Consider the following 280479-nt stretch of genomic DNA (forward strand, 5'->3'; position numbering starts at 1 on the left):
AATCAAATGATTAATAATTTAATACAATCGCTTGCTCTAATAAAGTAGAGAAAAATGTTAATGTTCTCGCACATCTATGTTCACAGAAGTTGCTGACATTTTGGTGAATTCATAACTTGGTCATTTCAGAAGGTGCTTTCATTCCTCTAATTACATATGTGCATAATTTAAATAAGAAGAACGAACAAAAGGGAAAACTTATTGATACATATTTACATTACTCCTGCTAACTGTATGTACACCCTAGAGATGGATTGAGTATTGCCAAGTTCATCACATTTTCAACTATATATATCTGTTGTTTCTGTAAGTTCATGCTAATGTCACTTACAGGTTCACATCTGAAGGAAATCAATTCCGTGACTATTATTGATAATGAAATACCCTATATATACAACTTACCTAGTTTACTAACAATAAATATTAAACCCTAATTACAGGCGTAATTACAAAGAGAATAAATAATATCCTATTCTATCACACCCCCGCAGTCGAAGCGGGAGGTTCACCGACGCTGAGACTGGAACGAAAATCATCAAAAAGAAGCCGAGGTAGGCCCTTGGTAAAAATGTCCGCAATCTGATGACGGGAAGGAACATGAAGGACGCGAGCCTGGCCACGCACGACCTTTTCCCGAACAAAATGGATATCCATCTCAATATGTTTGGTACGCTGATGGTGCACTGGATTCCCAGAGAGGTAGATGGCACTAACATTGTCACAGTGGACCAATGTTGCCTGAGAGAGAGGAAAATGAAGCTCCAGAAGTAAATTGCGGATCCAGCAGGACTCGGAGACAACATTAGCAACACCGCGATATTCAGCTTCAGCACTAGAGCGAGAGAGAGTGGGTTGCCGCTTGGAGGACCAAGATATGAGATTGTCACCGAGGAAAACACAATAACCAGAAGTGGAGCGTCTGGTGTCAGGACAGCCCCCCTAGTCAGCATCAGTGTAAGAAACAAGCGTTTCAACCGGGGAGGGATACAAATGTAGCCCATAAGTCAATGTGCCACGAACATAGCGGAGAACCCGCTTGAGGGCAAGCATGTGCTCGGTGTGGGGTGCATGCATATGTAAGCAAACCTGCTGAACAGCATAGGAAATGTCAGGACGAGTAAATGTGAGGTACTGTAGGGCACCAGCAAGGCTCCGATATAGGGAGGCATCCTCACAAGGAGTCCCAGAGGAAGAACTGAGCTTCTGCTTGGTGTCAACCGGTGTAGCAGAAGGGTTGCATGAGGCCATGCCGGCGCGAGCAATAATCTCAGTAGCATAAGTGCTCTGACTGAGGAAAAGGCCACCTGCATGTCTAGTGACAGCGATGCCAAGAAAGTAACTCAGAGGACCGAGATCCTTCATAGCAAACTCGGATGCAAGAAGTGCCATAAAGGATTTGCGGAGATCATGCGATGATGCAACCAGGATGATGTCATCAACATAGAGAAGTATGTAGGCAATATCAGAACCCTGCCGGAAGATGAAAAGAGAATGATCTGAAGTGCTGTGCCGGAATCCAATAGAGGAAACATAATCAGCAAATCGCTGATACCAAGCACGAGGCGCCTGTTTCAGACCATAAAGGGACTTCTTCAGACGGCAGACATAGTCCGGGTGGTGAGGGTCGCGGAAACCCAAAGGATGATGCATGTAGATAGTCTCATGGAGATCACCATGCAGGAAAGCATTCTGGACATCCAACTGATGGATGGGCCAAGATCTGGAGAGAGCAATGCTGAGAACTGTCCGGATGGTAGCCGGTTTCACCACGGGGCTGAATGTCTCATCACAATCCACACCTGCAATCTGAGACCTGCCATCACCTACAAGACGAGCCTTATACCGCTCAAACAAACCATTAGACTGCTTTTTATGGCGAAAAATCCACATGCAACGAATAACATTAACATCACAAGGACGGGGAACCAACTCCCACGTATTACTTCTAATAAGAGCATTAAATTCAGACTGCATAGCGGACTTCCAATTTGGATCGGATAAGGCTTGTTTTGGGTTATGAGGCAAGGGTGAGATGGACGGGTCATCAATAGAGACCGAAAGACTAAAAGGCTTCTTAGGTTTGGAAATGCCGTGCATGCTACGGGTAGTCATGGTCCGTACGGGTGGTGCAGGAGGGACCGGAGGCAAGGGCAAAGGTGAGGGAGAAGCGGTAGGGGAGACGAGAGCCGATAAGGGAGGCGAAGAGTCAGTGGGACTCGACGGCTGGACCGGAGGGTCAGGTGGGCGGGAGGATACGGTTTGCCAATGGTGGATCAAGGAAGGAGGGAGGTCCTCGGTGAAACACTCATAAGAAGGGGCAGGAGTCAAGGATAGGTCAGCAAAGGGAAATCGGGTTTCATAAAAAATGACATGCCGCGATATTAAAATTTTTCTGTGTGACAAATCATAACATTTATAACCTCTGTGATTCATCGGATACCCTAGAAAAACACACGGAGTCGATCGTGGTTGCAATTTGTTTATTGTAGCGGAAGGAAATAGAGGAAAACATAGACAACCAAAGACACGTAAGTGGGAGTAGGAAGGGTCGCGATGATACAACAGCTGAGTAGGAGAATCATTTTGAAGAGTCTTGCGTGGCAAAATGTTCAGAAGATATGTTGCCATTTGAAGGGCATGATGCCAAAATGAAGGAGGAACTGACGAATGAGCGAGGAGGGTGCGGATCATGTTGTTAATGGTGCGAATTTTCCGTTCAGCTTTGCCGTTTTGAGAAGAAGTGTGAGGGCAAGAGAAGCGAAAAATAAGGCCATTAGCATCACAATACCGATGAAAGGAGTCATTGTCATATTCACGTCCATTATCACATTGAAGACATTTAATATTTGCTGAAAATTGTGTTTTAATAAGTGTAGCAAGAGTAGTAAACGTTTCATAAACCTGAGATTTCTTGCTAATCGGAAACGTCCATAAAAAATCAATGTGATCATCCAAAAACAAAACGTAATAACGATGACCAGCAGTACTTAAAACAGGAGACGTCCATAAATCACTATGCAAAATATCAAATGGTCTCAAAGTAATAATTGCAGATGAACTAAAAGGCAACCGGACATGTTTGCCTAAAACACAAGAGTCACAAACAGAACTAGAACGCGAAGGTTCACAAAAAATAAGTTTATTATTCCTAAGATGGTTTAAAGCTGAGGAAGCTGGATGACCAAGTCGATTGTGCCAGACACTAGAAGCAAGACCAGCAAAGGGAGAGGAACGAGTGACTGGGTAGAGGTCGCCGAGGCTGTTACATCTCAGGAGAGGCATCCCCGTCTTGAAGTCAGACACCGAGAATCCAAATGGATCAAAAGAAACAGAAACATTATTGTCAGTAGTGAGTTGTCGCACAGAAATTAAGTTTTTAATAATTCGCGGAGTGTGCAAGACATGATTGAGTGCTAAAGGTTTGTGAGGGGTAGGAATAGAAGTGTATCCTGAACCCTGAATTGGAATGCCCTGACCACTACCAACTATCAGTTTCTGATTTAAATGACTTAAATTAGAATAAGACGTGAGAGTACCTTGAGATGCCGCAGTATGGGACGAGGCGCCAGTGTCCATGTACCACGGGGTGTCTGGAGGAGTCAAGGACATGGTGTGCATGGCAGCAGCGATATCAGTGGGTGCTGGAGAAGCAGTAGCGGTGTAGGCCTGAGGACGCGGACCTAAAACGCCGGGTTGCTGCGGAACACCCATGGGACGCGACCACTGAGATGTGGGGTAAGGACAAGGAGGCATGCCCCAAGGGGAAGGAGCCCAACCAGGGGGAGGATCCCAACCCCATGGATTCCAGGATGCCTGCGGTGGTGGGCGCCAGGGTGGAGGAGATGCAGCGGAGGAACCAGAGGAGCCAGGTGATCCAGGATAACGGGAGCCACCTTTCTTCCTAGGTTTACCAGAACCACCCTGATAATTGCGATTTTGCCCTGACCCATAACGATGGTTGGAGTGGCCCTGATCGCTGCGGTAGGTGGGGCGCTGCTGAGAGGAGTCAACGGAGGCCGGTGGACGGGAAGCAGAGGTGTGCAAAGCAGTCTGAGAGGCCGGACCTGACAACATCATGTAGGGGAATACCAGTTTAGAGCAATAAAGCAAACAAATAATTAGAAACAATTCCAACTGAAAGTTTATTAAATGGAGTAAGACAAAGGCACAAACCGGTTTCAGAAAAATACTAAACCTTTCATAATTGTTCCCTACCTTGTAAACAAAAGCACAATGTTATTTTAGAAAAATGATCAAAGACTTTTCCACAAGTCCAATATAAGTGTCATTCATATTTTAATAATTCTCACCCTTCATTTTTGTTCATACAAAAGGAGTTGTCATGGAACACAAAAAGTGTTGCAAATTTGCAATGACAAAGCAATTACCTAAAGTTGAGGTGCAAGGTGCAGGGGAATACCTTTGCGAAATATTTTGCTGGATTAACAGCACATTGGATTATTGTCAAAAGTGCATGAGCAAAATTCCCTGATGTTTCATTCTTTATTGCCTGATACAAATTCAGCTTGCATTAGTACTGAAAAAAAATATAAAAAAGAATAAAGTGCTTAATCAAAAGTGGTCAGGTTACCTTCTTCAGCTTGTGACCGTAGACGTCGTGGTAATAAGAACTGATTGCAGCCAAATGTGGCCCGCTCCGCTCACTGAAAATGTGGATAAAAGCCTTCTCATCAGTTCCTAGTTTCTTCTCCCCTGCTTTGTAGAGAGTCTTTGCATCTTTCTGAGCAATTTCTATATTGACCTCAAGGCCTTCATGACGAGGTGTGCCAACATAAGCAAGCAAGATCTGAGGATAGCTTTTTTACATTAAAGTATCAATTGTAGCAGTTCTATTACTTTTGTTAAGAAGTACATTGACTGACTAGAGATATGACCAACTAAGTGTTTATAAAGGGTAGAGCAACCATCATTTGTAAGCTAGTTTTTGAGGTAGAGTTAGGTCTAACCCCAAATATAAAATGATATATATATAAGAGTTCATCCTAGATCTGTTTAGTTGAGACCATTCATTTACACTCTAGCAAATTTCATCCTTCGCTTGTCTTGCCCTGGGCGTGAGGGGGTGTGTTGAGATTGAGAAGTCTCATATTAACTAGTAATATAACCAAATAAGTGTTTATAAAGGGTAGAGCAACCCCTCACCACTAAGTTAGCATTTGGGGTAGAGTTATACTTAACCCAAATAATAAAAACTTTAATAACTTGAAAGGAGCTCACTGAAGTGATTATGAAAGAAACTAAGGAATTTTGAGACAAATATTTTGCAGCCTGTGGGAAACAACTGAAAACCATGGAACAATTTTAGATATTCTCCTACAGTATAGGGGCTGATATAAACCAAGCAAGAACTCATATGTGTTTACCATACAGGAATTATGTACGTCAATGGGACTTGTTCAGCTCATCATGGAAACGGACATAGCAACGGAAGATCTTGTCCTGATAGTCCATATTTTTGCAGATAGACTACCATACACTGTGATGCACATCTACGAATACACCTGAAAGTGCTTAGCTAATGCATAATTCCATGTGGTAATTGGCAAAATTTTATGATAGGAAGATTAACTGAGAGAGCCCTTAATGTGACTAATTTGTGATAGAAAAGGTTTATTTCCTAAAGTATTCGAGGGCTAAGACACAATTGTTGAAGCTACTAAAGTTGAGGAGTTAAAAGAATAACAAGATTTTTATCTTTTCTGTTATTAGTTTCAAATGTTAGATAAGTAGTTACTAAGACATGATCAGCTGAGGCAGTGAGTAGCTTTTAAGAGGGACCTTAGGTATCCTAATATATACCTTGTAGCTTCAAATACACAATTCATTAATGAAGAATCAGATGTTTTTCTTCTCACAGTTTGATTACTTTCTTCAGGTAGTTTTTCTTAGAAAAAGCTACACACAAGGACTAAGAGAAACCACACCTCTATGATCCCTTAGGTGGTTCTTTCAATATCATGCTCAATATAAACCACATTTTAAGTGATAGCTCAGGTACCTTTCATAAAAATTGCACACAGAAACCTCACCTTTTTATGATTCCCAGTGGTGGCTGCTTCAATATCTTGCTCAAGGTGAACTCCAAACTTAGAATGGTATATCTGTTTTAAATATTGGAGCTGTGATGGAGTGCGTGAACATATCACTTCAGTAGCACCTAGGATGTTCATGTCGGCGGCTAGACATTGTCTAATGATCGTTGCGTCACGCGCTGCAGGGTCATGCATCCAAAGCAGAACTGCAGTCTGATAAACAGAAAATACAAACTGGGAAATGTTATAGGAAACAAGGCCAGTATTCAAAATTGGAAGACAGGAATGCTAAAAACTGACATTAAACGCTTTTAGACAGTTGAGTTATTGCTAGAATTCCTACAATGAAACTCATGTTAGTAATCTGGTACCTCTAACTTTCCTCTAAGCTCCGAAGCTAGACGCTTGGAAAGCTCCTCAGAATATGTTGTTTTGTATTCTTGCTGAATGTAGGCGCGCTGAGTAGCGTCTCTGTGAGCAAGAATATTGATCACAGCACTATTGTCACACCCAAGTCCTGTGAAAAAGCACCGAATTAGATTGAAATATAAAAGGTTTCAAGGCTGAATGTGGTTCTTAAGGGAGAGCAAACCAAGAGGAATATCAATAGGCACTTCACTAGCAGTATTGCACACTGCAAAACCGACTTTTACCATAAAGGTATCCAAACGTAAATCATGTCATTTTAACTCGTTTATCGTATGCAATTTTAGTAGGATAAATTCCACTAATGCTAATCCAGAAACACATGAAGCACATATTAATTGCCTTGAATCTGAATGTTCAAACATCTCCCTCAAAGGGAAGTTTTGAAACAAGTTCTACCCAGTCAATGATTCTATGGCAGGATTAAAAGCATGCAGCATTATCACCAACAATTTTGGGAAGGGAGGGGGAGAGGACAGAGAGTAGTAGAGTGAGTACCTTTGAAAGCACGGTAAAGTTGCATGGCATCATCTCTTGGGGAAGGAGCAACGGGGGGTACAGTCAGTGTAGCCATCTTCCACTTTGAATACAGAGAAGAACAATAGCAGCAACAAGAAGTAGAGAAATGGAAATGCAGAGAAGTTGAGAAGTTATTAGAAGAAGAAAGATATATAAATGTAATTGAGGGTTGACTAAATCAGCAAATTGGGGTCAATGAAGCCACCATAATGAATTCGACCAATTATAACGTGTGAAAGGGCATTGTTCAAAGTTCAAACAAACATGTGGTTGATCGTACGTGTTTAGGATAGAGATAGAGTTAGTGGACCCATATTAAAATGATTTGATAAAATAGTTTATTTCATGTCCCTAAACAATAGCTCAAGTGGTAAAAGCTAATGACATAAGGGTTGGGTGGGGTAAAGGGTGAAGGATCTCGGGTTCGAACCCGGAGGAATGATTAATTTACTAACATTTAACAACTAACATTTGCCTATTAAATATATATATATATATATATATATATAGTTTATTTCATGGAAGTTTCGGATTCATACCTTCACATTTTAGTTGTGATCCACCAACAACTTGTGACAATATGTTATATAGGATAAACATTTACTATATACTTTTTAAATTTAATTACAATAAAAGTTTTTTTTATTAACTTAATCAAGTTTGTTTTAAAATAGAACAAAATTGGTAATGTAACTGTCCCTGTAAGATAGTTCAAGTGGTAGGAGCTGATTGACATATGGTTAGCTAGGGGAGGTCCAGTCTGGGTATCGATTTCTAGAGGATGCAATTTATCTTTTCGATGTACCAAAAAAAATTTGGTAATGTAACAATTTTATATGCATTTTCAAATATTTATTGGTTTATGTTGAGTTTTGATATACCATTTCAAAAACAAATGATGAGTTCGATATACGATAAAAAAATTTAAAGTGAAAAAAAAACTAGCTAGTGCAATTTTCATAAGTTTTGAACCATTTTGTATGACATTTCATTAGGCTTGTGTAGTGACTTTTATTGAGAATAATGTTTACTCCAGTACCATTTTAAAATGAGAGAGTTTAGAATCTTTCAATTTATTATATAGAGTATAAAGGATTAAATTGTAAATTATAAAAATTTGTTATAGAAGAAATCATGGTAAATTAAGCCTGAGTATGAAATCCCTGCACTTTTAAATAGGTACGAGATAAATTGCCTTATATTAATTTAATTTGTGAAAAAATCCTCAGAAAACAAGAATTCGATACTTTTAACTTTTAAGTAATAATGATATTGGGATTAAATTTTAATTTGCAGCAATTAAAAAGTTGAGGCGCTAAATGTGCTCAAAATATTATTGAGACTAAACTTACATATAGTCCAAACTACGATGACCAAAAGTAGAATTAAGTCTAAAATATAACAAGGCTTAATTGCAACTTTGGTCCTCGACGTTTACCAATGCTACGATTTTGGTCTCCCACCTAATTTAATTACATGGATGGTCCCCGACGTTGTAGGCCGTGTGCAACGTTAGTCCTACCGTTTATTTCTTAATGGAGGAGGCTTACGTGGACGTCCAGTTGGAGAGAGAAATGAGGTATGAGGAGAGAGGGAAGCACGTGAGTATCACGTGACCCTTATCTAAACCCATTATATCTAAACCCCTGACCTCCCTGGAACGAAGAAGGTAACACGATTTAGATCCCTAGGGTTTCAGATTTGGGTATAATGGGTTCATATAAGGTTCACGTGATACTCACGTGCTCCCCTCTCTCCTTAGATCTCCTTTTTCTCTCCAACTAGACGTCCACGTAAGCCTCCTCCATTAAGAAATAAACGGTAGGACTGACGTTGCACGCAGCCTACAACGTCGGGGACCATCCATGTAATTAAATTAGGTGGGGGACCAAAATCGTGGCATTGGTAAACGTCGGGGACCAAAGTTGTAATTAAGCCATATAACAATTATCAAAACCGCAAAGTAGTCCCTACAGTAAGAACATTTTAGCAATTAAAGCAATCCTATAATGATATTTGGATGAATGAACATGCATTGCGTGAGTGTCCCCATTCGCTTGAACTTTGAAACAGGATGGGTGCTGCAAACTGGCCAAATTTCTGGGCCCAGAATCTTTGGGACGGGATCCATTCTCAAGCTTGCGGGAGTCATGCTCGTAGGTTTCTGGCTGGGCTATGGGACGTTTGGAAATGGAGGTGCAACATGTGCTTAAACCCTCAATCTTGGATATTGGACCTCGAGTGGAGAAGGTTGTGGGCAGACCATGATGAATTCTGCAAGATCATTCGACCTGACGATTTAGATGGTGACCATACATTGATGAAGATGTGATGGAGACTTCCGCCGCTGGACTTCATCAAGCTGAATGTAGATGAAAGTTACTAGAAGGATATCGATCAGGGAAGTGGATTTTGGGACTCAAGAACAATGTACCTCATAGAAGTGCCTTCACGGCTGAAGCCCTTGCTCTCCGAGATGGTCTCCTCCTCGCGTGGAACCATGGCGCAAAAAAACTCTTGTGTGAAACTGACTGCAAAATGTTGGTTGATACCTTGAGGGTTCCAGATCGTATTATTCATCATGCTCAACCAGGGATCTTGCAGGAAATTAGGGAGTTGCTGGACCGAGGATGACGAGTGGAGCTTTTGTGGGTACATCGAGATGGTAATGCAACTGCAGATTGGCTACCAAAATGGGGTGCTCATAATCTTTAGCAGGGAGTCTGATGGTGAAATCTCCTCCTCCAGAGCTAGAAATTCAGTTTAAACTAATAATATAAGCATTAAACTAGGTAAAAAAATGGCCAAATGGGAATAAAACAATTTCAATTTTAAGAGTCAATTATAATATACATCATCAGCAAGATAAAGTCAAACAACTTATCTATCCGAAATTCTTTTGTCAATAATAACGTTTTTTTTTAATAAGTCATATGAAATATATTGAAGTACACGGGATACTTCAACCCAATACAAGTAAAAAAAAACGAGAAAATTGAAAATAACAACTTTTACAAAACAACATCAATGTTCCTCCTACTAGTAAAATAGTCACCACCCACCACCTCCTTAGAGACAGATTAAAAAAATCATGCTTCATTAAAATCTTACCAAGAAAAACTCCTTTGGAAAAACGTAATGAAGGAAAAAGAGTACATAATTTCAAAAATCAAAGATAAATCTCCAAAGAGAACTATACAAAAGAACACAGATAATAAATTAACAAAATTCCCGCAGCCCAACCAATGCCTTCAAAACAGTGTAGCAGCTAAAAAATATATACCAGCAACATTATTCCTATTAAGATAAGCATAGCACAACCACCATGTCTTCGTATTCCTTCACAATGCAAATGGACAGCACACCAAGATCCTTCCTCATCAACTAACAAGTCCCTCCATCTTTATCTTTTTATTTTATTTTGAAAGACAAGTCCCTCCATCTTGAAGTATTTATATATACTTCTTCGGCAGCTACGTTTCCATTAGCAGCTTCTTCACCGGTGGTGGCAGAAGCCGCCGCCTTGAGGTGGGCGATAATTTTAGCTATTCAACTTGGGTTTTGTCGCGTATGCTTTGAAACAGATTGCTTACAATTGTTCCAAAACTAACAAGTCCCTCCATCTTTATCTTTTTATTTTATTTTGAAAGACAAGTCCCTCCATCTTGAAGTATTTATATATACTTCTTCGGTAGCTACGTTTCCATTAGCAGCTTCTTCACCGGTGGTGGCAGAAGCCGCCGCCTTGAGGTGGGCGATAATTTTAGCTATTCAACTTGGGTTTTGTCGCCTTGAGGTACGCCCCTGAATGGTTCTTCATATCTAGTTTCTATTATTAAGGTTTGTTTTATTCTTTGTCGCTCTTTCGATGTAATGACTCTTTCTTTGTACGCCGCGCTGGTAATGCGGTGTCGGATTTGATTGCTAGGAAGGCTTCTTCTTTTCCTGGGTTAGTTTGGATTGAGGAAGTCCCTTCTGAAGCAAACTTGCTTGTTTTCGCGGACCTTTTGACTTCTATGTCAGTCCAAGTTTAATACAATTCAGTCATCTTTCAAAAAAAATATATAGTACATCAAAATGGCATGCTATTTTACCACACCATCAATTTAAAGAGCTCGAACAGGAACCATCTAAATATATGGTCCCAAAGATTTCCAGCATTCCGGTACATCCTATCATATCATATCCTATACTATATACTATTCCTAAAACTAAAAAGTGACAATTGTAACAAGTGTCATGCCCTCCGTAAGTTTTCTCTCTCATACAGCCATAATGTGATTAGTAGGTAGATGATGTACGTTTATATTTTCTAATTTTTTATTAATTTGAATGTTAAATAATTCCACATTTTCAAAAATAATTAATGTATTAATATTGCATGTAATAGTTATTAATGACATTAGAATAATTAACAAAAGTCAATTGTGATTTTTTTCAAAAATAACTACTGTATTAATTTTTTTGTTACACCTACTGTATTAATTTGACATTTAATGATTTTAAATGACATTAGAATAATGAATAAAAGTCAATTGTAACTTTTATACCATTAAGACATATGCTGACAAAGTTTTTTTCAATGATTATGGTTATTTTTTATATAACAAAATAAATAAATAAAATTGAACTTAATATCTTACGTTCAAAATGATATCAAATATGTCATAAAAAATTGATATAAAATAGTTTTAAAGGATTGATTTGAAAATTAACTCGAAAATTTTGTATTTTATGTTTTCATATATACATTTAGAAGATTAAATGGTTTTGGTATATTAATTCAATGCATAACAAATTAGAAAGAAAAAAGAGAGTTAGAATGTAACTAGGATTAGAAAAAAAAACTTAAATTGGTGATATACATATTTAAAAATAAGAAAAATGAGAGATTATACAGATGAAAATGTCTGATGTATGCCGACAAAGTACTCTTATTCAATCCGTGCATGGCACAGGAACAATACTAGTATCTAGTTAGAAAAAAAAAAGTGAGAGGAAAGAAAGTGTGAAAAGGAAATAAGATGATGAAAGAGAGTGAAAAGTGAGATGATTATTTCAGTTGATGAAAGAAAAGAGTGAAAATTTGACTAACTTCAAACTAGCCATAACCAAATAGTGCAAAACCAAATACTCCCTCCGTTCCTAAATAACTGACATTATTTCTAACTAAATTTTGTTCCTAATTATTTGCCACTTTACAAAGTTCAAGAGAGCATTAATTATACTTTACCAATTGTACCCTTCATTTATTGGTGGTAGAAAAGTTGAAAAAGTTAGAATTAATATCAGAGATAAAAGGTATAGTAGGAAGTTAGATTGTAATTTTAATAAAAGAAGAACATTAATTGTTATTTCTTAATACTTGTGCAAAGTGTCAGTTATTTAGGAACGGAGGGAGTAACTCAGAATCCCTTGAAATGATCATCATAATTAAAATCCAGCCAACCAATAAACATACCACCAATATGCAACACAAATTTTTGGATCCGACACCTCTAAAGTGAGAGGTTAAAGTATTAATTTTCGTTTGAACATGATTAAGTCAATGAGTCTTGGTGATAAAATAATGGCTTAATTGCGCTTATGGTCCCTCACGTTTGTCTTTAGTGCGGTTATCGTCCCTAAAGTAAGAAAATAGCAAAAAACGTCCCTCACTTTGTCAAACGACAGCACTTTTGGTCCTTCATCCATATTCTGTCCAAATTTTAATGGTTTTTGAAAAAAAAAATTAAAAATAAAACTTATTTTTTCAATCCTCTTCGTTCACCTTCAGGCTTCAACACCATCAAAACCCAAAACATTGAAACTCAATTTCTGAATCAACTCATTAATCTATTCATTTAAATCACAACAAATAAAACTTGAAGGATCATGTAAGAGGAACGTAAATGAGAAGGCTTGATAGAACAAAATCGGTAGAAAGGGGTGTCGGATTCCAAATCCATGATCGTTATGACCTTCAGTTTTGCTTACTTCATGTCACAGATCTAAAAGCAACGATAACCCCTTTCAGGTTCCAGATCCAGGTGGGTGAAGAAGAACCCCAATTCTTAGCATCCCTAAAAAACTGAGCAAACCCATGAACCAAACACCCTTCTCCCCCTAAAATTGAAGATAAATAGAAAAAGGGCAAGTAGAAAAGAGGAAGAACCTGGGGGAAATCGAGGTAGAGAATGGGGTTTTCGATTCAACCATGGTTCTTATGTGTACAGTTCTCACAATCACAAGCAGGAATAAAGTCTAGTTCACTTTTACGCAAACCCAGACCCAATCTTTGTCTCATACTCAGATCTAATCAGTGCTAAAGAGGTGGGGTTGAGGGTGTTGGTGATGGAGAATGATCTCGATTCATGCTTTTTCTGGTTTGGTGAAGGGGAAAGGCTAATGTTTTGGTGGAGAAGGATCACAATTCATGTGTTTTGCTGGTTTGGTGTAGGGGAAAGGCTAATGTTTTGGTGGCTTGTTGTTGATAATGAGTTTGTTCTTATTTTTTCTGGAAAATAATTGAAGAAGATGAAGAACATCATAAATTTTCTGGGTTTCCATTTTTTTTATTTTTTATTAATTTTTTTCCAGAAAACTGTTAAATATTTAACAGAAAACGTTAGTTTTTTTGACAGAATATGGATGAAGGACCAAAAGTGTTGTCGTTTGACAAAGTGAGGGACGTTTTTTGCTATTTTCTTACTTTAGGGACGATAACCGCACTAAAGGCAAACGTGAGGGACCAAAAGTGCAATTAAGCCTAAAATAAATTACATCCCTTCTATTGATATAATAAATTCTACGCACAATCACAATCTAGCATTTGAATATTGTCGAGACAAAATAATAGTCATACTTACTTTTCAGTTTTCACACAATGCATTATGCTTACACAAGTCCCTATCTGAAACTGGAGTGTATGTTCAAAACACTTACAAAGCACCACAAACAACCAAATTTTATAACACTTAAAATTGACCAAACATCACAGGTGGATTAATCTCACATTAAACATTATTGAACATTTTGGCTAGTGATTGGGGCCCAAAAGTGCGAGGAGAAAAGCCCTGTAGTGGCCGGATGTTTCTGAGTGAACTGCATCGTTCAGAGTCTTCTTGTATTTCTTTAAGTATTCAGCTTTGATATACTGCATATCAATCTCAGTCCTTGTAACAATGACCCTTATGAGAGTGGTATCATTAGTCCCCAAACCTTTCATCGCCTTATGCAACACCTGCATGGGGTGACACAACAGTATGAAGATGTGACCTTTTAACCCTGGTGGTGAGAAACTTTATAAGGTTCCCTCATGCTTGCAAAACCATTTCCCTCCAAAACAGTATTCTTAATATTTGCTTTTTGACCATTGGTAGAAGACAAGACATGAGGAATAGAGCACACCACTACAAGAAATCAACTCATGCATCCACTTAACAAATATGGTGATGTAAATATGCTATCAATTACCAAAACTAACACAAATCCAAATGACTAAGCTAATACAATAGCTTGCTCTAATAAGTTGCGTTCAGAGAAAAAGGGCTACTGATTCTCGCACATCAGAAAGTGAGATAGCATTCAGTTTCACAAAAGTTGCAAATATTTTGGTTAACTCGTAACTCTGTCATTTCAGAAGGTGCTTGTGTTCCTCTAATCACATATGTCAAATTTATAAATAAGAAGAACAAACAAAATGGAAAACTTATTGATACATAATTACTTTACTCCTACTAAATGTATGTTGTACACCCTATTACCCTAGAGATATAGAGCATTGTCAAGCTTAGATCACATTTGCAATCATATAATTCATTTGTTTCTGAAAGTCCATGCTAATGTCACTTACAGGTACACATCAAGTTGGGAAATCCATTTATCACATAGCATAAAGCAAATGAAAAATTAGCAACAATTCCATCAAGCTTTTTTATTGGAGTAAGACAAAAGGAACAAACAGGTTTCAAAAATGTTCCCTGCCTTGTGAACAAAAGCAATGAAAGACTTCTCCAAAAAGTCCAAAACAAGTGTCATTTATATTTTACGCCAGTTATTTCATAATTCTCACCTTCATTTTTGTCCATCCAAAAGTAATTGTGATGGAACACAAAAGCTGTTACAAATTAGCAATGACATTACAAGAAGCAAATACTTAAAGTTGAAGTGGAGAGGTATACCTTTGCAAAATACTTTGCTGGATTAACAGCACATTGGAATATTGTCAAAAGTGCATGAGCGAAAATCCCTGACGTTTCATTCTTTATTGCCTGATATAAATTCAGCTCGATTAAGTACTAGAAATTATCTCAAGAAAGAATAAAGGGCTCAAGTAAACGTGGTCAGGTTACCTTGTTCAGCTTGTGACCATACATGTCATGGTAATAAGAACTAATGGCAGCCAAATGTGCTCCGCTTCGTTCACTGAATATGTGGACAAAAGCCTTCTCATCAGTTCCTAGTTTCTTCTCCCCTGCTTTGTAGAGAACCTTTGCATCCTTCTGAGCAATTTCCCTATTGACCTCAGGGCCTTCAGGACGAGGTGTGCTAACATATGCAAGCAAGATCTGAAGCACATTTTTTTACATATAAATACCAGTTGTAGAACTTCTATTGTTTTAATAACTTGATAGGAGCTCATGGATGTGATTATGAAAGAAAACAAGGAATCATGAGACAAAAAATTTGCACCCTGTGAGAAACAGTTACAAACCGTGGAACAATTATTTAGATATTCTCCTACAGTACCCAGAAACAACTCATACGGGTTTACCAGAACAGAATGTGTACACTGATGGGACTTGTTAGCTCATTGTGGACATGGACATGGAAACGGAAGATCTCGCCCTAATAGTCCATGACATTTGCAGGTAGACTACCATATATCTTGATGCACATCTGAGATCCTATTGTGAATCCAGAGAAATATATACACTCAAAAGTGTTTAGCTAATAACATGTGGTTATTGGCAGAACTATTATGATAGGAAGATTAACTGAGAAAACCCCTAATGTGAATAATTTATGACAGCTACCCCTAATGTGAATAATTTATGACAGCTAAGGTTTCTTTCCTTAAGTATTAGAGGGAAAAGAAAATTCGGTCGAAGCTACTAGAGTTAAGGAATGAGAAATTAAAGGAATAACAATATTTTTCTGTTTTCTGTTTGTCTTTACCATTGACTTCTGTTATCAGTTTTAAATGTTACTTGAGTAGTTACTAAGACTTTATCAGCTGAGGCAGTGAGTAGCATATGAAAAGTGAGCTCAGGCATCATCATATATACCTTGTAGCTTCACATACACAATTCATTGAGGAAGAATCAGATTCTACCTTCTTAGTTTGTAAACTTTCTTCAGATAATTTTCCTTAGTGAAAGCCACACAGAAGGACAAAGAGAAACTACATCTCAATGATCCCCACAGGTGTTTCTTTCAATATCATTCAGAAGATAAACCGCACTTAGAATGACAGCTCTGGTTCCTTTCATAAAAATTGCTCATAGAAACCTCACCTTTTTAAGATCCCCTGATGTGGTTGCTTCAATATCATGCTCAAGGTAAACCCCAAACTTAGAATGGTAGATCTGTTTTAAATATTGTAGCTGGGATGGAGTGCGTGAACATATGACTTCAGTAGCACCTTCGAAGTTCATGTCGACGGCTAGACACTGTCTAATGATTGTTGCATCACGTCCTGCGGGGTCATGCATCCAAAGCAGAACTGCAGTCTGATAAATAGAAAAATACAAACCAGAATATATTATAGCAAACACGGCTGCTATTCGAAATTTGAAGACAGAAAATGCTAAGAACTTTTTAAAAAACACTTGAGATACTTTTTAAACAATAACTTAATAATTTACAAGGCAACAAAATCGGCTTTTTAGACAGGAATGTATTAAGAAGTGTGTTACTAGCAATCCTTAGTTGGAGTCTTGGAGATACATGCCATTTGGTTAACCTATGGGGAGATATGTCAAAATATGAGGAATAAATAATGTGGCCGTGACTACTAAGTACATAACCTGCAGTGAAACTCATGATAGTTATTTAGTACCTCTAACTTTCCACTAAGCTCTGAAATTAGACGCTTGGACAGCTCCTCAGCATATGTTGCTTTGTATTCTTGTTGGAGGTACGCACGCTGTGTAGCATCTCGGTGAGCAAGAATATTGATCACAGCAGTAGTGTCACACCCAAATCCTGTAAAAGCGTTGAATTAGAATGAAATAAAAGGTTTCAAGGCAGAACAGAACACAAATTAAGGTACAGCAAGCCCAGAGGTATATCAATAGAAACTTCCTCAGCAATCTCTTTGTAAGCAGAATCATTCAGACAACTTCCTGGGTAGTAACCACAAAATGTAGTACTAGTACCTTATTATTCTAAAATAAAATTAGATGAAAAAAGTTATCTTTACAAAGACAAAATAAAGCTAGGTAAAGATACATAGTACCAATCTACATTTAATATAAACAAAGCAAGTTAACAAAATAGGTAACTACGCCTTCGTCTCATGGCGGTTTCAAATGCCTTTCTTCAGTCCAAAGCGTGTAAAACGTTTGTTTTTAACCCCAAAAAATTGTAAAATTGTTACGAACGAAGCACCAACAAAACCCATAGACCTAGAACAATTTACCTCAGAAATTGATGCCATGTACTAATGAAACAGTCATTACAGTTTTAAGCTTTTAGCACTAGCAGTCTACTAAATGATTTTGGCATTCAAAAAGCATGACCCTTTTCAAGAGTGTCAGTGTTGACTCAAATCAAAGGGGCCAAATTTGATTCCTTTTGACTTAATTCAGTGACAAACCAAGCCCATCAGAACCCACCCCAGTATATAATCACTTAGACTAAGTGCATGCATGCCTAGAAACTCTTCTAAAATTGATTCCAAAGTCAAAATCAATTATGGGTAGAATCATCTAGGTTGACCAGAATTGATTCTAAGAAGAAAAATAATAAAATTGATGCATTCTGCTATAAAGCACAAACAACCCTAGAATGTCAATGCCCAACAACTCCCTCAAATCAAAGTGAAGTTGCAAACAAGTTACAACCCAGTCAATGATCCTAAGAAAGGATTACAATTTACAAGCATGCAGCATCATCATCAAAACAAAAATTGAGGGGAGAAGACAGAGAGTAGTAGAGTGAGTACCTTTGAAAGCACGGTAAAGTTGCATGGCATCATCTCTTGGGGTAGGAGGAACAGGGGGTACAGTGAGTGTAGCCATTGATTTTCCACTTTGAAAACAGAGAAGAAGAAGAAGAAGAAGAAGAATTGGGAAAGAGAGAGAAGACAAAGAAAGATTAAATTAGCGACAGGGTCAATGATTTAATGCAACAAGAAAAATAAATATAATGAATTTGGCCACCAAACCTATTGAAAGAGCAACCTTAAATACACAAAACGGGTAGTTAAATATATATGACAGCGGTTGACATTTTCATGGTTGTCGTTTTTAGTTATGGCATTGTTCTTGTCAAGAGTGGTGGTGTCTATTGGTGAATATTTTCTATAATTTAAATTATTTCTTACTATTATAATAGAAAAAAAAAATTAAGGGGAAATTGTGCACTGAAGACTGATTTTTTTAATTGGGTACTATTAATTTGTATTTCAATTTTGTAATCAAAACCTTGTAAATTTTTATCCTTTGAGTTGGTCTGTAAAGGCACGTATCCACCAATCTAGTTTGGTCACTGCATATGAAAATTCATGTTGTGCAGTGTCTGTTCGCAGATGTCTGAATCCATTAATCCAAGAGGGGAGATAAGAGAAAACCGGTTCAATTATAAACTATTATGTTGTTTAGGCCCTACTGATTAGTGCGCTGATTGTGTGATAAGAGAGTCTCGCGGTTAGGCATGTTCATGGCACGGTTAAAATGAAGAACCGAATCGAACTGTACTAAACTGGAAAAGAGGTTCACGAAACCAAACCGAACTAGATGCAGTATGAGCGAACCTAACCGAACTGTTTATTTGGTTCAGTAAACAAGTTTGTTTTCTTTTGATGTGTTATGTTATCCTCCTTTAGTGGGCCAATAAGGAAGGAAAAAAAGAGAGAGTATTTTTTGTATGGGCCGTAGCCCATGTTTTTGTTTTTTATAAGGCATTAAATTCCTAATTCCAATTTCCTAAAAGAGAGAATATTTTTGGCATGGTACATCGTTTGACTCTATTTTGGCTGAAACTTCAGTACATGTTTTCTGTTATCAAGCTCGTTATTCTTAATATTTTATTTTGAGTTTTTACCATCTCTGTAGTCTATTTCCACCTTTCTTTGGTGTAGTTTTTTCCTTTTTTGTTGGAGTTTTATTTCCACCTTTTTTTGTGAATATTTTGATGTCATGGGACATTGTTTTTTATCTATTATTTTTCTATAGCGTGATTTCTGTTTCGTGTCCGTGGTTTTATTCTCTCAATTTAAGGGAAGTTTTTCACGTTAAAATTTCTTGTGTCTCAATTTTATTTTATTGTTATCTATTTGTTGTCACCATGGAGTTGAATTTGCTCGGAAGGTTATTTTGTTCAGGTTCTCACTAGTGAAGAAGAGTTTTTGTACTCCTAATTTTTTGTTGCGCCACTCTGGTCCGAACAAGTGGTTTTATTCTCTCAATTTAAGGGAAGTTTTCCATGTTAGAATTTCTTGTGTCTCTATTTTATTTTACTATCTATTTGCTGTCACCGTTGGGGTTGGATTTGCTCCACAGATTATTTTGTTCAGGTTCTCACAAGTGAAGAAGAGTTTTTGTACTCATAATTTTTTCACTGCGCCACTCTAGTCCTGACATGATGAACCTGTTCTTATTTTTTGAACCAATTTTGGTATATGCGAACCCGTTCAAGAACCAATATCCATAAGAATCGGTTTAGGAACCAGTTTTACATGGAACCAGTTATTAAATTACATTGAAAATGTTTTGAATATAAAAAAAAAGTTAAATATTTTTTTGTCCCCTAAAATAGTGAATTGTTGAATTTAGTTCCTCTTAATTCTTTTATTGTTTTTGATCCCTCTAAAACAACAAATTATTGATTTTAATTCCTCCGTCCATTTTTGTTGCATTTCATACCAGTTGATGTTGAGCCTGATGTTCCAACAACTGAACGGGAATCCCAAGATACCCCATCAAGACATCCTCATGCTGATGTTGCTGATGATCCACGGGATCAGGAAATGCATACTCCTGATCGTGTGTCCCCCTCAAGCCCTGTTGCTGAACCATCCCCTCCATAGGAGATGGTTGATGTTATTACCCCCTCCACCCATGTTGAACCTGAAGACCACATTTCAGAGGAAGAGGTTCAAATGGAAGATGATGTTGAAGACACTGAATCAGAGGATTTGGTGTTGGCTAGTATGGTTTCTGAGAAAAAGAAAGAGAAGGAGTCTGCCTGCTCCAAATCCATGTCTAGCAAGTCTCCAAAGACATATAGAAGTTCTCAGGTGCAAGTCTCTAAGAAGAAAAAAAAGGAGTAGAAGAAGAAGATTGTTCTGGTTGAGGATGAAACTCCTCAGAAGAAGAGTGTGAAGAGAAAAAGAAGGTATATTTCTTCTGATGAGGCGATGTCGAGTCAGATGTCCCGGACATTGAGACCACTACAAGGAAGAGAGTGGCATGAATGAGGATTCCAGAGCGTGTTCTCATTGCTCCCCTGGACGATATTTATTTCCACTATGTGGAAAGTGCTGCTAAATGGAAGTATGTCTTTCCGAGAAGAATAGCCTTGGAGAGAGAGCTTGTACCAGAAACGCTTGGTTGCCAAGAGATTTTTTATCTGATTGATGAAGCTGGTCTGCTGAAGACTGTGTCTGGCATTGAAAGGTGTTTTGACAAACTTGTGAATGAGTTTATTGTCAACATAACTCCTGAGTGCAATGTTTCTGGAAGTCTTGATTTCATAACGGTTTATGTTAGAGGTAAGTGTGTCAACTTTTCTCCCATTGTGATTAATTCTTTTCTAGGATGGAATCAAGCTACTGTTGTTGTTGAGGAAATCTAATTTAGTGAGATCACTAATGAAATCACCGCTGAACAAGTGAAGAATTGGCCCAAGAAGAGGCTCTTGTCTACTGGAAGCTTGAGTGTCAAGTATGCCATTCTCAATAGGATTGGTGCTGCAAACTGGGTCCCAACCAACCAATCTTCTCACATCTCTTCAGGGTTGACCACTTTGATCTATCATATGGGCACAAAGACCCCTTTTAATTTTGGAGCTTTTGTTTTTTATCAGACAATGAAGCATGCAGATACTTATGCTGTGAAGCTTCCCATTGCCTTTCCTTCTCTGATATCTAAGAAAATTCTGAGCCAACATCCTAATATAGTGGCTTCAGATGAGTATCCAATTCAGAAGGAAAGCCCTCTCACCTTTGATTAGAGGCTGTTTGTTGGGACACATATCCTAGACATCGTGGTGATGACTGGAAAGACTGGAGAAGGTGCCACAAGTTCCAGGCCATCTGCTGGCTCTGCTCCAAATGATATTCTTGCAGAATTATTGGAGGTGTCCAAGACTCTTTAGGAAGCCATTCAAAGCTGCACTCAGAGGAAGAAGCGTGTTGATCTGCTCATTAAAAGCCTGACTTTGGGGAAGACCATTGTGTAAGACCAAGATTTGGCTATGTGTACATCTCTAGGTTTTGATGATAACAAGTGTATATTTTGAGTATGAATAACTTTGCTACTCTAACGTTTGTCCTTTGTGTGCTTGACAAACAGGTTCTGATTCTGATTGAAAGTAATACTCATCAGAAGTCAAAGACCAAAGTGTTGACCAACAAATCGCTTATGCACTCACTACGTTATGATGAACGGTAGTTTATTGCTTTAAACGTTCTGAAGATTAAAGTTCTGATGTGGGTTCTGAAGAATCAAGTGTTGAAGACTCTGAAGACCAGAAGTTCTGAGTGAACGGTCAAAGACTCTGAAGACTTGAAGATTCTGAAGACCTAAATAAAGTTGGCTCTGAAGACCAAGTGCTTCTATTATGAAGACCAGAAGTTCTGAAGTGAACGGTCCAGAAGCTGAAGACTTGAAGTTCTGAAGATCCAAGCATCCTCGTGACTCTGATCAGAAGCTTCACAAGTTCACATTTGAAGCGCCTCTGAAGATCAAAAGTCAAATGTAAAGGACAAAGGGTCACTATCAAATAGTACAATCATAGTGTACTATCCTGACCACCACCTAACGAGGATCAGCCATTGTACGATCTGGAAATTCCAGATGTACCCTCCAACGGATAGAATTGCACAACGGAAAAATCTCTCAAGGCTTGGAGTATTTAAAGGCTGAAGAAAGGAAGAAAATGATAAGAAACTTATTGCATACAATATACTCTCAAGCGAATACCTTAGCGATTATTTTCTTCATTGTTCTAAATCTGTTTACACCTTACTTGTTTAAGAAGCACCCTCTTTAAACACAAACTTTGATCATATTGTTTGTATTCCTTAAGGGACCGGTTAGGTTAGGATCCTTGAGAAGACTAAGACTTGTGTGTCTTAGTGGTTGCTAGTTCTTAGGTGTGTTAGTCACTAAGCAAGTTGTGCTAGTGCAGTTGTAACAACCTTTGATTAGTGGATTGCCTTCATTCAATGAAGGAAGAAATCACCTTAACGGGTGGACTGGACGTAGCTTGAGGATTTTTTCAAGTGAATCAGGATAAAATCATTATGTGCTTTCCTTTATCCTTTGCACCCTTCTTTCTTGTTGTCAAGTGTTTTACGTGAAACTTAAAAAGGAAACGTTTTTATTGAAAACCCTATTCAAACCCCCATTTCTAGTGTTTTTCATACCTTCACATTGCTGCTGCTGTAGAACCATTTGTTGAGACATCTAGTGATAGTTCAGCATAGTTTGGTTGTTTTTGTCTTTTGTTTGCTTCATTCGATTGGGTTGTACTTAACTATGACTGTGATTCTCCTTGCTCCTTTGACAAACTCTGCTAATAAGGGGGAGAAGTAGTTGTTTGTTTCTGTTGTTTGTTGTCATTGTGGTAATGGTACTGTTTTTGCTCAGATAAATGTTGATTATGTTGTTTACTGCTCATGCACTATGTCGGTATTATTTCAAGCAAGATTTGTTAAGCTTTGTTAGTCTCAAGCTGTGTTTATCTGTTGCTAGTTGTGTTGCTCTGATGAGATCCTTGAGGAATTCATGCATTATTGCACTTTGCAGATGAAACGTAAACCAAATCCTCCAAACTACAAGAATCATCAGACTTAACTACTACTGTTGCTCGGCTTGTTTGGACAATCCCACTTCCAATTCCCTGTTTTCTTGCAACCACAATATTCTATTGTTTTCCTATCCTTGGACTTTAATCTCTTCTTCTTTCTAGAACCCACTGCTTTACCTTTGCCTCTGCCACGATCTTGACCTCCCTTCACAAACAAACCTTCACTTGAACTTCTTCCACCTTCCTCTATACTTTGGCGGTGTTGTGCGTGTTGCAAAAGAGTAGAGAAAATATAATTTAGAGTGATTGGTTCCTTCCCGTAGATAAGAGTGGTCACCAAGTGATCAAAAGAGCTCGGTAAAGAGCACAAAAAATAATGGCTTTATTTTCATCGTCAACCTTCACACCAAGTCGTGTCAAATCGGCAAGGATGTTGTTGAAAGCGTTGACATGATCCTGCAAATCGCCTCCTTCCTGCATCTTCAGACTATAGCGACGCTGTTTCACGAGCAATTTGTCCATGAGCGTCTTGGACATGTACTGACTTTCCAATGTATCCCAAACATCATTCAGAGTTGTGAGGTCTAGGGTATGATTCATCACGTCATCAGAAACGCAAAGTTTTATCAAACCTGCGGCCTTCTTCTTCATCTCGTTCCAATCAACAATTGCAATATCCAATGATTTATCGCGCAACGCCTTATGTAAACCTTGCTGAGCCAACAGATCCTTAACCCTCATTTGCCATAGTCCGAAATTTCTAGTTCCATTGAGCCGCGTCACTTCAAACTTCGCACCTCCTGGATTAAGAGTCATCTAATACCAATTGTTAGAATAACAACTTGTATACCAAGGGAGAAACAGACAATCACAAGTAATGAAAAACACAAGACATTTGTTTAGGCAGTTCGGCCAATTTGCCTACCTTTGCGACTACAGAACAACTGTAGTTCCTTTTGATTGATTAGGGTTTTATATCCAATCTCTCATTAGGTTTACAATGTTACAAGTCTATTTATATAGGGATACTAATGATTCAGATTACAATAATACCCCTAGATAACCCCAATCATACCCGTAACATTCTAGCAACCATCTTTTGCCTCATGTGCATTCTGGCAACCACAGGTGGTCTCTAGTACGTTCTAGCGACCACAAGTGGTCTCAAGTATATTTGATCACCATGAGTCATACTCAACACACTGTTCCTCTTCAATTAACACAATTATTGTGATTTGATCATAATCGTTTCATCTAATCTTTGTTTTCTCTTAAGTCTAATTGATTGGAGAAATACTTTGAATATATTGGCTTTGTTCAAAGTTCAAACTTGAAGCATCCATTTATAAGGTCCACACATTTTTGTCTATAATCTACCCTCTTAATTTTTATTTTTATTTTGGTTACAAGGGCAAAATACTCTCTTAAATATGTTAACGCGTTGGGAATACTTTTGTCAACTAATACCTAGTGGGGTTATTAGATGATCAGCTCGATCCCACGCAGCACGCTACATAATATATTGGCTTAAATAAGTTTTCATATAGTCAGATTAGTTTTCATCCTCTATACATATAGTACTTTTTTTTGATATATTACTTTTATTATGTACTCAACTTTGATGGTACAACTTTCAAAAAAAAAAAACTTTGAATGTACAAAATATATAATTAACTCTAGTTTCAATCTCTGTGTCATTTTTAACCGGTGATGTGTGGCAATCAGATGATCATTTCACCGTTGTCACATTCAGAAATTAGAATAATATTATGTGAGATATTTACCTGTTTTCGTATCAATTACTCCTGCATGGGAATTCAAAGAAAACCTTCTTTAAAACAATAACTGAATTATTTGGTTGCAAGTAACAAATATAGAATGAACTACTGCTATAGAAACGGTACAATTGAAACAATAAATGAGGGTGGCATATTCCTTTTCCACAGATAATTACCCAAGTAGTGCACATTTTTTCAATTTTACTAAGTCGTGAGGGAAATGTAGCTGGTGAGCTAAGGGAAATAAAGGAATTTGTAGGGTGAATAACTTTGATTCAAAACTGGCGCGCGCGAAATGCCTTTTGTATGTAGAACATTCAGCCCAACCTCCATTGTTTGGCTTTGAATATTGATGCCATGGCTAGAGATTTGAGTCGGTGTTATCTTTCTACCCCAAGCGGTGTTCCTTCTCCTCCTAGGCTGTTCTAGTGGCTTCCTTGAACTGCTAATAGTTTTGTGATTAATGTGGATGGGAGTGTGAGGGACAACCCAAGGAGAGGGGGTTTTGGGGTTGTTTTCGCAGCAATTTTGGTCAATGGTCAGGTGGTTGTTATGGCTTCTTGGATGACACAAATATTCGATCTGCATCTTGAGCTGCTTGCTGTTTATCATGGTTTGAGATTGACTTGGGAGCATGGGGCTCGTAGTGTGGAGTGCTAGTCAGATTCTCTGGATGCAGTTACTCTTGTGAATTCGGTTCCCTCCTCGTCTCATTTGTATGCTTCCCTTGTTTGGGATATCAAGAATTTATTGGGTTGGTGTGCGGATTTCCTCGCAAAGTTTGGTGCTCAGCAAGATAGCGAGCTCATGGCCTTATTAGCTCAGCCTCTTGCAGACCCTCGGGAATCGAGATCACTCTCTAGAAGGGATGAGTTTTTGTTGTTGTTAGATGATGCTATGGGAGTCTCCTATGTGAGACCTTAGTTTTTTTTTTTTCAAGCACTGTCAAAAAAAAAAAGTCTAGTTGTAAAGTCAACATTAAAGGTCCAATTAGAGGCTCAGAGCCATAAAACTTTCCAACAATATTGCAGACCCACCATTGACTAAAGTCTTCCCGCAAGTCGTTGGAGTCAAAAGCATAGGCAGTGGCTTCTCTGCACTGTTTTGTTGGGGCCATGCATTAAAGGTTCAATTATTATTCTTTTATTTTTATTTTTGTGTCACCATTGACTTAAGTCTCCCCATAAGAAGAAGCAGAATGTATTTAAGTTTCATCATTATTATTTCTCTTTTCAGTCTTAACCTCTACTTGCGAGCCATTTTTAGCATAGCCATCTTCTACAATAAAAATTAAGCCAGCCCGGCCCTATTAGTTCTGGTGATGCCATTATACTGGCTTTGCCTTGTAATCACGTAATTGTGATAAGCCTTTGTCTTTGGTGATCAGAAGTCTTTACTACTTCAACTAAAGATCAACCACATATTTTAAAGTTCAATTGGGCTGTTAAGTAATCAATTATCATAAAAACTTAATTAAACTATTGGATAAAAGTTACATGAATGATCTTATATTATAATTTCTAACTCACCCCCTCATATAAGAGTCTTTTGAGCTTGAAGCGTGAACAATGCACAAACTCATCTATCATGTGTTTTTTAATTTAACTTTTTATTAGAAGAATTGTGGGTGACCCTTTGGACCGCTTGGTCATAGAGGTTCTGATATCATGTCAAAGTAACTAATTCTCCCAAAAGCTTAATTGATTATTTCGACATAGTATCAGAGTCTATCTTAGATTCATTTGTCATGGAGACTTCTCATATTTGGGTCACCGGTTGATGTTCATTCCACACTCAAGAGATATGTTTAAATAATATTTTATAAATGATAGAGCAACCCTTAATCCAGAGCTAGCTTTTAGGTTTAGTTAGGCCTCTAAATTCTAATAAAAACAATGAATGTAACTTAAGAAGTTATATTAAATATCTACCCCTCCTTCGTACTTTAAAGTCTTAATGGAGATCATGCTTCACTTTTCTTATGTAAAAAAAAAATATAAATCATGCTACAAAATGGAGGAGGAATTAATTATACATTTCTATGACTTGCAAAACATAATTGAGGGGCACTACGAGTACTTCATGATTTTTTATTAAATGGTCATTTTTCAAAGGATTTGGGTTTCTTTAAACTTTTTAAAAAATCATTATTTTTAAAGAAACTAAAATCAGATTATTTAAAAAAAAAACGTATATTTGATCAACTTAATCATAAAATAAATTGGTGCGATATAAGAGAGGAAATTATTTTTTTCCATTAGTGTAATCAGATTCTGATCATCTATAAAATATAATATTTTTGGATACGAAAATCATTTTATTATGAAACAAAGCTGGCGTATACTTAGAATGTGTTTGATTTCTCACTCGAAAATAGATCAATAAGATTGGCCTTTCCATAAACACAACCCTTGATGATCTAATGGAATGAAGGAATTTGCAGGGTAAAGGAGAGAGTTAGAATCTTGGCAAATAACTAATTATTTAGTAACAATTAACAACGATAAAAAAAAAATTCAGTAGTAAAGATCGATCTGCCATGACATGAATTCGGGCATGTTTGATTTCTGTTTTTAAAAACAGTTTTCTGTTTTATAAAATTAAAAAACAAAAAAACTTGTTTGATAAAATTGTTTTCTCAGAATTGTTTTAAAAACTGTTCCCTATTTTTTTGTTTTTAAAACAGAAAAATCAGAACAAGAAAAAGTTGTTTTTGTTTTCTATTTTCCAACTTTTTTATTCTGGAACAATGAAACACGGAGAACAATGTGTTTTCTTGTTTTTCATTAATGGCATGATTGTAATTAAACGGAATTAGAGTATTAAAACACGCAAGGAACCCACGCTCTTCCTCTTTGTCGCTCTCTTCCTGTGGTCGGCGGCCGTTCACCGTGGCTTGCGCTCCGAGGGAGCAACGAGGGTCCAAGGGCAGCTAGCAGGAGGTGGCAGCATGCATGGAGCACGGCGGCGAGGAGAGCGAAGGGGGCGAGGTGGATCGGACAGTGGTGCTGAGGTTTCCGGCGGAGAAAAGAGGGGTTGGGTCACTGGTTTCATCATGAGTTACTGGTGGCTTATCAATTTGGGGAAAAGGCTCTTTGGTCGGTTTTTTTATGGTGGTTTCTGGTGAATGGGTGATTCAGTGAAGATTAGGAAAGGGGCTGCCATGAGAGGCAGACAGGTACTGGTTTAAGCTTGTGATGGGGGGCGGCTGTGGCTCTGTTTTGGTGGTTGAGGGTTTTGTGCAGAACAGAGTTGATTATTGGAAGAGAGAAAATGGTTTGTAGTGAAACTCATGGGGTTTATATGCAACTGCCAGGGTTGAGGTGGGAGATGATGAAGGATGAAGTTCTATGATCTTCTCTGTAAAAAAGAAAAACAAATTGGAGGAGGAAGATGATTTTTTTTGTCCCCATTGCTGAACCAGAGAGTCTCATTTATGCTATCTTTTTAATCTTTGTTTTCTGTCTGATTCCCCATAGTTCCACTCTGAGGTCCCTTTCCTTCATCTGATTTTTGCTGCGCATGAATCAATGCAGTGAATGCACAGCAGGTCTTATGACTTATCCTTCTCACTTTCCTCTTCAAAAAAAAAAAGTAATGCTCACATGATCTTTGTTGAACACTTGGGCATAATGCTATTTAAATTGCTTTGTTATGCACTAATGTTGACTTAGAGTCGTGAAGAATTAACCAAGAATTGCTTCTTGTTTCAATGGCAAGACTGTGGGTATCTCCATAAAGGAAAGGGATTTTGGTGCAAGTAGGTGATGTCCCTACTAGTTATGTTCACGTGCTGCAATTTTGCTGTTGGAAGAAAGGTTTTAAGTTTCATAAAATAAATAAATAAACGTAAAACCAAACAAGCTTTTTGATTTTTTTCCTCTAAATAATGTTTTTATAACAAGTTTATCAAACAAGTTTTTTTGTTTTTTTATTTCTAAATCTGTTTTTGAAATAATATTACCGAACAAGTTGTTTTCATTTTTTGTTCTGAAAAGTTGTTTTTAAAAATTGTTTTACAAAATAGTTTTGGAAACAAGAAAATTAAAAACACAATCAAACAGGCCCGGCCACGCCACTCAATCACTCAAGTTGGTCGTGTCGTGATATACAAGACACAACACTTATTGTCTTGAGAAATCATTCCACATTAACCTATCTAGACCTTTCCAAGAATCAAATTCATGGAGTACTGCCCAATTGGCTTTGGGAACTAAATCTTCACTACCTTAATATTTCAAGCAATTTGCTGACTGATTTGGAAGGACCTCTTCAAAAGCTGAACAATGTTTCTTCCTTGCATTACCTTGACCTTCATAACAACCAACTACAGGGGCCAATACCTATTTTTCCTGTAAATGTTGTCTATGTGGATTACTCGAGGAACAGATTTAGCTCTGTTATCCCACAAGATATTGGTGATTATATGTCCTCAGCGATTTTTCTCTCTCTTTCAGACAATAAATTCCATGGCAACATCCCAGATTCCCTCTGCAATGCTACAGGCCTCCAAGTGCTTGATCTTTCAATTAACAACTTTTCAGGAACAATTCCCTCTTGTTTAATGACAATGGCTAAGCCTGAGAACCTTGAGGTATTAAATTTGAGGGACAACAACCTCAAAGGCACTATCCCAGATATGTTTCCAGCTTCTTGTTTTCTAAGCACGCTGAATCTCCGTGGAAATCAATTGCATGGGCCAATTCCAAAATCCCTTGCCCAGTGCTCCACATTAGAGGTATTGGACCTTGGAAAAAATCATATTACTGGTGGCTTCCCATGCTTTTTGAAAAACATATCCACACTCCGTGTCTTAATTTTGCGAAACAACAGATTTCAAGGTTCCTTAGGATGTGGACAAGTCAATGATGAGCCCTGGAAAATTCTTCAAATCATGGACATCGCTTTTAACAACTTTAGTGGCACACTGAAGGGAAAATATTTCAAAAACTGGGAAACAATGATGCATGATGAAGAAGATCAATATGTATCAAATTTTATCCACAAGGAATTTCTAGGAGATCAATCTCTCCTAGATAAAGAAGTCCGAAGAGAATACTTTGAGATGAAGTGTTGTTCCCTCAAAAAGCCAGACTTGGAACGACACTATCAAAGGATGTCCCAGAGATTCTACCAATTGAATGGTGTAAATGATCCCAGTCTGAAGAACACCTATGTCAGTTCTCTTCCAGATGAACTGCAAGAAGAAATGTGGAGATTACTTCAGACTATGAACAAAGAAGTCACACAGATGACTATGGGAGAAATCTATCATGTCAGCATCGCTGCCCTTGAAAAGATTTGCAGCCAACAACAACTTTTTGAGAAGATGGTAAATGATAAAAAGAAGTATAGAGGTATTTGTAAAAAGAAATACCAAAAGATCAAATGCAAGGATGAGAATTGTCATTGCAAGACTTCAAAGCCTTTCAAAAAGGGAAAGAAATCCTTCTTCAAGAAAGGAAAAAAAGAAGAACTTTAAGTTCTTCAAGAAGAAATCTTTCAGAGGAAAAGGGAAAAATAGAAGATGCTTTATCTGCGGAGAAAAATGACATTTTTCAAAGCATGGTCCTAAGAAGAAAGAAAAAGCAGCCAAGCTTGTTCAATCCCTTGTTTTAGATGAAGATGAGGATGTTGAATCCTTATACGAAGAACAAGAAGTACCAGATGGCCTTACAGTTTTTGGCATACAAGACTCAGAGGCTGAATCTTCTGAAGGTACCGAAAGCTCTAATGACGAGGATGGTGCTGAAATAGAACATTTTCTGGTATTAATCATGCAGGAGGTTAAACCGCAAGAAATTAAACCGGAAATCAATGTTGTGAATTCTGAATCTCCTCCACTGCCAAATGTTGAAATTCAGATACTTCCTTCAAAGTATCATGTGCCAATACGCACCATTGCTTTTATAGATACTGGAGCTATGCGCAGTATGATGAATCCAGCTATTTTACCCTCTGAATATTGGGTAAAGGAAACTCATCACTTCAAAGCAGCAAACAGAGAGACATTCAAAACTACCCTCATAACTAAAAACAAAATTGGGATTAAATTCTTCCCTAATTTTATTTTTTGGACCAAAGTCATAGGGTCAGAGCTTCCAGACAAAGATATTCTTATCGGTTGGGACATTTACGTCCAGTGCCAAAAGCTTAAAGTTCTCGCGAATGGAATCATGTACAAAAGAGACTTTAAGCCATTCTGCTTAATTCCAAAGCTTTTTACCTTGGCATAAGCTCCACCAGGATATGAAGAGATACAAGAAAAGCTGTTAAAGCTTTGTGCTGATAGTCATGACCTCTTCAAACATCCAAATCCTCTTTGGAAGAAAGAATAATTTTTTGTTCAGTTGCCTTTCAAGCTAAATGAAGATATCAATCCTACAAAGGCAGCACATCCTGGAATGACTCCTTCTGAACTAAGGGCGGCACAAGAAGAATGTCAACAACTTATCAAACAAGGTTTGATAGAACCAACAAAATCAGAGTGGGCTTGCACGGCATTTTATGTGAATAAGAGATCAGAACAAGTCAGGCAAAAGAAAAGGCTTGTAGTGGATTATCGTCCTTTGAACCAATTCATCAAAGATGATAAGTTTCCATTGCCAAAAATCTATTCTCTTTATTCCTACATAAAGAATGCCCACATCTTTTCAAAATTTGATATGAAGTCAGGATTTTGGCAACTTGGCCTTGATCCAAAAGACAGACCTAAGACGGCTTTCTGCATTCCAAATGCCCATTACCAATGGACAGTCCTTCCATTTGGCCTCAAAGTTGCACCATCATTATTCCAGAAAGCCATGACAAAAATCTTTGAACCAATACTGCATACCTCTTTGGTGTATATTGATGATGTACTTTTATTCTCTCATGATGAAGAAAGTCATAAAAAGTTCCTTCAACAGTTCTATGACATATGTAGCAAGCATGGTGTCATGCTATCATCCAGGAAATCTCAAATTGCAACAAAGGAGGTAGACTTCTTAGGAATGCACTTTACTGAAGGAAAGTTTGTCCCACAACCTCATATTGTTGAAGAACTTCCAAAGTTCCCTGATGAAGGGCTCACTATAAAGCAAATCCAACAATTTCTTGGAATCTTGAATTACATTAGAGATTTCATTCCTCATGTCTCTAAATATACTTCAAAGCTTTCCAAGATGTTAAGGAAGAATGCACCGCCATGGGGAAAAGAACAAACAGAAGCAATAAAATTCTTGAAAAAAGCTGCCCAGAATCCTCCTCCTTTGAAGATTCCTGGAGATGGAAAAAGAATTCTACAAACTGATGCAAGTGATCACTACTGGGCTGCAGTATTGATTGAAGAAATTGATGGCCAGAAACTCTATTGTGGGCATGCTAGTGGTCAGTTTAAAGATGCTGAACTTCATTATCATACTACCTTTAAGGAGACATTGGCAGTCAAGTATGGGATCAAGAGGTTTGATTTTCATCTCAGAGGACATCATTTTGAAGTTCAAATTGATAACTCATCATTCCCAAAAATGCTTGAGTTCAAAAACAAAACTCCTCCCAATCCTCAAATTCTCAGGCTCAAAGAATGGTTCTCCCTGTATGATTTTTCTGTAAAACATGTCCAAGGGTCCAAGAACCTCATTCCAGACTATCTTTCTAGACCTAAACAGCAAGGAAAATCCATCCAAATGATTTCATCCACCAATTCCTATCCTCTCATCATGATGAATACTGATCCATCATCTTCCTCTTCAGCTCCTTCAGCTAGAAAGAAATACTTTCCACCTGAACTTTCGACGGACTTTTTGAATCCAAGCATTATTAGAAGATTTGCTGAAGATCACATGTTTCATTATTTAGCACTATCTCTGCATAAACATGACATTATACCAAAGGCCACCTGGTTTCACCCTGCAGCTCCTTTTCTAAATATTTTTGCCCTTTTATCAGGACAACCTTTCATTGAGGAAGACTTATGGTATTTATGGTGTACTACTTTACTCCATAATTATCCTATTTTATTCCCGACTATGAAGATGATTGAGTTTTTAGAAAATCCAGAGAATGAATCCTCATTACTTTGGAATTTGCTAGAGTGGTACCAACCACTGGATCTTTGGAAGAAAAATCTCCATTCAGAGCTTGAAAGAATGGAGACTTGGAAGCTAAGTAAAGAAGAACAAGCTCAATATGTTACTGTTGCAATAATTCATCGTCCTTACTTCCAACATCCTACAACAAAGTTCCTTTGGACTCAAAATCAAGTTAGAATTTGGTCAACATTTCCCAATATCTCGATCTTCCAAGGAGAAGACAAGCCTCCCTTTCATCAAGCTTATATGATAATTCAGCTCCATGAGTTGAATGGAACTTATGGTGAAGTGATTAACCTTAGTTCCACATGTTCTCATCTAAAGCCGATGGATATTATCTGCTTTCCTCTAAAGGAAGATCATCTTACTATTCATGATCAGGGAGAAAAAGTAATGCCAGCTATTAGGAGTGTTACTGACAAGACTCTTAGTGCAGTAGACCTGAGTGGACCAGGTTATGTGATAATGCAAGATGCACAAGACCCTTATCCAGAACCATCTCAAGAGCATGAACCAGAAGAACTTGAACCAATGCTTTTTTATGACACGAGTAATTTGTCTGACATGAACATGTCACCAGAACATGAGCCTATACGTAAAAGATGGAACTAGTGTGCCGAGTCATTTGTCGTCTATTGTAAAATATAAGTTAAATAAAAATCACTAGAAGTGATTATGTAAATATGGTGTGATGATGTCATGATAAAGTCATGATAATGTAAGATAATGATGTTGTAAGTGATGCAATAATGATGTATGCATCCATTACAAATAAAATATATTGTGAGTCAAGAAGAGAAGACTGTCTTTCTTGCAAGTCGTTGGAGACTCATTATTATTAAGAAAGTAATCAACATTGACTCAAGTGAAGTTTCCTCCCCAGCAAGAAGAAGCAGCGTGTCCACATTCTCTTACTCTATTTTTCTGCCACGAATAATAATGTACTGTGTGAGCTAACTTTAATGGTGAGTGGCTTCTATGAAATTCACCATTGACTCAAGTGAAGTCTCCTCGCAAGAAGAAAGCAGCGTGTATTAAAGGTGAGTGGCTTCTATGCACTACTTCACACAATCTTAATTAACCTCTCTACTTTGCAAACCATCAATCATCTATGATGAGAACTAAGCCGCCAGTCCCATTAGTTTTTGTGATCATGCCATTATTATACTGGATTTCCCTTTGTAACCACATCTTTCTTGTTTCTGGCCTTTGTCTTCATGATCAGATGTCTTTACTACTCCAACTTAAGAACAACCTCTCCCCATTCACGTCAGAAAGAAGCCACAAGCTGAAGACATGGGATCCAAGTGATGATTGTTGTGCATGGATGGGGGTAACATGTGACAACAAGGAACATGTTACTGGTCTTGATCTCAGTGGAGAATCAATCTCTGGTGGATTTGACCATTCAAGCAGTCTTTTCAATCTCCAACATCTCATGAATCTGAATTTGGCTTATAATGATTTCAATTCTACCATTCCATCTGGATTCAACAAGTTGAAGAATTTAACTTACCTGAACGTGTCAAATGCTGGCTTTTCAGGGCAGGTTCCAACAGACATTTCACAACTTACAAGGTTGGTTGCTCTTGATTTATCTCCTGGGTACTTTTTTAATCTGACGATCCAAAGTCTACAAAAGCTTGTTCAAAACCTCACTAGTATACGTCAACTGTATTTGGATGGTATGCAAATAAGAGATGATCAAGGACAAGAATGGTGCAATGCTTTGTTGCCGCTGCGTGACCTGCAAGAGCTCAGCATGGCATATTGCAATCTCAGAGGACCCCTTGATGATTCTTTGACACGATTTGAGAATCTATCAGTCATTATTCTTGATGGCAACAACTTTTCATCCCCGGTGCCTGAGACATTTGCCAATTTTAAGAATCTCACTACCCTCAGTCTTAGAGATTGCAACTTGAATGGACGATTTCCACCAAAGATCTTCCATATTGCAACGTTGACATATATTGACATATCAAACAATGATAATCTCCATGGTTTCTTTCCAGACTTTCCACTGGGTGGATCTCTCCATACCATAAGAGTGTATGACACAAACTTCTCTGGAACACTTCCACACTCTATTGGTAACCTGAGGCACTTATCTGAATTGAATCTTCGTGGTTGTCAATTTAATGGAACACTTCCCAAATCGCTGTCAAACCTCACTGAACTCATTTACCTTGATTTGTCACCTAACAACTTCACAGGTCCATTGCCATCATTTGGTATGACCGAAAAACTAACCTACCTCGACCTTTCTCATAATGGATTAAGCAGTGCAATTTCTTCATCTCTTTTTAGGCTTCCATTACTAGAGAAGATTTATCTTCACAACAACCAGTTTAGTCAGCTTGATGAATTCGGAAATGTGCCTTCCTCTGCATTGACCCTCCTTGACTTGAGTCATAATTCTATTAGTGGGAGCATTCCTTCATCTCTTTTTAGGCTTCCATTACTAGAGAAGATTTATCTTCACTACAACCAGTTTAGTCAGCTTGATGAATTCGGAAATGTGCCTTCCTCTGCATTGACCCTCCTTGACTTGAGTCATAATTCTATTAGTGGGAGCATTCCTTCATCTCTTTTTAGGCTTCCATTACTAGAGAAGATTTATCTTCACTACAACCAGTTTAGTCAGCTTGATGAATTCGGAAATGTGCCTTCCTCTGCATTGACCCTCCTTGACTTGAGTCATAATTCTATTAGTGGGAGCATTCCTTCATCTCTTTTTAGGCTTCCATTACTAGAGAAGATTTATCTTCACTATAACCAGTTTAGTCAGCTTGATGAATTCGGAAATGTGCCTTCCTCTGCATTGACCCTCCTTGACTTGAGTCATAATTCTATTAGTGGGAGCATTCCTTCATCTCTTTTTAGGCTTCCATTACTAGAGAAGATTTATCTTCACAACAACCAGTTTAGTCAGCTTGATGAATTCGGAAATGTGCCTTCCTCTGCATTGACCCTCCTTGACTTGAGTCATAATTCTATTAGTGGGAGCATTCCTTCATCTCTTTTTAGGCTTCCATTACTAGAGAAGATTTATCTTCACTACAACCAGTTTAGTCAGCTTGATGAATTCGGAAATGTGCCTTCCTCTGCATTGACCCTCCTTGACTTGAGTCATAATTCTATTAGTGGGAACATTCCTTCATCTCTTTTTAGGCTCCCATTACTAGAGGAGATTGATCTTCATGACAACCAGTTTAGCCAGCTTGATGAATTCACAAATGGGTCTGTCTCTGTATTGAGCTCCCTTGATTTAAGCAACAATGATCTATCAGGGCCTTTTCCAGAGTTTATCTTCCATCTCGGTGCACTATCATACCTTAGTCTTTCCTCTAACAAGTTCCATGGACCATTGCAGCTAAATAGGCTTTTATCGCTTATAAATTTATATGATCTGGACATTTCATACAACAACTGGTCAGATAATGTGGATATAAATTTTGAAAGCTTTCCCAGACTATTCTATCTATATATGGCATCCTGCAACTTGAAAGCTTTCCCTAGTTTCTTGAGAAATCAATCCACATTATTCTCTCTAGACCTTTCCAAGAATCAAATTCATGGAGTAGTGCCCAATTGGCTTTGGGAACTAAATCTTTACTACCTTAATATTTCAAGCAATTTGCTGACTGATTTGGAAGGACCTATTCAAAAGCTGAACAATGTTTCTTCCTTGAATTACCTTGACCTTCATAACAACCAACTACAGGGGCCAATACCTATTTTTCCTGTAAATGTTGCCTATGTGGATTACTCGAGGAACAGATTTAGCTCTGTTATCCCACAAGATATTGGTGATTATATGTCCTCAGCGATTTTTCTCACTCTTTCAGACAATAAATTCCATGGCAACATCCCAGATTCCCTCTGCAATGCTACATGCCTTCAATTGCTTGATCTTTCAACTAACAACTTTACAGGAACAATTCCCTCTTGTTTAATGACAATGGCTAAGCCTGGGAACCTTAAGGTATTAAATTTGAGGGACAACAACCTCAAAGGCACTATCCCAGATATGTTTCCAGCTTCTTGTTTTCTAAGCACGCTGAATCTCCGTGGAAATCAATTGCATGGGCCAATTCCAAAATCCCTTGCCCAGTGCTCCACATTAGAGGTATTGGACCTTGGAAAAAATCATATTACTGGTGGCTTCCCATGCTTTTTGAAAAACATATCCACACTCCGTGTCCTAATTTTGCGAAACAACAGATTTCAAGGTTCCTTAGGATGTGGACAAGCCAATGATGAGCCGTGGAAAATTCTTCAAATCATGGACATCGCTTTTGACAACTTTAGTGGCACACTAAAGGGAAAATATTTCAAAAACTGGGAAACAATGATGCATGATGAAGAAGATCAATATGTATCAAATTTTATCCACACGGAATTTACAAGAGGAAGCGTGTATTATCAGGACAGCGTGACAGTGATCAACAAAGGTCTGCAAATGGAGTTGGTTAAAATTCTGAATATCTTCACATCCATTGATTTCTCATCAAACCATTTTGAAGGACCAATACCAGAGGAGCTTATGGATTTTAAAGCACTCCATGTTCTCAACCTTTCAAACAATGCTCTCTCTGGTGAGATCCCATCATCCATAGGGAACCTGAAACAGCTGGAGTCATTGGACATCTCACAGAACTCTCTGCACGGAGAAATTCCGGGGCAGCTTGCAAGTTTGACATTCCTTTCTTATCTGAACCTCTCCTTCAATCATTTGGTGGGGAAGATCCCAACAAGTACCCAACGGGAATTGAGTTTGGTGCCCCACCCCTTAGGCTTTGCACCCCACTTTATTAAATACGGAATTTAAAGTTCCGTATCAATACGGAAAATAAAATTCCGTATCTGTTTTAGTATATAATGAGTGGTTGAAAATGTGACACGCATGCTTAAATACAGTACGGAATTTTAAGTTCCGTATTCAATAGGGAGAATACGGAATTTTAAATTCCGTATTTGATAAAATGGGGTGCCAAGCCCCATAGGTGGGGTGCCAAACCCAACTCCCGTACCCAACTTCAGTCATTTGAAGCATCTTCCTTTGAAGGAAATGATGGACTACATGGACCTCCGTTGGATGTAAAACCAGATGGTAAAAAGCAAGAGTTGCTAACGCAACCAGCATGCAAAAGGCTGGCTTGTACAGTTGATTGGAATTTTTTAAGTGCGGAGTTGGGATTTTCTTGTGGCATTGGAATTGTCATCTTTCCCCTCTTGTTTTGGAAGCAATGGAGGATATGGTATTGGAAACTTCTGGACCAAATTCTTTGCTGGATCTTCCCTTAGCTATATCTTGATTATGTAACTCAAGGAGGACAGAAGTACACTGTTTTAAGGTGGTGGCGCCAGTGATCAGTGAGGGTGCTAATAAGTTGTGATGTAATCTGAAACCTTTCCCTCTTAATTTCCTAGCTAATTATGTTGTTGTTTGTATGGGTTTATTTGAGTGGTGATATGATATGTACTAGAACTTTGAAGAGACATTCTTCTTGATTTAAAGAAAAAGTGTCATAGGGAGTGGAGGTGTTCAGTGTTTCATTCAAAATAAAAAGAGATGAGCTGATCATAAAATCAGACCATTTCAATGTCATAGGAAGTGTTGGTATTCAGTGTTTCATGCAGCCATATATCCATGAGCAAAACTTTGGCGTTAGTGATCATTGAGTGTGCTAATAAATTGTGGTGTGATCTGAAAGCTTTCACTCTTAATTTTCTAATTATGTTGTTGTTTGAGTTTATTTCTTAAAGTGAACAGCACAAATAAAAGTGAGGAGGGATATGATATAAGAACTTTGAAGAGACACTCTTCTTGGTTTAAAGAAAATAATGTCTTTCAAAATCAAAACAGATGAGCTGATCATAACTATAGACTTCTTAATCAGACCATTTCGACATTTATCCTTTTCTATATTTTCTACCAACAGATCCAAGAAATACTATTAAAAGGTAACATATAAAAAGATATAGCTCATTAGTTACTTTTGATTAGCTACTTTTATTATTTTACATGAGCCTATTAACTTTCTAAATTCAGCTGTACTTATCATCTTTCTTTGTTGTTCCTTCAAGTACTAGTTTCATTGTTGCATTGAATTTCTAACTAGTGTGGAGTTCCCAGTGAAAACTTGAAATGCATCAATATTGTAAGATCAAGTTTTGATCGAGTAGTACAACTCTATGTTTTGATGATTACAAGTTAATCTTTTGATATGAACAATTGTGGTACTCTAACGTGTTTTTCTGAGTGTGCTATTTACAGGCTCTGACCTCAACTCAATCTCACACAAATCAGAAGCACTGTGTATAAAGGGTAACCCAAGCAACGTTTTCGCATTCACCATGTTCAGTATGAACAGTGGAAAAGCTTCAGAAGTTCTGAAGCTATACAAACTCTGATGTGGACTCAGTCGCTAGAAGCTCTGAAGATCCAGAAGTTCTGATAACCAAGAAACACTGAAGGTTCAGATGTTCTGATGGTGTAGAAGACTCTGAAGATCCAGAAGCTGAATAGTGGAAACTCTGAAGTCCAGAAGCAAGAAACTCTGAAGGCCATGTTCTTCCCTCTGAGTTCAGAATCAGAAGATACAATGGTCAGAGGATCTGTGCTTTCCCTCTGACTCTGATCAACCGGCTTCACAAGTTCCAATACGAAGCATTCCTCTGATCAGAAGTCTCCTAGGTTAAAAGGTCAAGTCGCTATCCAAGTACAAAAGCAAGTGTACCTTCCTGACGACCTACCTAACGTTCTCAGCCACAGCAGAAGCTGGATTTTCCAGAACTGCCCTCCAACGGTAGCATTTCTCATGCAACGCTCAACCCTAATCCTTGGAGTATATATAGAGGCTGAAGATTGAAAGAAGCGGCGAGAAGAAGTAACACATACGCGCAAGACATATTCAAAATATTCTAAGCTTTCTTTCATCTGAAATTCATTGAGTTTACTATTAGCTTTTTAGAAGCAAATCTCTTGTAAACATTTCTTTGATAAACAGTTTGTTTAGTTCCTTTAGGAGATCAAGGTTGATCGGATCCTAGAGAAGACTAAGAGAGTGAATCTTAGTGTGAGCTAAGTCAGTGTAATTGTTAGTCACTTGTAGGTTTCAAGTGCAGTTGTAACTCTTACCTGATTAGTGGATTGCCTTCATTCTAAGAAGGAAGAAATCACCTTAACGGGTGGACTGGAGTAGCTTGAGTGATTTATCAAGTGAACCAGGATAAAATCCTTGTGTGCTTCTCTATCTCTTATCTTTAGCACTTAAGTTCTCGAAAGATTTGTCAAAATCTTTAAGGTGGAAGTTTTGTACTGAAAACGTTATTCAAACCCCCCCTTTCTACCGTTTTTCATACCTTCAAATATATCCCTTTAAAATATTACATTGTCTATATTAAAATAAATTGATAATAGTGCCACAGGCAAGTTGATTGGTAAAGACGGCATCGATGGAATTGTGAAGATAATTGAAACAGTGGCACAACAAAGCGGTCAATTATGCTAAATAAGTCTTTTGAAGACTGTTAAATTTTCAAGTAAATAGATGTGATTCTCTACCTGTCCAAAATTCTCAAAAATCTAACTCATCACTTGCCATGGCAGTGAGAATAGTGTATAATTTATCCCATTGGAAAACCTTTAAAGTTTAAACCATAAACCTACCTAAAATAAGGAAATTTAAGTTCATTCTATAGAGGTAGCAAAACTTAGGTGTAGCATATTTCACATATCTTAACTTCATGAGCTTCTCTAACCTCCTAATTAAGCATGTTCTTTACATCGTGTAGTAGTAGCAGTCAAGGACCATGCTCCCTGCTAACATAAATCAAATGGATTGATGGAAAGAATTTACTCAATTTGAGAAGGTTGTCTAGTTAAGGAATAACATCAGAATTATTGTCATACCAGATTTCATAATTCCATTTGATGTTGTTAGAACTAGTTAGTTGCTCTATAAATATATAAGGTTTTGTATGTAACATTTCATCATCTTTTTTATAATGAATGGACTTTGGTATAAAAATTTCAACTCTACAATCTCTTATGTTTGGGACCATGTGCTGGATATTCAAGTTCCTTACAGATATAAATCCCTACCAAGTATCACCAAACAATAAATGAAGATTGAAACAAACAAGTTGTTAATCAGTCTTACACTTAAATCAGTCAGTGATTGCTGAAGAGTAAAACAATACTCCCTCCGTTCCACAAAATTTGTTGTTTAAGGTTGTGGCACAAGCCACAAAGGGTAAGATAACAATTATTGATAGTATAATATTACTAAAATACCCTTATTTAATTTTACTAATATCATGTGCGGCTAATAAATTCTACTTGAATAGAGAAGAATGTAATTAATAGATAAGAGTTGTAGTTGGTTAATATAAAAGGTCATAAATGAGAGAAAATTTATTAAATAAGGTTTAGCAAAAAATGCAGATTTGCACTAGAGGTAATTTCAAAGATTAAGGAAGAGGTCGAAAGATTGCTAGGGGCAAAGTTCATCCGAACGGCTAGTTATGTCGAATGGTTAGCAAATGTAGTTCCTATACATAAGAAGAATGGAAAGATGAGAGTATGTATGTATCGATTATAAGGACTTAAACCCTGCAACTCCAAAGGACAAATATCTAATGCTAGTGGGTGAAATGATGGTTGATTTAGCGGCTGATAATCAATATTTAAGTTTATTTGATGGTTATTTTGGATATAACCAAATTTATATTGTAGAAGATGATGTGTCGAGAATGGGTGGTTATGCCCTTCGGCTTGAAAAATGCTGGAGCAACATGCCAAAGGCAAAGGGTAATGAACACTATTTTCCATGAGTATACTGAGAAATTCATGCAGGTTTACATTGATGATATTGTTGTCAAGTCAAATTCTCAAGATATTCACATAGAACATCTTAAACTATCCTTTGAAAAAATGAGAAAATATGGTTTTAAAATGAATCCACTCAAATGTGTTTTTGTTGTGATCGTAGGTCAGTTTCTTGGTTTTGTTGTGCATAAGAAGGGCATCGTTATATACGAATAAAGCGATAGCTATATTCGACACTCAAGCTCCTTCGAACAAGAAGCAACTGCAATCGCTGCTAGGAATGATAAACTTCTTAAGGAGGTTTATAGTGAACTTAAGTGGAAAAACCAAGGTTTTCTCTTCATTACTTCGACTAAAAAAAGAGCAAGAGTTTCAATGGAAAGAAGAGCACTGTAACGCCCCGAATTTCAGGGGTTACGATAACAATCTGATAAGGTGAATATGCAATATTTTCCAAACGAATGTATAAACACGAGTATTATTTTTTTCTTTTCGAAGTGTATTTCCAAAACATGTCATGCATACTCCCAACTACAAAACCTAACCAATAGAAACAATTCAACAAAAACTATTATGCAATGACACCATGAATCCGACATACTCCCTACGATCTCCACATCGGGGAACCGCAGGAAAGCAATGCATCGGAACCTACCTGAAACCTCAAATATAAATTCCTAAAATCTTTATACAAGCTTAAACCAATAACAGTAAGCTCTCTAACCCAAGGCTCTAGCCTTAAACCCAACTCTACTCGTCGAGTACTACACTGTCCTTCAAGTCCTCATCTCTACTTGCACAAAGGTTAAGCTCCTTCGAAGATTCTCCATCGCCTAATAGCGTTAAGCGCCCAAACAACAAATAACAAACAGAAAGGGTTAACTCCATGTCATTACCACGTATAAAAGGGAAAAGCATGCTATTCAAATTTAAGTGCATAACATAGCACATAAGCTAGCAACTTAATCTCAATATAGATGACAATATATATCTAACAACATGAAATCAAATCATATATCAACAACGCCAACAACATGGATTTAAATCAACTATCAACAACATAGATTTAATAAATTTAAATCAGATAACAATAACCTCAACGATATAACATCAATTTAGATATCAACTTAACAGCATATAACATCTCAGATATCCACAACCTCCACAGTATAGAATCAAATCATATGACGATAATCTCAACACTATAACATCAAATCAAATAATAATAACCTCAATCTATATCATCTAATCAGATGTCAACAACCCCAACAATATCACATCAAACCATATATCAACGACCTCAACAATATAACATCAAACCAGATATCAAAAACTTCATCAATATAACGTCAAATCAGATGTCGACAATCCTCAACAATATCTATCAAACAATAACGTCTCGCAAGACGGGACAGTCATGTGAAAACATCCACTCCACTGCCACTTGATAACGCCTCGAAGGACGGGATAGTCATGTGAAAACATTCACTCCACTACCACTAAGTAACGCCTCGAAAGACGGGACGATCACGTGGGACAATATCCACCACATCGTCACTTCAAAAGCTCCAAAACATTCCGATAAATTAAGCTAACAACATAAAATTAAAGCAGATATAAACATAGTCAACAATATATAATTAAAGCAGATATAAACATAATCAACGATATATAATTAAAGCAGATAATAACATAATTAAATGTTAGTGTCCTATAATGCGACTATATGCTTCTACCAATATGGATCGATCAGCAACGTCTCGCAAGACGGGACGATCACGTGGGACAATCACCACCACACCGTTACTTAACGCCACAATGGACGAGACAATCACGTGGGACAATCACCACCACATTGCCACTTTAGGGCATCTCGAAAGATGGGACGATCACGTGGGACAATAACCACCACATCGCCACTTTATAACGCCTTGAAAGATGGGACAATCACGTGGGACAATCACCACCACATTGCCACTTCAAGTTCAAGCCCTAAATGCCAAGTTAGTCAACAACAATCCTCAACCTCAGTAATCACTCAAACAACAGTCTCAAATCCAACAATCAAATCAAGGTAACCACATGTTATTCATATTATCAACGAACATAACTCAACTCAATTGCACACCAACTCAGTTCAATGACAGAAACCAGTAAACGGCCGAAGCCTCTCAGAAAACGGAGACACACGTCTCAATAAGTTTACTCGGCCGAAGCCTTCAGAAAACATTTGGCACAAGCCTCAGAAACAGTCAACATAAGCAAGCATACAACATTGCAAGCATAATAATCAAAATCTAATGTCAATCAATATAAACATCTTCATCTCAAACGCAGGCAGTGCGATAAAAGCAGGCAAGACTCAAAGACGCTCTAAAACTGAGTTACCCTTACCTTAGCCAATTTCTTCATCCAAGCTCAACATCCCAGTCCAATCCAAAATAAAGCTCTCGAACCCAGCAAGTTCCCCGGGTGTCCTCCTCAGTTGTGAAACCTCACCAATTGCTCCAAATGGACCATAAGACATGTTTTCACTAAAATGCGCATAACTCGAGCTACAGAACTCGGAATGACACGAAACCAACGCCAAAATTTCGACAATTGAAAGAGCTACGCAAAGGCTTAGGTCATACAGACCCAAAAATTATTTTTGGATACAGTACCCTAACACACAAGTTTCGGCCAGTCTCAAAAATAGGGTTTCTGAACTTTTCCTTCGATCTAATTTAATTCCTAGGTATTCTTAGGCGATATCTAGGCCAGGGAAACTCTCAGAAAAATTATCGGATCGAAAACTAGAACAGGGGTATTTTGGTCAAGATTTTTAGCTCGGAAACTCAAAATCGGAATTTCGAAAAATGAATTGGATGAGCTCGATACCCACGACGTTTATGACAACTAATCCTACTGACGCTAAGCTCAGTCGAGATTTTTTGATTCAAAAAGCGGAACCTCAGCATAAAATGAGTATTTTGAGCAGAATTGAAGTTCTGCGGCGATTCGACGAGAATCGGGGAAATGTAATCCGCTAAACATGCTATTGGGCATGCAGGGAATAAGTTTAGACAGAGAAATCAAGTTATTTGGATAGTTTTACAAAAAGCTCAAAACTTTGAGCACATAAAGACATAGAGAAAAGCGACAGAATTTACGATCAGAGGTAAGGAAAAGCATCAGTACCTCGAGGCCTACGTATAGTAACTGTCAGTGCGAAGATCAGGCAAGAAACTGCGAAAATCTTCCCTCCTCCTTCTCCTCTCCAAGCCGCGGCCTCCATGGGTGAAAATGGTGAGGATTTTTGGTTTTTCAAGCTATTTATAGAAAATGGAAAACGCGGAAAAATGAATATTTCGCGATTCCGATTCTTCCTGTGCATTCCTCGGTGAATTATAAGATAGAATCCGGCGACATAATTCCAGAACTCGAAACAGGTTTCCTGGAATTTAAGCAAACGACTCGCTAACGGTGTTAATCGATTTAACCCGAAAAGTTACTTTTTGCAGTCGATGTCGGAAGAGAAAACTTCCTTCTGAAGAAAGATTGGAAACATCGAAAGAAATGGGTGTATGCGTGTGGAATCTTCGTTTGAAGCTCCGAATAGAAAAAGTCTTCATCAACAGTTTACTTTAAGGTTCTTGAGATATCAGGGATTCAGTTTCGGCAAACTTCCGAGAAACGAAATCGATCATTCGTACATTCCTGGGTTTCGTGTCGAAACACTCGTCAAGGAAAGGAATAAGATAAATTCTTATAATCCTCTAAATATTTTTGAATTCCGCTTCTACAGTGCTTTAAGAGCGGATTAGCCTTTTACTAACGCTTTCGCCCTAAGGCGGAAGTGAATGAAGCTCGTGCTATAACCTATAGCGACTATAGTACTATTCTTAGTCATTTCCTGAACTTTCTTCTTCATAACGCTAATCCAAACATTAAACACAAGTCAAGTTCCCCTCACACTGACACAAAATCTTATGCGTGAGTTGGAAATTAATTATTTATTTAATTCTAAAATCCTGGGTCTTACAAGCACCAAGAAGCATTCGAAGAAATAAAGAACTATCTAGCAACTCGGAGGAAATGCATCAAGTTATATATTTCGGCATCTGATGAAACAATGGGTAGCGTTTTGGCTTAAGATGACAAAGAAGGAATCGAAAGAGAACCGGATGTTGAAACTAGATATAATTTAGTCGAAAAGTTGTGTTTGTGTTTGTATCTCTCTTGCACTAAACTTAAGTATTATATCAAATCTAATGATGTAACTGTTATTTCCCATTATGATATATATAATAAAGTACATGTTGTTCAAGCTCATTCTTCATAGTCGAATTGAAAAGTGGGATCTAGTATAGTACTTACTGAATATTTATCAAATATGTTCCTATCTAACGGAACACTATTGGATCAAATGACAAAGTCATTGTTGAGAAAAAGATGCCTTTTCCCGGATGAGATGGTTGTTGCTATCTGCTCCAATAACGAATCATTGGTTAAAATGAATAACTAAATAACATTGATCGACTTTTCTTTCTCTTCGTCTCATGTCGATGGATCTTCTCAATGTAAATATCCCCTATATGGATCATGCATATTCCAATTGACTGAGCATAACTTTAATTGTTTTGCTCTGAAGCAAAAAGATCCACGAGACAATTTGTCCAGATATTCATGACTAAGAAGTACTGAATTATCTTTCTTTTTTCAGATAGACCCTTAAAAGGAGAAGGAAGGTTAAAATGTCAGCATACGTCTATTATTGAATTCACGCGACTTGAGAGTACAGTACCCATTTTTGGAACGTCCGGTACAAAAGCCGTTAAATGGATAAGTCGTCAATCCCTAATACAGGCTATGTAATGTACTTTATCCATTGGTGTTCACTTCTTCGTGAACTATTGTTGACAAAGAAACTAAAATTATTAAGGCGGTCTCCATTGTTAACACCCCTTAGTGACTCAAAATGAGGACATAGGTGCATAAGCAAAGTAAAACCAAAAGGGAACAGGTGTTGATAACACAAGCACACATTTCTATGATGAATCTAGAAACAATCCATTTCCCCATACTTCATGGACAGTTTTTCTGATTTTTCATAACATGATAACATAATTTTGACTACTTCGTCATCTAAATCTAAATCTTTAAAACAATATTCTAGAACACCACGTGTCGTCCTATAGAACCTCCCTCTCCATTCTCGAATCCTACGTTCCTCGCATGTAGTTGTAGTACTCCCTCAAAAACACAAGAAAGTGAAACCAAATCCAATACAATTTTCAAACAACACACAAAACCTTCTCAATCCAACCTACATACTCTGTTTTTCTCCTCTGTTCTGTTACTTTCCTCCATTTTCATTGCACTCAATTTTCCATTCAACAACAACAGCATCATCATCACCCTGTTTTAGCTTCTCCTATATTTAGCATCACATTCCTCAAAACTATTTTTACCTTCTGCATTTTTCATAACAAACAAACAGACAAAACTTCTATCATTTCTCTTCTCCTTCTTCTTTCTTGTGATTTTTTTTTTTTCATAAACATTGAATTTTCCAAGAAGAAAAGCATCCCCAGAAGAAGGAGGAGGGGTTTGTTGATAGAAAATTTAAAAGGGTGTTTGATTTTGAAGCTGAAAATGGCGAGAGAGGCGTTTATTCTGAAGGAAAGTGCCACTTTATCTGCGAGAACGTTGAAGAGCCTCTTCATGCTGATGTACGCGGTGGTTATGCTGATTTTGCTGCCGTTCACGGGGCGGAGGAGGGTTTCTCCGGTTGAGAAATCTGGTGCTGGAAAGGAGGAGAAGCTGCTGCAGCAGCAGAATCATCATCACGAGTGTCACCGGAAAGGGGCGGTGGTGCGTGTGCCGGCTAAGATAGTGCCGTGGAAGAGCAGTGGCGGCGGTGCTGCGGCGGTGAAGAAGGTGGTGGATCAGGTGGTGAGGAGGGATTTGGCTATAAGGAGAGTGGTGGATGATGGTGATGAGAGGTGTGTGAGGGAGTATTGGCTTTTGGGGACAAAAAGGGGTGACACCATTTTCACTCAGTGCTGGACACCGGTCTCTGCTAAGATCAGGTAGGTTTTGGTGTAGAGTTTTCAATCATAGCTTATAATTATAATCAGAGCAATCTTATACGATTCCAAATAATTCATTTTTGAGAGGGGATTTCTTATGTGCATGTTTGGATATGTGCTAGAAAATCATGATGAACACGAATCATGGTGGACAGAAGCAACTTGTTTTAGTTTTTTCTTTTATTGATGATTTTGGCTTGTGACTTTCTACTATGTATCGAAACATGCACTATATGCATATGAGCTGAGAGGTAAATGAAAATTAATTGATTTGTGTTTCACTGTTTGGTACATTTCAGCATTTACCTTATAATACTGAGTGGGGTATCACTTGATTGCAATTTTGGTTGTTAGAGTTTATGTTTTCTGCCTTATTATGGTAGCATAACTTGCACAGTTTCTACAGCTTAAGCATTTATTCCTTCAGTTTTCCCCCTTTCAATACATTGTTTTCTTTCTGGTAGAATTTGAGAAGCTAATGTGTTACTTACTTTGTGCAGGGGACTAGTTCTTATTATGCACGGGCTTAATGAACACAGGTTCGTAATTTCAGGCAATTTCTTGTTCTGAAGTCATTTTATTGCTTCTTGCTTCCTGAAGCTATCTCCATGATTCTATGACAGTGGTAGATATAGTGATTTTGCGAAGCGGCTTAATGCTAATGGCTACAAGGTTTATGGGATGGATTGGGTTGGTAAGTAAGAACCAAATTATAATTTGTGATTATGTTTTAACTGTGAGTAGTTAGCAGCAGCTATTTCAATTATGATTCATGAACTTGCTAATAGATCCTTTTGTTTCCCTATTGGGCTAAGAACTATTTTCTTGTCCTTGTCCATGCCCTGACATGAGAAAGTATAACTAATAGACATGACATTTTCCACAATCATGTCATTACTTTACTTTTTTGAAACAACTCGTCTTCTTTTCATTATGAACTTTTACACCTTCATACCTCTCTATCTCTCTTTTCTTCTACACCCCAATTTTCTGTCTCTTCTCTTCTCTCTTGAGGTGTGTGTGTGTATCGTGGGAGTGTGAAATTTCATTTTCCTATTTGAAATGAAGGAGGATTCAATTACCTAAATTTCAGCAGCTTCAATTTTTTTGACAAATTTTATGTGTTCCTTTGTAAATAAGATACTTCAACTGGATTATAGAAGACAATGATAATTTCTTCGTTTTGTTTTATAGTTTAGTGATCCCTGTTTTTCAACATGCATCTATATTTGGATATTGCAGGGCTAAGTTATTTGGATGCCTATTTTGCGATAAAGTAACATGTGAAGCTCCTGTTTATAAGTAAGCTTGTTATCTGGGTGTATTGTGTCTGGCTTGGTATGTTTAAGATTGGTAGAGCTCAAAGATTGTGTGTTCATAAGTTCTGACTTTAAACCAAGACAAAATAGTACACTGGCTTAAATTTTCTTGTTTTTTCGCAGTTTAGAATTCCCTGTTTTTCATGAGTTAAAGCATATTTAGGTTCCAAATATAGGAATTTGTTACTAGGATGATTATAGTTTGCAGAACATTACATGTCTATTTCTCATGAGTCCATGTCCTGCGCTTAAACCTATCCTGAAAACTGAAGTGCTCTATTTTGGTAGATTACGTCTTGTTCATTGTTTCTTACTTGGTTTTCAGCATTAGCTTAAACCTTGATGTTGTCTGTTGTTTACTCTTCCATAGGTCATGGTGGAAGTGATGGACTGCATGCATATGTCCATTCTCTTGATGATGCTGTTTCTGATCTGGTAAGTTCTGGAAATACTCGAATTTTGTTGAATAAGTATCTAAATGGGAGCCTTGGCACAACGGTAAAATGTTGTTGTCATGTGACAGATGTCACGGGTTCAAGTCATGGAAACAGCCTCTTGCGCAATAGGGTCAGGCTGTGTGCAATAGACCAATTGGTCGGACCCCGCGCTAAGCCGGAGCTTTGATGCACTGGGCTGCTCTTTTAATATATTGAATGAAAGGGTCTGTGGTTTATGTTTGCATTATGTGTTTTAGAAGTTGAGAAGTAGTAATGTTGCTAGAAAGCTTCTGTTTGAGTTATCTTTGTTCTAATATTGTTTTATTGATGATAAACAGAAAGTATTCATTGATAAGGTTCTGAGTGAGAATCCTGGCCTTCCATTTTTCTGCTTTGGACACTCAACAGGTGCAGCCATTACTCTTAAGGTATGGTTTGTATAAAATTGGATTCATGAAACTTAATATGGTCAGAAAGTGATAAGAATCTACTGAGTATATGATTGATTCAGCTTTTCACTCCTATCTATACTGTAGGCACTGCTTGACCCAAAGGTTGAATCTCGCATAGTTGGTGCTACATTCACATCACCTGCAGTTGGAGTTGAAACTTCTCAACCCATTTTGGTGGTAAGCATACACTTCTGGTTACATCAAAACTTATCAGATCATAGCACGTACCTGCTCGCATTAAACATGGCATATCGCATGTACATACGTAAGAAGTAGAACCTCTTATAAATATAATATAAAACGACTCACGTGCCTTCCACCAACAACAAAAGCTTTTGTGATATTCGGTATATAACATAGTATCCGAGCTTCTTTGACTAAGTGGTGTAGACTCTAGAGTTCCATCATCAGTACCCCTAAAGTTAAATTTCAACACAAAGTAGGTAAAACTGTGCATCTTTCGGGATAGTTGTTCGTGATTCATCTGTATATTTTCTTCATTGCAGGCACTTGCTCCAATAGTTTCCTTTTTGCTACCAACATATCAATGTAATTCTGCATATAAGAAAGGGTTACCTGTTTCTCGAGACCCAGAGGCTCTGGTTGCTAAATACTCAGATCCACTAGTATGCACCGGATCTCTTAGAGTACGAACCGGCTATGAGATTCTTCGAATCACGAGCTACTTGCAGCAAAATCTCAGAAAATTGAGAGTTCCATTCCTTGTTCTCCATGGCACTGCTGATTGTGTGACAGATCCTGTTGCTTCTCAAAAACTGTATGAAGAAGCTTCCTCAACTCACAAAAGTATCAAATTGTATGATGGATTCTCCCATGACCTCCTCTTTGAACCTGAAAGAGAAGAAATCACTCAGGACATAATTCAATGGCTGAATAATAGAATATGAGATTAGGTAGAGAAGTGAGGAGAAACATCATGGAATTTTCAATCATAGAAGATTTGAAGGGCAGCACTTTCCTGATCTAATATATTGATTGTAGAGACTGAAAACCTTAAGCCATGTATATGAGGCATATACTTTGTTTTGGAATGCTTAAAACCATGTAATCTGTTTCATTTATTTACAAAATTAGTTAGGCAAATATCTTTTATCATACACTGTTAGCATCCTGTTATTTCTTTTTCTTGGAAAATGTCATTGTTATCTTGGCTAAGTTTATGTTTTACCAAGTAACCTGCACTTTGCCCGGTCATTCAGACTCAACCCCGACCCTCTTGCGTGTACGGCGGAGTGAGACCCCGTTGAACGAGGGGCATCATACCTAAACAACATAAAGCCATCGTCGCAACCAATTGTCCCATCTAACCACGCATAAGCTTCCCAGACCAATTGTGATGTCCTACACCTGATCACATCCACCAAAACTGATTGCGTCCCTTATCCGACCACGAATAAGCTATCTCAGATTAATTGTAGCCCCACAACCATCCGCGTTGATTGAGGGCACGAGTGCATGGTGTCACAATCCACAGTCATTTGATCGAGGGCACAAGTGCATGGTGTCACAATCCACAGTCATCGACCCTCTGGCCAAGGAACAAGCGTGGCGCTTGAAGCCCTCGTATAGTGCACACACGTGTGTCCCCCAAGCCGTGTGCTAGAAGATCCAACAACTCCCCTCTTTAACTATATCAAGTATTCATCATGACGCTTCAAACCTCTTGTCTTCATAATTTATCCTATAAAAGGCGGGTCTCGCATAACTTAAGATATGTACTTTATATTTCGTCATTCTCACGTGTTTCTTTATGTTTAGATGTTGACGTTAGAGCCTCTTTGCAGGTAGCCTCATTGACATGATTCAGCGTCTGAGGAGTTTGTATTCTCGATAGAAGTACCGCAATAACAGAAAGCTTGTCATTCTTCCCTCTTAATTAACAATTACTCGAGTGATTTGGTCGGACTCCTCTCCGATTAAAAGTTAAAGAAGTTATACATAACATAAAATGTTATACGTTTCAACAAATGTTATTTTAGTTTTGGTTCGTAAGAATGTTGTTAGCATTGTAAGAATGTTATTAGCATTTGTCTAATTTTCTTTTATATCATGTAAGGATTTTCAAACTATAGTAGGTTGAGGAAGGAGCAGTGTCGTTTTCATTTTTACAAGGAAATATCAATAAATAGTTTTTACGGAAGAAAAAAAGAGATATCACTACTTAGGGGTGTTCGCGGATTGGATTGGATCGGTTTTGAGGAGAAAAATCATCCGATCCGATCTCATCGGTTTTATGATTTTGTCATCCAATGGATTTTTTTACTAAATTCAAATCCGAACCAATCCGATCCAATCTATAGCGGTTTGGATTGGATTGGATTGTTCGGTTTTTGTTTCACTTTTTTATACTTTGAAATTGTGTTGTATAAATTTTAAAAATATATAATATATGATAAATACAATGATACATAATTTATAACATTAATATAACATTTATAAATTATAACATAGTCAACATATTTTAAAATTATGATTATAATTGTTTACTTTGATGCATGTATATAGTAAACTTTGATGCATGTGTGATATAATCAATATATATACAATAAATATATATTATGTAAGTGTAAATGGAATGATATATGTATAACTAAAAGTATACATATTTGTGAATGTTCGGTTTGGATTGGATTGGTTCGGTTTTGGAAATCAAATCCGAAATCCAATCCGATCCAATAAATAATTTCGGTTTTTTCAATTTTCAGTCCGTTCGGTTTTCGGTTTGATTGGATTTCGGTTTTTTTAGATCGGTTTGTCGGTTTTGTTTGAATTGGTTCGGTTATGAACACCCCTATCTACCGTAGAATGTAGAAGAAACGCAAAACAGACAGACAATATTTTGAACATGGCATTGGTTTGTGGTTCAGCTTTATCCACATCAAAATTGTTACACATCTTTCGGAGTCTTTCTCACCACAAATTTTGCTTGCCCCCATCTTAATGCTGCATTAAACATTTATGTGATTGGTAGTTTATTCCGGACAAAGTTAGCTATTGTTGTTGTTATCCAATGATTTCGACTTTTTCAATGAGAAATTCATTGATGGTTTTTTTTTTCAAATTCATAGATAAGTGATTTAAATGGTAAATGTTTATGGTTTAAAAGCATTTTTGGTCCCCACAAATGCTATGTGTGCAAACATGGTCCCTAAATTTTAAAAATAGCATAATGCATCCCCGACGTTACTTTCCGTCAACACTTTTGGTCCCTCTTCAATTTTCCATCCAAAAACTAACGTTTTCTCATCCCCTTCTTCATCTTCTTCACACATCCTTCTATCATCATCATCATATTCTTCAAAAAAATTTTCCAGAAAATCCAATTTCTTCAAAAACAAAAAAAAATCAAATTATTTGAATCAAATAGTGAGACAAATTTTCAAATCAAAAGTCCATTAACACCAAAGATAAAGTCCCAGTTGTTAATCTTGCCAAAAGCCACCTAATAAATTAAGACCCCTTCTTAAACCTTCCTCAAAATCCTTCTCACTTCCTACTTCACTAGCAAGCATTTACATTGAACAAGGGAACCAATAATCTTCACCTAGGCTATCCTCCTAGCATATAATGAAAAACGCTCCATGTCAGCAACCCCAGAATTTCCCCAAGCAACAACACTTTCTTTTACAATTCCAAAATTTCTTTCATGAACGCCAAAACACCATCACCTCAAATCCTTTCCATTTCTCCTCTCACTCAAAGGATTGAAATTGAAGTACCTCTTTGTGGATCCGAGTTCAGATCTGAGGCTGAGAAAAAAATAATGAGAATGAGGACCAAATTAAAGAGATTAGTGCAGTAATATAGAGGACAGAGAAAGCAAAGCAACCAGATCTGAAGGGAATGACGCGAGTTCCAGATTAGAGAGAACGACCAGCCACACAACCAGATCGAACCAAATTGAAGAGAATGACAACGAGTTCCAGATCTGCTTTCTTCTTCATCTTCTTTGTTATGATCGAAAAGGACGACAGCTAGATCAAACATTGGTGGGTATGTAGAAGAAGATGAAGAAGTGTTGCTGCGAGGTCATTGATGGAGGAGGTAACAATGCAAATGGGTTCGGTGGTTGAGGAACCTGGGGTTTGACAAAGGATAGAAGAGGTCGAGCTTTTTATTTTCCTCTGTTGTGGAATTTCTGGTTTGAGTTTGAGAAATTTCAGAGAGGGTGGCTTGATTGAATGTTAGCTGTTAGGGATTCTGAAAATCTGGAAAAAAAATGAATTTTTTGGTTTTGAAGAAATTGAACTTTATGGGAATTTTTTTTTTTTTTTGAAGAATATGATGAAGATGATGGAAGGAGGCATGAAGAAGATGAAGAAGGGGATGAGTTTTCTGGAAAATCCAGAAAACCGTTAGTTTTTGGATGGAAAAGTGAGAAGGGACCAAAAGTGTTGACGGAAGGTAACGTCGGGGATGCATTATGCTATTTTTAAAGTTTAGGGACCATATTTGCACACATAGCATTTGTGGGGGACCAAAAATGTTTTTAAGCCTTTAATTTTTCTTGATGAAATCTACCATGGACTGACCATCACTGTCAAATTTTACAAAAAAATATCTACTATGAGTTTGCATAATGGTTCATGATGAATTTTTATTTTAGCAAATACACCATAGAGTTTTAATCTTACTTACTCGAACATAATTATTTTATACGGAGAATATTTGTGTTTAGATAAAAATATAAAGAATAAATCAAATGAAATAATGTCAAACTCATTATATTTTAGGGTAAAAATGTTCGTTTGAAAGTGTAAACATGTGTCTAATGTAGAATGTAGATTAGGCATGAGCTTTTGAAAAATACATTATTAGAGCATCTTCAATGCTAGTTCTTATTTCTTATTTCGTAGCACTATTTATGTGAGCCCGTATTGCCACATGTGTTTAAGCAACTCTCAAGCAATTTTGCTTCAACCATGAGTTCTTAGTTCTTAGTTCTTAGTTCTTACCACTATTCATTTGGTCCTACCAACCACATTATTTATACTTTTTAATAAAACAAAACTCATAAAGTAATAAAGTAATTAGGATGAGAGTGAAATAATTAATATTTTAAGCTAAGAACTCAAAAAGCAAAACTTCTTATATAAGAACTGAGTTCTTATTTTTAAGAACTAAGGAGTCCATGTCAGCACCTCCAATGGTAAAGTTCTTAGTTCTTAGTTCTTAACTCCAAAATAAAAACTAAGAACCTTGCATTTGAGATGCTCTTAATCGTTGATACCGATATGAATTTGATTAATTTTTTGTGACCAAATTAACCCAGGCATACATGCGGACTCACGTTACGGGGCCAAGCTCGTTACCTCTCGTGGTGGCAAATGAGATGGTGATTGGTCTAAAGCAATGGATTGTCGAGTTTATGTATAATTGAATTTTGCTAGAGAAGAAGGACTATGATAAGTATTCTCACAGCAGTCGTTCTCACAGCAGTCGTGGGGATGTTGTGACTTCTAAATATTTGTAGAGGCTTCTCGTACCGCACTTAATTGTCTTAACGTGGATGAGGCGTATAGTCATTCACTCAATCTAATGGCATGGGTGGTTTAGTGCGAGATAACTCTTAAACGTGGATTGTGAGGTTTCTTTGTTGGGAAGCAAGGTGGAGATTCGCTGCAAGCTGAAATTGAAGCACTCAAGTTTGGGTTGCAGTTGATTTGGGACATGAAAACTAAGCAAATTCTTTGCGAAACGGATTGAGTTATGATATATACACACATCTTCACTCCTTTTCCACCTTCATTTCTATCTATTTCTCTTTTCTCTATCAATCAAATCACATATCACACATTTACTTTCTCTCTTCTTTCTTCCTATCTCTCTCTTCCTCCACTTCTCCACACCTCATTTTTTAAGTGTGAAGATATAATTATTCATTCAGATTCAGATTTTATGAGCCAACTAGTGAACTTATTGATCTTCACCATTTATTGTTGCGTGATTGGAACGTTCGTCTCCAACATATATCTAGAGATGTTAATGTGTCATTTGACTCCCTAAAGAGTTTTGTCCCTAAAGATAAAAGAATGTTTGATGCAGTCCTTAAAAGACAATAAAATCATTTTTGTTAAGAGAGAATTAAATTAAATATTTTTTAATTCCTAAAAAAATCAACCGTTTCTATTTCTTAAAAAAAATGAAAATTTTCATATTTCAAAAGTCAAAATGACCAACCTCATTATAAACCAAAATAACTACATAATCAATATTTTAATATAAAACAACCACAAACTTTTTATATTAAAAAAAGAGACACTCAGTAAACAATGTAATAAACTGGATCATAAATCAAAATACAATATTTTCGACAAAAATAAGGGCAAATCAAATTAGCTTTACTGTCAAAGAAATTAAAAGATTTTAATTCATTCACGCCCAAGTTTCGCATTTATATCATTTTAACTCACTCTCTCTTATTATTTTTCTTCTTTTTCTATCACATCATATCATATCTTTCATCATCTCTCTTCTCTTTATATCTCAGTATGAGTTTAATTGGTTCCTTCTATCTCAATATGAGTGTAATTGGTTCCGAAATCAAATTGGTATGTGAGAATGACCATTTATAGTAGGACAAGAGTACATACAAGGTTCTAGTAGCTTGACTAAAGTGTTAAAAAAACCGATACCTAAGTCGCTACAGCCTACAGGGTCACATATCAGCCTTCCACTTCCGGTGCCCTTTGTTCCACACCACACCACCCAAACAGACATATTAATTTTCTGGAACCCAATTATTTTCTGACACTAATTTTGCATTCTAATTGGGTGGTGTGGGTGAAATAAAACCAGTGCAAAAAGTAACCCCCCTATGTTGAACTTGATTTCAACTTTCAAGTTTTGTAAGAAGTGGACATAGTCCATTGTCAATTTTCACTATCAGTTCGATCAATCATGGTGAGAACATTTACATCATCAGTGACACGGCATACAAACATGATTATATAACGCAGTATTGAAATAGCAAACCCAACAATCTCGACCATAAACGACTAAAAACTTCTGCAATTTATTTATAAATATAAAATAAATAAAAATCAAATAAGGACCATAGAATGCAGAAACTGCACCTTGCACAGTTAATTTTGAATTGGAGGGCCAATCTAACATAACAAGGTCAAAGCATTAACACCTACCCAAATTACACAAAAGGACAGAACAAGAGATGCTAATTCACTTGTAAGGATACAACGTGATACAAAGGTCAAACAATTAAATAAGCAAATATCGAACTTGTAGACAACCCTTCATTCTCAGTGAATACCAGATCCACTGTCAGTATATACAGAGATCAATCAGCGAAAAATATTTCGGAATTGGGCATAAGGTGTACCAATAAATTAGTCAGTACTCTACACCGAACACCATACGAATTTTACCTTGGGGTGCATGAGGGCGAGGAAAACTCAGTTTAGGACGAAATGGTACCTTGAGTCAACGTAGCTCTCTACATCCCAGAGAAAAGAACCAAAAGTAACAGCTTCTAAAACAAGTCTCTTCAAACCACCAAAGCTAATTTTGATGATTTCATCTTTCGAAGAATTGATTTTCCCCTCCGGTGTTATTACAGCGTCTGGTCTTCCAAATAATGCTTCTGTGTGCTTCTCAATGATGCTGACAGACTCTTTGGATCTAATCGTTGCATATCTTTGTAATGTTTCACCATCAAAGGACATCATGTAGGTATGCAACCTGGATACTGTTGTCCCCTGACCAAATGCCCCTGAGCTGATGCCGCTGCCAGGCCAAGCTGAGACTTCCGGGTGGGGCATAGCTTGAGAAGGGAACTCTTCAATGCTGACTCTTGTATCGTCTACAATTGTTCGGTGACTGTTATTCTCTTCTGCAGCATTAGGTAGAATTTTTATTGCCTTCTCCAGCTGGAATCTTTGTACAACTCGTTTAAGGAAGTACCCATACATTACTGATGCTGCATAGACCTGTCCTGCCCTGATTTTGCTGATCTGAGCTACAGCTGTTGAATCCCCTTGACGGCTACCCAGAAGGAGACCCAAGTGGTTTTCAATCATCTCATAGGCTTCAGGTGAGTGAAGCCCCTCAATTTTTCCTACTTCACTTGGCCATGAATCAACTTGACCGGAAGGATTTGGGGTTATGGAAGGTATTAACGAAACATTAGCATCCATAAACTTCTGCACCACCAATGTATACAATATCTCTTCTAGTGCTTTTCTCCTCTCTTTAGCTTTAATCTCAGCAATTCTCCTGGAAAATTTTGGAAGCCAGCGAAATGGTAAATACAGAAAACAGCTAGAAACAACCATTCATGAATTCTATTGTCTAATTGGATAACACAAATCATTACTACCGATATTTTTTTATTTTAATATCAAATTTTTTATGATTTAAACTAAACACAGATGAATCCACAAATACATCAATGCAATATAATACAGCTACTTATTAAGTAAACTCAATACATTATGATGGGAACAGGTCAGATTTGTCAGTCCACAAACCAATTAAGCCACCCATTTGGAAGGTGTACACTAGGAGGAAAAGAAAACAACAAGATTAACTGTTGGATGACAGTTATTTGTACACTAGGAGGCATAAGAAACGACAGGAGTAACTGCTAGATGGTGGTTATTTGCAGAAAATAATTGATGGCAGATCAGCATATCTGTTTTAAAAGTATACTGAAAATAGGAAACTGCAAATTGTCAGTTATTTGTAGAAAATAAATCATGGTTGTTCTGTTTAAGGGATATATCTGATTTCAGGGTGGATAATTAGATAAATTCCGGGAAAGTTCCAAAAACTATAATCCTCTCTGTGATCTCTGGAGGTATAGTTCTAAAATAAAACTACAATTAAATCCATACAAAAGCAATTTGAAATATTTACAAACATGTACCAAAAATATCAAACCTTACATGCAAGGAAGAGGCCATTTAAAAATAATATTCGTAGTAATATTTCACATCCCCCAATCAATATCAAAATAAAGTAGTACCGCTCCAAACTCCAAAGGAGAGGCACTGTTAGGAATACAAACAGCAAAGATTCCTCTAGAAATTCGTAGCCATGAATCATATAGACAATGGCAAAGCTAACATGCGCTAATAAATTTCCTTAGAAATATTTGCTTGTATATCAGGTGAAATGTATCATCTATCAAGTAAGGTCCCTCAATCCACTGCATCAGGAGGGACATGTAGTTTAATGTATGAATCGATTATGGAGTTCCTTTCATCTAATTTTTACTCCCTCCGTTCCAAAACTATTGTAGTTTAAGGTTTTTGCACAAAGTTTAAGAGTTCATTAATTGATGTTATAATTTGACTCAAACACCCTTATTTAATGAGTTATTTGAAAGAGAGAGAATGAAAATCAATGGTCAACTAATTGGTGAAAATTGTGATTGGTGGAAATAAGAGGTGGTACTTGGGAGATACAATATTAAATGAGGGCATGAATGGAAGAGAATAATATAAAGTGCTTTGGATATGTAAAACAACAATGGTTTTGAAACAAAATAAAAAAGTTAAAACTACAATAGTTTTGGAACGGAGGGAGTAGTAATTAGCAAGAAACTAACTCCCCAGATTTATCAGCAACACATGGTGGTGATAAAGTAGAATAAGATATATCATCAAGTATATGCCAAACCTGTACAAAACTAAGTCAGTGCCTGAAGCAGAGGGCTTTTCCTTTAGTTCATTATGATCGGTTTGGAACTGCTCAAGCTGCTGATCTACTGCCGCAGGCACGAGATGTGGGTGACTTACCAAAATCTGAGAGAGAAACTGCCCAATTGGAGACTCCAGCTTCAGTGGAGCAATCACGGAACTTGAACCAGATGCCTCAGGAGACGATGATCCAGCTCTAACCACAAAACCCCTTCTAGCTCCAACAGAGAGTCTCCCTCGACCTTGTTTGGCATTAGATGCAAATGTCTGTAGCTGTCAACCACCAAGAACAGTAAGAAAGCATATAACTAATCCCTCAAAGCGCACGCCTGCAAATAAAATTAAGCTAATTCTGCGAAAGCAAGCACAATGACTATCACACCGTCGTAGTTCAGACAAGCCAGCAACTATACATAATGGGAAAAAATCAACCGTCCCGAGTACACAATCAAGCAAAAATATCTTCAAATATCTCATGTGTAAGATTCAGATTAACCATCAACATTTTTTTAGTAAAAAAAAAATAGAGCTGCATTGTATCATAAAACCTCAGCACTATAAACAATCTTAAACAAAAATCATTATACTTTCTATTTACCCAAATGAATTCAATTATCAAAAAAAAAAAATACCCATTTGAATTCAAGTTCATCCTCATCCAATTGAACATAAGTAAAAGCAAATCAATAGAACAACAACAAGCATTGGCAAAACAGCATGCATACCGGTAAGAAAAATATTTCAACAGCAGAAAATCAAACGATATTGTAATGAACGGTGACAAATAGAAAATGCAATCGTCGCAACCAGAATTCATAATCAGAAAAATTGGGATCAGCGACTTGATACCTTACTGGTGAAGGGAAAATTGGAACGGATGGGCAACAAGTTGGGTCTTCCGACGAACATCGACGCCGACGGCTTACATGGACCGGCGGATGATGGGAGGAAAGTTGGCGTTGCCGTGACCGCCGCCGCCGCTTCCATTTGCAACTGTGAGAGAGGTTACGAATCTAGATGATGATGATGATACCTTAAGGAAGGAAATCGCAGAGATAAAATTGTGAGCCCTAGCGAGAGAAAATTGGTAAAGGTGTTGTTGGTGTCACTGTTACATGAATTAGACAAGAGAAATGGGTGAAATGCAGATATATTATTATTTTTTATGGATTGTACACGGTCGGATGGGATGCGACGACCAGAATAATACTTTACTACTTTCTCCAAATTAGACTTTAACTTCACTTTTTGTTAGTCATTTATTTATTTATTGTGATTAATGTTCATGCATCAAGTTTGAGTTAGGACGTGTTGGAGGTTACAATGGGTTTAAGAGTTCAGGTTTGGGTTTGGGAACGATAAAACTCAAGTTCGATCCGACTCGTTGTCATCCCTGATTCCGTCTAGCATTTGGTTGAACGTTTGAAAATAAATTTTTATGAATGCTATATTCCCAAGTATCATTTATTTGTGGATATGTCGTGGCAGGTTGGTCCACCGGGACGTTGTTGTATTGTAGGAAGCGATGGTTGCAACTCTCAAAGTGGTATTCTTGTCTCTCTAGTTGGCGTGTGAACTCTCGGAGTCGGAGTATTTATGTCTGGGAGTCTCCCCTGGAAGCTTGGACAGCGGGCACGTCTTGATGGTGTTGGCGCTCTATAGCGATGATTCTTTGTTCGAGTCGATCAAGGGATTCTCCTGTCACACAATGTTAGTGGTTCTTGGCGTTTGTGTGGTGGGGTTGGAGGTGTAATCTGTATCGCTAGTTGGCTAGGTGGTAGTGGTAGCGGTGGAGGGTTGCTTTTGGCGTAGTCTACATGAATTCTGGAGTAGCAACTCGGCAAGAAGAGTGAAGTGTTTTTGCCATGACGTGCAAACATCGCCAATTGATAAGACGAAAATCCAATCAAATCATTGCAAGAGTGTTGATTGAGGAGAAACGACGAGCTTCATATGAGATGATTTCGTGGTGCTCTGTTGTCAACAACACCCAAGAGGGGATCCAATGATAACACTCTGATGCCTAAGTTAAAGGCTGGGGGAAGAATGAGATATTACAGGTAAAGGCTGAAAATAGTGTGGGTGTGCACCTAATTTTCTTTTAGGGTTAGCCTTTTATGTGAGTGAGGATTGGAGATACCGATGAAGTAATGAGTTCGGAGTATGGGCTAGAGGAAAGGACCTTTGTTGGAACACGACACAGACACCCTCATCACGAAGCCATAAGTGAGTGTAAGTTGCGACCATTATGATGCTTGTGTCAATTGGAGAGTGAGATTACGAAGATCTATGATTGGAGGGGTGAGGTTCCGGTAATGAACACTGAAGAAGAGTATAGGCCCTCATACCCTAGCAGAGCGCATGAATGGTAATAGCCTAATCCTTTAGATAAATTAGCAAAAGTCATTTACAATGCTCGTCAAGTCCCCTCTTATAGAGGTGTTCACGAATGAACTTTCAGTCAGTAGACCAATGAAAATGACTAAGTGTGTTTGTATTGCACGAGTGAGAAAAAGATGGTTTTGATACATACAGAAGACCCCCTTTTATAGTAGGTGAGTCTCTAACCCTAGCTCTCATTCCTATTACACAGTCCATTGACTAAAACGATCGGTTCGCCTGATCAGGGTGGGCTTCTTGATTTTCCCGTCGGTCATGCTACGATTGCGAGCCATTCTTGCTGTGATTGTGAGTCGTCCGTGATTGAGGGGGACCTGACTGTAGTGTTGACTCCGCCGTGATTCGCGGTTGGATGAGTCTTTAATCTGGTCAAAGCATCATGTCTGTGTTGGCCATAGAGTATTTTCGGATGGATGGGCTTCTTGGAGTAACATATCTGGCTCGGCGTCAATGCTATGTCCACGCGGCCTAGTCTAAGATGGTGTCTCATCCGGTCCAAATCGCGGAGCGGTCCAAGAGGTTACATAGGGTCCTAGTTTTATCTCTAATGGCCCTGTTGGCCCGTACTACGCTAGGCACAACTCTATTACATGTGCCTCTCGCCCCTGGCGACTGTCCTAGAGGGGTAGTTCGCTAATTTCCTAAGTCTATCAACTCACCATAGGCGAGTCCCATTCTCTCGAGGGTTACTGCCTCTAGGAGAGTCCCTCTAGGGTATGGGGGCTCGCCCGATCCATGTGATGTAGGATTATTGGGTGTGGGCATGATCTGATCGATCAGGCACACATTCAGATGAGTGCATAGAGGTTAGGTCGGCATAAAGAAAAGAGAGCTTGGATACGTGATCTACTCCCGACGGCATAGAAATATATGGAGATGTTTTAAAAATTAAAGCCTAAAACTGATATTGACTATTGTAGTGGATTAAAAACATATAAATTACATGTGACCATAACATGTAGCGCACAAATCACTTCCAACAATTATAGAATCGTTTGAATACACAAGCTAATTTGCATAAAGAAAAAGATAAAATAAAAAGGAGAAAATGGAAGCAACATTAGAAGAGACACACAGTACAAGACTAGCTTAACATCTTGATGATAATCTTCTTAACAAATGAAACAAAACTATCCTTCTCATATAAATTTCACGAAAAGCAGTGGTAGCAAAGTAGCTACTATGACTAATATGTTCAGCTTGTTATTCTTCACGCTTCCACTTCCCACTCCTACTGAATCATCCCCAGCAAAAAGATTCAACGGCGGAGGCGGTGGATTATTCGGTTCATCGCCTGAAAAGAGTTGAGGTGGCGGTGGTGGTGGAGAATCATTGAGAGGTTGACACTTAATTCCCGAGAGACAATTATTTGTTGTGCTAAAATAAGCAAATTAAATGAAAGTTAGAATGATAATTAAAGAAGAAAAATTGCTAGGAAATTATGTTCTACTCTAGCTGCTAAAAAGCTAGTAGAGAAAATTTCAACTTACTCAGTTTTTATGTTCTTCTTCTTTAGAGATGCGGGTATGGAACCATTGAACCTATTGTAAGACAAGTTCCTGCACAGAGAATTGGATTTTTTTCAATATATAGAGCTCAAAGCATGTGTTGCATTTCTTTAAACAACAATGTATACAAGAATAAATTACTTACAGTGTCTTGAGATTAGGTAGAAGACCTAGGAAATCAGGAATGGTGCCTTCTATGGTATTGTTATGCAAATCACTGCAATTCAGGAAAACATATGATTCATCAAGTTATTAGAAACTTATAATTTGGTGATCATTTCAGCCCAGATGAAACAAAGGTTTTGTAAGTAAATCTCACATTGTTTCAAGTGCATTCATGGAACTGAAATCTGGAAGTGTGCCTCGAAGATCATAACCACTGAGATACCTATGGTTTTTTTAATCACATAATGTCACAAAATTAGTAGCTATTATATGTAACTTCAAAACTTGATTTGGAAAAAAAGTAATACCAAGTAACTTACAATGCTGTTACACGAGGTTTGGCATCAGTGGTACATTCTATCCAATCCCAGTTATATGGATATGGAAGACAAGGGTCCCCACTCCACTCTACTAGAACTTCAAATGCAAATTGCAGCTGTAACAAACCTTCCACTAATTTGACAAAAGAAAATACAGAGGACAAATTGGTGTTAATGCAAAGCTAATAGAGAAAAGGAACTCATGGAAAACTAGTAACACTTCTACAAAGGATTTTAAATGAGCTATGATAGATAATTAAAATGGAAAATAAACAGAGAAATTATTTAGGAAAAGAAAATTTAGAAAAGTTCGAAAATTCTTCTACAATTGATTCTAAAGTCAAAATCAATTATGGGGAAAAGGTTGTGTGAGTAGCTCCTCACTATAGAATCGATTTTAAGAAAAAAATAAATTGTTCCAAACGTGCTATTACTTACCTTATTTTCACCGAAAAAAGAGCTTTTAATAACTTATGTAAAAATTGGCAGTGTTGGCAAATATCAGTCATGGCGGAATCTCGTGGATGAATTCCACCACTCAACCATGGCCGATATTCTCGCCATCAGTATTTGACAAATATGGCATGTTTTTGGCTTTACGCAACCATCCACTATCCATCATTAACAACACTCCTATTTGGGAATAAACATAGAAGCAAGATAAAGGTAAATTCCCTCTATCCACATCTTCCTTCTACACCATCATCTTCCTTTCAAAACATCCAAGCAAATAACAAGCTACAAGTACATAACACACTTACCATCTCTGCTATCTGTTCCTGCAGTTAATGCATCACTTATTGTATAAACTTCAAGAGCATTGAGTATAGGAGGAAGGGTAGAAGTGTCTGTGGCCTGAAGAGTAAACAAAGTGTCTGCTGAAGCTGTCATGTTGGTGATGTACACTTCTTTCACACTTCCAACAGGAGGAACTATTGGACTTGAAAAGGGCTTGTTGTCTATGTACATTTGGAAGGATCTTTTACCAAGTGCACTTTCCTGTAATTCTGAGAAGTAAGTGGCGATGTAAACCGGAAGTGCCTTCGCCGGAAGCCGATTGATAAGCTGGATGTATGAATTAGTGCCTGAGGAAACAACTGCATTTTGCAGTGCAGCTTCTGGTGGATGATCTTCTGCTGTATTAATATCAATGTCTGATACCTCACCTTTGACTTCTGAAAGCAATATACCATATGCTGCTCTCCATATTCTATCAAAAACATCATCTGGGTACCTAGCAAATTCCAATTTACGCAACAACAATAAAGTCAAACACCATAATTTAAACAAGGTAAATTCTGTGGTACCCTGAAATTCTTTTGGGTACGGTACCCCGACTAGATGAAATTGTGAAATTGAAGGGTAGAAAAAAAGAGACAATTAGACATTTTAACTTTTGTTGGAATCTTAGACGTCATATTGGTTGTTGCAGCTCTTTTTAAGTCAGAATCTAGTTGTGGAAGTGGAAATGTATGCGATGTAAGAACAAGAGAGTTATCGACCACAATAAGGGTAAGATATGGAAATTGGTGTCTGGCAAACAACAAGATAATGAGATAATCTACTAAAATGTTCATGAATGATGGTGCTAGAGGCTTTTAGAAGTTAAAATTTTTGGAGATAAATAAGTTTTACATCATTTAAGGTACCGTACCCTCATTTAAATTAAGGTACCACAGCAAGCACCTTTAAACAAATGGACATTCATGTATCTTTCCATAGTTTATTATAAGGGTTGTCTAAATGATCCTAGGTAAAAAATGGATTAAATAACCCAAGCCTAGGTGTCTCATGGTATTATTACATGTGTCTTTACAAAAATTACAGCTCATATTATATGTGTCATCATAAAATCTAGCTCATTTCATTATTTATTTTTTAAATATTTTTTCAAATTTATGTCATTAAATAATTTATTTATACTTTGAACCCATCAATTAGTATAAACTGCACAATGGACCTTTTTTTCTCATAAAAATAAAATAAAATCAAGAACCCTAATCCCCGATTTCGAATGTTTTATTTCAATCCCACCATTGATAATCACTGAACCATAGTTAATTCTAGCACATGAAAAAACAAAATCAACAACCCTAATCTCCAATTTCAGTGATAATATTTTGAGATTCATGTCCAAAATGCGGTCACTCCCTTCTAATTCTAATCGATTTCTTTTTTTTTTTATATCAATCTATGACTCGGATCTTGTTGCCTCCTTGAATCGCATAAGTGGAGGAGATTGCAGTGTCAAGTTCAAGAGTCTTATGAATGAAATCTCAATATCACAAACTCTTTGGGATAAGTATTATTCAATCCGCAATGAATAATGCACATTCACCACGTATACATTTTGTTCTTTATTCAGGAAAGAGTGATTAAATATAATCTGCCAGAGCATCTGTTTGATTAATTTTGCCTTCTTGGAAAAAAGTGATGCAGTTGTTTGAAACTCGTTGATGCTAGGGGTATGGAAAAATAGTAAAAGAGTTTGCATTTTTTTGTACTTTTAACAAGAAAGGTAGAAATTGTGCAAATGCTAATGGAAATTAAAAACCATCATCATGGTATTTGCGAGAAAAAAAAAAATTATAACTCGGATCTTGATTTCTTGTACATACATAGGTGGGAGGCCAATAGCTCTTGATATCATGGCGATATTGGTTTGCTTTATCCTGGACATGACAAGGATCTTCATCATCAATGGTGGAACTTTTGATTCTAAATTGAAAACATATAAAATTAGGGACTAGGGTTCTTGATTTTTTCATTTTTGGGGAAAAAAGTTTTGTTATTTAGTTTATCCTAATTGATGGATTCAAAGTATAAATAATTTATTTCATAAAATGAATTTCACAAAAATATAAAAAAATGAATAATGAAATGAGTTGGATTTTAGGATGACACATGTAATATGAGTTGGAATTTTTTAAAAGACACATGTAATAATATCATTGGAACATATAGGCTTGGGTTATTTAACCCATTTTTTACCTAGGGTCATTTAGACAACCCCTTATTATAATGATGTAATGAAATATCACATGATTTTTAAGTTAAATGAAAAAAATTGGACTTAAGTTTATCTCATACATATTTTCAATCCAATAATAAGCTAATAAATTTTAGCATTAAAGTCAAAGAGAAGCCTTGGCACAACCCTACAAAGTTGTTGCTATGTGACTGAGGTCAAATGTTTAAGTCTTGAAAACCGCCTCTTATTTAAAATTAAAAAATCAGGATAAGGGTGCCTACAATAGATCAAGCGTGCATTTGGCTACACAGTTTAATTAAGCGTTTATTCATAATAAGCTAATTTGAGAAACTTATTATAAGCCAAAAATAGCTTATGGGTAAGCATAAACTCTTATTCATTAGTTAATCATAACAACTTATGAAAATAAGCTAAAAACAACTTATAGGTAAGTCATAAATTATTTGCATAAACTCTACCTAACACTAATATAAATGCAAACAGGGCCTAAGGTCCCTTTCCCGGACCTGCACATAGTGGGAGTTTTGATGAACTTGGCTGCATCAATTTTAAGGAGAAGCTTATGTTATTAGCTTCTAGATTTTGAAAATTATTATGATGAAATAGAAATTGATCCAAAAATGCTCTAATGGATCATAGGTCATGATTGGACTATTAGTACTGTGATTGAGATTTGAGAATACCTGATACTTTGATTTACACCAAAAGCAGATCTCCATTGCAAATTCAATGCATGATTGGAATCAACATGACTGTACATAGAAGGGTCCAAGCTGCGAACTTCAAGGGATGATATAAAGGGAATCTGGTTAGGCTTTGTTTGAGAAACACATATGCTAGTGAAGTTTCCCTTGGCCACATAGATTGCTTCATAATCAACATAATAGTAACTTGAGGTGTTCACAGTGGCCCAGTAGTTTCCATCAAACTGAAGATCAAAGACAGGTGGAGAGAATTTGCTGTCATAATTCCCATAGTAAAAGCTTGCTCTGGTAAGAACTTTTTCTCCTTTAGGAACTTTGATGGAATAGCAATTCTTCTTTCTAGTTGGAAACTCCCTAAGAGTGCTCAATGGGTCAGAACCCAAGTAGACTTGGCGTGACACGCCATGTTGGATGTAATCATCATCACCAGTCCATCTTATGTTGTTTTCATCTGTGACATATTTTGAGGATCCACAGTTGATGCTCACAAAGACTGTGAGAGAAGGCTTTGTGGACAGTAGCACCCAAAGTGCTAAGGCTAAAAGAAAAATTGAAGGGATTTTCATGGATGTTTGTGAAGAGGTTTATGAAAGGTGACTAGCTTGAGTCTTGTGTTTAGGCTAAGCATGTTAGTGATTATATATAAAGATGTCATAATAGCTTCACTAATGATATATGCACACAGTTGACTTTAGACAATATGATTATAGTTTACACCAAGATTAACTTTGAGGTTTTCTTTTTATATATATTCTAGATATCAGAATTGATTTTAGGAAAAATAAGCCGATCGTTCATCTCACAAAGACATAGTACATTCTTCCGGGTTATCTAAAATTGGAATCGATTTTTGTTATAGTATGTTTGAATCAACTTACTTTTTCTCAATTAATTTTGACACTTAAAAAGTTCCTCCCAAAATTCATATTAATTTTAGAATAATGGTAAAAGGATTTCCAAACCTCCACTGAGTGTTAAATATTATTGGATGTGGGCTGTTTCATTTTCTTTATGTTGTCAGGTTTAAGGTACTTGCATTTGACATGCTCAACGCTTATGTTTAGCTGCAGCCTGCAGAAAGAGCTTACTTTAATTATTTCGATTAGTAGGGAGCTTACATAAAGCTTACCTATGAACAGAACAACAAAAATTAATAAACTAAGTCAATGCTTATACATAGCCCCGAAAAGAGCTTAGTATAATTCATTGAACAAAGTTTATGGCAGTACTTAAGCATCATTTGCTAATAAACATTCGCATTTAAGAATGAAATGAAACCCCTGACTTAGGTGTCCATTAAGCCAGTTAACTACCAAACTAATGAAATGAAATTATAATCCACCCTTTGCAGAGAAATTGGCAAATAATTGAACAAAGATCAAGATAGAATTTGAAACAGAAAATATTTGTCAACATATCTTAGCTGCCAACTAGAATGAACAGAGAGGATAAGGGATAATAAAAATAGAGGTCAAACTATAGAGCTTCAGCTCTATTTGCTGGCAATGCACGTCGCTGGTTGGACTACATTAGATTTATTAGCTCTTGCAACATTCTAATTCCAATCATCTTGTGTTGTCTCATTCATGGTATAGGAAACATGGAGGTCACATTCTTCCAAATATATTTTTAGGCATGCATGATTCATGCCTGTTATCTAATGCTCACTTCAGTGTAAATGTCATTTTAAAATTACAGTAGTAATCTTACACTAGGTGAGTCGTGACTTTTGACAGCAAGGCATATGTTAGCATTTTGGTACCAGGAAAGGTGGCCTTGGAGGTTTGACAAATTTTGGGGCTAGGCAGTATGTCAAGGACTGATATTTGTGGCCTTTGGTCGGGCATGTTTGATAACTGTTTCCAAAACAGTTTTCAGTTTTTAAAAACTGAAAACTTGTTTGGTTAGAGCATCTTTAACCATGATATTCACTAAAATATTTACATTTTACTTTTTACAACTCTCAATAATGTCACATCATCTACATTATTTTATTAATTTTTACTCCAACCCAACAACTTTTAAAAGTTTATATAAAAAAATTATTTTATTAATTGCAAGTTTTATTTAAACCTTTTACATTAAGCAATAATAAATACAAACACACTTTTCATGACTAAATTGAGTATCTACTCTCACATACCCTCACTAGCCATGTTGGAATTAAAAATATGCTCAAATGGTAATAGATATTGGTGGGAGTATGTATTTGACATTACATACTCCCATTGGAGATGCCCTAAGACCTGTTTTTAAAAACAGTTCTCATTTTCAGTTTTTAAAACTAAAAAACCAAAACAGGTAAAAGATGTTTTCAGTTTCAGTTTTTAGTTTTCAGATATCAGTTTTCTAAATGTTCAAAAACATGCCATTCAAACTGTTTTCTTTTTCTAAAAACTGTTTTTAAGAATTGTTTCTGAAAAACTATTTTAAAAATTGAAAACTAAAACTGCTATCAAACATGCCCTTAGTTTCCAGCGTTTCCTTTAGCTAGTTTTTTTTTCTTTCTACTGTGAACTTGGATGTGTTTGTTTACCCATTTAATTTACTATTTATCTTGTAATTTGGCCATGTGGCTGACCCCATATATATATATATATATATATATATATATATATATATATATATATATATATGTTTCAGTTTTCAGTAAGTATTACTCTTCACTTTGATTATTATCATTATCTTATCATGATTTTTATCTTCCGCAAACTCTGGTATCAGAGCCTTTTCCCGTGAGGGAAGGGTTCTAGAACTAGTAGTTGGTTTTTGTTGGATTCAATCTTTTGTTTTTCTGCAAGTTTATTTCTCTTACCGTTTTCATTAATCACCCCTGTTATTAATTCAAGTTCTTAGGATCTTAGTGTGAGGTATCCCTGGAGTCTAGTGGTCCCGGCAGTAAAGCCTGAGAGGTAGTGAGACCGTTGGTTTAGCTAGATTGGGAAGAAACATTATCATTCTTAAGTTACTTAAGTAAATAACATGGCTAGATTAATCAAAACCCTAAGTGAAATGAGTTTAGGAAAGATCAAACAGATCATGATTCCGTCAACATCCACAGCTGGTTCTAGCAACCAAGATCAAGAATTATCTAGGGTAGCTCAACAAGAGTTAGAAATAGCGTCAATAGAAAAAGCACTTCAAAATTGGTCAATCCCTATAGTCAAGAAAAAAGAAATTTATAAGCAACATACCTTATTCAATAGATCAGATGATTCTATTTTTACGATAGAATGTTGTCAACACAGTTCTGATCATACGAGTACAATAAAACTATTAAATGAAGATATCTTAGATCAACATATTAAAGATGGTTTTAATTTCATTCATGTAGGTCTAATACAAGTAGCTGCAAAACCTAATTTTCGTTTAGGAATTAATTCCCCAATAATAGTAATGTTAAGAGATATGAGGCTATTAAAGCCACAAGATTCATTAATTGCAGTCTTAGAATCAAATCTTCATGATGGTCCGGTCTTCTTTAACTGCTATCCAAATTATGCTATGAATCTTCAAAATAGTTGGACCAAAAATGCCATACAATTAGATTTATTAGCAAATAATGATATATTTGAAGAAGAAAGTGATCCTTTCTCGATAATATATAGAGTATATTATAAAGTTTCAAAAATTAATTACAATTTTAAAGCCTTAAGATCATCACCAAAACAAGAAACTATCATGTTAGAAGCAAATCTTAAAAGATCTTCAGTACAAGTTCCAAAGAAGCTTACTCATGACGAAGTAATGAGTAAAGTTCCTGAGGAATGGGTATTCAAGAATTCCCTACCCCAACCAAAAGTTCATAATACCCAAGTAAGAGAATTGTTTCAAGAAGGAGCAAATCTCACTTTAAGAATGAATAGATCAAACTCATTTAGTATTAGATCTCCTCAACAGTTATACAGAGTGGATCTTCCAAGATCTTTTGTATCATCAAAGCTTAAAGGAATAGATACAACATCTAGTCCTAGTATAGCAACACCTATATATCAAGATGAAGAATCTAGTAACTATTCTCCAACCCCATCTCAAATCAACATGTTAAGTAGGGTAAAATCTAGTTTTGAAATAGACAAAGATTTCATTAGATAAGATTTTATGGCTGAAAATAATAAAGATAAAAGATTATGGTACTTCAAAAACTTTAGTAAACAAGAGACTGAAACTTTTAGAACCTTATATTATGGAGAAATGGAAGGATCTGAAACAAACATCTATTTCTTTGATTGGTTTGAAAGTTATTGTATTAAAAATACCCTTAGTTACCCTTTCCAAAAGAAAATAAACCCAATTACAAAAATAGATACCACCTGGAAGACTCCTGATAATAATACCATTACTTCAGAATACCCTCCACAAACTGGAGTAAAATTAGCAATAAAAGATGGTCAAGAAATCGAAGCATCTCCTTATAAGGCAGAAGCTAACAAAATTCATCAACAATTAAATTTTACTAATACCATGTTAACAGTAATGTCAAAACAGCTAGGAAGAATAGAGGCTCAAAAACCTGAACCATCTGCTACAACCAAAGGAGCTTCTTCATCATTTACCTTAGGAAACCCTTTACAGACACCTATCTTCAAAATTTCTCAATACACAAAGGAAGAGTTCGATTCCTTTAATCTTTCAGGAAGTGTGGAAAGATTAAAAGAAAAGCTGAACAAACTTTCAATAAATCATTTAGATAAAGATTTAAATATTAATAAAATTAGAAAATTTGGCCCGGATAGTAACACCAAAGCTTACTACCCAAGACCTACCTATTCGGATATGAGATTGGAAGAAAGAAGAGAATTCATTCAAAATACCTTTAGTGGAACTAGCCTCGATGAATGGAATATCGATGGCTTTAGTGAACAAAATATAATAGATATTACTCATCAAATGATTATGGCCGCTACGGCCTATAAGGTCCATAACAACACAGATAGAAATGCAGCATTAATGATTACTCATGGCTTTACTGGTCAGCTACGAGGTTGGTGGGACAACATCATGACCCCTGAAGATAAATCAACCATATTAGAAAAGAAAAAATAAAATGGAGAAGAAGATGCTGTAGCAACATTAATCTACACCATTATCCTTCATTTCATAGGAGATCCTAGCATATTTAGAGAAAGAGCCTCAAGCCAGCTCTCCAATCTCTATTGTCCTACCATGTCTGATTACAGATGGTATAAGGACACCTTCTTCTCAAAAGTAACCTTAAGAGAGGATGGCAACAGCGCCTTCTGGAAGGAGCGCTTTATTGCAGGATTACCTAGATTAATGCAATCAAAAGTATTAAGTAATTTATCACTGTTCAATCAAGGAAATCCAGTAAACTTTAGTTCCCTATCATTTGGACAACTTCATAATACTGTAGTATATACAGGAATACAAGTCTGTACTGACTTTAAACTTCAAAACAAAATGCAAAAAGATATGCAAATTTCAAGAAAAGAAGTAGGTAGCTTTTGTGAGCAATATGGAGTAGAACCTTTACAAGCTCCTAGTTCAAAAGCTAGAAGAATCAATAGATCCAAAACAAAGCCGTCTCAGGGCTATAAAAAGAGAAAACCATTTCAAAAGAAACCATATGAACAAAATCCTTCAACTCAAAAACCTACAAGCAAAAAAGCTGTAAACCCTAGTAAAAAGAAAAATGTCTGCTGGAAATGTGGAAAGCCAGGACATTATGCAAACAAATGCAAAACTCAACAAAAAATAAATGAGTTAGATTTAGACCAAAAACTCAAAGATAGTCTAATCAGTGTTCTCATTAATAATGAAGATCCTTACTACTCTTCAGAATATGAATATGAAGGAGATGAAGACCAAGATGTAAATCTGGTCGAATACTCATCAGACTCTCATTCTTCTTCAGAAGAAGAAAGAGAATGTGTCAAGGATAGTTCAGGATTCTGTGACTGTGCAGGATGCCTAGAACGAAATGTCAATATGTTAACACAGGATCAAACTATGAGTTTAATCTCTATAATAGATAAAATGGAAGACTCTCCTTTAAGAGATGAGTTCTTACAACAATTAAACCTTTTAGTAAAAAGGGAAGAAACTTTAAAGAAAGATGTTAGTCCTCCAATAAATAGCATGAATGAAATCTTTAACAGATTTCGACCTAAGCCAACAATAACCTTATCAGATCTTCAAGAAGAAGTGAAGATATTAAAAGAGGAAATTAATCAACTTAAGCAAAATGATCTTAGCTTAGAGTTTAGATTAATGGAGCTAGCTGGAATGAAGATTATCGAAACCCAAGAAACTCTAGCTAGTACGTCAGGAATACAACAACTTCATGATAAAAAAGAAGAAGAACCAGACGAGAGTTATATTAATCTGCTTAACATAGTTATAACTCACAAATGGCATTCTGAGATAACCTTAGTCATTAATGATTTTAGAATCAATATAGTAGCCTTGATAGATAGTGGCGCAGATATTAATTGTATCCAAGAAGGGTTAATTCCTACTCAGTTTTATGAAAAAACTAAGGAAGGAGTCAATAGTGCAAATGGATCCAAAATGAACATTCAATACAAACTATCAAATGCCAAGATTTGCAAAAACCAAATCTGTTTTAGATCTTCATTTGTATTAGTCAAAAATATGACAGAAAAAGTCATTTTAGGAACTCCGTTCATTTGTCTATTATACCCTATCGATAAAATAGACGAAAAAGGAATAGTTACACAAGTATTAGGAAAGACTATTACTTTTCCATTTATAAAACCTCCCCAGATAAAAGAATTAAATTTATTAAAAGAAATCTCCACCTCCAAAATAAATATGATCTCTAGGAAAAAGAATCATATCAATTCTTTACAAAAGGAAATAAAATATTACAAAATAGAGGAACAACTCAAGAGATCTAATATTCAAAAGATTATTAAGAATTTTCAAGATCAAATAGAAAAAGATCTATGTGATTTAAATCTCATGGCCTTTCATCATAGAAAGATACATACCATAGCATTACCATATATAAACGGGTTTAATGAGAAGGATATCCCTACAAAAGCCCGGCCTATTCAAATGAATGAACAATATTTAAAATATTGTAGAGAAGAAATAGGAGAATATCTCAATAAGGGTCTGATTCGCCACTCCAAATCTCCCTGGAGTTGCACAGGGTTTTATGTCATGAATGCTTCGGAATTAGAAAGAGGAGCTCCTAGACTAGTCATTAATTACAAACCCTTAAACAAAGTATTAAAATGGATAAGATACCCATTACCTAATAAGACAGATCTCATTAAAAGATTACACAAAGCAACAATATTCTCAAAATTTGATATGAAATCAGGATATTATCAAATTTCAGTGAGGGAGGAAGACAGATATAAGACTGCATTTGTCGTCCCTTTTGGTCATTTTGAATGGAATGTCATGCCACAAGGCTTGAAAAATGCGCCTAGTGAATATCAAAACATCATGAATGATATATTTTATCCATACATGGATTTCACCATTGTATATCTAGATGATGTCTTAGTATTCTCAAAAGGTATAGATCAGCACGTTCAACACTTAGAAAAATTTATAGAAATCATTAAGAAAAATGGTTTAGTAGTTTCAGCTAAAAAGATGAAAATCTTTGAAACTAAAACCAGATTTTTAGGTTATGAAATATATCAAGGGCAAATTACCCCAATACAAAGATCATTAGAATTTGCAAAAAATTTTCCAGACGAATTAAAAGAGAAAACTCAATTACAGAGATTTCTAGGTTGTGTCAACTATGTAGCAGACTTTATTCCCAACATAAGGATAATTTGTGCCCCTTTGTTCAAGAGACTTAGGAAAAACTCCCCGCTATGGTCTGAGGAGATGAGCCATAGTGTTAGGGAAGTTAAGAAATTAGTTCAAAATCTACCTTGTTTAGGAATACCAGATCCAGATGCCTCATTAATTATAGAGACAGATGCATCAGAATTAGGATATGGTGGGATACTCAAACAGGTAAAACCCCAGTCTTCAAAAGAGCAAATTGTTAGGTACCATTCAGGAATTTGGCACCCAGCTCAACAAAAATATTCCACAGTTAAGAAAGAAATTCTTTCAATAGTTCTATGTGTTCAAAAATTTCAAGATGATGTTTTTAATAAAAGATTCTTGATAAAAACTGATTGCAAAGCAGCACCTTCAGTTTTACAAAAGGATGTTCAAAACCTAGTTTCAAAACATATTTTTGCTAGATGGCAATCTTTACTTTCTTGCTTTGATTTTGAAATAACTCATATCAAAGGAGATAGTAACTCCCTTCCAGATTTTCTAACAAGAGAATTTTTACAGGGAAAACATGAGTGATACAAAACCTAAATCAAAGGATCAATATGGACCCCCACTGGGTTCAGCAGCATCATCATCATCAGGATCAAAAGCAATAATAGTAACCCCTCTTAAGGTTGCTGGAGTTTCAACACCAGCCACCCCTTCAAAAACCTCTCAAAAACTCACCACTGCTCAAATTGTCAAGACACCTCCCCAAAAGACTTCATTAGTCCCATTAACCAATAAATATACAGTATTAGCTCAAAACCCTTCAAAATCCCCTGCCAAAACCGAGCAAACTGAATATCTGGAAAAGCCAGAAGGTGAGCCATCCCTCATTATAGAAAAAAAATATTTCTCTTTAAATCCTAAAGAAATAGCCACTCAATTATTTCCTACCAACTTTCATTATGTCCCTGGACATCCAAAGAAATCCAGATTATTTTATGAGTTCATTCTAGTAGACTCTGACTCCATAGAAGTCACACATAACCAAGATAAGCAAGGAGAAATAGCTTTCTCCAAGATCAAAATCCTCAAAGTCCTCACAGCCCAGGACTGGAATGCTCCCCTTCATTATTTTAAGCAGTTTTCTAGGCAGTTCGACCCTCCTAGTTATAACTACTTTGATTATACAGATGCCTGGTATTATGCCTTGTATCTCCGTCCTTATCAACATTCCTGGTTCATTTGGTTCCGAAAAGGAATCTCATTAAATTTTCCTCAATGGTTCAAAGCTTGGTTCTGTAAGGTAGGACTCGATGAATCAGTCTTTCCTGAAGAGGTCAAACCATTTTTTAAATACTTTGCTCAAAGGTCAAACTTCATTATGGAAGATAAGCTCCTCATGTTCACCGCTTCTCAAGCTATCTCCTGGATTTTAGCCTGGGATTGGAGAACTGTAGAGATTTATGAGGATACAGAACTCTATCAGCTCTACCGCATTTTTTGAATAAAATGGTGGGCAAAATACAACATCTCTTTAATTCAACAGACAAAACTTGAAGCCTGGATAAAAACCTATCAGCTTACTCAGCAAAGCAAGAAACAGCTGTCAACTACCCCTGTTTCTCGTCTCAATCAAGAAAGTTCATTTCTCCAAGAAAGATCAAGACTCATAGCCGAATTAGCCTCGTCCGGTTCTCCCGAAGAATTTCAAAAGAAGATAGATATGATGAGTCAGAAATCAGGCTCAGATACTTCATCAGCCAACAGTCAGAACTACCTTCAATAAAATGAAGATGACTGCTTAGGCATCAATTATCATCCATACACTTAAAGACAAAAGGTCATTATCAGCCCTTCTCATCATGATCAAGAAAGAATCTGCTTTTCAGTATTGGCCGACAAGGAATCTACTTTCATTATTAAAGTTTCCATTATTAAAGTTACTTTTCATTAACTGTAGTTACTTTTATGTAAACCAGAGTTACTTTCGAAGGTAACTATGGTCGGAACTTGTTTAAATAGGTAGCTAAGTTAGAGGTTAGGGCATCGGGTTTTCCCCTCTGCTCTCTCTCTCTCTCTCTCTCTCTCTCTCTCTCTTAAAATGTTTGTAAGTTTGATGATCTAAATAAAAGCTTGTTTCAGTTTTCAGTAAGTATTACTCTTCACTCTGATTATTATCATTATCTTATCATGATTTTTATCTTCCGCAAACTCTGGTATCAGAGCCTTTTCCCGTGAGGGAAGGGTTCTGGAACTAGTAGTTGGTTTTTGTTGGATTCAATCTTTTGTTTTTCTGCAAGTTTATATATATATATATATATATATATATATATGTATGTATATATTGTGCAGGGTTCCCAATCTAGCTAAACCAACGGGCTCACTACCTATCCAAGGCTTTACTGCCGGGACCACTAGACTCCAGGGATGACTCACTAACCAAATACTAATCACAGAAAACAAGTTTTGATTAAGGAAAAGCTCAAGGTGACACACACCAAGGGTTTACAGAAATAGAAAAGAACACCAGAGACCCTAATCCCTCACGGGACCGGGCTCTGATACCAGAGGCGGATCATAATACATAATCACATAATACATAATCAAATTAAGAGATAAAATATGAACATGCAAATATTTCAAATATTTGATCAAAAGTACTTACAATACAGAGCTTTTGGATGAAAACTTCAGAATTGATTACAAAAAAATATTACAAGGGAAAAGAAGGGGATAGATTTTCGGATGCCTTACCCTCATGGGTAAGCTTCCTTTTATACACCTAGAGTACTACTGTATCTTGGGTTACATTAACTCTGGTTACTTTTTAGGTAACTTGAGTTCTACTTTTTGAAAATTATTGATGACTCTTTTGTCGTCTTTTCTTTTGGTGGATGGCTGATAGGCCCTGTCGGCCACGCCTGATGATTTGCTTTTGATCTTGAACAGTATGTCTTGTCTTTTTGCAATAATTTTCCACTTTAGTAAAAAGAGGGGAATCTCATGTTGAAGCAATCGTCTTCATTGTCCTGAAGATAATCATTATTTTGTAAATTGGAAGAAGCTTCGTCCTCTAGTGAATCAGATTTCTGACTTCCAGAGACTAACTCCAATCTTGATCTGAACTCTTCTTGAGAGGTAGCTGAAGCTAGCTCAGCCATAATCTTTGATTTTTCTTGTAAAAATAGGGCCTCTTGGTTGATCTGAGGCGTAGGAGGAGTGCCAGTTAATTGGGCTTGACTTTTCTGGGTAAGAAAATAATTCTTGGCCCATTCATCAATTTTTGCCTTTTGAATTAGCCTGACATCGAACTTATCCCACCATTTGATTCTGATAGACTTTTGAAGCTGATAGAGATTGGTGTCATTATAAAGCTGAACTGAACACTAGTCCCAAGTCATGATCCAAGAAATGGCTTGTGAGGCAGTGAAGTATAAAAGCCTTTCTTCAGGTTGGAAATGAGTTTTTTGAACAAAGTAATTGAATAGAGGTTGAACTTCTTCAGGAAAAATGCTAAAATCTAATCCTATCTGATGAAACCAAAGTTTGAACCATTGCGGGAATCTTAGAGGGATGCCCTTCTTGAACCAAAAGAACCATGAATGCTGGAATGGCCGGAGAAATAGGAAATAATACCAGGCATCCATGTAATCAAAGTAATTATGACCTGTTGGAGTAAATTCTCTTGAGAATTGTTTTGATTGGAACAGAGGCTGCTTCCAGTCTTGCATATTGAGAACCATGAGAATCTTTACTTTGGAGTAGATGATCTCTCTATTTTTATCTTTATTATGAGTGACCTCTATTGAATCGGTATCTACTAGAATGAACTCATAAAAGAGTCTACCTTTTGAAGGGTGTCCTGGCATGTAATAAAAGTTTGGGGGAAATATTTGTTTAGCAATTTCCCTTGGATTGCAGTTAAACCAAGCTTTTTCGATCATTATTGATGGAAGGCATTCGGGTTTCTCTTGATACTCATTCTTTTGCCTGTGGTTTTTGAAGAAATGGTGTTTTGATAATCTAGTATGGAATATTTGTTGGATAAGGGGACTAATGGGCTTTTTGATTTTGCGCGAGATTGCACTATTTGAGAGGCAGTGGGCCTTTGGGATGATTTTGTTGGTGTTGATGGGCCAGGAGGCTTAATTGTTTTGAGAGTGGTTACTGCCACTGGGGCTGATGATCCAGTTATTGAGCTGGGGAGTTTCCGGGACGATCCCAGTGGGGGACCATATTGATCTTTCGAAGTAGGTTTCTCACTCATGGTTTCCCTGTAAGAATTCTCTTGTTAGGAAATCTGGGAGAGAATTTTGATCTCCTTTAATATGAATAATATCAAATTCAAAGCAAGAAAGTAATGATTGTCATCTGGCGAAAATATGTTTTGAAACCAGATTTTTAACATCTTTTTGTAAAATAGAAGGGGCTGCTTTGCAATCGGTTTTGATTAAAAACTTTTTATTGAAAAGATCATCTTGAAATTTTGTAACGCATAAAACTATTGCCAGAATCTCTTTTTTGACAGTCGAATACTTTTGTTGGGCAGGATGCCAAATTCCTGAATAAAATCTCACTATTTGCTCTTTTGAAGAATTAACACTTTTTTGTTTAAGTATTCCCCCATAACCCAGATCTCAGGCATCTGTTTCTACTATTAAAAAGGCTTCAGGGTCTGGTATTCCTAGGCAAGGAAGATATTTAACTGACTCCTTTACCTTTTGAATGGCTATGGTCATTTCTTCATCCCATTGTGGAGGGTCCTTTCTAAGCCTTTTGAACAAGGGAGCACATACGACCCTAATGTTTGGAATGAAATCGGCTATGTAATTTACACAACCCAAAAATCTTTGTAATTGGTTTTTATCTTTAATTTCATCTGGAAATTTTTCAGCAAATTCTAAGGATCTTTGAATAGGGGGGTTATTGTGCTTTGATAAATTTCATAACCAAGAAATCTTGTTTTAGTTTGAAAGATTTTCATTTTCTTGGAAACTACTAGACCATTTTCTTTGATAACTTCGATGAATTTATTTAAGTGTTGAATGTGTTGGCTAATATTTTTTGAGAATATTAGGACATCATCTAGATAAACTATTGAAAATTCCATATAGGGGTTAAAGATTTCATTCATGATATTTTGGAATTCACTGGGAGCATTTTTGAGACCTTGAGGCATTACGTTCCACTCATAATGGCCAGAAGGAACTACAAATGCGGTTTTGTATCTATCTTCTTCTGCCACTGAAATTTGATAATATCCTGATTTCATATCAAATTTTGAGAATATAGTAGAATTATGTAATCTTTTGATTAAATCAATCTTATTAGGTATTGGGTACCTGATCCATCTTAGCACCTTGTTGAGAGGTTTATAATTGATGACTAGCCTTGGAGCAACACGTTCTTGTTCAGAAGCGTTAAGCACATAAAACCCTGAACAACTCCATGGTGATTTTGAGGGTCTAACAAGACCTTTGTCTAAATATTCTTGAATCTCTTTTTTGAAGGTATGAAAAACGGTAGAAAGGGGGGGTTTGAATAACGTTTTCAGTACAAAACTACCACCTTAAGGATTTTGACAAATCTTTTGAGAACTTAAGTGCTAAAGATAAGAGATAGAAAAGCACACAAGGATTTTATCCTGGTTCACTTGATGAATCACTCAAGCTACTCCAGTCCACCCGTTAAGGTGATTTCTTCCTTCTTAGAATGAAGGCAATCCACTAATCAGGTAAGAGTTACAACTGCACTTGAAACCTACAAGTGACTAACAATTACACTGACTTAGCTCACACTAAGATTCACTCTCTTAGTCTTCTCTAGGATCCGATCAACCTTGATCTCCTAAAGGAACTAAACAAACTGTTTATCAAGGAAATGTTTACAAGAGATTTGCTTCTAAAAAGTTAATAGTAAACACTATGAATTTCAGATGAAAGAAAGCTTAGAATATTTTGAATATCTTGCGCGTGTGTATTGCTTCTACTATTCTCACCGCTTCTTTCAATCTTCAGCCTCTATATATACTCCAAGGATTAGGGTTGAGCGTTGCATGGGAAATGCTACCGTTGGAGGGCAGTTCTGGAAAATCCAGCTTCTGCTGTGGCTGAGAACGTTAGGTAGGTCGTCAGGAAGGTACACTTGCTTTTGTACTTGGATAGTGACTTGACCTTTTAACCTAGGAGACTTCTGATCAGGGGAATACTTCATATTGGAACTTGTGAAGCCGGTTGATCAGAGTCAGAGGGAAAGCACAGATCCTCTGACCATTGTATCTTCTGATTCTGAACTCAGAGGGAAGAACATGGCCTTCAGAGTTTCTTGCTTCTGGACTTCAGAGTTTCCACTATTCAGCTTCTGGATCTTCAGAGTCTTCTACACCATCAGAACATCTGAACCTTCAGTGTATCTTGGCTATCAGAACTTCTGGATCTTCAGAGCTTCTAGCGACTGAGTCCTCATCAGAGTTTGTATAACTTCAGAACTTCTGAAGCTTTTCCACTGTTCATACTGAACATGGTGAATGCGAAAGCGTTGCTTGGGTTACCCTTTATACACAGTGCTTCTGATTTGTGTGAGATTGAGTTGAGGTCAGAGCCTGTAAATAGCACACTCAGAAAAACACGTTAGAGTACCACAATTGTTCATATCAAAAGGTTAACTTGTAATCATCAAAACATAGAGTTGTACTACTAGATCAAAACTTGATCTTACATTTTTTACAATATTCTAGATATTGTTGATTCATTTGAATAGGACGTGCTTTTGTAGGTATGTTTTTCTCGTTAAATCCTTCTTCATATGGTAAAGTAATGGTATGAGTCTTGCGATGATGGAAAGCCATAGGATTTATTTCACAAATTTCCCTTTCTATTTTATCTTGAAATTCTGTGATGATCTTTTGAAGATTTGGAGTCTGAATCTGTTCTTCAATTCTTTTATATTGAATTTCCTTATTTAACATCTTGATATGTTTTCTTTTTTGTTGAATTAGAGTATCTCTTTTTCGTTGAATTAAATTAACTTTTGAGATTGACGCATCTTGTAGAAGATTTAGTTCCTTTAACCTTGGGGGCTGTAGGAATTCAAAGAAAACTTCTTGTCCTAGAGCTTCTGTAATTATTCCTTCTCTTGAAGTTTTAAATGGGTATAGTAAGCTTATGAACGGTGTTCCTAATATTACCTTGTTTGATATATTTTTTGCTAGAACAAATGAAGTAGTGTAGCAGATTTTGTTTTTACAAATTTTTGCTTGTGATAATTTATATCGTATATTAAGTTTTGATCCTGTGGCACTACTAACTCCTTCGGTAGTTTTCTCGTAGTATTGAGTAGGAATCAATCCTTCTTGAATGCAATTTACATCAGCTCCGCTATCTATTAGAGCCACAATGTTAAATCTTTCTTCATGAATTACTAAAGTTATTTCACAATGTCACTTGTGTATGGTAATTATATTGAGCATGTTAATATATGTTTGCTGATTACTATCTGAATTGTCTAGGTCTTCACCCCTAGAAGAACTAGCTTTGTAATTCTGGGTTTTTAAGATTGCATTACCCTCTAATTCCATTAACCTATATTCTAAGTTAATGTCATTTTGTTTTAGAGTGGTTATCTCTTCTTTAATCATTTTGATCTCACCTTGAAGATCTTTTATTGAGACAGTCTCACTTGGTTTTTTAAACCTTTTAAGGATCTCATTCATATTTATTGGGTCTACCTCTTCAATTTTAAATTTTTCAGTTTTTTCGACCAAAACATTTAATTGGCTTATGAATTCATCTCTAAGAGGCGAATCTTCCATTTTGTCAATTATGGAAATTAGACTGAGCGTTTGATCTTTAGTGAGCATGTTGACTTGCCTGAGACAACTTGAACAGTCCCAAGGACTTGTCCCATCTTGACCTATACACTCTTCTTCTTCATTTTCCGAAAAATTAGAGTCTGTTTCATTAGAGTATTCAATTTGATTGACCTCTTCGTCCTCTTCATATTCTGAAGTAGACAAGTCTTCAGGTTCTTCGGTATTTATTAAAACACTTAATAAAATTTGTTTGATGTTTTCTTCAAGTTTAAGATTATTAATCTTTTGTTGAGTTGTACTTTTATTAGCATAATGACCTGGTCTTCCACACTTCCAACAAACATTTTTCTTATTATTGTTAGAACCTTTAGTAGGCTTCTTATTAAAGCCTTTGTTTGTTTGTTCTGGTTTTTGAAAATTAGATCTTTTCCTAAAAGGTCTCTTGTTGGTTGAGGAGTATCTCTGAGCTGTTTTTCTTTTGATAGTTCTTTTGTGTTGTGTGGTAGGAGCTCTAATGGGTTCTACTCCATATTGTTGGCAAAAGTTTCCTACTTCTCGCCTGCTTATTGAAACTTCTTTTTGCATTTTATTTTGGAGTTTAAAGTCGGTACAAACTTGCAAACCCGTATGAATTATTGCATTATGAATTTGTCCAAAAGTTAATAAGTTAAAATCAGGAGGGCTCTCACTGAAGATTTGGATGGTTTGGTAGACTTTTTCTTGCATTAATCTGGGAAGCCCGGCTATGAAGCGTTCTTTCCAGAATGCACTGGACCCATCTTCTCTTAATACAACTTTTGAGAGGAACATATCTTTATACCAACGGTAATCAGACATGGTTGGACAGTAGAGATTGGCGAGCTGATTTTTAGCTCTTTCTCTGAACATATTGGGATCTCCTACAAAGTGTAATATTATTGTGTAAACTAATGTAGAAACGGCATCTTCCTCACCATTTTCTTTTGTCTTGGTTAGGATTACCATTCTATCTTGTTCATTTATTAAGTTATCCCACCAACCCTTTAACTGACTAGTGAAGCCTTGAGTAATGACCAAGGCAGCTGCTCGATCAGAATTGTTTTTTGATTTATAAGCCATAACCATTTGATTTGTTAAATCAAGAATAGCTTGTTCACTCATGCCATCTAGATTCCATTCATTAATTCCATATCCTGAAAAATGATTTTGAACAAGTTCTCCTCGTTCTTCAAATTGGACATCTGGATAGGTTGGTCTATTGTAATAGTTTCTAAGCTTGGGATAATGTGGTTGGTTTCCCTTTATCTTATTAATGGATAAATTTTCTTTTTCAAGATGATTTACCATTGGATCTCTTATAGTAAGTTTTTGCAGTTTAATTTTGATATCTTCTAAGTCTTGTGTTTTAGAAATCTTGATAGAACTTAGATCTTCTTTTGTATAGCTAGGAACCTTCAGAATAGGGATTTGTAAACCTTTTCCTGTCATGGAAAGAGTAGGAATTTTACCTTTTTCTTCCTTTGATTCTATCCTCGTTAACTGTTTTGTCATGGTAGTTAACATAAGGTTCGAATAATTCATTTGCTGATGAATTTTACCAATGTCTTTCTTATCAACTATTCCTTCTATATTTATCTTTTTGTACGGAGAAGTTGTGACTTCTTGATCTCCTACTTGAATTTTTAATCCCTCTTGGGGTGGGTATTCTGAGGTTACTACCTTATCTTGAATAGTTTTCCAGTTTGAACTTATTGTTTCTAGAGGATTAACTCCTTTTGCAAAAGGATAATCTATATTAGTTTTGATACAGAATGATTCAAACCAGTCAAAGAAATAATAGTTAAGTTCTTGATCTTCCATAGACTGGTAATATAGAGTCCTATAGTTTTCTGTCTCTTCTTTAGGAAAGGTTGCAAAATACCAATCCCTTTTTGGCTTATTGTAATCTGCTAAAAAATCCTCTTTAATCCACTTCTTGTCAATTTGAAAAGGGTACTCTCTTGTTAATGTGTTTAAAACTTGAGAAGCGGTCGGGGAATATTCAGGAGAACCTGTATTTGTCTGATAAATAGGTTGAGAGAGGTTTTGATAACTATTATCTAACCCTTTGAGTCTTATTGTTGATTCTGTTGAAGATACAGATGTTCTGGGGATGTCTACTTTATATAATTGTTCAGGGGTCCTAACAGCAAAAGAATTTGATCTATTCATTCTTAGAGTTAGGTTTGTTCCTTCTTGAATTATTTCACGTACTTGCGTATTATGAACCTTTTGTTGAGGTAAAGAGTTCTTGAATACCCATTCTTCAGGAACTTTACTCATAACTTCATCATGAGTAAGCTTCTTCGGAACTTGTACTGAAGATCTTTTTAGATTTGCTTCTAACATAATAGTTTCTTGTTTTGGTGATGATCTTAAAGCTTTAAAATTATAATTAATTTTTGAAACTTTATAATAAACTCTATATATTATTGAAAAAGGGTCACTTTCTTCTTCAAATATGTCATCATTTGCCAACAAATCTAGTTGCAAAGCATTTTTAGTCCAACTGTTTTGTAGATTCATGGCATAGTTTGGATAACAATTAAAGAAAACAGGACCATCATGAAGTTTTGATTATAAAACGGCAATTAAAGAATCTTTTGGTTTTAATAATCTCATATCTCTTAACATGACAATTATTGGAGAATTAATTCCTAGTCGGAAATTAGGTTTTGCAGCTACTTGCACTAAACCTATGTGAATGAAATTATATCCATTTTTTACATGTTGATCTAAAATATCTTCATTTAACAATTTTATGGTACTCTTGTGATCAGAACTATGCTGACAACACTCTATGGTAAAGATAGAGTCATCAGACCTATTGAACAAAGTATGTTGCTTGTAAATTTCTTTTTTCTTGACCATGGGTATTGACCAGTTTTGAAGGGCTCTTTCTATAGAGGTTATTTCCAGTTCTTGTTGAGACAATCTATTGATCTCTTCGGTGTTAGATGATGAGGGTTGAATTATCATACTATTCTGTTTACCCGAGCCTAGCTCACTTAAGGTTTTGATTAATCTAGCCATGTTTAATGAGATTTGTATTGGTTTGTGCAGGGTTCCCAATCTAGCTAAACCAACGGGCTCACTACCTATCCAAGGCTTTACTGTCGGGATCACTAGACTCCAGGGATGACTCACTAACCAAATACTAATCACAGAAAACAAGTTTTGATTAAGGAGAAGCTCAAGGTGACACACACCAAGGGTTTACAGAAATAGAAAAGAACACCAGAGACCCTAATCCCTCACGGGACCGGGCTCTGATACCAGAGGCGGATCATAATACATAATCACATAATACATAATCAAATTAAGAGATAAAAGAGATAAAATATGAACATGCAAATAAATATATATATATATATATATATTTGGTTTATCCAAAAATTACTGTAGTAATCTTACATTGTTTAACAACTTTTTGTTGGAGAACTGAATCTTGAAATGGGCCGCTTAATTGAAAGCTACTACTCCCTCTGTTCCTATATATAAGTCCACTTTACTTAATTCTCTTAGATTAAGAAAAGTAGTTACAAACAATAAATTTGTAAAAGAATTTATTCACTTTCCTACATTACCCTTATTTAATTTCTTATAAATTTCTCTCTTCAAGTTATTATTTTAAAATCTCATTGTCTCTTTCATATTAAATATGAGGATAGTTTTGGAAAAAAAATAATTAATGCTCCATTAATATTGTAAATGGACTTATATTTAGGAACAAGAAAAACACTCAAAAATGGCCTTATAATAAGGAACAAATGGAGTATTACATAGATCATATCTATAGAATTTCACATCAATTAAAAATCTTGTAGTATGTCTTAAAGATATATCAACATTAATGTGGTATAAAGCTTTCAATATTTATGAAAAGAAGTACTATTTGATTATAAACGCATAATTGCGTTGGGACGAAATTGGGGCACTTCCTGGAGAGGTTGCCCCCTGAGTAGGTATAGTTTGCTCAACATGAGCTGATGACTCGTGTTATCTTCTTTAGGACTCATCTTTTGCAAAATGCAACTCATTGCAGACCATAGATTCAACTACTCCCTGTCTCCCTCGGTTCCAGAAAGTTTGTAGTTTAAGGTTGTGGCACAAAGAGTAAGAAAACAATTGTTGATAATATAATTTGACTAGATTGCCCTTATTTAATTTTACTAGTATGATGTGCAACTATTAAATTATACTTAGATAGAGAAGAATGTAATTAATAGAGAATATTTGTGGTTGGTTAATATGAAAGGTGATAAGTGAGAGAAAATGTATTAAATGAGGGTATATGTGGAAAAAATTAGCCAAAAATGCATTGATTTTCTAAAACAACAAACATTTTGGGAAATTGAAAAATTGTGCAAAATAACAAACTTTCTGGAACGGAGGGAGTATTTCGGCCAAGTTTTAAGATATTTGGCAATATGATACTCATATCAATTTGATCACTGCAAGAAAAATGGTCAATTAATGGCAGTCAAACGGTAGGTGACAACAAAAAGCAGTTTGTAAGGTGAAATTACGGACGGTCAGCCGAGGGCCGAAAAGCCATGGGTATGGGCCTCGGCCATAATTTTTTCCTATGGTTTTTTCTTTCGGTAATTACCGACGGCCTTTTTCAGTTGTAATTGCTTTTTTTGTCGGAAATTACCTTTTGTTGTGAAGGAAGAGGAGGTGTAAATTAGAGGTTCCTCAAACGTACGTCTATATTTAGATTACTGACGATTTTTTCATTAATAAATTTTTTAAAGTCTGCCAAATTACCGACCGACCAAAATTTCAATTTTTGCAATTACCGATATCTTTAGTTGCCGATAAAGACATCGGCAACAAAAATTGACAACCAAAATTGTTTTATGCCTATTAAATTATTGGCGTAAGAAAATTACGTACAAATTTGAAATTACCGATGACCTATACACAAATAGTTATCTCTTTGTAAAACTAAGATGCACTTAGTTCCACACCCTCACATGGAACCCCACTGTCTATTCTAGTTAAAAAAAATTATTCTTGATATCTTTTGAGTGTTAACTGTCCCTTGAAGCAATTTTACGGTCAAAGGCAAAAGATATTAAACAACCATCAACAATCATCTTATTTCTGGTTAATGTTGTTAAATTGATCTCAAGGAAATATGTTCATTGAGCAACTTCTTGCTTTGATGAAAACTTAAGATCAGATAAAGAAAAATGAGCGCCTTGGTCTTATTTCCTACTCATAATGCTACAAAAGCAATCATTTTTGTTCCAAAGAAACAAGTTTTCCAAAAATTATCTCTTTTAGTTACAAACTCAACATGCACGATCGTAACTCAAAACAGCTTAACACCAGCATCCCTCAGTGAATCAACAATCGCTTTTACAGTTGCACCATGAAATTTTTCGTGTATGAGAAGAGGAAATCATTTCAAAATTGGAGAAGAGAGTCGAGTCAATAAGAAGAGGGGTTCAATATTAAAACTTTATTTAATTATTAATTGATTAATTAAGTACATTATTTTGGTATGTGTAATATAATATCAAATGGGTAGGAGAGACGCATAACAAGTGCAGCATGAAATTTTTTCAGTCTCTGAGTCTCAAATATTTGAAACATTTCATATTTCAAGAAGTGACAATATACTAGTCATTACCCAATTGATTCTTCACTAGGGATTACAAATAATAGTCACATTCTAAGGCTAGCTTTGTGAATCTACTAAGAGAAAACAAAAGGCAATGTTAATCAGAGGACATTGAGTCCATCCAAGACTTCAAGCACTACAACTAGGGGCTTTTCCTATAATAATGGGTTTGACATTTGCACACTTTGCCATTGCTGGAGCTCCATTGAATGTGAGAGAAATATCACTTAGTTCCACACCCTCACATGGAACCCCACTGCTACAGTTAAGAATCACTCCATCCTTTGTTTCTGATGTGCCCTTAATGTTCTTGAATGTAACATTGCTTATCTTGATTTTTGATGGACTCTGAGCCATTGCAAGCATGAACAAAACAGACAAAAAAATGTATAAGAATGACTACATTGATTGTTAAATGCTCAGTAAATAAGATTTAGCGCATATTTTAAAATATTCATTGATTGTAAAGTCAAAATCAATTATGTGGAGAAAATTTTGGATGTCAGACTTGATTCTAAGGAAAAATAAGTTGAACCAAACAAGTTATAAAAGTTGAAAAGGATAGTGGTTTAGATGATAGCATCTCTAGCATGACTATACAAAAGGTAATGGATAGAGGGATTGAGATTGTCTCATGTGGATACTTCATGTCACATTGTCATTTTAAAGTTTTGTTGTTTATCTCTCTTTTCATACCTATAATATAGAGATGAAAAGATATAAACACAAAATTTCTAAATATTTATAAAGAGAAATATACACAAAATTTCACAAGGTACTATCATGTAACTTAAGAAGATCCTAGAAGAAATTAGATATGATTAAGTTTTAGAGTAGCTATTGACTAAATACCTGTTTTGAGCATAAATTAGAAGGACAGTATTGTTGGTCTATGATCACGGGGTTATAGACATTAACCATGGTAATATCTTCAAAGGTCAAGTTGGTAACAGGAGATGTTCCTGGAGCAGTAGGCCATGTCTTGATCCTTACACCATTTTGGGTATTTGTCAAAGTACAATTCTTGACTATAATATTCTCAACAGGCTCTTCAGTTGGGTTCGTTCCCAAGCTTCCAATACTAAAGCCATGTCCAGGTCCACATTTCACGTTATGGATAGTAATGTGTTTGTTGCCATCTCCCAATGAGACACAGTCATCTCCGGTGGCAATGTTGCTATTAAGAATTTTCACATCAGTTGATTTCGCAATATGGATTCCATCTGTGTTGATGCTAATGCTATCACCTGTAAAGGACAAAACGAAGAAAAAAAAATGAATATGCAACAAAAGTCTGACACCTTAATAAAAATGTCACTTATATTTAGAGACATTTTTTTCTGTTGGAGAGGGATGATTGTCCCCTTTTAAACCTATGTTCTGAGCCTGGTTACCTGGAGCGATGATCTTAAAGCCATCAAATGTGAAGTTGGTGCATCCCAAAAGGGTTACATGAAAAAATTTGCTGTCTTTTGAAGTTACACTCCGAACAGTTGAATGCTTTAGAAAATTAAAACCAATGTTCTGTTGTATTCACAAGAAACCAAATTTTGTTAGCATTTTTTGGGTACATGTACAAGTTATATATATGACATGACCTCTTTTTTAATAATACAATTTGCAATTAAAAAAGGAACAAGTTATATGACATTAAAAAGGCCACATTAGTTACCATGGAACGCTTTGAGCAAGTTGCTCCGCAAGCTTTTTGAAGTTTCCAAGCACTTGCACCTCGACCATCAAAAGTACCATTTCCTGATAAGGTAAAATAGTCAACATATCCAATTGTAACCCATTGAAAAGCCCCATTAAGGGCATTTGGGTCTGTTGGTGCTTGAATTGTGCCATCAACTTGAATCTCTATGGGAGCCTTACAAGGACCTTTAACATTTACTGCATTCATCTTGTATGTCGCTTTAGAAATCACAATTTTGCTTGGACTTGTTGATGCACATGCTTGTTTCCAAGCATTTAAGAAAGCCTTTAACAACATATATCATACAAATCAATTGCAAAATAATAATAATAACAATGATATGATAATGATGATATGGGGAGAAAGCTCTGCTTCAAAACTTAATTTTTGTGGCAAATTAAACTTGATGTTACCTGTGTTATATCCGAATTTGGTGCTCCACCAAATGTTCTTATATCAAAGACAATGGATTGAGCAGAACCAGAAAGCAAAAGTAAGAATAAAACGATTGCTGTGGACCTGATCAGACTCATATCCATGTTGATTATTGTTGAAACTTTGTCTTGCACTTTCAAACAATGACTGTGTGTTTACAAAATATGATGGAACAATATTTATAATGGAGTTTGCCGAGCTTCAAAAGTCAAAACCATTAAAATTAGAAGGTCAATAAATTTCCATTTATATTTCTATCAAAACCATGTATACATGCACTAGTTCCTGCACTATAATGGGCTTAATGAGAAAATCAAGGTGAAAAATCAAGGTGAAAATCAAGAAATTAATCACCTTCAAAGGCCAATTTAGGCAAGTTTGATACAATTATTAGAAAATTATTACTATTAATTTTAATTTATTATTGTATTATTTCATAATTAGACTTAGGCTATGTTTGGCATGTCATTTTAGCTAGCTTATAGATTATTTGACTAGCTTAAAGCTTATTTGACTAGCTTAAAAGCTCTTCAAAAGTGTTTGGTGAATGAGCTTATTTTAGTAGCTTAAAGCTTTAAGCTATAAGCTATCTCAGGTAGCTTATAGCTTAAAGCTTATAGCTTATTAAATTTATTCTCATTTTTATCCTTCTTATTTTATTAAAATTCTACCATTACCCTTATATATTTATAAAAACACTAAACATATTTTCCCCTCACACTTACGTATGCAGTTTCCGCCACCATTCCCGCCACACCGCTGCGCACCACAAGTATTATAAATATTATATTAATAAAAAAATTTAATATTATATTTTTAAGATGATAAATAACTGAAGCTAATAAAAATATTTAAAGTGATAATAATTTTAATATTAATATTATATTGGTATTAATGTGAAAATAAAGTAATGTTAAATATAAAAATAATTATACAGGTATGTCCTTTTATGTAATTTTACAATTTAAGCTTGTTTAACAGCTAGTTTTACCAAACACTTTTGTTTCAATCACGTAGCTTTTCAGCTATCAGCTTTCAGCTATCAGCTTTCAGCTAGCTTATCAGCTTATCAGCTAAACATGCCAAACATAGCCTTAGTATTTTATAATTAATCTCAGTCAATTACAAAATTTGACCATTTAGTATATATTAATTAATTAATACTAAATTCTTGACGATTGACCATTTAGTTAATTTAGAAGATTCAGGATTGATTGAATATGCCCTATTAACTGATGATTTATTTTATTACATGCAATATTCAGTGTTAATAGTATAAATTTTAATTTTATATTAGACATTTATTATTTTAAAATCTATATATATAAATATATATATATATATATTTTTACGGAAATAAATATATATATATATATATAAAGCACACTTGAACAATAGCATTAAATACATACCACAATAATAAACTTCTTTTGTATTGAATACATAAATTAAAAAAAAAAACTAAAAGAAAATTAACATACACTTTATTATTCATTATATTAATTTTTAATTGTTAAAATTTTCACAAATGTTCAATTTCTCATATTTAAAATTAAATATTTAAATTTTAATTATTAATTACAACTTGAAGTAAATTTTTAAATTATAATAATAATTTAAATTGACTATATTTATATTAATAACAATAATTGATAGTTAATAATAAATTTTTCAATTCATTACTGATTGTAAAAACTTATAATTTCTTCATTATATATTAAAGTTAAAATTAAGATTTAATATTTAAAAACATGAAATTAGTCAATGGTTAAATGCCTTTTGTAAATATGTATTTTTGAAATTATTTTAAATATCTTAAATTATATTTATATTGTTTAATATCAACTATAACGTGTTATTGTAGAAAATAATTTTACAATTATCTTGAGGGTAGGCATTTAACCATTGACTGATTTCATGTTTTTAAATATTAAGTTTTAATTTTAACTTTAATATATAATGAAGAAATTATACACAATGACTTTTTAGAATTTAAAAATTACATATATGAAAACTAATTTATTTATTAAAAGATTCCAACATAAAATTCTGTGCAATGCACAGATTATAGCACTAGTAACTTTTATACAATTTTAAAAAATATTGTAAATAAACCCGTGCAACACACGAGTATTATATCCGGTGAAAAACAATATTTATAGAACAATTAAATTTATTGTTGGGGGGGGGGGGGCAATTGCCCCAATAGCCCCAATAGTCTGTAACACTTATTCGACGGCCCATTAGTGACACACGCCGAACATGCACTCAAAGCCAAACGTGATAGAGACTCATAAAAACAATGGCCATAAAAGAAAGATAGCAAAGGATCAAAGGAAGAGAGTTTAAACCTTCTCACATGATTATAGTACCTCCCTATTTAAGTGGTTCTTTTCAAGCTTAGGGTTCAATAGTTGAAAGTATACATTAAAAAAATGGTTTAATGGTAGAAAATATTGTCCATAAAAGTTACTGTGTAAAAATGGATTATAATAATGTTTCACAAGCAAAAAACAATTATTAAGCATAGAAAATGTGTATTTTATGCATGATATTACTATTCTTGATATCTTTTGAGTATTAAATATCCCTTGAACCAATATTACGGTCAAAGGAAAAAGATATTAAGCAACCAACAACAATCATCTTATTTCTGGTTAATGTTGTTAAATTGATCTCAAGGAAATATGCTCATTGAGCAACTTCTTGCTTTGATGAAAACTTAAGATCAGATAAAGAAAAAATGAGCACCTTGATACAAAAGCAATCATTTTGGTTCCCAAGTAGATAAGTTTTCCAAGGATTATCTCTTTTAGGTACAAACTCAACATGCACGACCATAACTCAAAGCAGCTTAACACCAGCTTCCCTCAAAGAATCAATAACCGCTTTAACCTTGCCATGATACTTCTGTTCTCTCTTCAAGTGAACAGAAACGGCAGGAATCTCCTTCAGCAAAAGTCGTTCCGCTAGTATCTTCCCAATCTTTGCAGCTGCAGCCACGTCGCGTTTAGTTTCCAAGCTTGATCTCAAGGCTTTCTCCTGTGAGCTTGCAGAAGAGGCAACAGTGGCAGTTGGGGTGTGAATCACCTGAGCACTCACATACTTGTTGGTAAAATGCATCCTCAGAACATAAGGTTTGAGAAAATCTATAATCCTGGGAGGCCTCACTGGAGGTGGGATAACCATATCTGATTTTGCATATAATCTTTGTTAAAAAAAAAATCATATCATGACTAGTGAGCAAATGCAAATTTCAAGATATTAAGTAAATCTAAACATTTTTCGCAATCAACATTCCACTTCTGGTCATATGATGCAAAATTACTTAAGAATATGGGTTATGCACTATGCAGGGTTATCTTTCAAATCTGATATATAAAATCCTGATACCAATTACCAAATAGGATAAATTGCTTAGTTCAAGCTAATTTAGCAGGTTGAGGAGTGTAGTAGCTTAGTTGGATTCTTCACCACAACAGAAAACTATACATGTAGTCAGGAACTCAGGATAATATTACACCTAGAAAACCAATCAATACACCAAATATTACATTACCGGATAGCATATTGAAAGCTTAACTTTCATTATAAGATCACATTTGGTAGTTCAATGCTTCCTCTAAAGTCAAGTCTTTTGTTTGGATTGTAATACTTAACAAGATTTGCGGACCTCATCCTTTCACATTTTTCTCTCTCACACTGTCACACAATGCGTGTTATGTCCTGATATAGATGAGAAACATAAAGCAATTTATTCCTAGTTAAGGTGTCTAGCTTCCAAAAAAGGGCGTCTACTTCCTCTTGGAATAATCTTATCAAGGTTATTAGAAGCACTGGAGGTTACAGCAATTCTCTATGGTTGGTTACAAAAAGCTTTGACATAATGTAAACAAGACGCCAAACTTTGCAGCATGCAATGTGCAGTTCATGCAGTCCTTGGCTAAGTATAATCGGAGCCAAATGCCTACAAGTTTAAAGATGTCCCTTTGCCTCTAAATTTTCATGCGATAAAGTTACATTTTTGGCTTCTCTAAGTCTTCTTAACATGAGTCATGACTGAATCAAGGGAACTGCACACTCCGATTCGCAAGAGAAATTGGCCTAGCTTGCTGCATTCTAAGTACTTTGTTGTTTTTTATTGCATATACGGTTCTCTGTTTTTGAGGATTTCTTATCCTCCTCTCCCAAGTTATACCTTACCTCTTTTCTGTCCAATACATTTTTTACCTCAAACTTTGCCTATAGCTAACATTTTGGAGAGATTAGGACATAAGTTCACAACTTACAGCAGCTAGTTATGTCTAAAAAGTAAAAACCCCATTAAGTTCACAACCTACACTGTTGTCTTTATTAAGGGTTTGCAACTATACTCAATGGTTTGCATATCTAACTGGTTCCCCAACATAAGTTTTAAATTCACATGTTAAGCTAGATAGGTAATGCATGTATTGGCCTCTATCTAACTAACCATATATATTCAAAAACAAATTGAAGCAGCAGGAAAAAATTGAAAACAAAAACAACCAATTTCTTACAGAAAATATTCAATAAAAAGACAGTTTTTTTCATTTGGGTACTTTGAGCAAACAGTAAAGATACAATTTTTTCATTGGGTACTTTGAGAAAACAGTAAAAAAAAACCTTAATGGCTAAGAGCAGCTTCTGGGCCTCTATTGATAATGCAGGCAAAAGAACAAAGTGTAAGGAAGGAATGAGGTGATTGAATTGAAAATTGATGAAGAAAATGGAATCATGAAGGAGGAGAAGAACAAGGACATACCTGAGTTGCTGATAAGTGTGTAGTGGGAATACTCTTGTTCCTCGTACTCTCAATACCAGGTCCCCTAATACTCTTCCAGTTTCAGCAGCAAGAAGGATAGATGATTTAGAACAAGAAGGAAAAGTGAAAAATCTGATGAGAGCAGAACAAGGAGAATAGAGGCGAGAGGTACCTGAGGCTTCACTCTTCCTACGCTGCTGCTGCGACTGCGAGAGATGGATCGGCCCAGGTTGAATATATCATTTTATGGTTTAGTCCTCAGAATATGGGCCTCTTCATAATTGGCTTAGCCCATTGTTATCCTGTTCGTTACTTGGATATAATCAAATATTAGAAATTAATCCCCAAAAAGAAAAATCATATGTTAATTTACTTGCATTCTACCAACAAGGTCTATCACAATTGGTGGATAATTGAGCTTCTTAAACATCTACTCTAAGGTACTCGAGGGAATTAGTCTCATTGCTATCTACTGTTGGAATACTTTGAATGGTTAATCTGTGTGCTTACTTGGTTTAGGAAAGTTTTGTATGTGGTTGAATGGATGCGTCGATGAATATCCCAAATGGAGCTTAAGAACTCTATGGAGAATGAGAGGAGAGTGTTTGAATTTTTATGCACTTTGAAGATTTGTATAAGAGATGAGTAATTAGCTTTTAAAAAGTATTCTTTTACGTTAAGAGTTTTGCTTGAATTAAATTAGTTGCATGAGTGTTTAAGGACCTTAGAACATTTCTAAATCTTAAAATAAGAGTAACGTTTTAGTTGAGGAAAGGACTAAGTTAGCATGTGCACATGTGAAGGTATTAGGAGCGGAGTCGACTCGGTGTAAAAGCTTAGACGAGAGAAGGAAAACGTTCCTGGTAACGACACTTTGAGTTTTAGATATTACAATTGTTTGTTGTTGTGCTGATATGTTAGATTGCCTTGAGATTGTTGTATTGGAACTCCTAAGTTTAGTTGGACTTTTAAATATGTTGATTGACTTATGTGAATATGATGGTTGGCATATGTGGATATGTTGATTGACTTATGTAAATGTGCACATGGAGCTTAAAGTATAAGCATATGATGTGGTGCTTTGTAGGAATGTTTATTTCCTTATGTGTTGTGTTATGAACTTTGATATTGACTGTATATCGACTGTGAAAGCGAAGAGGTGAAGAGAGTTGTTGCGAGATCTTCACGATACGATGCAGTGATCGATAAGATGAGAGAACGAAAGGATAATTGTGAAGAGATAAACATAGAGAGGAACTTTACCTAAAAACAACCTACATTTGAAAGTGTACTTTTTAAGTAAGTTAGCAATTACATCAAAGCTTTCTAGAAGGACCAAATATGTCTCAAAATTTGCGAATGAAAAATCATAATGCATCTAAGTACATTCACCAAACCCTTTATAAACTAATAGAGATTTTACTCCTTTCATAACACGAGACTTTATTTCAAAAGGAATTCTAAAGAAGAGACTTTAGATGGGGTTTAATAAGCAACGGTTTAAGAGAAGAAAGTTCACTCGTTAGCGAAAATGTGGGACTTGATCACTTGAAAGGAGAGTGCAACCGTGCTAGAAGAGGGACTCAGACACCAAGGAGGGTGGTTCCAATGTAGTTGTTTCGACAATGAAATCAGACGCCAAAAAGGGTGATTTCAGCAAGATCGTTTTCGATAAGGGATTCGAATACCAAAGAGAACAATTACTTTATATGTGACTAACCATGAGATTAGATCATGCATTCATGTTATTGTAGGGCGACAGTCAGGTTGTGCGTGTGCTCGATTGTTGTTGGCAAAGAGGTTATCAATTACTCAATAAGTGACATTCACCAATAAGGGTGATTGTCCTCCCTGCATTGGTATGTGTTTGACGTTATATCCGTATCATGAATTGCATGAGTATGACATGTAGAAAAATATAACAAAGAAGGTTTTAGTATGTGTGTAAAGTATTCATACGTTATTAATCCTTGGAAATATTCATTGTCATGTGTTTTAGTCCTTACCGTTAAATTTTACTTATATGGCTCATAAAATGATGAGTTATCATTCCTATTTGAAGTTTTTTTAATCTAATTTGACATCGCGGGATTCTTCTGTATAAACAGGGAAGAGTTTGGACACTATTGTCGATGGAACTCGCGTTTGAAACGATGACAACGAGCTTAGATACAATAAGATGGAAGTCGTGCATGTGGATGAGTGAGTCTTGTTGTGCCAAATTAGATTGAAAAAAACTTCAAGTAAAAAGAATGAGTCATCATTCCTTAATTCACATAATTAAAAGTTACTAATAGCAAGTACTAAAACAAATGCTAATGTGTATTTTTAGGTAGGGGTGAACATGGCCGGGTAAATCCAATGAACCCGCCCAACCCAATCCGATCCAATAGAAAAAATGCGGGTTGGATCGGACAATCGGGTTAGTCGGATGGATTTTACTACAACCCAACCAAGTTCGGATCGGATTTCGGATTCAGTTCAAATCCATCAAACCCAACCCAAAATCCATACATATAATAATAATTTTTATAATTTTACTCATACTTTGAGTGCTAGTGTCGAAGTGATGACTTTTTAAAACTTTGAGACTTAAGTATTTGTAGTTATTTGTCATATTTGAACTTAAAGTATTTGTTCGTAGTTATTTGTTACATGTTTATATATAGTTATTTGACATGTTGGAGACATCTAAGTTCTAAGTGTCATGGCATGACATTTAGTGTTGTTTTTCACTTTTTAGATACTATTTATATTAGATTGTTTCATGTCATTTGGTAATGAAGTTTTATATTTTCATGATATTTGACTATATGTCATTTATGTGGTATTATTTCTATAACATTTTGTGCCTTTTTCATGCTATTTAGTATTATAACATATTTAGTATTTTTTATAACTTTTTTTGAATTTATAATAATTTTTGAAAGATTTTTTAATATTTCAGATATATTATTATTTTAATATAGTGACCCAATAAATCCATCCAACCCAATCCAAACTTCGTCGGGTTGGTTCGGATCGGGTCCGAAGAAGAAATTCGTGAAATCCAACCCAACCCAACCCAGACAATTTTGATCGGTTCGAATTTTATTTTGACCAAAATCCATCCAACCCAACCCAACCCATGTGCACCCCTATTTTTAGGGATTAAAAACTTAGACAAAATTCCAGTGACTAAAACTAACATTTGCTATATTTTCAAGGAGTAAAACCATATTTAAGCCAAAATAGTAAAAGGAAACCATAGCAGACACTGCCCTGAACGCTGAATGCAGAAATCGTTCCCCTAATTGCACCAATTTCTGTGTCTAGGTAGATCCTCAACCTCAATCCATTGTTCTACAGTCTACACCTCAAATCATCATCTCATTTTCAAACACCAACAAGAATCGAACCAAATTTTCTGAAAAATTCAGGTTTTGTTAACATGAAGTTTCGTTACGCAATGGTGTGTTCTTCGAACCAGAACCGAAGCATGGAAGCTCACTTCCTCCTCAAGAGACAGGGCTTTGATGTGTGTTCTTACGGCACAGGTGCCCACGTTAAGCTCCCTGGTCCTTCCCTCAGAGAACCCAATGTCTATGACTTCGGAACTCCCTACAAGCACATGCTCGATGACCTTCGCAGAAAGGACCCTGAACTGTATCCTTTTGCTTTTCCTCTTTTTGCTTCAATTTCTTCCACCCTTTTGGTCCTTTAAGCTGAAGATTAAATTCAAGCTTGTGGGGTTGCTTTGAATGAAAAAAGTTTTAATTTTTTCTGGGACTCAGACAATTCACTTTTACAAATTGTGGGTAGTGTAAATTGCATTTTATTAGACAATTTGCTTATTTTTTGATATTATTCTCTCAATTTTGTTATTACATTTTGATTTGCTGATATGGGTATCAAGCAAACAGATGAAACAAAAATTGAAATTTTTATTTTTTTGAATATTTTTTGTATCTCTTTACTTTAGCTTTTCTGCATTTTGTTACACTGACTGAGGATAGTTTTGATGGAATGAAGAACTTTTCTTTAGCATGAATGAGACCAAGAAGTGGTCTGAATTTTGGATTAGTGTTGAATGAGGAAGGGTTAGGGTTGTATTGTCTTATTTAATGGTGTTTTGTTTGAGTGTGAAGACTGGAGAGTAAGATACTGAGTTTATGAATTCAGTGCTGATTTTGGAATGTAGCTGTTCTGCATTTGTTACTACACTGGCTGGGGATAGTTTTGATAGAATGAAGAACTTCTCTTTAGCATGAATGAGACCAAGAATTGGCCTGAATTCTGTTTTAGGATTGAATGGGGGAGGGCTTAGGATTGTATGACCTTATATGGTGTTTCGTGTGAATGAAGAGGGTGAGATACGGAGTTGAGGAACAGTAGCATATGCTATTTATATATCTATCTAGTGCTGGACTTTTATCTTGGGTAATTAGTTTAATTTGCACTTGAATTCTTGTTCCCTTATTCTGTATGGTGCCCTGAATGTGACCTTAACAAGAGTGAAGCTACAAGCGAAATGGAATATTGCCGATGCTCAAAAGAAACTCAAACGTCAAATTGGCACCTCAAAGATGGCAAGAAAATGCAGCTGATGGCTCCTTTGATATAGTGTTCACATTTGAAGAAAAAGTATTCGATATGGTTATTGAAGGTTGGTTTTCATTGCATCTAGTTTCATTGTTTTTGTCGCTCTCTCTTACTGTTCTGATGTATTTGAAATTGAGTAACTTTCTAGATAGAATTTTACTTGCTAGCAATTACAAACTTTCTTCAATTTTGCATTATATTATGGATAGGACTAAGTGATAGCATATTTGGGCTTTAAACTGAGAGCCTTAGATATCTGTCAGTAGAGTCAAAGGATGTTTGGAATAGATGTTTATCAGCTACGACAATGTACTAAGTTTCAAACTAATGTAGCTGAGATTGTTTCTTTCCCTCTCTGCTCATTCTTATTAACAGAAGGGTTGCAAATGCAGCGAATAATACTAGTTTTCTGTGTTTCACTTAAGGTTATCTTTTATGAAAGTTGGCTGATAGTTCCTTTTCTTCTTCAAGTGCGTATTATTTTTTTTTAAAGAAATTATTAAATGTAGGCATAAAAATTAGAGGCAAGTTAGCCATTAGAATTGCCCTATTCATGATTTGAATTATATGGTTCTGTATGATTTAGCAAATCAGCGATTTGTATCATGTGAAAATCACAAATCACTTTGAATCATGCGATATATGCATTAAATAGAGCAATTCGTATCATTGATATGAATAGCATGATTTTTTAATTTTTTCCTTATTGCTCTTTTTTTCACCAATTCTTGTCAAAGAAATTAAAAGTCAAGTAAGTTTAAATTCTAAAATGAAAAGAAACTAAAGGAGTAACACTAAATGCTCCCAATCAATTATTTCATTGCTCTATTTTTTGACTTGTAATGCGACGTCTTATTATTTTGTTGAGGTATATGGTTAAGTTATTATGTCAATTCCTAACTTAAAACTATTACTTTAAGCACTATACATAATTTATGTGACATATTTTAATTTATTTATGAATTTCCTATTGAATCTTATGATTTTTGTTGGAGGAGAAAAAGAAATCCCATATCAATTAGAGAAATATTGGACAATCCTCACGCATTAGTTAGATTTTGAGGTAGAGTTAGGCCCAGCTCGAGTTCTCAAGAATTTTATATAATTTATGATTCACGTTTCACCATTAAAATATTAGCTCAGCGCCTCAGCGGTTCATGATTTGAATTGGAATTTGATAGCCACTGGCAAGATATACTGGTTCCCCATTAACGAGAGTTGTGCATACTTGATTACCTGATGTTTCATACTTCATAACTTTGAACAATATATTTTTATTTTTAGCTAAAACTATTGTTTTATTGAAATACATGAAACTGTCTAGTACTTTTAGACATGCGTGGAATACTGGAATGACGATCATGTTGTGTCTGTGGCTCTTCACATCTATCTGTCTGACAGCTATCTAACTTCAACAATGTGCAGATCTGCATAATAGAGATCATGTTTTACTGAAAACTGTGCTGGTAATCAACTTAGAGGTGAAGGATAACCATGAGGAAGCAGCTGTAGGAGCAAGGCTTACTTTAGATCTATGCCAGGAGGTATGTTTCTTATGCACCACATATGTTCTATGCATTCATAGCATAATAGTCAAAATTGTGATTAAAAGTGATCGCACGATTATGCAATTCATGGTTCCCTGGGCGATTATAATTGCATCTGCTATCGTTTTATGACTCAATCGTGGGATAATCATAAGATGAATCGCATAAACTCACCAGAAAGTTTTTTTTTTATGCCATTTTATATGCATATATGTGTGTGTGAAATTATATGCATATATACCTATATTTATATTTACATATATGAAATTTGCTGAATCTTACGATTATGCGATTTACGATTTTTACCCCCTTCTCGATTGAAGTCATAATCCCGATTTTGATACTATGATTCATAGTATATATACACTATTTGTTGACTTATTATGTAACAAGCTTTGGACATGGGACACCAACACAACATCATGTGAATTATGTCTTGTTAGAATTTTATGTGTTCTGTTTTGGAAACGACCCTTTTTTAATGTTTCATGGCTTTCTGGGATATATTTTATGCATAGATTGAAGCTGCTGAATCTTGGGAGGAGTCCATTGATGACATTATTGGTGGTTTTGAGAAGCAGCACCGGCGGAAGCTTTTGTACAGCATCTCCTTCTACTAAAATGGTCCAACTTCCCCTAGGAGATTGATCACTTAATGATTTGCTTTAACCATAATTTAAACCATTTCCATACATTCAGCACACAGATTTCATTTCAAACAAAACTAACGATGTATTGGCCGCTTCAAAATTTATAAGGATTAAACCATGGAAAAAAAGAAAAGAAAAGATTATGTTGCCTACCTGTTTTATCTGTTTATTAAGTGATCTGGTATGGAATGAAATTTGTAGTATGCTTTCTTGTTTTGAAGTTTAGTTTGAAGGTTTTCCCAGTGTTTGCAGTTTAAGACAACGAGTTGTGTTCAATTGGATAAGTTCTGTATGTCTTTATGTTCTCTTTGTCCTTGTGAAACATTCGAGGGATGAAGTATAGTTCATGTAGCAGCCAATAGTAATAATGACAATACTAAGAATACTGGGGAGCTTGGAATAATGCATTTTCTTTCACACTTTCACATGAGGAGCTTTGGAATAAAATTTGAATTATCACACTGTACAAGTTATTATTTAATATGCGAGTCTTCTAATTGATTAGGCCAACCTAAGAACAAGCAGTTTTTATAAGTTTTTTAACAAGATTCTTAAAATAAAAGGGTAAAAGCAGCAGAATGATAGTTACATCTAAATTTATATATAAACAGCTCTAAGCCCAAGCTGTTTTTACTTTTTATAAGCGAATGCCTTCATGTAGAAAGGAAATGAAAAAAGATTAACAAGAAAGGATTGTAAGACAAATAAAGATTTTTTGTCACAACAATCTTAAAAGTATACCCATTAAAGTATATTTTTCCATACCGTTAACAACTTGTGCTACGTTGTGTTTGCATAAATGGTGGGTGAATGTTTTGATTCCGTTCAATTTAATAATGATTCACATTTGAGTTAACATGTAAAAATTTTACTCGGACACTAACATGTGTTTTTCTGCAAGGGTGTTCAATTTTCACTCCACCGATAAGTTTTGGCACCCATTTAACCCTTCAATAAGTTTTGGCACCCCTTTAATATTTTTGGTTTAAAAGAAAGGGAAATAAAAAGTGAGGTAAAGTGTGTATATATAAAAAATGACATAAATATCCTCAACTTTTTTATATTATAATCATCAGAGTTTAAATTTCAGAAGGTAAAAATGAGAGGTGTGAATTGATGTTTGTAGGGTGAGAAATTTAACACACGTTCCCGTAAATGGGACAAATTTTGTTTGAAAGCAAGACCCATTTGCAAGAGCAAGAGGCCCATTTGTCAAAGGAGGAGAAGATTATGTTCACGGGGGAATGTTCTAATAGGGTTGGTAAGGGCCCCGTGGGTGCGGGTTTGACCATTCCCACACCCAAACCCGAATTTAACACATAAATCCAAATTCAAATTCAAATCCAATATGAGTGCAAAAATTAAACCCAAACCCCAACTTTTGGGTTTCGGGTTACCCAAACCCAAATCCAAAACCGGATGTGAGCACCGAACCCGCAAAAAACTCAAATACCCGATCCGAAAACAACATGAACATAAGCTGATTAAACCTCATCATCTTTCCAATAGAAAGGAAAAATTATAGTTCATGAATAGAAGCTGATAAACAACATAATTCATGGATTTATAAACATCTCAATTCTAAATGTCTAATTAAACTTCATTCTTCAATTTTCTGCTAATTAAACTTCCCGGTCGAAGTCTTCAACAAACAACAACAACCACAAATAATATAACAAAATAACAAAAACAACCACAAATTCGAGTTTGGGTTTGGGTTTGAGTGCGGGTTTAATCAATCCCACACCCAAACCCAAACAAGTTTTAAAATTCGGGTGAAACCCAAACCCACATCCAAACCAAAAAATGTTGGGTTTCGCCCGAAATTTCGGGTTGGGTTCGGGTAGGGCCCCGTGGGTTTGGGTTTTCTTGTCATCTCTAGTTCTAAGGCATGCATGAAAGAGAAAATCAGTTGAGATATTTGTTAGGATAGTTTGTTAGATAATTTCATTATAAACGGTAAATCTCTATTATCAAAGTATTTAAATCAGCTATATCAACAAAATCTTAAACTCTTTTTTTTTTATGAAATGACAAAAACTTAAACTCAAACCCGAGAAATTTGCATAAGTTAGACTAACTCCGTGATAATTGATCTATACGCTTGGTGATAACATGATGTAATTTAATTACTTAATATTATTATTATACATAAAATTGATTTATGATATTTAATATTTAAACCTTAATTTGATTATTTTTGATATCTTTTATTGAGTTACTGTTAGTAAATAGTAATTAACGTTGAAGCAACTTTGCTATTTAATATTATTAAAGAATATTAAGTGAAATTAAAATTTATCAAGTAAGATTTTAATTAATATAATCATTAGTTATTCATTAACATATATTACTAATTGTTCTGTCAAAAAAACATATATTACTATATATTATCATACATAAATTTCTGATATTTAATATTTAACAATTTATTTGATTATTTTTAATATCTTTTTATTAAGTTACTGTTGGTAATGTTGAAGCAAGTTTACTATTTAATATTATTAAAGACCATTAAGTAAAATTAAAAATTTTAAACTCAAATATTAATTAATATATTCATTAGTTATTCATTAACATATATTACTAATTATTATCATACATAAAATTTATTTTTGATATTTAATATGGAAATTTATTTGATTATTTTTAATATCTTTTCCAAATTTATTGTTAGTAATTAATACTATTTAATAGTATTAAATACCATTAAGTGAAATTAAAATATTTCAACTCAAATAATAATTAATATAATAATTATTTATTCATTACAGATATTACTAATTATTTATTATACCAAAAAATTGTTTATGGTATTTAAAATTCAAAACTTTATTTAATTATTTTTAATATCTTATATTAAGTTACTTTTAGTAATTTTTTGAAATGTACTTTTAGTAATTAATGTTGAAGCAAATTTATATTCAATATTTTTAAAGAGCATTAAGTGAAATTAATATAATAAATATTATTCATTTCCATATATTACTAATGAATGTACCATAAAATACATATCCTCAAATTATTATTAATGATGAATGCAATCATAGAGTACATTTAATATTTTATTAATATTTAACATTAATTTTTTCATTAATACTTGATTTTAGTTAATTTTATTACTATATATATAGTTTCTGAAACACTAATTGAGGATCATTTATTTTAAAATTTAACAATATCATATTTATTACAATCAAGTCTAGTAGTAGAGTTATTCCTTAGTAATACAAATTTGTAGTAAATATAAATTTAAGAAAATGAATTTGAGTAATAAATTATCCATTAAGAAAATTCTAGTTCTAGTTGAATTCTAAATGAAACTGATTTTATGTAATAAAACATTTGATTTGACCTACTTTTCCTCCGTTTACTTTCTGCCAACTGCTACAGCTGACAACTTGAGACTCAGAAGAAGACCTCCTTCTCTTCTTTCTGATCCAAACCTTTCTACTCTCTTCCCTTTCTCTCCAACTAAACTTTCTCTCTCACTTTCCTTCCAACTTTCCCGCACTTTCTCACCATCCAAACACCCCCAATGGCCTCCGAACCCGCCGACGAAGACAACAACACCTGGGAGCACGTCCTCCGCCGCATGCTCCCCGTCGGAGCTCCGATGCCAGACGAGGAGCAACTCGACTACTCCATCGCCGTCGAGTACGAAGGACCTCCTGTCCAATACCACATCCCTAGGGTTGATCCGCTCGAAGTAGCTTCCACCGCCGCCGCCTCCTCCGCCCCGATTCGCAACTCCGATCACGCCGCGGCCGCAATTCCCATCGCCATGCCGCTTCACCCTCGATTCTCAAGGTTTGGAATCGTCCGTAACGGCGGTTACGGCCGCGAGCCGCGGAGTCCGGTTGAGAGTCAGAGACCGTCTTCGGTGTCGCCGAATCAGTCTCAGTTTGAGTCTGGCAACGGCGGCGGCGACGTCGATCCCGACGATTTTTCCGGTGAGCCTGTTGCGGACACTGCCAGCGGTGGTTCGTCTCCGGCTCGGTCGTGGACTGTTCCGAACAGCGGCGCCGTCGAGGGTAAGCGCCCGACGACGGTGACGTTCAACACTCCGAGGGATTCGTCATCTGACGACGGCAGTTACCTCTCGCCGCAGTCTGTAGCGACGGAGCCGGTGGGATCGCCGGCGGCTTCTGCGTCTGCGCGGAACGCGCAGACGAAGCGGTGGGTTTGCAGCAGATGTGGGAATAAGAACAGGTTGAAGGAGAAGGAAGCGTGTTTGGTGTGTGATGCGAGGTACTGCTGCAACTGTGTGCTGAAGGCCATGGGGTCGATGCCGGAGGGGAGGAAATGCGTGAGCTGCATTGGGCAGGCCATTGATGAGTCGAAGAGATCGAGCTTGGGGAAGTGTTCGAGGATGCTGAGTAGGGTTTGTAGTCCATTGGAGATTAATCAGATCATGAAGGCTGAGAAGGAGTGTGCTGCTAATCAGCTGCGGCCGGAGCAGCTAATCGTCAATGGGCGCCAGTTGAGGCAGGAAGAGTTGGCTGAGATTCTGGGCTGCGCGATACCGCCTCAGAAGTTGAAGCCAGGGAGGTATTGGTATGATAAGGATTCTGGATACTGGGGCAAGGTGAACATGAAAAACAGAAAACAGAAAGAAAGAAAATTTAGTGTTTTGATATGCTGAAAATGTGCCACTAAAGTGTAATTGTCTGTAATGTGAGGAAACAAACATATTTTCACTTTTGGATCTTTGCGGGTTAAGATCTTTCTCACTTTATAGACAAGTGCACTTTAGAGGTGCCTTATCTTCAATATGAAGTGTTTATGTTTTATGTTTGTTCTTGGTTTTGTATAGAAACTACTATTTTTAGATTGTTTTGTTGTTTTGCTTAGTTTGGAAGTTGTGGATTTCAGGAGGGAGAGAAGCCTGATAGGATAATAAGTTCAAAGCTAAATATTGGAGGGAAGCTTCAAACAGATGCAAGCAATGGAAATACTAGAGTCTACATGAATGGCCGTGAAATAACAAAGATTGAGCTTAGAATGTTAAAGGTAATCATGTTTTTCCTTGCATTTTAGTTTGGATAAAGTTCAGAGCAAAATCGTAGAACATAGAAATTCCTATATGTGCTAGAAGGCTAGATGCCAACTTGAATTTTGTGTGTTTTCTTGCTTGCCGGAACCCTCTTGAGTCTTGACTGAATATTAACTGCAGAATTTTGTGTTTATAAGGCAATTGATTGTCCTTCAAAGAATATTGCTCACCAATCTTCCGATGGAGCAAAAAAAAAAAGAATATTGCTCACCAAAGCAATGAAATATTTTGTGAAGTTTATCTTGAATGAAAGACAGGAAGAACCTTTCCATGGGACAATCCTGCTTCCCTCTTTTGATTTCATTTAGACCATCTTAAGTGAAAGAAACCTTGAATCTTGTTTTCTCATTCCTGTCTATATAATATTGATCTAATTATAGACCATTAAGAGTTTCCTTTTGATCTTTAGATCTGACTTCATTGGACTTTGGAAATATAAAATTGCACTTTGTATATCTGTTTGTAATTTATTGCTCTTATCAACACCAATCAATTTGTAACTTGTTTGGCTGTCATTTTAGCTTGCAAATGTTCAATGCCCGCGAGACACCCATTTCTGGGTTTATGATGATGGCTCTTATGAGGAAGAAGGCCAAAATAATATTAAAGGGAACATATGGGGAAAGGTTCTCTCTTACCTAATATAATATATATATATGTATATATATATATATGTATATATATATATGTATATATATATATGTATATATATATATATATCTACTGTTTAATTTGAGCTTGAAAGCGGATGCCTTGATTTGGTTTTTTTATACAATATCGATTTGGTTTATGGTAGGCAGGCGTCCACTCGTTTGATTTGTTCATTATGCTCATTGCCTGTACCACCTACTAATCCTCCTGGGGTCAAAGATAATCTGACTAACTATTCAACAAGGTCTGTGCCTGAGTATTTAGAGCAAGGTAGAGTTCAGAAACTATTGTTGTTTGGTATGGAAGGATCTGGAACAGCCACTCTGTTTAAACAGGCATGTCTAACTATTCCTTTCTCTTTCACATCTCTCGCACTCTCTCCCCCTCTCTGTGTCATAGTTTCTTGTATCCATGCCTTTCCGTGTTATAAATTCTAATGTGCCTGATTCGGGTCAATACCTTTGGCTTTCCTTCGGGCAAAAGGCTTTAGTGAAGGTTCATATTTTATATGCTCAGTTTGAAGCTCAACAGGTGCTGGTGGACTGCTAGTTATAATAGTCCATCCATAGTAATACAATTGACTGTTTTCTATGGATTTAGATGTGTTATTATCAACTATTTTACTCAATGCAAAAAATAAATGTTTTAAACATAGTTTGATTATGCATGCACACATCCGTACTCTCAGAAGTACATGCTATATAATATAACTAGGTTTTTGCTTATGTATGGGTAATGCATATGCACACCTGCACATGCCAAAATTTCGATGCATAAAGGTTATATGTGCTTGCCATATTCGTAAAATAGGCCAATGCATACTCGTAGATGTTTACATATATTCATATACACTTAGATGTATATGTAACTAAATAGAAGTTTTATTTTGTATAGTTTCAACATTTCGGATGTGTATTCACTTTCAGCTTACGTGTAATGTAAACTCTGCCTTGCCCCTTTTTCGAGTGCTTTCTAATAATGCCTATTATGGATGGCTTTTCATTGTACACTTGGCGGTCTTTTCTTTATTTTATTTTTTTAAATCTGCAAGTTTTAGTTTAAATGGCTGACTCACTTTTTAACATCTTGCAAGGGTTTTCCTTTACCTAATTACTTTGAGTTTATGCTACAGTGTCAACTATTTTTATTGTTCTCATTTTACTGTTTCCGTGCTTTCTTTATGAGAATAATGTTTTTCCTTGTCCTTGAATCAGGCCAAGTTTTTATATGGAAACAAGTTTTCTCCAGAAGAGTTGCAAAACATTAAACTCATGATTCAAAGCAATATGTACAAGTATCTCAGCATTCTGCTTGAAGGACGAGAGCAGTTTGAAGAGGAAGCTCTGGCAGAGAAAGAATGTGCCTCGTTAGAAGATGAAGAATCTGGACCTGGTATAACATTTTATTTTATTTTTCCTTCAGGCACAAAATATACATTTTTCTTCAAAAAGTTCCACAGTGCTTGTAAGTTATGAAGTTGAGTGATAAGTTATGCGGTTGTAGTTAGTTGGAGAGCCCAAGGCCTTATAAACCCCTCATTAGAATCCCATACTTCCAATGAGGGACTCAAGTCCCATACCTTGCAATTAGATCCTAACATTGAGCTGTATATTTCTTTCTCTCACCGTCTCCATTTTTTGTCAACATTTCTATGTTTATCTCAAATTATTGTCCAATCAGAACATTTAATGAAGAGTACCCATATTAGTTATGTGGGATGAGGGAGGGAGAGAGGGAACAATAAGTGCTTAAGTGCTTTATGTGGCCCTTATGTGGCACATAAAGGTCACTTTTGGATAACAGACTTCTCTGATTCTTTCTTGATGTACTGCATCTTTGCAATTTTGCTCCAACATGCAATAAACTCATTACGTTATGCAGATGTTAAACTTATAAAACTTAACTTCAGGTAACTTATTTATATTTTGTCTGACAATATTGAACATGTATTATAATAAAGACGACGATATAAACTTGTAATAGGAACAGCCATCAAGGTTTATCTCACTAATTGAATTGAGTTCTATCAAAAACCAAATATTCAATAAAACCATATAATGTAAAGTACTTCTTAATGGTTACTTGTTGTCATGTTAAGGTTTCTTTCTACTAGTGGTCCATTGTTACGCGACAAAACAAATATGCTATAACTGCTATGTTGGATGATTTATCCTTTTAAGGAACAATTTTTCCAATAACAATTCTTGATAGCTAATAGTTGTGTTGGATTCTGTGGATGATGAAAGTTGGTAATAATCTTTTTGTTAATATCTTTGAAAAGTTGGGTTTATGTGAGTGAATCTGATTGTGCAATAAATTCAGCAGAAAGAGCAGCTGAGGAAAACAAACCAACCATTTACTCGATCAATCAAAGACTCAAGCATTTTTCTGACTGGTTGCTGGATATTATGGCTACGGGGGATTTGGAGGCTTTCTTCCCTGCTGCTACGCGTGAGTATGCTCCTATGGTAGAGGAGATCTGGAGAGATCCTGCTGTTCAGGAAACATACAAGAGAAGAGAGGAATTGCATAATCTTCCTGATGTCACTAAATATTTCTTAGATCGGGTATGTCTTTACCATTTTTATCACTTTGTCTTCTAGAGAAGTATTTGGTTGCTTTATCTTGTATGTTCCATTGCAGTTGTGCATGTGAGCATATGATTGTTGTTATGTTACAACTAAATATTTGTCCATTGAACTTCTTTTGTTTTTGCCTTTTCCATTCTGGAGTTAATTCAATGCAGCAAGCCTCAGTGCTCTCCTGAACTGAACCAACTATTACTTCACCTTATCTATTATGATGAACTTACAAAAAGAGAGTGAAACACTAGAGCTGAGAGAAAGGGGTGTTAGTTACATTATTATTGTTTCAATGTAGAAAATTTGAATTTTAGATGTATGGAAGAGGAGAAAATGTACCTTCACAAGAAACGGTGTTTGCAAAGAAGAAGCATGAATCTGTAAATTCTATTGGCTAGTAACAATTATCTGGAAATGTCATTTTTCCCATTTTGTTTTTCCTTGAAAAGGAAGTGCTTGAAAAGTTGCTATTTATCTAAACAACTTAGAAGGGCTGAAGGGTTAAATTAGTTCCTTGCAAGAAATGAATGAACTTCTGATGGACTTTACAGTTAATCTAAATCACATCTAATTTGCGCTTTTGTTTGGTAGCATTAATTTGAACATTTACTACTATGAAGTCTTAGCTCATTTTTATAATTGGGGAAGTTTTTTGTTGCATATTGTCATTCTTATTCTTCATGAAATTAGTGACGGAGTTAGTATCAACATGATTTCTATTTTAATTTAGGCAAAAGTTTATTAAACTCACTTTCTATAAGGAGATATTCAATCTAATAACTAGCCTTGACTTGAGACTAAAATAATCTGAGTATTCGATATATCTTTGCATGAATGAGATATACAATATTATATTCAAAGGTTACGTAGTCAATATTGAAGCTTAGGGATTACAAAATCAGCTAATTAGGGAAAGCAGGGAAACTATGAAATAAGATCAAAACAAAATCTGTACATAATCAATAATATAGTTACAGAATAATATTACAACACTCCCCCTCAGGATAAACATATAAATCGAATGCATTTAGCTTAGAACATACGTATAGTATTATTAGGAATTGGATCAGAATACAAAGAACATTGATATTGACAGCAAAACTCAATTACACTAGTTATTCAAGGGTCTTGGAACACTAAAACCTGATAACCATGTTCCTGTAAATAGACAATGATATCTACAAGGGTCGCAATGATTCTTTTAATTGTCAACAATAGTAACTAGCTTGTTCTTTGCTGATTCCTCCTTTCTTATTCAGACCGGTTCCATTCTCCTTTTATAGGATCCACTTATGCTCATAAGTGGTTGGGCTTGACCCATTTCTCCATAATTTTGACTGAGCCACTTGAATCCCAAAAAAATGATTCAAAGGACCTAAGTCCTGAAACTGCTGAGATAAGTGTTCTTAAGGGCTTGAAGCCCTCATGATCATCACCTGTAATCACAATATCCTCCACATAAACTATACATATTTTTATTTGAATATAAGCATTTAAAGAAGACATACTATATAGTAAATCTTCGCTAAACCAACCCAACAAAGTTTGAATTGTTTTAGGCCATATTGGGACTTCTGGAATTTGCATTCAAGACCTCAGCCTCTTGCGCAACAAAGCTGGGGTAGACCTCCTCCAGGTCACCATGTATGAAAGCAATTTTAATATCTAACTGAAATAAGGGTTGTGATTTATGCAGCCGTAGCTAAAAAGAGATGAACTTAGACCATCTTCCCCACTGGAGAGTACATATTATTTTAATCCAAACCAAACATGTGTGTATCCTTTAGCCACAAAACAAACTTTCAAGCGATCCATCTTGTCTTTTGCTTTTGCTGATCTATTCTAGGTTGAATATGAGGGTAGTTTGCTAACTTCGTTCAAATATATTTTTCTTTCTTTTGTTCTTTTGATCTTTTGATTTGTCATTCTTTTCTGGCTATTAATTTAAAGAACAGCCTTTAAAAATATTGACTTTTTGTCCTATCATTGTGAGGTCTAATCACGTGTGATCCTATACAGGCAATGGAAATATCAAGCAATGAGTATGAACCTTCGGATAAGGATGTATTATATGCTGAAGGAGTCGCTCAGAGCAATGGTCTTGCCTTCATGGAATTCTCATTTGATGATAGGAGTCCCATGTCTGAGATATACAGCGGAAACATAAGTTCCCAAACTCCTTTAATCAAGTAAACCATTCTCTTTCACCTCCTTTACTCTTATTTTGTGGAAGCTTCGTAAAATGTTTTTAACTCCTTCACATTGTCACTGTCTCAGATATCAACTGATTCGCATAAATTCAAAGGGACTGCGCGATGGCTGCAAGTGGTTGCAAATGTTTGAAGATGTGAGGATCGTCATATTTTGTGTTTCCTTAAGTGACTATGACCAAATGTGGCCAACTAGTACCGGTCAACTTCAAAACAAATTGCTGGCAAGTAGGGATCTTTTTGAGAGTCTGGTGAGGCATCCTTGTTTTCAAGATACCCCTTTTGTGCTTGTGCTAAATAAATATGATGCCTTTGAAGACAAGATAAGCAAAGTTCCTTTGTCTACTTGTGAGTGGTTTGCGGACTTCTGTCCTGTGAGACCCCATCACAACAGTCATGCCCTAGCACAACAAGCATATTACTATGTAGCTGTGAGATTCAAGGAACTTTATCATTCCTTGACCAGCCAGAAGTTGTTTGTGGGGCAAACTCGAGCTCGGGATCGCGCCTCAGTTGATGAGGCATTCAAGTACATAAGGGAGGTCATCAAATGGGAGGATGAGAAGGATGATGATGTGTATGAAATCAATCTGGAAGAGTCATATTACAGTACAGAAATGAGTTCTTCCCCATTCGTCAGGCAGGAATGAATTTCTAACTCTTGATAGCCCTTGAGACTAAATGATCTCATGTGGATATTAAGTGATAAGCAAGTCTCGCTGCTCCTAAGAATCCAAAGAATTGTAGGAGCATTGCATTTGTGAAGGACTGAGAGGTCAGTTGATTTTGTTGTAGGGTCTTCTTGATCAGGTTTCTAATGATTTTTTCCTCATCATAAATAAGCTGATTTGATTGAGAGGTTGTAAATTCAGAGGTGATTTGTTTTCTGTACAGCTTATATTGATAATTTTCCAGCTTAAATTTTAAAAATAAGAAAAGGAAAATTATTTTTTTCCCGTTATTATTTAAGTGAGCCATTGGGTCCATTGGTCACCAAGATAAATACTAAAAAATTGCACATGTGATTGTTTTTTGGAGGTCTAACTTTGAATTGAAAAGTTGTGAAACTTATGTCCAAGAGGGTTCTCAATATTAAATAACTAGGCTAGATTGCTGTAAACTAAAATTTACTAAACATTACTCATACAAGAGAATTCTGACATTCAAGTCTTTTATCAAACATGTTAAATATTTTTGGAAGATTAATGTAGTGACATAAGTATATTTCGGTGATAAACTTGTAAAGTTCACTTACTTTAAATTTAAACTGGTATTGAACAATTTTCTTATGTTCCAAACTTTGATTGGCAATTGACAATAACGTATTACCTCAAGTGGCTACAGCATGTGACACAAACTTGGTAGATATAATGGTCTGGCTGTATAACATGTCTCCTGAATTGCACACAGCAGCATGTGATGCTCAATTAACGTTTATGAACATAATGCCTTTCTACATTTGATGAGGCATTCAAATATAATTTCTTAGATTAGATCATATGACAATGGGACTCAATGCCAACCTATAAAATTATTTATAGTGGGATATAATATTTATGATGGAATTTAATGCCTTCTCACTCCTAGTCAACTTGGAAGATTAATCTTCTATGTATCGACCGACTTCTTGTAACAATTACTCCTATTCTAAAAGAGAGGATTCATATGGAATATCTCATTGAAAAATTCTGGATTTTGAGTATATTCTGAAAATACCTTTCCTCATAAACCTAGGTTAACATTTTCGTCCATAAATCTAGTCTAGATACATGATTTTTCTTCAAGCGGCTAAGTTTCCCCGCCAAGCCAATGACTAATTCTTATGCTTCGGCTAGTATCTCAAAGGCTATGTATGTCACAGCTAACACGTCTTTTCAGCTTACTTCACAGTTTTTATTGTGCCAACATAAATGTTTATGTAAATTCTTCCGCTAATAATGCAGAGTTAAAATTAAACTCTTAAGGTTGCTACTGACACGACTCACGAGTATGAATCATGTAAAATAGTTATTGGATTGGTGGTGACACAATTCAAAACACGATAACTCCAGAAGCTACATTTTATAGCTTATTTCTAGAAGTAACCGTGAGACTCTCACGGTAAAATCAATCAAGCTAAATGTGTTTTCTTTAAATACAGAATGAAGAAAATTATTGTAATATTCTACTCAAATTCTATACATATTTTTAGTACAAGTCCCAAAATAATTAGTGGATTTTTGAACATCTTAACTATTTAGTCAGAGGTTAAATCTTTTAACTGTGTGTATGAAAAATGATTTGTTGGAAAAAATCTACCACTTAATATGATATTCGAGAATAATCTCATAAATTTCAGCTGTGCCTGTGAAAATACGTCAACTATACTCATATTTAATTTCCTTCCTCATCTTTCCCGTGGTAGCTAGCAAGAACTCGTCCATGTCACCAAATCAGAGAGAATGGTGATGGTACGCCGCCATCTTGATCTCTTTGCACACGGAAGGAAGTCAAAGCAATAATTATTTATCCACACCTCTAAATTGAGGTGGAAAGAGGTGAAAGAGGAGAGAGATAATAAGAAAAGAAAAAGTAAGAGAGAGAAAGTATAAGATGTGATAGATGATAAGAGGAGAGAGATAGAAATAAAAATAAGTGAAAATGAAGTGTATAAATAAGGAGGTGTGTATATATCATTACTCCTCCGAAAAAAGAAACTTAATTAAAAACGGTTGCTTACTATGAAGGAAAAGGGGTAGAGTTCGCAATTAATGTATGTAATGGCATGATTTGAAGATGTCAAGAATGGTGAGTTTGGTAAGCTTGAGACCATAACACTGCGTATGGCTTGAATGTAAAATAGTTTATTGAATTGTCCTATTATTCAAAGTTAATAAAATAAGATTTGATACCCTAAGATGACCGTTTCCTTCATTTCTATAGTGTACACTTTTTTTTGTCATAACTTGACTCCTATGAGTCCTAGTAATTCCATGAACCCTGGCAATATAACAATAAGTAAACATTTGTTATTAATAAGGTGTAAGGTATAGCACAACTAATAAATAGTTAGATTCCCTAAATATTTAGTGCTGAGTTACGTAATTTTTGAGTCCTTAAAGATTAGTCTTATGTCTATTGAGTGTGGAGATAGCATGAGAAAAAGAAATCAAATCAGATGTCATTTTATTTTGTTATGCATCAATTACGACCCTTGAATTTGTTTCAATAGTCGGATCAATAATTTTTCTTGATTTTCTTCCATCATTAACTACTGGAATATTCCATTTGGTCAAACGACTTCCACATATACTCAAAGTCCTAAACCTTATAAGACCAAATAATTTTAATATTACTTGGATTTCTGTAAGTACAAAATAATTTTTAGAATAAATTGTAATTTATTGTTTTATTGCATCTTAATGGTAAATTAAAAGGTTACCGGTATGCAAGTGTAATATTAGGTGCAAACTAGTATATTTTGGCCCCGTTTGGATAAAGAATAAGCTCATACCTAGAAAATAAGCTGTCTGAATGGAAGAGTTTATGCAGACAGCTTATGAACATAAGATGTTTGAGAGAGTTTATGGAGAGAAGACGAACAACCTCCAAAGAATCGCTCAAAAGATGATGAGCAGTCACGAATTTCTCAAAAGATGATGATAGCTATATCATAGCTAGATCTTGGCAGACCGCTAGAAGGTTTTGTAGAAGATGTCGTAGATAGACATGACCCGACTAATCTCTCAAAAGATGATGAGAAGTCACGAATCAATACTCCAACTCCAACCTACCAGATGCAAGAAGAGGAGCCGACCAATTCTAGTCTCTTCCCCCCAACGAGGCACTAAGGAGGCTTCACCAACAAATATGAGAGATGGAACACTCGAGAAGCATTAAAGAATTCTAAGAAGCACCACCAAGTATGATCTTGGAAGAGGTAATCCAAAGGTTGGAAACTAGGATCTGGCATTTGGAGTGTGGAGGGAGACAATCCAATGTCGAAGAAGAATTTGTGAGTCTAGCTAAAGCGAAAACCATTGCTCAACCCCATAATGATGGCTGGAAGCCCGAAGGACCAACCCTAGCTCGTAATCCTTTGAGTGAGATATCATGCTTACCGAATACTGATTAAATTTGTATGTCCCTCGAACACCAAATCATACCTCAGGGACTCTTACCCGCAGGAGCACGTGTATGTCTTTTATGGATGTATGTAGTTTCATCGGGGTGTCACACCATTTGATCTGCTAGTGTTTTCCTTCAACCCTAAGGAAGGCTGCATTGCGTTGTTTTTAGTCGCTTCCTCTAGGATCCATCTGGTGCTAGAAATGACATTGTTCTTAGTTCATCCGCCAATTTGTGTCAAGTAAAGACTTACCCAAAACTTCTAAAACTGCAACTAGAATGAGGCAAGGAAGAAAAGTGATGCTCAATAACTTCCTTATTGACTTTAATAAAGAGGCGGGCTTGGTTCCCAATCGCAATCCCGACATCACATTTCATTTATCGTTGGAAGCTCTCCCACCAAGACCGTTCGTGACCTTATCGGCTATGTAAGGTTACCATGGACGAGTTCCAATCAAGGGCAATAAAATTATACCTCAACTTGGAAGACATCGAGTATGTTCCATAATCATTCACACAATACATGAACATAGACTGGCCATCAAATCCAAAAAAGAAGCTCGCCCAAGGGAAATTGGTGACAAACTAAATGGGTGTATGTATTATTTCAAAACCTAAACTAATTGTAGTTAAATTACCCATAATTAATTGTTATTTTCACCTCGTTTTATCTAATAATCCTTTGCTGCCCCGACAATGTGCTGTTTTTTTTCAATACGGTTTGTGCAGATTTAGTCGGCCTTTGAGTTTTTGCCCACCCTTATCCATGGTAGTAACCAACAACCCTCGTTATATAAGTTTGTACAATTTTTTTTACCCACATTCATAGTCTATTTGGCTTATCAGTTAAAAGTATGAAAATAAGATAATAACATATCATGGGACACTTTTTGTTTAGTCATACTTCAACAAAAAGTGTCTCCAAATGTGTTATTTTCATGTTTTTATACTTTATAACGGAAAAACCAGACAAAGTCTTAGTATTCCTTGTTTTAATAAATGAAGCTTAGAAGCATTTTAGCACGAGGAGAGTTTTTGGTATTCACTTTAAAAAAATATAGACCGATAGAGAAAAACAAGAGATATGATTAATAATTTGATGAAAATGAATTGAAAGAAAGGGGAAAGAAACAAGTTTAGGGTTGGAAAGATGGAGAAAATGTGTGATGTAATTGAGTGATAGCTAGTATGAAATCATTTACATTATAGTGTATACTAATTAATATCATAAATCCAAATTTCTATATAAAAATAATAGATAAGTCTCCCGCGTATTTCCACCGACTTTATCTGATATGCCAAACCTAAAACACACTATATTCAACATCTAGAACATAAAATTGAATCACGAAGTATCGCATATGCTAAAGAGATTAACTAACAGAGTCTTCACGTGTATATGACATAATATTTCAGGATCTCTAGCTAATTCAAAATTTCAAATTTCAAATTAAACAAATAAAGCAAACACGATGTTTTGGACTAAACAATAGACTATGTTTCAAAAGCAAAATAGATTATGAAAAGGTGTCGACTATTTCCTTCCCTCCACTTTCAAAGAAGATATTGAATAATGAATAAATCAATTTTTAATTTGGCATCTTCTATCTCTGTTGCCAACCATTAGTTATTAGGTAGATATTATTTATACATCAAAATCTTGGTGCATTATTCACATGTCATTCTTTTAGGAGAATCAAGTCTGTTTCGTGTATAAAGTTAACTTGCGCGGTGACTCCATTTGTATACAAACCTTGCATGAAGTTAATTAATGACGTACATGCATGTTCAAATTTATATTCCACTCGTTTTAGTCTCATTTCATTGTTTCGGTAAATAGTGATAACTATTTTCCTACATTTTAAATTGTTTATTTATTTAATATTAGCTGATTATGAAGTGGTAAAAGGCTTGTTTTTCTCAAATAAAGTTTAGACCTGACTTTAGGAAAACTTTGTTCCAATAAATAATAATGATCCACTTGACACAAATTAAAATGGGATAATTTTCAGGACTAATAGAAATTATGTATCTTACAAAATCATTTTTTACTTTTTATTTTAAAAGGGAAACATGAAATTAAATATACAATAAGTTCGATTTCATCATTAACAAGCCAGCCTATTGGTCTATGCTAAGAATTAAAAAATATGCAAAGAAGACCAAAAAGTCAAAATAATAATACGTGCATCGAAGAATTTGAGGAAGAAAAAAATGTGATAGCGTATATTATAATGCAAAATTTTGCGGCATGTTTGAAAATTTTGAATTAAATATATTTTTGTCCCTTATACACTCTAATCTAAAATGGTTGTATAAAAAAATTTCATAGTTTTATGATGTTAAAATATATTTAACCTATTTTCCGATGCACCAAAAAAAAATATATATTTAACCTGAATTTTTTCTACAATAAAATATAAAGACAAAAAATTTCGTGTGGTTTTAGTGAGAGAAGCTCTGCCCTCTCTCCTCTGCTTCGCTCTTGACCTATTCCCTTTGGGTGTCCGCCGCGCCGCCACTATACGCGGCGGCAACCCCTTTCGTTCTCTCACCTTTCTTCTTCTCTGGCCTTTCCGCTTCGCACTCTTTAGCTTTCAATAAGGTGGCGGGCTGCCCTTGCCGTTTCTCTCTTGGAGCGGCTGATCTGGGCCGCGCTCACCTCTTGTCTCGGCGGTCCTTCTACCTCCGGTTTCCTCACCCTCCAGGCATGTGCTTTGTGGTCCGTTGCCGCCGCCATTGGTTTCTCGTCGTGTCTGCAGGAATCGTTGTTCTTCAAAAGGGACCGACTGTAGGTGGCCGCCGGAGCTTGCTTTCAGTGGTGGGTTTCTCTCTCAGATCCTTTGCTTCAGGCTTCGATTTTTCAGGTTCCGCTGGTTGGGGTTGTGCGTCGCTCTCTTCGTGGCGCCACCACCTCGCTTCTTGCCTTGCCTCTGTTTATTTTGGCTTACCCAGATCTGTTCGTGTCTGTTGAGGCCATATCTGCTCGAATCGGTGCTTGTGGTGGCCTTGTTGTCATCCTAGATCTGTGCTTGCATGTTGAGGCCAGATCGGCTCGATTCGGTGCTCGCGGTTATCATGTCCTTCGCGTGGTGTTCATGTTCTATGGGCCGTTTCGATTGATGCTTTGAACAGTTTCAATGGTGGTGGCAAGGAGGTGTCAATTGGGGTTCTCTAGGTTTGTAGTGTTTTTCAGGGTCTTCTGCAGCGGTTTTGCGCCGGCGGTGGCAGAGTTGGGTCCTTCAGGTGTCGTCGCGCGGTTGTAGGGGCGGTTTTAGGTGCCTTCGCTTGATGGTCGATGTATGTGCTGATTTGCGTCTCCTCTAATATGGTTGTGGCTCTACTTTTGTTGGGTTATTGTGACTTTTGTCACGCCTAGGTCCCCGGTAGTTGCCCTTCTCGTAGGTCTTTATTTGGTATGGAATGATCCTTCTAGGGTCGGCTTTGTAATATTGGAGGATTATGCACTCCTTAGTGTGTGTTGTGTGTACTATCGATTATTATATATAACATCATATATCTTTTGTTTTAAAAAATAAAATAAAATATAAAGACAAAATTAATTTTGGAATGAAACTTCTGTTTTGAATTTTTTTAACTGGAGTTTAGTTAATCTAAACATGGGTCCATGAGTGTTGTTATTTGATAGTAATTAATCAATAAGAAGAAATGAGGTTGTCCAAATGATCAATGATAAAGTTTGGGTTAAATAATTTAACATGAATAAGCAAAGGATATCTCTATCCCTCTAAATTAGGAAAATGAATTTCAGTTTGAGAATTTTTACATTCATACATTCATGAAATTTGAGTTGTTGAATTTTGATTGAACGACTTAAATTTAAAGACATGTCTACGGTCTAATCTTATTAAAAATACGAGTCAGTCAATTTTAATTGTACGATTCAAACATTGTGATTGCGTGAAGGTGATAACATGAAACCTCGAACCCTAAATTAGAGGGCATCATATAGATCTGCCCTAATCCCAAATATAATATATGTACGTGTTGTATTGGTCTTATTCCATAGTGGAAAGCGTGTGTCACCGAGGTCTAACATGCCAGAAACAACCCAAACTATGCTTTGGTTTGGCTTTGTGTTTTACCCATTCCCCCTCTTTGACTGTTAGAGGTGTTCTTCAAACCTTCAGTGGTCAACATTCAAATCCTCACTATTTTTACTACCCAAAATTAAAGACCCTTTCTCCTCTCTCTATCCTCAATTTGAATTGAACGTTTCCCATGCAAGAATATTTCTGTTGGGGTCTACATTTGAACAGAAACACTCTTTGTATGAAAGCAATTACCCTGACCCTACCCTGACCCTGTATAGTGTATATTGCATATAAACAAACACACACGAGACATAGACATAGAAAATATTTACGTGTTCAAGTGGGTATATATATATATATAGCCACCATACACATACACATGAACAAACCCAATTGAAGAAGACCCATCAAAATTCTCTTACAAAGTTTCAAACCTGATCAGCTAAAAGCACAACTCACCTCACAAAAACAACATAGCCACCGTGTTTTCATTCATCAGGTTGTTTCTATCTCAATCTGTGAAGATGGTGTTGGGTTGGAGAAGAAGGAAGAGTAGCAGCCACCATAAAAATTCAAGGCCTAAAGTTGAGTTGGAGATTCCCAATCACTTCAGGTGCCCAATTTCTCTTGATTTGATGAAGGATCCTGTAACATTGTCCACTGGAATCACCTATGATCGTGACAGTGTTGAAAAATGGTTTGATGATGGGAACTACACGTGCCCTGTTACAAACCAGATTGTGAAGAATTTTGACATGATCCCAAACCATTCTTTAAGGATGATGATTCAAGATTGGTGTGTGGCAAATAGGCAACATGGAGTTGAGAGAATCCCAACTCCAAGAACACCCATTAGCCCAATGGAAGTTTCTGATCTTCTTTTTCAAGTGAAGGCATCATCAAAGCGTTTTGATCAATATGGTTGTTTAGAATTGGTGCAGAAGATTGAGAGATTGGGAGCAGAGAGCGAGAGGAACAAGAAAATCATAGTGGACAATGGAGCACCGGGTGCATTAGCCTCAGCTTTTGATGCTTTTGCAAATGATTCTGTGGAGAGGAATGTTCTTGTTCTTGAAGAGATTCTGTCAGCACTGAATTGGATGTTTCCACTTCAGTTGGAGGCTCAGAAATCTCTGGGGTCTCAAGCTTCTTTAAATTGCATTGTTTGGTTTTTGAAGCACCAAGATCTTCAGGGGAAAGAGAAATCCATTGTTGCATTGAAAGAGCTTCTCTCTTTTGGTGATGAGAACCATGTAAAGGCTCTCTCAGAGATTGAAGGAGCCAATGAGCTCTTGGTAGAGTTCATCAACAAGAGGATTAGCCCAAAAATCACAAAAGCTTCATTAAGAATAGTTTGGTACATGTGTAGTTCAAACTCTTCTAGTGAGAAGGTGAAATTGGCTTTTGTGGAATTGGGTTTGGTTTCTTCTCTTTTGGACATTCTCATTGACTCAGAAAAGAGCATGTGTGAGAAGGCTTTGGCTATCTTGGACTCTCTCTGCAGTATTGAAGAAGGGAGGGTGAAGGCTTGTGGTAATGATTTGACAATTCCTGTGTTGGTCAAGAAGCTGTTGAGAGTCTCTGCATTGAGCACAGGGTACTCTGTTTCTGCTATGTGGAAGCTGTGCAAGTTTGGAGAGAAAAAAGATGATGATGATGAAGGGAGAGTTTTGGTTGAGGCACTTCAAGTTGGTGCCTTTCAGAAGCTCTTGTTGGTGCTGCAAGTTGGTTGTACTGAGGAGACCAAGGAGAGAGCAACTGAGCTTCTCAAACTGCTGAATCCTTACAGGGCTGACTTGGAATGCATAGACTCAGATTTCAAGAATCTCAAGAGATCATTTTAAACTCAGTTTGGATCAGTTTCTTTTTTCTCAAAATTAATTCTACTAGTCAGAAGCTACTCTCATTACCATAACTGATTCTAGCTTCTGAATTAATTGTAGAAGAATTTTTATACATACACTTTTATTTTACCTAGGAGTATGATGAATTATGTGTACATGTTTTTGGGCTCATGGATCCCTGCTGTTGCTCGTACTCAACTACTCATGGGATTCAAAGAATCCATAAATAGATAGGAAACATCTAAAATAACATTCTTTTGTATATCTTTTTTTTTTTGAATAATAAAAAAATAAAATAAAATTGTACTGCATGGTCTGGAATGAGACAGAGAGAAGATTTTAGTCTACTGCAAGTTTACAATAGTCCACATATTTGAACTTGAACCAACCAGTTCAATAATCCAAAGTTGAATATAATGGGAATGAGTTCTGTTACATGTCTGTGTCTATCTCACTCATATTAGATATTCATATATTTTGATAGGTTTCAACTTTCATCTATTAATTGTTTAGGAGGAGATAAGATTGACACAATTTTCACATCACTTTCTCAGGTTAAAATCTTAAATATGATCAATTTCCAAATATATATTGTTAAAAAAGTACTAATAAAAAAATGTGGACACCTTTTTCTATATATTATATATTATTAGGGAAAATATTATGTGAAGTGCATAGGTTTAGATGGTCATTCCAAGCTTAGGCTTTTTAAAAAGATTCATTGACTTAATAGGTTGGATTTAGGTTATAAAAAAAAGCATGTCTAGTCCAACATGTTAACTTGTTGGAATGAACTCAAAAAATAGATGAGATGTAAATTAGAGTCTTAGAAATTCAACTTACTTTATTAATGACTTACGAAATTATCAACCCTAGAAGTTTGAGTCTGTTACCAGAGTCCCCGCTCTTAAATGCAGAGTACAAATCCTAAGAGGCCAGGGCTTATTTTTTTATGGCACACACACTGCTCCAAGTATCACCATGACACTACAAGTCTCTCAAAGAATCAAAGGCGTGTTGGAGATTTCCATTCTTCTCACATTATTACATGCATGTTACATTTCAAAACCCTAAAAAAGTATATCTTATTATAGCTATGTTATAGCCCATAGGACTGTTAGCATGTCGACTTATTATCATCTTTAAGAAGGCCAATCTATTAAATAGAAATATAAACATGTTAGTAGGTAAAAAACATAGCATCAAAAAGATAATGTCATATCTTAAAATTTGGCCTACAACCGGCCCTAAGATCGAAAAGCTTAGGTCACAAATTTATAATGCAGGATAGGCCTAAGCCGCACATGGTCTGTCATGACTTACTTCCATGCCTATTTGTTCATGTCTTATTGATGGAATAATACGGAGCTGTGACATAAGAATGTTTAAAGCATTGTCCTTTCTGCTAAGAGAAACTTTTCATTATTATTGATTATAGCTTTAAAATCAATTGTAGAAGAATTTCAAAACATGCATACATCACTAAAAAATAATGTTATCACATGTTAGAATTTTATTTTCTCTCAACATACATGTTTTCAGCGGTTAAAAACTACCGCTAATGCATATGTCGATTAAATGTCGACAAAAACCGTATACGTAAGTGTAACCATCATTTCCTTAAGAACAAAGTTTCCCGTATATATTAACAAGTACTTAAATTGATTTTTTGTTGTTGTTGACCAAGGCATCATCCATCGCTGGTACCGTGAAACTAATATTTTACCCCAACAATCAGTGTACCAAGTGGTAAGAGGAACGGTCAATACATTTTTTCATTCTCAAAAGTTTTTTCCAATGAGTTGGCCAATGAAATTAAATATATGATCAGTCGTGTCTAGTTTGTACCATATGAATATTTAACCATGCTATTTAGCACTAATCTATGCGGCAAAGCAGTTAAATATAAACCATGCAGGTATTATGCATAATTTGAAGTCATAAACCAGTGTGAATAGTATTACTTAATTTGAAATCATTTTTGCCATTTCACATTGCCGTTTATACAAAACGGCTTGGGAGGATTCAGAATGTGAATCACATGATCTGATAAACAAATATGAGGAGACAAAATAGCACCATGGGATATGCAAATTTGTTGGCCCAGATATAGATTATATGTGCAAATGGGAGCTGTTGTTTGTATTCACACTGCAGCATAAGAGTTACAATCCAAAACCAGCCTGAGCACAAAATTACAATATTCCCACCCCTATGCAAATCTTTGATATAAAACATGAAATTTGAATCATAAAATTAGTCAGTAGAGCGTGTTACTTAATTAATATATTAATGAATGATAATTGTGTCCTAATTATAAGACAACGCGTATGGGGTTGAAAATTAAAGCTTCGTAATGAATAAATAAACCATTTCACCTCATCCAATTTGCACGCCGAAAGGTTTCAATTTCCACACTTGAAATTTGAAAACCGACACATTTGACAATACTAGAATTTAGTGGATCAGATTGCCGTTTTGTTGGTTCTAGTAGTACTAATTATAACCTAGTCTAGAAGTTCAATTACCAGGCTCTCAAATTTCAAGTTTCAATCAAACGTGCTAGCTTTGATTTGATTGTTTTGTGGACTATCAAATCTTAGATTTTCCGAGGATTATATTCTGAGAGAGTTAGAATTCAAAATATCCTAGTAAGGATAATCATTTGAAAATAGTAACTATCTTTGAAATTCGCTAGTAACTCATGAAGGATTTAAATTAGAAATGCATTGCCAAGGATAACCTGTGAATCATAAAATGCCATTAACTTACAACTTTAGGTACAACGAGTAAGTAGTTCAAGTGGTACATGTTTAGACAAGCTTAAGGTGGGGCATGTATTAGCCTCAGAACCCGCTTTGCCTCATACCATTAGCTGCATCTTCTCGTACCATTAGTTGCGTCGTCTGACAAGCCTCGTGTAAAGCGTATTTCCCTACATTGTCACATCACCATCTTGGTTGGCATAAACCTCCCCACTTTGACTAATATTTTTCAAGTTATATTATTTTGATAAGTATTTTTGTTACATTATTAAAAAAAAACCATACTTCTACTACACTCGCACATGGTGAGAGATAGAAAGAAAAAAATAGATAAATGTAAGATATAAGAGAGAGAGAGAGTTAGAAAGAGCTTATTTATATTTTTCGTATAGCATAAATGTTTATGCAGGTGAGTAAGCTTGCAAAATTAGCTTGTGACCTACCTAAAAGTCGCAATGAAATAAGTTGATTAGCTATTGATTAAACACTTATGTACCTAAGCTATTTTAAACTTATATCAATAATCCTCTTAATTAGCTTATGAATTCCCATAGGTACAGCTTAACCAAGCTGCTTAACCAAACACAACCACTATCATGTATAACAAGATTGAAATTTAATAGAAGCTAAAAGAGAAGTATCTCACAGATACAGGCTAAAAGACTCTCTAAACTACATAGATCTGATAGAAGTCAAGAGCAAGTCCAAACAGCACAACACATAAAAATTGAAAGTTCAAAATATAGAGCTGAATCACAAGGTTGTGCCATAAAACATGAATTGGTACTGTGGCATGTCCATACAAGACTCAACTACTCTACTGGGACTTGGCTCTCTTCTCCACTTCCTCCAAACTTTGGAGATCCTTCTGATACTTGCAAATGCGGTAGATACACCTGTAACCACATCCATATGCATTTACTTAGCTTCAATTACAAAACAAGGAAAGATATTTTCCAATGTAAAATTGTCACTTTACTTACCAGTAGAGAAGACATGCAGAAACACACAGTATTGCGTTCCTCTGAGCTTTGTATATCTGAGTAACACCAATTAATGGTCAATGAGTTAACAATGTAAATTATGTTATAAAAAAGAAAAAAAAGGAAAATCTTATGTCACAAAGTAAAAACCTAAAGGAAGCTCAAGCACAAGTCATGCAGCCTGATATTGTCAATCAAACTCCAAAACAGTTAAAACCACAGGCTTCAAAGTTCTAACTCACAAGTCACAATTTTCAAGAATGGGATTTTCTAGATTTTAGGAAAGGAGGGGAACCAAAATGCTTAGTAGAACATAATTTACATTTTTAATTTGTTTCGTTTAGGAACCTGGACAATTTTTTTTCTTTTCCAACCACCGATGCTAATACTTTTGGATATAAATTTCTTCTTAATAGGTAGGCTCACAGTTGTAAACCTCATCTTGGATTGGCCAGTTCAACCAGCAAACAAATCACATGGATCAGTTCAAGCCACCGATTATACCAGAAATGGGAACAGAATGAAACTGGCACACTTGTTGAAATCAAAGATGGCAACAAAAAGAAATCAGTTTTTGCTAACAACAAGGTTTGTGCTTTCAAGGGTGCAGTCTTGTTTATATATTGTGTGTGAGCTTGTTTGTGTATGTGCTCTATCCTCATACATATTTCTCACACTTCACTAAATGGAGTGGGACTTGAACTTTCTGTGGTAGCACCTCACTCACACAAATGCAGGAGATCAATATAGAAAACATACCTCAGTCCAATATAGAAAAATATATTGTTAAGATAAAGTATGTTTTGATATCAAACAAAAAACAAAACTATATTCTTCTCATTTCACATTCAAAATACACAATTTCACTACCTTAAAAGAGTGTTGAATATGAAAAAAATAAGATGGTACTTCTCAAGAAATTCACTTCTAAAGTCAACACCAAGTAGTGTTTTGGGGACAGCAGCTAATGCTGCTGACATATTGACAAGCAAGTCTAACCTCATTTAATTTGGTGTATTTACTGTTATGCATAAGCTTCTTCTCTTAAGTCTTAATATTGGAAACACATTACCATCAAAAGAAAAATTATATGGCTTCTTCCTGTTGAACCAGTAACACAATCCTCCAACTAAGCCAATGGTTGGTACTTGGTCCAAGTTCGATAACTATGGGTGGGATCCTTAAAATCGATGTTTTAATAGCTAAACTGGAGATGAAGACCTTCATGTCATGATTCCATTGATTCAACTAATCAAATTTGTAGTTGAACCAGATAATATCTAACCCAAGACATAAGTGGTTTACTGTTTGACCACTTTAATCCACTAGTCAGGTCTAGTTTTAACACAGCGCTTGAAATGATCCTTTAAAGAATCATTTTACCAGAAAGAAAAGATTGATGTAATGGGTGATTGTACCATTAGGTTGGAATTTGGAACTGGACCTAAAAAAACTAACACTAATTCAATTTAATTTCATGAATAGTTCATCTCAACAAAACTGATGCACTAAAAGTCCATCACTCCATTGTGTGTTTAATATGTTCACATGTATTAATTTATTTTTCATTAGATAAGCTCATTTAGACAACTTTTCATAATTACTTTAAAAGGTCGTATAATGACAAAATCCAATTATGCTGATACTTGTCCATAAACATGGGCACATGAACAGCCAAGCCAGACTCTGCCTGAAACGAACTAAATACTTGGAAAAGCTCAGCTCATATGTTTACTGAGCAACACCTAAAGCAACATTTTCAACATATACAAAAAGAGGATTTATGATTTATAACAATAATTTTTTTGAATATTTTTCAATTCAGACTTCAGTCTATTTCATATTTTCTCAATACCCTTATTCATTTCGCCCTCCTCCCCTCTCATCTGCCATAAAAAGTGGGGAACTGGGGATAACTAAAACATTTATTCATGGAAATACTTCAGGAGAGCAAAGGAAGAACACCCCTAAAAGCTAAAATAATCAACAAGAAAACAATATCACCATATGTAAAGTATCAATGAAATAGGCATAATGTTTTGATGAGTGTAAATGAAGCTTTATCAGAATATAAGTGATCATGTCTCTATCAATGTATATTAACTGAATCATTGGGAACATATAAAAAAAAAGAGTCAAAATCAGAGGAAAAACCACAAACTAATTTCAATCATTGTATGCTTAGACCAAAAAACCACTTTCAGACCTAGTCCTGAGTCAGAGTAAGACAGTTACTAGTTACAACATCTACATGCAATATATGCTACTACTGGAGTTATGATTCATCCACACCTTTCACCTCTTTTCCACCTTTATCTTTTATCTATTTCTCTCTTCTCTATCAATCAAATCATCTATCACATCTTTATTTTCTCTCTCTTTTCTTCCTATCTCTCTCCTCCTCCACCTCATATTTGTGAAGATTTTTATGTTATCAAAGGATAATCTGGGGAGCTAAGAGTAACTTTATCGACACACCAAACAAATTTTATTTATTCTACAATTTCAAATAAACAAGACAACCTTAAGAAGAGCAAAATAAGAATGTTGAAAAGAAAAAACTGGACCTTTGGCTCTTAAGCAATGGTAATTTCAACTTTTAGTAGTATACCAGAATCCAAGAGGATTACAAATTTAAAATAAAAAATAGAAGAAATTAGAATGAGATGAGGACTGAAGAGAGAAGTTAACAATACATACAGAAGCAACACGGCACACTGATGAAGTAAAGCTTAAAATTAATTACTGCAGAATGAATATAAAAGGTTTCTGCTATCCCCAAAATTAATTTTGGGGCTTCCTGTTGTTACTTTTGCAACATTCCTAATCGTAGAAGTTCTTTGAACCAATTATGAACTGCTTGACAGACCAATAAATCCTTTATACTACAATCCTTGGTGTATCAAATTAGCAACTCACAAATAGAATAAGCCATGCTCCCCAGGCCTTTATCAACAACTGCTTTTAAACATTTTATTTTCATCAAATATTAATGAAATTGTTCTAACTTCTTAACTGACATTCTCCAAATCAATAAAAAGAGGTTCATTCAGTGACCTCAATTATGCACATTCAGTTACCTCCACCTCAATTTACACTGCAAACTACGAATTTTCCAATTAAGCTACTTTAACATCCATATCAAATCAAATACTTACAGATTTCTCATATCGATCTCTCTCCGCAGCAGTACAAACCTCACCGGTACACATCAACCGATGCTCATTCTTCCAGTATATATCTGCAAACAATCACAAATCCAAATTCAGGATCACTAACGGTAGATCCATCCCAAAGAGAACACAATCAACAAAAAAAATTGAAAAAAATAAATCCCCTTCTAAGCCTTTCTCAATTTCTGAATCTAACTAGTCCATCCCAAAGAGAAAAGTGAAAAGATCCAAATTTTCACAACAAACCAGATACCCAGATGGGTGATCATCCATAAACCCCAAAATAAAGACTAATTGCAACAATTTTCAACCACCTACCCACCAACGAAGCATCAAAAAAGGAAAGATTTTGGGGCATACCCAGATGATTCAAGGTGAAATTGAAGATACCCATTAGAGGAAACAATGAGAAGAGAGAGTGTATGTGTGTTTTTCATACCTAGAAGCTGGAACCCAGCAAAGGGAACGATGAAAAGCGCAGGTTGCAGAATGAGCGAAACCAGAGAGACGAAGCGGTTTCTGAGGAGCTTGGGTGAGGGAAGGGTTAGCAGAATCGCGACGGCAGCTTCAGCGGCGACTATGTAGGTGAGAATCAACCATTGCAACGCCATTGTGATTGTGATGGTTTCTGAGTTCTCTCGAGTCTCTTCCTTTGTGAGTATCGTTCGTTCGGTCCTTTTTTCTTTGTTTTCCTTTCAAGGTCTCTTGATCCTTTTCTTATGAGGTAAGTAGGGTATTAATCGGGATATAAATGGATATCGGTCGACAAATAAGTATATATATATATATATTTGGTTACATCATGAATAAATATATATCTACCACTCGTCCTATGAAAAAATAAATTTAAAATAAATAAATATCACATACACATGGCCCCGTTTGGAAGAGCTTATTTGAGCTTATCCGACAACATAAACGCTTATGAGCCTGTTTGGTTTTCAGTTGGGTGAATGTGAAAGCACATTCACTCAACCCAACAAGTGTATGTCGTTGGCTGAATGTGCATTGGAAATCGTGATCTCGAATTCCAATGCTTCAAACAGACTTCCTGACTGAAAATCAAACAGACACTATGTCAGTGTTTGGGAGAGCTTATTCAAATAGCTTATGGGCCTAGTTTGGAAGAGCTTATTTGAGCTTATCTGACAGCATAAGCTCTTATGTCAGTGTTTGGAAAAGCTTATGCAAACAGCTTATGATCTGCCATAAGCTATTTTCAGCTTATTTTCATAAGCTACTCAGGATAGCTTATGAAAAACAGCTTATGCTTATACACAGCTTATTTTTAATTTATTTCAATAAATTTTTAAAAATAGCTTATGAATAAGCGCTTATGTCATAAGCGCTTATGACCATAAGCGCTTAATTAAGCTGTTTATCCAAACGGGGCCATGGTCTATCATAACCATAAGCTGTTTTGAGCTTATTTTCATAAGCTTTTCATGATAGCTTATGAAAAAAGTTTATGCTTATATATAATTTATTTTCAATTTATTTCGATAAATTTTTTAAAATAGCTTATAAATAAGTGCTTATGACATAAGCGCTTATGACCATAAGCGCTTAATTAAGTTGTTTTACCAAACAGAACTATAATAGTAATAAAACCACAAAGTATATTTATTCAGGAAGTGTCGCGTGTTTGGCTCGCTGGCTTCATCGAGGGGATTGATGGTGGAGAACCTTTGAAGGCTGAAGTTCTCGCTTTGCTTCGAGGATGTTGGTTAGCTTTTGTGGGAGTTAAATCTCTGTGTGGTTGCCTGTGAGGTGAATTGTATGGGGATTGTGGAAATCTTGAGGGATAGCCGTTTTCAGTTTCATAGAAAATTGGTTTTATATGCCTATCTCTGAATTGATTTTATATTGCTAATCACTTGGATTTCTCCTAGATATAGTACTGAAATTGGTCTTCAATTCTTCATCTCATTTACAATGTTTGAAAGTGTTAATTCGATTTATATTGCACAATAGAACAATAATGTACTGAATGATTTTTATTTATAGCTCTATATATCTGCTGTCATTTTATTCATGCTGCTGACACCATCTAGTAGGAGAAGACATTTAGTGGGACCATAATCATTTCTGTGTGTAAAAAATTATCCTGTAAAAATTTCTCAAATCTTCAAAACTGCTTCTTTTGATACCCCAACAATACATTTTACAACAAACCATTTAAAATTCTCTCAACAAAAATACATTACCTCTATTAAAATACTCTAAACACACTAAAAGGTTTCTACTATTATAGAAGACGTCTATATATTCATCAGGAAAATAAAAATACAGGCCTCTGGTGAAATCATGGAAGCCTCAAAGTCATTTATGAAGTAACACGATAATCACGCATTTAGATAATACATGCTGCAATGCATGCACCAGCACTTACAAGAATCAATTAAGGCTAACTAGTAAGAACATCAAGTTCTTGAATTTGTATATTATTTCCATATCTTGTTCAAGATTTCAAGTGGGGAAAGGGCCATCACCGTCGTCTACTTGCCATAAATGACAACCAAAAAGACTAACTGATGTAACAAACATGAAGACCATTCGTTGATCATTTTATTTATCAGTGCTCAATAAGCCGGAACAAGCAAAAACCAATGGGAATTATCAGCGATAAAGGCTTTCAGATCTCAGGTTCTCAGCAATTTCAGTTTCCCATCGGTCCCCATTTTCAAGCAGCTTCTCTTTGTCATACAGAAGCTCCTGCAACAGTTGAACACATAATTACTAAGAAAGAAACAATTGCTGAAACGCACTAACAGAGTAACAGATAGTATTTAAGCATATAATTAACAGAAAATAAGGAGAGACTGGCAGGCACTATCAGATCACAGTTACGTTATTCAATGTGAAGGGAATGAAAACAAACCTCGTGAGTCTCTGTAACAAATTCAAAGTTCGGTCCTTCAACGATAGCATCAACAGGGCATGCCTCTTGACAAAATCCACAATAGATGCACTTGGTCATGTCAATATCATACCTGAAAGTTTTGACAAATTACAGAGAAACAGTGAGGAATGTAATGGGGAAGATAATGGGAGGCAGACAAGAAAGGAAATTCACCGAGTTGTCCTGCGGCTGCCATCTTCACGCTCCTCAGCCTCAATCGTGATTGCTTGAGCAGGACATATCTGATAATAGAGCATTATTTAGACAAATTCAAAATAGTTATTACTTATTAAGATTCTAGCAGTTATTTGGGGTTAGCTGGTACTTTCAGATTTCTAGAAAATGAGAGATTTAATATAAAATTGGGATCACTTGCTTATCAAGTAATACTTTTTTGCACTGGCAAGATTTCACAATTTAGGAACTGCCAACAGCCTATGTTTTGAGAGTGAGTAGCTATCAAATTCCAGCTATCAAATTCCAGGTATTCTCAAATTCCAGGTACTCTCTACTAGGCTGCTAGCTGTTTGTTTGTCCTACTGCTACATGGCACTTGAGTGTATTTTTTATAAAGAAAAGAATTCAACATATACCCATTACAGCCTTTAAGGCAATGACAGTTCTATATCGGACGGCTAAAATGGACAGATCTCTTTTTATTAGTGAATGCAAGTCCATTTTCCTATACCTGGTTCAACGAATGATATGCCACAGATTTGTAAACCTATCAAATCTTTGTGTCTTACACTTTGTGCAATGTGTTATTAGAATTCAAAAACAGCTGCACATTTATGTCTACATTAACCAACTACAAACCACATTTTGCAACATCTACATACAGTTGACATATGCAAAATATGTCATTGCTAGTATGCATTAAACAGACAATACTGGATAAATCTTCAAAGCCTTACAGCTTCACAAAGTTTGCAAGCAATACAACGTTCCTCTCCTGTTGGATACCGTCGGAGTGCATGTTCACCGCGGAAACGAGGGCTCAAAGGGCCTTTCTCAAATGGATAATTGATCTGCATTAAAGAGGTCATGCATTTAACAAAAAGCTGCAATAATCTTGGCCAGACAAATAGTTTTAGAAGACACTTACAGTAACTTTTTGTTCAAAGAAGTATTTCAGAGTCAGCATTAGACCTCGAACTAGTTCAGTGAGAAAAAGTGTGTTGATGCTACGTTCAAACACTGTCAACCAAAGCATCAGCAAGCAAGGATTTAATTACATCACAGAAAACATAGGAAAATCCAACTGAAAACAAAAGGCTCCCAAATAAATACCAGAACTCCAATCCTTTGAAATTTCCCTTGCAAGTTTCTCCCTTTCTTCGTCATCTGCATTTTGAGCACACAAAAAAATCAGATATATATGAAGGGGACGAAAAAATGAAACAAATGCACAAGAATCAAATGGAGAACCGGTAGATAAATCAATTGACAGTCATAAATGATTATGCTACTGAAGTTATTTGGTGAAGTTAAGTGTTATGTCTGTTCATTAAAAAGTCACTGCTTGGATCCACTTAGGGCCCATTTAATTAAGCTTAAAAGTTCTGAAAAAATAGCAGTTTATTATTTAGATATTTTAAGTAAAGCATTTACTGTTTTTCACATAGTTACAATTATAAAAGCACTTATATTTTAAGGTATTTATAGTTACATATTTAATTAGAAGTTACTCAAAGTAAGTTCTCACAATGATCAGAAATCTTTTTCAGGTTCTGATTTTTTTCTCCAAAGATGAAACAAACACGCTAAAAAGTTTCTAAAAGTGGTTTTTTAAGATAAAAGTGAATGTCAAGATACCAGTAGGTAGGGATGCAAACGTGGAAAATTAATCAGCGGATCTAAAAATAGGGGACAGCTGGCAGGAGATCCAGGAATGTAGGGATTGAGAAGGAGCTGAAGAAGGAGAGTAACAGTCAGCAATTTGACGGATTTCTTTTGAAGGTAACAGAGAAGTTATAATACCATAGGAGAGAATAGGGAAGCAGTGAAATGAGATCATCCGATCTATTCCCACTCCACAATATTTCTCCTCCTTTATTCCTCTTCTTCTTTCATATACTCTGTGATTACTGATTAGCCTCTAGTTTTAAAGCTAAATAGAAATCCTCCATAGTTATTATACCATAATTTATACATACTTAATAATACAAGTTCAAATAGCATTACAATATCTGTGTTTTTTATTTGTTGTTTGGTTCTGAATCTTCTGATCTTATTTCGGGGATCCTAACAAACATAAATTGAAAAAATCTGAAACAAATAGGATAGGCTTTAGATTAGATGTTTTTTCTTTGTTGGGGGGTAGGGTTGAGGGGACTTCAAGGATCCAAAAGGGGCAGCCCCATGATAAGGAAGAGGGTGGAGTGCGAGCAATTTTTGAACTTCTGAGTTCTGAGCTCCCCCTTACATGTTTTGCACCTCAACTGAGATATCTCAAGAGAGTCTTTTTTGTAACAATGCATGCAAACCTAACACATTACCATCTTCTAGCTAGTTCATTTTGTCTACAGTATGGAGAATCAAAAACTAGATTGCCATTTTACATGCAATAATCCGGGCTAGAAAATAATCACTAAATCTATTCATTGAAACTGTTCTCAACAATTCTGTTTGCAAAACAATGACCATTCTACAAGAATCACTAAAATATATACACAAGGATGGTAAGAGAAACGACAGACCTTTATCGTTCGAGAATGAATGTTTGGTAGCGTAGGAGTGTGCACTTAATCGCATGCCATAATTCTGGGAGCTCTGCAGTCCTTGACCAGCCACAGCCTAGAAAAAGCAAAACAATGAAGGATTCATTAACATTGAGCTAATCCTAGAACAAAAAATGACCCATATGAGAAATTGTTAACCATACTAGATAACTGGACAAAAGTTGAATACTTTTACACAAATAACCGAGAATAAAAAACCAGATTGATCTTACCAGCTGGCGGGTACGAAGAGCTTGAAGTGATTTCCGAGCTAAAAATGCAGCCATTTCAGCAAAATTGGAACCTGAAAATGGAAGCATTTGAGAATCAAAAACAAAAGTAGTACACAGTTGATTTCAAATTTCTCGTTTGGTTTCAATCCAATCAAATTTGCAAGGAATTGAAACATGTTACTATGAACCCTAGAAAATCGGATTTGAGATGAGAATTGTGAAATTGCAAATCGAAATCATGGTTCGATTGAGTGAGATTTCTAGGATTCTACAAATGAACATGGATCAGGAGAAGGAAGGAAGAGAGGGAGAGGCTCACCACGCCAAACCGAAGGTACTGTTGTCTTCTGGTTTGGAACCTGATAAATGGGAATGGAAATTCGAGATTAGAAGGAGTTCCCAAACACCTGATTATGGAAACAAGTGTTTGGTTTGTTTTTTTTTTTTTTTTTGAGGGGAGTGAGGTTAGAGGGTTGGTTTGGTTTTGGGTCAGGCCCAATTTGTGGCATGACATCATTTTACTTCTTTGTTTTTTTTTTAATGAATATATCATGTCTTTCGCTGCCCTCTGTGACCCCTTGCCTTCCCTTCGCGCGTCCCTTGGTAGTAGGCACCGGCCGCCACCTACAGGCTCCAACTATAGCCCTAACCACAGATACAATTTCTCACCGCCTCAACTGCTATCTTTTGTTGCCTTTATTTCCGCCTCGGTTACCTTCTTTTCCTGCTCAATTCAAGCATATGTATGTTTTCGAATCTTTAGAAGTTTTTCTCCCCTCTCCATGTTCTCAGAGCTGTTGATTTATTCTTTGTTGGTGTCGGTGAAGCCCCGATTTGAGCTTCCTTAATAACCTCATTGTTCACAAGTCTGGCAAGTCGTATGAGTTGCTCATATGGGAGGCAGAGCGTTATGTAAAAGAATAAATTTCTCTTCATGCAGTTTTATATTTGATTTTTTGTTAACTTTGGTTTTTAGGGGCTTTTATAAGGCCTTTATTATGGCTTTTACTTCATAAGTGCCAGCTTGATGTTTGAGTGTGCTTGAGTGTGCATTTTTATTCTTAATTGTTCTTATGTATCTACATTGCCGAAACACTCCTTGAGATTTTTTCTCACATGTTGTATGTGTCGTTAAACAACCTTTAGGTATTTATTCCAAGCATATTTGACCAAAAAATAATGTCTTTCTAAAACAATGAATATAAGTCATTTTGATAGGCTAGTCAGATATAACCATTTGGATAATTTTGGTGGACACATTTGAATTCTCTTTTATATATTTTTGGTTTAGGAGAGAAAGAGAGAAAAAGGAAAACGGAGAAGATCTGAAGAGAGAAAGATGTAAGAAAATAAAAGTAGACTTCGTAGATGGTTTAGTATGTAGATAGAGAATATAAATAGAAGAGAAAGAGTGATATGGGTATTCTCTCATCTCGTTTGGTTGAATAGAAATAATTAAAAAGAAATTAAACCTTTCTAGGGAAAAGCTTTTTCCGTGAACGAATTATGGGTTTTTGTCATGAGTCCTAATTATCAGCTGAGAAGACAAATATCATTCTTATGTAAAACATCATTTTTACCGTGAACAAATAAATATTTGTCTTAATAGCACTTTTTGTCCTCCACTTTTTGTCCTTGTACATCAAAATCACATTCTACCTCTCCGATGTTACCTTCCGTCAGTAGTTTTGGTCCCCCTTTGTTTTTCCATTAAAAAACACTAATGGTTATAGGGACCAAAAGTGTAAATAAGCCAAAAAATAATAATTACAAAATAAAAATAATAAAAGACTCAGAAAGATCTATGTTGTTCTTCATCTCAACACATGATCTTCATCTTCTCCCTTCATCATCCTCAAACCCAAAAATTCAGAAAATCTAAAAATTCACAAATTTAAAAATCTCAAATACAAATAAACCTATAAATTAAACCAGCCAAAAGAGCTGTCAATATGGATTCCAACCCGCGGGCCAGCTCGACGGGTTGGCTAAATGAGCCGGGTTGGGCTGGTTAAATTCCAGCTCGAAAAGAACTTGGGTTAGTGCAACCCGACTCGTTTAACCCGCGGGTTAGACGGGCCAACCCGCGGGTCAAGCGAGCCAACCCGTCGGGTCAGTTATTTTTCATTAAAAAAAATTATTTTATTTCTCTTTAATTCCAAGTTAGTTTTATGGATTAATTTTAGATAGAAAAATGGAAATTTTAATTTCTTTTAATTTGAGTCAATTTTTTTATGTTTTATTTATTGTTATTATATTATTTATCTCAATTTAAATGTGACAGTAAAATAATTGTGTTCTTAAATCCTGTAAACTAAATTCTTTTTCTATATTTCAAATGTGAGATAAAAATAATTGTGTTCATAAACCTTTTTTTATGAGTTGATACCAATTTCTATAAGTATTTTTTTGAAATTATTTTTTATAACATTTTAAACAATTTCTAATCCAATTTCGCAATTTTTAATATTTATTTCACTCAACCCGCGAGCCAGCCCGCCAACCCGCGAGCTCGTAGCGAGCCGGGTTGGGTTCATATTTGTCTGGCTCGTTAAGACCCCGGGTTGACACAACCCAACCCGTTTTCAACCCAACCCATACGGGCTGACCCATATGGGCCGGGCTGGCCCGTATTGACAGCTCTACCAGCCACCAACACCTCTTCCCATTCAACCAAGAACTAAGGGAATTCTAAGCAATAAGTGGTGTAATCATACACGATAAGACTATTTACATTTTTAACTTTCGTAATAAATCCATAGCTATTTTATGATAAAACATCTTTGGTTCATCAAAGAAAACAACCCTTCAAATAAAACCCACATATAAAACCACAATGTTTTGTGCCAAACAACACCTCCTTTCCCTCAAACCATAGTCGCCACCATCCCATCTTCACTTGAACCACCCCATCTTCCCCATACAATAACAACCACTAACTCTTCTTCTATTTTCCCCAAACCACCACCACATCTTGCTTCCACCACACTGAATCTACCGCCAAACCCATCTTCCACCTTCATCAAACCCAAATTGACACAACCTTATTCAACACCCAAACTCTCGCCACCATCACCCACTGACTTTTCCGCTAAACCTACCTTCCTCTCTTCCTTGACCTTCGATCAAATCCATCAACCTTGTCCACTTTCCCAAATCTCTTAGACATGATCATCCCTTTGTCAACGATCACATCGATCCCTTTGCTAGAGTCATGTGTCTTCCAATAGTTCATTCGTGAATCTAGGTTTTGTGGTCAGATCAGGGTTCTTCGTGAATCTGGATTTTGGGGTCAGAATCTAAGTTCTTCTTGAATTTGGGTTTTCGAGCTAGCAAATCTTAGTTTTGGGCCTTGCGAAATAAGATGTTTGAGTTTATTAGAGATGTCATCTCACACTTATCCCTTGTCACATAGAGCTATTGTGTTCCACCACAACCATGTAATAATAATATTATGATCTTAAAATAATTAATTTTAATCATATAATATAGGCTTAAATACTCTGGAGGTTCCTGAAATTGTCTGCCGTATGAAAATAAGTCTCTGAAAAAAAAATTGATTCCGAATCCTTGGAAAATTGTTTTTAATCAGAATAAGTCCCTACTCGTGTTTCCAGCTTATGTGGCTCAATTTTTGCTGAGTCATTTATTCCACGTGACTTTTCTATTTTTTATAAATACACATGGATTAAAAAATAAAATTGAAATTCTGGTTCTCGCACAGGACAGATGTCGAACGCGATGTTGGGACAACCGGTTCGACAACTAACTAACAGTAATGGACTGGGCGAGCCCCTAGAGGGGCGACGCCTAGGGTTCGGCCTGCCCAAGGGCGAGACCCTGGCCTTAAATTGGGCCTCAACTTCAGAGGCCCAATTGGCCCAATAGGTAGTATCCAAGCCCTATAAATAGGAGGTAGATACCAATTGTAAGGGACTTTTGCTCACTTTGTGAAATAACACATGAAATTCAGCACTCTCTCTCACATTCTCATTCTCTCTTTAGCACATTCTTCCACACTCTAGGTACTATCCCTTCATTCAATGTTCATTCCCAGAACATTTGGCGCCGTCTGAGCCACTATACTCTCATTGACGGACATTTGTATCGCCGTGGTTTTTCGACGCCGCTGTTAAAATGTGTGCCGCCAGAGAAATATGAGGCGATAATGTCTGAGGTACATGAAGGAGTATGCGCAAGCCACATCGGGGGGAGGTCTTTGGCCTGCAAGGTGTTAAGGGCGGGTTTCTACTGGCCCACCCTCAGGAAGGATTGTATGGACTTTGTGAAGCGGTGTAAAAAATGTCAAGTGTTTGCGGATTTGTCCAAGGCACCGCCAAAGGAGCTGGTAACGATGAGCGCCCCATGACCTTTCGCCATGTGGGGTGTGGATTTGGTAGGACCATTTCCGACCGCCAGGTCGCATATGAAGTTTATATTAGTAACGGTGGACTACTTTACTAAATGGATTGAAGCTGAGCCCCTGGCCAAAATAACCTCTGCAAAAATAGTCAACTTTTACTGGAAGCGTATTGTTTGCAGGTTCGGGATTCCAAGGGCGATCGTGTCCGACAACGGGACCCAGTTTTCAAGCAACCAAACAAGGGAATTTTGTAAGGAAATGGGCATACAGATGAGGTTCGCTTCTGTGGAGCATCCGCAAACGAACGGTCAAGTGGAATCTGCAAACAGGGTGATTCTGCGCGGATTGAGGCGACGACTTGAGGAAGCTAAGGGAGCCTGGCTGGATGAACTCCCTGTGGTACTCTGGTCGTACAACACCACTGAGAAATCTACTACAAGAGAAACTCCCTTTAGAATGACCTATGAGGTAGATGCTATGTTGCCGGTGGAAATTGACAACTTCACATGGCGGACTTCACATGGCGGACTCAGCCGGATTTTGAAGGGGAGAATCAAGCCAATATGGCGATGGAGCTGGATCTTTTGTCTGAAACACGTGACGAGGCGCACATTCGAGGGACGGCGATGAAGCAGCGCGTGGCCGCCAAGTACAATAGCAGGGTTCGTGTCCGGGATATGCAAGTGGGCGATCTGGTCCTCAAGTGGCGATCAGGAACCTCAGGAAACAAGCTGACTCCGAACTGGGAAGGGCCCTACCGCATTGTCAAAGTTTTTGGTACAGGGGCCTATCACTTAGAAGAGCTTGATGGAAGGCGACTACCCAGGTCATTCAACGGGTTGAGCCTGCGCTATTATTACAGTTGATCGTGGACGAGAAAGATGCAAAGGCGAGGAGCTCTTCTGATAAACAAAGTGAATTCGCCAAAGTTAAATATCTTCAATTTTTCTAAAAATATCTCCGGACTCTCCAATGTATTGCCATAACAAAAGCGTGCTCTTTTTCTCCGAAAGGAGTTTTTTAACGAGGCGCTCCATCAATAAAACGAAAATTTATGAAATTCATGTCCAAAGGTTTCAGGGATTCCCTGACGATCGGAATTGCCGATCGATATAAAGAATTACGGCGATCACTATGTGGGACAAGCTTGATCCCCAAAGGGGCTTGCTGGAACCCTGAAGGTGGCGGCGATTCCACAAATGGCCTTTGACGCCTGGGAATCTCCCCCCGGAAAGTCTGATGTGATCGCCGGTCCCGTAAACGATGTGCTGGGTAAGTCTCGCCAGAATACGACGAGCGCCATTAACTAGGCAAAAGTCTTGGGACCCCCAAATGGCCATTGGGACCCAAGCATTGTAAGCCCCGAGCGGGCAAAGCCCCGGGCGAAGCCCTCAAGAATGGAGGCCATTTATCCCTTTGTGGAAAATGTTTAAAGTCTTGGTGGAGAAATGCCAAGCAACAAGCCCTAGTTAAAATTAACGCACGAAATCGTTAGGCGTAATTCAATTACATGACGCGTGGAAAATAGCGCAAGATATAAGGTCGGCGAATGAATAAGGTGGAAGGCGAGTGCTTGGTCACTCAGGATGTTGAGTATTTTATTACTTCGGGGCGTCAGGGCGTTTAACTATGAAATTCATTCTTAACTTTTTTAACAATAAGAATGCGGCGATTTGCGAAGTGACGACAAAAGGATTTACGGCGATAGCAATCATTCAACAATCGCCTAAACCTAACAATCAGTCAATGGGATTTACAAAGTATACAAAGGCGATGTGAACGCAATGGCGGTAAAGGCTAAGTAAAAATTAAAATTACATTATTCATTATTTCTTTCTTCTTCTCCTATTTCTTCTTCTTCTTCTTCTTCAGTTGCGGTCCAGAGGTGTTGGTCAATCAAAGGAGGATCATCAGGACCAACCAGTCCTTCAGCAGTGATTTCTTTCATTATTCCCATGGCGCTAAAGTCAAAGTCAGGGAACAAGTGTTGAGCCTGGTCCTTGGCGAGGTAAAAGCCACGCTCACGATTGTCATAGGCAATGTCAGCGGCTTGCTCCCTCGCCTCAACTACTTTGGCTCTCTCCACCGCCAGCTCGCCCTCTAGCTCTTTGATCTTCGCAAGATGGGAGATAATTTCGGCATCTTTCGCGGCGAGGGCTGCCCCACGTGCCTCGTCCGCCTTCTTGATCTCTTCAGAAGTAGCTCGCATCACCGCCTCCAAATCCGCCTTCGCCGAAGCCAAAGACTCAGCAGACTTTTCCTCCTGCTCCGCCAACGCCTTTTTCGCTGACTCCAGTTCAGCGCGCAACACTTCGAGCTCTGACTCCTTAGCAGCCAGTGCCTCGCCTCTGGCGGCCAAGTCCTTCTCAGCTTGGTCTTTTTCCTTTTTGCAAGCTTGGAGACTTGCATCGAGACCATCCGCTTCTTCCTTCATCAACTTCAGATGATCCTCCAGTTCGCCGATTTTAATCCCCGCCGTACCAATCAACTTGTCGGCCTGTACTTTTTCTTTGCCTGCTTGGTCCAACAGTTTATCGAAGCGCTTCTTCCAAGCGGCGGCGTCCTCCTGGTGCTTGGCATTCTCAGCTCTCAACCGTTCAGTTTCAGCAGCGGCGGCGTTGAAATTGTCAAACGCGTGGGCGAAGATGCACCCAGCACGTAGAAGACAAGCAAGGGTCTTCTCCTTGGTCTCATTAATACCCCGGCTCAAAACTTCTTTTTCTATGGCGTCACGGTTGAGGCCGGTAAGTAAGAACTCTGAAGGTTCAATGACGTTGGGAAGCATATTGTAGTAGCTAGAAGAGCCGCCTTCGGTGCCGGGAGCTTGCTCGATCCGAGCTGCTTCAAAGGTGGTGGCGGCATCAGGAGGGGGTCTTTCCTCTTGATGAGGCAGGGGAGACATGGACCGCCCATCATTCGTTGGCGGCGGGCTAGGAGGTGTGACTTGGCGAGGGGGAGACTTGGGGGTTTCTTTTTCTTTTTCTCTTTCTTTCTCCCCGGCGGGAACATCGGAAGTCGCGGCAGCGGTTGTGGCGTTGATGGCGGCAAGCTTCTCAACAGCTGAGGGTTGAGAAGTGTTGGTGGTTCTGCCGGCAGTTGATGACTGGTTACCAGTTGCGGTTGTGGCGCCTACAGTCGTGGACTTGGCGGCGGCAACGGTGGCTGTATCACCGGTAGCGGAATGTGGAGTTGTGGCAGTGGCAAACTCGGTGGTCGTGGCGGCGGAAGCTTTGGCGGAGGCTTTGACAACATTCTTGCCTTTAGACACAGCGACAGTGGTGGGTTGAGCGCCGGGGTTGGAGGAGCCGGCGACTGCAGATCCCGGGGCGACAGAGGAGACTTTAACTAATTTCCTCCTCTTGGGGGCTTGGGCGCCCTCGGTTTGGTTCTCGGCTCCGCCCCGTTTTTTCCCATCGCCCTCAGTGTTGAACTTTGGAGAGAAACGGGTCATTTTCCTCTCGCGGGCTTTCAGGAGCTCGGCGTTGGTGAAATTCATATCTTTTGCAGCAATAAATAAAAAGAAAGGGGGTCAGTAGCCACATAAGGGGTAAAAAAAACGAGAGAGAAATGACGATGATGAAAATAAACTATAAGTGACCTAAGTATTTGGGTGTGCTTGAGAGGCGAGCGCCTTCAAGGACTGTTGAGCAGTCAAGGATAGGAAGCGGGGCGAGAAGATTCAAAAAGGCTTTGTCGTTGGCAGACAAAGATTCTTCTGAGGGACCGGTAATCCCATTGGGCTTCTCCGTCCAGTAAAGGGGAAAAAGGGCAGTCCCGTCCCTAAGGTGAAGGCCTCTGGATAGGCGGGGTGAACCGCCACGCGGAAGTATCTCCGGGCAAAGGAGGACTTTGCATTACTTTTATGAGGGTTCAAGCACTTATGGCCGGCTCGGGCCTTTAAAGAGATCCATCCTCTATTTTTGATGGACTTGGAGTCAACATCGTAGAGGTAGAAGAAGCTGGTGGGAGATGGGGCGGTACCAACAGCGGCGCACAAGATTTCAAAGCACCGGATGAAGGCCCAGGCGTTGGGGTGGAGTTGACAAGGAGCCGCGTTGATATCGCGGAGGACGGCTTGGACGAAGGGCGAAAAGGGAAGCCTGACTCCGAGCTCGCCAAACATATATTCATACGCAAAGAAAAAATGGGATCTCTTTACGTCGCCGTTGATCTTATGAAGCCAGGGGCGGTCCTCAACACTGCAGGGCCAGATCCTGAGTTTGGCGTTCATTTCGTCATCATCAGACAAACCACCAAGGTTGCTCACGAATTCCACGATAGGATCACTATCCTGGAAAACGGAGGGTTGGTCTATAGCTTCGTGGGTGGGTGCTCTCTGGACTGGAAGGGGCAGAGTCGCGAAAGTTTTCAGTCTGTAAGGAGGGATCTCCGGGACCTCTAAACAGAGGCCGCCGGCTGCGGTAGAGTCAGGGTCGCTCCCAGAAGAAGAAGAGGTGTGATTAGGGGAGTTAGGGTTTGAAGCCATCTTTGACAATGAAATGAGGAAAAGGAAAAGACGAGTAGAGATAAGATGCAGAGATAAGGGAACGAGGACTCACCGGGCAAGGATGTGAAGAGTGGGTAGCGGAAAGGGTGAAAGGCGACGGCACCAGAGCGGAAGTTTGAAGAGGGAGCTTGGTAAGCGATTAGAGAAGTAAAGAGAGGTCTCGGAAAGGGATGATTGTAGGGAAGAAGGGTTTTTATAGGCAAAGGGGGGAAGTTGGAAGGGTGACGCGTGTCAGACGCGTGTGGAAGGTTGGAAGTCATTATGGCTTTTGGGAAATGGGACGCGTGTGATGGGGAGTTACTGCGCATGATTGGACAGTTATGAGGAGTGAGGTGACGATTGCGGAGAAAAGGGGAAACTGACGTATCACATGGAGCAGTTAGAGATTTGAAAGGTTTTTGAAACAAGGGAAAGCGCGAAAGGCCTCGCCACCATGAAGACTAAATGTCATCGCCAAACAAATGGGGTCGCCAATGGAGTTTAGCCGCCCGCCAAGGGCATCGCCAGCCAACACTTGGACGATCAGTACATGACTAACACCTATCACCTAGCTCGCCTTCGAGGGGCGCTCGCCTACTCCAACTAATCGTCAGTACAAAGCGATTGTTCCCGCCGCCTGTGGACTTGGCGGGCTGGTTTGCTCGCCAAGACCAGTGGACTGGGCGACTAAAGATGCTTGTTTCCTTTTGCTTACGCCATGTTGGCGACGTAGTTTTCTTCTTTTTCCCTCAAGCCATGTTGGCAGCTTAGAATCCATTGCACCATAGGATGCATGTAAGAGCATTTAAAAGACACACTTAGCTCTCATACTTCGAACTCGGTGTCTTGTGGACTAGTGGACTAGGCGAGCCCCTAGAGGGGCGACGCCTAGGGTTCGGCCCGCCCAAGGGCGAGACCCTGGCCTTAAATTGGGCCTCAACTTCAGAGGCCCAATTGACCCAATAGGTAGTACCCATGCCCTATAAATAGGAGGTAGATACCAATTGTAAGGGACTTTTGCTCACTTTGTGAAATAACACATGAAATTCAGCTCTCTCTCATTCTCATTTTCTCTTTAGCACATTCTTCCACACTCTAGGTACTATCCCTTCATTCAATGTTCATTCCCAGAACAAGTAACAACTGATGTGCAGCACAGTATTAAATCAACAAAAACAATAAAGAACACAAAGAATTGTTAACCCAGTTCGGTGCAACATCACCTACATCTGGAGGGCTTCGCCCAAAGAAAGAAAATTCACTATATCAAGATTTAGGAACTACATACACTCATGAACACCTCAGTTCATAGTTCTTTTCCTAATCTACCCAGTGTTTTTCTACTTAGTATATCGACCTAAGTATGAGAGCCCCTCTCACTTTCTCTCAATCACTGCCATAGTGATTGGTAACAACAATCAACACGTTTGAAGAGATTACAACTCAACTAAAACAAACCAACTCTATGCCATATGAAGATCAATGGAGGAAGTAGAGTGGTGTACAAAATAACAGAACAAGGACTCACAAAATACAATCCTAAAACCCAATCCTTGGGTGCCCAAGGCACACTTTGCAACTAGGGTTAAGCCTCCTTAAATAGTCGTTCTTCTAGTCTTGATCTTCAATGGGCTTGCACGAAAGTAGAGTCCATAAAACAGATCTGGAACAAATCTTTTAAACCAGTAACAAATCTTATCAAATAAGATTTGAACAAAAGATAACATCTTTCACAATTTAAACCAAATCAAATCTTCTTCAACAGATTTGATTCCATTATATTATATTCCAGATAACAAATAGAAGCTTCTTCAATAACCCTAACTTGATTATCACGAAATCAATCCAAAGCATCTAGAAAAACCAGTCAAACACACAGCAGATCCGCAGGGACAAATGTCACAGCACGATGTTACAACATTTGCTTCGACATCAGGTTGTTTTTGAAAAAATGCAGACAACCAAAAGTAACAAAAAAAATTAAACATTTAAATTTGAAATTAAAATCTTATTAACTAATTAACGCTAAATGTTAAATTTTATTTTGAAATTTTATTTTAATAAGATTTTAATTTTAAATTTAAATGTTTAATTTTATTTTTTTAATCCATGTATATTTAAAAAAAATAGAAAAACCACGTGGAATAAATGACTCAGCAAAAATTAAGCCACATAAGCTGGAAACACAGGTAGAGACTTATTCTAATTAAAAAAAATTCCAAGGATTCGGAATCGGAAAAAAAATATTCAGGGACTTATTTTCGTACGACTGAGAATTTCAGGGACCTCAAGAATATTTAAGCCTATAATATATTAATGAAAAATTAATTCATTTTACTTTTAGGTAAAAAGTAGTCAATATTTTCTTTATGCTAAACAATCTTGGTATGGAGCGGACTGCAGGCAAATGTCGACAATCGACCACGTGACTTCATGTACGATGTCTCAAAGGCCAATGAGATCTATGATTGTACATGTAAGTCAATATTAGTTAATGTTTTCAATTAGTTTCAGGAATTGTGGTTGGTGGTGGTGATCGGAGCTAACTACAGAAACGATGGTGGTGACCACAAATGCTTTGAGTTGAGATAAAAACAAAGTTTCAGGTGAAAAACTTCACTGAAATCTTCAACGGATTTTGGGTTCTTCACCGAAAACAATTTCCTTTGCGAAATTCTTCGATTCTTCAACCCAAATCGACTCTAAACACTCCAAGAAACTCAATGAAACCAAAATTAAGTGATTTAGTGAAGGAATGAGCGAGATTCAAAGGATTGATGATGAAACTCAAGATGATGATGATGACACAATTGATGATGCAAATAAAGAGAATGAGGAGCTTCTTTCTCTACCCTAAAGCTTCCGGAAAAGCGAATGAAGCTTCTAGTGAGGGTATGGCCATTTATTGGCTCAGCCCAAGAGATGAGGGTGGTTGGGCTTAGTCTCCCACTCGAACCTGCACCACTCAAAACTCATGCAATGTTTTTTTATAGACAAATATTAGTTGTTAGTAATGTTAGTAAATTAATCATTCTTAAGCTTCGAACCCTGGAACCTTCACCCTCCCAAACCTTTATATCCCCTAACTCTTACCACTTGAGCTAACCTGCTTTTGAGACAAAACTCATGCAATGTGATCATAAAAGCGATAAGCGGGTGTTACATATGACTAACCCGGTAAATATGGTTATGAGACCGATCCAGCATGATCCAACATTTCAAATTGGACTACTTACGTTCTCTGGCTGTGCCAAGGCATGCTGCTAAGAACTAAACGCATGCATGCTCATAAGGAACAAAAGATGTAGAGAGGAACGGGTAAAAAAAAAGGTTAGCTAGTGAATCATTTAAATCTATAGCATCTCAGTTGAGGGGATGTTTAATTAAATGACCACGTGAGATATTGAGAAATAAAGGAAAGCACATACATACCACTCATCATCTCCAAATTTGCATACACGTGCACTTTTCCTGCGCCTGATCAATGTTTTCAGAAACAATATAATTATATAACTAAAAACATGAGAGTGAGACATTAATTGATGATCCTGAGTTCTCTAACTCAATTGAGATGAGGGAGTGAAGGGAATGAAGCCTGGTCCGAGAAATTAACTCTCACAATCTCATCAATGAGTTGATTGATAGATGAATTAACTCGATCCAGACATTATTCCCCACAGTCCCACACCCTCATTCTCCCAATACAATGCATGTTTCTTGATGCATGCAGCTGTGATGGACATTCTTTTTTCTCATCTTCCAAATAGAAACTGTGGGTGTGGAATATACAATTGGTATATATTAATGGGAGAGCAAGTGTATAGTATATGTTGATTGTTATCTTGACTTATAGAACTCATCACCGGCCATGTGTGGAAGTTGGATGATCACTTTGTCGTTAAGCTTTTCCAAAATTATATTGACTCACACATTGCTTGCATTCAAGGTTACTTACTGTTCCGATATTTCCATATTGATGCATTATAGATCAATTCAATATCAATCTCACATAATATATACTTAATTTTCAAAACAATGTCTTTATTTTATAATGTTGTTAATATGAATCCCCTATTAGATTGACATTTCTTGTGTAGAATTTGAATCTGAATCCAGACTTCTTTTAATTAATTTGTCTCAGTCAAGTATATGTGATTGCTTTAATTAGTTTCAAATTAAGTGAAAAAGGAACTTGCAGGGGTTAGTAATTAAATCACTAAAACTTCTAGAATGTCTATTGCAGCTGGGCCCTTTCAAATGAGATAGATAGGTAAAAATAATATATTAACACGTGCAAGATATGAATATCATAACATAAAATGCTTAATGAGGCAAGTACCATGATGATGATTACGTGAAGGGATTGCTTTTTCATCATCCCTTTTCTTCTCTACACCAGTTTCTTCCATTTTAGCATATATCATTGATAAACCATATAAAGTAAGAATTATTCTGATCGTGGGCTGAGTAGGTGGACCTGAGCAGTACTGGGGAGTGCAGGCAATAGTCGAATTTGCATCCTATGCAATAGTATTCTCTCCTAGTCTCCTTGATCTTAACCATAAATTATAAAAGGCTAAAAAACACTTTTGACCCTGATGTTTTAAGTTTGTGCAAATTCTGCTCCTGCTCTATTTTTGTCGATGTTTCTACCCCTCACGTTTCAAACAATGTACCGTCTACCCCTCCGTCAGTCAGACGTGAAAAAACTAACGGAATGAGCTGATTTGATTTTTTTTTTATATTTTTTGGACCTGCCACATGAAAATTACAAGTGAAATTGGAAAAAAGGGTCATGGGAGATTCAAACTCAAGACTTGTAAGTAGCAAAACATGCATTTAACCAGTTCAATTACATACATAATTGATATATACATCAAGCAAATTTAATTTTTATATCATTTCATTGATCATCATCAACTTCATATACTCCTCTTCATCTCTCCAATTCACTCAGGAACATCTCCTGAGAAAGCCTGACTGACGGAGGGGTAGACAGTGCACTATTTGAAAACATGAGGGGTAGAAACGTCGACAAAAATAGAGTAGGGGCAGAATTTGCACAAACTTGAAACATCAGGGGCTAAAAATGCTTTTTAGCCATTATAAAATTAAACGCTTTGATTGTGTGGGAGGGAGCTATAGTGAACATTTACCAGAGAGGATTCAAATCCAACGATAGTCACGTGTAATGACGGATCCACCCTATAGGGTATGGGGGCATTTGCCTCCACAAACTTTTTGATGTTTCCTTAATATTATGTGTTGTTTGTATTATTTGTCTTACACAATTTTATTTTCTTACTACTATATATGTTTATTTGCCTCCATTACTTATTTAAATATATGTGTTGCCCCCACAACTTAAAATTTCTGGATCCGTCATTGGTTGAGTGTTACCATCTCGCTCTTGTATACGCAATTGAACTCCATGAATGAAACACAACACTCATAAGTCACCATAAATTCAAGTTAATAGTCAAATTGTTTTCTAATAGTATGAGTCTCTATCAAAATCTTCTTTGAAAAGAAGGAAATACTCAATTTAGTCCCCAATATGTAAAATGATTAATTTGACTGACGTTTTATGCAATCATAGAGAATAACGTGATTGACATTTTACAACATCAGTAATTAAATTTCGTTATTTTCTTCTTTTAGGGACAAACTTGCTAGCGGTCCACACTTTCAAGGATTAATTTGACAATTCACTAGACATAGTTTTTTATTTCTATTTTCCTCCTAAATTTTTTGTTTGACACAATTAATAACTAGGCTTGGACAAACACGTTAGGCCCATCTCAATTGGGCCATTTCCACTGTCTTCTTCGCTAGTTCATATTCCCAAATGCAGCTCCTCCCCTCCTCCTTCCCCTTCTTCTGCCACTCACTGTCTCAACTCTGAGCCGCCCCACCATTCATTTGTTGCGCAAGTTTCCAAATTGAACTCAAAAGATTCAAGCTTTCTCAAATTCAAGCTCAACCATTGAGGTTTTTGTTCACTCAAAAATATCCCTTTTTTCTCCAATTTCTTTTTGTCCTGTTTTTTTCACCAATTTAATGATGTTGTTGCTGACCAGAATCAATTTTATGATTAATTGATTTTTCAGTTGATTGTAAACATTTCATGTGTTTGCATCAGAGGCACTTATTTATGTCAATTTGAACTGTGTTAAGCATATTGAGAGAGAGAGAGAGAGGAGTTTCAGATTCTGTGTTTTGTGTTCTGTGTTCTGTGTTCCATGACTATAAGATGGCCAAGAGTGTTGACACCAACATACCTCTCTCAGATTATAAGAACACAAAAGAATCCAATGAAAGCTCTGCACATTTTCAATGAAGCCAAATCCAGGTACCCCAAGTACACCCACAATGGTCCTGTCTATGCTACCATGATCAGCATCCTTGGAACATCAGGGAGACTCGGCGAGATGAGAGATGTGATTGAGCAGATGAGACAGGATTCATGTGAATGCAAAGATACTGTCTTTGCTTCTGCTATTAACATATATGCCAATGCAGGGCTGGTTGATGAAGCAATCACTTTGTTTAAGAACATTCCTCAGTTTAATTGTGTGAACTGGACACAATCCTTCAATACCCTTTTGCAAATCATGGTGAGTGAGGACCGCCTTGAGGCTGCTCACGGTCTTTTTGTTGACAATTCTTGTGGTTGGGAAGTGAAGTCTCGTGTTCAGGCGTTGAACCTGCTTATGTACGCTCTCTGCGGGAAGGGCCGCTCTGATTTGGCGTTGCAAATATTCCAAGAGATGGATTATCAAGGCTGCTATCCGAATAGGGATAGTTATGCGATTTTGATGAAGGGATTGTGTCGTGACGGGAGGTTACATGAGGCCACCCATTTGTTGTATTCAATGTTTTGGAGAATCTCGCAGAAAGGAAATGGCGAGGACATTGTGGTCTATAGAACTCTTTTGGATGCCTTGTGTGAGGATGGAAAATTTGAAGAAGCTATAGAGATTCTGAGTAAAATTTTGAGGAAAGGGTTGAAAGCTCCAAAGCGATGTTATAACCGTCTTGATCTCAGTCAATGCAGTGATGGTAGAGATATAGAAGGCACTAAGCGGTTGATTCATGAAGCTTTGATCAAGGGCTCAGTTCCTAGTTTGTCAAGCTATAATGCCATGGCTGTTGATCTATACAGTGAAAGTAAGATAGATGAGGCTGATAAAGTTATCGTCGAAATGCAAGACAGAGGCTTTAAACCAACACGTGCAATCTTTGAGGCAAAGGTAGCTGCATTGTGCAAGGTCAGTAGGGTGGATGAGGCAATCAAGGTAATTGAAGAGGACATGGTGGCAGTCAATTGTCTACCAAATTCTGAAGTGTATAATATTCTTTTGAAAAACCTACGCAAAGTAGGAAATTCAGCTGCTGTGCTTGAGAGCTTGAACAAAATGTCTAAGAAGGTAGGTTGCACAGCTGACAGGGAAACTTATATCATTTTACTGGAAATGTTATGCCGAGAGAGAAGGTATCTTGAGGCGAGCCAACTTTTGGAGCAAATGTCAATTAAATCATATTGGCCTTGCGCTGATAGTTACAATTCACTCATTAAGGGTCTTTGCTCCTTAGGCAGGCAATATGAAGCTGTTATGTGGTTGGAGGACATGATAAGCCAGGGAAAGCTTCCTGAAATTTCTGTATGGAAGTCATTAGCGTCTTTATTTTGTAACTTAGAGATGATGAAAGCGTCCTCTGAGATATTTAATCGCCTAAGAAGTTTGTGATTCTAATTACTGTTGTTATATAATATGACTAAATAGTGAATAGAAACCAGTACTACCAATTTTTTCAATATACCTGCTTCTTCATTAACTTCAAAGATGCCATATTGAATGCTATTCACTTATAACTTGATCTGTCAAACTTGTTCAGTTAGCAAGCTTGCATTCTCTGTTCTGACCTGAACTACAGGCAGTGTTATCAAATACCCACCATGGTGGAATCTCATGGCGGGTTTTTGGCTCTCTGCAAAGGCCAATATCCCGCCATAATCCGCCATTCGCCATCATTATTTGTCAAATATGGTGGGGTTTTGGTTCTCCGCCATGAACAACATTGACTGCAGGCATGGTATAAGATTGGGCATGAAGTCATAATCTTTGCATGGACCAGGGTCCATTTTTTTTCCAGGGGTTTGATTGGTGAATAAGTCTCTATCTATGGAGATTCTTTTGGTTGTTTTTGTACTTTGCCTACCTGTCGATATCTCAGGTTTACTTGATGCTCCTAACTCAGACAGCCTCGATTCTTCATGATTTCATCTTGGTGAGGTTAGTCCATAACTCAGATTTACTTTATGTTCCTCCTTCTTTCGATTTATAATTTGCTAGGTATGACCCAACATAAAATATCAAGTTCACTTGTAGAATATCCATGAGTATAAGTACTGGTTAAATATACCAAGAATTTGTGGGTTGAATAATCATGAATTTGTGAAGCATGCTGTTTGCTAATCCATTATGAATCCTACGATATCTATGCTTTGATTTTTACTTTTTTTGCTATATATTTGAGTTGGTCAAATACTCAAATGGCATTTTGAAGAAGGTCTGCATTTCATGGTGTCACTTTGTTTTTCTAGCATTCTGTTATATGTAAAATTTGTGATAACCTTCTGCAACAAACATGACATCATAATTCTTACTGCAATATTATATTGATTATGTCATACTATACTGATTAATACTTGATTAAGACAATGATTCACTGAACAAAAATACACATTGGATCTTGAGAAGGGGGTTTTGTGAAGGTGGGAAAGTCCAGGGTTGGTGGTGAAAGTTAAAGATCTATTAGATTCATTTAAATGTGAACTTATAGCTAGTTTGCCTGGATGGTTGACTTCAGTATGAGAACTTGCCTATTTCTGCTGTGGCCGTTTTGAACCAAAAACAAATTGCCTACTTCTGCTGGACTCACTTATTTTAATTGATATATTGTTTTCTTTTCACCATTTTTACTGGAAGGAACTCCTAAGGACTATTCTGTATGACTGTTGTACATAGGCATTAGGCAGGACTTGGCCACAGCTTGTGCTTGCACCTCAGCTACTGGTTTTAGTTCCAAGTTTTTTCTTTAAGTAGACCACATGTATTCTCTATTAAAAGCAATCATGCTCAAGCTGAGTAAGATCGTTATAGGTTGCAAAGCTCTTTCATATCTGAGACTCAAACTCGATACTTCTGGTTAAGTTGGATCAACCCTCCGCCAGTTGGTGGTGTTCCAACTTCCAACACTGTTTCTGTTTAGGCAAGTCTGTGTTATATTATATGCTGTGACAAATCTTAGTGCCGATTCGTATTTTGTCATGCTTGAGTGCTGCTGATATTAGTGCCAGGTTTCTATGTCCAAGTGCTAGACATTATAACTAATAGTCTAATACACGTTATGTCTGCTATGCCACAGAGAGTGGTAGAGGAGAAACAAAAGGGCTTTAAGGTTTATGTTCATTAGTCACCTTCTCATTCACAAAAGTCTGGACAATATCATGCTACAAAATCTTTGGTTATCAAATAATACTTAGCTATGCTATGTTGTAAAACTATGGAATTAATCTGACAAGTTGCAGATTATTGTCCATACCTGTTTTTTCTATAAATTGTTTTTCTTAAGTATGATCGTGTATGAGTCTCAAACTAATGTGAGTAGTTTCTCAGTTTTTTATTCATGTGATTTTGAGGCCGATGAAAAATGAGTTAGCCAGGGCCCAGGGGACACTATTTTTTATCAGCCAATTTGTTTTTGGGATGGGGTTTTTATCCTTTCTTGGATTGATCCCTGCACTTGCATCTGCCATCCTATGTGGGTATGTCTCTCTGCTTTTACCACTTCAGCTATCCTTTAGGAACAGGGAGGGGATACTTTATGAAAAATGAAAACAACTGAAATTTGTTTTATGTTTGTAATGCTTCCATTGTCTTTTTATGGTGCCATTATTACTTTTTGTTCCATTTAAGCTGTGTTCTCATTGTCCAATTCAAGCAGAAGGTATAATTCAAAGAATTTGATATTTAATTTTGTGATTATGGTTTAGGTGTGTTTGGTTCGATGGTGCGAGGGAAGGGGAAGAGAGGAGATGGAAAGTGGAAGATTTTAATTCTTATCATGCTTGGTTAAGAGGAGAGGAGGGAAGAGGATGTAAGGGAAAATAACCCAATTCTTGTTTAATTCATGAGAGGAGGGGAGATATTTTAAAACAAATTTACAGTTTTTTTGTTTTAAGGGGAAAGCTAAAAAAGAACTAAGACTAAGTCACCACATCCAAACATGGGAAAGGGATGAGTGATGACGGCAGAAGCTTTAAACCCGATGTCTTCTTCCCTCCTTAGAAGCTCGGCGAGCTAAAAAAATTGCGAGTTACTCTTACTTTTAAAAGAGTATTAAAACTAAAACAAGGGCAATTTTATCTAAAGAAATATTTCCCTTCCAATTCTCTTATTCCACTCTTCTCCTAAAAATTGAACCGAACAAATTAGGTTTATAAAAACGGTCTTCTTTTCAAATAATGAAAAAAAAAATACCAAAAAAGTGCAATTTCAAAAATAGTTACCAATATGGGGTAGTTTTGAGGAAAAGACCACGAGCACTCTACCATGGTCTGGAAACTGTGGTCGTAAGTCAGTAAAGGCCAGAAAGTGTGAGTTGAGCCAAACTTTTGTGAACAGCCACTGTTTAACCCACCCTAATTTGGTGATGCACTTTAAGGCAGACCAACATTGATTGACCAAAAAAAAAAAATGGCAGACCAACATTGGGAAGCATTCATTTTAGCTTGGATCTTTCAAAACTACATAGAGTAGGTTTTCTAGTGATTAACTCAATGTGTTTGTTAACTTCAATAATTTTAGCACTAATCTCGAAACCGATGCAAAAATGACACTTTAAGATATATAGCACTGGCTTTTTTGTTTGTCACTAAATGTTTTTTTTTTCATAGTGACTACGTATAATTATTAGGATTGAGACACCTCAAACACATGGTGTGTGACATACTGGTTATTCTATTCCCCTCGTCTCTTGACCATGATCTCGGAGCTTCAATCCTTGCTCATGGGATTGAAGCCATATAACACTCGTTTTTTTTGTTTTACAGCATGTCATTAAATGTTTTTTTTTCATAGTGGCTACCGTATAATTATTAGGATTGAAACACCTCAAACACATGGTATGTGGCGTAGTGGTTATTCTATTCCCCTCATCTCTTGACCATGATGCCGGAGCTTCAATCCTTGCTCGTGGGACTAGAGCATATTTTATGACCAACTTTACAATTTAGTTAGAACACTCATGATAAGGGGATAAGGTTTTGTTACTATCATCAACATGATACTCCTCTCATCAGCATGATACTCTGTTAGAAACAAAAATACAAATGGATTGTGACACCTCAACCATGACTATAGACTATATTGATCTATTCTTTTCTTTGTATATGTTCTCTACATTTCCGTATTATATACATTAGCAGATGGGTCATGTATACTACAAATGCTGTTTTACCATACCCATAATGGCAGTACATTAGCGTGTGGGTCATGTAATTTACAAGAGCTCCTGTACCATACAAGACCCAAGTTTTTCAAGTTTTTAATATATAATATTGCCTGGTATTGAATGACATAGTTGCCCTTTAACATTTAAGACTAATGGTCATTCCAATCAAATTAAAAAATAACCTAGAAACCTTAATTCCTTCCTAACTAGTGTGATGACCCGTGCGTTGCACGGAAATTTTAAGTTGTTCAATTTTTTTATATATGAATGAATTATCCTAAACTCATTTAAATTGTAATAGTATGTATCTTTTATTTTTCTGAAGAAAACGTGATAGTATGTATCTTACATGTTAATTATGTTGTTTAATAGTAAATATTTTCAATATGTAAACTGGATAATTTATTTAGTAAAAAAGAATAAATAAATACATGTTCGTTTAATACAACAAACGTTAATTTTTCTATGCAAAAAAAAAAAAAATACAACAAACATTACCAAAAACTTCCTTTATACACTACATTCAAGGTAGAAGTCTGTAACTTTCTTGCATCATACAGTGTACAAAATTTTAAAGACCCTTCTTTAATCATACTCTAGAGAATGCTACGTACAACTGATCGTAATAAAGAGAAAGAGGAGAGAATACAAATTTTAAAACCACTCTTTGATCGTAATCTAGAGAGTGTTACGTACAGCTGACGGTGAAGAAATAGGTGTTGGAGATGGAGGTCTAGGATTCGAACGCTAAGGAGGATCATTTGTAATTACTAACAACTAACTACTAACATTTTCCTATAAAAAAAAACTCACCGTGAAGAATAGAAAGAGGAGAGTGCTACGTACAACTTCTAAATTACTTTACTAATGAATTTATTAAAACAACTGACTATAAATTTGGTTAGCTACTTCCACCAACAGTGTAAAAAGGTATTGCCATGTGATCCAACTATAATCCATCACTTTAGCATGACATACTTAAATTTGAAATTAAAAATACTTCAATAATCCACTCATCATATTCATTATCATTGTTGTTTCTTACATCAGATTCATAGGTGTAATTTTTTTCTTTTCCAAGACAATCACTCTCTAGACTTGTATAAGGCTCATAAACTCAAAATGTTTTGACGTTAAAAATTCTCCTAGATTCTGTCCAAGCCTTTGCCTCGTCTCATTTCTCCCTTTGAAATCCTATGCATAAAGTTAAAAGAATAAGCATGATGAGATGCAAGAATTTTGGAGTCAAACTCATTGATATTATCTATGTCCATCAATCAAAAGAATTCGGACTATGCTACCATCAACAACATCAATGATATCTAGCATTCAACAGCTCCTACTAGGACATGGGTGCGCTAGTATCGAGCCCCTTGCCCTTAGAGCTGACATATCCTCAATTGATTGTGCAATGATGATTGACGATAGATCTTCCACCGGCACCCTAGATTATAGTCTCAAACCCTTAGTTAAGAGTCCTTCAAATTGTTATAAATGATAGGCCTTTCACTTCTTAGCTCGGTAGTTCAGTCTTTTAGAATGTGCTATAGATTTAAAATACATCTTTCCTTTGCACTGAAAGCTGGCTAGCCTAAAATATCTACTTGAACTACTGAAATGGGATCTAGCCTTTCCTTTGGGATTAGTTCAGAGTTTTTTTATTCATTCTAGCTCTTAGGGATGGAAGAAGATCTAATAGAGAGAGGGCTTAGTACACGTGGGACTTATGCCTTTCTTTTCGGATCAATGACACAAGGAGTTACTCCTCGGGTTCATAGAGTCAGGTTTCCCGTTTACCCACAACGGAGGACCCCACCAGACCAGGCGTTAATCATAACAAATGTTATATATATATGGTCACTCTAAGGCAATCTTAGCTTCCCATCCTATCTGAATGCACAACTCCACATTTAAAACACAGACAATTCAAAAAAATCTAAATAAACCTCAATCTAATGCACAATATTTTTAACTCATAAATAAAATTTTTTTACTCGTGCGTTGCACGACGAAATTTGATATTGTTTTGAAACATCAATCAGTACTTTGATTATGAAAAAGTTGAGATACAAAGAATGAAAATAATCATAATAAAACTTCAGATATTTTAAAAATATAAATTGTGAAACTCAAATATAATATTTTGTAATCATACATCCATTTAACAAATATAAAGATTCCAAAAAAAAAAAAAGAAATCAATTGGTAAAAATCTTTTTTTATGGGAAACACAACTTATATATTAAGCAGACAAAGCTGCATCAGCAAAAAGAGCTTGAGAAATACAATGAGGGGATCAGTCCACCACCCAGCAGATTGAAAAGTAACAACCTTTTTTACGTTTAATATTTCTTTTCGTGTAATCTTTTAATATATGTATTTATTAATTTTCTCCTCCCCATGTACTTTTATTATCAAATTTTAATTATTATATATATATATATTTACTCATTAAAAAATTTAAAAATAATGAAAGAAGTACTAAAATTATCATAACTTTTTTTAATTTTAACATAAATGTATTATTATGTAAAATGTTCATCCTAAATAAATTTTTTACCCTTAACTTAAAAATAAATGAACATAGTCTACATTATTTAAATATTTTGTAATTTCATTCTCTAAAAAAAAATTATGTTGCTTATCAGTAGATTTCAATGTATTGGTAATTTAGTCTGAGTTCAATAGTGTTTCAGTTATATTGCTTTTTGAGATTTGTTAGGCATAAGATCCTAATGCATTTATCAATAATGAAACCTCAATTTGTTTCTTATCTTGATGTGTACAAACTTTTTGATATGTCTAAATGTTATTTCATTTGAGGGATGTTGTCTAAAGAAACTTATGTATCAAAAGCAATGAAGTTGGCAGAGATGCAAGATTCGGGTGTATGATATTGACCTCTACTATGTATGATGGTATTTAGCATGTCGGTACATGTTTTCATCCTTCATAAATGTTTGACAAGAAAGCTATCAATCTCTTGCTATATTTTCCATCTTCTGGGGATTAACATAATGGAAGGAAAAAATTCATGTTTCCCAAATGCAATATTTATCTGGATAAACTAATTAAAGACTGACAATAATGGCTTTGTAAAACATTAGGAAGAAAAAAGAACATGACATTGTTGAATTGATTCTTAAAGTTAGTAAGCAATTCTTAGAGTAAATACAGGGATTCTTAAAGTTAGTAAGTAATTCTTAGAGTAAATAAAGTGATTCTTAAAGTTAGTAAGTAATAATTAGAGTAAATAAAGTGATTCTTAAAGTTAGTAAAACACTTCTCAACATTAACAGGTGAATCTTAATATGAGCAATATGATTCAAGAAGAGGAAAAATTGATTGTGTAAAGTGATTAAGCATATCTTAAATGACTAAGTAGAATATTTCTGGGTTACGTATTAGCCAGACTTAACAACGAATGTACTACAAAATGAACATCATTTACCACCTACTATCAAGTTGACTTATAATTTATATGCCTCTACAAAAAAATGAGAATAGTGTAAAATTAGTGAATATAAATATGGTAAAGTGATTCTTGAAGCTCATAAAGTGATTTTGGAAAATCTAGAAAATTTCCAGATGAAAGTTCATCGGAGAAGATGAATAGCAGCGGAGCTCGCGGCAGAGATTATCACCGAAGATGAAACGGTGGTGGTCATGGCGTGATGATTGGATGCTGAGGAGGGAGAAAAACACGTCTGAATCACTTTATTCTTTTGCTGCTCATTAATAAATCACTTTTAATTTTACACCCCACTTATTGATTTTTGAGGACATAAAAATATGTTCAACCTAATTGTAAGAGGTAAATGAAGTTCATTTAGTGGTAAAGTTTTTGTAAAGTTTCGCTAGTACCACAGAAAAATTATACTTAGATACTTAAATATGCATAGTCACATTAACAATCAATTGTTTTCCTTATAGAATGATGTTACCCACATTAAGAATTACTAGTTAATGTTGAGAAGTGTTTTATAAACTTTAAGAATCACTTTATGAACTTCAAGAATCACTTATTTTAAAAATCACTTAGTCATTTAGGAATCATCACTTTAAGAGTCATTTTACCCAGTTTATATTTGGCTTAATGGTCAAATTGGTCCCTGTGTTTGTAGTGACTTTTGATTTTAGTCCCTCCCCGGAAAAAACTAGCCGAGAGCTCCCTACAGTTGCAAGCATTTTGGTTTTAGTCCTCGCCGGAGGGCGGAGCTCCGGCGACAGTGCTGAGTGGCAGGCCAAAGCTGACGTGACATGCCACGTGTAATTTTGAATTTAAAATTTTAATTTTACATGTGTAATTAATAATTTAAATAAAATAAAATAAAAAATTTAATATAATAAATTACAAAAAATTCTAGAAATTCTAGAAAAAGAAAAACAAAGTTTTAGAAAATACATGCCAGAAAATCAAATCCCATAGATCCAAAACAAGAACAAAAAAACCAGTTCAACAAAACCCCAACACCAGTAGTGAATTGATGGGTCAAAAGAATGAAGCTTTCTCTTCTCTTCTTCTTCCTCATCTTCTTCTTTAAACCCATAATAGGATGAAGCTTTATCTCCTCTTTCCTTCTCTCTTGTTCGCAACTTTCTCCCTGGATCTGGTTGGGTAAAAAAGTTAGGGGTGTTGGGGGTGCTGGTACTGAGGAAGAAGAAGATCAGGTGATTCTTGGTTTGATTTCTAGATTCATATCCAGATCTGCTTTGTTCTCTCTCTCGCGAGCTTCAGATTCGAAGATCCAAATCCCAGATCGGTGCCACAGTGCGGTGGAAGAGATTCGTGTTTGGCCAAGGAAGACCCGATCTGGCTCGCTGCGGGATGGAGGAGACGACCCAGGCAGCGGCGATCACACAATGCGGTGGTTGGCTCGGTGGTACCGTGGTGAACGAACTTGACGGTGAGGGACCGTGGCTGGAGCTTTGCTGGCTGGGGTTGGCTTTGAGGAACTGTTGCTGCAGATTCTGATTCTGAACAGGGGTATGTATTCGGGGATTTTTTTTGTTTTAGATTCGTGCCTATGGTGGAGGCTAAGCGACTGTATTTGGGGATTGTATTTTAGATTCTGATTCTGATTTGGGAATAATTTTTTTAGGAATTATCAAGCCACACGATCGAGTTGTTGTTGGCTAGAAACTTGGTGATGTATATGTGGTTAAGATTATTGAGCTTGAAGATTGAAGTGCACTGATCCAACTATTTAGTTTTAGTTTTTAAAATCCTTCCCAAGTTCTTGTAAGTTGCAGATGATTCTGCTGTGATAATGCTTAAAAAAAAACTCACATTCCTCTATTCTGGATTTTTTTCATTTTCTGGGTTTGATGATGAGTATGAAGATCAAGATGGAGATGAAGATGATTGAAGAAGGATGAAGGGGAAGACGATGAAGATGATTAAGAAATTTGAGTATTTGTATTTTTTTTAACTTTAATAAATATTGTAATTTTTATTTTTGAATTAATTAATAATTTTATTTAATTTAGTTGTTAATTATTTATGTGGAAATATAAATAAATTAAAAATGACGTGGATAAAGCCACGTCAGCTCTGGCCCGCCACTCAGCATTGTCGCCGGAGCTCCGCCCTCCGGCGAGGACTAGAACCAAAATGCTTGCAACTGTAGGGAGATATCGGCTAGTTTTTTCCGGAGAGGGACTAAAATCAAAATTCATTACAAACACAGGGATCAATTTGACCATTAACCCTTTATATTTCCTTATTCACTAATTTTACACTCCACTCATTGCTTCGTAAGAGCATAAAAATTATGTCAATCTGAGAGTATGTGATATATAATGTTTAGTATAAATGCTTTGTAAAGTCTGGCTAATATTGGAAAAGTCTGGATAATACTGCAAGTAAATTTTACTTAGTCATTTAACATATGTTATGATAAAAATTAAGAACACAAACCCTGTTTTGATGTTTTATGTGCTCGGAACCAGATGAAAATTTCCAGCTTTCATCTATGCCCGAAACGTGATTTGATGATTGAGACAAGTTTCATTGAATTTCATTCAGGAAAATTTGGAATTCGAAGAAAGATTGTTAGGAGAGTTTCCTTGAAGTTCTTGAGAGAAATGAGGGTTGTCCTCTCCTTCTCTCTTACTTATCAACCTCGAAAGCTCAGTTAGGATGTTTTGACACGTCAATCTTAGGGTTGTTCACTCATCGTTTTGTAGAGGAGAAAAATGAAATGTCAACCTAATACTAGATGGTTAATGAAGTTCATATTCGTGGTTAATTCCATGAAATATATGGCTAATACTGCAGGAAAAGTCTACCTAGTCATTTAAGAATGACTTAGTCACAGTAAAAATCATTTTTTCCATTTCAATAATCAATTTACTCAATTTAGGAATCACTTTTGTCACTTCAAGGATCACTTTTGACACCTAAAAGAATCATTTGTTCACGTTGGTAATTTCCTAAGGGCTTGTTTGGCGGTTAGGACAGGATATGATATGTAAATATGATAACAACAGGATAAGAGCATGATATACTTTTATCATATCCTGTGTTTAAGGTCCATATGATAAGGACAACCTATGATAAGGAAAAATGTATCAAATTTATATTTGAATAAAAAATACATTTAAAAATTGATAATTCTATTAAATTTAATTTTTTACATTTTCATGAACGAGTCTATATTTTAAAATAACTAAAATTAATTTAATTTTTATTAATTAGCCTATTTTATTTTTTTGAAGATAGCCTATATTTTTAAATAAAATTATGAAGTTAACCAATTGGTTTTCACTTAGTTGTGACACGTGATAATTAACAATGAAAGTTAACTAAATTAAGAATATTATTATTTCAAAAGTACTTTATATTTAAATTATAAATTTTTATATAAGTAGATAAATAATTTTAAATAATAGGAGATGAAAATAGAAAATTAGTCTATTATTACTATTAAAAAATCAATATTTGTAACTAATTTGTTTTCACTTAATTGTGACACGTGACAAACAATAAAAATTGATTAAATTAAAAATATTATTATTTCAAAAGTACTTTATATTTAAATTATTTTATAATTAGATAAATAATTTTTTAAATAATAGGAGATAAAAATATTAAATTAGTCTTATTACTATTAATAAATCAATATTGGTAAGTGAGTAGTCTATTTTACTATTTATGAAAAATAATTTTAATAATTTTTATTTTATTTAAGTAATATTTTTATATTTATTAATTAATATTATCATAATTTATAAATTATATAATATTAAAATAAATTAAATTGGAGTTAGGATACTGAAAGAAAATATATAACTGGTATCCTATCCTGTTAGGATAAGTTCTATCCTAGCTCCCCCCTCATGATAACTTTTACACATGATGAACATGATAGGATATGAGACAAGATAGTGTTATCCTATTTTGCCGGCGCAACAAATAACAGATAACAACAAGATATGATTACTATCTTGCCATATCTTATCATGTCCCGACCACTAAACGAGCCTAAGATATCTTGTTCGGCAAAGATCGACGTGTCAAAATATCATAATGTAGCTTCCAATGTCGATAAGTTCATAAGAAAACCTAGTTCAGGCATGATAGACATGTCAAAACATCCTAATTAAGATTTTGCGGTTGATAAGTTCCTAAGATTACAAGTATAATTTTTCTGCGGTATTAGACAACCTTTAAAAAAACTTTACCATTAAATGAACTTCATTTACTACTTACGATTAGGTTGACAAAAATTTAATGCCTTTAAAAAACAATGAGTGAGGTGTAAAATTAACTCAGTAACGTGATTTATTAATGAGCGACAAAAAAATAAAGTGGTTCTTGAAGTGACAAATGTGATTCTTGAAACGATTAAGCGATTCTTAAATGACTAAGTTGATTATTTTTGCTATATTAGCCCGGAATTACACTTAATTTAATAATAATATGAACTTCATTTACCATTGACTGTCAGGTTTGATATTTTATTCCAACACTACTCAATATGTTTAGAGATGTTCATCTCGTTGTTGATTTACTTATAAAATTAAGCACATGCATGGTCACATAATGAACTTCTTTGGTCAATACTTGAGACTCCTAAGTGATATTTTTGGTTAACATAGTTAAATGGACTAAGCATATGTTAAATGATTAAATGGAGCATTCCTACAGTATTAGCCAGACTTTACAAATAATTTACTGTTTAAATAACTTCATTTACCACCTACTATCATATTGACATATAATTATTATGTCTCTATAAAACAATGAGTGGAGCATAAAATTAGTAAATAAGTGAATAAAGTTATTCTTAAAGTGAGTAATTGAATCCTAAATGACTAAGTGACTCTTGAAAATAAAGTGATTCTTAAAGTTTATAAAACAATTCTCAACATTAACTAGTGATTTTTAATATGGGCAAATTGATTCTATAAGGAGAAAAATTGATTGTTAAAATGACTATGCATACCTTAAATGACTAAGTATAATTTTCCTGCAGTATTAGTTAGTCAGACTTCACTAAGAATTTACCACTTAATAAACTTCATTTACCACTTACTATCAAGTTGACATTTTTTTTTTATGTTTTTACAAAACAATGAGGGGAGATCATAAGTCAACTAGCATCATGTAAGTTGCACATCATTCATTGATCACCCAGAACAATTAACAACTAGTAATATACTTTATTATCCAATTGGAGAGCAACATTAACAACTAAAAAGTTCCATGAAAGCACAAAAAAGTCAAATAGCAGTTTGCAACATGTGTTGGACTTGGACCAAAGAAGCATGCACGGGAATCACAAGTCAATCCAACAATAATCATAATCAACATCTACAACCACTTGAAAATAAGTATTAGTAGCACTATCCATAAGATTCACAAAGAACTTATTAGCTAAAACCACCAAACATTATTAGTACCATTAAAATGATCAAACATTTGAAGCTAAAGGTTTGTGTTCTAAATCAAGTGCATTTTCTTCTTGTCTTGCAAACAATTGACTGTTGACTGTTCTTCTTTAAGTTCGCTTTCCATTGATTTGTTTCTTTCTTTCAGTGATGACAAGTTGGTTAATGTGCATTAAGATTGCTGTCTGCAGTATCCATTAAAGAGGTTCATGCTTCTTTCTCTTGCAGGTTCACATTACTGCCATGGCCAAGAAAATAATTAATGCCTAAACAATTCAATGGCTTGAATTCATAAAATTACAAGATTAACATAGACAAAATGAAGAGTCATCATCACCAGACTGGAACTAAACTCTAATTAGTAAACAATGTCTTCTTAATGTCACGGGGAGAGAAATATATATAGAAGGAAAATAGACAAACCTCTTGAGTAACAACGCAGCCCCACTTTCTTCAAAACCATATGCAGCATCATTCAGATGCTCCCCTGCACTAATTTCTCCAGATATCTCATTTGTAATAGTATTACTTCTATCCTGAGCAACCTGTTTGAAGAGTAAGCCAAGGTACATATTTATTGCCGATATGTAATTCAATAGCTTCATAAATCAACAATTCAAGAATGAAAGTTCAATCAATATGTCATTTCCATGCAAGTATGGCAATGCTATGTCATAAGTTAAATTAAACTTCACAAAATAAATCAACTAAAAAACTTTTATCTTGCAATTGCGCACCGATACACTTTGATAGAGGTGCCCAACCACAATAATAGGCTTAGTTTACAGAACTCATTATAGTGTACCTAATGTGAAGCAATACTCTGATTTAATTCCTTTACTTTGCGCTCTAGCTCCGCAATTTTGGTCTGGGGTTCATTTTCCTTTTCCAGAAATGAAGTTGTGGAAGTTTCCAGGGCATTGTCCTTTGACTGTATCTTACCCTGCCATAAACAATCCTTTTCATTAACAAATCCACCTCAATTGCCAGAGCTACAAGTAACTTAGTTTTATCCTAAGAAAATACAGAAGAGTGGAAAATCATGGATAGAAAATGAAATTACATGAAACAGTGATAGAGAAAATAGCATTTGGGTATCAACTAGCAAGCATTTTTCTCAAACAGCCTGTGTTCAGACTATTGGTATTGGAAAAGTTACCTCAAGCGTTTTTATTTTCTCCCTCAGACTTGCTATTTCTCTTGAATGCTGAGGACTTAAAGCAGTCTTTTTATTCTTTAGAATGGTTTTAGCTCCATCAGTAACTTGTGTGCGTCCATTACTATCCCTGAACCTTTTCTCGAAACTGGTCAATGCATCGTCCTTCTTCTTTAGTTCACCCTTTAGCTGGAAAACTTGCTTTCTTAGTTTTTCTTTCTCAGCCTCATCCTCAAAAAGAGTGTTTAAAATCACTGTATTGAGCTTTAAGGGCTTCCAATTCTGACTGCAAGAGTCCAGCCTCGACATCTTTTACATCCTTAAGATGCTTCATCCGATTTAGTGTGCTCTTGAACTTGCTTGTCCAAAAGTGCCTCAGGTTCGTCAAGACTATATTTTCAAAACTTACTACTAATTTCTATTGCTTCATAGCCTCTAGTAAAGCAGGATAAAAAAATAAAAATAGAAATCTAAACAACAGTGGAACCTGTAAGAGAAAGAATGAAAGAAATTAAATTATACATTAAAAACAAATGAAATCCCAAAATATAAGTAAAGGGAATTACCAGAATTGGAAGAAGAGAGTGCGTGTCTGGGTTTGCTAGTTCCTTCAAGGTGGCCCAGGTGTGAGCTTCAAAAGGTTGAGGCCATGCAACTTGTTTACAGTGACATTCAAATAGTATCAAAACTTGTTTGCTTCACTCTCTTGTTTGAAATGGGAATATTTTAGGGACTTGCTGGGGTGGGGAGCCCAGAAATGTTTCAATAGAAGCAAGGACAACTTACTCACTCGCTACCCTCAGGAGAGGCCACATAATGTAAACCTTGATTTCTTTAACATGTGCAGACACCATAGCAATGCTTATAGGGGAGCAGAATGAAACAAATACATAAATTGCTGCAAATCTTCTCTGCAATTTAAAAGGTATTATAATTTAATTCAATTTATTAAGGGCGTGCCTAGATTGTGCGTCCAAATAACATTAACATTAACCTTTGTTGTAAAACCAACATAGAGAAGAAACACCATAGCAAATCAGAGTCATGCAAAAAAGATAAAAAAATAAAAACTTACGCTAATGAGAGAGTAAAGCAAATCAAATCGAAAAAGATTATAACTATATGTCTAACTGCAATCTCAAATTTTCCAGCATAGATGCTTTATTAAGAACCATTCACACTATGTACAAGTTCTTTTTGTTACAATGATAAGCAATTATGCGGAACCTGTGCAGTGTGTCAACAGCATTTGAGGACATGTTATCAACAAAATGGTGATCATCACCACAAGCCCCAATAATTCCACTGGAAATTTTAAACCACTGCTGAGTCCAGACCAAAGACACAACTCCACTATGGGCAAATAAGGCTATGTTTGGATTGACGGAACATAACAGAGCGGAGCGGAATGGAATATAATGGAACAGAATGGAATTAAAACTTCATTTCTTTGTTTGGGTATTTTATGATGGAACGGAAGAAAGTTACCACTACATTGTTTGGGTAATTAACGGAGCGGAATGAATAATGAATTTTTTATCCCTATATTGCCCTTGTTTTATATTGGAAGGGACAATAAACCTTTGCACAAACTAAATTGATTCTAGATTAATAAGCCCGTAGTCCCGTACTTAACGACATCATCCAGCAAATAGCTTTGAGCATGATTGTCAAGTTTAACAACTTTTGGAGTGGGATCAATTGAATTATCATGTTGCATCGAAAGAAAAAAAAATCAAATAACATTAATACTCAAAGTGTATGATAAAGATGCAAAATTGGATGTTAATTAGGGATTAACATCTCAGTGTAGACATCAATTTAAAATTAAATAATGAACTAGGAATTAGATGTAAAATTAACGCAACCAAAAACGCAGGAACAACCAATGAAGAAAATCGCAAGAAGCAAGGAACAAGGGAGAATGATTCAGAGATGGCGCAGATTTTTTCTCATCTCCCACCAATTTTTTCCAACCTGAACGTGAATGCAGAAAATTAGGTCACAACATGGAGGAGTTATGGAGGGAGGTTACAAGGGGTAAAATAGTATTTTTATAACTTTATTAGATTATCAGTTTTCCTTTCCATTCCTTTCCGTCCAATTTTGTGGGGAGGAAATCTGAAGGAAACCAATGGAGCATGATGGAACTTGGACCATTACTTACCACTCCCTTCCATCCTATTTTAAATAAAACAAACAATGGAACTCCACTCCACTCCACTCCACTCCACTGAGGTGCGAAATCAAAGAGAGTGATTTGGGGAAAAGGGTTTTGCGGGAGGAGAAAGAGAGAGGACACGAACAGCCCCAAGTTGATGGAGCAGATCGGATGGGGAACAAGTTGAGAGATTAAGACGAATTTCTGGAAAAATGAAGACTTTGGGGATGAGACGAAGGAGATGAACAACGCTAGTTTATCATCGATCTTCTTCGAGATGGGTGTTCTCGCCCTTCTTAATCTCATCGTCGGGTTCTTGTTTGTATCGGCGATGAAGAGAAGCCGCATGATCTTCGAGTAGAGCCCTGTGTACGCCTCGATGTCGAGCAGGTGGCCGCTCATGATCAGTGAGCGCGGCGCGACGAGAGAGGATGAGCAGATCGGTGATGGTGCAGAGGATGGGGAAGAATCAAGACTTTGGGGATGAGATGAACACTAGTCCAATTTTAGTTAGATTACTTAGGTTGTTAATTATTGATTAGGACCTAAAACTTAAAATATAAAAGGGGTCATTTAGTAATCTACAGTGGACAAAACTGATATCTACACGTTTTTACTGTAGATTACTGTAGACAAAACTGATATTGTATGGCATAAGCAGGGGAGATGTTTGGAGGGATAGCGAGCCTCCTATTCTGGAAAGCAACAACTCCAATTACCTGAGAGTTTACATGGTTATTATTACTTTATAAAATCTCAGTAAAACTTGAAAGTTCCATCATGCCAAGCATTTGTTTGACATATTACATGTCATTTTAATTAACAATTTCTTGCAAGTGATCCCTTACTACTGTACAAGTAAACACATGAAGTAAAAATACTTGGCTTCGAATATTTACAATTTAGAGCATAAATCCCATTAGGTTTACCTGTGGAGGGCGAAAGTCCACTCCATGGTTGTTGCATGGTCACGAGTTCCCACAAGATTACTCCAAAACTGTATACATCAGATTTCTCATTTGAAGGTTCTCCACGATGAAATTCTGGAGCCATCCACTCAGGCTAAAAATAGAGTTACACACTGATTCAGAATGAGGTGCCGTGAAGTAGAAATGAAACTTGTGAAGAAAAATATAACAAGTAGACTAGATGTGATTGCGCTTATGAACATAAAGTTGGAAACTTAACTGTTCCAGCAACAAATTTTGACGGTATGAAAGTGTTTGCCTTAAATCTGGACAATCCAAAATCACAAACCTAAGCATGAAAGGAAAAGGAAATCATTCACTTGCACAAAATGTTTAAATATGTCATAGAAAACTGTTAAATTAGTCTCATTCCACCTTCACTGTCCAATTTTTGTCAACTAGCAAATTTGGAGATTTGAGATCCCAGTGCACAATTGGAGGTTTCAGGCAATGGAGATAATTGATCCCTTTAGCCTGCATTCAGATTTCAGACAAATAATATAAATCACGCACAAAATAAAAAAATTCATGTAACAAAATAATAATATCTGACACAAACCACATCCAAAGCCACCCGTAATCTTCTTCTGTGGTCCAGTATTTCACCAGATGCCGGCCTATGTATCAGACGATATAAACTACCCCTGCCACAATACCATAAAACAACAACTGTAAGGCATTTAATCATGTAATAAGGCATTTAATTATGTACGTAAAAATATATTAATATTAATAATGTTTGTCTCACCTAGGCAAATACTCTGTCACTATTGATAGATGGGGACATTTCGTAACTGCACCCATGAAGAGCACCACATTTGGGTGCCGAACACGTTTCATTATTGCAACCTGAAGCAATGCCAATAACAACTTGGATATAACTAGCTGCTTTTACCGCCTTAAATGAAGAGAGGAAATAGAAGCGAGTTTCATAAAACGAATTCTAAATCTCATTATATACAAACTAGTGTATAGCACAACAGAAGCATACGAGTTTTAACCATGGCAGTACAACGCAGAATTCATTAAGTGCTCCACAAACCATGCAATGTTGTGATTGTTACAATGTACAACCAACTTGAATAATTAGTTTATGGCATACAAAAAATATTATTCTTGATGGAGAAGTGCAGTGACTGTAACTTAATACAAGATAAATCATTTTCACACTCCAGTGTTTCCCAACAATGTTGTAATTGAACTGGAGATATAAATAAGTACCGCATGAACCCAGTTGAACAGAAATGCTGACACTGATGCAGGAGTGAAGGTGGGCATATAAAGTTACACAAATTGGAATATTAAATTGAATAAACACAGTATAGCCTCAATAAATGTAATAATTTCCACCCAAGATGAAACAACACTTGGACATTGTGTGTCAACAAGCAAGAAAATAGGGCAACTGAAAAAGCAATATACAGTTATACACAAACAACAATAATAGATATTGCTAACACTAGCACAAGACAAGAAAAAACAATAGAAATAGAGGAATTTTTGTGAGAGAGATTTGTCTAAAAGAGAATAGGGCATAAAAGACAAAGTATAAGACACTAGACAAAAGGAATATAGTTTCCAGCTGAGGATAGGCCATGAGAATATTAATATGTGGTAGACCGACTCTTGACTTCAATTACCTACATAAACGAATATTAGATTTTTCATCACTTCTTTTTATAGAATTAAGATCCGTGCTGCCAAATTTTTAGACTAATAATTGAAGATAAAATACTACATTAGAGATATCAGTTAAAGAAACACTCAAGTCATAGTCACTGGTGGTAGACTGACTCTTGACTTCAAGATGAAATTGTTCTAAGAACATGTGATTGTTCAGTGAAAGCATATCAATTGGATTAGAACCATGCAGTGTGTTGGGACACAGTTTGAGCTGTTGAAAATATAAGATCATTTAAAAAACAGAGTGAAGTAACTAAGCTAATAAAGAGAGCAAATAGAAAGAAATGACACATATTTGTAAGTGGTTTTTTTCATGATATATGACTGATACTAACTTTCATGAACTTCAACAATCCCGTATGGGCAACCAGATAAAAGAAGAGTAAAGGCATTAGGTAATATGATAATTGCAACAAATCATTATTGTCAAAGCTATTCATCCTAAAATTTATGAGACAGAATCAATAAATCACCAAATTAAGAAGTATAGACAACGTACCAATCTTCTAACATACATCAGTGATCAGACAATACAAAATCCCAATATGAAAACAAAACATCTGCAACTTATTCACTCAAGGAGTGCACCATTTGCACAGTAAAAAGAAGAAAATATCAAATGAGGGAGCAAATAACAATCCTCCAACTAAATCAAACCAATTTAAGTATTAATATAAATAGCAATAAAAACTTATGAAAGGTATCAGAAAATCTTTGACCATTAAGATTATGACCTGCTAAAGAAAAGAAAACAACAATTAGAAACCACACAGGTTTTTCAGAAACCAATGGGGCATTGTTCTCCTGATATATGTCATGTTCTGTAATAATGAAGAACAATAGGATCAAACATCAGATAATTAGGGAGGAACATACCAGTTTTCATTAAAAAAACAACATATTCTTATAACTCTCTGCAAATCCAAACCTAGTTTAACAGATAACAATTGCAACAACATTATAAACTGAGAAATTACCTCTAATTTAAACGGAAAATTAAAATGACACAAAGATAATAATGACTTCTATTGGTCATTCAGTTGTGTTTCATGATAATACAAAAACTGTTTCAGATGGACATTTGCTCTTTTGATAATTTAGATCTCAATTGATAAATTTAAACACAACAAAGTGAAAGTAAGTTTCTAGAGGTAACCAATGACGGTATATATGCTAAACTGAGAGTTACAACTTGTAGGTAAAAAGAAGCTTTTCTCATTTGGCTCCAAAATACAACATCCTATTATAAAATTCTGGTATAGTTTGTTGTACCAAAGATCAATTTATTGGGAGATTTTTTCAATGCAACAATAACAATATAAAAACAAATATCAATAACAACTAATTTCACTAACATGACACATGCCCCTTTTTTACGACATTAAAAAACTTTAAAAGCAGCTTTGATATAAAAAATATATATAGCTTTTGTAAACAAAACAACTTTGATTACCTTCAAAAAATTGAAACTCCAGAGGAACTTGTGTAAACAAAACAACTCTGACAACAAACTTAATACTTTAAAATACAAAATCATTTTACAATATAGAAAAAGTATAATTGGAACATTAAAAAGTAGAACTTTTATAAGAAAATAATACCTTAAAAAGAAAAAATCATTTCTTCAGGACTTATTATACAATAGCATGGTAGAAAAATTATATATACCAAAGTACAAAATAAAAATCAAACCTTGAAGGAAGTGTACATCAAGTAGTTGGATCGGCTGCAAAATGGAGTTAGCATGAAGGAAAAGATTGTACTTAGTTTCAGGGTTTGAAGATGTGTAGGGTTTGCATTTGGACGCAGGAAGAGAAACGGGAAAACATGCTTTCAGAAGGAGGAGAGTACCCTGCAACAAACTGCATCTCCTCATTTGACTTAGAGAAACAGAACTGGAATAGATAGAAAACAAAATTAACATTTAAGATACAACACACATATAGAAGAGTCAAACTAAATTAATTTATTTGAGTGAACTTCTTTGTTGATTAGAGAGGAAGAGAAGAGGGAGACACAAAATAAGAAAGGGAATGAAAAAAGAGAGAAGGGTTTAACCGGTGCAGAGATCCAACAGAGAAATGGAAGCGTGTTGGGAGCAACAAAGATTTTTTAAACATTTTCTTTTCTCTTTTCAATTAGTGTTCTGTCACTTTCATGTATCAACTATTTGAAATTTGAAATGATTCAATCAAAAGCATGAAAATTGGAGCGGTGATACTAACCCAGCCATGAGCCATTGAGCCATGACAGATTGGTAGATCTCAGATGTTGGAACTTGCATGTTCATCGCAAATAGTAAAGCCATAAAAGAATAAAAGTTATAAATAAAATTTGCTGTATCTCAAAACTCAGTTTCCCAAAGGAATAACATGATAACCATAATTAAGGCTAAACGCAGAATGAAGAAGAGACTGAAGATAACCGAAAAGCTGAGAGGATAGGATTAGTAGGTTATGAACTTAAGACCTAGACACTGTCTTCATGATAGGGACTAATGAAAATCCAAAATAAGCAAAGAAGGCCAAGTTACAACGTACTATGAATCATATACAATCAAAACTTCTATGAGACCTTTTCCTTCTACTATCTTGTATGCACCACAGGGAACACCTAAAGCCTTGAATTGGATATAGTATCTGGAACAGGGACTAGCACACCCCTTTCATCTACATTATAGTCAATTAGAAATGCAGACTCCGGGAACTCTTAACAAAGAGGGCCAAACCAATGCGTCAATGTTGTTTAAAGGATTGTTTCCATACAAAAATTTATTTCTGAATCTATTTAAGAGTAAAACTGAGCATGAGACAAAGAAAACATGATTGAATATGGAAGAAACTATTACAAAACCTTGCAATTGAAAAAATGAGATCACTAGACTCGACCCCTCATTCGTTTTGGCTTCTTAACATAACTCAGCCGAATCTTTTTCAGGCGTCTTCTCTTTCTAGCCATTTTCTCAGGCAAGGTTTCCCTCTTCTTCACAGCCTTGACCTTCTTCTTCTTCTTGTATCTTGGGTCAACAGCATACTCCTTGGGAGTCACAGCCAATCCTCTACTCTGGGCTTCATGGAAAAGAGCATTAGCCTTATCAACGCGATTGTGAGCACCCAATTTGGACATCAACAAATCATAAGTCTTAATCCCAGGTTCACACCCATCAGCTTTCATCATGGCAAAGACCTTCAAAGCATGCTCAACCCTCTCAATCCCACACAAAATTGTGAGAAACTGATAGTAAGCCTTCTTATCAAGAGAAGCACCAAACCCAGCAGATTTCATCCTATCAATCATTTCATCCCCTTCTTCCAACCTTGCAGCCTGATACAAGCTCCTGATCAAAACAACAAATGTAGTCTCATTGGGATAGCATCCCCACTCTCCCATCCTATGGAACAATTTCAACGCATCCTCGGTCTTCCTAATCTTACACAAATTCGTTATCAAAACATTGAATGTCTCCACATTCCTGGGAACCCCACGATAGTCCATCTCAACCAGCACCTTCTCCGCCTCCGAATGAAGCAGAAACGGATCCTTCTGGCGACAAAGCTCACACACACAATCTAGCATCGCGTTGTAAGCCACTACACCAAGCTCAAACCCTCCACGATACATCTCCCCAGCAAGCCTCCGAGCTTCTTCAAGCTTCCCATCAACACACCAACCCTTGATCAGCATATCACACATGGCTTCATCCGGGAAGATCACCCTAGCCAAATCCTTCACCATCCTCTCCGCATAGCTGGCGAAACCCTTGGAACACAGCTTCTCCACAACCACCTTCAGTGAACCGCGATCACGCTTCAAGCCGTAATCCCGCTCCATCCTCTCAAAAAACTGAACCGCCTGGCTCGGCCGCCCCGCGCGAACAAGGCGGTCGATCGCCGCGACAAGGGTCTTGGTCCCTCCACCGCCGCCGTAGAGAACATCGTGCGTGGCCTTGAAATCCTTGCGGCGGCCGAAATAGTCAACAAAATGGGCGAGCGTGTCGTCTGTGAGGTTGAATTTGGGGTGCGAAGCGAGCCATTGGTGGAACCCTAACACGGTTCTTCCGCCTCCAGGGGAGAGGTTTAGGACTTGGAGGACTAAATCGGGGGTTGGTGTGACGTGAGAGAAGCTCAGGTTGAGGTGTTGCGCGACGGAGCGAGGGTCTGAGTCAGAGTCTTTGAGAAGCTCCGAGGAGAGTGCAGTGGCAACTGGATCCGAATCTTCTGGGAGAGTTTGGGTTGGGGTGAAGGGTTCTGATGATGAGAAATGCCTGGTTTTGAAGAGTGAAGATGGAGTGAGAAGGGTTGGGGATTGGAAATGGGAAGAGTGGTGGTGGTGAAACGGAGGAGAGGGTGAGGGTTCGATTTGACAGGAGGAGATGGATGCTATGGAAGAAGAACGGAAGGATCGGAACAAGAGCCGCCGGAGTTGCAGAGACGCTAATGGCGGCATTTTTAGGGTTCCAGAAGAAGAAGAAGAACCAGGAGTGAAGTTATATGCATTGTTTGTTTCAAATGGACGGCTGAGATTGCTTATTTATAAAATTCCTATTTCTTTATGCTTTGTTTGTATGTGGGTATGAAAATGAAATGAAAGAATATGAGGGGAAAGAAAATCAAATGAAACTACGTACATAAAAAATAAATAAATAAACTAAGTCAGGATACAGAATGCAACTCTTTTATATTACAAAGATCACAATCTGAAACATGTCTACCCTGCAAGCTCAGGTTGCACGAGAGAAGGAAACCACCAGAACAACAATCTGAAACATCTAACATTCCCTCTAAGTTCACTTGAGTAAGAGGAAGAAACAGACCCCGAGTTTTGTTATCAGCTCTGCAAACCTTTGCTTGTTGAGACTTGATGTTGGTGATTTTAGAATCATCAATGTATTTTAGTAGTAATGTGATCTACTATAGGTTGATGCAATTACGCGTTAGGCTCGGAATCGAGTCAGGTTAGTGCGGAGTGCACGCTCGGTGAGCCAACGCATAATTGATCGCGAATACGAACTGGGGTCCAAGGGGCGGAGCCCCTGGCTGGGGTCCCCCTGTCTAAAAATTTTTCTGAACGTTGGTGACCCTAGTTTGAAATTGTTTGGAAAATTGTGACTTTTCGGAACAATCGTGATCATTCGTGCAGACACAACCTTCTATATAAGGTTGCTTGCAGCCTAAGGAAAAAACACACAAAACCAGAAACAGTATTCTGAAACAGAAATTCGAACAACGCAACATCTCTCTACTTTCTTTATCTGTTCTCTTGTGCCAAGAAACAGATTGATTGTCAAGCATTATCCCAACAAAGATTTCGTGAACCCAGACAATTACAGGGTCGAAATAATTTGTTCGGAAAATGGACGCTCACGATTCTTGACTTTATCCAGGATTATCAGACCCAGTTTTCTAACACTTGACCCTTGGTTAAGATTTCAGCAACTTGGAATATGAACAACAGCAAGAACTTAGCCTGCACTTTTATTTGGGGAAGAACTCGCAAGCTCAATTTGATTTGTTCTTGAGTGAAGAACTGGATTATGGCATAAAGCTATTGTGCTTTTGACTGTCACAATAAATCACTGGGTAGGGACAGAAATGTGTATTTATTGAGAAGAGATTGTATCCACACAATCTCTGCCAAACTTATTGTTAAAACAATACAAAACCATCCATGTGTCTCCACCCAACACTTATAGCTTTTGGGGGATAGTTGCTCCATGATATGGTATCACAACTTATTGTAGATCCATATCTTGGGTCACCCGCAGATGTTCAATTTTGCAAACTTTACACTCCAGATGTTTTGCCCTGGGTGTGAGTGAGTGTATTAAGTTCCCGCATTGACTAGAGATATAACTAAAATAATCCTTATGTAGGGTAGAACAATTATCACCCCTGAGCTAGCTTTTGGGTAGAGTTAGTCCTAACTAGAATTCTTAGAACTAGTCTTACCTCTACTATCAGGATTTGGGAGGCCTAACTCGACCCCAAAAGCTAGCTTAAGAGGTGAGGATCGCCTTCCCATATATAAGAGCTATATTGGCCATATCTGTATTCAATGTTGGATTTCTCAACATCTACCATTTCTTCAGGAGTCTTCATAGCTTCTTTGGGCTTGCCAGTTTATAGTAGGGTTATTTCTTCATAGTTCATAGTATATTGAATGTGATTGGCATGCTTTGCCAAATGATATTTCACCTGTTTTATATCTCCCTCTAAAAGATTAATCTATTCTCTGCTTCTGTTTTTTTCTCTTCTCAGTTAACTTCTTTTATCAAAATGATTTTTTACTATTGATTGGGACATTTGGATGTTCTGCACATTATTGTTTCAAAGGAGTTGTCAATTTTACATTCAGAGAGGCTAGGCAGCCTTGCTGCTTTATTGAGTTTTTCATATTACTCTTTGTCTTTCCTTGTATTGCACTTTGCATCTGTTCCATCTTAGATTCAGTGGTATTGTCAGTCTTTGATGTTCTTTGGTGTTCATGCTCTTGATCTTTTATACAGGTGTTTCTTTGTCCGTTATTTAAAGTAATTGGCATCATTTGTTACAGGATTCAGTTTCCTTGGTTCGGGTTTTTCTCTTTGTAGTTTTCATGGGAGGATGTCTTATCATCTTTGTACAATTCTCTTCCACCTTTATAACTTTTTTAATATAATTTTTTGGTTTTCCATTAAGATTAGAAAAGGAAACATTGTGCTCTAAATACTATAGGTGCAACTGATATGTATATTGGAGGTTATATAAATAATTATATAAAATTGGTGAGTATGTATCTGGTTCTTATGCATTCTTGTGTTTTTTGGTCTGGCCTAGGGAGTCCGAGTCTATCAGATTGCTGAGCCTACAGTTCCTAGGAAGGCTTTTGGTTGGCCTACCATCTGAGAAGAAGGGGTCAAGATTCTTCAATCTCCCAATGGGTAGATCCAGATCTATATTGGAAAGCCAAAGGAAAATCAGAATGCAACCAATTTTCTTGGCTATATCTGATAGGCATTTTAGCTTTCCACAGCCATATAATCTATGTGCTACTTTATTTGATGTTCTTCTTGGTGGTGCTAGCCCCAAACAGGTAATGTGTCATTTGGACCCTTCTCTTAATTTGTTCCTGTTGGTTCAGTATTCATTCAGACAATAGTTTTGGAACAGCATCATAACTTTATAAGGATTTAAGTTGTGTGCTTTAGAAGGGTTCAAGTTAATTAAGTTTCAAGAAGACTGAGTAAATTAGTCATTACAATGCTTATTGATAGTCACTTGCTGGCAGACACTAAAGAAAACTGTGGTTTACAGGTTTTACAAAGACACAACCACCTTGAGAGGGTGAGAAGCAAGGGCAGTAGTTCTCACTTTTTACTTCCTCAGATGTTACCTACGATTTTCAGATATCTGTCTGGCTGTGAGGATGCATCCGCAAGAATAAAAATTATCAGAGATATACTTGACCTCCTTGATTCAAATGCTTCAAATGTTGAAGCTTTTATGGTATGATTTTTGTAAAAAGTTCATATTTTTTTGTCAACAGTTGATGAGTTGATGATTTGTTTTTGATTGATAATACTGTTAATAGGAATATGGGTGGAATGCCTGGCTAACATCTTCTATAAAGCTTGGTGTGTTAAAAGACAACGAGGCCAAGTTACCGAATCAAGGTGACAGTGGGATGGATGAGCTGCTTTTGGTGAGAAATTTGTATTCTCTTGTTCTATGTCACTATTTGCATTCTGTAAAAGGTGGCTGGCAACAGTTGGAAGAGACAGTCAATTTCCTTCTTATGGACTTGAAGGAAGTATGTTGGAACCGAACTACTCTTTGACATTAATGCAAGAATGTGTTTATGAGTAATGCATGAGTGTGATTATGAGAATTATTCTAGTTTTGTTATATAGTCAGCTTATATCATTCAAGTGATGGTTTTGTTTAAAACTTGTCTATGTAGGGTCGAAATTCATATCGATTCTTTCTTCGTGATATATATGAGGATTTTGATTCTCACCTTTGATTTGGAAATTGAATGTCACAAGGAGTACAGCTCTGCCTTATAGGAAGTGTTGATAGGAGATGCTGATGAGCAAACATGGAGGTATTAAAATGTTGAATCTTGTTTTCCCCCTCCTAGCACGAATATGATTATCTAATAATAGTATTTACAATTTGTTCCTGTACTCTTTCAGAAAACCACGGAATTTTAGGCAGTCAATACCAAATGACGGTGTGTTCAACAGTTCACCTTAATTACTTTTGCCTTGTCTTTTAACTGCTGATGATGAGCAAAGCAAGAGTAGGTTGCAGCTTACTATCTGGTAATATTTTTTACTGATTACATGATAGCAAGTTTATAAATTTTCTTATTATTGGTAACAAATATGGTCAATTCTTAAGTTTTAAGATTATAAACCCATCAGAAACTAACATTATGTATGGAATGCTGGATGATGGTGCTCGTTTTCATCTTTTATCACATTTGATTCGAGAGACTGTCAATATTGGAAAATCAATGCTTGCTACTAGTATTGTGAGCCTAGCTATAACTTTAAAGATGCAGGATCCATACAAAATTTAATTCAAAAGGATCGAGTTCTGGCTGCAGTATGTCTCACAGATGTGTGTGACTTGTTCTTTTTAATTTTCCACTTCTCAGGTCAGTGATGAAGCCAATTATATGAAGATGTCAAAAACTGACCGCACCCAGCAGATACAGGAACTTCATTCCAGAATAGATGAAAACACCTTAATTGGCAGAATCTACTAGTAAGAAAGCTTTTGAAGATGAGATACAAAATAGCTTAAACTCTGTTCTAGCTTCGGAAGATAGCAGAAGAGTTGATGAAAATCTTTGCAATCCTCTTTCTGCCACTGCTAGTGGGGGTGGTACTCCTGTCAGTGAAAGTAATCCTGGTTTTGTGGGTAAAATACCTGAACAAATGAAGCAGCTCTTGCTGAAAGGGATGAGAAAAATAACTGATGAGGGGATCATTCAGATTGCCAATCCTCTGACTTACCAAAGTTAAGGATACCATTGACAGAAAGGATACTATATATGCAAGAACGAAAAGAGACTTACTCTTCACCAGTGAGGTATGTGGTATCAAAGAATATGCTCTTTTGGTATTTAACAGGAGTCTGAAATATAATTGTCATATCTAATTTCTGTTTTCAGGTGCTTGTGTCAATTCCATGCGTTCTTGTAACCCCAAAGAGAAAATTAGCAGGTCATTTGGCAGTCATGAAAAATGTTTTGCTCAATTCTTGGTGGAAGGTACTGGTGGATCATCTGTTTTTAGGAACTTCGATCATTGAAGTGGCCTGCTTCTAATATGGATCTTCAGAAGGGAATTACAGTTGGTAACGTAGAGGTATTAAATGGGCATGGGGCTGTTAAAGTCTTGAGGTGTGTTAAACGGCATCGTAGATTGGTTTATTGGTTTCATTGTCTTCCAAATTTTGTCATCCTTTCAGATTGAAACCAGATTATTCTGTTGTCATTTTTTTTTAGGTTTTGGAGGGGGGGGGGGGACTTGTTCTTTGTGTTGAAAGAGATAATCTAGGGTAAACTAGGAAAAGATAAAATACCGTTAGTATTTTTTATATAGTTTAACAGAGGTGCAGGATTTGGAAACCAGAGATCAAAAACGGTTGAGAGAGAAAAGGTGGGTAAAATTCATGCATTGATGAGGAAAAGAAAGGAATTGTGAAGATAATATTATTATAGTAGAGTTCTTGACATTTGGGAACTCCTCAGTGGATTAGTGATAGAATATGTCATGGAGGGCGATAATACTTTTATACCATGTTATAGGGTTTTAGATGAGAGAGAAGAGAAAGAACAAGGACTGCAAAAGACAAGCACTAACCCTTATTGATGCCAGGGTTGTTAATAGTGGATAGCGTAGTGTAGAGGCTCGACCAAAAAACGTCATTTCGAGCGCTATAACAGCAAATAGCGGTGAATAGTGGAGTAGTGGTGCACCCCCAGGACACTACGCTATAGCGTTATTGCGCAGCTATGACGCACTATTAACAAGCCTGATTGACACTACTATAAGACTTGTGATCCTGATAAACAGGGAATCTATTTTGGATGATTACTACACTCATAATCCTTATTAAATAAGGAAACAGATTGTTAGAGATATGTGTCTCTCACTCACTCTTTTCTTTAATGTTCTATATTGTTAATTGTTCCCTTATGTGTTATAACTTATAACTTTGATAATCGCTAGTCAGTTTTAGACTGTAGCTGAGTTTGTCGAGAATTAGTTAACCTTCTCTTGGAACCTACCAGTAGCTTTACAATTCTATAAATAGAGTTACACATACTCTGTACAATTCAGATTCTAAATGATACACTTGTTTTAATTTCAGTTTACTTACATTTATATCCCAAATCATAAGATAGAAAGAATACGGAAACTAATCTTAAGAGATAATCTAAGAATATGTGTTAGAAGTCTGACATAGATAGCCTTCATAAAGGATAGAGCAACCCTCAACTCTTGAGTTAGCTTTTGTGGTTGCATTAGGCCTCCCAAATTCTAATAATATGGGATACTAATTCAACACTTGTATTATCTTTTCAGATAAAAGCTGTTCATTGGACTCAGTATTTTCTAAGATATACTGCAATAGAGATTTTCTTCAGTGATTCTGTTTCCCCTGTATTTCTAAATGTTGCATCACAGAAGGATGCAAAAGATATAGGAAACTTGATTGTTACTACAAGAAATGAATACACACTATCCAAAGGAAGTGGAAGGGATAAGAGTGGATGTATTAATTTTGTAGATCGAAGAGTAGCACAACAAATGTGGCTTTGGTAACCATTATTTTCCAGTAGGACGAATGAACCGCTCAACGGTGTTAACCTAACACTAGTATATTGTACAGACAGGCTCCAATGCCTTATCTTTACAGCAGAAGGAAATGGTGTCTCACAGGGCCGTGGAGCCCTTTATACCAAAAAGGCGGCCGCCTAAGGCCCCCAAAAAAAAAAGTTTTTTAGGCCCAATTTTTTGTTTTGTTTAAACATGACCCAACGGCCAAATAGTGAGGCAAGCATAACTGCATAAGTCAAGGTATCGACAATAAGTGGAGCATGGTCATGGGTCTGTATGCCCAAAAACCCTAGCCGCTAGAGAGAAAGCTCCCAACAACAGTGCCACCCCCCATTGGGGCTTCTCCCCTTTGGGAGGTTCCTCCTCCTTCATGGAGGTTTTTCTTCCTTTTAGATAGGTGTTTCTCCCACAATAGGTGGGTCTTCTTCCACACTAGGTGGATTTTCTACCCATTTAGTGGGTTTGTCTTCCTTTTAAGTAGGATTTCTCCTTTTTTGTGGCCACTTCGGTTGGCTTCCACCCTCTGTCCCTGCCTCCGCCTCCGCCCACCCTTGACCGCCGCTAAAGCGCCGCCGCCGCCTGGCCTCTGCCGACGTCGCCTCCGTAACCATCCTTGCATCCCCCCTCACCATCCTTGTCTCCCTCTCTGTTCTGGTTGTGTTTGGTGCAGATCTGCTTCAGATCTGTAGATCTACAGTTGTTCTATTTTTCAGGATCTCAATGTCTTTGGATTGACTCCCTACAAGTGCTGTTGGAGCCACGATCTAAGCTGCCTTGAAGATCGTTCAGAGCGATGCAGCCCCGACAGAGTCGGTTGAGTTGCAAGAAGTTGAGCAGTTGTTTAAAATGGAACATTAATACTGCTCAGAAAGTCAGTTTGATTCATTGGTGATCTTTGAAATTTTGGATCTCTGTAGGTGTTAGTTTGTTGATTACTTGTGTCAACTTGACTGTAAATGCCTTGATTTTAATGGTGTTATCTGTAATGCATTGTGATTTCAGTCCTTGAGAGTAGTCTCACTGATGTAAGTGTATCTCTTGTAAGTGCCTCTGGGCATCCTTTGAATATCAATCTATGATCCTTTGACAAAAAAAGGTATCGATAGTAACTGGAATGAGAAAAAAAAGGAGATATTTATGTATTTGACCGTTATCACATTGATTAAAAAAAAAAGAATAGAAACGTTGGAATTGCAAACAGATTCATGATTGATATATATTATATAATTATATAAGATTTATTGGAAATATCTACCAGAAATAAATACTCATAATGAACCAAAACAAAATGAATAAGAATCATTCATCCTCCCTAAAAATTAGCCAATCAGATGAGGAGTATTTTTTTCGAAAATAAGTTACATCAATATCATCTCTTTTAAAACTATTCAATATCATTAAGAGTTTAATGGATATGCACTGACAGTGTAAAATAGTTTTACACAGTCATCCAATCAAAGCATGCCACATAGGAGAGATAATTACATTTGACTTTAATTTTAATTAAAAGAATAAGATATTTTCTGATTTGATGGAATTCAATTGGATGTCTGTGTAAAACTATTTTACACTGTCAGTGCATATCCATTAAACTCTATCATTAATATAATTTAAAATATTTATTTATCCCAAAGAATAAATTCCTTTTATCCCTAATTTATTCCAATTCTCTCTCAATCTTTCAATCTCTCTTTCAATCTCTCCCTGGCTACTCCTGTTTTAAAAAAAAAAATTATCCTCATCTCCTTCCCTTCATCTCTATTCTCTTGAAGTTTAAAGGCTTGGAACCAATTGATCTTCTAAATTCTAGAAGCTTACAAACTGCACGTGGTGGATTGGTGGAACGATTTATTTCACTGTCTCTCTGCGGCTGAACAGTCTGCACGTTTCCAGGTTTTATTGTTCTACTTCTGTTCATCAATAGATTTTATATAATATACTTAATTTTTTTAATTTTTTTTTATAAAAAAGACCTCTTTAACATTTTCGCCTTATGCCCCGAAATGTCTGTACACGGCCCTGGTATCTCATCGCCAATGTGTTGTATCTTACAGCAAAAGGACTAATCTTAATATAGATTGTGAGGGCTATTTTAGAGTTCTAAAAACTGTGTGGGAGGACGGGGAATTATTTATCCGCTTGATTTTGCTTTCAGTTTTCTGCTCCTTTCACGCCCGTATCTGTTTCCTAGATGGGTTTTTCTCTTTTATGCAATGAGACTGCAGGCTTGTGTCAAAACTTGAGGGATCTAACTTAGATATATCAGATCATTGTCCGATTCTCTTACGACAAATAGTTCAGAACTGGGGGCCTAAACCATTTCGCGAACCGAATTGCTGGATTGAAGACCCGAGACTTAATCCGGTGGTAGCCAATTCTTGGGCAGGTTTGAAGTTACATGGCTGGGCAGCATTTGTACTCAAAGAAAAGCTCAAGGGTCTTCGTAGTGTGCTGAGAGACTGGAATAAAAATGTCTTCGACAACTTGAAGACTAGAAGGGAGGCAATTGTTCAGCAGATTAATGAATTGGATTTGCGGGAAGAGGAAGTGGGTTTGACGGAGGCGGATAGATCTTTGCAGCGGGAATTAAACTCTGAATTCTGGCAAGTATTGCGACTGCATGAATCTTTGCTTTGTCAAAAAGCTAGGTTTCGTTGGATATCTCATGGTGATCAAAATTCAAGCTTTTTTCACTCCACAATAAATTGGAAGAGGCGTTCTAATTCCTTAATTGGTTTGCTCATTGATGGTGTGTGGGTAGAGGATCCTGTGCAAGTCAAAGGGGCAGTGAAAGATTTTTTTGAATCGAAATTCAGATCTGTTCCGTGGCAGCGCCCTACGTTGGATGGGGTTCAGTTTAGTACCATTTCTGATGCGGACAATGCTAAATTGACAGCCACCTTTTCAGAAGTTGAAATTAAGACTCCGGTTTGAGATTGTGGTGGTGACAAGAGCCCGGGTCCGGATGGGTTCAATTTTAAATTCATTCAAGAGTATTGGGATATCATGAAGGGTGATTTCATCAAAGTAGTGAAGGAATTATGGCGCCGGGGTGCTTGGCCTAAAGGGAGTACTGCCTCGTTCATTGCTCTTATCCCGAAGGTGAACTCCCTGCAATCCCTTAATGAGTTCAGACCTATATCTTTGATCGGCTGCATTTATAAGGTGATTCCAAACTCCTAACAATGCGACTGAAAGGTGTGATGGGAAAACTTATTGATGAACGACAATTTGCATTTATTGAGGGTCGCTCCATGTTGGACAGCGTGGTTATTTTGAATGAGGTTGTTCATGAGGCTAAACTCCGAAAGCGCCCAACCCTTATTTTTAAAGTTGATTACGAAAAAGCGTATGATTCTGTTGAATGGAGCTTCTTACTGTATATGTTAGGGAGGATGAATTTCAGCGCTAAATGGATTAATTGGGTCCGTAGCTGTCTTGAATCGGCTTCAGTTTCAATCTTGGTTAATGGTAGTCCGACTGGTGAATTTAGAATGGAGTGTGGGCTCAGGCAGGGGGATCCACTAGCGCCATTTCTCTATCTAATTGTGGCAGAGGGGTTGAACAGGTTATTTATGAATGTTGTTGAGTTAGGACTGTTTAATGGGTACAAGGTTGGTACTACTGGGGTGTGCGACATATCCATGCTCCAATTTGCTGATGACACTGTGTTTGTGGGGGAAGCGTCTACAAAAAATGCAGTGGTGCTTAAGGCTATTCTTCACTGCTTTGAGCTGGCCTCTGGGCTCAAAGTGAATTTTTTTAAAAGCAAATTAGCATCTATAGCAATTGATTCTGGTCTTGCACAAAGGTTTGCAGCGATCCTTAATTGTAGAAGTATGGTCACCCTGTTTGTTTACTTGGGTTTACCTATTGGAGCTAGGCCTGATTGTCGAGCAACTTGGGAACCGGTTATTGGAAAATTCAGAAGTAGATTATCTGCCTGGCGAAGGAAAATAGTTTCTTTTGGCGGCCGAATTTGTCTTGTGTAGAGCGTTCTTTCTGCTTTGCCTCTGTTTTTCCTTTCCTTCTTCAAAGTTCCATCTTGCGTGGTGAAACAGTGCACTAGCCTCATGAGAAAATTTCCTGTGGGGAGGAGGAGATGAAGAGAGGAAAATTGCGTGGGTTAAATGGTCACAAGTTTGCCTTCCCAAGGACTCTGGCGGGCTGGGTATTAAAGATCTCACTCTCTTTAATAGAGCATTACTTGGCAAGTGGTTATGGCGGTGGCGCACAGAACCAAATTCTCTTTGGTGTCGGGTGGTAAGGACCAAATATGTTGATAGTGCCTGCTCAAGATTTTCACCATGGTGGCGTGACATTCATGCGGTATGTCAACCAGATGGCCTGAATTGGTTTGATGGAGCTGTTTCCAAATCAATTAAAAGTGGAGATGCTACGGATTTTTGGCATGATAATTGGGTAGAGGGGGGCTGTTTGCTTGATAATTTCTATCAGTTATATAACCTTTCCAGATTGAAATGGAGCAGCGTTGCTGATTGTGGGCGTTGGGAACATGGGAGTTGGCAATGGAAATTTGTGGGGCGGCGTCCCCTACTAGGAAGGGAATTGGTGTGGGAGCAGGACTTGTTGAGTGTGCTTGGGAGGGTACAATTGATTGAAGGTGTTCCGGATACTTGGTTATGGGCTTATGGCTCCCAAGTAATGATGGAGTTTATTCCGTCCATTCTGCTTATTTTTTGCTGCAGGGTCCTGCTTTGCTAGAGGCAGACCATGCGTTCTCAATTGTGTGGCAGCCTTTTGCCCCATCTAATGTGAAAGGATTTGCTTGGAGAGTGTTGCTGGACCGTATTGCGAGCAGAGAAAATTTGGTAAAGCGTCGGGTAATCCCTTCCCTAGCTGATGTCTCTTGTGTTTTTTGTAATAACCATGTGGAATCTTGTTACCACCTATTATTCTTATGCCATTTCTCGATGAGTATTTGGTAAGGATGCTTACAATGGTTGGGCTGTTCTTCATTTCCCTCCAATTCTGTGCGTGATCATCTGTTTCACTTCAGATTTGGTATTAATAATTTGCAGCTGCATTTGTCTCGCTCAATTTGGGTAGCTGTCATTTGGTCGTTGTGGTTGATAAGGAATGAGGTGGTCTTTCGAGGAGGGGCAGCAAGTGTGGAGTATGCTCTTGAGCTAATAAAGCGCAGGTCTTGGCCGTGGAACAAGGAAAGTGTGAGAGGGTTTTGCTACTCTTCTTCTGCTTGGTTTTCAAATCCTCTTCTCTGCATTCTTGGGTCCTAGAGCAGTTCGTGTGGCAGCTTCCTTGGGCTTTATTGTTCATGCTTTTGAGCTGAGTTTGTGCAGGGTGGTAGTACTTTGGTTTCTTCTTTCATGTTGACCTGCGTTAGCTTGTCTGGCAGCAAGTTTGGATTAGTTTTGTCTTTTCAAAAGCTTTTGAGGTGATTAAGTTGGAGGGACTTTTTCTTATTTCCTTCTTTTACTGTTGTTCTGGGGTGGTCTCTTTGGGCTGTCATTAAATGCTTTTCTCCTTGTATTTGTTTTGTTATTTTGGTCCTTGATGTATTATGGGTTGAGTACCCCTTGTACTCTCTTCTAATACAATTTTGCTTATCTTAAAAAAAAAAACTTAGATATCTTCGGCTGTTTGTACTTTGTACAGCTAACATATTACTCCCTCCGTTCCCTATTATAAGTCACATTTTTTGAAAAAAATTTGTTACAAAATATAAGTCACTTTCTAATATCTACGAAGCATTAAATAATTTTTTCCAAGTTCACCCTCATATTTAATATGAAAGAGATGATAAACTTTAAAAGTATTAACTTGGAGAGAGAAAATCATAGAAAAGTAAATAAGGGTAATCTAGGAAAGTAAATCATTTTTTTTACAAATTTATTACTAGTAACTACTTTTCTTAATCTAAGAGAATTAGTTATTTGTGACTTATATATAGGAACGGAGGGAGTACATTGAATCAAAAGAAACATTAAATGCAGCGATTCTACTATGTGCTAATCTTTTTTTTTTTTTACAGATACTATATGTGCTAATCATATTAGGTTTGACATGTTACTTATAAGCTTTTAGTGCGTAGAATCCATGGATATGCAGTATTATGAAAAAGTCTGCATTTTCTGATCAGCGTCAGACAGAAGACACAAATGCATCAATAAAGTTAAGGGTGCGTTTGTTAAAAGTTTAGTAAATGGCTTAAATTCGAATTGGTTCATATAATTTTTATTTTGCAATATTATATGGTAATTGATGTGGTTCAAATAGACAGCATTGTGTTGGGCTTCCAATTCCAATTTGTGCTTTAAAACTTATTTAAAATTTACCTCATAGGTGAATAGGGCATAAATCTTTTGGATAGGTTTATATTGTTGTGTATATGACGTGCGCCTGGTCTATTAATATGTTCTAGCCTCGTGTTCATTCAATTCCACCTAATCGGTTTCTTTCTTTAGGTTGGGATGAGTTTGATTTTAAAAAATTTGGTGAAATCAATATTTAGGTAGACATAATAGAATGGAACAAAACATAATAGAATAAGTTAAATAATATTTTGTGTACTTTGGTAACTAAGTAATGAAAAACAAAACCACAAATTTAATTATGTATATAACCGTGATTGAGTATAAAAATTGAATTCAAACATAATATATTTTTCATATATATTAATATTTATTATAGCAGAATCATAATATTATTTTAAGAATAATAGCATATAATTTTAAAAAACAATATTTTTATGTTAATTTATAGTAATATATTAGCACTAAATTTATAAAAAAAAAAACCGCTAATTCTTAAAACATGTATAATTTTAAATTGTTAATATAGTTAATGTTAATTTATAATAATATTTATAGAGAAATCATATGTGCTTCGCATTGTGCAAATGTCGTGGAAATCCTCCAACTATGAGATGATGTAGCATCCTATTGGGCAAGAGACAAAATTGCATGTGTTAGAGCTATTTTGGATTTTGGATAGGGATTTTGTAACGCCTCAATTCTCAACTAAGGAATTACATTGGAATCCTATCAAAGTCTAAGGACTAATTTGCAACCCTAAAATACAAGAGTAATTTTTTTGAAAAGAACTAAACATAACATCGCAAAAGCGAATACACCTGCCACTTGTTTGATAAAACACTTCAACCATAGGTTTGGAAACATAACATAATCTTAATTAAACAACCCGTTCCCGCATACAGTAATAGTTATTTACAATATCATAAACATGGTTCAAAATAAGTATGCATATTTAGACAGTGGCGAAAACAAGGTTTTAATAACAGAGTTTTCAGATGGCGAAGGAGACTTATACATAATCTACAAAAAGAAATTTAAACTGCTTCTTTCATCACTACTCTGACGCCTTCAATCCTTGTCTCCAACTCGAACATAGCTAAATTTCGGCGAATAACCTCCATCGCCTAATAGCGTTAAGCTCCCAAACAAGAAGTAGCAAACATAAAGGGTTAACTCCAACATATTTCATCCTATCAATCATTTCATCCTCTTCTTCCAACCTTGCAGCCTGATACAAGCTCCTGATCAAAACAACAAAATGTAGTCTCATTAGGATAGCATCCCCACTCTCCCATCCTATGGAACAATTTCAACGCATCCCCGGTCTTCCTAATCTTACACAAATTCGTTAGCAGAAAATGGAATGTCTCCACATTCCTGGGAACCCCACGATAGTCCATCTCAACCAGCACCTTCTCCGCCTCCGAATGAAGCAGAAACAGATCCTTCTGGCGACAAAGCTCACACACACAATCTAGCATAGCGTTGTAAGCCACTACACCAAGCTCAAACCCTCCATGATACATCTCCCCAGCAAGCCTCCGAGCTTCTTCAAGCTTCCCATCAACGCACCAACCCTTGATCAGCAAATCACACATGGCTTCATCCGGGAAGATCACCCTAGCCAAATCCTTCACCATCCTCTCTGCGTAGCTCGAAAAACCCTTCGAACACAGCTTCTCCACAACCACCTTCAACGAACCGCGATCGCGCTTCGATCCATAATCCCGCTCCATTCTCTCGAAAATTGAACCACCTGGCTCGGCCGCCCCGCGCAAACAAGCCGGTCGATTGCCGCGACAAGGGTCTTGGGCCCTGCACCGCCTCCAGATAGATCATCATGCGTGGCCTTGAAATCCTTGCGGCGGCCGAAGTAGTCGACGAAATGGGAGAGTGTATCGTCGGTGAGGACGAAATTGGGGTGCGAAACGAGCCATTGGTGGAACCCTATGCCGGCTCCGGGTGAGAGGTTTAGGACTTGGAGGACCAAATCGGGGGTTGGTGTGACGTGAGAGAAGCTCAGGTTGAGGTGCTGCGCGACGGAGCGAGGGTCTGAGTCTTAGTCTTTTAGAAGCTCCGAGGAGAGTGCAATGGAAACTAGATCCGAGTCTTCTGGGAGAGTTTGGGTTGGGTTTGGGGTGAAGGGTGAAGGGTTCCGATGAGAAATGCCTGGTTTTGAAGAGTGAAGATGGAGTGAGAAGGGTTGGGGATTGGAAATGAGGTGAGGGAGTGGAAGAGTGGTGGTGGTGAAACGGAGGAGAGGGTTCGATTTGACAGGAGGAGATGGGTGCTAGGGAAGAAGAACGGAAGGATCGGAGCAAGAGCCTCCGAAGTTGCAGAGACGCTAATGGCGACATTTTTAGGGTTCCAGAGTGAGAAGAACACGAGGAGGAAGAAGAAGAACCAGGAGTGAAGTACTACTGTCACATTATATGCATTGTGGACGTTGGATATAGTGGTGTTTCAATGGACGGCTGAGATTGCCTGTTTATGAAATTCCTATTTGGTTCTATTGATTCTTTCTTTATGCTGTGTTTGTATGTCGGTATGAAAATGAAAGAATATGAGGGGAAAGAAAATAAAATGAAACTTTTTTTTTTGAACTTGAAATGAAAGTAAATAAAAAAGTAAATGAAGTGATTTTTAAGTTGTTTATATTGTGAGAGAGATCATGGATAATCAATAGAATATATACGGTCAGGGGCAACAACGTTATTTCTCATCCTAAAGTAGATCTTATTACCACCAAGCTTCTTTTTTTTTTACCACCAAGCTTTTTCAATAATATGTAGATGACAACTGTCTTTTTCAACGGCATCCCACAGCGGCTATTCGTCAAGCTCCGTTTCCAAAACCGAGCCAGCGTCGCCGCCAAGCGCCACTTCGTCAAAGGCGCTCAGCTCCTCGCACAAGCCGGATCTTCCAACGCTCGAACCAGATCTGCCACGACCTCCCTCGCTAAAGAAGCCTTAGTATGAAAGTGCTACTTTGCTTACCTGGTAAATTGAGCTTCAAATTGTTTGGAAGACTAATTCAATTTCAATTTCAATTTCTAGGTAACAATCTGTGTAGCTATACGTCAATTTTTGGACCTTCAGAATTCATTGTACTTAAACTTATTTGCTGTAGGGCATTAATTTTTCCACATGTTTGCTTTCCTATCAATTATACTTTTCTAAAAATATGTACATTGTCCAAATGACGTTCATGCACATTGCACACACTACTGTGATCTATATTTACTTCATCAATTTAATTTTGACCTCAAATGTTCGTTTTTCTTCGCCATGATAAAAGTTGTCCCTCCGTCTTTACTCCTAATCTTAACTTTCCATTGTATATGCATTTTAGAGCTACTTTAAGATTCCCCCCTCTTTCTCAAGCTTATGGAGCATCTTTGTTTCTTACAGTTTAGATTTTATCCCTTTGGGGACAGGGTGACCTATGCTCTTGTGGCTCTGTTTGTAAATCTTGTATCATAGAGGATTTATAGTTTAAAGCCGGTCTTAATTGTTATTCAATGATCTGTGCAGGCTTTGGACATAATGATCAACCAATTAAAGAGACTGATTTGCTGAAAAATCAAAAGGGCCCCAATTACGTTTCAGTTGATCAAAGCTGTGAAGGAACCGTACCACCTCTAGTTCCTTTTGGTTTAGAGGGGAATGAAGCGGAATGTGCAGTTCTAGGTTCAATCTTGCCTACCATTGATGAAGATGTTTCTAAAGCTCCTTGTTTTGCTAGTGAAACATCATTACATGAAAATCCAAGGCTTACTGAAGATGCAGTTGTAGTACAAGAAATTTCCGACAATGATATCATAGTAACTGGAAGTTGTGTGGTAAAAAGTACTTTCAAGCATTGTATATTTAATTCATCCTGCCAATCATCACTGATACAGGTAGACAACATAATTGAAAATCAGGGCTGTTTATCAGCTGGTAATGTTCCGAGATATGTGAATCTTGAACCATCACTTGCAATGGACTGGCTTGAGATATCGTGGGATGATTTGCGAATTAAAGAGCGTGTTGGTCCTGGTATTTTTTATGCTTACCCATTTTCTTCTTCGTGAATCCATATAACTTCAATATCATGGACTTCTTCCGCGGTAGATGATTCTAAAAGCTTCTCCCTTTTCAATATGCAGGCTCATTTGGGACAGTGCACCATGCTGAATGGCATGGATCAGTAAGTGTCAATATACATACTGAATTTTCTGTAAACCAAGCACATTTGAGTAAGTAAGTGTAGCTTGCTGATGTCTTAATGTTGCGTTGTTTCTTAATCTGTTTGATTGCAATTGGATTAGTGACACTTAGCCACCATAATCAGTTTATTATATGAAACATAACTATTTACGTGTCTCATGTTGGCTCAATGTATATATTTATTGGAAACAAACAAACATATATATATATATATATATATATATATTCCTTTTTTAGATAATTTTATTTTATAAATTGCAGGATGTTGCAGTCAAGGTTTTAAAAGTTGAAGATTTCCATGATGATCAGCTTAAGGAGTTTCTGAGAGAGGTGTGTTACTTGGTGCCTCTTTATTGCATTGTTTATGACTTGGATTATGTTAACTAGGTGGAATTTGCTACCAAAGGCACAAGCATCTTATTACTGTTAGCTGATGATAGACTATCCTCAGCTGGAAACTATATTCCTTTTGTCTAGTGTCTTATACATTGTCTTTTATGCCCTATTCTCTTTTAGACAAATCTCTCTTTCACAAAAAATCATCTATTTCTATTGTTTTTTCTTGTCTTGTGCTAGTGTTAGCAATATCTATTATTGTTGTTTGTGTATAACTGTATATTGCTTTTTCAGTTGCCCTATTTTCTTGCTTGTTGCCTTGTTTCTGACACACAATGTCAAAGTGTTGTTTCATCTTGGGTGGAAATTATTACATTTAGTGAGGCTATACCGTGTTTATTCAATTTAATATTCCAATTTGTGTAACTTTATATGCCCACCTTCACTCCTGCATCAGTGTCAGCATTTCTGTTCAACTGGGTTCATGTGGTACTTATTTATATCTCCAGTTCAATTACAACATTGTTGGGAAACACTAGAGTGTGAAAATGATTTATCTTGTATTAAGTTATAGTCACTGCACTTCTCCATCAAGAATAATATTTTTCGTATGCCATAAACTAATTATTCAAGTTGGTTGTACATTGTAACAATCCCAACATTGCATGGTTTGTGGAGCACTTAATGAATTATGCGTTGTACTGCCATGGTTAAAACTCGTATGCTTCCGTTGTGCTATACACTAGTTTGTATATAATGAGATTTAGAATTCGTTTTATGAAACTTGCTTCTATTTCCTCTCTTCATTTAAGGGGGTAAAAGCAGCTAGTTATATCCAAGTTGTTATTGGCATTGCTTCAAGTTGCAATAATGAAACGTGTTCGGCACCCAAATGTGGTGCTCTTCATGGGCGCAATTACGAAATGTCCCCATCTATCAATAGTGACAAAGTATTTGCCTAGGTGAGACAAACATTATTAATATTAATATATTTTTACGTACATAATGAAATGCCTTATTACATGATTAAATGCCTTACAGTTGCTGTTTTCTGGTATTGTGGCAGGTGTAGTTTATATTGTCTGATACATATGCCGGCATCTAGTGAAATACTGGACCACAGAAGAAGATTACGGATGGCTTTGGATGTGGTTTGTGTCAGATATTATTATTTTGTTACATGAATTTTTTTATTTTGTGCGTGATTTATATTATTTGTCTGAAATCTGAATGCAGGCTAAAGGGATCAATTATCTCCATTGCCTGAAACCTCCAACTGTGCACTGGGATCTCAAATCTCCAAATTTGCTAGTTGACAAAAATTGGACAGTGAAGGTGGAATGAGACTAATTTAACAGTTTTCTATAACATATTTAAACATTTTGTGCAAGTGAATGATTTCCTTTTCCTTTCATGCTTAGGTTTGTGATTTTGGATTGTCCAGATTTAAAGCAAACACTTTCATCTTAAAGTAGCTCTAAAATGGATATACAATGAAAAGTTAAGATTAGGAGTAAGGACGGAGGGACAACTTTTATCATGGCGAAGAAAAACGAACATTTGGGGTCAAAATTGAATTGATGAAGTAAATATAGATCACAGTAGTGTGTGCAATGTGCATGAACGTCATTTGGACAATGTACATATTTTTAGAAAAGTATAATTGATAGGAAAGAAAACATGTGGAAAAATTAATGCCCTACAACAAATAAGTTTAAGTACAAGGAATTCTGAAGGTCCAAAAATTGACGTATAGCTACACAGATTGTTACCTTGAAATTGAAATTGAATTAGTCTTCCAAACAATTTGAAGCTCAATTTACCAGGTAAGCGAAGCACAACATACCTGAATTCAGATGTCTTTCAGGATTAACAAAACTGTGATTGAAACTCATAGATTGAGAACATGTTGCACCATCCATATATGGTGATTGTAATTCTTTTAAATGAGAAATTTGAAATGGGGAAGGCATTGAAGAAATATATGCCCCATTAATTGTGGAATCTGGCCCATGGACATTTCCTGGTTCCCGAACCAGGTCGACTACGTATTCCCTGTCAAACAATAAAAAAGGGAAAACACCATTCGCATGAAGTAAATGCCTGACTAACTTATCTACAACGTTAGCCACACGCCAAAGTCCTAATATAAGCAAGCAAAACCGGAAGACGTAATATCAATATCTATACCACTTGTGGAAGATGCTTTAAGCCTTTGAAATCAAGATGAACACAAAAACATGAAAAGCAGATTAACAAGAAAAATGGTTTAAAGTTAAAACTACTACTGGGAGTCACATAATTATGAATTATGATTGACATAGAGCATAACCATTTAGGGATAGAGATGTTGTATGTGACATTATTATCAAAATATGGATGACAAAGCTAAAACGAGGGCCAAAGTGGGACTATTGTGCTAACCTTAGAGCTGCTTGTCATCTTTAATCTTAACAAGGCAAGAGGATCTATGATCTGCAGCACAATACTTGCAACCACGAGCTATGCGACACAACAAACCTATGTAATCTGCCAACCTCTGCATTTCAAAGGACAAGCAATAACGTAAACTCTTATGTAACAAGCTTTTCTACAAAAACTAATGCATCCAACTCAGTACAAAACGACCGCATGCAACATTATGCACCACGTTTCTATATCCATGCATGCTCAATAATATTCTTGTACAACCAAAATGTTCTTTGACAATAGGAAGCAGTAATTCAGTAAAAATATCACTATTGTCACCTTGAAAAGAATTTCCTGATGCCTACAAAGCCCAGCAAATAGGCTGCCAATAGGAAGCACAACACACTTTTGAAAACTCCTCAACTTCTTACTAACCAACTTCCAGCACTTGTGGAGATCTCCTTGCTCGGCCGAGAACGTACCCCTTCATAGATTCAAAAAATACATCAACAAAAAGTGGGAAAAAAAAACATTTCTTCACATTCAAAGAACAAGGACAATACAAGAGATTGTTCTACGGGCTCTCCCCTTGTATGTATACCCCATATATATTGCAACAAGTTTTCCTAGATGTTCCACCAGCACCAAGGTGTTCTCAGAAGCACAATACAACTCTTGTGCTTTATCGTGAAGGAGCTTCAGGCGAGAGTCCTCATGTCCATCAACAAGCACCACCTCCATAGAAGTCTCACTAGGTTCAACAGCTTTAAGCGCCATCAAAGTAGGTACGCGTCTACCTTCCTCGGCATCATTGCACATCAACCACAGATACAGATTCATCCCCAATATGTTGAAAAAACCATAAGATATCTTGTCCGAGTATGACAAGCGCCCACGCACCTAACCCCAAAAACAAAATTGAACAACATTGATTCATCATCATCATCATATATTTCTCTTGTTTTGTGAATAGGCAATGCTGTTTGTGTTCATACATACCCATAGACGATAAGAAACAGAATCAGCATCCCATGTTTCAGTGCAAGGAGGGAGAACGGGCTCTGTCACGAGACTAGCCCAAAATGTGAGCCGATTTGATAATGCACGCTGCAAAATGTAGGTCTCTATACACTTCTTCGCCAATGTTTCTTCTTCGCTTTCTTCCTCCTCCTTCTACCTCCTCGCTGTTGTAGAGTTAATGGTGGAGAGCCGAGACGACGACGGTGTTTCCTCCTTAATGTCACTGGAGAAATTTCCGTCCAGCGTCGTCCCGGAGAACAAGCTCCCAACATAGCTGCTGCTGCCGCTCGATAGCCTCAGAAGCGAAACCTGTAGGTCAAATCTTCGGTCGATGGCGGCGTCCTTCTCCGGCGGTGGAAGAAGAAGGTCATGATCGCTGTCGCGGTCCTTGTCCTCCTCGGAGTGATCTTCTCTTTTGTCGCTCAACCAGTCGCAGAAGGCCGCAACCTGCTTGTGTCTGAGCCGGAGCTTGTCGCCGATGGCGAAAAGTTCAGAGACGGCAGAGCGCTTTCCGGAGGAGACGCGGATGGCGTCGTTGCCGGTGGTGGTTGAGGACGATGAGAGTGGATTTCTAGAAATGTCGGTTTCATCACCGAAAGTTTGTGATCTGATTGAGTTGACAAGCTTCTTCTTCTTCTCGTGATCTAACCCTCCTTCAGGAAAATGACGCGGGAAAATGTATGTGGTTCTGTGAGGCATTTTCACAAACCGCCACTAGTCACGAGCTTCTCGCCACAAAAAAACACGCAGTCACGTGCAAATCGCAACAAAACACTTTCTGTCACCAGCGTCGTAGCTATCTCTTCTTCTTCTTCCTCTTCTCCAATTCTCAACCACAACACTCGATGCGTGTGTGATTTCAAGTTGCAACTATCAAGTATCAGCCAATTCAACTATGAAATGAAGTTCCATATGTAATGTAATATAGCAGGAAGTTAGAAATTGCACTCCACGCTTTTGATCCTGAATTGACCACCATGGAAATTGGAAAACTAACCTTTGATTCAATGCGCGATTAGGTTTGAGTTTGGCATGGAGGATTCTGAGTGATTATGAGCTCTGGTTGGTTAGTTGAAGAGAGTTGAAGCTTGGAGTTGGGATGTTGCAGTAGGTGGTGGGAAATTGAAATAGTATGGAGACTATATGCTAACGGACACGGGTGGCATGGTACGCACCCTTTCTAGTGATGACACACGTGAAATTTTTGACAGAGAGGTTTATGGCACACAAGTGTAAAGGTGCGCACTGCGCATGTGGTATATAGCGCGGGTTTCTGTGTGAGAGTAGCAGGTTCTGAAAAGGGAACTCATGCACTCTCGATCGCAAAATTTATTATTATTTTAACAAAAAAAATTGTTACATTTAAAAACATTTAATTTATCAAAAAGATAGGAAGAAAAATATGTAGAAATAAAATGAGAGAGAAAGTGGAGCGTGAGTAAATTATTACTCTAGTTCTCTTTTACAAAATTGAATAAAACATAACAAAATAATCACTTGGACTCATTTGGTATGTTGTATATATTAAACAATAGACATGATGATATTAGTCATTATAGTACTAGCCATGATAGGATAACGTCTGATAAAAAATTAATTTTGTTTACCGTGTTTGGTCATACACTGTATAACTTATCATATTATTTAAATGAGTACAGTCATATATTTGGTAGACAGTGGTGGTGGTGGTGGAGAGTAGTAGTGGTGGGTGGTGGTAGAGATATGAAGGAAGCAAAAGATGGTAGTTGTGGCGGCAGTGCTGGTGGCAATGGCGGTAGTAGAGTGGTGATGGTGGAAATGGCGACGATGTTGGTGGAGGATGACGGAGGGGATTGTAAGGTGGTAGTGGAGATGGTTGTGGGGGTGGCAGTGTTGTAGGCAATGGCGGCAACAATAGCAGTGGTGAAGTGCGGTGATGGCGACAACAATGGTGATATTGGTGAAGGGTAGTGCTTGTAGACAGGTGGCGGCGGCGGCAGTGGCAGTAGTGGTGGCGGTGGATGATAGCGGTAAAGTGGGGGTGATGCTAATGATTGAGGTGGTGGTGAGGATGGAGTTGATTGTAGTTGTGACAGTAGTGGTAGTGGTCGTGGCCGCAATATTGAGGGAAACTATGGAAGAGGCGAAAGGTGGTGGTGACAATGGGTGGTGGTGGCGGTGGATGGTGGGTATGATGGCTGTGGAATTGGTGGTGGTGGCGATGACGACAGTGGCAACAGTGGAGGGTGGTGGGGGTTGTGCAGTAGATTAAATAATTTCAAATAGTTTATACGTCATAATCGTATGTAGTCTTATTCATCATTTATATGATGGATTAAATAATTCATCATTTTAATGTATAAGAGTGAATTGATGGATAAACTTATATCATACAATGTTAACACCAAACAATAGATCAATCATAATGTATTGTATGAACGTATATTATCATGTCTAATACAACATACCAAAAGAGTCTTAAAGATGTGTACATTTTGGTAATTGGTATGTCGTATTAGGGCCAACAAAATGCTCATTGATAGATCTAGGCCCCGTTTGGAAGAACTTATTTGAGCTTATCTGATAACATAAGCTCTTATGTCAGTGTTTGGGAGAGCTTATGCAAACAGCTTATAGCCTACCATAAGCTGTTTTGAGCTTATTTTCATAAGCTATTCAAGATAGCTTATGAAAAAGAGCTTATGCTTATCTATAGCTTATTTTTAATTTATTTCAATAAATATTTTAAAATAGCTTATGAATAAGCGCTTATGACCATAAGCGCTTAATTAAGTTGTATTTCCAAACGGGGCCCTATTTTATGGGTTGCATTCATATGTTGAAACTTGCATGTTCATCGCACATAGTAAAGCCATAAAAAAATAAAAGTGAAAAATAAATTTTGCTTTATCTCATACCTCATCAATCAAAACTCAGTCTCCCAAAGGAATAACATGATAACCATAATGAAGGCTAAATGCAGAATGAAGATAACCAAAAAGCTGAGAGAATAGGATTAGTAAGTTATGAACTTATAACCTAGACACTGTCTTCATGATGTCTTCATGATAGGGACTAATGAAAATCCAAAATAAGCAAAGGAGGTCAAGTTACAACATTCTATCATATACAGTCAAAAACTTCTATTAGACCTTTTCCTTCACCTGCTATCTTGCATTCACCCCAGGGGGCACCAAAAGTCTTAAATTGGATAGAGTATCTGGAACAGGGACCAGCACACCCCTCTAATCTCCAGCGTGATCAATTAGAAATGCAGACACCAAGCACTCATAAATCCTAACAAAGAGGATCAAACTAATGCGTGATTGTCTTCAAAGGATTATATCCATACAAAAATTTATTTCTGAATCTATTAAGTAAAACTGAGCATGAGATAAAGAAAACATGATTGAATAGGGAAGAAACTATTACAATACCTTGCAATTAAAAAAATGAGATCACTAGACTCGACCCCTCATTCGTTTTGGCTTCTTAACATAACTCAACCGAATCTTTTTCAGGCGTCTTCTCTTTCTAGCCATTTTGTCAAGCAAGGTTTCCCTCTTCTTCACAGCCTTGACCTTTCTTCTTCTTCACATATCTTGGGTCAACAATATACTCCTTGGGCGTCACAGCCAATCCTCTACTCTGGGCTTCATGGAAAAGAGCATTAGCCTTATCAGCCCGATTGTGAGCACCCAATTTGGACATCAACAAGTCATAAGTCTTGATCCCAGGTTCACACCCATCAGCTTTCGTCAAGGCAAAGACCTTCAAAGCATGCTCAACTCTCTCAATGCCATACAAAATTGTGAGAAACTGATAGTAAGCCTTCTTATCAAGAGAGGCACCATACCCAGCAGATTTCATCCTATCAATCATTTCATCCCCTTCTTCCAACCTTGCAGCCTGATACAAGCTCCTGATCAAAACAACAAATGTAGTCTCATTGGGATAGCATCCCCACTTTCCCATCCTATGGAACAATTTCAACGCATCCTCGGTCTTCCTAATCTTACACAAATTCGTTATCAGAACATTGAATGTCTCCACATTCCTGGGAACCCCACAATAGTCCATCTCAACCAGCACCTTATCCGCCTCCGAATGAAGCAGAAACGGATCCTTCTAGCGACAAAGCTCACACACACAATCTAGCATCGTGTTGTAAGTCACTACACCAAGCTCAAACCCTCCATGATACATCTCCCCAGCAAACCTCTGAGCTTCTTCAAGCTTCCCATCAACGCACCAACCCTTGATCAGCAAATCACACATGGCTTCATCCGGGAAGATCACCCTAGCCAAATCCTTCACCATCCTCTCCGCGTAGCTCACGAAACCCTTCGAACACAGCTTCTCCACAACCACCTTCAACGAACCGCGATCGCGCTTCAATCCATAATCCCGCTCCATCCTCTCGAAAAATTGAACTGCCTGGCTCGGCCGCCCCGCGCGAACAAGCCAGTCGATCGCCGCAACAAGGGTCTTGGGCCCTGTACCGCCTCCAGATAGAACATCATGCGTGGCCTTGAAATCCTTGCGGCGGCCGAAGTAGTCGATGAAATGGGAGAGCGTATCGTCGGTGAGGTCGAAATTGGGGTTCAGTTGCAAATAACCAAGGGCAATGAGTCTGTTAATTAGAGAATATATGACAAACAAGGGTGGAGTTACTTGTTAATCAACGTTTCTATACAACAGCAAGAAACTATAGTGACAAGGAAACCAATTATGCATTGTGTGTTCCTTATGTATCAGTACCCATTTTTATCATCTCTGTTGGGGACTTCAGCTGTTCAGCAGCTTCTTTAGTGACTCAACTATGTCAGCATAAGATGGGCGTTGACCAGGGTTACTGCAAAGTAAATAAGCAAACACCAGAAACATGCTAATGTTTAGAAATATTTGAAAAGTACTAGTTAACATAGCAAGATAATACATGAACTGTGCTGATTTATCTGCGAAACTGGCAAGGAATCTGCGCAGGGATCTCAAGTCTCCATGCAAGAGTTGAAGTGAGAAAAGCTAAAAGCTATATATACTTCACGAGTTAACACTCATATTAAAGTATTACTTATCCTACTTCATGGAAGTTTAGTCTGATTGTTTAATTGTTGGCGTATCCTTATTCGAGAATCACCTAAATGAGTAATTAAACTCTGTTCAGAAATTGACGAGTAAGATTTCCACCAGCTGAACAGTTTAACAAACGAAATCCATAAAGACTGTCATGAATCAAGTCTAATTTGGCCTTAATCATCCTATCATCCAGTTAGTCTCCCCTCCTAACCATTACATGTCTTCTCTATCTACCCATGTCCAAACCACCTAAGATGAAACTCTATCGTCTTTTCTACAATGGTTGTTGAAAGGTTATCTCACATGGAGATCCAAAATAAAATGCCACAACTGAACAACATGATTTCAAAATTTTGAATTCCCTATCTACTAGTTTAAATTGAAATTTCCAAATTACTCAACTTTCAATTTATTTAAGATTTTTGTGAACATAAAATTATAGGTTACTTTGAGATATGATGCAACTTGCCGGCTGCACCATGAGTAACGGACAAAAGGTCCCATGTCAAGTAGTTAGTACTCAACCCACCATCTAATTAATTTGTGTACAATCTTTTATAAATCTCATAGCTGTGCATAGAATAATTGTTGATTTGGATTTTATTAAACAAAAAATACTCAAAAGCCAAGGTACAAAGACACATATGACTTCTTTTTCAAAGGCTCCTGAATTTAAGATAATCCAAAAGGGCAACCAGCATAACGATACACTGATAACTGAGCATCATTTAGTTGTGGATCTCTTGTTCTTCATGAACAGTGCTTCATTTTTTTGAACTCATGAACAGTGCTTCATTTTAATGTAGTGTATTTTGGTTCTAGACATTTTCCGGCACCAACTAACTGGATTTTGAAAATAAAATAGAGCATAATTAAAATCTCCAAAAGTACAACTCAAATTTACCCAAATTTGTAAAATACACCTTCAAAAACAATTAAAAGATTTCCAAGGGTAATCTAACATGCTCGTTTAAGCCTCCGTCGCAGCCACTATCTTCGACTCCTGCTTTGTTCTTCTATTAGTATGAGTTTATCGGAGCCTCTTCTTTTTCCTAGTTCTCATTGAAGTAGGAATGATTTATTTGATGCCGTTAAAACCTTATTTTTAAGTATGTTTGGTTCTCTGATAAAAAAGTTGTGTACAAGTTGCAACTCTGGTAAATTGAACTAGGGTTGGCAACGGGTCCCGTGGATGCGGGTTTGGTCATTCCCACACCTAAGTCAAACTTAACACTCAAACTCAAACTCATATGGGTGCAAAAGTTAAAACAAAAACCAAACTTCTGGGTTTCGGGTTTTTCGGGTTACCCAAACCTGATGTGAGCACCGAACCCGCAAAAAAACTCAAAAACCCGACCGGAAACAAATGTACATAAGAGAACAACATGAACATAAGCTGATTAAAACTCATCATCGTTCCAATACAAAAGAAAAAATATAGTTCATGAACATAAGCTTATAAACAACATAATTCATGGATTTATAAACATCCAAATTCTAAATGTCTAATTAAAGAAAACCTTACTTATTAGTAACTTTAATAATATATAAGAGCTGGTAATTATATGCATAAGGCTTTGGGTTTGAGTTTAGATTTGGGTGCGAGTTTAATCAATCTCACACCCGAACCCAAATAAGTTTTAAAATTCGGGTGAAACTCAAACTCATACCCAAAGAAATTGGGTTTCACCCGAAATTTCGGGTTGGACCTTGCGGGGGAGTTTTCTTACCATCTCTAAATTGAACTGATAAATTGTATAGATGAATCACTATTTAAAATGAATAGGGGAAAAATTAATTTCGCTCAAAATTTTTGGATCAATTTTATTTTCACTTATTCATGTAAGAGATGCTAGGCTACCCTTTGACAGGGCCGGTCCCGACATTTTGGAGGCCCTGGGCAAATAATAAAAATGAACCCCTAATAATTTTAACGTTCGAAATTTCATTAAAACCATTATGTTGGTTCGTTTGGCAACTGGCCTCTTGCAACCCGCACAGGGGTCGCGTGTTCGAAACCCAGTACATAAAAGTAAGATACACAGTTACCAACCACTAAACCAGCTCAAGTCATTACTAACATCTTAAACATTAATTATTATAACTAAATTTTATTTTAGGGGAAAGTTTAATGTTAATTTTTTTTTTGTGCCCCTTTTTCTTGGAGGCCCTGGGCTGTGGGCCTGCTTGCACAGGCCCAGGGCCGGCCCTGCCTTTTGATCATGAGTTTTAACCATGTATCTTTGACCCGAAATTTTCTCAAAATCCCTCCTAATTTTAATCATCCTATTTCTCTCTTACAAACTCAATTTGAAATACTAGAAGCACAAGATGGAAACCAGAGCATGCATCCAACATTCATGTATCCTTCATCCATTTGATGCAAATATTTCTACAATAAAATCAAATCGATAGATATATTCCAAACATATAAATTGTAAAAAAGTGATGTTTTAGGTAAGACATTATCTACCCGTTGGCGCTGTGATATATTAATTGAAAGCAATAGCAACAAGCTACTGAATTATTGCAACTTATCAGTTCAAATATTAATTCCACTAAATTATTGTGGTTCAATATTAATTTCTATAACCCGAGACAAGTGCCACTTGCTGATTATGATCACTTTCCATTAGTAGATGCAACGTGGGGTGGGGGTGAAGAACGTGACAGTTATCATTATCAAGGGATGAAATATTTATATAAAAAAGTATATCGTGTGTTCATTCATAAAATAATAAACAAATGAGTGTGTGGTTCAACTTATACATGTTAAATTTAATATCCTTAAGTAAGATGGTATTGAGTTTGAGTCTTGTGTATAAAAAAATTAAGTGGAAGAAATAGTCCCATAAGAATGGGGAAATTTTCAACTCGAACAAGATTAACGAAAAATATAAAAATAAAAAAAAACAATTTCAGATTGATTAACTAACATGTAACAGTCACCTATCAAAAAAAAAAAAACTAACATGTAACAGTCTCTAATTGTAGCCCCCAGGCCCAGCCATATTAAAGGGCCATTAGTTGTAAAGTTGAGCCACTTGATTTCTGGGACCTACAGATATTGATAACGCAATAACTCCATCCTATAATCCCATTCCAATTGTATAAATCAAACTGCTACTCCCTTGTTTTGAATCAGGATTGAACACCAAACAAAACTCTTCCATTAATTAAGGAGTGATTGCTTGATATATATATATATATATATATATATATATAGGTATATGGATAGTAAATTAAATTTTATGTTATATTTTGTCATGATAATAAAAAAAAAAGTTCATACTAATTAATCATGATCTCGTCCAAATAATAATATATATTATGTATGCTCTCAATTGCTTATTGCTTGCAAGGATTTTATAATAAAATTGCATTTCACGTTTGGATTTTTTCTTCTTGGCAGCTGCTCATGTTGATCCTATGCCAGTTGCCGAAGGCTCCCAAACTCTATTATTTTCTAATGTCGAAATAAGAATCATAATTTATTTCCACTATTTTTTCTAAAAGAATTATTGTAATAGGCTTCTTTGGCTTATTATTTTTGGCTTCTGGCTCAACCACGGATTCACCCAAGCAATATTTTATACCTATCTATCAATTAGTATATAAAATGGATCAAAAAGATTCCCCATGTTTTTCGATAAGAACAAAAAAGTTGGTTGTTTTCCATAAAGCAAAGGCTTTAATTCAGTATTTTATCATTCCTTGCAGGCTAATTAGTTACCAAAGAAACCTGCAAAACTTGTATGGTTTGTTAGTATTTCACAAAGTACCATTCATCACTTTGTGCAAGAAAACTACCCCGGAGAAAATAAAACAGAAAACGATACAATGTGACAGTTGTAATAGAGAACAATATCATAATTCAATATTTTTCTTTTAATATCCAAAAGTAAAAAATTGTACAAGGTTGCACAATCACATTTTTACCCACAATAGTGAGTTTTCTAATTTTATTTAAAAAATATAATTCAATATTTATTAGATTTTTTAATGATGATTTAGATTAATTGAATTGGGTAAATGATCATTACTCTTCTCTTACCACCCCCATTCAAGACTCCATCTCCTCTCGGTCCTAATCCTGAGCTCTCCGTCCTCTCCCATAATTCCTAACACACAAGATCCCTTCCATCCATAGCCAGCGACCACCACTCTCACCCTCTCTCCTACCCGTGCGGCCGCCACACCACCACCGTCATCATTTTTCTATCTCCACCATCATTCTCCTTCTTCACGACGTTGGCCGCACATGCTTATTGCCACGGTGGCACAAGACACGACAACGAGGAGCATCCCGGTGGGGGTTGTGGTCGTGGCGCGGTGGCTGAGGGACCGGTGCGAAGAAATCCCCTCCCCAATCTTCCTCCCTTTTCTCTCTCTATTTTCTTCTCGGTTTTGTTCTGGGTGGGGACTTCTGAGTTAGGTTTCTGGGTTGGGGCGCTTGTTTATTGGATTGGTGGCTCGGTGTGGTTGGGTGTGAAGGCTGGTGTCAATTGTGTTCCAATATGGGGTCTCTGGGTTCCGATATGAGATTTCTAGCTTAGTTCACCAAACTCATCATAATCGATCACCTAAATGGTGCCCCGGTGCTCATGGAGGAACCCACATATTTTTAGAGATAGAGAAAGTGGAGCGATGGAGCAGAGCGATGACGAATTTGGCCCACCTTCTTCTTCCTTTCATGATTTGTATGACTTATGGGTTTGGGGTTGAACCTGTGTGTTGCTTGTAACACCCCACTTTTCGTTATTAGGTTATTTATTATTTTATCTTAATTATTATTATGCTATATGGTATTTTGATAATTTATGCGATTTAATTAGATGATTATGTGATTTAATTAGATGATAAGGTCATTAAGTGATTTTATTAGATAATTAAGTTATTATGTGATATAGATAAATAAGGGTTTGAATTTACCTTGTATAATTGTAGAATAACAGAGGTTGAGTTTAACAAGAAGGAACCCCCATTTTCTTTGAAAAGCATATGAACTTATAAATTTTCAAACACAATCAGTGTTAATTTTAATGAGTTTTCGTGAAGAAGTGTAATACCCCCTTGATATGTTTTTAAACTCTGATAAACGTTTTTAAATAAAACAATGGGAAAAAGGGGGTGTTACATTGCTTGAAGATGAAAAAAAAACTGGAAAACTCACTATTGTAGATCAAAAGTAAGTTGTGCAACCTTACACAAGTTTTTACTTGTGAATATTAAACTTCTCCCAATAAGAAATGCTTATTTTAGAGCAACTTCATCTCTAACATCTTAACTTTTGGTTCTTAACACTATTTATGTGGGCTCAATGTGACATATGAGCTTTAAGTAACTCATAAGAAACTGATGTAGATTTTGATCCAATCACGAGTTCTGGACTGGGCGGGACATAAATGATGCTTATGCCCGCCCAAATCGAGCAATCAGACGAACGAAAGCAGTCTTGACGGGATTTACGGAACAACATTGAATCCCGCCCTTCCTTTGGACAGGCCCACACGCCAGCTGAAAGACTCATTTAGATTTGTCTTATATGTATAGAGGCTTGGGCCCCGGTTGTCAGGCCCAAGTACAGTGAAAGTCCACATCATGATCACTCCCTCTATAAAAGGAGAGGTCAACACCTTGTAAAAAGGACCTTTTGAACATTTAATGAGAATATTCCTTTTATGATATTTTTAATACTCTGCTAGGGTTTACTTTCTGTCAGTCTCTTACGTCAGATCTCCCTAGTACAGAACATTGGCGCCGTCTGTGGGTCTTACCTTGATCTACTACTTGACGTCGAGGGTGAGCTTTAAGATCCATGGAAACCCGTTCGTGCGGTGTGGGCCGCCGCGATCATCGCCGGAGGGGTGGTGGTCGTCAGGGCGGCCGCGGTGGCGGACGATACAACAACCGTGAAGTACCTCAAGAGCAGGAGTAGGAGGCTTCCTCGGAAGGGGTTCACTCAGTGGCGCAGTCACCGGCGTCGTTGGAGAATGTAGCTCCGGGGAGACCTTCAGATCTGATAGCTAGATCAGATCCCGGAGTCAGGCGACGATCAGCGCCGCCTGAATACGTGAATCTCGAAGACCTCAAAAACAGCGCTCCGAGAAAAGTACCAGAAGTAGTGACGGGAATCACGCCGGCGGCTTTGCAACAAATGTTGGATACTTTGCAAAAAGTACAAAGCCAGAATGAGCAGTTGCAAGCCCAGGTGGAGTATTTAACCCAGCGGCAAGACTATAAGCAACAACAACGGCTCGAGGCCGAGGACGTTGTCGAGTTCCATCCTTTTGTTCCCGCCATCACAAGGGTGGGTATACCAAAGCATCTGCAAACGATGGCTTTGGACGCCTTTTCAGGCGACTCGGACCCCATGGAACATTTGCGTTACTTTAACACAAAAATGGTTATTGGAGGGGCAACAGATGAGGTGAAGTGTAGATTGTTACCATCAACTTTCAAGGGCATGGCGATGCAATGGTTCATCCGACAGCCGCCCTTCTCCATTGACAATTTTACTGATTTGTCCACGAAATTCTTAACTCAATTCTCCGCCAATAAAACTACCAAGGCAACCATGTTTGACCTTATCAGCATACATCAACAGCCAGGGGAGAAGCTCAAGAACTACATGACGCGATTCAGTAAAATGGCGGTTCAACTGGAGGAAGACAATCCGGATGTCTGCCTGGCGTCTTTCAAAAATGGCCTCAGGGCGGGGGATTTGAACCGAGATTTGACTAGACGACCGGCGAAGGACATGTTGGATCTTCGTGCCCGCGTTCAGGAATTCATTTTGATTGAGCAAGACGATCAAAAGAAACAAGAAAGGGAAGAGGGGAGAAAACACGTCCAGCCTGGCGGAGTTTTGCAGGAAAAGAACAAGACTGGAAAGGATACACGGGTAGCTCAAACTCCACGTATTCCAAGACCCGGCCCCTATCAAAATTCCAAGCCCGGGTTCCAGAATACGTGGCATAGAAATCCCCAAGGTACCGCTGCAGCCCCGGCTGGCCAACAAGGACCCTCGCCAACTCCTGTCCCACTTACTAAATTGAATGCCCCTCTAAGCACTATCTTAAAGGCAGTTGCACAGACAAATGCGGTGCAATATCCGCCGCTTCCTAGGCGACCACCAGCCAATGTGGATACAAACCGATGGTGTGAGTATCACAAAACGTTGGGGCACACCACAGATAATTGTTGGAACTTGAGGCGGGAGATTGATAGGTTGATCAAGGCTGGCCATCTGGCGAATTTTGTTAAAGAAGCAGCAACATCAGAGGTCACTAAGGTAACTCAGGGGGACAGGGGCAAAGGAAAAGAGATAGTGAAAGCCTTGAGCGAATTGGAGGGAGGCGCGCCCTAGAATGGAAGCATTCAGGCGTTCATATTTCTTCTCCAGTTTTTGGCACTTGGCCTGAACAGCAGTGTGTTTGTCATTGATGGCTTCTTTCAAAGACTTGGTCTTCTGAAGGAGCAGGTTAGAAGCCGCAAGTCATCAGTTAACTTGGCGCATTTCTCCTCAGCAGACTTCAGATTTTTGTTGGCAGTCTCAGCATCAACCTTCGCTCGCTCATATGCAGCCTTATAATCAGCCGCCTTCTTCTCAAAACGATTCTTGGCCGATATCAATTCTTTCACACACTGAGCCATTCCCGCCACAGTGCTGGCGGCAGAAAGTGCATGAAAGATGGCCTGGGAAGCAATGTTGGGGGGGCCTTGACCGGAAATATCTTTGTGAATCCGGTTGTCAAAAGTTCGGGTCATGAAGTCCAACCCGTTGAAGTGAGGATCAGATAAGCTCAGCAAAGGGGGAGGAGCCTCGCCACCAATGGCTGAGCTAGTGCCAGCATGGCTGAATGGAGTTGGTGGGCGGTTGATCAACATGCTTGAATCCTGGTGGGGTGGCGGGATATTGTCATGTCCCTTCTTTTTCTCCGCGGGATGACTTTTGGTAGCCAAACCGGTTGGATCGAGGGTTGATTGGTGAAGCGGTTTACCACCAGCAGCGCCTGAAGTTCTTTGGCGTTTAGGGTCCCTGACGTTGTCAGAGCCCGAAGCACCTTCATTCTTTTTCTTCTGTTCAGCCTCGGCGGCCCTTTTCTTCGCCGCCGCAGCAGACTGGGCGAGGTACTCCTTCATCTTTAGTGGGTTAGCGTCGACTTTGCTTTTTCCCATCGTAGCTACATGGAAAGTATCAGTTAGACAAGACACATAAATAAAAAGAAAAGCAAGTTATGTGCAAAGATTATAAACTTACTAAAAAATTGATTTAAAGTGCCGGATTTCGACGCCTCAATCAAGTCATGACCAGAGATTACTGGCAGTGTGCAAAGATAATCGGCGATCCCTCGCTCAGAATCATCCAAGGCGTCATATGAAACGGAGATTTTTCGGCGAGGATTCTTTGTCCAATAAAAGGGGAAGAGAGGATTATTATCGGAATCTCGAAACAAGTTATTTATTTCAGGTGACTCCATAACCTTAAAGTATTTTTTCTGCCACACTTTGTAATGGCTTTTAAGGGCGGTGAATCGGCTCATGTTCTTGCGGGCTAAAAGGGGAACCCACTTAATAGATGTAGGTTTGGTGGTGACTGACTTATAGAAAAGGAAAAACAAGGGGTAGGTGGGAGGGAAACTCAAATGATCACAGAGAATTTCAAAGCAGAGGATAAAACCCCAGGCGTTGGGTTGAAGTTGACAAGGCGCCACGTTCAGAAAGGAAAGAACGTGACATATAAAGGGCGAGAATGGAAGTTTGATATTCAAGTCCAAGAAAAAATAACCATAAACAAAAAAGAAATCGGGCGATTCATCGGATGATTCTTTGCGTAAAAGAACACAATCACCCTCGCCACATGGAAGAACATTCAACAGATGATCTGCGTTATTAGAGGTGGCGGGATTTATCTTTGTAAACCCTTGGGAAGATATTCGAAGCGAGCTGATGCTCCCAATACTGCCCCAGATGGAACGCCAAAGACATTTATCTTCAACCAAATGTGCGTTTGAACGCCATTCGGGTGAAGACAAATCTCCATTAGAAGAGAGAATAGAATCTACAGAGCCGGCGGGACCGGAATCCTCGTGAGTAGAAGGCGAGGAATGAATTTCAATAACAGTGGGGGCAGAAACTTCCCCCTCCGTAGAGGGTGAAGAGAGTTCTAAGGAAGAAATACTAATATTTTGCATCGACGTACTGGGTAATTTCATAAAAATAAAAAGAAGATGAACAGGTTCAAAAAGAAAAAAGAAGAAGATGAACAGTGTCAAGAAAGAAAAAAGAGAAAGACGAACAGTGTCAAGAAAGAAGAAAGAGAAAGGACTCACCGGAGGAAGAAGTGGAGGATTGAGTAGAGAGGATGTCGGCTATGGGAGAGCACCGCGCAATGACGACGGCCGGGGTGACGAAGGTTCGCCGGAGTTCAAAGAGGAGAAAGTGAGAATTGCAGAGAAAGTTTGAGGAAAAGAGTTTCAGAAAAGTGAAAAGTGAAAAGTAAAAAGGGGTTTTTATAGAAGAAAAAGGAAGAGAGAGAATGAGTGGAAAAGATCGCGAAGAGTCGTGGGATTTGAAATTTGAAAAGGTATGAAGTGAAAAGATGTAACTCCTCGAGACGCACAACTGGAAACTGCATTCATGGCAAATGATGACGAAATCCCGGAAAACAAGGATACGTGCGTCAGTTGAAAAGACGTGATTGACAGTTATGATGATGGCGATGTATCAACGAAAATAAAAATGGCGACGTAGTAAGGAACATGAAAGTGGCGCCATATCGACGAACAACGAAATGGCGATGAAAGCATAAGCAAGAATGCGGCAACATGCCCGCGACCACAAAGAATGGCGATATGCACATCACAAGGCGAACAATAAAAATGGGCTATGAAGCAGCGCATTAAAGACATTTCGACTCAACTTACCTGAGCCTCATGTCTTGGGGGCATGTGGACTGGGCGGGACATAAACTGTCCCGCCCAAATCGAGCAATCAGATGAACGAAAGCAACCTTGACGGGATTTACGGAACAACATTGAATCCCGCCCTTCCTTTGGACAGGCCCACACGCCAGCTGGAAGACTCCATTAGATTTGTCTTTTATGTATAGAGGCTTGGGCCCCGGTTGTCAGGCCCAAGTACAGTGAAAGTCCACATCATGATCACTCCCTCTATAAAATGAGAGGTCAACACCTTGTAAAAATGACCTTTTGAACATTTAATGAGAATATTCCTTTTATGATATTTTTAGTGCTCTGCTAGGGTTTACTTTCTGTCAGTCTCTTACGTCAGATCTCCCTAGTACAGAACAAGTTCTTAGCACTATTCCTCTAGTCTCACAACATCACATTATTTATACTTTATATTTTCATAAAGCAATAAAGAATAACTCATAAATTAATAAAACAATATGAATGAGAGAGAAAAAATATTTTTAATGCCAAAAACTCATAAAGCAAAGTTGCTTACATAAGAACTGGTTTTTAGATTTAAGAACTAGGAACTCCACATCAACACTCTTCAATGGTTAAGAACATGTTTCTTAGTTCTTAGCCTAAGAACTCACCTCTAAGAGTTAAGGATGGAGATGCTCTTAGAGTCAAAATTGTAGTCTGCCACGACTCTAAAGCTATTTATGCGGTTAGCGACCTAACTGATACAAAACCAACACCACACATTAAAATAAGGGTTTACGTTCCAAAATATTGACATTGGTATAGCCGACGCTATTAGCATCAGATAGGCTCGATTTAGTGACCATTTTGGTCAACGCTAGATTATTTTAACGTAGCATTCTTCATTTCCCACGCAAAACAAAAGGCTCGAATTCTATGGTAAGTCAATGCTACAGTTAAATGTAATTTACCCCACGACAAGGAGGGCTCACTCGTCCTTTTCTCCAAATCGCCAACCCTAACCCTTTGCAGCCCTCTCCATCTCCTCCTCCTCATTTAATACCAGTTGTAATGCCTTCATTTCATATGTAATCAATGATGCACAACCTTCATTTATTGAAACTTTCAAAGTGGGTCAACCTGACCCACTTTCATTAGCTTACCACGAGTTAGGGATAAAAGTGAGTTGAGCCAACTCTGTTCACTTTTTGGTGAGTTGGGAAAAGTATAACTTGCTCAACCCATCGCGGGTCAATGTGCGGGCTCACTGATTTTATATTTTTTTGAAAACAAAAAATTGGCTTCTACCTTTTTTTGAAGAACATAACAAAAAGTTTAAAAAATTATATTAAAAAGTAATTTTTTAAAAAATAAACCACTAATAAAAATATTTATAAAATTATAATTAAAAAATATTTCTATAAGAAATAAAAAATTAGGAACCAACCAGTTTAACCCGTTATTGTGTAACGCTGCACGAGTTGATGGGCTAGGTGAACTAGACTAAAATACTCTGGAATCTTTATGAGTCTCTGATTTCATCCCCCCCCCCCCCCTCCCCCCCTTTTCTCAAAGGAAACACAGGAACCATAAAACTCTAGGGAATTTTGTGTTTTTGCACCTCATTGTCATTCAGTTGGGTTTATATTTTGAGTCATGAGTTTGTTTGAAATTTGCACAAGAGGTTAAAAATCAATGCTTTTTTTTTTATATCAAAGCTTTTTTCTCTCTGTTGGCTTTATCCCCCTGGATCTTGCAAGAATCATGAAGTAACTTCACACACAAGCAATTCATCAATGGTAGATCAGGGTTTCCATTTTTTGGGATCGGAGTGATGTAGATCTGAAGGAAAAACTTTAGAAAAATGAAAGATTTCGCTAGCGCGGTAGACAATGGAACTCCGACACGTTGAACGAAAGTGAGGCGCAAAGCTCCGACGATGTTAAGATTGAGTGGCGAAGCCCTTGCGAGGTTGACGATAGTGAGGGGTGAAGCTCCCGCTAGGTTGATAAATTACAATAAACATCTTAGCTTAAGAGAGAGAATATTATATTTTTATATATAATTCAATCCTAACTACAATCTAAAGAATATTTGTAAATTCTTAAAATCTAACAATGTTTAATGGTGGTCCACAATTTATGTTTTCACAGAGCAACTTCACAAGGTAATTTGTGACTATTATTGCAAAAAGTATTAAGGAGGAGGTTTACCAACCTAGGTTATGAATTTCACTCCCCACAGTTTACTCATGGAAAAATCTATGAACTATAATGCATCAGCATTTCAGCAGCCTTTAACTAGCCAACTTATTCATGGAAAAATCTATGGACTATAACGCATGCATCAACATTGAACACTTTCAGCAGCCTTTTTATTTTATTTTTTTTAGCCACATGCATGATTTCAGGACAAACTATCATCAAACCAATTTAAACTATATTAATTCTTGGATAAGTAAAATTAGTTCTTGAACCAATGTGGTTGTAAATTCATTTTATAATGTTTTCACTACATTTTTTTTTGACACTATGTTTTCACTACATAGATGATAGAACACACTTTTTAAGACAGGGTGATGGTGGGGCTATATTTCAGTCACATGTAAAATAAGATGTGTATCCAATTCATGCATGAACAATGACTCATTTCAAAAATGGAGTGGACCCCACTCCCATATCCTCCCTCTTTCGTTTCGCAGCCACCACACTCATAATATAAAACCCCACACTCACAACGTTCACACGAACGAACACTCGCTCATTTCCTCTCTTCACCGCCGGCAACACCAACCACCGCCGATGGCCGTCGTCCGCCACCGCCGTCAACCCAACCTCCGCCTCCCGGAGCTCTCCGACCACCGCCCCCGCTTCACTCTCCCTCTCGCCCCCACCACAACCTTCAAATCCTCCTCCGCCACCACCTCTACCACCGCCGGAGATGCCATCGTCCCCGGCGACATTGAAAAGCTCGCCGTCCTCGGCAACGGCAACGGCGGCACCGTCTACAAAGTCCACCACAAGCCCACCTCCACCATCTACGCTCTAAAAGTCGTCCACACCGGCTCCGACCCCACCACGCGCCGCCGTACCTTCGCCGAAATCAACATCCTCCGCCGCGCCTCCGACTGCCCCCACGTCGTCCGGTACCACGGCTCCTTCGAAAAACCCTCCGGCGACGTCGCAATCCTCATGGAATACATGGAATCCGGCACCCTAGAATCCACCCTTCAATCCCACGGCACGTTCTCCGAACAACAACTCGCCGCGGTGGCGCGTGACGTCCTCCACGGCGTCGCGTACCTCCACGCGCGCAACATCGCCCACCGCGACATCAAGCCGGCAAACCTTCTCATTAACAGCAAAAATGAAGTTAAGATAGCTGACTTCGGTGTTAGTAAGCTCATGTGCCGCACGCTTGAAGCGTGTAACTCCTACGTCGGCACGTGCGCGTACATGAGCCCCGAACGGTTCGACCCGGAAGCTTCTGGCGGGAATTATAACGGTTTTGCTGCTGATATTTGGAGCTTGGGTTTGACCCTGTTTGAACTCTATGTGGGTCATTTTCCATTTCTTCAAGCGGGTCAGAGACCCGATTGGGTTACCTTAATGTGTGGAATTTGCTTCGGCGACCCGCCGAGCCTCCCGGAGACCGCGTCGCCGGAGTTTCGTAGCTTTGTCGAATGCTGCCTTAAGAAGGAGTCCGGTGAGAGGTGGACGGCGGCTCAGCTGTTGGCCCACCCGTTTGTTTGTAAAGACCCGGGAACTTGTTAAAAATGGGCTGACCCGGATTTTGTAGTCAGTCGGGTCGGGTATCCAAGGATGAGATACCTTTAGTTCTTCTATTTAGCAGTTTTTAGTTGCTGTATATTCCCCCACGGATTCTACTTTTTGGATTTAGATGAATTATTCCCTCTGTATATTTTATCCTCTACAGTGTTGAAGGGATTAAGAATATAATTCAGATGAAAGCAAATTTGCAACTGAATGGCGTAAATTATTCACATAATTTTTCTTGCTATATTTACTTTTTTATGATAATTAATCATCAAGTTGAAGTGAGGATCATTGAGACATGTGATGTAAAAAAATTAGAAGGTTAAAATAAAACTTAAACTTATGAAATGAGTTATCTAGTAAATGTACGTAGTAGTACTGTAGTAGCCTAGCTAATAGGCCTTATCTACATGTAAACTGATTTTTCAATTTATTTTATAAGAAAAATTGCATTCACGTTTATCCTGAAGTACAAATGAATGTAATGTAAGCAAGCTAAGCAGACAAAAAAATATTAACATGTGTTCAATGTATTGGAGATGTTTATTATCAGCACTAATTGGTGGACTACTGGATCATTTTAGATTTATTATGGAGAAGACTTTTGAGGTTGGATTTTTTTTCTTAACAACAAGTAAGTACTAGTTAATGATGGCGGCTTAAAATGATCTTATCATGAAAGCAATGGTTTAACATTGATGAAGAGAATGGAGTGGGGGATGTAGAAAAGGACAGAGGCGACATTGAAAGAAACATGTCCAAATGCAGGTTCGTAAGGGAAGATGAATTGAAAGGGGGATGAAACAACCTGGAACCCGTTCTTTCTTTTTAGTTATCATCATAGTTTGTCATGACACTGCCAAGTTGCGCACTACTACTACTCATCTAGGCTAGCATCATGGCTATCGTCATCTTGTTTGGAAGCTTTTTAATGGACCTATTTAATTTGGACTCAAGTGCAGCACACTTGCACAATTGTCTTGTCTTGCTAACAAGAAAACGTGGAACAAACGATTGCGTGCAAGTTTGATTTTGATTTAAATTAATTTTGATTGAAAAAAATGTAATGGCAATTACTCTAAGTGGAGTGTAATTCTTCATATGTAATGGTGATGGTGGTGGTAAGTGATGATATTGGGGGGTGAAATGTGCTTAATGACTGATATGATATGTGTATTGATGGCTACTCATTTGTTGTTTGTGTCGCGTGCTTTGCCTGTTTTACCTATGAAGACACTCTGACTCCTAAGTTACCATGAGTATATGGTATATATGGTTTAAGTTAGTTAATGCATGTATCTTAGTTCGATTTTTTTCCCCTTCATATAGGAAAAGGCCAAAGCAACCTAGGTGCAATGCAGGATTTTATGGGTCTCCTTCGGGTCAAGCGTACTTTGTACAATTGAGGGAACCGCAGATCCAAGCTATGTCATATGCTTTATTCCTCCTCCATCGTCGTGTTCATCTTAGGGTTGATGGTCGTTAACATTGGCCTCGGGAGATTCGAGAGGAAAGACGTTAGGGGTGGTTCAAATGTTTTCGGATAAGTTGTTTTACTAGAGTAAGTTATTGAACATTTCTCCAAGAAGTTAGCCAATGGTATCGATCTTGACCTCTTAAGTTGTTTCCTAAAGGGAACAAGACCAATTGTATAACTGCATTGTCTATGCTTGTATAAGTCGGTCATGGTACATGACATCAACCACATGTTGGGGAAGACTTTCTTGGTAGTTCTATGCTGGTGGTATTATACCTCGGTACATGGTGTTGACCATGTACTGAGAAAGGTGTTCCATGATCGACCTATGTTGGTGGTAACTCGACCTCTGTGAATGGTATTGACTAGGCATGTCCATCAGTCATATGTTGTTAGATTAAGGCAAAAAAGAGGACAACTTGATGAAAACCCAGGCACACAAAACCTATATCGAAACTGTTTGGCTAGGGGTTACATGATGTGCGGGTGAAAAATTTGCGGGTTACAGGTTTTTCCAGGTGGATTCATAGCTTGACCTTCATTCTTCCTTCTTTTTATGATGGAAAAATGCTCTTTAAAATTTCAACTTTGACTGCAATGAAAAATTACTCCTTTGTTTTGCAATTCATGAATCCTCTGTTCAATTAACATAGATACCTTGAATAGGTAATATCAATGAACAAACACAACCTCTTCTTCCACTTTTCTGCATTATCAAAAGAAGAAAATGGTGACAATATTCAAGTCATACAAAATAGTGAAAATATGACTAAAAACACAAGTTCGTAAGGAAACATGAATGATAGTAATATTCAACCAAAACAATCAAAACTCTCATGAAAATTATAACATAACAATCATAATATTCAAATAGTACCAACAAGTACAAACATGAGTACAAAAATAATATCAAGTATTGTCATCTGAATATCAAATAAATCCAAAAGTAGAAGAATTGTAAAGTATCCAACAAACATTAAACAAAGCAAAAATATCCAGTCCAATAAATGCGATGTGTTGTGGTGATTGATTGGGGACATAAATATTAATACAAAACTTAGATGAATGATTTCATTTTATTGTCATGAAGGGCATAAATAATTGAAGGTTTAAGAGTTTTCCACCAAAAAAGCACTTTCATCCTTGGTGAAGAGTTTTATTCTCGTTCAATCTAGTTTATTACCAATGACCATAACCGTGGCTAAAATACAATTGAGAAATTATCAATGACTTTAACTGTCACAAAATATTCAACAGATGTGGTTGTCGGAAACATAGTGACGAACAAAACTGTCGGTAAATTACCACGAACTTGAGTTCCGGTAATATTTTCCGACGATGCCAACACCTATGGCTTTTGCCCATTATTTTTTGTTTGTAAGACTACATCACTGCTGGCTTTTAAGTGTTATTGACGGTCAAAAGTCAGTAATTAGCATTTTTATTGTAGTGTTAATGTCATACCTCGACTATAATTCCAAACCATTCAATTGTGCATGATTCGAACTCTTAGGCACAATGAAGTAGGTCAAAAGTTATTGAAGCAATCTATCATCAGGATACAAATTACTAGCAATAAATTTTTCTTTTTCCCTCTTCTCATTATCATTATTCTTTCTCTTCTAGTTTCTTATCTCTTCTTGAGGAATTGTACACATAGAGTAATAACATGTTTTTTCTATCTTAATCCTCCTATGGACATAGATTTCAAAAACTAACTCTAGCCGCATCAATACTCAAATTGAAGCAACATTTCCCAAAATCCTTGTAACTAAGCGATGTCTTCCTACCGTTGAATTCACTTTCTAATTTATCTTTCACAGAAAAAATGTTACAAATAAAACATTGTAACAAAGTCCGGATTATGAAGTCCTACATCATCATAAAAGTTAAACAATCCATGTGCCCTAAGTTTCTTTGTGAAATCAAAACCAACTTGTTCAAAAGTTTCAAAAATACCGTTTTTGGGCATAATAAGGTGAGGTCCAAAAAAGTGATCAATTAAAACTTTCATTTGAAATTGATTAGATAACCACAATGAGTTTTAAGGGTTCCTCTGCACATCATCTTCCTTGTTCCTATCAGCACCACTGTTGACCTTCAACTTAGTGGGACGTGAATATGAAGAAGCCATGAAAGGTACTCTCTCCGTTCTAATTTGATTGTTGGTTTAGCTTTTGCACAAAATTTAAGAGCTAATCATTAGATTAATATTTTCACCAAAGTACCCTTTTTATTTTCATCTAGTTCTTTCATTCCTTCCTCATTTTCTACACTCACACTAATAATTTCACATCTTTACCAATACATTGTTGTTACCATGTGGGAGAATTGTGTTCTCTAATCAAAGACATAAAGTAGAGTATCTAAATGTCTTTTCAATTTCCATGTGTTGTTTGAGAGTTCTTTTATTTCATTTTTTTAAACTCTTGGTGTACTTATATTTCTTCTTAATTGGAAAATTCGTACTCCCCTAAATATGCTAAAGCTTCAATATACTCCCAATTTTATTAACTTTTAATGCCTCCCATCAAAATTTTACTAAAATTTGAACTACTTATCACCTTTTCACAATACTTTAAATTTTTCCTCTTAATCTAAGTTTTACTTCCCCTCCTTTGAATGTTTATGTTCCCCCCTTATATTTGCTTATAATTGTTTAGTTTCATGTTAATGTTGTAGTACAAAAATTAACAACAACAAAAGTTCACTATTTACATTTAGATGAGATAGACTTGAATGTTGATTTAAAAGATTCTAGCATATCTAATGAAGGAAACTCTTGCGTGCTACATCTAAATGTTGATTCTTTAGAGTTGTATGCTTTCAATCATAGTCAAGGCTCATCACGCTTCATCTTCTAAACATATTCTATTTGATCTAAATGATGAGTCACCTTTAGAAGATGATGTGCACCATATTCAAAGTATTGATTCCTCTCTAGAAGATGGCATACATGTGGAGGAGCTTTCTTTAGAAGATGATATGCAACAATTTAAAAGTAATGATCTATAAGATGACATGCATCAGAAATTAGGAATACAAGAATTGACAGAACCAAATTCAAATTATGGTAGTATCTTTTTTCTCTTTAAATTATTGCTATATTTTATGCTTATTTAATTGACTTGCCATGTTTTTCTTGCTAAATCACGTTGCACAAGAGAGACACCTCTATGGGAATGATGTTACTGTGAAAGTGTGGTTGATACTAATATGTTGATATTTGTTGCAATCTCTTCCCTCTGGCGTGCTTTTATGTTCCCTGACGTGGAGTGTTTTTTTCCTTCTGTTATGAAATATTTGCTTCATTCATTAGCTTGGCTATGTTCCTTTGTGGGTCTGAAGAAGATTGAATTTTCATTGTTTTTATTGTTGTTGTTTTGTTGTCTGTTCTTTTGATAGTTCACTTGGAGCATATGATTTTTCCTTTCAAAAAAATAATAATTGGCTTGCTATGTAAATTTACTTATTTATTTGATTTGTTTATAGGAGTACATCTCATCCGACATAATTGAGTGTTCTCTTGTCATGATTATATATTTAATTATTTTTATGAGTTTATTTTTCACAAGACATTATTTTTATGCTAGTTTTTTTAGTTCACGCAAATCACCCTTAATAATTGTATGATTGTTTCATCATAATAGTCTATTTTTAAAAATAGTTACATGTTTATTTTGATACCTAATATAATTTTTATATGATTTTATTTTTGATGAAGATATAAATGATAGCAATTCTATCATTGAATTTCCACATGCTCAAAATAGTAGAACGATAAAGAGAATAGTTTTGACTAATGGTGAATGAAGAATTGTGTATGAAATGATACTGGAGAAGAGTGATGATGGAAAGTTAAACAAAGTGGCAACAAGAGATGTGGAATCACAATTGTAGATTCCTATATATACACTTTTCAACGCATTTGGAAACAAACAAAAGATTATGATGATGTATCCCGTAATAAGTCAAAAGTTGATTGAAAGTGAGTTCAGATTGATCTTGCTCAAATTAGTGATATTCCTTTGAGTCAACTGACAACTATTGCATCTTAATCTCATGCTTTGAAGGTTAGCAAGACTACACTTCTTAGAAGTTTTACGTTAGGAGCTTTACGAAGACACTCAAATGCCTTAAAACCTTTTATAAAAGAAGAAAATAAAATTGCAAAATTAAAGTTTTTTCTTATCAATGCTTGATAACAATAGCATCTCGCATGACCCATCTTTTGGGAATGTATGACATAATTTATATTGATGAGAAGTGGTTTTATATGACAAAGAAATATGAGAATTACTATTTACTGCAAGATGAAGAGGATTCAATTCGCACTTGCAAAAGCCAAAATTTAATTACAAGGTCATATAATCTTTATTGAAAAAATTGATGTCATTCCTTTTGTTACAAAAACCTTTAGCTTGCCTAAGGTTTGATACACAAGGAAATGAAATATTTAGTGGAAAAATTGATGTCTTTCCTTTTGTTATAAAAGAGGTTGCTAAAAGGATAAGTGAGAGTGGTAAGGTCATAATTGATAAATAGAGAAGTGGTAAGGTCATAATTGATACATAGTATTATGTGCTATCAGTGAAAAAATGTCAAGAGATGATATAAGGCACCCAATATTAATTCAAGAAGACAATGCACGAACACACATTGATCAAAAAGAAGAGTTTCGTCAAGCTGCTGGAAAAGATGGATTTGATATTTGTCTAATGTGTCAACCACCAAATTCTCTAGATATGAATATTCGAGATCTTGGATTTTTTAATGCCATTCCATCTTTTCAATCTTTACAAAGAGTCACCTAAAAATGTTGATGAACTTGTTAGTGTTGTTGAGAAATCATTTGACACATTTTCGTGTATAAAGTTAAATCTTATATTTTTAACATTATAATTGTGCATGAAAAAGACCATGAAAACAAAAGAATGTCACACATACAAGATTTCACATATCAGCAAAAAAATGTTGGAAGGAAAAGGCGAGTTTCTAGCGTAAATCAAGTGAGTCTACATTGTGCAAGAGGTTCTCCATTATTAATATAATTTTATTGTAAGCTTGTAATAGTGAAGTTGTAGTTTTTATCACTATTTTTTCCAACTTTGAAAAGTGAGTGAATTTTTTTTCACTATTTATCCAACTTTAGTTCCTAAGTGCATATATTAATCCTAAAGTTGTCTTACATGTAAAGGTAAAAATTGAACCAAACAAAGTTCTTCTAAGTGATTTTTCCTTTTTTTTCGTTGATAAGCACTCCAAATCATATTGAATGACAAAATTTTCTAATGTTGAAAATTCAAGGACTAATTGAATGATATCAACATTTTCCTAATCACAATTTTTTCCCGCACAATTACTATAATTAAACAATAAGTTAATGTTAATATGGTAAACTACATTAAACAAAAAAATTGTTTGATATGTCTTCATTGATACAACACCCTACATTACCAATAACAATGACTCACTTATACATCACCACTTAAAACCCGTTGAAAAGACCTAACTTCGGCATCTTGATTTCACTGTTTCACGTTATTAATAGAAGTTTGGAAAAAAAAATTAACATGTCCCCGACTACTTTCTTCTCTTCAAAAGCTTCTTCATTTGAAAATTTAATCAAATCAAAATCTTTGATAGCAACTTCTTCATTCTAATCAAAATCTGATGTGGCTAAATTTTCAGAATCTGATTTATAGAGCCCTCAACTCTTTTTTCAAATGAGTCTTCAACTCTTTCTTCCAATATGTTTTCCATTTTTCAACCTGTATATTTCTGCTTGAACAACCATATCCATTTTATAATGTGAGTAATTTTATTGTATACTTATCTTCTCCATTGAAAATATAAGAGGGAGAGTGTGCATTCAAAACTTGAGTTACTATAAGAGATAAAAATTGACGAAAATATTGATTAACATTTGCGTTAATAGAGATAAGGGTTAAGCATCATATTAGTCCCTGTCTTTGTATCACCGTCTGACCTAGGTCCCTCGCCGGAAATATTATTGGGAAAGGTCCTCATGTTTGAAAATCGTTTGGAGCAGGTCCTCACCGGAGCCCGGAGCTCCGGCGAATGATGATTTGTCATGTTGATTGTGTCAATGGTGCTTACATGGAATTTAAAAAAATAAAAAATAAATAACACATCAGAAATTTTAATTTAGTTAACAAAAATAAAACTAATTAATATATATAACACTAAATCAATTAAACCCAAAAATCAATTAACAAATATATCATCAATGTTCTTGTCTTTCACAATCTCCAACCCAGAATTTGTTTGCTTCAACCAAACTTAAACCCAGCAAATTAAATCATCTTCTTCACATTTTTCATGTTCTTCAGCAAACAACTAAACCCAAAAACATGAAAATCAAGATCATCCCCTCCCCCCAAACCCAGAAAATTTACCCACAAATTAACCTTTTCCAAAACAAAAATCAACCCACAATCAACCAAAAATGGCTAACACGGGATCCACCTACATAATTGACCAAAAATAACTATCAGCCAAAGTTACAATCAAAAGATAGAATTGAATCATTATTCTTTTTAAGATCAAATATATTGATAATAGGAAGGGACACAAGTCGGCCTGTACATCAAATCCCAGCTAATATCTTCATCTGTGAAGGAAAAGTAGCAGTAAAATACGAAAGAAGCAAAAGAACTAAAAGAGGAGGAACAAAGCCTCAACAACAGTCCCTTAGGCGCCCAATAGTTCCATGTCAAGACCGTAAAGAAAAAAAAAAATATCCGTAAATGAATCGGTGTAGGTCTTGTTCAATGTACTTCAAGTCTCCATTCACAACAGGAACAGTGCCACTGACAATTCTGACAGTGTCTTCAACCAGCACCCACAATAGTTCAATTAGAAATGAATCATTATAAAATTGATAAATCGAACCCCACCCCCTCTTTGTTGTCCCATTCTAGAGCAGGTTTCAACCACCATGAACCCCATTAACCGGAAGCTCCACCTTGAAACCCAACCATCACCCAAACCCAGTCGCAGAGCCACCATCACCCAGAAACCAGCCCCATCTCTCATTGCCCAGCCATCAAAGAAAGAGGAAGAGATCGAAAGAGAGAGATTGACTTTCTTCCCCTATTCCCGATCTGGATCTAGATCTGGGTTCCCTTTCTCATCTCCGCGACGAGTTTCAACCTCCAGCCACCACGCCACCGGAGCTCTGCCATGCGAACATCGTTCTCTCTCCTTCTCTGTCGCACTTTCCCTCCCGATCTGGGTTTTCCTTGCTTTGTTTCTTTCCCATCTTAGGCGATTGTGTGGATTTTATTGGAAGAAAAGAGTGATGTTCAAGTTTTGAGAGAAAGGGGAATTATGAGAAGGGGTTGGTGAAGGAAACCAGAGGGTTTTGTGAAGGAGAAAGATGTAGAAGGCAGAAAGATGAAGAAGGGAGAATATTTTTTATTTTGAACAGTTAAGAAGGGAGAAGATGGAAAAACGTGAGCTGGTTTTAGGAAATTTTTTGATTTAGGGTTGAATTCAGATTCTGGGTTAGTGTTTGGATTTAAGATTTTTTTACATTAATAATTTTAATTTAATTTTTAATTATCTAGTGTAAAATAAATAAAAATTAATTTAAATTCCATGTAGGCTTTATTAATCTAGTCAGCGTGACAAATCATCACTCGCCGGAGCTCCGGGCTCCGGTGAGGACCTGCTCCAAACGATTTTCAAACATGAGGACCTTTCCTAATAATTTTTCCGGCAAGGGACCTAGGTCAGACGGCGACACAAAGACAGGGACTAATATGATGCTTAACCCTAGAGATAATGGTGATAGGTTAATTCATTAGGTGATAGGTGATAGGTTAGTTTATGGAGAAACTTTAAATTAATTATTCAACAAGTTATAAATGGATGAAATTGGAAAAAATGTATTGAATATGTAAAACAACAACTATTTTAAAAAATATAGAAAAAGCTAAAGCAACAACCAAGTTGGAACTGAGGGAGTATATTTTAAGAAATGAGAATTTTCAAGAGAGAGAGAATTTTGGAAGTATGATTAGATAGAAAGACTCGGAAGGTTGAAGAGATGTGAAATAAAGTCTTGTTTCACTCAATTTAGGGCAACAAACAAGAGATTTATAGAGTGGGAAAGCTCGAAGGTGTGAACTATGAAACAAAGGTTGTGTTGTTTCGCGAGGAAGAAGAAGAGAAAATTGAGTTTTTATGTTACTTGTAATGGGCAATTAATTAACCCATTGTGGTAATTGAATAGTTGAAAATAATTTGTATTGAAGCCACCACAAGAGTTGATCGATTAACCCAAAGCGGCAAAGTGACCAAGAGATTGTGTACGAGATTCGATATTTATTCAACAAGATAATGCAGAATTTTATGAAAGCGGCTAAATTAGATGGGTTTGATATTTGTTCCATGTGTCAAACTTCAAATACTCATGATCTAAATGACTTTGACCATGTTTTTTTCACCGTGGTTAAGTTATGACAATACAAGGAAGTCCTAGAAACCGTCAATAAGCATGCCGATAGTGTGGTGCATTCATTTGAGGCTTTTTCTGTTATTCAATATAATAAGGTATTTTTAACATTACAATCATGCATGATTGAAATAATAAAGGTAAAAAGTTTAAACAATTACAAAATTCCACCTATTAAGAAAGCAATGTTATAAGACAAGGTAAACTCGCTACATATAATTGAAATGTGACATATCTACAATTGTAGATGTTTTAAAATATTTGAGAAATGATTCTAATTGATGTCAACCTATATATAGTGATTAGGTTGTGATCACATTATTATCTTTTATGATGTGTTTTTTGTTCTTTATAATTTGTAATGTGAATTTTCCTTCATTGCGATAAAAATATGTTCATTGGCATACGAAACACATATTAAATCAATTCATCTTTTTTGCTTCATTGTCTAATTTTGATTTAGATCACTTAACGTTCTCGATTTCCATTTGCAATCAATCATTCACTTTTTCCTAGATGGTTTGGTTTCTTTAATCCACCATGAATATAATTGTCAAGTGTCAAGATTTTATCGTCGCTCAATGATTTTCCATTTAGTGATAAGCACAAGATGACAAAGTGAAGTCTGGAACACACAACAAGCCCCTTTAATACACATTGTCTTTAACCATTCAAAGTTATTATATAAACGAGTTGTTGGATTAATTGTATAAACAAGTTATGTATTGAAATTTTATCTAATTTTATTTGTATTAATTGTAGAAGAAATATTTTATTTGTCCACTTGACGATATATGAGCTATAAAGAACTTTGAATCTCAAGGTCAAACGCTGATGAAAAATAGTTTGAGTAAGGCTCGTTCCACGATGACGAAAACCAAGGTGGCTTATAGATCATCTATCGGATGGGCTATGTGAACATTGAAAAAGTGATGAGTTAAAGGAGAAAAGTGTCAAAGGAAAGGCAAATCAGGCATTTGATCGTGAAGGATTTGGAGGAATCCTTCACATTGGTGGCTCTATCACAACGTCTCAACATAGAGGCAATCTGGTTAAGATCTTTCTCTTGTAGTGTATTATCTTAATTTAGATATCAATGATATGATCCTAATTGTGTTGTACTTGTTTTAGATGAAGAAAAATGGATTCAACCCTTCTTCGATAGAGTTTTTTCGCAACACGCATCAACGCAAGGATGATACATTTGTGAATAAGAAATCAGAGCATGTAAATGTATGACATACTGAACTCTTTTATAATTTAGTATACATGAATTGTAATGGACTAGTCTATGGGATGAATATTATGGAGGTTGGGCTCTTATGCCATATTTTATAGTGTTCTTGTCTTTGTTGCTCATACAAGGCAATAAGCCTTGTAGAATGTAGATGTAGGTTAGGTTTTGTCATAGATGATTTATGGTTGATGTTATTGTAACTAATACTTGCTAACATGGTACATTTTTGCATGAAATGGGACATATGATGCAAAGAGCATCTGAGCAAAATCTTCCTCCACCAAATGAACTAGATGTGTGGTGTGAGGTGGCTAGTGTGAGAAAAGGTAGAATATATGGGTTGGGATTGGAGTCTACTGTTATCAATAAACAATATCATGGATCATGTTCTTCATCATCTAATTGGGTAAGAAGATCAATATTTTATCAATTAAGGAGTACATTATTGGAGGAGATTCAAAGAATGGTACTACAAATGATGGTAAAGATGACACAACCACCAATACCAACCACAAATCAAGAGGAGTCTGAGACTGAGGAGGATCTTGATGGTTCTTGATGAATAATTGAAACTTTGCCAAACTTTGTTTCTATATTTAATGTAAGAGACTATTTTGTAATACTAGACTAGTTTAAGTAGTGCATAACATACTTTTTGTGATTAATTGGTGATGATTTTAGGTGGATATGTTAAAATTTAGTATTTTGTTGTTTCCTAGCATTTTTATGATTATGGTTATTACAGGTTTGATGTTAACATATTTCTATCATTAAAAAAAATTCGTCACAAAATTAATCAGTTATTATTGCTAATTTTATATCGATTTATGTCATTATACTCGTTATTAACTTTCTAAATCTGTCGTGAAATTTATCACTAAATCATGGCTGAAATCGTCGCTAAATCCGTCACTATAAATTCGTCGCTAAATTTGTATCTAATTTTTGTCAATAAATTTGTCTATAATTTCTATCGTTAAATCAGTCACTAAATCGGTCACTACAAATCAGTTGCTAATTCGATCGCTACTAGTTTTAGCGACCGATTTCGCCCATTTAGCGGCCGATTTGGTCAGTCGCTACTAGACTTTTTTTATGATAGTTTGATTATTTTAACTCGAAGAACTTCAATATATCCCTTTATATAATTGGCTTTAGCAGTGACAATTCATATGCTATTCAATTTTTTCTTTTATTCTCAAATAACACATCCCATAACGTACATGATAAGTAGATAATAACATTGATGGATGAGATCGATATTAGTAATAAAAAACTTAATTATTAACATTTGTTAGTGACCGATTTGTATAATGTCGTGACAAGAAAGACTTTGCAGTTAAAATAATTTTCTCAAATTCATAGGTGGGATCAATACAACTCTAACAAATTGAAACATAACAATGTACAGTCAAACAAAATAAAAATGAAATGCATGATATGTATTAATAAATTCTCCAAACACCTATTGCACTTTAACTCTTCATCTCATCTGAACTTTTTTTCTACTTGACATCCCCAATAGAAGGCTGGGAGATAGATTTCTAACACAAACTTCACAAGTTGATTCCACTCCGGTTGTAGATATATTTTTCCTCGTCATCATGTGGAAATTTGTTTAAATTGAAGTTATGATCTGCATATATATTTATCTTAATTGGAAGATAATTTTTCTTTTCTCCTCATCATTTCACCCGAGAAAGATAATCCACTATTATATAGAATCAAGTACAGAAAAGGTCTTAACTAAACAACCTCTGTTCACTACGTTTTCTATCTATCTATCTCCCCCTAAGTATGAGAGTCACTCTCACTTTCTCACACAATCACTGCCATAGTGATTGATCTCTTACAACTAAGAGCAAAGACATATCTCAAGATCAAACAACTAACACAAACAACCCTCAGCTAATACAAGAACATAAAGCTGCTGAGAGAGTTACAGAACAATTGTGAACTCAGAATATCAAAACCTTAATCACATAACACGAAGCACACTAAGCAGTTAGGTTTTGGTCTTCTTAAATATCAGTTCTTCAGGCCTTGTCTTCGATGGGCTTGAACGAACAAAGAGTCCACACAAAAACATGAAGTGTATCTTTTAAATCTGCAACAAATCTTATCTCATAACATTTGAACAAAAGATAAAAACTACCACAATTAATCTTCAAATCAAATCTCCTAAAACCGATTTAATCACACTTGATATATTCCTTGAGCGGCACACAGAAGCTTCTCCATTTACCCTAGCTTGGTAATCACGAAATCACAACAAAGTTTCTATATTAAATCAGCCAAACACACAACATGTGCTAAGGGACAAATGTCACATACATGATGTTACAACATCTTGTCCCACATCTTGGCACACAGAAAACTACCTTAGCTAAAATGTAGACAACCATGATCAAAGCACAAAATAAATGAGATTCATCATCAGGGCCGGTCCCGACATTTTGGAGGCCCTGGGCAAATAATAAAAATAGACCCCTAATAATTTTAACGTTCGAAATTTCATCAGAACCATTATATTAGTTCGTTTGGCAAATGGCATTTTGCAACCCGCCAGGGGTTGCGTGGCTTTTGCTTTAATTTTTAATTAACAAATAACATGTCAAAAGAGAGGAGGGCTTAGCAAAGGTGAGATTCGAACCCAGTACATAAAAGTAACATACACACTTACTAACCACTAGACCAGCCCAAGTCATTAATAACATCTTGAACATTAATTATTATAACTAAATTTTATTTTAGGGGAAAGTTTAATGAGAATTTTTTTTGGGGCCCCTTCTTTTTGGATGCCCTGGGCTGTGGGCCTGCTTGCACAGGCCCAGGGCCGGCCCTGTTCATCTTGTACTTGATATAAATGGGATTCATTACGTTCAACAATGAGATTTATTAAGTACCTTTTCCCATTCTTATCTCATGTATTAGAGCCTATTGTGCGACCCTGGTGACTATTTTTTGTATCGAATGTCTTCTTGACATTGGGATGATGAGGTAGTGCGTCCTATTGACACCATGAGAACGAATGATAATGCAAGTGTTGATAATAGCTTCTGTTGAGTGGGTGCATGGTAATGTACTAATGTTAGTTGAAGTCCACATTAGATGAATAAGAAAGTGTTGAGTAATATATAAGTGAAAAAATTCAAACCCCAAATGCCTTTAGATTGAGTGAAAGATATTGCCTTCAATTTACTAGTGAGGTTTTCTCATGGAGATTTCCTTACCTTCGTCATGGGCCAATAAATTCCAAGTCATTAATTTCTTTCGGTAGGGAATTGCTTTATCTTATAGTATATATTTGCATGTTATTTGCAAAAGAAAACTATAATCAAGGAGCTTAAATGTTTCCAAATGCAAATAGTACTCACATAATACATCATTGACCAAAAAGAATTTATGATTAGACATAATTACATCATCTAATATAGGAGGTTAGTGAGTAATATCACATTAGTTTCTATTTTAGGAGAATTGGAGTAGAGTACTCCAGAAGAAAGTTGATGTGGTGAAGAGAATACGCATGAGTGATAAAATGAGTCAACTCGCTCTGACCAACCTCAACCAACTTTTAACTCGTCTTAAGTGGAGTAAGATGGGTTGACTCGCCTACAAGAGTAGATTGGGTACCCAGCCCACACCGCTTAAGGGTGGGCTGACCCCCCAGATATTTAATGAATAAAAAACAATAATATGATGTAAAATCATGAGAAAATTATTCTTATGTGGGTGGCCTACGACAAGTCATCCAAGACACTAAAAGAACATAAAATACTTGTTTTTTTTTTTAAAAGGATGGTCTTGCGACTTGTCTCACTTCAGTTAGTTGAGTGAGACGAGTTGGTGGGTTGAATCACCTTGCCAACCCAACCCACTAGGTGTCGTAAGTGGGTTGACTAGTCAGGTCGAACCAACTTTGTCATCCCTAAAACAATTATGTAATAATTAATACAAATATGAGATATAGACCACTAACAATCAATACATGCACATCACATACATAATATATTTTTCTTGTTATTTCTTATTTTTCCACATCACATCATGTTCCGGCAATGGACACATAAAGAAGGAGTAGACCTCAAACCCTAGCAGAGCTCTAGAATAGTAATAGTCTAATCCAATTGATAAATGGTCAAAAGTCTTTTGCATTGAATGCCAAGTCCCATAGAAGTTACACGAGCCCCTAATTTTAACTCTAATTGGCTCGTTGGACCGTACCACTCTAGGTCCAACCCCCTTACATATGATCATCGTCCTAGGCGGCTTTCCTAGATGGGTGGCCTACTGACTTCCTAAGTCAATTTGCCCTTAGCGAGCGAAACTTTGAGATCCCACTGCCTTGGGGGAGTCCGCATGTGGGCTCGCCCAATCCACATCATAAATCAAACTTATTATTTCTCAAAATCTTCATTACTCACCCCTAATGTTTTCCTTCCATTTTCCTAATCAATATGATCCTGTGACCCTGTCCAGATCCAGATCACAACTCAGTTTCTCATTCTCACTAAGGCCCCGTTTGGATAAACAGCTTAATTAAGCACTTATGGTCATAAGCGCTTATGACATAAGTGCTTATTCATAAGCTATTTTTAAAAATTTATTGAAATAAATTAAGGCCCCGTTTGGATAAACAGCTTAATTAAGCGTTTATGGTCATAAGCGCTTATGACATAAGCGCTTATTCATAAGCTATTTTTAAAAATTTATTGAAATAAATTAAAAATAAGCTGTGTATAAGCATAAGCTGTTTTTCATAAGCTATCCTGAGTAGCTTATGAAAATAAGCTGAAAATAGCTTATGGCAGACCATAAACTGTTTGCATAAGCTCTCCCAAACACTGGCATAAGAGCTTATGCTGTCAGATAAGCTCAAATAAGCTCTTCCAAACTGGGCCTAAATCCCAAAAGACACCACTTTTTAATTAATTAACCTACAAAAAAACCTATTCAATTCATTTCCTTTTCATAATAAAATCTTCCCCTTCAAAAAAATAAAATAAAAATCTCACTCTCTCATGCAAGTTCAACCTTTGAAGCAAATTCTTTAATGTTTTTCCTCATAACTTATCCGATACTATCGTCCAAATGATGATCACGCAACCGCTGATTAATAATTGCACGTTCTCTCTGTCTCTAGTCTTCACCAGCTGAAACAAACAACATAGTTGTAACGTTGTAACTCAGATTCGATCAGATTCCTCTTTTTCTTCAAACCTTCACAGAAAACTTTCCATTTTTACTTCAACAATGGCATCTCTAAGCATGACCCAGGTCAGAACAGGAAAATCTGCATCTGGGTTTTCCTTGAATTGCCCTGGGAAGGTTCAGGCTCGTCCCAGCAGAGTTGGTTTCAGGGTTTTTGCTTCAGAGGCTCAGGTTCCTGAGCCTGATCTCAGTGTTACTGTAAATGGGTTGCATATGCCAAACCCTTTTGTTATTGGGTCAGGTCCACCTGGAACAAATTATACTGTCATGAAGAGAGCCTTTGATGAAGGGTGGGGTGCTGTGATTGCTAAAACTGTAAGATTTCATTGACAATCAGCTTAACTTGCATTAGCTTAATTTGTTTCTAGAGTACTATTTGATTTCTTGGTAGTAGTGAGTTTGTGTTATATGAATACAAGTGCCTGAAACTTTGTTATGCTGAAGTACTAATTGTGATTTATATATGCTCTGAAGTTGAGCTTTTGGACTTTTATGGTTTATTCTGCTTGACTTGTATGGTGACTGTTGTGTACTTTATTCTGAAAGGCTAATCTTTTGAACTGTTGTGATTTGTTGTTCTGCAAATATTGGATGTTACCATATTTATATATATTCTCTGGAGCATCTGCTGTCCTATTAGTAAGTTGTTTTAAGCCTTAGATCTTTATGGTTTATTAAAGACCTTAATACATAGTTGACCATTTGATGTTTCTTGTAGATCATTAGTTTTGCCTCATTGAATCTCTGAATTATCATTGGCTCTGAATGCTATATTCAAAATTTACCTAGCTCCTGAAAAAATCCTTGGATCTTATTCAGTATTTTATATTTTTAGGTTGTTGAGTTTTCAGTTTCAGATTTGTAAGGCAATGCTTGCTATAGTAGACTCACAATTGGGTCCAACTCTTCTCTAGACCCCACCATGGCTGGATCTTTATAGGGCCTTTTTTCCCTTTTTTCTTTCATTTTCCAAGAGGAAATTGACATCGATGAATTGGAACCATTAACTTCTTCCTTTAGAAGTTATAAGGTGTAGCTGCATAGAACATAAATTTCATATAAGTTCACCAAGGATAAAACAGGGTGAAAGGCATAGTCAATCTATTGATAGAGACACAAGCATAGAAAATTCACATGGTGCCACAATGAACTATGAGCTTGGTTTATTTTCTTAACTTTTGACATATGGGATGAAATGAATATTGACAACTACCACATGATCAGTGTAGCACTGTAGCCTATTAGTTATATTTTTTATTGAAGTGGAAGAACTGCCTGCTTCTTAAAGGTTCTTTACGGGTAAATTGCTGTACCAAAATTACACGATTCATAAATAGTCTACTAGACAGTCTTAAAAATCAGAAGATTGAATCTTCAAAATTGCTGTCTTTTTTAGTTAAATCCCTTGCCTTCAGTTGGAGAAAACTTAGCTGATCATTAAGCAGTCAACTACTGAACTACCTACTCTGTTCATTCTTTTTTGGTCTGTTTTTGTTGTTTTGTCCAGCTTGAATAGAAAAGAAAATCTCAATAATAGTACTAATTATATATTTGGGAAAATGTGCTGTAAAACCTCGAGTTAACATATCTATTTTATCATCATGATTTCTCCTCAATGTGAATATGTACCATAATACAACATTTCATTTCTGAATGCTTTTGAATTTTATAAATCTTACCAGGTATTGAAGATTTCCTGTGAAATTGTTTTCTCTTCTATCATCACATTCCCCCCCCCCCCTCTTGTGTTTCTTTCACCATCTTGAGTCTTCATTTATCGGAATGTAATTTTTTTATTCATGACAAGTCAAAGAATTATTAGCTGATAGTAAATTAATGATGATGAGATGATTTACTGTGAAGAAGTTGACAAGTTCCTGGTTTAAGTGCTGATTTTCCTAAGTTTGAAATTATGCTGAGTAAGAAAGGGTCATCAGGCATGCAACTATAAATTAAATGCTCACATATTGCTTCTTGAAGTACTTGATGCCAAATTGGAATGCTGTATTCATTTTTTTTGCTAAATATTAGAATGGATTCTCAGAATATCCGTTTGAATAAAAAATGCGAAGTGGTTAGCCAAAGGGTGTTGTTGTCCTTGGCTCCTTTCTATGAAAAATTTGAACTATACCATTTTTTATGCTTGGGCCCCATATAATATAACTGGCATGATTCATGGTGTATAGGAAACTTTGAATTAGCAAGGCTCATACTTTGGAGTGATGTCTTTTGTCGTGCAATTGTTATTTCTTACAAAATGTGGGGCAATAGAGCTGTTATTTTAATATATTACATGTTTTTTAATATTTGTTTAGGGTTTGTTTCCTGATTAGGATTCTAAATTTCTGATTCCGTTGTTCTTAAATCAAGTTCAACCAATTACATCAATAGTTTCTTAATATATGCAGTGCCTTGTAATTCCTATAATTATTCTAAAATAAAATATTATAACTACCTTTCTTTTTATAAACCTTCTTGGAACAAAAAGTCACTCTGTTCCTCTGGCTAGTAAGAGCAGTAGAGCACACTTAAGTAACATTCCCTCGCAACCCTATTCATTTATAGAAGTCCTTGTCTACCATATATTCAGCTATACCATGTTACTTGGTAGAGCTTGCCCTTAGAACGCTATTTCTTAATTCTTTTCATGATGACCATTCTATTTACTTTTGCAAGAAAAATTACTTTAATTGCACTTGATCTAAATACTATTGAATATATCGGTATTTTGGAAGCTAACTGCGATATTTGATATATTTCTCTTGCTAGGTGTCACTTGATGCAGCAAAAGTTATAAATGTAACTCCTCGGTATGCCCGACTACGGGCCGGTGCAAATGGCTCTGCAAAAGGAGAAATTATTGGGTGGGAGAACATAGAACTTATCAGTGATCGACCACTTGAAACCATGTTGAAAGAATTTAAGCAATTAAAAGAAGAATACCCAGACAGAATTCTCATTGCTTCAATCATGGAGGAGTACAATAAGGCTGCTTGGGAGGAGCTTATCGACAGAGTTGAGCAAACTGGAATTGTAAGATGTGTTTCTTCCCTGATTTTATTAAATTGAACATTTTTCTAAGTAAAACAAATTCTGATATCTGACCACTCTAATATTCCTTTCAGGACGCGATCGAGATAAATTTCTCCTGTCCTCATGGCATGCCAGAACGCAAAATGGGTGCTGCTGTTGGGCAAGATTGTGCTCTTTTGGAAGAGGTTTGTCGATGGATAAATGCAAAAGCTACAGTTCCTGTTTGGGCTAAGATGACTCCCAACATAACTGATATTTCAGAGGTTTGCTTTCTATCATGCCCTTTTTATTATACTCTAACCATATTCAACTATGTCAATGAAGTTGAAACTTGTTCAGTTTACGAATTTATGCTTTACAATTACCACCGAATTTTCTAATTGTTTGTTTGTGGAAAAGTGGATGCTTACACATTTTCAATGGATTTATACTTGTCAGATACTAAGGAACTAGAAAATTCATGTTTTCTAAGCCTCCCTTACATAAGTGACCATGCAAACTGTTTTACAAGGCAAAAAAGATTCTTTACCAAAATTAAATGTTCTTCTATCTCTCCCTTTGCATGTCAAATGTCTATTGGTGAACTTATTGATGCCAGTTTCACTTTAATTAGTTTATGTGTTATTCAGTCTTTCATGATTATCATGTTAGTAATGTCGGAGCTTCTGCTTATAGCCAGCAAGGGTTGCTCTAAGTTCAGGGTGTGAGGGAGTAGCTGCTATAAATACGATCATGAGCGTCATGGGAATCAATCTCAATACATTGCGCCCTGAACCTTGTGTTGAGGGGTTAGCAATCTCACTTATAGAAAATTCATTGTTTTGTCCTGTTTTTTTAATTACCCTAAAATGTTATTTTGTCCAAATTTTGTTGCCAGATACTCAACTCCCGGTGGTTATTCTGCAAAGGCGGTCCACCCCATAGCTCTCGCGAAGGTGATGAGTATAGCGAAAATGATGAAGTCTGAGTTTGACAGTGAGGACTATTCACTTTCGGCCATTGGTGGTGTTGAGACAGGTGGTGATGCTGCTGAGTTTATTCTTCTTGGGGCAAATACTGTTCAGGTATGATAAACAAATCACTTTATAGGCCTTATTGATAAACAACAGGACATTCTGTACTTTGGTCCACATGGTTTCTCCTTGTTAAACAAAAAAATTCTCCTAGTGAACCATAAAATTGAACTTGGGAATGGGTTCTCTAGTTCTTGATGTGGTTACCCGGGGTACCTTGCATGTGGAGCTTTTGCAACAAAAAAATCATGATTTTTCTAGGCACCAATTGATTCAACTTTGAATTGTGAAATATGCCTGTCAAATGTTGATGAAACAGGGCATGTTTTATAACTACTTTTCTCAGGTAACAATAGGTTTTTTTTTTTTCACCCAGGAAGCTGTGAAAATAAAATCTTTTTGGCTCACAAACTATAAGTTGTCTAAGTAGATGAGTTCTTTAAACTGTAGGTTTGCACTGGAGTTATGATGCATGGCTATGGTCTTGTGAAGAAGCTGTGTGTAGAGCTTCAAGACTTCATGAAAAAGCACAATTTCACATCAATAGAAGATTTCCGAGGGTAAGAATTTACACTGATATATGGTTTCCAGTTAGATTATACAAAGATTGAAGAAAAGAAAGGCAAAGGCATGTTGACTTTTTCATCTCCTTTATTTATTGATTTATTTTAAATTTGATGAAAATCACAGGACCTCTCTTCAGTATTTTACAACTCACACTGACTTGGTGCAAAGGCAGCAAGAGGCAATTAGGCAGAGGAAAGCCATAAGAAAAGGTTTGCAGTCTGACAGAGACTGGACAGGAGATGGTTTTGTGAAAGAGAGTGAAAGCATGGTTTCTAACTGAGATGTACAATTAAATTATGCAACCTTTCTTGTATGATTATCCACATAGTTCTTGCAAATGGAGCTGTAAAGAAATTATCTTCTACTATTAATAATTGATTTATGTCCTTTTAAGAACAATGTAATATGTTTCTTGTCAAGAGTTAATAAAATAAAAGTATACTTAACAAAATTCTAGGAAGACTACCATGAGAGGAACTTTTGGTTTCCTTAGCACTTACAATGGAGCTATTCTTTAGATATTTATGTTCCAGCAGTTGCAGCACACTAGTTTCCCTAGAAGAGTGTTGGGCCGCAAGAGAATTAAAACTCTGAGGGATCATCCATATTGGGCTAACTTGAGCAATCCACAAGTGGGTTGAACACCACATCTTCACCCAAAACCTTAAGGCGTTAGGTGTATGTGTCATCTCACTTATAAAGTGTTCATTATTCTCCTATTCTTCCAATGTGAGATTTCTTTCCTCACACCTGACATCCCAACATTCTCCCTTTAAGTGTGAGTCCATCTCAAGCGGAAGCCTCCAATCACTTGCACTGCCGTTGGATCTCCATCAACGGGACACGTCGCCTAACCACCATTGCTAGGAAGACTTTCGACACAAGGAGCCGTCACCATGATCGCACTCGCACTAACCATCGGCTCTGATACCACTGTTGGGCCGCAAGAGAATTAAAACTCCGGGGGATCATCCACGCTAACTTGAGCAAGCAATCCACAAGTGAAATGGACACCACATCTTCACCAAAATCCTTAAGGCATTAGGTGTATGGGTCCTCTCACTTATAAAGTGCTCATTACTCTCCTAATCTTCCAATGTGAGACTTCTTTACTCACACTTGACATCCCAACAAAGAGAAGTATTCAAATGCTGATTTTCACTTATTCTGATCGAAATCACCTTCGATTTCAGTGATGAGAATGCATTCCAATTTTTAAGATGCCAACCTCTATTAACTGGATCATTACTCCACACAAAAATTCTAGTTAATTTAGCAATCTCTTGTGAAGTGTTGCTATGAAGCCATAAGGCTCAGCAATGAGTAAATAAGGATTCAACTTAAAACATATTTGGCCAAGCAGACCCTATCCAAATAGAAAAACTGGAAATTGTCCTTGGTGACCTTGGATTCATGGAAACCCAAATAGATACCAAGGTCTTCACCATCCTAGTAGAATAAAGTGATTAATCTTTCCTTTTTTCGCCTAGGAACTCCATATTAGTTTTTTCATAGTTTACTTTTAATCTAGATTCATAACAAAATTTCCACAATCTTAAATGTGAAAATACCCTCAAGTTTTTAAGCTTCAACAATCTAAAATGTGGTACTTAAGGGTTGTTTAAATGGTCTATGGAAAAGTTTGGGTTAAATAGCTCATGGATCTAAGTGGACCAGTCACATTTAATTAAGCAGAATATAATTTTCATATATTTTTTAAATTTATTTATAAATAATTCTATTGGTCAATTGAGATGAGGTTAAGTAACTCTCATGGGTCATTCAACCAACTCAATTTGTGGAAGGGGAACCTAACATTGTATCTCATTATAATAGAACTAGAATCTTAAATCCGGTATAGTAAATGAACCTACCGCAAACTAGAACAGAATAGTTTTATCATTTTTATGTAACTCAATAAATAAGGTATCAAATTCTAGTTTACATAAGCTAAGAAATTGACAACTGCAACCTAGAATGTGATAGTTTATTTAAGTTACATTAAACTATTGCATTTTAGTTCACGGTATATACAAAATCACAACATACTGCAAACTAGAATGTAATAGTTTAATGTAACTTAAATAAAATTTCATATTCCTATTTATTGTAATCAATTATTTAACTAATAATTGATGACCTCAAATAGAATAAACTGGTTTCTTAAAGTTACAATAATCTATGAAAATCTAGTTTTCGGTATGTAAGAAATCATAAGGTATTTTTTTTTTTGAACAGAGAAATCATAAGGTAATGCAAACTAGAACGTAGTAGTTTAATGTAACTTAAATAAACTACTTTTTAATAGTTTGCGGTAGTAAATTATTCATCTTCATTTCTACAAGCAAATGAAACGAATCTCTGAAAGAATGAAGGACGATGGAGTTCAGGAAACTAGAAGAAAGAGCTGAGGAGAGAAAATGATGGAGAATGGTGAGGAAGATGGTGGATAATGGTTAGGAATGGATGATGAAGGGTTGACGAGAGGGGTATTTTTGAAAAATGGAAAGAGGGGGATGGTGTTGTTAGATGTAGAGATAAAGTATTTAGTCCAAGAAAAATTTGTAAGAAGACAGGGATCTCTTTCTGTTTTTGTCAATAGGGGTCTCTCTTTTTGTCAAAGAAATCACTCAGCCCAATTCCAATAAATTGAGCCCAATCTCCTTTTAGATCAATTGTTTGGAGAAAATTCATCTAATTTAGCCCAATTCCAATAAATTGAGAGATAAAAGTTCTGGACCTACGACATACACAGTACAGTATTAGAAGAATGAAACTTTGATTGAAAAAAAAGAGTATCTTCAAAGAACTCCTAGTCATAGGCCTAAGACTGTGTTTGCACTTAGAATGTGAACCATTCACTCAACCCAAACCCTAAACCTTTTCTTTGGTCTTATGACCCCGTATGTCTTTATCTATTCGGGAAATTGCAATTGTCTTTCTATAAAGTTAGTTTAGGGAGTGAGCTAGCAAGTGAGTGTGTATGGTCTAATCCAAAAACCTTAAGGTAATTAGACTTCCAATACTCATACTTATAAATCATAGCTTTGCTCTTAGAATCCATCCATGTGAGACTTATTTTAACTTTAATCACTCCCCTCAAGTCCAACTCGAACAGGTCCCAAAAGGTGGGTGTAGTTCAGTAAATGGACTTGGAGGTGAGTGTAGTGGGTGGTATAGTCCAAAAATCTTAAGGCAACTGAGCTTCCAACACTCATATTTAAAAACCATAGTTTGCTATTAAAAACCTAATCGCGCGCTAAGAATCATTAATGTGAAAATGAGAGGAATTGGTGCAGATTAGTTTATAACAATAGTCATCATGCCTTTTACATTCACATATTAAAACGCTTAACCTGCAGAGACTTGACAATAGGAGAATAATAATGGAAGCCTTAGTAGCCTAGCTAACTAGCTGCGAGATAAATATTATTACACCGACACTGACACTGAAAATTAAGTCACCATCCTCTAACTAAATTGTAGGGCTTTTTCTGAATGTGCACTCACTTGAAGATGCAATAGCTGCTTCTTCAGCTGGTGCTGCAGGCATGGTTGCATCAGTGAGCTCCCTAAGTTGTGAATGCATGTTGTTTATGAAAGCCATGGACTTCATTTGTGGTTCCTCTATTGCTTCTTTAAGCTTGTTAAGTGCCAAACAATATGCTTCCTGCACAATTAGTTCAATCAAAACACCACCACTTTATAGAGATCAATCAAATCTTTTAACACAAGGATAGTTTTAGAACTACTTCATTTGTAAACTCTCTGGAGTTTATGATGTGATATGGCTTAAGGGATTAAACTTTTTTAAAATTAAGCAAATTTAATCCCATGCGAATTTTTGTTTACAAAAAGTTTTTGAATTTTCATTGTCTATTCAATTATTTTGATATTTATGATGGATTAGTGATATACAATACTTTTAAAATTTAAAAGTGAAAAAATAATAAAAGTTGAAGGATAAATTAGAGATTTTTTAATTTTAGATAAATTTAATGTTTCGAGTGTTTGAGGGTGAAGGAATCATTTAGAAAATGAGAGTTTGAGAGTTTGAGAGTTTTTAACAGAGTAAAAGTAATGAGGGATCTTAATTGTAATAATTTTAAAAGTTCAAATTTTGGAAAAAGCATATTGGTTTTTACCAATCCATGTTCTGTTTTGCAATATTTCAATGGGAATTGGAAATCACAGTTTCCAGTGTGCTTTATGTCAAAGAAAAAACTAGTCCCCTTAATTAAGAGTTAGCTAAAGTTTTTTTAACTTTTTTTTGCAAAAGCATGTATATTACTAATGACTTATCCTTTCATAGATATATAAGATTTTGTTAGTTAAAGTGTTACTTATTGATTCCAAAAGATTCAAGAAGTTGCATTTTTTTGTTACAGCAAGAACTTATGCTTTAAACTCTAATTACATTTAAAACAAAAATTATAATGACTTATCTTTTCCATTCATTTTAACTTATATTATTTAAAATAAGCTATGAGGAACTCAGGATTAGAGATCTACACTGCCTCCCCCCAAGTGTTTGTGGAGCTCAATTCTTCAGCAATTATAAAAGTTTCCACAAGGATATTTATATGGTGCAGTCCCTTTAAAGGTCTATAACATATGATACCTACTTATGTCAAAAAGTATTCTAGAAAGCTCATGTTTCAGAGATGATGATATAACACTTTCCTGAGTATCTAATCAATCATGGTATTTTCTAATGTTGGATAATACTAACACAATTTTCTGATGAGATGTTGCTATTGGCCTTCAATTTTTTTCCCTTTAAGAATTTCAGACATAAAAGCTAAGTCCCAACTAAAAATTGCTTGTGAAAAGGGAAAGTATGTCAAGTTATGATTAAATAAATGTCAAACATAGCATTTATCACAACCCTGAATCCTGATTTGAGAATTCATAAATCATAGCATTTATGTAAGTGCTGAGTAACATCATCTAGTAGCCTTTTGCGGCCTAAAACTTAATGTCAAAAGACAATATCTGAACACTAGCACAAACACAGAGACAAGTAGGAAAAAAATGTCAGTGATGGAAGGAACAAAAAACTATGCTCAGTGTGGTCTCTTTCAAGCAGGAGCCAGATGCTTTAGCCAATTAACCATGAAGTATGCATCCGTCAATCAAATTAAAATTTCCCATAATGTCATGTCATTTGACTGATTTTTCAGTACTTGACTTGACACATCTACTGCCAAAACATTCATTCATTGGCATCTGTGAAAACCTATGCTAGCTAGTGAGAGAAAGAAATGAGAGAGAAGGAAAATGGGAAGCATTTGATTACCATGAAGAGATCAAGCTCAGAGTGGTTGAACATGCCCGAGTTTTGTTTCTTCATTATTGCTTGCTTCTGCTCTTTCTTCAGCTCTCTGTCCAACTTGGAAATGTCGCCAACCTGAATCACAAGACCTACCTATTGATTATACCATGCATCTTCAAATTTTCATGCTTAAATTGAAGGAAAATGTTCCAAAGAACTGTAAAGGGTGTAGACATCTATATATAGAATGAAAAAAAGAAATGAAGAAAAGATGGAAGAAATAAATATGCTTTGATAAGAAAAAAGAGATAGAGGAAAAATTTGGGTGTTTTGAGAGGTGTGTGTAATAGTGTATGTTTCATAACTGTAAATTGAATGAAGGAAAACTATTGATAGATATGGAATTGGATTTATAGATCACATTTTTTAAGTTTCATCAAACTCATGCTTAACTCATGTGAAACACTAACTCATACTTAAATCATCCAACAACAGAGACACAGAGCCACAAAGAAGAATAGAGAAATTTAAGAAAATAGAAATAAACAGTAAAATGAGGTGTTTGTAGGGGGAGCTATTGTCAGCATGAATCATGATATTTTGTGCAGATAAATTGCACCAACAGGTTAACTAGTTTATCAACTGCAAATGTCATGATGCTAAAGAGTTTGATGGGTAAAACTTCATTTTTAATATGCATATGGCAGTGGTAACCAACAAGCTATGATCCCCACAAATTTTCAACTATGAGAGCTTAAAGCTATAAAAAAACTTTGGGCTTGAAGGGTAATAAGAACATAATTTTTTTGTGAGTTCAAATTGATCTTCTCTCTCTTGACACTATATTTGGTCTTTAGAAATCCATCTGCAGGATAATAAGTCCATGTCTTTTTATCATTATTTGATATTCATGAGAAAAAAAATATTGATGTTGTAGTTCATGAGAAAAGAGTAATCTTAAAGATGATGAAGCTTCACCATGTGACATATTGTAGATCTATATATTTACATACACATTTTATATATAACAAAACACATTAATTTGAAGTTTTGAACCATAGCTTGGTTTTATATGATTTTATGAGAGGCAGAGCATATATTGAAGAAGGAAAGGAAAAGAGAGAAAGAAAGAAAGAGATAAGAGACCTTCAAACAGTCTAAGTGAGCTTCAACCAGAAGCTCATAGAGAGGATGACTAGAGATTCTTCTCTTGAGGGTCTCATTGTTTTCCACTTCACTTTCTTCTTCTTCTTCTTTGTAGTTGTCAACAACAGTGTTCCTCTTAGATTCCATTATATGATATCTATTCTATCTATTTTTGAGTGGATGAAACCAACCTCTGAAACACCAGATATACAAGTGCTAGCTCATATATACTATTCACACAAGTGTACTACAAAATATGTATCAGGATGAAATTGGAGGTGAGGTCAGTGAGATTCATGAGATGCTCGATCCCACTTTTGGAAGTGACCCTTGCATGCATACGTGGTAATTAAGAGAGAATCATGAGTCAGAAAAACTCAGAAGGGGAAGGGGAAGGGGGGGTGAGGGCTTTTTGCTTCCTCTTTTTCCAACTGATGAAAGCAACACTTCAAAGTTTTCTCGAGCAATGGGGAGGGGTTACTGAATGCGTGGAGCCTCTGAATCCTGATGTATAACCAGTTTTCTGTCTTTTTTCTTTTTTTACTAACTCATTCATTCATTCCCCAACCGAAAATGCCAAAACTCAAACTGTTCACCCTTTTGGTTGCTTCTTCCCTTCCTTAATCTATTAATCTATTAATCACTTTAATTTTGCAGCTGCTTCTTCTGTTACTGTTCTGTGGCCCTCCATCCAAAGGACAAATGTTTACTATAAAAATAGAATAGGACAGCTTCCTAGATAAAGTCTTTTATGTTCCATGTGCATATATCACTACACAATATCTATTTGTGCTCTCAACCTCAGGTTAAAATTTAGCTCATATTTGAGGTTTAAAGGCTCATAGTTATAGTGGAGCATTACTCTCATACTTTAGAGGTTGCATGTTTGAACTTTTGCTAATTTTTTTATGGTAAGGTAAATTTAAGTCTTTTGTAAGTATTATATAAACCTAACAACTTTCCCAGCTTTGAACTGAACAGTGCCAACTCATAAAAAAAACATCAATTAACAATATAAGATAGTGCTTTAGATACTTAAACAGTGCAGACATCTAGCATACATTATATTCACCACATTTTACATTCATTATTTCTCGATCTTTTGTTCCTTTTCTCACTTTAGATATATGCATTATGCAGAGATATCTACAAAACAAATTTTCAGATGTTTGAATCAACTTCTCTTTCATAAGATCTAAAAACTACTCACTTTTGGTGATAATTGATTCTAATTTCTTATGGCCCATTTGGTATGTAGTATAGTATAAAGCCTGATAGTATTAGACTTGATGATAATGTAATACTATACAACATTTGGTCATGCATTTTATAACTTATTATTTCGTTAAATTAATATAATCCTATGTTTCATGAAATCTTGAATAATGATAAATAGTATAAAAATGAAGATGATGTTAGTGGGTGGTGAAGATGGTGGTGGTGACCGAGGAGGCGCTGACAGTGGCGGCTACAATAGTGGTGGTGGTGGCAGTGATGGAAAGTGGTGGTTGTGGCTGTTGAGGTGGCAGTGATGATGTTGAGTGGTGGTGGTGATGGAGGGGGTGATTGTGGCGGTAATGGTGGTGGTCGTGGCGATGACGATGGCGGTGGATAAGAGGTGGTGGAGGGCAGTGACTAATCGTGTTGGGTGGTGTTGGTGATGGTGATGGTAGTGTTGTACGGCGGTGGTGACGGGGAAGTCCGAGTGGTGGCAACGGTGCTGGTGACGTTAATAGGTGATGGTGATGATGGTGGAGGTGGTGGTGGTGGAGGGTGGCGGCAGCTAGAGTACGTAGCGATAGTGATGGTGGCAACGACGGTGGTGACAGTGGTGGAGGGTGGTGGTTGAGACTGCGTTAGTGGTGGCGGAGGTGGATGGTGGTGGTGGTGATGTCGATGGTGAAGGGTGGCAGTGGATTAAATAATTTTATATAGCTTATTCATCTCACTCCCTCTTATCATATTTTATCAATCATCTATATAATTGATTAAATAATCCATCATTTTAATGTATAATAGTAAATTGATGGATAAATTTATGCGTTACAATGTTAGTACCAAACAATTAATAAGACCATAATACAACATGTCAAACGAGCCCTTAATGTTAAAATTGTTTTTTCTTAGTGCATTGTGCTGGAGCCAAAAACGAGATGTTTTTTTATTCTCCTTAATTTTTTTAGTTACATAAAATTTTCACTATTATTTAACAACTTTAATGTATTTACAGTCAATTTCTTTGTCATTCTATATTCAATTTTCTTCTTCTTCTTCTTATCTCTTTTATTTTCTAACTACTATACCACTTGACTAAAGCTTACCCTGAGTGGAGGTGGAAATCTAGGGCATGTTTGATTGCAGTTTTAGTTTTCAGTTTTTAAAACAATTTTTTAAAACAGTTTTCAAAATAAGAAAACAGTTTGAATGACATGTTTTCCGACATTTAGAAAACTGATATCTGAACATTAAAAACAGAAACTGAAAACATTTTTTATCTGTTTAAGTTTTTTAGTTTTTAAAACTAAAAATGAAAACTGTTTTCAAAAACAGTTTTTGAAAACATGTCGTATCAAACAGGTTTTCTGTTTTTAAAAATTGAACACTGTTTTAAAAATTGCAAATAAACAGGCCATAATGTTTGTGAAGCATCAATAACGAACTAAAGTGGTAGGAGCTGAGAGACATATGAGTTGGGTAGGAAGAGATCCAAGGATCGACTTCAATGTGCAATTTATCTCTCCGATGTAAAAAAAAATAGTAAACTAAAGCTTGTGGATGAATCTTCATTTAAAATGAAAAGATAGAGTAGTGTAACTCAAGCATATAATATATGCACCACCTCAACTGAATCGATAATAGCATTTGATTATGCCACCAAATCAGTAACAGACAAAATCAAAAGACTTAATTGAGGTTAGATCTTCTTGGTCCGACTTTTGCAAAAAGCATGATCATTATTTATACCATTAAATCATCAGCAATGATTTATTATGTTAGTAAGACTATATTTATTCATGTTGATGCTTTTCATCTATGGCATCTAAACTTTAGGATAAGTCACTAGGAATCTAGGATGATGGTTTGAATAATTTAATTAAATTATTTAAATCTCATTGTCATTATAAATAATTCAAGGGTTAAATGTGTTTTAAGCTCCTAATTTATAGTGGTCAATCTAAATTGATTCTTGAAAAATAATTCATAGTTTTTTGTCTCAATTATTTTGTATTAGATATAAACACCTAGCTATAATCCATAATACAAATGTGATGTATTTTTTTACACAGTTATCAACTCATGTAATAATCTTAACCAGATATAGATTGTCCACTTCTAATCACTTTTATTTCTCTTAATTTTCATTTGTGAGTAGCTTCTAACTCACATCATCAATTCCTAGCAACAGAATTAGTTCTCATAAAATTTGAAACTTGATTCACAGGTTGTAATTAAATTAATTAATCGATTTAGCAGGTGATAGCTTTGGAATGGCTGCCTCGAATGATCATTGTCATGGGCCATGTACGATGAGCTTTCCACGATTTCAGTGTTTGGGCGCCAAATATTATTGACTGCTTCATTTTTACTACAAAAAGAAGCAAAAGATTGTATTGGGAAACTCTTTCTGTTGAGATTACGCTGTACCTGCCTTGTCTCTGGATTTAACTACAACTCATTTCTTACTTTTTTAAACTTTTTCTTTGTTTTCTACTGTAAAATGGAATTCATACCGACGGATTGGATAAAACAATATATGCACCTTTGATTTCTCTTCATATTTTAAGTCTTGTGGATGAAATTGTTCAAGTAATTTTATCGATCAGAATTTGAATGTTGCCGACTTTGAACTAGATTATATTCCCTAGCTAAAGAACTAGCTATCATTACAAAAAAGATTAGTTGACGGTGCTCATTAGAGTAAACCATTATATTTATATTTTGATTTACCTGTGCACCATAACGACTAAGCACCATTGGATTTTAGAGTTTTAGAATATTCTTTAGTATGACGGTTAGGATTGATTGAATACTAAAATGGTAAAAGTGTAAAGTGAAAACCCCTCTCTTCCTCCCTCTCTCTTCTCTGTGAATTGCCCCTATTCAACCACGAGCCTCCATCATTAAGTCTCCATATATAACGACCCTCAGGAGTGGAGCCAGGATTTTGATGTTATCGGGGAGAAGATTTATAATTATGAGATCTATAAAAAAAATTAATTTTTCACATATTGATAGTGTGCAAAAATTGATATATAACTACTATATTTTATAAGCATAATAAATGATTAAATCAAGTACAAGAGATACTAATTAACCATCAAAGTAAAATTATTTACTTTGGTCCCACTTAGTTTGAAAAAGGAAAATAGAGATGCGAGCGGGTTTCACTTGGAAAGAGAAAAAAGTAGAAACCGCCGGTGCCAGAATTATTTTTTATAGTATTAACATGAAAAAGTCAAAAGCTAGGGGACTATGGCATAGGCATGCCTCCCCTTGGCTCAGCCTCTGACCACCCTAAACCATGCCTTAGCTAATCACCCCATTCAACCACCCTAAACCATGCCTTAGCTAATCATCCCCATTCAACTTGCTCCCTTCAAGAACCATTCCTCACAGCTAGTTTGTAACCACCTCCGATTGAACCAGCCAACAAACCCTAACCTCCATTAAATCTTGTTCATACCTCACAAACCAAAGCCCCATCTTTGTCTTCAGACTCCATTGACACCAGAACCCCAACCACCAAGGCTCCTCCCAAAAGTCATCGTCATCATAACCTCCATTATTGCAGGACCATATCAACAATGTTTTGGTCTTCATGCTCGCGTCGAACCACCGCTCCTGTTGTGCCAGGACCAGAGCCTTCGCAGCTCTGCGCGCCCTTTGCTGCTCCAATCACGACGTACAACCTTCGTGATGGTCTTGAAGAAGACCGGCATCTGAATTACCACAACAACTTATAAACAAGAAATTGAAACAAAGAAATTTCCGATTTGAAGATGAACTAGTAATATTAACCTCAACATATTTCAAAAATAGATGTGAAAAATTTAATAAGATGCCCTATTTAATCTGCAATAACTAAGGGTGGATGAAAGTTGAGTGATTGAGATTTGTTAGTGACAGTTCTTGAAGAAGGCCTAGAGCCTATTCTTAGATTTTTATGTAGCTCTGGTCAAATTGGAGAAGAAGGGGGAGAAACGACAGTGGTAAACTGGTGGTCGGTTGGAATAGGGTTGGGAGGGAGAGGATAGTGAATGAGGAGAATACATTAATTAAAATACACCTAAGTACACAACCGATGGGTCAAAATATAAATGATCCACCAAAGTGAGCAGCTAATTAATTAAACATCCACTATTCCTCTCCATCCATGACTTTGTCTCAATCTTAATTAACTTTGAAGCTTAATATAAAGTACTTGTGTAAAAGTCTTAGTTTGATATAGGACAAATATGAATACACATATTTAAGTATATGTTTATTACAAGACACATACATATTTATAAAAATACATTTGATTAAATAGAATTTTAAGTAATTAATTGAATAAATATGCATCAAAGTGGACAACTAGATCACAACTTCAAAAGAAATTGTCATGTTATAATTTTACGAATGTTATACTTTTTTAGTATATTGACTCTATAATAACTCTATAAGTGATAAATTGTTGTTATTATTTAAGATTTATATATTGCAATTTTAAAGTGAAATAATCTAAAAGAAAACTGAAAACTACAATCCAATCCAAATCGCAATATTTGTATTTGGAAACAAATTCATTAATTGGATGACAAAATAAAAAATAAAAAAGGATTGAATCGGATGTTTTTTTTTTGAAAATCGATCTAGTCCAACCCGCAAACACCCTAGAAGTGTCTAGACGATAATCAAATCACTTATGTTCTTGATAGAGAGAGATTTATTGAAGAAATTGTGTGTGAGAGAGACATAGAGCATGTGTATATTTAAGGAACACGTTTCAGATGAGAGTATGACGTTTTTCTATTTGAGTGCTAGGAGTTACTAGTTTAACCATTTTTTGATCGACCCCCACTGTTAGTTTCTCCTGAACCTGACGCTGCATGTGCAATATTTCTCTAGGATTATCAGGCTTGTTTATATATATGGATCTAAAGACCCATGGTGGTTAATGGTCCAATCATGGCTATTATGCTGGGCCCTTGTGAAAATAACCGATGTCATTTAAATTATGGGCCCAGGCCAGCCTATATAATTTTTTTAGGCATGATGTTCGTTATACTCTTCATTTCAACAGGGTTGTTGTTTTTTACAATGAAAAAACTAAATAAATAATTACCTTGTTTCAAAATTATTGTTGTTATAATTTGTGTCTTCTTTCAAAATTATTATTGTTTTACGAATTCATAGCATTTTAGTCCATCCCCTTTCGTCCATGACCTCATTTAATACTATATTTCTCAGCTACCATCTCTTAATTTCAATTATTATAATTCTCACCAACTAGTTGATCGATAATTATCATTCTCTTTCTTTCATACAACTCATATTAAATAAGAGTATTTCATCAAATTATAACATCAATTAATGAACTCTAATTTTTGTGAATAACCTTAAACAACAATAGTTTTGGAATCCACAAACTAAACATTAAAACCAGCCCTTAACCGTCTGCTAGGGTTTCCCTTTCTTTTCCTTCAACGGCGGCGCCGCCTCCCCTCCTTCTCGGAGGTGGCGCCTCCCACTCCTGTTTCCCGGTGATGTTTTCTTCTTCTTGTGGCTGTTTTCCCCTTCCTCTGTTTTTGTATTCAGTTATGTTCTCTCTTCTGTTTCTCCTCCTTCATGCTCTGTTTTTCGCTTTCAACCTGCTTCAGTTTTGGGTGGCCGTCGCGCCGCCTCCTCCTGGCGCGGCGGCAACCCCCGTTTCCACCCTCTGTTTTGCTCTTAGTTTTCTTCCCGTATGCTAATAAATCGGAAATTTACCTGAGCCTCGACGGCTGCGTCCTCGTTTCGCTCCTTGCCGCATCTGATGTTCGCTTCCTTCCGCTTGGTGCTGCCTTTGCTGTGGTGCAGAGTTCGGTGGGGATTCGTTCTGGTGGCTTCTTCTTCAGTGACGCCATCGCCGACGTCCGGTCCTCCAGATCTTCATCATCATCTTCCATAGAGGCGTAGTCTTCAAGAACATGGCTCTCTTTTGGCGACCCTATCTCAGATTGACGGTTTCTACTCTCCCTTGTGCGCTGATCTGTGCTCCTCAGCTTCTTCCCTTCTTTTTCCTCTTTTGCCAGATTTTGGTCAAATCTGTGCTTGCGGTTGTCTCCGCAGTTGGTGAGGAGGTTGGGATGCGTTGGGGTGTGCACGTTGGGGCTGGTGGAGGGAAGTACTTGTCGCTCTGTTCCGGTTGGTTTTGTCTGGCGGAGGCTCCTCGCCTTGCCTTTCTGCCGTTTGGGTTTGCTTAGATCTGTGCGTGCCTGTTGAGGCCAGATCTGCCTAAAGAGTCTTGTTCTCTGCCTGCCTAGATCTGTGCGTGCCTGTTGAGGCCAGATCAGTTCGAAATCATGGATTCGGGCTCCCTGGCAGCGCCGCTGGTCTCTACCCTTACTGGTGTCTTTCCTAGTCAGATCCTCTGTTTGTGAGTGTGGAGGGTTCGTGGTTGATGATGACTTTTTGGGCGTTGTCGGTGATTTTCGGTTATTGGTGCTCGGTATCTTGGTCCGACCGTAGGTTTTGCTGTCTCTTTGCTACCTTGTTGTTGATTGATGTACTGAGCTTATTTGGGTCCCAATGTCGAGTTGAGCTCTATTTTTGTTGGGTTTGTGTGACTTTTGCCACACCTAGGTCCCCGATAGATGCTTTTCTCGTAGGTTTTAGGTGTTTTTTCGCCGGGTAGAAGTCTTAGGACTTTCTTTGTAACATTGTGGACTATACACACGAGGTGTGTTATCTGTACTATCAACTTTTTATTATATATATATATATATTCTGTTTTCAAAAAAAAAAACAATAGTTTTGGAATGATAGTAGTACAATGCTAGAATATCTCTAGCAAGTAGAGGAGCAATTCCCACTGAAGAAAAATCTAAAACAGTAAAAAGACACTGTGAACTGAGATCAATAGCAGTAAGACCATTAGCAGGTTAATTAGTGTTTCTCGATATGGACAAAGACAAACATCCTAATATCTCGCCAAAAGATCATGTGAGTCTCGCAATTCACTAGTAAAATAGTTGTTGTTGAAGGTTATGCATACAATTTAAAAGCTCATTAATTGATATATAATTTGATCAAAGGGCGTGGTGCTGGCGGAACAACGACGTGTTTGAAGAGCAGCGGTGGCCCTTAAAGCATGTTTTGTGCAATGTAATCCTTGCCGTTGCTAGCTGAAAGCAATACCTTGGTGCTTCCCACTCGCAACTGGTGTTCTCTAGCGGGACAGCGACACCTATGTCTCCAGTTGCAGCAGATATCCTTTTTGCTACCAATGGGAGCTGGAGCTATTGGCTTAGGCGTATGGCCTGTGGGTATTTCGTCTAGCTTCGGTGGGGGAGTGCTTTCTTGGCGGAGGTCATGGTGATGGAGTGGGTATGGAGCATACACTTAGCCTCGGGTTTAAGAGTTTTGTATATGCCTCTGATTTCTTGCTTATAGTGAACGTGTTGCAGCAAAATGAAAATGTCAGTACTTATTGGGAGAGGAACATGATTAGATGGATACGACAACTTATGCCCAAATTCTCGAGTGTGTAATTCACCTACATCCCATGTGAGAAGAATAACACTCCGAATTTATTAGCTCGTAAAGTGCGGAAGGATAATACTAACGACGTGTCTGGAAGGACCCCCTCCTTTTGTTTCGGCGTCGTTGTACCTAGATAATGTTAGTTAGTTTCTCTGTTTTGCTGTTAATTTTCCTTTTGTAACCAAAGAAAGTTGAGTTGTATTAAAGAAAGAATGACAGTTGTTGATTAAGTAATTTATGAGAATTGTAATAGGTGAAATAAAATGTGGTAAGTGAGATGTATAATATTAAATAATGGTATAGATGGAAGAAAATATAATAAATAGTTATGAATTTCTAACACAACAATCATTTTGAAAAATAGGTTAAAATCTAAAACAACAACTGTATGAGGTATAAATTAATTAAAAATGGTCAAGTATCATTATGGAAATCAAACAAACGCTAACCCATCAGAGCGAGGATGCAACAAAGGCTTTTCTATTATATTGATTCGGAATTGTGATTTTGTGAGAAGGTGTTATTTTCTTTGTAATATTTACGATTATTGTGATATTGTTCATATGTACCTCATATGAATTTGTTTGATTGATATAAGTGTCATTCAACTGACCTAGTAAAATTAATTTAAGCCTCTAAAAAAATGGTTAAGTGCATATATGATGTTCAAGGAAATAATAATCTAATTAATTCCAAATTGTTTCAAGTTGATACATATTCGAATTCCATTAAGAAATGTCTCAAGTTCAATAAGTATTGATATAGAGAAAATGTCTCATTGATAATCTATGAAATTTTTTATGCCCAAAACGTGCTAACATGATTTCTCTCGTGAAGGATACATTAGACTTTAAAATAAAAAGTGACAATTTAGAGATCACTCAACATTATCAAACCACTCGCGACACTCCCTTTAATTTGTGGGGTTACCACAAAGTGAAAAATAGGAATTTTTTCCAACTTTTCACTTTGAGGTGATTTGGTGATTGGATGTTTGAAATGATAAGCACTTTTAAGTGGATTGTCAATTTTTTGAAAAATAAAAAGTCTGCTACTTACAATTTGGAGTGATAGGCACGATTGAGTGGTTCACCAATCAATATCATTTTTGAAAAATAAAGTTAGTTAATTAAAAGGATCTAAGATCACTTAGCTATCTTATCATAGACATTATATTGGTCTAAAATATAAATTGAGCAATGATGGTAATGCGTGATTAGTACAATTCCGTCACAAACTCACTACTTGTTGCAACATGTATCTCTCCACACTTTTAAGAAATTAAAGCAAAAAAGAGCAGCTTATACGTACAATGGTTGACTTGGGATATTCTTGATCGATCACTTTGAGAAATAATTAAGAAAAAGAAATTAATGAAGTTGAAGAATACAATTAATTTTTCTTTTTGTTCTGTGAAATTAAATGAGTAACGAACATGCCCTAATGTACTCTTTGATTCAAAATATTGTCATATTGTAATAATGAAAGCGTATATATGTGTTTGTATTTTTTGTGGCATGCATGTAAAAGTTACTTTCTTCTGATCTTGTTCTTCTTCTTCCTCCCTTCCTTCTTCCCAGGCCCCCCTTTGGTTCTTCACATTTGCATGTGGACTGGTACAACTAAGGGCTCCAATGTTGGAGGAACTTATGAGTGAGAGGACACTTCCATGGATCCAATTCAATATTGCATTTGCATCGTTGGTTGAAGCTGACAACACAAAGCTAGTTAGCTCCTGATGAATATCTGAATATATATGCGCATTCATTAATTCATGTAGGTGCATGTGAAGTACTGTGATCATAATTCCCACGAGATCTAGGGAAACTTCATTGTTGCCATTCTGGATATGCTCCTCAAGGGTGTGTATTTTGCATGTGTGTGCGTGCGTATATAGTCTGTCTTAATTAATCAGGTCTGAATGGAGTGATGATCATGACAAGTTGACAACAAACTACGTGTATAGGAGTGCGATACTTGATTTGATTGGTGCTCCATGCATGCTCATCGCTATTAAATAATATCTATTGTGTTTAGATTCTTCACCACTCGCTAACATGATTTCGCTTTAAAACGAATCTTCGACATTTGTTAAATGTAACAGGCACATTTAGTGAGAAAAGAAGATAAGAGTCATAGAAAGAAAAACTACTCATGCAATTGAACAAGACGAGTATGAGACTAGATATATATGGTTTGCCTTGTAAAATAAGCTATTTAGATATATAACTTATATTACTTTCTTTAGATTTTCTATGATCTTGACGTGACTTGAACGTCAAAGTGTCTTTTGCAACTCTCTCTCTCTCTACTCTCTTTAGATTCTCTATGATTTTGACGTGACTTGAGCGTCAAAGTGTCTTTTACAACTCCCTCTCCCCCTCTCCCTCCCCCTCCCTCCATAGTACCACCACGTGCTTAACCAAGCATCACTCAGCTTGATCAGAGATCACCATCTTGTTTAGGCTTGAGGAAGATCAATTAGTGTGTTATGTGGGAGTTTGATCAAATATCATGATGGATACTTGCCACCAAATTACGCAAGAACTTCCACAACCTTGTCATAGAGGCTTTCTAGTGGAACCCAAGAGATTATCGTAATGTCATTTTCTGATCAACTTGCGAGAATTCCTTCCCAGTGGGAAAGAGATGTCAAAGAGAATGTTCTGAATCATGAGCGGATGATCAGACGTTTGGAGCGTCGAATTGATGAGTTGGAGAAATTTGTGCATGTTTCGATTACACATAAAGATGAGGATTCCAACGTTGTTAGTCAGCTTGTGGAGAGGTTGTCTCGCTATGAATGACCAAAAGTCTAGAAGAAATGAGAGGAGGTTCAACATAGTTATGCAAGGATTGGAACTCATTATGAAGGATTTTCTGGCTGAGCAGCTAGAGTACGAGTTCAAATTCATCATATGTTAACAGAAGAGATCACACTCATGGAGATTCCAAAGTGATTTAAAAAGCATATAAATTAAAGGTTGAAGCGTGCAGAGGTGATACAGATCCTACCAAGAGTTTATATGCTTTCATTACAGTATTACACGCATGCGTTTTGCTAGAGCTATGGGTGCGCACTCTACCTTGGTTTCAATTTCTTCCTCCTCACCCTATTGAAGGATGGGGTGAGCTCTCTACTCAGTTCGTCCATAACTTTATGACCATGGGAAATGACTTCCAAAGACTTTGCAAGCTTTGACAAAGATTAAAAAGGGAAACAATAATATCTTCATGATTTCCTCAAAAAAATATACAAGGAGACTATTTTTGTTCATAATCTGGATTCAAAAGAGAAAATACATTTGGTTTGTGCTTTGTCATTATTAGTTAAGCTAGAATGTTGATTTGAGCATTGTAAATAATGTACATATTCAACTAGTGTTACATTCATGCCTTTTGTTTTTGTTCTGTTTTTGTTTTCATTTCCCTAAATGATTCCCAACTCTTGGTTATAGAATGATTTTGCAAGGTTTAATTGATCAAATCCTCTGTTTTGAGTTGTTGTGATATCATTATAGAAGCATGAGCATAAGAAAAAGTCTAACAAGGACTGGAAAATTTTGCTCTTTAGGAGACAACCCAAGAGTTACTAGCTTTTCATTGTGTGGTAGTTTATTTTTTTCTGTAGGTTATGTGTTTTTTGAAGTTTGTTTGTGTTTAGTTTTCTGTAGGTTGTTAGAATATTAATTGTGTTTTGGGCTATAGGAGATTGTATATATATGACTTATTGTATGCATATTATGCTTTTTGTGAAAGAGAAGAGTAATTTCCATTTTAGAGTGTTGAACAAGTGTATTTTAGGGGCTATAAATGTTTTGAATACTCACTTGTCCCTATATGAGTTTAGTGTCGACCCCCTTAGTTGTGTTTAAAGCTAAGTTTTTCCCTATTTGGATCCAAAAGTGAAGTTGACTTTGGTTTGTGAAGCTATAAAGACGAGCACACCTTTTCAGTTCATGATTTCAAGGTGATTAGTGCATCTGGGTTGATGCATGATCAATTCCTCCCTGGATTCAGAAGAGATACATATGTCCTATTCAATAACTCAATAAAGGATATTTTGGAAAAATGAAAAATAACCATGGGAATTATTGTCATTGTTCTGGGAATGAACATTGAAGGAAGGGATAGTACCTAGAGAGTGGAAGAATGTGCTAAAGAGAGAATGAGAATGAGAGAAAGAGTGCTGAATTTCATATGTTATTTCATCAAATGAGCAAAAGTCCCTTACAATTGGTAACTAACTCCTATTTATAGAGCTTGGGCACTACCTATTGGGCCAGTTGGGCCTCCGAGGCTGAGGCCCAACTTAAGGCCAGGCCTTCGCCTCGAGGCGGGCTACACACTGGGCGTTGCCCCTCTAGGGGTTCGCCCAATCCACTAGTCCACAAGACACCGAGCTCGAAGTATGAGAGCTAAGTGTGTCTTTTAAATGCCTTTACACGTATCCTATAGTATGCTGGGATCTAAGCTGCCAACATAGCTTGAGAAAAAAGAAGTAAACTACGTCGCCAACATGGCGTAAGCAAAAGGAAACAAGCATTTTTGGTCTTGGCGAACAACCCAAACCGGCAAGTCCACAAATCCTCAAGTCCACAAGTCCACAAGCGGCGAGAACGATCGCTCCGTACTGGCGATTAGTTGGAGTAGGTGAGCGATCATTCGGCGGCGAGAAAGGTGGCAGGCATTGATCATGTACTGATCACCTAAGTGTTGGCTGGCAATGTCCCCGGCGAGTGACTAAACTTCATTGCTGGTATTACTTGTCAGGCGATGGCGTTTGGTCTCTATGGTGGCGAGGCCTTTCGCGCTTTCTCTTATTTCAAAAACCTTTAAAATCCCTAACTGCTCCACGTGACGCGTCAGTTACATCAGTTTCCCCCTTTCTCCGGAACCGTCACTTCACTTTTCGTAATTGTCCCATCGTGCGCAGTAACCCCCATCACACGCGTTCCACTTCCCCAAAACAAAAAAACCATCATGACTTCCAATCTTCCACACGTGTCCAACACGCGTCACCTTTCCAACTTCTCCCCCTGCCTATAAAAACCCTTTCTCCCTACAATCATCCTTTTCCGAGACCCCTTTTTACCTTTCCAAGCTCCTTCTTCCAACTTCCGCTCCGGTGCCGTCGCCTATCACCCTTTCCGCTACCCACTCTTCACATCCTTCTCTGGTGAGTCCTCCTTCCCTCATCTCTGCATTGTATCTCTACTCATCTTTTTCCCCTTTTCCGCATTTGATTATAGAAGATGGCTTCAAACCCTAACTCCCCTAATCACACCTCTTCTTCCTCTGGGAGCGATCCTGACTCTACCGCCGCATTTGATTATAGAAGATGGCTTCAAACCCTAACTCCCCTAATCACACCTCTTCTTCCTCTGGGAGCGATCCTGACTCTACCGCAGCCGGCGACCTCCGTTTAGAGGTCCTGGAGATCCCTCAATACCGATTAAAAACTTTTACAACCCTGCCCCTTCCAGTCCAGACAGCACCCTCACACGAGGCCATTGACCAACCTTCCGTTTTCCAGGATAGGGAGACTATCGTGGAATTCGTAAGTACCCTCGGCGGTTTGTCTGATGATGACGAAATAAACGCCAAACTCCGGATTTGGCCCTGCAGTGCTGAAGACCGCCCCTGGCTTCACAGGGCCGACGACGATGTAAAGGGATCCCATTTTTTCTTTGCCTATGAATATATGTTCGGCGAGCTTGGAGTCAGACTCCCTTTTTCGCCCTTCATTCAGACCGTTCTCCGCGATATCAACGCGGCTCCTTGTCAACTTCACCCCAACGCCTGGGCCTTCATCCGGTGCTTTGAAATTTTGTGCGCCGCTGTTGGCACCGCCCTATCTCCCACCAGCTTCTTTTACCTCTACGATGTTGACTCCAAGTCCATCAAAAATAAAGGGTGGAATTATCTAAAGGCCCGGGCCGGCCGTAAGTGCTTGAATCCTCATAAAAGTAACGCCAAGTCCTCTTTTGCCCGGAGATACTTCCGCGTGGCGGTTCACCCCGCCTATCCAGAGGCCTTCACCCGTAGGGACGGGACTGCCCTTTTTCCCCTTTACTGGACGGAGAAGCCTAATGGGATTACCGATCCTTCAGAAGAATCTCTGTCTGCCAACGACAAAGCCCTTTTGAATCTCCTCGCCCCACTTCCTGTCCTTGACTGCTCAACAGTCCTTGAGGGCGCTTGCCTCTCAAGGACACCCAAATATTTAGGTCACTTATAGTTTACTTTTATCATTTCTATTTTCTTTCCTATCCCTTATGTTGCTACTGACCCCCCTTTTTCCCTATTTATTATTGCAGAAGATATGAATTTCACCAACGCCGAGCTCCTGAAAGCTCGTGAGAGGAGAATGGCCCGCTTTTCTCCAAAGTTCAACAATGAGGGCGATGGGAAAAAGCGGGGCGGTGCTGAGAACCAAGCTGAGGGCGCCCAAGCCCCCAAGAGGAGGAAATTGGTCAAAGTCTCCTCTGTCGCCGGCTCCTCCAACCCTGGCGCTCAGCCCACTATTGCCGCTGCGTCTAAAGGCAAAAATGTCGCTATAGCCTCCGTCGCCACGGCCACCGAGTCCACCACCGTCCAAGCTCCCAATTCCGCTACCGCGGGTGCGGCCACCGCTGCCGCCGCCAAGTCCACTACTGTAGGTGCCACAGCCGCCTCCGCCGGTGCCACAACCACCTCTGTTGACCAGCCACCAGCCGCTGACACAACCACCAACATTTCTCAATCCTCAGCTGTTGAGAAACTTGCCGCCGTCAATGCCACAAAAGCTGCCGCGTCTTCCGATACTCCTACTAGGGAGAAAGAAAAAGAAAACGAAATCCCCAGTCTCCCCCTCGCCAAGACGCACCTCCTAGCCCGCCCCCAACAAAACGAAAGATCCTCTCCTGGCGCTGCCACTACCTTTGAAGCAGCCCGGATTGAGCAAGCTCCTGTTCCCGAGGGCGGTTCTTCAAGCTATTACAATATGCTTCCCAACGCCATTGAACCTTCAGAGTTCTAACTTATCGGCCTCAACCGTGACGCCATAGAAAAAGAAGTTTTGAGTCAGGGCATTAATGAGACCAAGGAGGAGACCCTTGCTTGTCTCCTACGCGCTGGGTGCATCTTTGCCCACGCGTTTGATAAGTTCAACGCCGCCGCCGCTGAAACTGAAAGGTTGAGGGCTGAGAACACCAAGCACCAGGAAGACGCCGCCGGTTGGAAGAAGCGCTTTGACAAACTGTTGGAACAAGCGGGAAAACAAAAAGTCCAGGCCGACAAGTTGATTGGCACGACGGGAATCAAAATCGGCGAGCTGGAGAACGATCTGGAGCTAATGAGGGAAGAAGCAGATGGTCTCGATGCAAGCCTCCAGGCTTGCAAAAAGGAGAAAGACCAAGTCGAGAAGGGCTTGGCTGCCAGAAGCGAGGCACTGGCCGCTAAGGAATCGGAGCTCAACGCATTACGCGTTGAACTGGAGTCAGTGAGAAAGGCGCTGGCGGAGAAAGAGAAAAAATCTGCTGAGTCTTTGGCCTCGGCGAAGGCTGACCTGGAGGCGGCGGTGCGAGCTGCATCTGAAGAGATCAAGAAGGCGGACGAGGTCCATGGCGCTGCTCTCGCCGCGAAAGATTCTGACATTACTTCCCACCTTGCAAAGATTAAAGAGCTAGAGGGCGAGCTGGCGATAGAGAAAGCCAAAGCCGCTGAGGCGAGGGAACAAGCCGCTAACATTGCCTATGACAATCGCGAGCGCGGCTTCTACCTCGCCAAAGACCAGGCCCAACATTTGTTCCCGAACCTTGATTTTAGCGTTATGGGAGTAATGAAAGAGATCACCACTGAAGGACTGGTTGGTCCCGATGATCCTCCCCTGATTGACCAATACCTCTGGACCGCCACTGAAGAAGAAGAAGAAGAAAGAAATAATGATTAATGTAATTTTAATTTTTACTTAACCTTTACCGCCCTCTGTAATGCACTTTCCTGTCATTTCCACATATAAGCAACCTTTCGCCATTGTTTTTATACCGCCTTTGAATTCTTCGTAAATTTTGTTGAATGATTGCCTTCGCCGTAATTTTTTTTTTTGGTCGCTACTTCGCAAATCGCCGCATTCTTATTGTTTAAATAATTTAAGAATGAATTTCATATTTGAACGCCCCGACGCCCCGGAGTAATAACATACTCAACATCCTGAGTGACCAAGCACTCGCCTTCCACCTTATTCATTCGCCGACCTTATATCTTGCGCTATTTTTCACGCGTCATTTGATTGAATTACGCCTAACGATTTCGTGCATTAATTTTAACTAGGGCTTGTTGCTTGGTATTTCACCGCCAAGACTTTAAACGTTTTCTACAAAGGAACAAACGGCCTCCATTCTTGAGGGCTTCGCCCGGGGCTTTGCCCGCTCGGGGCTTACAATGCTTGGGTCCCAACGGCCATTTGGGGGTCCCAAGACTTTTGCCTAGTTAATGGCGCTCGTCGTATTCTGGCGAGACTTACCCAGCGCGTCGTTTACGGGACCGGCGATCACGTCAGACTTTCCGGGGGGTGATTCCCAGGCGTCAAAGGCCATTTGTGGAATCGCCGCCACCTTCAGGGTTCCAGCAAGCCCCTTTGGGGATCAAGCTTGTCCCACCTAGTGATCGCCGTAATTCTTTATATCGATCAGCAATTCCGATCGTCAGGGAATCCCTGGAATCTTTGGACACGAATTTCATGAATTTTCGTTTTATTGATGGAACGCCTCGTTAAAAAACTCCTTTCGGAGAAAAAGAGCACGCTTTTGTTACAATGGAGAGTTTGGAGATACTTTTTAGAAAAATTGAAGATATCTAACTTTGGCGAATTCACTTTGCATCATCAGAAGTTCTTCCCTGGAGCTCCTCGCCTTTCCAGCCTTCTCGCTCTCGATCAGCTGTAATAATAGCGCAGGCTCAAACCGTTGAATGACCTGGGTAGTCGCCTTCCATCAAGCTCCTCCAAGTGATAGGCCCCTGTGCCAAGAACTTTGACAATGCGGTAGGGCCCTTCCCAGTTCGGAGTTAGCTTGTTCCCTGAGGTCCTTGATCGCCATTTGAGGACCAGATCACCAACCTGCATATCCCGGACACGAACCCTGCTATTGTACTTGGCGGCCACGCGCTGTTTCATCGCAGTCTCTTTAATGTGCGCCTCGTCACGTGTTTCGGACAAAAGATCCAGCTCCATTGCCATATTGGCTTGATTCTCCCCTTCAAAATCCGGCTGAGTCCGCCATGTGAAGTTGTCAATTTCCACCGGCAACATAGCATCTACCCCATAGGTCATTCTAAAGGGAGTTTCTCTTGTAGTAGATTGCTCAGTGGTGTTATACGACCAGAGTACCACAGGGAGTTCATCGAGCCAGGCTCCCTTAGCCTCCTCAAGCCGTCGCCTCAATCCGCGCAGAATCACCCTATTTGCAGATTCCACTTGACCATTCGTTTGCGGATGCTCCACAGAAGCGAACCTCATCTGTATGCCCATTTCCTTGCAAAATTCCCTTGTTTGGTTGCTTGAAAACTGGGTACCGTTGTCAGACACGATCGCCCTCGGAATCCCGAACCTGCAAACAATACGCTTCCAATAAAAGTTGACTATTTTTGCAGAGGTTATCTTGGCCAGGGGTTCAGCTTCAATCCATTTAGTAAAGGAGTCCACCGCTACCAATATAAACTTCATCTGCGACCTGGCGGTCGGGAATGGTCCTACCAAATCCACACCCCACATGGCGAAAGGCCATGGGGCGCTCATCGTTACCAGCTCCTTTGGCGGTGCCCTGGACAAATCCACAAACACTTGACATTTTTCACACCGCCTCACAAAGTCCATACAATCCTTCCTGAGGGTGGGCCAGTAGAAACCCGCCCTCAACACCTTGCAGGCCAAAGATCTTCCCCCGATGTGGCTTGCACATACTCCCTCGTGGACCTCAGACATTATTGCCTCATATTTCTCTGGCGGTACACATTTTAACAGCGGCGTCGAAAAACCACGGCGATACAAATGTCCGTCAATGAGAGTATAGTGGCTCGCCTCACGCCGTTGTTCCTTCGTGCATTGCTCCACTTTCGCCGGGTCCCCCGCCAAGATAGATAATATGGGACCCATCCACGTCGCCCCTCTGTTCACACATGCCATGAGCTCGCCTTCAATGCCTGGGCACGCTAGCGTTTCCTGAATCACACTTTTGTTGTTGTCGGGCTTCCGTGTGCTCGCCAATTTAGCCAACGCGTCCGCCCGCTGATTTTCTGCTCGAGGAACATAATCTACCACGACTTCTTGAAAAAGTGTCATCAGATATCGCACTCGCTCAAGGTATTTAATCAGATTAGGGTCCTTGACTTGGAAAGTTCCCTTTACTTGACTCTCTACCAACCGCGAGTCCGTTCTTACCAACAACCTTCCGATCTTTACTTCTCGCGCCAACTTTAATCCGGCGATGTGAGCTTCATACTCTGCCTGATTGTTTGTTGCTTTGAACTCGAATTTCAGCGATTGCTCCAACACCAGCTCTCCTGGTCCTTCTAACGTTACTCCCGCGCCACTGCCACTGCTATTGGAAGATCCATCTACAAAGAGAGTCCACTGGGTGTCCACTCTTTCAACCAGATATGGGGTCAATTCTACCACAAAATCAGCTAGTGACTGTGCGCCAACTGTGCCTCGCTTATCATATTGCAACCCATATTCAGATAATTCAACTGACCAGGCGACCAATCTTCCTGACAAATCCAGCTTTTGTAACACTTGTCTCAGAGGCAAATCCGTTCGCACCTTCACTGGAAAGCTCTGAAAATAAGGTCTCAACCGCCGGGCGGTGACAAGGACCGCCAGTGCCGCCTTCTCAATTTTCTGGTACCTGATTTCTGCACCTTGGAGTGTGTGGCTAACAAAATAAACAATTCGCTGCTCGCCATCTATTTCCTGCAGTATCACAGAACTCAGAGCACTATCGCTCACAGCAAAATACAAGTGCAGCGGGTGTCCCTGCATTGGTTTTGACAAGATTGGCGGTGATGACAGGAGTTCTTTGAGGCGGACAAAAGCTTCTTCACACTCCGCTGTCCACTCAAATGCAACATTTTTCCGAAGACACTTGAAAAAAGGGGAGGATCTATCACCAGACTTAGGAAGAAATCGAGATAAAGCTGCTATTCGTCCCGTTAAACGTTGGACTTCCTTCACATTAGAGGGGCTTTTCATCTACTGAATCGCCTTGCATTTGTCTGGGTTTATCTCTATTCCTCTGGACGTGATCATGAAGCCTAAAAACTTGCCGCCCGAACACCAAAAGAGCATTTCTCCGGGTTGAGGCGCATATTGTGCTTCCTTATCTCGCCAAATGCTTCTTCCAGATCTTGATGATGGTCCAAGCCACGCGCTGACTTAACGATCATGTCATCAACATTAACTTCCATGTTTCTCCCAATCTGCCCAGCAAAAACCCTATCCATCAACCTTTGATAGGTCGCCCCAGCATTCTTTAATCCAAACGGCATGGTGCGATAGCAATAATTGACCCTGGCGGTCATGAAAGCCGTTTTGTCCTCGTCTGCCGGGTGCATGCGGATTTGATGATAACCGGAGTAAGCATCCATCAAGCTAAGCAGTTCGTTGCCCGAGGCTCCGTCAACGAGGCCATCAATGCTGGGAAGGGGATAGGAATCCTTTGGGAATGCTTTGTTTAAGTCTGTGTAATCCACGCACATCCGCCATTTTCCGTTCGCCTTCTTCACCATTACGACGTTCGCCAACCACGTCGGATATTTCACCTCCCTGATGAACTCTTCCGCCAGCAACTTGTCTACTTCTTGTTGAACCGCCTTTCCCTTGTCTCCGCCCAAGCGCCTCCTGAGTTGTGAAACTGGTTTGACATTTGGATTCAATGCTAATCGATGGCAGATGAAGTTTGGATCAATCCCGGGCATATCCTTGCAGCTCCAAGCAAACAAATCTAGGTTCTCACCTAGCAACCTTGTCAGGCGTGTTTCCTGCTCATCCGTCAATCTGGTCCCAATCTTTAGAGTGCGATCGCCAAACTTTAGCGCCTTTGTTTCCTCAATTGGTGTGGGCCTGTTCACTCGCCCCTCGCCACGTGGGTCAAGATTCTCATCCGAAGTTTCAATTTCATAACACCTGTGTCCGACCAACGCACTCTTCTTGCCATACAGGTTGAGGCAATTATTATAGCATTCCCTCGCCATCTTCTGGTCAACCTTCAGCTTACCCACCTTTCCATTGCTTAGTGGATACTTGACCGCCAGGTGAGCTGTTGAAATTACAGCACAGAGGCGATTCAATGTATTTCGCCCAATGATGACATTGTAAGATGCCACCACCTGGAGAACCAGATACCTTACCTTCAAAACCCTGGCACACTCATCTTCCCCGAATATGGTGTCCAGATCAATGAATCCCCGCACCATTACTTGCTCACCTGCAAAACCCACCAAGGTTCCTGTGTATGGAGTCAGATAGCTGTCAGTCAGTCCCAACTTGTCAAATGCATCGCCATAGATGATGTCAGCTGAACTTCCCTGGTCCAGGAGTACCCTTATAACGTTGAAACTATTCAACCTTAATTGCACTACTATTGGGTCATCCTTGTGAGGTTTTATCCCCTCAAAGTATGCCATCGAGATTGTTATGTCAGGGTGCACGAATCCGAAAGCAACTTCATGAACTGAGTTAACTGCACGAATATGACGTTTCCGCGCCGCATGAGTATCGCCTCCACCGCCAAATCCTCCGGCGATGGTGTTTATGGTCCCTACGGGCGGTCCTGAGTGTTGAGCGAACGTGTCCTCAGCTCCTTTTGTGGCGATAGCCGCTGATTCTTGCTTCTTCTCGTCTTTATTGTCTGTTCGCTCGTCCTCTCGCTTATCCGTTTTTTTGCGATTGCCATTGTTATGCCACTGGTTTTGGCGATTTCCTCGGTATTGTCCGGCGCCGGAACGATTGTCTTGACGTCCATCGCCTTGACGCTCGTCCCCTCGCCTGAAGTGTCCCGCCCGAATCAACTTATCAATCTCCCGCTGCAAAGTCCAGCAGTCGTCCGTGTCATGCCCGATGGACCGATGGTATTCGCACCACTTCTTTGGATTGGCGTCCCGTGGCTGATACTTTGGGGCTTCTGGCTCATCCACTAAGTGTGCGTCCCTCGCCTCGCGGAGCATATCCGTTAAATCTGTGTTCATCACCATGTCAGCCTCCTCCCGTTGGCGATGGGACTTGGATTGCCACGGCCGGCGTTGGTCATAATCATCGCGTCGTGGATACAACTGTGCCTTGGTCGGCTTCAATACCGCCTTTCCTTTATCTTCCCTTTGCTGTTTGCCATCCCCCTTTACTTCGCCACTCTTATCTTTGTTCGCGCGCTTGGGTGACGTGTCGCCTTTTTCCAATTTCGCGCGCTTTCTTTTGAAAGCATCGTCTTCTTCATCAAGAATATATGTGCTAGCACGAGCACGCATCTCTTCCATCGAAGGTGCAGGCTTGCGTGTCAACTTGCTGTTCAACCTTCCCGGTAACAAACCATTCTTGAATGCTAGAGCACAAGCTCGAGGTTCTTCATCCTCCACCTTGACCGATGCAGTGCTTTACCTTGCCATGTACTCCTTCAGTGACTCTCCTTCCTGTTGGCAAATGTTGTATAGATCATTGATCGTTACCGGCTGATTCTTATTCGCCGAGAATTGCATTAGAAACTTGGACGAGAAGTCTCTAAAATTCGAAATCGATCCGCGCGGCAAAGTTGTGAACCACGCCATCGCCGTCGATTTGAAAGTCGATGGAAACATCCTGCACTTCACCGCGATTATCACCATCTTCGTATTGAAATACAGAAGATGATCCTTTGGATCGGAATCTCCGCTATAGGAGTCCAGAACTAACTTTTTCATGTTGTCTGGAATCGCCACGTTTTCAACATCCTCTGAGAACGGACGAAACTCAGCTACAGAATCCGCCTCCCTGCCTCCATCATCCCGTTGCTCACGTCGGTAGAAATCTAACTAAGCTTGCAAGTACTCATTCCGTTGCTGGATGTCGCCAATGCTGCGCATCATCTGGCGCCATTCCTCCTGCGTTACAGCCGGTTGCCGCTCCGGAGTAGGTGAGTTTTCCGGTGAGTGCTCCGGGGATCCGATCTGCGAAGGTGATGGAGGAGGTGGTGGTGGTGATGGAGGAGGAACTCCGCCGTTGCCTGCTGCTCGCATCGGAGAGTCCAGGCCAACTCGTTGAGGCCGCCGAGGCGGCGAAATTCGCCGTCGCTCTGGAGAGTGATGCTGCCTCCTTCGTCGAGTCTCCATCTAAATCAAGAATGACACAAACTCGAGCGGGAGACGAACACCGATCACAGAGTCAAACCAAGAAAACTTTAGAATCGCCAAATCGTAACCAGAAATCGCCTCTTGCACAATCAGTCCACGTGAATGGGAATAGAAAGTTTATCGATCCCCACAGGCGGCGCCAAATGTTCTGGGAATGAACATTGAAGGAAGGGATAGTACCTAGAGAGTGGAAGAATGTGCTAAAGAGAGAATGAGAATGAGAGAAAGAGTGCTGAATTTCATATGTTATTTCATCAAATGAGCAAAAGTCCCTTACAATTGGTAACTAACTCCTATTTATAGAGCTTGGGCACTACCTATTGGGTCAGTTGGGCCTCCGAGGCTGAGGCCCAACTTAAGGCCAGGCCTTCGCCTCGAGGCGGGCTACACACTGGGCGTTGCCCCTCTAGGGGCTCGCCCAGTCCAGTCATTGAATATAAAAATTATAGTGGAGGACGTTTAGTCACTTTTTAAACACTCTAAAAAAATGTTGAGGCAAAGAAGTTAAAAGCCAACATTAACATCGGGTTTGCCTTAGTATCAAAGCTCACTTAAATAGTTTGAAGCTAGCGGTTTAGTTCTGGCTACGATGGTCGATGCCAAGTTTAGCATCAGTTTAGCCGACTCTAAGCCAACACAAGCCACTTGACACTTTGACCAATCCAAATTCATGATAATAAAATAGCGATTGTCATATAGGCCAAAAATAAAAAGCGTTAGCCGTGGAAATATAAAATGTTTGAGTCATCCATGACCGACACAAGTATTGGTTGCAGTGACGGATTTATGTGTAAGGGTATGAGGGCAAATGCCCTCACTTACTTTTAGAAAAAACATTAGCAAAAAAAATTAGTGGTAAAAGTATGTGGTTTTTTATGACCCCTTTGTAAAAAAATGCCCTCACTTATGTTCCACATTGCTAAATGCCCTCACTTGTGTCCCACATTGTTAAATACAATCACTTGAGTAGTAAAAGTATGTGGTTTTTGATAGCTCATTTGGTAAAAAAATGTCTTCACTTGTGTTCCATTTGGTAAAAAATGTCTTCACTCCTAATAGTATATCTTAATTTTTTTTTGTTTGAAATTATATGTATATATTGCCCTCACTACATCAAATTTCTGGATCTGTCACTGATTGGTTGTCAATGAAAAACTAATGATGAGCTACAGTCATATGCTCAAACCCTTAATTGGCTGCTCTTGGCAAGGAAAAAATAGTGGCCCACTATAAGTTAGGGGTAACATTTGTCATGTATGAGACAACCAACTTAGGGTCCCCCAAACTGTTAGCAAATGATAAATTCATTGGCAAGGAAAAAATAGTGGCCCACTATAAGTTAGGGGTAACATTTGTCATGTTTGAGACAACCAACTTAGGGTCCCCCAAACTGTTAGCAAATGATAAATTCATCACCGAATTTGCATTAACTGCCAAAAAGATAAAGGTAATATGAATAGCATCAAGCATATCAGTGCATGCATATTTGTAAAGCATCATGTCAATAATTTCAGAAACATAAGATCTCAATCTCAAAAACATTAATTCTCACATGTTCAAAGTTCAAACATCACAAATAATTGTAACTTGACATAAGAAAAATATTACACACTAACAAAAGTAATAAAAAAAACATATAAGAACATAATGACTCGGATTTAGTAGTGTTTCTAGGGTCATTTCTTTGTAGGTTTCGAGTCTTTTTCTTGTGTCTCATGTAGTGTTTCATGCATTTCCATGCATTTTTATCTTTATTAGTGTTTTTGCATTGCTTTGGCAGTTTCATAGTTTTACAAGGTCTTCAATGGTATTTTAGTAGAGTTTAGGGGTCTTGTTTAATTCCTAGTTCATTTTATACTTTTGTGCAATTTAACCTTTGAGTTTCTTGCTTTTGTTCCTAGTCTTTCTATGCAAGTAACCAGGTTGTAACAGCTGAAGGAAGAAGGCCAAGGGGTTTAAAGACTTGAAGGAGGCATTAAAGAGGAGTTAAAATGAAGATTTAAGGTTTTTTAGGCGAGCTGGGGCGCTCAAGCGCCCCCACAATGGCGCCTGAGCGCCAGGATGGCAGAAGCCAAAATGCTGGAAAAATCAGTCTGGCGCTTGAGCGCCCGGCACTGGCGCTTAAGTGCCCGGCACACAAGAAATCTCGTCTATTTTGCCTATAAATAGGATTTTTGTCATTTCTCTTGGGATCTTTTGTCATTTTCTCATATTTCAATAAGTTAGAAGAGAGGGTTTGGGTTCTAGAGCTTGAGGAGCTTACTCCAAGCCCTATGGTCCAGGTTTAACCTTTCTTTTCTTGTATGGATTTCATAGCCATGTTTGGCTAAGACCCCTTTTGCTTTGGGTTATTTGTAAGACTTTAGATGTTTTAGCTTTAATTCCTTTTCTATTCATGTTGTTATGAGTAAACCCTTGAATCCCACTCCTATGCTTTATCTTTTAAGCTTGAATGCATGCTAGCTTTTTGTTTTTCTATAATCATAACGGAGGTTTGTTATAGAATTGGGACTTGTTGTGGGATTACCTCTTCTCTGCTTGCTACTAGGAATAGAGGAAGGGTTGGAGTTTGTTGGCCTGAATTGCATGCTTAGTACCTTTAGCAAATGTTTAGGTTGTCAAGGAATTGTGCCTATCTTTTGACTTGAGATGGTTGTCTACGCGAGACATCGATAGATGACTAATTAGGCTAGAGCATCAAGGAGAGACTCCGGACTTTGTGAGTAGGAAAGGTTTGCTAAAACTGAATTAGTTGAGCATGAACCCAAGGCATTCTCATCTCTGAACTTCACTCACTTTATCTTTTGTTCACTTGTTCTTTTTACATAACTCAAGAAACAATCAACCATAAAACTGAATTTTACTCGCTTTCCTAACGTAAACTCGAGGCTTAAACTGAATTCGCATCCCAATTCTCTGTGGTTCGATAAATTAAAACAGGGTAGATTCTGTACACTTGTAGATTGACCAACAATGCGTTTTAGTGAGGATAGGTTAAGCTGTCTCGTTTCTCACGAACTGTTGTTAGTGTTAGATTTTTCCTGAATTTTGTACTTCGAATTTAGAGTTGAAAATTTACATGGATTTACAAAACGTGTTGAAGGTATGAAAAACGGTAGAAAGGGGGGGTTTGAATAACGTTTTCAGTACAAAACTTCCACCTTAAAGATTTTGACAAATCTTTCGAGAACTTAAGTGCTAAAGATAAGAGATAGAGAAGCACACAAGGATTTTATCCTGGTTCACTTGATAAATCACTCAAGCTACTCCAGTCCACCCGTTAAGGTGATTTCTTCCTTCTTAGAATGAAGGCAATCCACTAATCAGGTAAGAGTTACAACTGCACTTGAAACCTACAAGTGACTAACAATTACACTGACTTAGCTCACACTAAGATTCACTCTCTTAGTCTTCTCTAGGATCCGATCAACCTTGATCTCCTAAAGGAACTAAACAAACTGTTTATCAAAGAAATGTTTACAAGAGATTTGCTTCTAAAAAGCTAATAGTAAACTCAATGAATTTCAGATGAAAGAAAGCTTAGAATATTTTGAATATGTCTTGCGTATGTGAATGCTTCTTCTAGCCGCTTCTTTCAATCTTCAGCCTCTATATATATACTCCAAGGATTAGGGTTGAGCGTTGCATGGGAAATGCTACCGTTGGAGGGCAGTTCTGGAAAATCCAGCTTCTGCTGTGGCTGAGAACGTTAGGTAGGTCGTCAGGAAGGTACACTTGCTTTTGTACTTGGATAGCGACTTGACCTTTTAACCTAGGAGACTTCTGATCAGGGGAATACTTCATATTGGAACTTGTGAAGCCGGTTGATCAGAGTCAGAGGGAAAGCACAGATCCTCTGACCATTGTATCTTCTGATTCTGAATTCAGAGGGAAGAACATGGCCTTCAGAGTTTCTTGCTTCTGGACTTCATAGTTTCCACTATTCAGCTTCTGGATCTTCAGAGTCTTCTACACCATCAGAACATCTGAACCTTTAGTGTTTCTTGGTTATCAGAACTTCTGGATCTTCAGAGCTTCTAGCGACTGAGTCCACATCAGAGTTTGTATAGCTTCAGAACTTCTGAAGCTTTTCCACTGTTCATACTGAACATGGTGAATGCGAAAGCGTTGCTTGGGTTACTCTTTATACACAGTGCTTCTGATTTGTGTGAGATTGAGTTGAGGTCAGAGCCTGTAAATAGCACACTCAGAAAAACACGTTAGAGTACCACAATTGTTCATATCAAAAGGTTAACTTGTAATCATCAAAACATAGAGTTGTACTACTAGATCAAAACTTGATCTTACAATCTCCCCCTTTTTGATGATGACAAAACTAAAATTTTTGATGAACAATTCTTAAACATTAAACTGAATTCACTCAGAGTTTAGAGATATAGAATAAGACTTATCCTGATGTGAATAGTTTATCTTGCTCATTCTGAATTCAAGTCACTGCTTGATTCTGAGCTTAGCTCCCCCTGAATCTAATACTTGATGAAAACGTTAGTAAAGTCTAGATTCTGAGCTAAATAATATAAGAGTTCAGAGTGAAAAACTTATGACATAGATGAAAATCGAGTAAACAGAGCGCATAAGTAATCAGAGTCATGAACAAGGTATCAGAGTCTTGGGTATCAGAGTCAACTTAGAATCACTTCAGAAGAAGTGAAATGTATTCCTTGTATTTGCCCAGTGACACATCTATGGTCATGAAGGTGGAACTCTTAAAATCTCCAAAAGAAAAATAAATCACACTAACACATCTTACACATCAAAAACTGGGTTTACTCCCCCTTTTTGTCATAAGCAAAAAGCCTGGGGTGTGAAAAACTTAGCTTGAAGTACAAGGTACTCCCCCTTAGAGAAGGTCTAAGTTTAAAGAAAACGAAAACGATGTAAGAATCAGAGTTAGGCGAAATAAATAAAAGAGTTAATGCAAGGGATGAACGTTTACCACCGGTCAAGTGAGTAAATAGAAGGGTCAGTTACCAAGAACTTAACCTCGAGAAACTGTAGGAGCATTAACTTGCAGAGAGAAAGTGAAGCCTATAAAAAGCGTTGGAGAGAAAGGTAAGCTTCACACCTCGAACAATTTTCAGTAAAAAAGAATGGCATCATACAACGTAGCACTAGAAGAGCTGAGGAAGAAGGCCTTTGAAGAGGACTTGTTCCTGAACATCAGGCATCCAGAGGGTACAACGACCATCTCGGAGCTAACACGGACACTGCTGGAAGAGGACCTGCGTCCAGAGTTGGAGAGAGACCTGAAGGAATTTCTTGCCTTCGTGGAGGAGGTGCAAGAACTCAGCCGGCTTGAACTCAAGCTGCTGGAAGAGAAAGAGTGTTTGGAGGAGAAGCTCAAGACTTCAGAAGAGATTCTGGAGAGGGATGAGCTAAAGAACAGGCTCAGCAACATCCAGCATGTACTGGAGCATCTGGAGAAAGATAGGTCAGAGCAGCGCCATGAGTGCAGAAGATTGAGGAGAGATCCTCCATTCTAGACTTTATAGGGAAGTAATGTATGATGTAAACATAAAAAGATTATGAATAAAACGAGTTTAGCAAACATATGTGACACAAGTAAATAGATATGCATATATAATCACAAACGAACAAATTAAAAAGGGAACAGAGTTTAACAAAAGGAAAACAATGTTAACGAAAAAGAAGAAAAAGAAGAGATCCTAAAACTAAGGTTTGTCAGTGCGTCGCAGAAGTTCCATCATCATGTGCTTCATCTCAATCAGCATGGATTCATGAGTGTCAAGACGTTGTTCCATGATGTCGAGTCTGGATGAGCTTGGCTGAGTAGAACTGGAAGGAACATTCTGAGCAGCTTGAGGATCTGGAATGGAAGCAGAAGCAGCAGGAGTAAACACAACTGGTGCAAGTGCTTGGCATCTAAGAGCTTCAGCCTCAGCTTCAAGTCGCTCTGCCTCAAGTCTGGCTTGTTCAGCTTGAGCTGCTGCAAGACGCGCAGCTTCTTCTGCTTGAGCCTTCTTTCTCTTGGCTTCTTCAATGGCTTCAAGAAGCTTATTTCTCTGTTCTTGTTCATGAAGAGCCACCCTTCTAGCAAACCTTTGCCTTGCAGCCTCAATGCTCTGACTTCCCTCTGCATGCAGGAGCTGCATCATAATTGGAACTTGAGCCACTAGCCAAGTGCTCAGATTGTTCCACTCATCAGCCACACTTTCAGCATTCTCACTGAGGTCAGTCTGACCGTGCACATTGCGGAGCCTCAAGGAGGCTTCATGATAGAAAATATTGATGCACTCAGAGAGAGAGGTGGGTTGAAGGTGAGTATTGGGAATTATGGAGAGGTTGGTTTCAGGAGAGGCTGGGTGATTGCTGCTATGAGCTTCAGAGACACCTTGTGGAGAACCAATGTTAATCATGGGAGCATTGGGTTCAGAGGTTCCAAGGTGAGGGTCTGAAGTTTCAACCAGAGGATGAGGTGATCTAACCGAGGATTGGTTAGACACTGAATGTTCGGGTTCAGGTTCTGGTTGAATAGGCTCTTGTTGGTCAGGGACATGGTGAGCTTGTTGAACCAAGGGGTCTGCCTCTTGTAAAGGATTAGCCAAGATAGGTTCATCTGGGTCTACTAGACGTTCAGGTCTAGGGCCAGGATATCTCCTAGGGCTTGGACAAGTTAGGTAATATTCTTCCAAGGAAGACACCTTTTCTTTTCTAACCTCCATGAATTTTCGAATGGATTCAGAGTTATTGGAGGGAGAAGAATCAGCAACATTGGTTAGGAAGGATACATGTGTAAAGGCTGTTGAAGAGTCTGTATCCGTGGTTCTAGCAGCAGGACGTGCTGATGCTCTAGGAGCAGAGTGATCAGACGTTCTGGGTTGTGGTTCTGTTTGGTTTGGCTCGGGTTGTTCATGGATGATTTGTTCAGAAAGTAATGGGTCGTACGGAATGGTGAGGAGAGAGGTTGGTTCTTCTGACCTAGAGGGTTGGTTCTGAAGCAAATTCCAGAGAGGTGCTTCAGTAGGAGAAGGTTGAAAGAAGGAAGATCTTGGGGAATGTGGTGGAGTGGTGGTTTGTGCGGCTGGCTGGGATTCAGGAATAGGAGTGAGGGGATTGGAGGAGTGTTTGAGCATAGCAGAAATAGGGAGTGCATCAAATAAATTCAAATCATCATCAGAAGCAAGTGCAGGCTTACTTGAATGTGCTGATGATCGAGTCACTCTGGCAGGAGGTTCAGTCCTTCTGACCACTTCAGCAGCTGGTTCCACCCGAGTAGGCTTCACCACGATTCTGACTTTCTTCTTCTTCTTCTTGGGAGGACCATCCTCACTATCACTATCATCACCATCATCAGGCTTTCTCTTCGTCTTCTTGACCAGAGGGACATCAGATTCCTCAGAAGATTCGTCCAGAACCATCTTCCTCTGAGCTTTCCTCTTGGGAGGAGAAGGAAACTCTGGAGCTGGCGGCAGTCTGCTGACGAAATCATCAAGGTCAATTTCGAAACCTTGAGCCCTGAGGTCTTCAACATAGCATCTGATGGCGTCAGGATTGTCCGCTTGTGTCCACAGAGGGTAGTCATTCAGAGGCATTCTTCTTCCTCTGATTTCAGAAGATGTGTCTTCATGAGCAGGAGCAATCTTCTTCTGGACCAAACCCATCTTCTTCAGGGAGTTTGCAGTGAAGACATCACTGACAATTGTGCTCAAATCCTCTGTGCAACCAGCATTGATCAGATCTTGAATGAGGCCACTCTCAATCAAGAGATCAGACAACAGTCTCCCAAAAGGGATATACTTGATTGCTGACTTGATGGAGGCAGTTGTCCTAGACTTCCGGATACATTCCTTCAAGTAGGAGAACAGGAAGTAGGGAAGGCAGATCTTCTCCTGATTTTGGATGAAGAACAACATCGCCTTCTGGTTGAAGTTGATGTAGTCTGGGGAACTGCCCTTCGGTCTCTGGTTTATGCAGTTGAGCAGGATCTTGTGCCAGATCCTTAGTTTGGGATGAAGATCCATCACCTTGTAACTCGTCTTGCCCGGTTTGAAGGTGGTGTACAGAGCCTGGTTGACTGTGTCCTTGGTGCTGGGTTTCAGCTTCGATTCCGTCAGTTGGAACCGATACCCATAAGCAGTTTCTGCACCTAGCAGATTCACGAATGACTTCTCAGTGATGATGATCTTCCTTCCAAGAATGTGAGAGACCACCTGAGTATCATCGCAGTCGGCGTGCTTCCAGAATTCCTTTACCAATCTATCATACACCGGTCCTCGAAGTCTGTCGAAGTAATTTCCCCAACCTTGAGCTTGGACTTCAGGACGAAGATCAAACCCATTTGCAGCCAAGTTGTCGAGGTTGAATCTCCATTCTGCCAGGACTTGGAGTTCCTCAGGAGGATAAACACAGTGAACGGCACAACCCCGTTCTGCAATTGGAACACTCTGTTCTTGAGCTTGAACTTGTTCTTGAGTTGGATTCTCAGAGCCCCTCTGACCCGTTGCTAGACCAACTACCATGTGAGGGAACTGAGGTGCATCTGCAGTAGATCTTCTGGTTTGTCTCACCATTTTGAAGAGGTTGAAGGTTTGAGGTAGAAGATGAAGGTTGAAAGATGAAGAGAGATCGAGAGAGAAATCGAGAAAAAGGCGGTTTTGAAAAGCAGAGAGAGCGAGAGTGAAAACCGAAAGTGAAAGAGAACGTGTGTGTATAGTGGGTTTTATCAAATAACCGTTGTTGATTCAAAAAGCACTTTAAGATCAACGGCTGAAAATTAAAGATAGATAGTAACAGTAAAATACACAATCACACACAGGAGATAAGCATATCTACACGCAATCATAACAGACTGTCACACGGGCACAAGGAACTATGCATCAGAAATTCTGACGCACGTGTTGTTGTCTCAGCTTCAGAGTCAGTACCAGTGGGCACACACACTCTGATTGAGTTACCTTCTGGACTAGACATCTTCTGATCAAGAAGTATCATAGTCAGAGGTTCTGATCCATCTTCACTATGGACAAAAGTCCATGTTTAGATTTTTCAGAATAAAATTAAATCTATCCTCTGCTAAGGGCTTTGTAAAGATATCTGCCCATTGATGGTCAGTATCAACAAACTTCAGAAGAAGTACGCCCTTCTGTACATAATCTCTAATAAAGTGATACTTTACCTCAATGTGCTTTGCCCTTGAATGTAGGATAGGATTCTTACTCAATGAGATTGCAGCAGTGTTATCACAATAGATTGGGATATTGCTCTCAAGGATCTGATAATCCTCCAGCTGATGTTTCATCCAGAGCATCTGAGTGCTGCATATTGCTGCTGAGATATATTCTGCCTCTGCAGTTGATAGTGCAATGGTTGATTGCCTCTTGCTTGCCCATGAGACTAGATTGCTTCCCAGAAATTGACAATTTCCGGAAGTACTTTTTCTCTCTGTTCTATCTCCAGCATAATCAGCATCACAATAACCTGAAAGCTTATACTCTGATGTTTTCTTATACATCAAGCCAAGGTTAGTGGTGCCTTTCAGATACCTTAGGATCCTCTTAACAGCAGTTAAGTGGGTTTCCCTTGGATCTGATTGGAATCGAGCACATAAATGAACACTAAATAATATGTCTGGCCTAGATGCAGTTAAGTATAGAAGTGAACCTATCATGCCACGATAGAGCTTCTGACATACTTTACCACTTTTATCTTCTTTCTCCAGAATGCATGTAGGATGCATTGGAGTCTTGGCCACTGTAGATTCCAGCATATTGAACTTCTTCAGAAGTTCTTTAGTGTACTTGCTCTGATGGATATATGTTCCTTCTGGTGTTTGATCAACTTGTATTCCCAGAAAGTACTTTAATTCTCCCATCATACTCATCTCAAATTCAGCCTGCATCATCTCAGAAAATTCTTTGCATAGAGATTGATTAGCAGAACCAAATATAATATCATCAACATAAATTTGCACAATTAAGATATCATCTTTATAAGTCTTGCAAAAAAGAGTTGTATCTACTTTACCCCTTACAAACTCATTCTCCAGAAGGAATGAGCTAAGTCTCTCATACCATGCTCTGGGAGCTTGCTTCAGACCGTAGAGTGATTTCTTCAATTTGAACACATGGTCTGGTTTCTTTTCATCTTCAAAACCTGGGGGTTGATGAACATAGACTTCCTCTGAGATATAACCATTTAGGAAGGCACTCTTTACGTCCATCTGATGTAGAACTATGTTGTGATTTACTGAGAAAGAGATCAACAGTCTGATTGCTTCCAGTCTTGCTACTGGAGCAAATGTTTCAGTGTAGTCTATTCCTTCCTGCTGGCTGTAGCCTTGAGCAACTAGCCTTGCCTTATTTCTGACTACATCTCCTTTCTCATTCAGCTTGTTTCTGAATACCCATTTCGTTCCAATAACATGGACACTCTCAGGCTTCTTCACTAAGCTCCAAACATCGTTCTTGGAAAATTGATTCAATTCTTCTTCCATGGCCAGAATCCAATCCTTGTCCTGAAGAGCTTCATCTATGGACTTGGGTTCAATTAAGGACACCAATCCTTTCAGACTCAGCAAGGTCTCTTCAGAGGGTCTGAAGGCAGATCTGGTTCTGACTGGTTCGTCTTTGTTGCCTAGAATCAATTCCTTAGGGTGAGCTGCAGTGATTCTGCTCTTCTTCAGAGTTTGTGAGTTAGAGGGACCAGCTTCTTCCTCTGGTTCATCTTCCTCTGGCTCAACTTCCTCTGGAGCTTTGCCTTTGTCAGAAACATTAATGCTTAAATCTGCAAACTTTTCAACTAGCTTTGACTGGTCAGAGTCAAGCTTATCATCAAATCTAACATGAATAGATTCTTCAATAGTCTTAGCATCAGTATTATAAAATCTAAAACCTTTAGATCTATCAGAATAACCAAGTAATAGACACTTAGAAGACTTAGCATCAAATTTATGCAATCTATCCTTAGTATTGAGAACATAACAAACACAGCCAAAAGGATGAAAATAAGAAATGTTGGGTTTTATGTTCTTCCACAATTCATAAGGAGTCTTATTCAAAATTGGTCTCACAGAGATTCTGTTCTGAATGTAACATGCTGTATTTACTGCCTCTACCCAAAAATGCTTAGCCATGCCAGTTTCTTGGAGCATGGTTCTAGCCATCTCCTGAAGAGTTCTGTTCTTCCTCTCAACAACACCATTTTGTTGAGGAGTTCTGGGACAAGAGAAATCATGTGCAATTCCATAGGAATCAAACAGACTCTCAAACTTGTCATTCTCAAACTCTCCACCATGGTCACTTCTGACACGCACAATCCTACAAGCCTTCTCGTTTTGCACTTGAGCAATGAAGGTAGAGAACACAGCATGAGACTCATCCTTGCGGGTTAGAAACTTTACCCATGTCCAGCGGCTATAGTCATCAACGATAACCATCCCATATCTCTTGCCACCTATAGACTCAGTTTTCACTGGTCCAAAAAGGTCGATATGCAGAAGTTCCAACGGCCTTGAGGTTGAGACAACATTCTTTGCCTTGAAAGGGACTTTTGTGAATTTGCCTTTCTGACATGCTTCACAAAGAGCGTCTGAAGCGAACTTCAGATTGGGTAAGCCCCTGACAAGGTTTAGCTTGCTCAGCTGAGAAATCTTTCTCATACTGGCATGCCCTAACCGTCTATGCCATACCCACTGCTCTTCATTAACAGACAGAAGGCACTTCACATTCTGAGCCTCCAACTCAGATAATCTGATCTTATAGATGTTCTTCTTCCTCTTGCTGTTAAATAGAACAGAGTCATCGATCTGACTTACAGCCCGGCAGGACTTTTGATTGAATATAACATCATAACCCTTGTCAGCTAATTGACTTATAGACAATAAGTTATGTGTTAAGCCGTCTACCAATAAAACATTATCAATGCATGGGCTACTATCTACACAAATAGTACCAGTACCAACAATTTTACCCTTTTCATTTCCTCCGAAGCCAACTTCGCCTCCAGGCTTAAGTTTCAGCTCTCGGAACATACGCTTTTCTCCCGTCATGTGACGCGAGCATCCACTGTCCAGATACCATGATTGGTGTTTCAGTGGAGCTATCAAGGATATCTGCAACATAGATAATCTTGTCCTTAGGTACCCACTTTCTGGGTCCTCTTTTGTTAGTTACCCCAGAGGTTCTGATCACCTTGGGTGTCTCAACATAATATTTTAAAGGAATATTTGCATGATATTTAGTCATAGAGAAAGATCCCTTTTTAAGAGGATGTTTAGCAACTTTAGCAGGTACAGGATCAGGCAATATGGTACCAGAGGGAACAAAGCATTCATACAAGGATTTAGCTTTAGACACAGAAGGCTCATTTCTAATTGGTTTAGAATAGCCAATGCCATGCATTCCATTTCTGCTTACGCCATAGATCATTGAAGCCATTAAGCTTCTATCCACGCTTTTAGCTAGGAATCTTTGAAAAGACTTTTCATACTTAGATTCATTCCTACAATCAGAGGCATCACAGGCAACAATTTCTTCTAACTTAGCAATCTGGTTCTTAAGCACAGAGTTAGAATTTACCAAAGCATGATTTTCATTTTTCAAATCAGAAATAATTTTCTCATGTTCAGAAGGAGTCTTGGAGACAGCAGATAAGTTCTTTTTCAACTTTTTATGCTTAGACAATAAAGAGTTATACTTATCCATGATATCAGACAAAGCATGTTTCAGTTCATAGGTAGAGAAAGAAGCAAATACCTCATTTTCATCGTCTGAGTTAGGATCTCCTTCTGATTCTGAGTCAGAGTCAACAGCTTCCTTTGACTCTGCTCCTTTGTCTTTGACAATGGCCATGAGTCCTTGGACTTCACCATCAGAGTCAACATCCTCTGACTCTGATTCATCGAATGTCACCATCAGACTCTTCTTGGTCTTGAAGTGCTTCTTTGGCTTCTTGTCTTTCTTCAACTTTGGACAATCACTTTTGTAGTGCCCAGATTCTTTGCACTCAAAACATGTGACTTCCTTGATTGAAGACTTCTTCTGGCCTGAGGACTCATACTTTCCTTTTTCCTTTCCAGAGCCTTTGAACTTGCTCTGCCTGTGCTTCCAGATGCGGTTGAGTCTCTTGGAGATCAGAGTCAGCTCATCTTCATCAGAATCTTCTGATGCTTCTTCAGATTCTTCTTCTTCAGCTTGAAGAGCCTTTGACTTCTCAACCTTAGCCTTTTCAGATTTGGATTTCAAGGCTATGGACTTTTTCCTCAGATCTTGCATCTCTGAGCGTTTCAGCTCATGGCATTTCAAAATGCTGATGAGTTCTTCTAAACTCATATTCTCAACGTCTCTCGTGAGCTCTATTGAAGTCACCAAGGGCATCCAGCTTTCAGGAAGACACCTGATGACCCTTATGACATGATCTTTTGTTGTGTAGCTCTTGTTGAGAGGTCGTATGCCAGCTACAAGCAATTGAAATCTGGAGAACATTTCTTCAATGGATTCATTTGGCTCCATGATGAAGGATTCATACTTTTGGATCAAAGACAATGCCTTTGATTCTTTGACTTTCTTGTTTCCTTCATGAGACATCTTCAGAGATTCAAAAATGCCTTTAGCAAACTCACGATCTGTAATCTTCTGGTACTCTTCATAGGAAATAGCACTTAGAAGAATTTCTCTTGCTTTGTGATGTTGTGAGTACAGCTTCTTTTGATCTGCAGTCATCTCTGACCTTGGGATCTTCTTGCCATCTGCATCAACTGGACGCTCAAAGCCATCCACAATAATATCCCAGAGATCTGCATCGAAACCCAGAAAGAAACTTTCCAGTCTATCTTTCCAATATTCGAACCTTTGACCGTCGAACATAGGAGGCTTTGCATTGTAACCATCTCTTTGAGTTTCACTGGTGGTGGCAGCCATTGTTTTTCACACCGGCCCGGATCACTGAACACTGTTAGGTGTGGTAATCAGAACTTGCGCTCTGATACCAATTGAAGGTATGAAAAACGGTAGAAAGGGGGGGGTTTGAATAACGTTTTCAGTACAAACTTCCACCTTAAAGATTTTGACAAATCTTTCGAGAACTTAAGTGCTAAGATAAGAGATAGAGAAGCACACAAGGATTTTATCCTGGTTCACTTGATAAATCACTCAAGCTACTCCAGTCCACCCGTTAAGGTGATTTCTTCCTTCTTAGAATGAAGGCAATCCACTAATCAGGTAAGAGTTACAACTGCACTTGAAACCTACAAGTGACTAACAATTACACTGACTTAGCTCACACTAAGATTCACTCTCTTAGTCTTCTCTAGGATCCGATCAACCTTGATCTCCTAAAGGAACTAAACAAACTGTTTATCAAAGAATGTTTACAAGAGATTTGCTTCTAAAAAGCTAATAGTAAACTCAATGAATTTCAGATGAAAGAAAGCTTAGAATATTTTTGAATATGTCTTGCGTATGTGAATGCTTCTTCTAGCCGCTTCTTTCAATCTTCAGCCTCTATATATATACTCAAGGATTAGGGTTGAGCGTTGCATGGGAAATGCTACCGTTGGAGGGCAGTTCTGGAAAATCCAGCTTCTGCTGTGGCTGAGAACGTTAGGTAGGTCGTCAGGAAGGTACACTTGCTTTGTACTTGGATAGCGACTTGACCTTTTAACCTAGGAGACTTCTGATCAGGGGAATACTTCATATTGGAACTTGTGAAGCCGGTTGATCAGAGTCAGAGGGAAAGCACAGATCCTCTGACCATTGTATCTTCTGATTCTGAATCAGAGGGAAGAACATGGCCTTCAGAGTTTCTTGCTTCTGGACTTCAGAGTT

The 280479-nt window shown here is 37.2% G+C and overlaps 22 protein-coding genes and 3 pseudogenes across 34 annotated transcripts in view; 11 read left to right on the forward strand and 14 right to left on the reverse strand.

Annotated features, from left to right (window-relative positions):
* Positions 1-7142, reverse strand: part of LOC130738725 (annexin D5-like) — a 7754-nt gene extending 612 nt beyond the window's left edge. The window contains exons 1-7 of one of the 3 annotated variants that reach the window (XM_057590855.1): positions 6978-7135; positions 6425-6570; positions 6051-6266; positions 4592-4807; positions 4421-4510; positions 4174-4215; positions 3679-4064 (exon numbers count right to left, since the gene is read on the reverse strand). In XM_057590855.1, coding sequence (XP_057446838.1) covers positions 3681-4064; positions 4174-4215; positions 4421-4510; positions 4592-4807; positions 6051-6266; positions 6425-6570; positions 6978-7053 — 1170 coding nt within the window. In that variant the 5' untranslated portion in view covers positions 7054-7135 and the 3' untranslated portion in view covers positions 3679-3680. Of the gene's footprint in view, positions 1-3678; positions 4065-4173; positions 4216-4420; positions 4511-4591; positions 4808-6050; positions 6267-6424; positions 6571-6977 lie in introns of those variants that run through there. The other 2 variants (XM_057590856.1, XM_057590857.1) reach the window with 2 other exon arrangements.
* A 6641-nt stretch (positions 7143-13783) lies between these two features.
* On the reverse strand, positions 13784-18351 carry LOC130738727 (annexin D5-like). Its single transcript, XM_057590858.1, has 6 exons — positions 18148-18351; positions 17041-17186; positions 16496-16711; positions 15332-15547; positions 15161-15250; positions 13784-14220 (listed from the first exon to the last, which is right to left on the reverse strand). The coding sequence occupies exons 1-6, from the start codon at positions 18221-18223 to the stop codon at positions 14017-14019; spliced, it is 948 nt and encodes a 315-aa protein (XP_057446841.1). The 5' UTR covers positions 18224-18351; the 3' UTR covers positions 13784-14016.
* A 15901-nt stretch (positions 18352-34252) lies between these two features.
* Positions 34253-38568, forward strand: LOC130735528 (receptor-like protein 33). Its single transcript, XM_057587479.1, has 3 exons — positions 34253-35294; positions 36153-37787; positions 38060-38568. Exons 1-3 carry the CDS (start codon positions 34253-34255, stop codon positions 38335-38337), a joined length of 2955 nt encoding a protein of 984 aa, XP_057443462.1. The 3' UTR covers positions 38338-38568.
* An 8497-nt stretch (positions 38569-47065) lies between these two features.
* On the forward strand, positions 47066-51264 carry LOC130738728 (uncharacterized). The gene is made up of 7 exons (XM_057590859.1): positions 47066-47940; positions 48441-48479; positions 48564-48634; positions 49630-49694; positions 50035-50124; positions 50233-50325; positions 50655-51264. Exons 1-7 carry the CDS (start codon positions 47504-47506, stop codon positions 51054-51056), a joined length of 1197 nt encoding a protein of 398 aa, XP_057446842.1. The 5' UTR covers positions 47066-47503; the 3' UTR covers positions 51057-51264.
* Positions 51265-57231: 5967 nt separating this feature from the next.
* On the reverse strand, positions 57232-60965 carry LOC130738729 (UV-B-induced protein At3g17800, chloroplastic-like). 2 transcript variants are annotated; one of them, XM_057590862.1, is made up of 3 exons: positions 60678-60965; positions 59809-60095; positions 57232-58401 (listed from the first exon to the last, which is right to left on the reverse strand). In XM_057590862.1, exons 1-3 carry the CDS (start codon positions 60813-60815, stop codon positions 57582-57584), a joined length of 1245 nt encoding a protein of 414 aa, XP_057446845.1. In that variant the 5' UTR covers positions 60816-60965; the 3' UTR covers positions 57232-57581. The 2 variants fall into 2 exon arrangements, with proteins under 2 accessions (XP_057446845.1, XP_057446844.1); XM_057590861.1 differs by having other exon boundaries at positions 59809-60101.
* Positions 60966-63187: 2222 nt separating this feature from the next.
* On the reverse strand, positions 63188-68544 carry LOC130738730 (probable LRR receptor-like serine/threonine-protein kinase At5g59680). The gene is made up of 7 exons (XM_057590863.1): positions 67897-68544; positions 64983-65455; positions 64222-64354; positions 64056-64124; positions 63882-63953; positions 63719-63787; positions 63188-63605 (listed from the first exon to the last, which is right to left on the reverse strand). Exons 1-7 carry the CDS (start codon positions 68481-68483, stop codon positions 63368-63370), a joined length of 1641 nt encoding a protein of 546 aa, XP_057446846.1. The 5' UTR covers positions 68484-68544; the 3' UTR covers positions 63188-63367.
* A 20570-nt stretch (positions 68545-89114) lies between these two features.
* Positions 89115-91362, reverse strand: LOC130735529 (polygalacturonase-like). The gene is made up of 5 exons (XM_057587480.1): positions 91215-91362; positions 90778-91086; positions 90500-90629; positions 89958-90352; positions 89115-89453 (listed from the first exon to the last, which is right to left on the reverse strand). Exons 1-5 carry the CDS (start codon positions 91338-91340, stop codon positions 89235-89237), a joined length of 1179 nt encoding a protein of 392 aa, XP_057443463.1. The 5' UTR covers positions 91341-91362; the 3' UTR covers positions 89115-89234.
* A 2498-nt stretch (positions 91363-93860) lies between these two features.
* LOC130738731 (uncharacterized) lies at positions 93861-96323 on the reverse strand. Of its 3 annotated transcripts, none has more exons than XM_057590866.1 (3): positions 96192-96323; positions 96020-96091; positions 93861-94444 (listed from the first exon to the last, which is right to left on the reverse strand). In XM_057590866.1, the coding sequence occupies exon 3, from the start codon at positions 94423-94425 to the stop codon at positions 94081-94083; it is 345 nt and encodes a 114-aa protein (XP_057446849.1). In that variant the 5' UTR covers positions 94426-94444; positions 96020-96091; positions 96192-96323; the 3' UTR covers positions 93861-94080. The 3 variants fall into 3 exon arrangements, with proteins under 3 accessions (XP_057446849.1, XP_057446847.1, XP_057446848.1); XM_057590864.1 differs by having other exon boundaries at positions 93861-94427; positions 96192-96315; XM_057590865.1 differs by lacking the exon at positions 96192-96323 and having other exon boundaries at positions 96020-96167.
* Positions 96324-99252: 2929 nt separating this feature from the next.
* On the forward strand, positions 99253-103022 carry LOC130738732 (uncharacterized). The gene is made up of 4 exons (XM_057590867.1): positions 99253-99664; positions 100519-100664; positions 102026-102144; positions 102666-103022. Exons 1-4 carry the CDS (start codon positions 99450-99452, stop codon positions 102765-102767), a joined length of 582 nt encoding a protein of 193 aa, XP_057446850.1. The 5' UTR covers positions 99253-99449; the 3' UTR covers positions 102768-103022.
* Positions 103023-106171: 3149 nt separating this feature from the next.
* Positions 106172-114260, forward strand: LOC130738733 (extra-large guanine nucleotide-binding protein 3-like). Of its 2 annotated transcripts, none has more exons than XM_057590868.1 (8): positions 106172-107385; positions 107673-107810; positions 108375-108479; positions 108654-108839; positions 109719-109896; positions 110827-111071; positions 113106-113275; positions 113364-114260. In XM_057590868.1, the coding sequence occupies exons 1-8, from the start codon at positions 106336-106338 to the stop codon at positions 113944-113946; spliced, it is 2655 nt and encodes an 884-aa protein (XP_057446851.1). In that variant the 5' UTR covers positions 106172-106335; the 3' UTR covers positions 113947-114260. The 2 variants fall into 2 exon arrangements, with proteins under 2 accessions (XP_057446851.1, XP_057446852.1); XM_057590869.1 differs by having other exon boundaries at positions 110830-111071.
* Positions 114261-121823: 7563 nt separating this feature from the next.
* LOC130738734 (U-box domain-containing protein 21-like) lies at positions 121824-123737 on the forward strand. Its single transcript, XM_057590870.1, has one exon. The coding sequence runs from the start codon at positions 121983-121985 to the stop codon at positions 123300-123302; it is 1320 nt and encodes a 439-aa protein (XP_057446853.1). The 5' UTR covers positions 121824-121982; the 3' UTR covers positions 123303-123737.
* Positions 123738-126666: 2929 nt separating this feature from the next.
* Positions 126667-130971, reverse strand: LOC130738735 (uncharacterized). The gene is made up of 4 exons (XM_057590871.1): positions 130663-130971; positions 130209-130291; positions 127051-127106; positions 126667-126963 (listed from the first exon to the last, which is right to left on the reverse strand). The coding sequence occupies exons 1-4, from the start codon at positions 130832-130834 to the stop codon at positions 126885-126887; spliced, it is 390 nt and encodes a 129-aa protein (XP_057446854.1). The 5' UTR covers positions 130835-130971; the 3' UTR covers positions 126667-126884.
* Positions 130972-132462: 1491 nt separating this feature from the next.
* On the reverse strand, positions 132463-136536 carry LOC130738736 (NADH dehydrogenase [ubiquinone] iron-sulfur protein 8, mitochondrial). The gene is made up of 9 exons (XM_057590872.1): positions 136398-136536; positions 136079-136149; positions 135825-135921; positions 134416-134469; positions 134231-134322; positions 134040-134153; positions 133300-133367; positions 133105-133216; positions 132463-132938 (listed from the first exon to the last, which is right to left on the reverse strand). Exons 2-9 carry the CDS (start codon positions 136130-136132, stop codon positions 132843-132845), a joined length of 687 nt encoding a protein of 228 aa, XP_057446855.1. The 5' UTR covers positions 136133-136149; positions 136398-136536; the 3' UTR covers positions 132463-132842.
* A 1356-nt stretch (positions 136537-137892) lies between these two features.
* LOC130736800 (uncharacterized) lies at positions 137893-143892 on the reverse strand. Its single transcript, XM_057588587.1, has 4 exons — positions 143449-143892; positions 142923-143124; positions 142424-142817; positions 137893-137956 (listed from the first exon to the last, which is right to left on the reverse strand). Exons 1-4 carry the CDS (start codon positions 143890-143892, stop codon positions 137893-137895), a joined length of 1104 nt encoding a protein of 367 aa, XP_057444570.1.
* Positions 143893-150763: 6871 nt separating this feature from the next.
* LOC130738737 (pentatricopeptide repeat-containing protein At1g05600) lies at positions 150764-153145 on the forward strand. The gene is made up of 2 exons (XM_057590873.1): positions 150764-150918; positions 151038-153145. Exon 2 carries the CDS (start codon positions 151170-151172, stop codon positions 152676-152678), a length of 1509 nt encoding a protein of 502 aa, XP_057446856.1. The 5' UTR covers positions 150764-150918; positions 151038-151169; the 3' UTR covers positions 152679-153145.
* Positions 153146-165158: 12013 nt separating this feature from the next.
* On the reverse strand, positions 165159-173896 carry LOC130738740 (serine/threonine-protein kinase CTR1-like). Of its 2 annotated transcripts, XR_009019564.1 has the most exons (11): positions 173003-173896; positions 170376-170476; positions 170187-170271; positions 170003-170101; positions 169848-169916; positions 169589-169721; positions 167065-167409; positions 166502-166985; positions 166148-166285; positions 165766-165887; positions 165159-165580 (listed from the first exon to the last, which is right to left on the reverse strand). XR_009019564.1 is itself a non-coding variant. In XM_057590878.1 (7 exons), exons 1-7 carry the CDS (start codon positions 173054-173056, stop codon positions 168357-168359), a joined length of 660 nt encoding a protein of 219 aa, XP_057446861.1. In that variant the 5' UTR covers positions 173057-173896; the 3' UTR covers positions 167426-168356. The 2 variants fall into 2 exon arrangements, 1 of the variants encoding a protein (XP_057446861.1); XM_057590878.1 differs by lacking the exons at positions 165159-165580; positions 165766-165887; positions 166148-166285; positions 166502-166985; positions 167065-167409 and adding an exon at positions 167426-168475.
* Positions 173897-174051: 155 nt separating this feature from the next.
* Positions 174052-175817, reverse strand: LOC130738738 (pentatricopeptide repeat-containing protein PNM1, mitochondrial-like). The gene has a single exon (XM_057590874.1). The coding sequence runs from the start codon at positions 175754-175756 to the stop codon at positions 174188-174190; it is 1569 nt and encodes a 522-aa protein (XP_057446857.1). The 5' UTR covers positions 175757-175817; the 3' UTR covers positions 174052-174187.
* A 1188-nt stretch (positions 175818-177005) lies between these two features.
* On the forward strand, positions 177006-183286 carry LOC130738739 (BEACH domain-containing protein B-like). 6 transcript variants are annotated; one of them, XR_009019561.1, is made up of 8 exons: positions 177006-177928; positions 178126-178381; positions 178603-178794; positions 178880-179098; positions 179249-179392; positions 179484-179612; positions 179951-180387; positions 180470-180628. XR_009019561.1 is itself a non-coding variant. In XM_057590876.1 (8 exons), exons 1-5 carry the CDS (start codon positions 177075-177077, stop codon positions 179309-179311), a joined length of 780 nt encoding a protein of 259 aa, XP_057446859.1. In that variant the 5' UTR covers positions 177006-177074; the 3' UTR covers positions 179312-179392; positions 179484-179612; positions 179951-180387; positions 181890-183286. The 6 variants fall into 6 exon arrangements, 3 of the variants coding, with proteins under 3 accessions (XP_057446859.1, XP_057446860.1, XP_057446858.1); XR_009019562.1 differs by having other exon boundaries at positions 177006-177434; XR_009019563.1 differs by having other exon boundaries at positions 177006-177312.
* A 6250-nt stretch (positions 183287-189536) lies between these two features.
* Positions 189537-190797, reverse strand: LOC130736801 (pentatricopeptide repeat-containing protein PNM1, mitochondrial-like; annotated as a pseudogene).
* Positions 190798-199374: 8577 nt separating this feature from the next.
* Positions 199375-201160, reverse strand: LOC130736803 (pentatricopeptide repeat-containing protein PNM1, mitochondrial-like; annotated as a pseudogene).
* A 6963-nt stretch (positions 201161-208123) lies between these two features.
* Positions 208124-208843, forward strand: LOC130736804 (uncharacterized). The gene has a single exon (XM_057588588.1). It carries the CDS (start codon positions 208124-208126, stop codon positions 208841-208843), a length of 720 nt encoding a protein of 239 aa, XP_057444571.1.
* Positions 208844-214109: 5266 nt separating this feature from the next.
* On the forward strand, positions 214110-215355 carry LOC130738742 (mitogen-activated protein kinase kinase 9-like). Its single transcript, XM_057590879.1, has one exon. The coding sequence runs from the start codon at positions 214175-214177 to the stop codon at positions 215144-215146; it is 972 nt and encodes a 323-aa protein (XP_057446862.1). The 5' UTR covers positions 214110-214174; the 3' UTR covers positions 215147-215355.
* A 9638-nt stretch (positions 215356-224993) lies between these two features.
* On the forward strand, positions 224994-226964 carry LOC130736805 (uncharacterized; annotated as a pseudogene).
* A 4446-nt stretch (positions 226965-231410) lies between these two features.
* LOC130738743 (dihydropyrimidine dehydrogenase (NADP(+)), chloroplastic) lies at positions 231411-236623 on the forward strand. Its single transcript, XM_057590880.1, has 7 exons — positions 231411-231874; positions 234329-234592; positions 234685-234855; positions 235268-235380; positions 235470-235656; positions 236056-236165; positions 236296-236623. Exons 1-7 carry the CDS (start codon positions 231602-231604, stop codon positions 236450-236452), a joined length of 1275 nt encoding a protein of 424 aa, XP_057446863.1. The 5' UTR covers positions 231411-231601; the 3' UTR covers positions 236453-236623.
* A 2830-nt stretch (positions 236624-239453) lies between these two features.
* Positions 239454-243185, reverse strand: LOC130735530 (homeobox protein knotted-1-like 6). The gene is made up of 3 exons (XM_057587481.1): positions 242594-243185; positions 241472-241582; positions 239454-239842 (listed from the first exon to the last, which is right to left on the reverse strand). Exons 1-3 carry the CDS (start codon positions 242738-242740, stop codon positions 239648-239650), a joined length of 453 nt encoding a protein of 150 aa, XP_057443464.1. The 5' UTR covers positions 242741-243185; the 3' UTR covers positions 239454-239647.
* Positions 243186-280479: the final 37294 nt, after the last annotated feature.

Source organism: Lotus japonicus, chromosome 2 (genome assembly GCF_012489685.1).
Source record: "Lotus japonicus ecotype B-129 chromosome 2, LjGifu_v1.2".
In the NCBI taxonomy this organism is placed as follows: domain Eukaryota; kingdom Viridiplantae; phylum Streptophyta; class Magnoliopsida; order Fabales; family Fabaceae; genus Lotus; species Lotus japonicus.

Excerpts from the sequence above, each read along its gene's own strand:
- LOC130738727 (XM_057590858.1), bottom strand. The coding sequence starts at position 18,223 with ATGGCTACACTCACTGTACCCCCTGTTCCTCCTACCCCAAGAGATGAT. Across the intron at positions 17,187-18,147 it reads ACTTTACCGTGCTTTCAAAG|GATTTGGGTGTGACACTACT; the intron begins GTACTCACTCTA and ends ACGCTTTTACAG. Across the intron at positions 15,251-15,331 it reads ATGGTCACAAGCTGAACAAG|GCAATAAAGAATGAAACGTC; the intron begins GTAACCTGACCA and ends AATTTATATCAG.
- LOC130735528 (XM_057587479.1), top strand. The coding sequence starts at position 34,253 with ATGTCTTTACTACTCCAACTTAAGAACAACCTCTCCCCATTCACGTCA. Across the intron at positions 35,295-36,152 it reads ACTAACCTACCTCGACCTTT|ACTTGAGTCATAATTCTATT; the intron begins CTCATAATGGAT and ends TGACCCTCCTTG. Across the intron at positions 37,788-38,059 it reads GGTGGGGAAGATCCCAACAA|GTACCCAACTTCAGTCATTT; the intron begins GTACCCAACGGG and ends AACCCAACTCCC.
- LOC130738728 (XM_057590859.1), top strand. The coding sequence starts at position 47,504 with ATGGCGAGAGAGGCGTTTATTCTGAAGGAAAGTGCCACTTTATCTGCG. Across the intron at positions 47,941-48,440 it reads CCGGTCTCTGCTAAGATCAG|GGGACTAGTTCTTATTATGC; the intron begins GTAGGTTTTGGT and ends TACTTTGTGCAG. Across the intron at positions 48,480-48,563 it reads CACGGGCTTAATGAACACAG|TGGTAGATATAGTGATTTTG; the intron begins GTTCGTAATTTC and ends ATTCTATGACAG.
- LOC130738729 (XM_057590861.1), bottom strand. The coding sequence starts at position 60,815 with ATGGAAGCGGCGGCGGCGGTCACGGCAACGCCAACTTTCCTCCCATCA. Across the intron at positions 60,102-60,677 it reads ATTTTCCCTTCACCAGTAAG|CTACAGACATTTGCATCTAA; the intron begins GTATCAAGTCGC and ends GGTGGTTGACAG. Across the intron at positions 58,402-59,808 it reads ACTGACTTAGTTTTGTACAG|GAGAATTGCTGAGATTAAAG; the intron begins GTTTGGCATATA and ends AAAATTTTCCAG.
- LOC130738730 (XM_057590863.1), bottom strand. The coding sequence starts at position 68,483 with ATGAAAATCCCTTCAATTTTTCTTTTAGCCTTAGCACTTTGGGTGCTA. Across the intron at positions 64,355-64,982 it reads AGGAACAGATAGCAGAGATG|TGGAAGGTTTGTTACAGCTG; the intron begins GTAAGTGTGTTA and ends TTGTCAAATTAG. Across the intron at positions 63,954-64,055 it reads ATGAATGCACTTGAAACAAT|TGATTTGCATAACAATACCA; the intron begins GTGAGATTTACT and ends CCTGAATTGCAG.
- LOC130735529 (XM_057587480.1), bottom strand. The coding sequence starts at position 91,340 with ATGGATATGAGTCTGATCAGGTCCACAGCAATCGTTTTATTCTTACTT. Across the intron at positions 90,630-90,777 it reads CTTGCTCAAAGCGTTCCATG|AACATTGGTTTTAATTTTCT; the intron begins GTAACTAATGTG and ends TGAATACAACAG. Across the intron at positions 89,454-89,957 it reads CTAATTTATGCTCAAAACAG|AGTCCATCAAAAATCAAGAT; the intron begins GTATTTAGTCAA and ends GCAATGGCTCAG.
- LOC130738731 (XM_057590866.1), bottom strand. The coding sequence starts at position 94,425 with ATGGTTATCCCACCTCCAGTGAGGCCTCCCAGGATTATAGATTTTCTC.
- LOC130738732 (XM_057590867.1), top strand. The coding sequence starts at position 99,450 with ATGAAGTTTCGTTACGCAATGGTGTGTTCTTCGAACCAGAACCGAAGC. Across the intron at positions 100,665-102,025 it reads ATTCGATATGGTTATTGAAG|ATCTGCATAATAGAGATCAT; the intron begins GTTGGTTTTCAT and ends AACAATGTGCAG. Across the intron at positions 102,145-102,665 it reads CTTTAGATCTATGCCAGGAG|ATTGAAGCTGCTGAATCTTG; the intron begins GTATGTTTCTTA and ends TTTTATGCATAG.
- LOC130738733 (XM_057590868.1), top strand. The coding sequence starts at position 106,336 with ATGGCCTCCGAACCCGCCGACGAAGACAACAACACCTGGGAGCACGTC. Across the intron at positions 108,480-108,653 it reads AAGGGAACATATGGGGAAAG|GCGTCCACTCGTTTGATTTG; the intron begins GTTCTCTCTTAC and ends TATGGTAGGCAG. Across the intron at positions 113,276-113,363 it reads TCCCAAACTCCTTTAATCAA|ATATCAACTGATTCGCATAA; the intron begins GTAAACCATTCT and ends TCACTGTCTCAG.
- LOC130738734 (XM_057590870.1), top strand. The coding sequence starts at position 121,983 with ATGGTGTTGGGTTGGAGAAGAAGGAAGAGTAGCAGCCACCATAAAAAT.
- LOC130738735 (XM_057590871.1), bottom strand. The coding sequence starts at position 130,834 with ATGGCGTTGCAATGGTTGATTCTCACCTACATAGTCGCCGCTGAAGCT. Across the intron at positions 130,292-130,662 it reads TGCTGGGTTCCAGCTTCTAG|ATATATACTGGAAGAATGAG; the intron begins GTATGAAAAACA and ends GATTGTTTGCAG. Across the intron at positions 127,107-130,208 it reads GAGATCGATATGAGAAATCT|ATATACAAAGCTCAGAGGAA; the intron begins GTAAGTATTTGA and ends GGTGTTACTCAG.
- LOC130738736 (XM_057590872.1), bottom strand. The coding sequence starts at position 136,132 with ATGGCTGCATTTTTAGCTCGGAAATCACTTCAAGCTCTTCGTACCCGC. Across the intron at positions 135,922-136,078 it reads CTCTTCGTACCCGCCAGCTG|GCTGTGGCTGGTCAAGGACT; the intron begins GTAAGATCAATC and ends TGCTTTTTCTAG. Across the intron at positions 133,217-133,299 it reads GGCAGCCGCAGGACAACTCG|GTATGATATTGACATGACCA; the intron begins GTGAATTTCCTT and ends CAAAACTTTCAG.
- LOC130736800 (XM_057588587.1), bottom strand. The coding sequence starts at position 143,892 with ATGACCCGTTTCTCTCCAAAGTTCAACACTGAGGGCGATGGGAAAAAA. Across the intron at positions 143,125-143,448 it reads CCGCTGCCGCGACTTCCGAT|GAGAAGACCCTTGCTTGTCT; the intron begins GTTCCCGCCGGG and ends AATGAGACCAAG. Across the intron at positions 137,957-142,423 it reads AAGGACCAGGCTCAACACTT|ATTTTCTGAATTTTTGGGTT; the intron begins GTTCCCTGACTT and ends GTGAATTTTTAG.
- LOC130738737 (XM_057590873.1), top strand. The coding sequence starts at position 151,170 with ATGACTATAAGATGGCCAAGAGTGTTGACACCAACATACCTCTCTCAG.
- LOC130738740 (XM_057590878.1), bottom strand. The coding sequence starts at position 173,056 with ATGCTAACTCCATTTTGCAGCCGATCCAACTACTTGATGTACACTTCC. Across the intron at positions 170,477-173,002 it reads TGATGTACACTTCCTTCAAG|GTTGCAATAATGAAACGTGT; the intron begins GTTTGATTTTTA and ends GCATTGCTTCAG. Across the intron at positions 170,272-170,375 it reads GTGACAGAGTATTTGCCTAG|GGGTAGTTTATATCGTCTGA; the intron begins GTGAGACAAACA and ends GTATTGTGGCAG.
- LOC130738738 (XM_057590874.1), bottom strand. The coding sequence starts at position 175,756 with ATGCCGCCATTAGCGTCTCTGCAACTCCGGCGGCTCTTGTTCCGATCC.
- LOC130738739 (XM_057590876.1), top strand. The coding sequence starts at position 177,075 with ATGTTCAATTTTGCAAACTTTACACTCCAGATGTTTTGCCCTGGGTGT. Across the intron at positions 177,125-178,125 it reads ATGTTTTGCCCTGGGTGTGA|GGAGTCCGAGTCTATCAGAT; the intron begins GTGAGTGTATTA and ends GGTCTGGCCTAG. Across the intron at positions 178,382-178,602 it reads GTGGTGCTAGCCCCAAACAG|GTTTTACAAAGACACAACCA; the intron begins GTAATGTGTCAT and ends TGTGGTTTACAG.
- LOC130736804 (XM_057588588.1), top strand. The coding sequence starts at position 208,124 with ATGGCGGTTCAACTGGAGGAAGACAATCCGGATGTCTGCCTGGCGTCT.
- LOC130738742 (XM_057590879.1), top strand. The coding sequence starts at position 214,175 with ATGGCCGTCGTCCGCCACCGCCGTCAACCCAACCTCCGCCTCCCGGAG.
- LOC130738743 (XM_057590880.1), top strand. The coding sequence starts at position 231,602 with ATGGCATCTCTAAGCATGACCCAGGTCAGAACAGGAAAATCTGCATCT. Across the intron at positions 235,381-235,469 it reads CCTGAACCTTGTGTTGAGGG|ATACTCAACTCCCGGTGGTT; the intron begins GTTAGCAATCTC and ends TTTTGTTGCCAG. Across the intron at positions 236,166-236,295 it reads TCAATAGAAGATTTCCGAGG|GACCTCTCTTCAGTATTTTA; the intron begins GTAAGAATTTAC and ends TGAAAATCACAG.
- LOC130735530 (XM_057587481.1), bottom strand. The coding sequence starts at position 242,740 with ATGGAATCTAAGAGGAACACTGTTGTTGACAACTACAAAGAAGAAGAA. Across the intron at positions 241,583-242,593 it reads CTCACTTAGACTGTTTGAAG|GTTGGCGACATTTCCAAGTT; the intron begins GTCTCTTATCTC and ends CTTGTGATTCAG. Across the intron at positions 239,843-241,471 it reads CTGAGCTTGATCTCTTCATG|GAAGCATATTGTTTGGCACT; the intron begins GTAATCAAATGC and ends CTAATTGTGCAG.